Source organism: Halichoeres trimaculatus, unplaced genomic scaffold (genome assembly GCF_033239565.1).
Source record: "Halichoeres trimaculatus isolate MK-OKI-2021-1 unplaced genomic scaffold, fHalTri1.1 fHalTri1_scaffold_19, whole genome shotgun sequence".
NCBI classification, from domain to species: Eukaryota; Metazoa; Chordata; class Actinopteri; order Labriformes; family Labridae; genus Halichoeres; species Halichoeres trimaculatus.
In genome coordinates, this window is record NW_027437197.1 from 13731368 (window position 1) to 14019725 (window position 288358).

The following is a 288358-nucleotide window of genomic DNA, read 5'->3' on the forward strand; positions in this document are numbered from 1 at the left end:
GCTGGGGTGCGCTGTAGTCCACATGTCTGCTGGGGGTTCGCAGCCCCGCAACAGTGGGCGTCTTTTCTGTACAGCCTATCTCTGTAATGAGCCGGTGGGCCTCTCTGACCGGGTTAACAGAACAGTGTGACTTCACTCTTTGGCCAAACTTGCTGTTGAATTTTCCAAAGATTGTAGAGATTATCAAATTGCACATCACAACAATAGTACAGCCTGGGTGGCCTGTCGATCAGGTTACAGAGGAAGGTGGCTGAGATTTAATCCTGTGAAACACCAGCCCAAGCCGGGAAATGTCAACACACACGATACACACGGTTACAAAAGTAGTTTTTTTATTAAAACATACAGAAACATAAATTAAAAAAAACACTGAATGGAAAAACGTCTATCAGATGAACATCTTACAGGTATGCTACAATCTTATAGAAGAAACAATAAATCCATATTGCTTTTGGCTAGGCAAGTGCACACAGAATTGTCAAAATCAAGATACATAAATATGGAATTAAAAATGAAGCCCCTGTGTTTGAATAACAAAGCGTGTCTACAATTTCCTCTAAGTGCTGCGTAATGAATGTCATACAGACACAAATATAAATGATTTCTACAGCCAGAAGGCCACTTTAACAATGACCTCACTCTGTACTTCTTTGGCTAATAAATAAATATTTAGTGCATATTCCCCATTTAGCTCAGTGAAGAGCCAAATGAAAAACAAAATTTAAGTTAAAAATGAACCAAACTCAATTTGGTTCATTTGGTTTAAAGAAGACAAGAGTCTATTCATGTCACGTATGGTTAGACAGTCCAGCTATCTGCATCGCCTGTTGATTGTCATAGAAATAACAAACACGTGTCATCTTGTACATCGCCTTCAGTGAAGCAAGCACTCGTGAGGGTTTAAGACAGAAATCTGGAGAGTTTGGAGCACTTGACCTCCTGTTGTAAGTGGTTTTGGTGCCTCAAACATGGCATGAAGTTACGATTCATTTTCGTTCGTCTAGGCATGGCAGGCGTTTTGTGGCATTTATTTTGACTAAACCCAGGACAGGTGCTCAAATTACAGACTGTAATACCCAACTTTTTGGTACCATTCTGTTTCTTCACCCCAGAAGGTGGAGCTAGAAACACTGTAGTCCATTGATTAGTTGAATGGATTGTCACTTCTTGTGTGACAGCAGTAATAAAGAACAACACATAACCCTGCCATGTTTACATCTCCAGTCCACTTTATGAAGATAACTTCCATTCTTTCTCTTTATATATGGTTAACTGTCTTCTTTGTTGGATTTATCAGCAGGGCACACTGTCGCGCTGCTATGCCATCACACTATAACATAGCTATTCCCATCCAGCTTACACGCCACCAGCCAAGAAGGGCACAGTTGGCCGTGGAAACACAAATAGGATCATGGGGCTTTTGAGACAGAGAGGATGCCATAAATCCTAATTTTACTGCTTATTTCTGATCAGACCGATGAGTGACTTACTGCATTCTCGCCCCCTTGTTCACACTTGCAAAATCTTTCAGGTACACATATGTGCATTCACTTCAGGCCTCAGAGAGCTGCTGTTCTTATTCTTTTATAATCTGCTAAGTAGAAGCAGATGCTCTTCCAGCTTTAGTGCTCTTTTCAGACTTTTATTCAACATTCAGCTTTGATAAATCCTTTCTCACTGCCTCTTTCTGCCAGAACATCTACTTCCTCAGTTGCTCCCTTTATAGTTTGTTGGATAAGTGCATAAACATGTCTTACGTCTTATTGCTGAAATCTGAACTGAAATGTATTGAGAAGCTCCAATACAAACAGCAAAGAGATAAAAAGTCTGTCAAAAAGATATAAAAGTCTAAAAATAGTCCAGTGCTATTTAGTTGAGAGCTGTGTGTCTCATTGTTGGGTGTAAGTGCCTAGACAAGTTTTACAGGTGATGTCCTTTTCCATTAGTCTCTAAGAATGACTCCAAGGCTGTCAGGTGAAGAACAACAAACAAATAACAACATACGTAGGATAAAAAAAAAAACACTTTTTGACAACTTGACATCATAAATCAGTGGTTCTTTGGCATAGAAAATGTTCAGTAGCATGTCCGCTCCCTGTGTGTTAAACTTTCAGTTGCCCAACTTTATGGCCCCAAAATACGTCCCTTCTCCTTCCCGGTCCAGCATCCAGGCGTTGGACACATTGACAAACAGAGCGTCACCACTCTCCAGCCGGACCCCCCGGCCCTGGTGGGCACAGTACATGTTATAGCTCATGTTGTCCCAGCGCATGGTGCTGCCCGCCTTCATCAGCAGCAAAGGCTGCTTGCTGTTTGGGTTGCTGCTCTGGTTGCTGAGCTCGTGGTAGACGTACTGAATGAGCTGAGTGTTGCTAACATCCACCGCTGGCGTGCCCGCTTGCCCGCTGCTGGTGTCCCTCGGCATTAACCCGTAGTAACGGAAACAGGTTTTGGCGTAGACATAGTAGAAACCAGACTCCTTCACCCGCAGTTTGCCCTTCTCATAGTCCATTTTGTGGCGGTACGCGTGCACTTCTTCCCAGTCGATGGTGATGGCCTTTTTCTCACCTTCTTCTTAGAAAAAAAACAGATAAAGAAAAAAAGACAATCTAGGTTATTCCATTCATTTAAGAACAGACTAAACCTGGGTAACGTAAAAGTCTTAGTGTTTCCCGTTTTTAAAGTGATGCAAGTGAATAATGCTGCTCTTGAAGCTACACGCCAACATTTTTTTTGTGCACCTGGCCGTTAAAAAATTTCTTCCATTTTCACATGATGCCTAATGAGGATTCTGCAGTATGGAACTGCAGTATCAGCCCTTTCAATTCATCTGACAGGTAAGTGCGTTGAGAAATAGCTCAGTGTAGTGCTCCTCCATCTGGACTCACCCTTTGCATATTCTTGGTGGCTTTTGATTGGTAGATGAGCTGACGGCAGGCTCTCTTTGGACTTGCACCGTCGGTTTTTCCTTGTGTCTCTCAGAGCGTTCAGCACCGGCTCCGTTTGCACTTCCTGCAGAAAACAGGAAATGATGTCATCAAAAAGACTCCTTTGGGGTTGTGTGTTTACCCTTTCCTCTCTGGAAACTTCAAGCAATTAAACTGCTCAACTTTTTCTTAGAGAATGATACAATTTTGCCTTTTTTCTTTTTTTACCACAGCCTGGCTCTGCTGCCTCTTCCAATAACCCTCTGCGTATGTGAAATCACGTATGTGTGTATATCCACATGCACTGCTAGCTGGATTTTACAGCTCTTGTTGTATTTCGTGGCTGGCGGCTACGACAGGGAGGCCTCCCGGTGAGTGTAACCTTTCAGATAGATTGCTCTTTTCAAGGTTTTGGCACCAAGAGTCTTTGGATTCTGTTCAGCCGCCAAAGAGCTGATTCTATTCAAGGCGCCGTCATCCGCAGTCTGTCTTCCTCAGGCAAGACGAAGCATATACACTGAGAGAAAACACAGTCTCCAAGCAAGTAAACACTTACTGTGCCAGAGCTGCCAACTCTGTAACACATCTGGCATGGAATGAAAATATCAGGAGTATTTTGTTTTCTGACTCTACCTACAGACTTAATCTCACGCAGGAGGTCTGAGGGACGCTGGGAAACTGCTTTTTCTGGATGGTTTCAGTTACAGAGGCTTGCAACAGTTCAGAGCTACAGCAGCAGGATGAACCAACTTGAAAAATACTTTAATCAGAGTTTAATTGAGTCAGTTTAAAATATCTAAAAGCCAAAAAAACTACAGAATCCAGCATTTTAAGGAAGTCCTCCTTGGATAAATATTCATGAAGTGTCTGCATGAATGGACTGAATTACAACTGTCTCACACCCCTGAGAATATTCATAATTGACTGACTGAATTTCATCTTGTTTGAACTTGATTCTCAGGGTAATTTCCTCTGACCTCATCTTAGGTTGAGGTGAAATCTAATCTCATCTTTGCTCTGCAGTCAAAAAAAGGTAAAAGGGAAACAGAAAATGTTAAACATAGTGACCTATGAAGCACAAACACACTGCTACACACTCCAAATAAACTACACAACCGAACAACACCATTAACAGTGTTTTGCAATCCTGCACCTGTGCTGTGCTATTATTACTGTCAGGTATTTATTCTCCAACCAGCTCCAGACTCATTTTCAAACTAAGATTAGCTCCGTCTCTCCTCCAAAAACAATTTGCTGCACAAACATGTTTATAGAGCAGCGTCTCGGAATGAGACGGGGGTAAACATCATCCTGCCAAGGCTGCAGAGTAATTGTGAATGCTCTCCAAATAAGCCCTGCAATGTGGGATCTATCTTGATTTGTGGTGCGACCACACTGTGCCTCTTTAACCAGAGGAGAGATTTAGACCAATAGGAGCAGCTCTGCAGCTTCCTGATGGACAGAGTGATCTAAATGTGCCAACATGAAGGACGAATGTCTACCTCCACCGTCAACGTGCAGCTACGCCTGGCTTCATTTCACATGTTCGCTCCCTGAATTCCACGAAGCATGCAGGCTTCAACTCAGCCCCTTAACGACACACCGCATTCATCAGTCAGCGTCTCCATTATGTTGATGAGTGGTTTCTAGGATGCTACACTAGAACAAAAGTGCTCTCACTCACAGCTTGGCCACCAAAGCCGTTTGTCTCTTTGTGTTCCATCAATCAGATCTCTCTCCACAGACGGTAAACACTCGGGTCATGAGCCGGGTCTGAATCACGGTCCTGTTCTCACCACTCCCGACATCGAACTGACCACATCCCAGCGCGGCTGAGGCCTGGCCTGCACATCCTACCTCACATCAAAGCTGACAGCGGCTCTCGGAGGCTCTCTTACGAATCCTCTAGACTGTCAGCGGCGGTCTGAGAGCTGACCCTAACACAACACAGCGTGGGCCAAGTGGACCTGTCACCCAGACACCTCATAAAGCTCCCAGCACGTCTCCCTGCACGTCTCCCAGTGCTCCATGGGAAACAGCCGAAGGCTAACGACACAATGAGCTCCTCAGTTCAACATCAGGCTGGGTGGTTTGTGTAAGAACTCCACCAGGGATTCCCAGGGCAAACACAAATACATAATTTCAAAGGAAATTAAAGCATAATGGGAAACCAAACACCAGCGAGGCAGAGCACCGCCTTTATTCTGCTTTGTTTGACTTCCTGGATGGATTTTTGACTTTGCTTTGAGAAACCTGCGCCAAAAGTGGGGCGGCAACTTCCAAACAGGGCTTAGAGAAAATATGACTTCAGCAATTAAGAATTCTTATTTTACAACTCTCTCATGCTACTGCTGCTCATCAGAGGAACTCTGCAACCACTGACGCCAGAGAGTGACTCATAGATGGAGGATGCAGCTTTGTGCACCGTGTCAGTGAGAAAATAATCAAACTGTGGTAAAATGCTGAATGATAATTCATTTTCAGCTACATTAAAGCCCCAGAGGTGTTTTCCCGCTGCGGTCTGACCTCTCATCAGCCTCTCTGACCACCTGGAGTTCAGTGTTTTGCTTTACAGGAGCTGTGGTATGTGCTGAAACACACCCATGGGGAAACATGACGAATGTCAAAGTAGCAGATTAAAATCGTATTTATTTTGTGCCGCTTTAACTCTTCTCTTCTCAAAACATCACTGCTTTGTGGCACGTACTGTATGATGGAATAATAAAACAGTGACAGGTGAGATATACCTGGCATGCTTCAGAGAAGTTTTAAAGCTGATGGCTTAGGAGGGATTATTCTTACTGCTTTTTTTTCCTGCAGCAAAATTTCACTCTTTCATCAACATGACACAGATCAATCAGAGCAAATCAACAAATTCTTGGTCTAATGACTTTAGTTTGTAGAAAAAGAGACGCCTAAAGCATTGTCTGTCTCCTGTGTCTGTCCGTCTGTCTGTCTGTAAACTGGTTATGATAAATGTGATGGTATTAAAACCAATGACCTGTTGCAGTATCGTCTCTTTCTAGCTATACTGCACTGATTTACAAAAATACCATTTGATAAATAGTTTGCTAACACAGATCTCTTGCAATGATTATATTCTCAATGTGTTTTATCCACCCACCACTTTATGGTAATGTAGTTGTCTTTCTTTTACCATAGGACACTCATAAAACACCTAAACTACAACACAACAAACAGAGACTGAATGAAAAATCAAAGCATTTAGGTTTTGAAAGAGAAGTCAAATGCATTAAACCTGCATTACTTCATGTAGCCACAAGGAGGTGACTCAACTTCTAGTTTCACATCCACTTCGATAAAACATGATGCTACTTCATAACTTATGGTACCATTTGGGGTCAAAAAAGACCAAAAAGCAGAAGATGTTTGAGGGTGGGGCTACTTGTGATTGACAGAATGACCTGTCTGCAAATCTGTGTCCACCCCAGGCCCCGAATACAGTCTAAATGCAAGACTTAAAGCTTAAAGTGGTCCAAAAAAATCAATGGATGACGTTGTCAGGGTCTAGTTTGTGCACATAGTTGATGATAAAAACAATAACTGAGTCGAGAAAAGGAAGCGTTTATCAAGGTTTTTAGGCGAACGATCGATGAAATATGAAGAAATTATCTAAAAGGATCCTCAAAGTATCACCAAACATGATACTGCATCACTCAGTTTTAGTCTGGATGAGTGTTTTAAGTGCTGTAGCAGGAAGCAGTCAGTCAGAAGTGTTTCCCGTATTGCAGACTGTGGGTGTGCTGTGTTGTGAGGTTAACCCAGGGGTCACACTCACCTCTATGGGTCGATGCGGTGCCGTGGACAAATCTACCTGCAGGGAAACAACACACAGTGGTCAGAGGTCAGAGAGGCAGGAGTGATAAGTCAACACAGTTACTCTCTTCCTTATGAAGAGACAGTTTCTCTGACAGGTGTGTGAGGAAGCACTGGCTCATTTGGTGTGTGGGAGTGGGAGGTTGGGTTACTCTGCACATGTAGATCTGCATTCCTCTGCAGCAGTTAAAGTGATCTAAGGATGAAGCAGTTGTTCTCAAATCTCCTGGGAGTGTGACAGTGAATGTGCACATAGAAAATCAAATTCTACTTTGAAAAAAAAAAAAAAAAAGTCCAGGTAAAGCCATGCCCAGTTCACACCAAATATCAGGCGAGAAGGATGCCCACTTAGACCTTATTACAGTGTTAGACTCTTTGTTTGAGGTATTTTTTTAAATCTTATGTACACACTCAGCTTGAAACACATGTTTGTTGAGCGTGTTTGAATCAAAGCAGCATTTCTTAAATCTCCCCCCAATCAGCACATTCCTCCACAGGCACGGTGCTGAGCAGATTCCAGCTCCCCTCCTCATCTCCAGGAAGTTCTTTTACAGGTGTTGAGGGCAGATGATGGTCCGCTGCCAAACTCCGATCCACACACAAGCCCTGACTCACTCTCAAAGTGCTACCATATGAAGCTGTCATCGTGAGAAAGGGCTGTGTTCTAATCCATCTCTACATCTCATCAACCTCTCCTCAATCTCATGGGGCTTGAGGAGCGCTTTTCTGCATCCCTCTCATCATAAAATCAGGCCAATCCTCAGATTTGGAGCACAGAAGTAACTGCGACCATGTAATAAAACACTACGTCCCTCCTTTAGATTATCTTCCCCCAGTTTTCCTCCTTCTGCTGCCTCCCTTTTATTTCTTTTCTCCCTCTGGCTTGCTTCCAGTAACATAACAAGCTACTACCACACGACAGAGTGTTTATGCCAAAAACAAGCCAGAGAAATTTAACACACAAACACAGAGACAGAGAGAGATGGATGCTCCCCAGGTGACCCCGGAGCATCCTGACAGAGCCGGGATGCGGTCTGCTCTCTTGGCTTGTTGAAACATGACAATCATTCAACTCCAGAACCACCATCCAGTAAGAAAAACAGCTGAGGCAGAATGTAAATGTTATTTTACAAGTTCACTGACACTCAGATTTCAAGAGAGCAGACCTGACAGGAGGCTAAATGGTTCATAAAGGCACATTTTGTCTCCGGATCCAAATTTGGCAAATTGTCACAACATCCAAGAACTCTGCCGATTCCCTGGAACCAGTTCTATTTCGTTTCTACTCCAAAGTTTACAGCCCCTGACATGTATGAATTACAAATACAATCCCGGATGGCATGTAAACACTGAAGAATAACTGCAGCCTGGAGTCCTCAAGTGAAAACATCTGTATTTTGCAAACAAAACATCTTGCACGACTGACACATGGAGGATCTGCTGTTAAGCTTCAGATGTTATCTCCGCAGAGCGGATGAACAGAGCTGCAAAAATCGCTGCTGAAGTAACCTATCTCTTTGGAAACATGCATCAGGGCTTTGTTAGATTGCAATCAGCTACATAGAGCGTTTTCACAACACGGGGAAGACGTGTTTCAACGGCATGCCGCCAAAGCGCAGCGCCTTCAAAGAGAAGCCAGGAAATCTTGGCGCACAGATTTGCAGAACTGGCCCACAGCTTCTGTAAAATCCTCCTACTTAACTTCTGAGAGCGAGCCGCCAACTTTATACAGAGCAGCAGAACTTGTCTGGCAGTTTATGGCATTATAAAGTTGCGCAAACGTCGCCGCGCTATCTGAACCCGCTTTGAGCATAGAAGAAATCTGTTGACAACATTTGGAGATAGATGTTTACACACAGAGCAAGAGCTTGAGTAATCCTTCATACGCACAACAATGACTCTGCAGAGTGTGTCACTCGAGATCTGAAAGCACACCACACTGTGTCACTGAACCTACCTCCTGCAGGTAACCTGTCAGGTGTAATAAGATTGCCACGCTGGAAGCCACCTGAAGCAATCCCATAACAGCGAGGGTTCCGAACAGGAGGGGCCGGTACGTGGGCTCCGAGCTCTGCACCGGGTGGAAGCGGTGCTGTCCAGCCTCCATGTCGACGGTGTTCCGCAGATAACCTCTGTACTCGCCGTGGGTAGCTGCCATGATGCGCGCTGAGAGTGAGCGTTGCGCCCCGGGGCCAGGTCAGAGAGAGACTCGCTGCTAGGAAGGAAACAGACTGAAACTACCGAGTCCCTATTATCAGCGGTGGGTGGGCTGACGGAGCGCGGTCCCTGCTGCAGCCAATCAGAAGGATCCTCTCGCGCTCAGACGGACGAGGAAGAAAAGTCAGGAATAAGACTGGAACGCAAACCTCCTTGAACCGGATCGACCTGAGCGCACGACAGGTACAGCGAGCTCTTTATGGCTCCACGGGCGCTTTACCGAGACTCACAGACACATGATCCTCCCCTTCTCTGCGTCCACACCCCCTGTGACACACACACACTCACACACATACACACACTGAGGCTGCAGCCCAACTGGGATGGAGTGAAGAACAATAATAGTTTTATCTCATCAGTTATCAGTGTCCACGCCTTTGAACAACAAAAAGATTATCAGTTACTGAATGCACCTCACAGTCAAAGCCCAAACATGCATTTTATCCCTTTAGCCAGGATTAACATCTATGCAGAAACCTAAGATCCATCAATAATAACACCTTTACTTAATCCTTTTCCACTAAAGAACCCAGGTTACAAAAAATGTATGTGTGCGTTTAATGTTTAATGATACTTCTCAACTCTCTGAAAAGTTTAGAAAGATTTGAGGCATATTTGGAGGATATTTGTCAAAAACCAGAACAGATACGAGTTTTGAGGGAAAAGGTGACATAAAACTCATCAAAGTACTAAACACTTTTACTCATTTATTTATAATTTATTCATTCATTTTGAGACCACTTTTCACATGATTATCACACATTTCTTCTTGTTTACGGAGAATGAAAGGTTTGGTCATGTTGTGGTTTAGTCTCATCCCAGATCAAATGTCATCTTCTTGGTTTCACACGAAAGACTTATTCATGCAACCTTAAACTTAAACCATGATGCACTTTTAGCTGGAACTAGTTCAAAAAGTCCCAGACAATTAAGATCATTAGTCAGTTTCCCACAGATGCCTTACTTCTTGTGAATCCTTTAATACGTTAACATTAACATTCATACAAATCTCCAAACTCCAGAGATGCATGAACAGATGCCCTGACTCCTTTCAACAACCATCTCCGAATGAAGCACTGCAGGTGCAGAGATGAAACCAAAAGTGAGATCATCTGTTTGCACTTACAGTTTGCACGCTGACCGCAGTTTTCTTCTTACTGTCCTTATATGGCCTCCAGGGAGATTTTAGATGAAGTCATAATCAGCGCTGACATTAAGCATATCTAGGCATGCATCGTTAACAGTTTGGTACTTTTGGAACTGTGGTTACAGTCAAAGAATGAGTTTCACAAGCTTGCACACATCAGCTAAAATTATATTTATAATGAATTTCTTTTAAACTAGCTCTTCTCTCAAGCTTCACTCATCCAGTACGCTAGATGACTAAAATGTCAGATTTGAAGCTTCAAAGTGGTCAACCACTTTGGCCAACCAGGACTATTGATTCTTCATTCTCTTCTCTGACACTGATGAAGCACATAAAAGTGGAAGAATGTTTAGAGATTCCGCCAGATAATGTTATATCAGACGTAAAATAAGCCTGTTCATTTAAAGCAGCTGTAAGTATCTGTCAGTGTGTGTGGACTCTGGCGCCCCCTGTGGACAAAGTATGCAGAGCCACAAAGAGCATTAGTAATCCAGATTTAGTCATCTTTAAAGGGCAGTATGTTTGGTAATGATGCTAAAGACCTGGATTTATAAACATTGATCACTTTAATCCGGAATAAGCTCTATGAAAAAAAAGGAGTTGCTTTGTTACAGACCTAAAACGCTTTAAAGCTTCTCTTTAGTCTTTATAAATAAATCTGAAGCCGCTGTGGTAAAATGAGTGTTTTATAAGCATTTCGCAGTCTCTAGTTCAGAATATGAATGATATGTTATCATTTTATAAAAGAAAAAACCCTCTATAACTGAAAAAGGAGTATGCTTTATAAAAAACACTTCTGAGACAGTGTAAATGAAAAGTAAAACTTTTATCTTAAAATCTGTTGTGTGCACAGTCACTGTGACGGAGCAAGTTATAATCCATTATAAACTTGTTCGACCCGTTTGAACGCAGGTGATGCTCTAAGTGGAAGATATCTTTGTCACATAGAAAGAATTGATTCCATCATCCATTCCTGACGTGTTTGTTTGAAAGAAATGAAAAGAGAAAATAACTTCAAACAAAGAGCGTAAAGGATTTTTTTTTCCAGGATAAAACAGTGAAAACAGATGACAACAAACCTGGATTTCCACTCTTACATCAAGTGAAGACACATTACTGAAACACAGTGAGTCACAATGCATGCATGTGTGCGTGCATGTGTGTGTGTGTGTGTGCGTGTGTGCGCGCGTGTGTGTGTGTGTCTGTAACAAACCTTCCTTTATGAGCAGACAGATGTTGCTTCCTCTCACCTTCATGTAAGGACTCTTTCATGAGCTGACCACAGATGAAGGAGTGACGTGTTGAACTATCAGTCCTTTGTTTAGCTGGGGCTTTACACCTTTTTGATTGCGTTGCATCAGCCGGGATTAGCCACGGTGCTGAACAGCAAACAAAAACTTTCCTCTTTCAACACTGTAATGAGGATCCTGGTCGATGACTGTTGTTGCTTTGATGGTGAAATTTAACCATTGTGGTGTGGTGCTTTGGCAGTGAATTAAAAGTTGCCACAGTGACGTGTTCCTAGGTGTCTGTTCAGGCTGTTTGTGACGTGTGAAATGACCTCAAGTACACCTGCACAGGTCATGGAATATCATTTTTCTAAACTTTCTTTTTGCATATTCAATATCTTTGTAGAAGTTGTCCAAACTCCACTGCTTCTGTAGTGACTCTACTCGAAAGCTGGAGGACGGAGTCAACCTGCAATGGACCGGACACAGATCTGGTGGAAGTCCAGCTTCAAGCCACTCTGTGAGTTAGTGCAGCTCAGAATAAAGCTGTAGCCTTTAGTTTTATAGATGGAGGTAATGCTGAAGAGTAAAATCTGCAGTTCCTAGAAGTCCACAGAAACTGGTGGAGAAATTTTGCATGACTAAAACTGTGTGTCAAATCAAACCAAAGAAGTATTGTCTTTATGAAGTATCAGTCAAAGCTACACTTGTTGTGCTAACATATGAAATTAACGATGCATGCTTTAAGTGAGGCCTTATGGGATGAGGGAACTGTGCAAAAGTTTCTGCAGAGAAACAAGGTCACTCAAACTTAAACTCGGTGACACAACTTCTGCCACGGTCTATAAAAAGTAGATGATGACAGATGGAACTATTAATTCCAAAGTCTCCTGTTAGACTCGCTTACACATGCATTCTCTGAAACGGCACAATAAGGTATTGTCACGTGCAGACTGCTGGACCACCTCATTAAGGTTGGGTGTCCACAGACGGTCCCGCGGTCACGCATCGCGGCTCTTGCAGCATCTAAACATGGCAGTGGCTCCTGTCAGCCCAGAATGTGACCTCCTTAACCTCCCCTGTTTCCCCAGTGCCAGCAGAACAACAGCGTAGTATTTGAAAAGACAGCAGAAAACGAGCCTCCGTTAGGAGTGTGAGTTATTTCAGGCAGATGCAGTGACAATGGAAAGGAGGGGTGGGTGTGAGAGGTTGGGTTGTGAGTTTGCGAAATACAAGCGAGTTTTCTGGGTGCCAGTGGAGTTCATGGGAGAAAGCTGGCTTTTTATACGTACCTCCCCCCTGAAACCATCAAACCTCATGGCGCTACAATCATTTAATACTCCATCATTATAGGCTTTCTAACTTCATAAACCACACACATGATTTCGGTTATGTTGTAGTACGACCACATTCCTCCTCTTACTATAACTCTCAGTTTTACGGTGCTCGTTGTACGCTGCCCGTGTTTGTGCTTTTCTCTGATTCTCCTCGCGTTGTTTCAGAGCAGACTCATAGACTTATCGTTTTCTGAAGACCTTTTGAACTCCTGTCCCGACCTCCTGCACTTGGCAGGCTGTGGCGTGGTCTTGGCACCGGCCCTGGATGTGGTACTATAAAGTGCTCGTCTTTGGTTAATACACCGTGAGAACCCGTGTTTAGCTGTGGGTTTCCTTTGCCCTCAGCTATTTCCTGAAGGAGTTAGGCGCTTAGTTCTGCAGCGGGGAATAGCAGGGGCATGGTTTGTGTGATTCTCAGGTGTGTTTGTTTGAGTTGTATCACACTTTTATTCATGTGTGTGCAGAGAAATGTCCGTGTTAGTGTTTGGACGCTCCCTGTGCCCCATGCATTTTGCATTTTGCCAGAGAGTGGAACTTGATGCTCTTTCAGAGGATGACAGAGAGCCAAAAGCCCCAAAGCTGAGGAGGGAGGGAGGAAGGGCAAGGGCAGGCAAAGAGGGAGACAAAAGCTCTTAAAGAAATGCACACAAAGATAAATTTGAGACTGAGTATTTGGCTCTATCGCCAATGCTTGCTTTGTTATGAGTGTTGGATTATCTCTGGTTTTAGGCCCATTCCTTCATAACCAGAACCTTACGCTCAACCTGATGTTAAACTGAACAATGTCAGACTCACCATGAGCCCTGACGTCAGCAACTTGTGCCATCAGACTGTAGTAACACATAGCAGAACCACTGTGACGTCTGCTGACTGCTTCTTTAAACCCAGCCTTCACTCTTTTGGCTGTGGCTGTATTGTTTTAATGAAACCAAAGATGACCGGGTAGATTTAGAGTGAAGCAAAGGACTAAAAACTATGAAGTCTGCACTGGTGGCTAATTCATTATCAGGCTAATAGGCTTTTGAATATTGTGTTTTCCAAAGTAGGAGGTTTTACTAGAGGAGGTGGAGGTCGAATTAGCTGCTGGATTTATGAAAGGAGAAGGAGCAGGAGCCAAACTTCTTCAAGCCAACAACAACACGGGTGACCACAAATTTACCAATGCATGACCAACGCTGAACAAGCAGATACAGATACCTGCTACACACTTTTAGTGCCTTTTTTAGCAGCTGAAATCTGTATTCTGTTACTGTTTCTGCAGAAGTATGCAGCTTAGCTTCCATGCAGCCACTTCCCCAAGTTACCGATAACTACTTTGCATTGTGCATTGATAATGATAAGTACAATCCAACTCCAAACAACCCAAACTGCTCCTTTAACTGACATTAAAATATGAAAATGAGCTCCAGAGATAAAAAAAAAAAAAGAATCCACTAAGAATCTGTACTCGTGTTGATTTCTGCTGCAAAGTTTCACGTTTTTATGTCTCTACCTCAATGGGATTGAATGGGACCAAATGGGATTTGACTCCCTTTGGAGCCAGCCTCAAGTGGCCACTCATGGAACTGCAGCTTTCTCATTTGCATTTCTCTTTTTCTCACATTTTCTCAGAGCTTGTGAATTGTTTATGCCAGCTGAGGTACTGGGGTCAAGGAGGATGAAGGTTCAGGATTCGCAGACAGAATGCGGCGTCACAGTGAGCAGGATCCGGTCACTTTGGTTCAACCCCGTGTCTATTTCAGCTTCACAGCAACCAGCATGATTCCACTAGATTCAGCTTGTTTTGCAGCCAGATGGGTGAATGCATGAATCTGAGAGGCCAAAAATAAGGGAATGATTTCAGCTGCTGCCTGGCACAAATATTCAGTGACAGGGAGCGTTGGTGCAGCTGCTGTTGGAGTGTAAGGTACAGATTCTTTCACAGGGAAAGGACGAGTGTTAGGAAACTAAAACAAGCCCAGATTGTTCCACTGTTTGTTATCGCTCTCTTTTATCTGATGGAAAGTCTGTTTTTGAAGACTCACGGCTTGAAGACAAGAGGACTGTCTCTCCCCTCGCTCCCACATCCTCTGTGGTAGGAAGGTCATTCAGAGTCTGCCTCGAAACACACATACACATACACACACACACACACACACACACACACACACACACACACACACACACACACACACACACACACACACACACACACACTGCCTCTCGGACTGTCTTTCGTCTCAATAAAAACTTCATACACTGCCGCCTCCATAGCAACCCCAATGTTTACACCCGGCTCCCCTCCTCCTCTGCCAGCTGTCCCGTCACATCACACCGGCCTGTGGTTTTATCAAAACTACATATTTGAACAGCAAATTGGAGCGATGATCAGCTCAAACAGGGATATTCCAGACCATTAGGCGGATCGTGTTTCAGCTGATGTGTGTGGGTCTGAAAGTAAATCAGGGTGAGCTCTGAGCACAGGCTAAGGTTCTTTTGGACACTGAAAAGAGAAATGTGCTATAATGACATGTTGGCTCATGCTGCTCAATGTATATTTTACTGGACTGTTATATTAATGCAGCGCCTTGGATTTCCTCTGGCACGTGGGAACAAGCTGTAGGAGGTGTTCAGACTCCTGCCAAGAGGGGAAGAGGAGTTTGTGCAGAAGCAAAGGTAACTGTTTATTTTTATAGACCAATTATATAATGACACAGTTTGTAGGAAATAATAGTGCTGATGGAGTCAAACTGCCCCACACGGGATGATTGATTAAAAAATAAATCTCAAAATGATTCAGGTACAATAAACTGAAAGTAAATCAAAAGCCTCAAACAGAAAAAGAAGACTCCAGGTGCCGTGATACAGCGAGTGTATGTTTTCTATCAGCCAGCAGGGGGCGACTGCACTAACCAACATCTTGAGCAAAGACAAAGTAATCCACTAGCAGCAGACTGACAACCTGACATTTCCATGACTAACCCTCCCAGCATGTCTAAAACACGTAGATAAAGACTCATAAATTGGAAACATACTGTGTGTTCTTTGCACACCCACACGGGGACACACAGCTGCAGATCCCTGATGGACTCGTTCGTCTGTGGGAGCCAAGCTGACCTTGTTTAACATGCTCTTGAACACACATGTCAGCCCCCCCAACACGTTCACCACATGTTAAACACTCTGTCATCACTCCCCCGATGGTCCTACATCCTTTAGCCCTCATCTCCTCCACTTTGCGCCTCTGCTTCCTCTCTTCCTCTCTTCCTCTTTTTACATCATACTAGAGACTTTGTTCTCTCCTCAATCAAGAGATTCATCCCCTTTATTTCATCGCAGCAGTGGGAAATGGGTTTCTAAATCATGCATGAAAGCATTGCTTTAGAAAACCCAAGCTCTATGTTGTATGGAGCCTGTGTTTGCAACCACATGGACTCAGAAGGAGTGACTGAGGCACAGAACATGCTTTATGTAAAGCCAAATAGAGTCCCCTGCAGAAAACGCTCATCAGATGCATTATTTCTGATGCATCATTTCTGATGCATTTGCAGATTGTCATCATTTCTCCCTATGTCTAACGTCTCAAATATGCCATTTAATTATGGGCACAGAAATCCTAGTTAAAACAATGGGTCATCGTATGACATGGTGCTTCATGAAAGGCGTCAACCCCAAGTCTAAATATTAAGGCCTGAAGAGGAGGGAGTAGTGAAGAGCACAAGAGCAAATCAGTAAAGTCTGTTGATATTCACCCTCTTGGACGACCTCTGCATTTCGTTTATCTCCAAGCCACATCTCTCTTGTGAGACATTTAGCCCGACAATGGGACATCCATTGCCAGTTTGACAGAAGAGGAGGAGGAGGATGGAGGATGGAGGAGTGGTAGAAGGAAAAACACTAGAGCAGGATGAGCATGACATCAGCAGGAGACGTCTCTTATTCACTTAGCGCTGTCAGGATCTCCCAGACTTGACCTCCGCTTCCTCTCTGTGGTCACATCAAAGTCTGAAGACACGACCCACGCTGTCATCGAAGAGGAGGAGGAGAAGGAGGGTGTAAGTGTCGAGGAAGCACCCTGAGGTCACAGACAGAAAGAGGATTTGACAAGATGTTTCCTCATCTCCAAACCCAAACTTACGCACACACCTGAGTCAATAAGATGTGGGTGTGAGCAGACGAAACCATGAAGCATAAAAACATTCACAGTCTGTATCTGCTTTTCCTGCTGAAGCTAAAGGGGGCTGCTTGTTCTTTTTGTGAGTCAGACAGGCTCACTGACCCTGCTCGGAGATAATACCCAGCATTATTTACGGTGTTACCAAGGTCCAACTTCTGTTTTCAATCTGGAGAAGTCAAAACAGAGCTGACGGATTGGGAAACACCAGCAGTCCCTCTTGACTGTGACATGTTCCCTCCGCCTACGGTTGACTTGTTCTGCTCTTTCCCCAATCATTTTCACATAAACACTCATAATTTCAACATGATTCAGCTGTTCCCTCCGACACACACTCTTATCTGCTCACTGCACATCTTTCTTTCAGCGCTGTCTCTGTCCCTTCACTCCCACGCTGAGAGTTTTCATTGTGCCAGGGTCTGAGTTTGCCCTGAGAGCTTAGGTTTTAAATGCTTGGCTTTCAAACACACACACTCACACACACACAATTACAGCATCACTATGTGGTCACTCCTGGAAACAAGCAGACAATAGCAGGGAAAAATGTTATGGGTATGGTTCAGCTCACGTTCTGAAAGACGAGTGTTTCCAAGTACCCGCCGGTGACTCCGTGGGATCTTTCATTAGTCGTGGCCTCGCTCATAAAGTCAACAAGATTAAGGAAGTCCACCACAACTTCTGTTAACATGACTTCAGCAAGAACATCACAGGAGGAAACCTGATATGTTTCCCTCTCAGCGATTCCCAACAAGAAGCACTTTCCCATGGGATACTTCTGGAGACGCTGAGATAACATGAACAAAAACTATGACTGTAAACTGAAGTTAGGCCTGAGTCAAGTACACTCACTGATAGATAATCAGCAAGTAGACTGAACAAAAAAACATTTTTCTAGGTTTTAGTCAATCCCAGGTGACACTGAGCGACAGACGAGGTACGTACAGGATGACAGTTGACGCTTCAGCTCCTGAAAACTTCCCGGCATTGTTGGAGTGGGCAATGTGGCAGCAATGCAATACCTCAAGTTTTGGATGGTCTGAAAAAACTTCAAAATATTAAATAACAAGCCTCCAATACATTTGGGACATGATGGGTGTTGTCAGTGGAAGAGAAGCTCCCTCTGTTATTGTATTTATTTAATGAGCAGACAGATTTCATCAGGGACAAACAAACTTGAATTTCATTCAGCTCACTTGACATCGCTGCAGAGAGACGTCACACAAACAAGCTTATGAAACAGTGATCTCAGCGCTGCAGCATCGCAAAAGAAGTAGTTTATGAAGTAGCTTCGCGTAAACAAAATCCAATGGTGAATAAAAACACTTTAATTCCTTTTAAGGTGCAGGCGGTGGACTCGGATGATGCAAAGGGACTTGAACGCTCGCCTCTCTTAAACCCAGTGGGAAAAACTTTTTCATTTGCAAAAGGATTTAAGCTATTAGGTTTTCCACTCCATTAACTTTTTCATTATGACAGTTGGCTCTGAGCTTTTTTGGACACAGGATTAACCTCCGCCTTAAACTCGACTTCTCACAAGTTCCAGGAGAAAATTAATTTCTGATTCAGCTTTCACGTAAGAAATCGTGGAAGAGTCTCCAGCACGGGTCACCCAGAATGACCTCAGACCCTCCTCTGTGAGTCAGCCCCTCGGCTCATTAACCGCTCACACCTGTCAGTGATAACATAAAGAGCTCATGCATCAGGAAAAGGAGGAAAAAAGGAAACAAACAAAGGAGAAGTTCTTCAGGCGGGGGTAAACAAAGCCGAGCAGGGATGATGTAGCCGGTTTTCCCCTCTCAAACACAAAGCCCAGTACAGTAGATCATGGATTCCATGAGTCTGACTCAAACAGCCCTCCTCCCCCCTCAGCCAGAGGACTCTCCCAACAACCCGACGTTTGTTGCTGTCGGGGGGAAGTGATGTCAGGGAGCCGTGGAGGGGGAAGAAAGCAGGAGGATCTACCAACGCCAGAACCCGGCCTATCTGATGTCAGAGTGAGTGTGGGTGTGTGTGTGTGTGTGTGTGTGTGTGTGTGTGTGTGTGTGTGTGTGTGGCAGAGAGCAGACTGAGGGTGGTATGCTATTAGGCTCCGGTCTGTCGCTTTGTAATGCTGACTGATAGTTTTCTGCACAATAACTTCCATACATCGCTCCTTAAAGCCTCAGTGTGTGTGTTTGTGCTCTCACTGTGCACACAGTAATCTGCCTGTCAACACACATTAATGAAAGCATCTCATTTCCCCCTAAACTGCTGACATTCCTGCGGCTGCACTTCTCTGAAGCTATTGCAATCTTCGATTTTGGTTTCTGTGGTCATGTCTTACTAACAGCACCATCCTGGACCCGGCGGATACTCACCCTGCTGTGGCCACCTCAAGCATCAACTGACGCACTCTGAATGAACAGTTGGTCTGAGTGCCTAAACCTCCTGACCAAAGTCATTCTGTCTAACAGTGTCCAAGACATGATAACAAATCAGGGAACATCTTCGTCTTTGAGCGTGATGAGCTGCTGGAGTGAGATGTCTATGGGTTTCTGTTTGAATCTGTGCAGCAACCAGTCAAAAGCGTGTATTAAAAAAAAAGAAAGAAAAGAAAAGAAACACAACTTAGTCCAACTAGAACGTCAGGGGAAAAGAAATTTTCAAATTCCTTGTTGTAACCTTTCTTTGATTTAACCTTGGTGAAACTGACTGAGTGCAATCAAACTGGCAGGAAACAGAGAAAAAGTAGACACACAGAACTACAAGATGAAACAAGAAGAGAACACATACAGCACAGACAATTTTAATTGCTGTTGTTTTGAAATAATTATCAAATTCCCTCTAGACATAAAAACTCAGGAATAATCTCTCTGCTCCTTGGTTGGCTGTTGAAGCACGAAATGGCGTTTTTTTTTTCTTCTGGTTTCTTTGGAACTGAAAATCGGAAAGGCCAATTTTGCACTTCTTCTCAGTAAGCCCTTTTCTTCTGTTTCTCACTAATTTGTGGAGATTTAAATCTCCAAAATTCCCCCGCACATATCATCTAATTTGAAGCCTGCTGGAAATGTCGTCACTCCGTCAGGTCGCCCACGGGCTCAGCCTCCATGTCCATGTAAGGCCTGCTTGTCTGTCAGCCGCTTTCTGCCGCTCAAAAGATCAGAGATGTGCTTATCAGACACATTCTTGGACTCCTGTATCACTACACAGCCTGCAATTAGACATCCCCACCTCTCCTCTTCTCTTTTCTTCTTTTCCCTCCTCCATCACACAGACACCTCCATTCATGCTCCATCAGAGAGCTGAAGGCTGACAGGTTACGGCCACTTCAGCGAGCATTAATTATATATTTGTGCATGTGGTAATCACAAAGTAACAAAGGTTGTTTTGTGCAGCTGTATCCAGGCACAAGAAAAAGTTTAGCTCTGTTATTGAGACCAGATTTTATGGAAACATTCCCTCTGTTACGTTTGGCACCTGCAGCACAGGTAACAGTAAGGAGGGGGAGGAGCTCTGGCAGCTACAGTTTAATGTGTTTGGAGGATCCACAGCAGACTGCGACACCTATAAATCGGCGAAACGTCTGATCTTAATGATTCACTGGCTGAACAGAGAGAGAAAAAAAAGGTCCATCAAAGTGTTTCAGATATCTTTCAAGTGTTTCACTGAAAATCATCAAACAGACAAAATAAGAGCACATGAAAAAGCTTTATTGTCACACCAAGCTTTAACATAAACAAAGTGAGTCTGACTTCAAGCTTCAAATGTGTAAACTATTCAGCAATGCCACGAAGGAGAACAAGTAGTGAACTCACTGTTATATAACTTACATAATTTATTAAATATCTTTATTTGGCAGGACTTTACAAGGAAAGCAGGAATACAGAACTTAGTGGAGGTGAGATGCATCTCTCTCTTTTTTATTTTCAGGTGAGAGGCTCAAAGCAACACTGGGAACAACAGGAGCCAAACAGATTTACAGCCTGCTTCTAAATGGAGTTTTTTATTTTTCATGGGGAGGGGAGGTTGCACATTCAGCTTTCACAAACACAACGATAAGAGCTAGAGGTTATTTGGGATGCATGGGAATGTGAAGTAGATAAAGAAAGAAAACAGAAGCTGGAGAAATTTTTTACCGCAACGACTAAACAGTCACACCAGGAGAGGATTTGTACAATGTGACAGGCTCTCTGAAAGTCCGGGGCTTTAATACATTCCTTTCATGTAAACCAGGATATGTGCACTCTCACACTTCTCGGGTTAATACTTCAATGTGTCTTATTTTCGATTATCACTTTTACAGTAACTTTAGTATATATATATTTAAAAAAAATAACAACAGATTTTCAGATAGATGTTCATTTTTGCGTGTAAACAAAGCAAAGAGGACAAACATCTTTAATATATGATATCCGTTTGGCAGCCCACAAATGAAGCAGTAACAGACGCTGTTAGCATACTGTGAGGCTGTGAGGATGCAGACAAGTCACTGCAGGTTAACTGACCATTCATTAAGCCCTGCCCCATGTTTTTGTCTGTCAGGCTCTAATTCTTGCACAGCAGATAATGCAGTTGATCAGAATTATAGCTAACACGCTATTTTAGCTTAAATCCATGCAAAGAGAAGCCTCAAGTTTCTGATGCTCAAATGAAGAAGTCAAATGCAGAAATTGTAGTTCTTCAAGTGTCCACTAGGTGCTCCGTTGCCATGGAAACACTTCATGTCACAGAGTCAATTTTTCTGATAAGTTTTGTTTGTGTTAGGTATTTAATGCTATAAAAGGAGTTATACGGCTATGATTGACAGCTGTGTTGACCACTGAGGCTCTTGCAGTGTTAAGTGCACCAGATTATCACAATAGAGAAGAAATAAGAAAGAAGGAAAACACAACAAACACTAACACAACAGTCATTAATCTTTCCATAATCACAAGCTTTAAAAACTACAATCTATTCTGCTGTAGTCTGGACACACCTGAGGTGTCTGTGACGCAGTGGCTGTTCTGTTAAATGTGTGTTTTGGTTGAGGGAGGGGGGCAGGACGTCAACATGGAGGCAAAACAGACTGATTACAAATGCACAAGAACTCAGCGCCTGTCTCAGGGGTGTACTCTATGTTTTTGTACAAAGGGAGGAGATAAAGATGTGTCATTTGTTATTTGTTCCTGACAGAGGCCACGAGTTAGTTGATTATCTCTTCTAAGCTTCAAACACACACTTCAACCCCATGCAGAGGAATATAAAGCTTGACAGACCTGTATCTCGTAATGATTGCTAAAGCTGTGATTGGACAAAAACAATAAAGGGGACGGGCTTGATGGAGAGTCAGTTAGTGTTGGCCAGTACATTAAGAGGAATAATGTTGAGCTTTAATTAAGATGAAGCCATGCAGGTGAACACCACCACCAACACGTTGTAATAGTTTGGAATAAGAAACATGAGGCTGTGATATCTAACAGAATTCTTTCTGAACTTAGCGAGGAAAAGTCCCAATGGCGTCTGAGGAGCTTGCAGCATTGTGTCACTCTTTAGGTCCCTCTTTTAACAAATCAATCAATAAATAGAAACACCAAAATGGATCCCAATAATGTGTCTTCAAGGAGGAGTGGCATGTACGTTAATCCAACGTGCATGCTAGGAGTGAATTCACAGAGGAGGAAATTCGCGGCTGGAAATCTCCACGGAGAAAATATAAAAGTGCATCTCAGCAAGAAGCTGGTAGTGCTGTGTGCATGGACGTACACATGGGGGCTGGTGAGTAACAGGGGAAGTGTATGAGTGTGTGTACGTTGTGGTATTCTGGAGCTCTTCATTCCACAAGGTGACTGAGGAGTGTGGGTGTCAGACAGAATGTGTGAGTCCAGGGTTGAGCAATGCACACACTGTTTGGTTTGTGGTTCTGGAGGTGCAGACTGGAGTGGTGTCTTTAATTACTACAAGATCCACCATCTGCGTCACTGGATCTTCCCCAAACTGGACCACTGACGAAGATGACCCGAGGGCAGCAGAGTCACCTTCTGAGCTACATTTGGCAACGTTGAACCAATTTCATGGCTTTCTTTCACTACTGTTGAGCAGCATTTCATGTTTGAATATACACTACCTTCAAAAAATAGACTTCTTCTCTGTTTTAATACCGAGCACCCGAGTAAACATCATTCATTCAACATATTTTACTAAGTTTGACGACCGAGGATGTTGAGGCTAAGCGAGCAGAATACAGTGTTTGTTAAAAAGGGAACACCAATACTGGCAGGAGGCAACTTCATCAATGGCTGTATTTTCTTACGCCAAATAATGGCTTCTTTTGATCATTGATGCAAAGTTACAGCAAGATAGTCAAGAAATACGTTTCACAAATTCAGCAGTGTTGTTTCAATCTGAACATATGGCAGCATATTGTTTAAGTCTAATAAAAGCAGCACAAAAATTCACAGAACTCTTCCCTGGAGCCAAATCAGAGTGAAGGGGATCCATACAGTTAGAGAACACTGTGGGAGAGTGTATGAGTGCTGCCTCAGATCCCCTCTCATAATATGAGGGTGTTGTCTGCTGATGTGTGCGCACACTTGGTCTTGAAACATGTGGAAACGGCACCACAGAGGTGAGCTGTGGGTGAATTATGACATCACCCGGCCTGCGTTTCGATGGGGATTCCCTAACAGAAAACACATTCTCCTTTTCTCGACTCACTGCGTTTCTGTCTGTCTGGAACAGAAGGGTGTGGATCTCTCTCTGTCTCTCTGTATCATCTCTGCTTTCCTTTCTGTAGCTCAAGCACAGCGGCAGCAAGGTGTGAAGCTTCAATCAGAGGCGCAGGTGGGCGGGAGTGACAGCTCACTGAATCAACATATATGATATCTTCCTGATTAACAACAGAAACTGCAATAACAAAACAGAGGGTGGGAAACAAAAATACAACAGAAGAAGTCTCAGTCACAGCATGCAATGCAGAACACGCCGCACACATTCATCAGAGCAAGTTAGATCAGCTGACTTGTATGGCGCCCTCTAGGGGCTGTGGAGTTTGCAAAGCCCTGTTAGAAACTGAGGAGCGTGAAAGAGAGGAGGAGTGGTCCTAGGCGTGCTCCAGGAGCCACTGGAAGAGGGGCGTGCGGTGAGGTTCTCTGCCCACCTGCAGCGTCTCCTCTCTGGACTGACTGTGGTTGTCTTCACAGTAACGCAGCAGCGTGTGCAGCAGCTCTCCCACCCTCCACTTCCTCTCTCGAAGCTTTTGGACCACTGCAGGGAGCTGAAAGGACACACACAGTCATCACTGACCTCCAAAGAAAACATAACTTATCATCTGTAATTCAGATTTATTAATGTGTGCTACCAAAACAGGCCTCTGGGTAAAAAGTGAAGACTTCCTTGTTAGATATGACACAGAATGCGCATTATATAAACTTGTACATGAAGAAAAGTGATTTTTCTCCATTTAAACGTAAGATAAGATTTGAAAGATGACTGGAAGTGTCCTTGATACTATTATGTCTGACAGAGATATGATTAAGTAGGTTGAAAACCACACCACTGTAAAATATTGAGGTAACTTTTTTAACTCTAACATTGCATAAGCTAATTATTCTGTCTCCACAGCAAATCGAAGTGTAGTGGAAACCAGTAAACCACTCTACAAGATCCCTATCCTTTAACACCAACATCAACAACCACAAAAAGAAAGACTTCTTTCATGGCAGTGATCTGACTCGGTTATGAAATGAGTTTTTGTTTTATCATAAACACATCAGAGAGATAATGAGTGCCTTCACAAAGAACCGCAGACATTCACCTGCTGCAGCTCTCTGTCAGCACTCAGCTGGATCAGCGGGATGTCAGCCATGGAGGCTGCCACCCACTGCAGCATGCTCCTGAGCTGGGGGTCAAGGGTCACGTGCTGAGGGCTGAGGAAGTCCGAGTTGACGATGACCAGGGCAGTCCGGGGAGCTTGTACTTGAGTCCGATCCACACACAGAGTGCCTGCAGCACAGACACGCTCAAGTCATTCAAAGTGAGTCATCTGTGCACATTTTCTAGGGCTGGATGTGGATGACTGGCTTGTAGCAGCTCAGCTCACAGCCCCCCCAGAAAAATGTGTCTCACAAACATTGTTGGTTAGACACCAATTTTTATGACATGTAAAAATATTTGCAAGATGACTTTATCTTCTAAAATAAACCATACTCTGGGTTTAACTCCTACTTCCCTATCAGGATTTTCCTTTAACAGGCACACTATCTCACTGTACATCCTGATGAACCTCTTCCAGACAGACAGACACTGTAACATTTAACAGTCCCCATACTGAATACAGTCAATGGTTCCCACATTCCCACAGTGGAACAGACCTGCTATGGACCCCCTGGCCCCTCCCTTACATGGGGCTGCTCATGCAGCAGAATGAGTGACTGTAGAGGGAGTGTATGAATGAGCACGAGTGTGGGTGAACATGGGGGTGGTAAAATCCCCAGATACACACTCAGACAGATGTACATAGACAGCTGGAGTCAACACCAACTGCTCTGAGACGCAACAAATGGAAAGAGCGAGACCTCAGATTTTAGGAGGGGCCTGTCGTCTTCCTCTAACCTCTGCTGTCCAAGATGTGAGATGTTAAAACATGTGTTTTTGTCTTTGAGTGCCAAAAGCTACAGTTTCAGGAAAAGTCTTGTTCAAGAAAGATTTTATTGGATTAGAGAACCTAGAATTACTGCAGAAGCAGCAGCAGGCAGTAAAATCTCCTTACCGCTGGATTCCTCTTTGACCTCAGCCTCCTTGTCTTCTGTGTTGTCACTGTTGGATGAGAAATATCACACAGGTTAGTGAGGAAGGAGGCGTCAGGGGGAATAGAAATATCAGAAGCATGGCATGCAGAGCAGCTTCTGCCTGTTAAGAAATATAATGTGCCGTAATTCCAAACCAGACAAGATTCACACAAACTCGCTCATGCATTTAAGCAGTGTAAATTTCACTACTGCTCTGCTCTTTGCAATCTGCTCGCTTCCATGTCTTTATTTAGAACAAGGTTTGAGCTGAAGTTCAGGAGCTCGCAGCCACTTCTAAGATTGACTTTTGGGCCTTTTACCTTTTTACTTGGCCTGTGATGGTTTGGGCGTGGCTTAAATGACAAACTCTTTTTGTTTTATAATCCTTAAAAAGCCTCTTTAATCCTCTGCAGCTAGCTTTATTTATATAAACTGTAATATAATAAGAAAATTAGCAGCTAAGCCTTTTAAAGCTCTACACCAAACCTGCTGAACTCACCACTAGAGCTTATAAGAGAGGCTGTCTCTTAATGATGATTGTTCTCATGCAGTCCCTGGAATATTTCTGTTCTTGCATTTTGCTGCATCTTTTGGTTAATGCATCCTTTTGATTTCATTGCACAGTGTTTTTATTTGATTTATAAAAGCTGTGATATGTATACTTTTACATAATTATCTGCCTCATTATCATTCTCAACCACAGTAAGGAAACTACCCTGAAAGTTTTCCAGTCAGTGTTTTTTTTTTTTTTTGGGTTCAGTATTCCAGTAAATCTACTTTTCTTCTTCAGAATCCATTGTACGTTAAGACGCAGTGACTAATACTAAATGAGTGCGAAAGTTGACTTTTCCTTTCTGAGAATCGACTTGGTATCCATTCTGACAATAGAGCAAATATTTGCTGTGTGCTGTGCTCAAAGGTAAACAGTCATTTGTCTTCTTTGTAAGATTTTTAATCTCAGTCTTGTTGACACACCCAGCGGCTACAGACATTTAAACTCTGCCGCTCAATTTCACTTAAAGAAATCATTTTCTTGCCAAGAGGATGACAGCTCCTAGCGTTTCTAAGAACAGAATCATAAAGCAACGCTAAAGAAGGGGCGACAAAAGTAGCAGACATAGGATTTTTATCATCTAAGTCCATTGATGGTGGTTTCTTAAAGGGTGACAAACCCTTCTGATGTATATGCTGGTGTTTAAAACTGAAAGCCAAAGAAAAGGCAACATTTGGTTTTGACTTGCATGACCAATCTTAAGAATATCCCAAACACAAGAAAGGAACCCTGAATCTGTGAGAAAACCTGCCCCCTACTGGCTGCCAGTTAAATGGCCTCCTAATTCAAGATCCTCAGAGCTACCAAATGATAATTCAAACTTGATGATGTGTGAGATAATAATGCTATTTCTGTTTCACTGCAAAAGAGACATTTAATGTGCAATAATGCAATAGTCAAAACTTTGCAAATAAATATGTTATTGTATTTTTTTATATTTCTTTCATAAATTACTGACATTTCAGGGTTTATCCGCTACTGGGTCAATTTCTTTCTATTTACAAATTGTCAAATAGTTTTAATTATTTTCAACTCTTCTTCTGAAGAAAACAAAAACTTTACAGCTTCTAAACTCGACTGTTTTAGGTTTTCTTTCCTCCTTGCTGGCAGCAGACTCAGCAATTTTGGTTTGACATTTCTGACTGTCACTTTGGGTTTGTGCACACTGATGGAGCTATTATTTTATGACTTAATACATACCAAACAATGATTAAATTAAAGAAAAATAACAAAGTCATCATTGATCAGTGTCATTGTCAGTCTCAGCCCCTGTTGAAGAAAAAGACATTAAAGTAAAATAATGAAAGAAAGCAGCCCATGAAACACTTTCTCACGGCTGCCTTTGGTTTTCAGTCACTCTATGTTAACTTAAATAAACTTTTTGCACTTTTCATATTAAGCTAATTATCACATTTTTGCAGCATCATCTTAAACTGCTGGTTAAAGTCACTGTGAGGTGGTGGTGGTAACTGTAGCATACACACAGGAACATTTCGCCTTTCGAGAGGGATTATTTTGTCACCTCAATCATTCAGTCAGCAGTGATCATGAAGCTGTGAGGCCCTGATTAAACTGTTGATGTGTTCACATGTCTGTGGTAAGCTCTGGCATCTGAGGACTGTTTGCCAGCTGCCAAACAGAACTGAACTGATGTGCTGTGTTGGTGGAAAATAAATCTCTGAAAACACAGACTTTAAGGATAATGATGACCTGAATCTGGCAGATTTCTGGATTTAAAATTTGCTGTCAAGTGGGCGACCCAAACATAGGAATTAATGTGTTGATTCAAACTGCCCTGCTATTGGATTGAATAAATAGCTGCATGGTTTGAAGCAAATCCCATTTAACAAGTTGAAAAACAGTGTCAACCCATGGCTGCCATTACTGATTAAAGACGTCAGAGCTGGAGAACGTGTCGGTTTTCACTTTTTAAGGATAAAACTCCATGACAGCAACACCAAAAGAACCAATATCTGAACTTATGAGGGTTTCAACATTTCAGTTTCATTACATTGAGGCGAGCAGGGAGCAGGAAAGTAAAACAACCCAACAATGATCCCATAAGGCATCATAAATACATGCAAGTCCAGCCGAGCCAGAGAACATCACATGTTGACATTACCATCAACAAGCTAAAGCCATGTCAAGCCTTTTTCTGTTTACAGCTTTAGTGTGGTCATGCAGCAAGGGGCTGGTGGTTCCAAGTATGAGACAAAGTATAAATCAAACTGCCACTGTGCAATCCCGTTAATCATTCTCATATGATAAAACAATGCTCTGCGCTGAGAGTTTCCTCTCATGGATCTTTGGCATGCTTTGTCTTTGCCCTGCTCGGAGAGTCAGTATCTACTCTGCCACTTTGTCTCATTCTAGGTGAACCAGCGTGTCATATGAAAGGTGAGCTGTTTCAGCCGTCTGCTGACCAACCTGTCAGAGGGAGAGAAGGACATGCGCTCCTCACACGCCTCCCCCTCCAGGCCCAGGCTGCTCCAGCTGCTGCTGTTCCCATTGCTGCTGGAGAGAGAAGAAGGTAAAACACCGCTGACACACTGGAACTTTTTTTTTGCAACCTCACATGTGAGTGTCTTATCCTGTAAAATATATTTGTTGATTCTCTGACATCCTCAGATTTCAGATCTTGGGAAGTGACATCTTCTCATTCTGTTTTCAAATATTTATTCTTAGTCTTTTTGTGGCATTTTCTGCCTTTCTTACTCTTATTCCTGACATCATGCGTGCAAACTTTTTACAGTGGAGAGCCACCAGCAGAATGAAGATCTGGATGTAATAAGCAGTTTCTTCCCACTTGCTATGATGACCTTATCTACCATGAAGCTTCAACAAACATGATTCAGATTTATGACCATTTCTTGCATTTGGAATAATCCTTTAAATGCCAGGTGACGTTCATAACAGAGGCGGATGCACCTTAGATCCCACTGATTCATCCGTAATTTGTTGATCGAGACAATTTGTTGCTAAAGCCGTATAATGTGAGATCATTTCATTCTTGTCCTCACATTATCCCTGCAAATACTGTGGGTTCCACCAGGACAACCAGCTGGCAACACAACACAGCAACACACACTCTCTGAGTAATTAGTCAATATTAGGCTGCTGGCTGGAACCTGCACACTGTTGCATGCCAGGAGGAACTTCTCTGATATCTAAAAATACCTCTGTTAATCTGCATTACCTCAGCAGCAGCTTTCTCCCTGCGGTTCTCCTAAGACACCTAGTGAGAGCTCATTTAGTCAACCATCGCAATCAGTGTCCTGAAAAGCCCTCAAGGTGATTTATTTCCTTTTGTTATTTTTCACTTGTTGAGCAGAAACTGTTGCATCAGGTTTTCTGTCTTAGACCTGAATGAATTACCCATTCTGGACTTTGTTCCTGCAGAAAATCTGCCTGCAGTGCAGAGAGCTGTCAAAGACACACCTTTAGAAAATATTATGGTACCTTAACTTAGCCCTGATGACTGGAATAACTAGCTGCTAACACAGTGTTATTTCAGCACCATGGGAAAGAATTCTGAATGTTGTCAGTTTTGCTTCCATAGAGATTAAAGAGGTTTCAAGAAATGTCAACAACCTGACTTCCAGAGAGCAGAGATGAGTTACTTACTCTCTTTCTCCTGACCTTGGCATTTTTCTGCAAACACCCCCCAAAAAGGTGATCTTATAACTACTGCCTGGTCCTTAAGTGGTGTAACTTATTTCACAAACACTTGGCAGCAAAGACATCAAATCTTTGACAACATACCCAAATATAATACAACACAAATTATATCCTGCCAGTAAAACCTAAACAACCCAAACCACCGCTGTACCCTGTGCTGACCTTTAAATCCCTCCTGTTTAGGCTCAACCACAGGAATCTCTGCAGCAGGAGGTCCAAATATAGAAATAAACACTTTAAAAAACAGTTAAGGACATTATTTCATGAATTAATCAACTCTTATTATGTGTGTTGTCTTTGAAATACTTTGAGTGGATCTTCTTAATATTCAATGGAAAGGAATGACACTTGTGGCTGTTTCCATCATGATGAAAAAGGCAACCATGATGGTTAAGTTGTCATTATGTCAAAAAAATGGTTTCTACATAGTTCCTGGGAAACAAAACTGCCTTCAGTTTGCAGCAGAGGTTTCTAAGATTCCCGCAGACACAAGGATTGTTCACATATGTTGTGAAAAAGCGAGCAGTTGTATACCTGTCACTGAGGTGGAGAAAGCTGCTGTTGTCATCCAGATGCTCATCCTCGAAGCTCAGGTTAGACCAGCTGCCTAGACTGTCGTCTCCTACACTCAGTTGCTGGGACACAGAGGACTCTGTGGCTTCCCTGCCTGGAAAGCTAAACACAGAAAGACAAGGGAGAGAAAGTAGTTTGATTTTCTCTCGAGGTAAATTAAAACTGCATCAGCCTCAAATTGTAATCACTAAGGTGAGTCTCGGTGTATGTACCTGTTGTTGGGGGTCTGGCAGACGTTGGACAGCGCTGAAGTCATGATCTCAGCAGTCAGACTCTCAGCATAGCTTGCACCGTCATGGCCGATTCCACTGTCGGCATTCAGGCTGGTGTTACTCAGCTCACGTTTAGCCGTCTCCATGGCCATGGACACCATCTCCTCTGCAAATGCCACTCTGTGGTCCAGATCAATGTGGATCTTGGGAATCTCCAGACTAGACCCCCTGTCAGCCTTCCTCTGACACTCTGACGCCCTCTTCCTTCTTGGTAATTCAGGCTGGTGGAGGTGCTGGCACGGTTTGATGCAGTACAGGCACTCCTGGATCTGGCAGTAACGACAGGTCCTCTCTCCCAGCACTGGTCCCTCAGATAACCTCTGGGTGTGAGAGTGTCTCTCATGGCCTTGGGTCCTCGGGTTCTCTCGGCGTGAGTATCCAACCGAAGCCATGCTCATCTGCAGAGTGTCATCAACTATTTTCCTGGCATAATGCTCAATGACCTGCATCACCCGACCTTTGTAGCCTCCATCATACAGGCTCCCTGTGCTGTGGTAATGCCTGCTTTTACCCTCCTTGGACAACAGGGGGCAGGAGAAGGAGTTCCTAATGAGATCCTCGGCCATGTCGTCAAGCTTGGATTTCTTATAGAGACAGGAGTCAGTCAAAGACTTGGGGAGCCTTGCAGACGAACGATGCAGCTTTCGAGTGACATCACAGGTGATGTTGTATGCAAGAGACTCTGCAAAGTTGACCAGGTCTGTGTAGTCCCTTTGACACTTCTCTTCATGGTTTCTGCAGCTACAATGAACATCCTCACTTGAAGGACGACGTGCTAACTCAGCCTTGTCCTTGGCTGATGAGCCGTCATTACAGGAAGTCCTCCATTCATCAGGCAGGGACTGGGAGGACTGAAGGCGGCTGATAGAGGATCTGTGTTTGACTTTGCGACTTGCATGAGCCAAGCCAAGTTTTATGGAGCGGTACGCCAAACGGCTTGCATACTGATCAAGGACCAGCTCCCGACTGCCTCCCTCTTTCTTCAGCACCCTGATGAGGTAGCCAGCATATTCATCCGTCACGCTCTCACAGCTGGGATACTCTGAGGACATGCCAGAACTGGAGCTGGAGACGGTGCTGGAAGTGGACTTAGGAGACCGGAAAATAGAAGCTATCAGGTCATTAGACCATTGTTCAGCCAGCCTACCCATTCTGGAGTCTCTTTTGTGATCTGCAGCAGGAGGAGAGAGATGCTGGTGGTGATGGGAACATTCAGAGTTTGATCTGTCGAAGCTTCGTCTTCTGTGGTATGGACACTGCTGAGTAGAGCTCACCATCCTCTTCACATCGCTGATGACCTCTCCTGCAACCTCACCTGCATACACCCACAAGGTGTTCAGGGTCTGCTCAGAGAACTGAGCCACACTGTCTCTCCTTCTTTCACTACTCTTACTTACATCTCCTTCATCTTCTGCCCCTCCCAAGGTGTCCATCTCTGTTGCCATAGAGACAATGTGACAGGCTAACCGCTCAGCATAGTGAAGAGCTTCTTTACTTGACATTCTGCGAGCGGTCACTTGGTTTGGTTCATGCTGGCCACGCCCTGAATCCAAACATCTGTTGGAGATGCTCCCGTCCTCTGCCACTTCATCCTCCTCTTCTTCCTCATTTCCCCCCGCCTCCTCAGACAGAGACCTCATCAGTTTGAGCATGAACTCGGCCTTGTCGGCCTCTGGGCTGGTGTCTTTAGGGTCAGGGCCTGGCTCTGGCTGATCATGAGGGGTGGGTGGAGGGGTAGCGGGGGAAAATTCCTTAGCAAGCTTGGTTTTTAGCTTCTTAGAGAACTGCTTTATCTGCTTCTCTTTGGACACCTCGTTGGGCTGCTGAGGGGTAGAAGGAGGAGTCCCAGGAGTCCCCCCGGATTTCTGACCAGGGCTCGGAACTGAGTCATCCACAGGAGCAGAGATCCTCTTTTGTCCTCCCGTCTCTGAACCAGGCACATCCAGAGTGTCCATCAGCACAGGATGTGATTCAGCCACACCTCTGCTTCTGGGATTAAACTCAGAACTGGCTCTCCCTGGGCTTTGACAGCCTGTTTGAAAGGAAATGTGAGGGATGCTGAGGTCTGCTGCTTGCTCCACAGGCGCTCCCTTCCTAACAGACCCAGACTCTCTGCAGTCATATCTGAAACCAGCAGCTCCCTGATTTGAAGGAGAATCTGGAGCCTCAAAACTAGAGTTATCATTTTTGGAGTCCCGTCTGCTTCCGATTGTCTTAGTAAAGAAATCCGCACAATCACCAAAACTCTTCTTCATCTTAGAGGAGGTTATCAGCTCACAGGCTTCAGTTACAATCATATCCACCATGTTGCCAGAGAAGTTTTGGAACTTTCCTTGGGAGGAGTCGCCTCCAGGAGCAGGGGTTTGAGTCCCATGACTGTAGAGGTTAGTTTGAGTAGTTGCGGTATCAGAGGAGGACACCGTGACCCTTGTGTTGCTGGCTTGCTGGGCATCAGACAAGCTTGACGTATTCTGGCAGGAGTCCTCTGGGTCCTGGAGGTGGTTGAGGGCTTGTCCTGCCTGGGGTACAGGGATACAGCTGGCCATGCCTGAAACAGTAAATAAGGCTTTTTTCACTGTGCAGGTGGGGTCCTCTCCTGGGGGTCCAGGAGTGGCTCCAGTGGAGCTCGAGCTGACCACCTGCTGGTTAGTGAAGGTGCTGCTGGTGTGAGTGCTTGAGTTCTCTGCACTCACATAGCAGATGTTGTCCTGGGACACACTGATGGCTGCTTGGCTTGTGAAGGCAACGTCAGTTTGAGATAGTTCTATAAAGGCCTCCTGGATAACAGACTCAGATAAGTCTGAAGCATAGGAGGAAACAACCTCCTCTTCCTCCTCCTCCTCCTCAACCTCTTGTCCTTGACCAAAGGACCAATCGCTTGGGGTACGAGGCGTCGAGGGATGGGAGAACTGGCACACCTCCATTATGCCTTCAAACACCAGCTCTTCAGCCAGTTCAGCAGCAAAACGTGTCACGGTGCTGTGAAAAATCTGCTTCTTCACAGTCAGGAACTCTTTCAGTGCTCCTGAGACGGCCTCTCCGACCAGAAAACCAGCCAATCCATTGATGGCTCGCTCCTTCAACACATAAGCATGGCGCATGCCTATCTCATGGAAAGCCATCTGAAAGACAGAGGAGGTCAGCCTGGCAGCAAGGTGACACAAGGTGGTGGTACAGGTGGACACACCTTTCTGGAGATCTCTTAGGGCACTTCCCAAACTCATCTCCACCAGGTCCGTCGCAAACCTCTGAATCCCGTCCTTCAGTGACTGAGACTTTTTCTGCAGTTTGGCCACTGTGACGGTCTCTTGTATTTCTGAGAGCTTCATCACGTACCCAGACGGGTTCTGAAACTCCTTGTGACAGACACAGCTAAGATTCTTGTTGTCACTGATGTCTACAGCTGACTGGTAGCCGCACACAGATCCCAGAATCTCCTTGGACAGACTGCTGGCAAAGTCTGAGTAGGTCTTATAGAGGGAGCAGAGATCCTGGGGTTTACGTAACTCTGAGGTATCCTGGCCTTCTTCATCTGTTTTCCAGAAGTATTCCAGAGGTCCACTAGAGTCCACCAAAGGGCTGAAAGCTGAGGAACTGACAGGACTGAAGAGTGGGCCTCCATTCTCGTCTGAGGGCGTCTGCATTGGTCTTGGGGAGTCAGGGACCTCGGACTGAGGTGAGTATGGAGAGCCGGGTTTCAAAGGTGTGGGTTTCTTCACATTGGCGGGGAGTGTGGGCTGGTCAAAGCGGTGAGGGTTCATACCCTTGGTGGAGCAGCCTCTGGACACATATTTACACGCTGCTACAGTGCTGGAGTTGGATTTCTTCTGTGTGGTCGGGGCGCTGATGGCGTCCAGAGGAAGAGTGAGTGTGCAGCTCTCAGAGCTCAGCTCCTCCAGGTCATCAAACTGATCAAAGCTGTCGAAGAATTCACTGACCTCAGAGTCTGAATCTTCCACCCGCTCTCTGGGCCCCCCTGGAACCTGGGGGATGTCCAGCTTGGCTAACATACTCTTCTGGTAACCGACCTCATCTAAGAAAATGATCGGGCTGGGGCTGGAACAGTCAGAATCTTCAGACTCACTGACATGCCCCAAAGGAGATGGGAGACGAGCTCCAGGACTGCAGTACGTCCACTGGGACTCCACACCTGATGTTGACCTCTGTACTGTCACTGACACATCTGGACCTGACTTATGTTTGCTTGAATACTTCTTTGAAGAGCCTATGATGACACGGGAGCCTGATAACTCCTTTTTCCTTTTGTGGGCCGGGACTGTCTGTGATGCAACGTCACGCCTTTTATACTGGCGATAGGAAGCTGTGGCTGTGGGAAAGTAAGATAAAACAAGAGGTTAAAAGCAGGAGAGGTTAGAAGGTAAATATATCAGATAAAGGTACACAGTCGCTTAATCCAGTTCATGGAATTGGGTTTTAATCTCTGGAACACACCAGAGGCTCTACATGACACTTATTGTTAGATATCAAACCTACAGGGATTGTCTCCAGTGTCATCCTCCTCCAGATGCTCCAGGGCTGTGACAAAGTCGTCCTCGATCGATGACACCGACTGGTTGGTGTCGTCTTCCTCAGGCTGGCTGGGCTCAGCTGTGCCCCTCTGAAGAGCCTGAAGCTCCAGAGCATAGCGGACACCTGCCATGTAGCATCCCAGCAAGCTCACCAAAGATGCTACAGAGGCCTGAGGGTAGACGCTGGTGCTGGGGTTATGCCTCAGCACACACACAGCCTTTAACCAACACTGAAGACAGAGAAAAAAGGAACAGAGAAAGGGGACTTGATGTTAAGGTCATGGTCTGAGTAAGCAGAAGAAATGTAAGGAGTAACAAGCTGATAACACAAAATACTTTGGAAATGAAGCAGAATTCACACAGGAAGCTTCTTCTTCTAATCTGACCACAAAGAGGAGGACAGTCAGGGTGGTTTTGTTTTGTCTGAACTCTGATTGCAGGTTGATATGTTCCATGTGAAGAACAGAAAATCACTCAGTGCGTGTCCACTCTGTGATGAAGATAAGTGGGAGGTCTCACTGTCTGAATTAAACGACTCAAACCACAGAATAAGCTCTAGGGCCTGTGTGAACCCAAACAAGACAAACAGGACCAAGAAGGACAAGACTGCAATCATGGTCTGAAAAACAAAGATTTCTTTCCGTTCACCTACATTTCTTTGAAAGCCTTTGAAAAACTTTCAATGTCTGTTTACACGCAAGACATACCACAAAATGAAAACGGACCACCCAATGACAGCAACACAAACCCTGGTTTATATAACCTTATTCTGAAGGGATGAGGTGGCCGGATCTAAAAGATAAGCACTGATTCTGAATCGATTTAAAATTGAAAACTAAATTTCACTTGGAGTATGACCCCTATTTCTCTGCCTGAACTCAAAAACAGTCACAAAATCTGGGCATTTATGCACCTTTCTGTTTTTGAGTTACACAAAGCCTGCATGACTTTAAAGTTGTCCACTTGTTAAGGGTAAACAGGTTAGGGGATACTTCAAGCAATGCTTTACCCCAGCAGGTAAAGACCAAAACGCATTTGCAAACCACTGGTGAAAATTTAAATTTGTAAAATACAAAAATATTTCCATTAACTATGAAATTGTAAAAATTATTTTCTTCATTCAGATTTTAGACAGAACCATTTTTTTTGCATTGATATCTTAAAATCTGGGAAATCAGAGACAATCAGAAACTATATGGTTATTATTCTGCCCTTTTCCTTTCAAGAGAAAAACTAAAATCATTCCCCCTCACTTTCTTCTCTTCTGTTTAGCTCAACATGTCACATTCCTTCAACATGAAATAGTCTAACACTGACCTGCGTCCCGGCGTCTTTGTGCTCTGTCAGCCTGCGGAAGTCTTTGAGCAGCAGAACCTCGTCGTTTTTCAAGCCGTGAACATGGAGAGACCTGAGGAGCTCACACAGTCCTGCTGGAAGTGATGACAGAGCCTGAGAGAGGGAGAGACATAGAGGAATATCATGTACTTCAAAATGCAAATATGCAAAAAGTATGAGGCAAGCTACATCACTATCACACCAAGGTTTGAAGTGTTTTGGCATTTTACATGTTGGTATTTTTTAAAGAACTCACCTGTTGCGTGATATCTTCCCCTTCACACTGACCGGGCAGACAGACAAAATGAATCTGAGAGAGGACACATGACAGTGAGTATTCAAGGATCTGATGTTTGAACTAGGCCGAGCTCTGCATGTGGTCACTCTAGTGTTTGTGAGACTAACCTCTGTCAGTCTCGTGGTGTCTCTGGTCTGCAGCTCCAGGCCAATGCTGCATAACTCCTTTCTGTTCCTAAAGAGGTTCTTCACACACTGTGCTCCAGTGTCACGCACAGTCTGCAGACACACAGGCAGAGGTTTTAAATACATGGTTACCCAAAGGGAATAACAAGAAACCAATGTGCATGAATTTGTCCCATGATGTTGCATGTGCCCAGAAGAGATTAATGGAAAACAGAAGAACACTTTATCTGGGTTTTCTGGTAAAAATACTTCTCAATATACAATCCAAAAGTCAGAGCTGAACAACCAAAACAGCAGCACATACATCTGATGTCTTATTAAAGTCAAGTGCTGAAAGACACGCAGACATACCTCTTTCCTAACTGAGGCTCTGGTCCTTAATGGGACTCCTCTGATTCGAGCACAGGCATCCATAGCAACAGAGGTGGCTGACCGGCTGCACACCTGTAAGAAGACAGGAGTAAAGGAGAGGAGAGGACTGAAAATTAGAAAAGCAGTAAAATACTAGTGCGGGTGCAAAAAGCAGATTTGTATTTTGAGTTCAGACCCCAGGCTTAGTTTCTCTTTTCCCCTGAGACTTTCTCAACTTCAACAATTCTCAGACAAATACTCAGTGTGTGATCTCTATCGCTTTCACTTCCTCAACCACAGCAACAATCACATGACAGTATCAGTGCTGTTAACAATCAGATATAACAGTTCCACACTTCAATAGAATTATGATTCAAAGTCAGACGTTTACATGCAACAAAGACCTAAGTCTCTGCACCTGTGTTATTCACTCTGCCAATGGGATCAAACCTGGGGATTTCACAGCAGGAGGCCACAAACTCAGCTTTTGGTTTGAGCTCTATGTGTTTCTATGTGATTGTAGAGCCGACCTTTTCAACCAATGTCTCCTTCAAACCCGTGTGAAACTAACATGAGTCAGGCTCTCTTAAGAAGGCCTAGACTTGTCCTGGTGGTGAGGATAAGCTACGGTAGGCTGTGTGTCTTTGATATTCTTTAAACAGTCAGGCCTGCATCAAAGATCAAACAGCCAGGCGGGAGAAGAGGGGTGTGTGCACTGAGCAGGGGAAACACACTCAGTAAGCAGCATGAGAGAGCGGCTAAAGGAGGCAAAATATTTACAGTGTACAAGAAGGAAAAGTTTCCCAAGAAATCCAAGCCTCTCCTTTGAGGTATGGTCCAAAGCGGCTTGACGAGTATGGACCCAAGCAGGCAGGCGGTCCTATTGATCAGCCCATCCTGCATCCTGAGAACCAAAGGGGTAGACTACATGCCACTGGTTTCCTGTGCAGAACCAGGACCTCCTAGCTTCTCATGCTTTGGTGGGCTATAAAAACAACAGAGCTAGCTACTGCTGCTTACCTCAAGTATGCAGAGCATCCCAATGTGCTCACAGGCAAAGCAGCACAATGATGTCAATTATTTCTCAAACAAAGCTGAACAATAAAAAAGTGAGCAGATTTTTGGATCACAGATTTTAGTCTCAGTGTCAAGCTGGTGCCAGAGGGAAGTCTTCATACAAAACCAACACGATCTGGATCTTTTGTCACTTTATAATCAAAATTATATCATTAGATATTGTCAGAGAAGACTTAACACATGTTGTGACTATCAAACTGCAAAGCCCCGATTTAGTGATAACAGTAAAAGAGAGTTAACCTGATGTGCCTGTATCATCACCTTATAAAGCTTATGTGGTCACTTAATGCCTCATCATGTACTCTGTATTAGTCATGTTATGGAAACATTGTAATTAAGAGGGACTAAGATAACCTCAAACACTGATTCACAAAGCTAACTGTCACCATTTGGAGCCAAAGGACGCAGTCAAAGGATCCTGAGGTGAATTTGTGATCATATCAAAACGCAAAGATGGTAAAACACTGTGTCAGAGAAGAAACTGTGTAGTCTGAAATCGTTTCTGGTTTGGAGCTGATGTGGGAACATTTCTGAGCTGGAGTATGGGTGGCCGGAAAGATAGATAAACAGAGACTGAGTGAAAGGGAGAGGGAGAAACAGGAGGACATGAGGAAACTTAAAGGGAGATGGACTCTGCTCAGGTGATCTCACAGTATTTTTTTTTCCTTACTGTATAACTGCATGCTCCAGAGTAAAAAGAGTAAGTATGCAAGTGGGAAAAAGGGTTCCTCTCAGATGTGTGCTTATGATCTGACACAAGGCTGCCAAGTTCTTGCAGAGTCCCATCCTCCTGCCTTATCATTGGCTATAGGGTCAAAGGTCATTACTCTTTTACGGTACTACAAATGGAGTAGATTTAAGTAGTGAGTAGAGCTCACTGCAACTAAAAACAGCATCTCACGCTTCAAATGGATGGATATGTAAATAAAATGAGTTGATGCACAGTCATTATATGGATCTCCATCACCTTATGTGTTAAGAGGGGTGCAGGAATAATTGGCAGAGACTATCGATGAGTAGTTTTACTAGAAATGCCCACCCTTAATACAAAGTTGTGATGCATTCAATATTCTTATCATCAGTGATATGTTTTTAAAGGACAAATAATGATGACACCAGGTATCTCTAAGAACACATTTATTATACGTAAAAGAAAAAAAGCTGTCTTTAGCTTTACACATGGTTTGATCACCAAACTGCAGGAGAAAATCCAGAATCATCACTGAAGCCTTATTTAGTTATTATTAATAGTTGCTATCACTATTAACTCCATTCCGCAGTTATAGTTCAATACGAACCATCTACTTATAAAGTAAGGATTTTACAATATCAGAAAATCTTAACTATAAAATGCTGGGCTGGTGGGTCCGCAGGAAAGGCCACAGAGGAGCCAGACTGGATGCTGATGTTGATTGACGGCTGTTCAGGCTCTCTGCAGCCAACACCACAACATAGGAACTGTCAGCTTTAGCAAGCAGGCTGATCACAGCGTAATGAACAAACATTTTAACTCATACTACTCCATCTGAACGCTGTCATGGTCAGTCACCAACATCAAACACCTTGCAGGATGATATCCTCTCTATCACTGAGCTAATAGCAGCAGAACCAGGCCTCGTTCGACTCGATCCGTGATGTCATCTCCCTGTCCTTAGCTACCATCTAGCCTCCGAGCTAACGACAACAGTAAGGTACATTCATAAAAACAACAATACATCGATCAGCTGCCATCTCCTGTGGAAATAAACACATTTATATTCCTTTATAGAGTCATTTTACCTCCCAGCTCAGTGTCGGACTCCAGCAGTGATGACGGTAGCCGCTGTGTTTAATGAGTAGTTCGTAAAGATGTGTTCAGTTCGAACGACTCTTGCAAACAATCGGTGATGTGAAGTCGTGACTGAGTGGGTATTCGTAATAAAAACGTTCTGGTGAAATAAAAAGGAACATGACATAATAACGCCTTTATATGTTTAGAAAATTAAATGAAAAAAGAAAAAAAGTGTTATTTATCTACTCAAATTGCCAAAAAGAACAAATGACACGACACTATTTTTTAACGTTTACCAAATTTGAGATGATGTGCTTTCATGTGGAATTTAATACGGCTAATAATAACTGAACAACATATCCAAAATCTCCTCTACTTTTACTGTTAAAAAGACAGACACGCCTAACTGTCTTGTGACAGTACTTTCCAACTCTCAACATTTATTCGAACTCCCCATTTCCTGTTCTTCCCATGAAAACAAGCCTGTTCGAGACATCATCAGTTGAAAGCAGAAGACTCGATATATGTCGCACTGTAGATGTCGAACACAGAACAATCAAACTCAGGGCAAATTAACAGAAATTAACAATTTGAGATTTACATTTAATTTATTTGAGTTTGATATAATGCATACAATGAAAACAACATACCACAGTCGAGAAAACAGACAAGGTGCTCTGTCGTTTAGGCCACATCATGGGACCTGTTATCTTTCTCATATCTGCTAAGCCTAGGCATTGGTTAACAGTAGTTTTTGTCAGACTAAAATGACTATTGTTTATTGAATGCGTTCTTAGAAAATAAAGATGCATTCATTGAAATACAAACTCACTGACTTTTATATGCTGATAATGAGAAAAGCACAAAAAATGTAATACCCATTCAACAAAATAAACTAAAATATTGTATCCTTCTGTAGACAAGGAATAAGTTGAGTTCTTAATGATTCTATATGGTCAGTTTAATTCAAAATAGCTTACATTAATTTAAGCCTGGCAAGAAATGCAAAAGAAAAATGCTTATTACTCAGGCAATTTTGTTTGTCCTCCCAACTTTTGCTAGATTTACTTATTTACAATCCCTCTGTCTTGGAAGCAGGTGAGGCATCCTATAGGCTAATCAACAGCAGAAATATTTAAAACCTGGACTTGCTTCATTATGGTATGCTCTGCTCACAGGAGAGAAAAAGCAGAAGTGGCCCCTTGAAGACAGTAAGTAAAATTAAAGCCGAAGGACATATTGCTAGAGACAAAGTAACATGCCCCCCCCCCTTTTTTTAAGAGCATATGCAAATGGACTTTGCTGCACTTAAATCAGAAATTTTACAATAAATGGCAGTTGGAGAAATGTAAGTAAGAGATGTAAGTAAGAGATGTAAGTTCTGAAATACACTTAAAATGTCACACTTAAGTTTTAGGTCTTAATAAACTATCTAACATGTTTATTTTCACTTTCAATAGATGGTTGTATATGAGTGTGTATCTATCGATCTATCGATCAATCGATCGATCGATCTATTGATCTATCTATCTATCTATACATATTTGTGTCTGTGGGGATATAAGAGCAGGCTACACTTAAATCATTTAAAGGAGCACATTAAAATAATGTAATATATCTAGATTTTGTTACATTTTGTTGCACTGGTGATTTTGCTGGGCGTCATGTTAACAGAAAGAGACGGGCAAACTGCATATGTATTCGGTTTTATTGAAGAAGAGAGATATGAATAGGTAGCCTGTTTTAAGGCACCTTAAAAATGTACAACAAAAGCTGAACCATTTATTTATTCAGAATACAAAAATACACATCTCAGTGACTCCAAATCGTAATAAATAGTTAACCATGCATTCTAACCATAAAAAGGCACAGAAAACAGTCACTTAGTAGTCATAAAAATGATCCACTACTTTACCAAAAATCATCCAGATAGTAATACAGGTGACGACTGTAACATTATATTCCAAATGTGAAAACACAATACACATCATGTCATTAAACCTTAGGCAATAAATATGCAAATATTGTTTATACCTACATACATATTCTTAGAAATTAAACCTGTGCCATTGTAAACTTAATGTAAACAAATGAAACTCACTTCTCTCCCACCATTTTAGGAAAAAGGTCAATGACTAAATGTTACCCAATCTTTTCAGAGATCCTTGCATGGGTTTCGTTGGTTTTAAGAAACCAGGCAGTTTGCAGCATTATTTACAGACCAGTGGGAAAGGGAGAAAGGGAGCTACTTCCACTTCATATGGAAAGATCAAGCTGTCTCTCGCCGTGAGTCTGGGGCCTAAACACTTGAAATTCAGAGATCCCAGCAGACCAGCAGGGATCAGAAACACAGACAGACAGTTCAGAGACAGAAATGGAACTGATGAATGTATATGCATGTGAGGGGAAAGAAAGTTAGCACTGCAGGGGGAAGGCAGCGGGCAGCAGGTCTACTACACTGCTGCATTCAAAGCCCATACTGACAGATTGGCTTCATCTGTCATTAAATGGTTTATCAATCTGATTGAACAAATAAATTAAAGGCAGCGTTAATGGAGGAGGAAGAAAACTGGAAGGAAAAGCTTTTCTATCTAAACTTGTGGAACTATCACCATCTTTGGCTAAAATACTGTCCAGGACAGAAATTTTACTTGAAGGCGTCTAAATATCAGCCTAACAAGCAACATTACATTTCATCAGTCTGACACAGCTGTGATATCATGCTGATTGTAAGTGTTGCTTTGAAAATATGAAATGTAATAGATCGCCCTCTGGTGGGGCATAAGAGACAATACATATCTGCTTTGAAAGTCACTCACATTCTGATATTCCTTCAAGATGCTTTGATGCATTTTAAATTTTTGGTAAAAAAAAGTAAGTTAAGGTTTGACATAAGCCAGAATACTTTGGGAAAAAAAGATGAGGCAGGACTAAAACCAGCACACAAGCAGCCAATTATTCTCCAGAACCAGGAGAGTAGGTATCTAGTTTGATTAAATGATTTGGCAATGGTAGTCATACAGTTGCTGATATGATAAAATATGTCACTACTGTTGTTGACACACCCAAACGCACATGCTACATACATCATGAATTCTGTTCACACACAAACAGTCAGGTCTGCCCTTTCCGCTCACAGACACAGTCCTACTTTAGTGAATCAACTTGGAAGCACGGAGGAGCAAAACTACAAACTGGTGAACCTCTGGAAGAAATTTGGAGTCCATAAGAAAACAGCAGTTTGTCTAAGAGGGTTTAACTCTTAAAATCTGTGATCCCAGAACCTGAAGGAGGAGAACATGTACAAAATCTCTCTTTCAATGTTATTTTTCCCCTCACTGAGAAACGTCATGTCAGAAAGCTGCAGAGACAGTATCAAAACAAGATCAAATATTGCACCATCATAAGAATACAACAGCATTATCATGTACAAGAGATCCAACAATACACACTTCTCATGGTGTAATATACACAATCAAATGTGTAAGCTTTTGACAATGCATGCCATGTCAGCAATCTACAGATGCATCAGACTACAACACTTACAAACATTGTTTGCATACACCGGCATACTGTATATACAGTGCATATATATAAATATATATGTACAAACTTAGCATCACGTATAGAAATATACCCTGTAATGCCACCAGTCTTAAAAGAAACTAAAGAATATCTATCAACATCTTGCTTTAATTTGAAGGGAGGAAAGCTGCACTTGAACGATGCTATGCAGGCTGCAGATCAACTGCTCTGTTACATATCTTAAGTCTATCATCTTTAGTGTTAAATACTGAGATTAAATTGCCAGAAGGTAAAAAGTTGTGGTGAGCCATAATTTCTATGTAATGATATGAGTTTTTGCACTTGCACAAAGCAAGAAGTAAAAAGTGCCTGATAAGTATTTCTTAAAAAGAACTCAACAATCCTACAATATGTGAGGTTCAAACCCACCGTTTGACTTTCCTCCTGACTCACGCTTCTCTGTCCTTTCTTACAGGGTCATTTAAGCATTTTAGAACCAGGGTCTTTCGACTTTTTAGGGTCTAGGTGATGAGCAGGTTCAAAACGTTTCGGAAGTGCTTCTCTGGATTGGGAAATCTGAGGACAGACCGAGTGAGAACCATTGATCCACTGAAGCAATTCCCAAACTTCATGAACCTGGAAGTCTTTTAGAACCCTAAAAATATAAAACATAAGACCCAGGTGTAAAAGCACAAAAGTTCCCCTTGTCTATGTTTAATAAACCCCTACTGAAATAAAGAGTTTGAACAAAATCATTAAATAACCATGTTTTCTAAGACATTCACTTAGGTACTGATTTCACATCCACAAAGAACGTGTCAACTTACAGATACCAAATCCACATATTTATACCTCATTGACAGCTTCTGAAAACTTCTTATGATGTCTACCAATAAAGCACGTTTCACACTAAAATGACTGAAAATATGGCACTTGACACAAATCTTTGACATGTCATTATCATGCAAACAAAATAAATTAAAGCTGAATTAAAAAAAAGATGCTTCAGTAGTAACAAATGGCATCGTAATACTAAAGTCATGTAAAATTTGTTCAAGTGTTATTTTGCACACAAAAAAATCAAGACACTAATCATGCAGTTAAACATATTTAAACTTGAGCAAGCATAGCATGCGACAGTGTCCACACCTTCCAGATTACACCTGAACAGGTGGTGTGACTGCAGCTCTGCAGCTCTGCAGTGTGAGGCGAACTTCACCTTTAACAGGCTACCACCTTAAAACCTCAGCCCACACTCATGGAAGTCCTGGGTTTGCTACTAGTTTGTTACACAACTTAGACAAGAAGTCAACAGTGTAGTTAGTTGCATACCTGATTGTTTGCTATGAATTTAACTTATTAATGGCTTTTTTTTATTGAGGGTCCATGACTTCCTGTTGCTCTCCCATCAGCTTTCTCATTTTGGCACCAAAGAAACAAACACACATCAGCAGAGGGGTCAGACCAGCTATTCTTGACTTCTCATCATCTTCTCCGTCTCTGCAATGCACCCGAACTGAAGAGGGTCTGATCCCCTTTCTGAACTCTGCTGCAGCCAGGTTAGAGGTCAACCATGGAGGCTTTGGCCAGGTCTTTAGTTCCCTGGAGAATTCTCTTCATATGACCCACTTTCGATATCCCCAGATCCTGAGGAGGAAGAAGACCAACACTCTAAAAAGACAACAAGGTGATGATTCGAATCAAATCTTCACTATTTTTATCGACCCTGATAAAACAGAAAAAGCAGCACAGCTTATCAGACACATGACTGACCGATCAGCTTGGAGACGATGAAATAAGGTACACAGACATAAAAACAGTTATACTGAGTTGTGTGTATTGGTTTCTACGGGCTGATGGTGAGGTAAGCATCCTGCCACTGTGCTCTAGTGCGTAAACATATCCTTTGACATACCAAACTGAGGATTAAAAACAATCGTATTTTGCTGGTTTTTGTAGTGCATATTACACATGTGCAGATTTTCCAACCTCAAAATATTGATATGTTGTAAAAATACTGGATTCTGTGTGTAAACTGCTCGAAAACAGCCCCTTTGAAAGCAGCACCAGATCTTCATGAAATTTTCACGAGATTTGACAAAATTATGACATAATCACATCAAGACCTCTTAAGTGGTTCATGACATGTTCGAGGCAGGGCCTCTAACACGGAGGTCCGTCTATAGCTCCGCCCCTGACATGCCATGTCTTGAAGTGGGGAGCCTTAAAGAGACAGCAGCTAAAAAAGGGTTTCAGACGGAGGTTGAAATAAGGGTTTTCTAAAGCAATACGATAAATTGACTTTAATAGTTTCTTGTATTTGGAGAAACTTTTATTTAAAGGGACTACGAGGACTACCTGAAGTGACAGTCGCAGGCACACTGCCGTGATGACATGACTCTTAACAAGGCATGTTTTTGTTTTGAAAATTAATGAAGATTGGATCTTTTTTTAAACAATATTTTCTTTGTTCAGGACAACTTTTCACCAAATGCAACCACGAGGTAAGGTTTTATCAACAGTTAGATTGAGAAATAGCATTAAGGAATAACCTTTATTGGTGCTAATTATCTCATTTCAAGTTGTGAATTGCGACCAGACATATATTTAGAAGAGAGAGTTTTTCAATATGTCGTGGAAAGTCCTCACAGTCCCTTTAAGAAGAAAACTTTTTTTCACTTTTTACCCGCAGTTCAGGCGTCATTTTTATATCTCAATCAAACATTTCTGTGGACTTTTCAGGTGAATGTGGCTCATATTTAGTCTGAGTGTTATTTAGTGTTGTGTTTTTGCGTATCTTATCCATAGGTCTCTTTGCATTTTGGGCTGTCATTTCCATTTCTTTAGTAATCCTCTATCAGAGGGCCTCTGCCCCTGATGGTAAAGCTGTATAAAAACCCCAATAAACCCTTTATGTTATCTCATCATAATGAATCTGCACCTGTATCATTGTAAATAACACATGGTCTGACTGTGCACTACCACCCCGCCCTGTAGGCTTCCCCTCTGCAGCAGGTTCACAGTGTTAGTGGGTTATAGCAGCGATCAGACAGAAGAAGCCAAGCAGAGCGATGCAGCAGCACAACAGGGTTACAGAGCACCAGGAGTGCAGTAGATCAGAAGGGGACAGAGAGAAAGAGTTGATTTGAGGGGTTACACAGACTCACTGAGGGACTCAGGTGTGAATGTGTGTTTATGTATGAGTGTGTATACCTTCAGGTCCCTCCTCTCCAGATGCAGCAGCTCCGAGCCGCGGATGTCGTGTCTGATGAAGGTGTCCCTGTACTCCCCGAGACTCAGCTGTTCCAGCCAGACGCCCACCTCCTCTGTGCCCCATCTCTCCACTACACACACACACACATTCACACACATGGACACATGGAGCAGAGCAGAAAGATGCTCAGGGTGCCTCACAGGTACACCAGAAACTTTCACACTTCACTCAACGTCTTCCATCATCGCAGTTTCATCCAAGTCTCTCAGCACGTGTACAGTATGTGAACATGTTACACACAAATGAGCCCACGCCATGTTGAATCATTAAGGAGTAGATGAAGAAATAATGGAGAGGAGGAAAGGAAAAAGGAAAGTAAATGGCAGCAGCTGGCAGAGGAGGAGGAGGAGGAGGAGGAGGAGGAGGAGTTTGACGAGGGCCAAAGATTGGTCAGAACAAGGCAGCGGCCAACGGCATTCAATAGTCATGCATTTCATCCATTGATGTCAAAACACAGATAAAAGGAAGTGAAGAGGCAGAAGTCTGCACAATCTGAGGAAAAACAGCCCAACGGATGAGAGGAGACCTGTCTACAGTTTTAAAATCAGCATTTGGTTTCAGAGTTTCTGCATTGTGTTGGATTCCTGCAGCCTCGTTGTTCTCCTGACTTTGAGCCTTTTAGCATCATGTAGTCAGCTGCATGAGTATATGATGGGAGGGAGGGGTATGAGGTGATGGGTGTGGTCAGACTGGGGGGATGTGACACCTCAAGCACACCCGTTCTTTGTGTTTGTGACAAACATATCACTTGGTTTATGAAAAGACGGTAACATGATGATGTGAGGAAACCACAACAGCTTAAAAAACAGGAACTTCATCTGTGAGGATACACTCTGTGATAGTGTCGGACTCTAAGAATGAGAACCTGGAAAACAAGCACTAATTTGATTTGATACACTGTGAATATTCTAAAACTGAACCTATGAGTCACTGGGACCCTGAATACTTAAATTACCGCTCAAAGTTACAAAGTGAAGCCGTATGTCCCCTGTCTGAGCGGTTTCCTCCCTACAGAGGTAAAAGCAGGCTCATACCTGACTGAGGGCTCGTCTTCTTGGCCGCCTTCTCCTTCTTGAACTTGGGCACTATGCGAAACATGCTGCTGCGACTGTTCCTCTTGCCGTAACCCAGAGAGTGATCCTGGTACATAAGCACAGTCAACCTATAGCCTTTCATTTAGCTACCCAGCTCTGCCGTTACCTGGAGCCATGTTTTGATAAACACTCACAGCGCGTGTATGCAGACACCTCGTGGAGGTGAAATGTGTGGGTGACTTCATGTGTTTTATATGTTTATTGCTGTTAGTGTCTGCTGAGGGGGCTCACCTCCTCGTCGTTGGGCTGCAGGATGTGGTAGAGCCACGGGATCTCTCCCAATTTAGCCAGTTCCAGCTCAACACTCTGCAGGGCACAGGACAGCTGCTCCTCCTCGGGGGGGTCCAGCTGCTGCAAGAAAGAAAACGCAACACAAAATCAACTACAAGCAGCTACAAGTCATTCATACAAAAATAAAGTCTCAAATCAGCCTCACAGGACTTACCAAAGAGACTCGGCCAATCAGAAGAGACTCTGTCTCGTTGTAGAGAGCCTTCACTGTGCTTGCCACCTCTATGGCTGTGTTTCTGGTCAGATTCTGGGAATGTGAAATTTATAGTCTCACATATCCAACCAAATGCAAGGCAAACACACAAGTACATGTACAAGCTTTCCAAAACTCATAGAGTCTTATTCTTTGCAATATGGTCATTCTAGGAGTTCGATTTGCAGAAATCCAGATCTCATCAAAGTTTTTCTAGCATCAAGTCAGGATGTCAAAGGTTAGAGCAAAAACCTGCACAAATGTCTGTAGATTACAAAAAACACTGGCTGATTTCTATTTTTTCACAAATATCAGCTCTCACACTGTTTGTTTGTACCAACAACATCACCTCAGTCAGCTTTAACAACTAGGGCCATAACATTACTTGAGCACTGACCCTTATTTAATAGCTTTTTGTGACCAAACATGCTGCAATAAGTGGAAAAGGATGGACACACACTTGTCTTCAACCCTTAAACGCAGCCCAGTACATCTTTGTTACTTCCAAGTGCTATAAAAGACTTCAAATGTTCTGTGTTAAGTGCTTAAAGCTCACCTCTGGGAACTTGGGGTGTGTTTTGTTGATAGCATGAGAGGCAGCATTAACAGCATGAGCCAGCTCCTGCTCTAACAGACCGTACGTCTTTGCAGCCTCACAGATCCTGAGATCAGAAAAAGCACAAGTTGGTAAACACAGTACATAATGACAACACAGTACATAATGACAGCTCCTGGATTTGTGACATAGACCTGCTGCTGGTGCATGTTTACCTCGTGATAAGCTCCTCTGCAGCTCGGGCGCACATCTGCACCAGGGAGGACTCCTCCTCTGTGGCGAGGTCCACAGACTGCTGCGGGTAGAGGTGAGGCCGCAGAGGAGGTTTGTCATACTTCAGCTTGTCCTCCCACGACTTCAGAGTGTTCTCAAACGCCTGCAGGAGAAAGACCACCAGGATTAATATAATTCAAAGAACACATCACAAAGCTTCAACAGCAGCTCCACTCCTTATCCTTTCTCCTCACCCGGTCTCTAGTGAGCATCTGAGCCCTGTTCTTGTGCTGGATCTTGATGACTCCAGGCGGCTGGATCCAAGCTTCCCCGTCCACCTGGATGGGAACTCCTTCATCACCGAGGATGGTGATCTTTACAGTCCGACACTGATAATCAAAGAGAGGGACAGACGAGATAAGCCTATCTCATTATATGTGTGTGTGTTTACTCTTACTGTGTGTTCCTTTGTGTGTTCTGACCTGTGCAATGCGATGATGCTGCAGCTTGATGACCCTGGACACAGCCATCTGCATGCTCCCAAACACTGCCACCACCTCCAGGATCTTATCATCGAAGGATGGAGCGCAGAAGATCTGCAGCACATGAACACATCCAGCACCAATATCAGCATGTTTCTCCCTTAACTGTGTTATTTTGAACAAATCCTGTTAGTCTCCTTTGGGGATTTGTCTGTTGTTTCTCTTTTTGAGAAGCAGGCGTCATGGAAACACTGAGTTAATCCATCGCTCAATATTTCTGACTCGTCGAGCATCTGCTGCACAAAATCCCAAATCTGCTTCTACCAACTGATGATATGAAAACAAAACAGTCCAAGCAATCCACACAGTATTATCCTTTAATATATTCCAGATTGGAGGAGTTTGGCTGTCTCAAAGGAGACATTTTGCCATGTCAGCTCAGAGGCAGAGATGAATCGTGATATTGATATCAGCGAGCAAACTGTCTGTGAGAAGGTCAAAGAAATAAGGAGTCAGCATCTGCTTGAGTCAATGAAAAAAATCTCTGGACAGGACATATTTCAAGGAGACGACATTATCAGGTGATCGATGGGCTGTCATACAAGATGCTGGCAGCTAGATGGCAGTAAACACACCCTTTTTTTAAAAGTTTTGTTATTTAGAAATAAGCAGCAATGAGTCAAAACTTTTGATTTAGTGAAAAAAAACAACCTCTACAGTTTGATTATTACTCTGTTTCATTTTCAAGTTTTACTGAATGCCCTTTCCTTTTTCGGCTCCCTGCTCTCTGGTTGAACACTTACGTAACAACAAAAGCACAAACTTCATGTATGTGTCCAAGGGTAACCTCTTCAGAGGCTCAGTAAGGGGTGTGTGTGGGTGTGTGATTCCTAATCCCTGAGCAGCCTGTGAGCTCTGAGCTTTAAACAAACAAGCAGAAATATCTCTGAACCCATCGTTCCCCCTGCACCTTCAGGTCACCAGGGTCATGTTAGACCAGGACCAAGACGGCCCTTTTTATCACAGAATAAACCTTAAAGGCTGGTCATAGATGCTGGCTTCTTACAGGAAAACATCTCCTCTAGTCTCAGTGGGTGATATGACTCATCTGTTGAAGGCTCATTCAAGAGGAAAAGAACCTAAATGTACTCACATCATCCTCCTTGGTGCCTCCCCAGAAGTTGGTCCCGCCTGCGTAGCTGGGAATGTTTAACACTGCGATCCCCTGAAGGCTGGGCAGGGGGATGTACTGGCCATCACACTGGGAGAAAAGGAAATAAAAACGAGTTAGACTGAGGGGGTTTTGTGTCTTCTTAGTTAATAGATCTGCAGATTTTCTCTGCCCTTTCTCACCTCTAGCTGAACCTTCTGCTCCAGGTTCTTGTAGGTTCTCTGCAAAAGCTCCTTCGTGCCCAGGACCCCGTACCACATCATGTTCTTGGTACGACTCCTGAGGAGGAGGAAACAGGTTTGTATGGCCAACAATGGATATTTTGAAGATATTTTTAGTCATCTAGTTATAGCAAATAATGATTGCTTCTAAAGGTATAAGTGGAACAATGTCTCACCTGCATTTTTCTGGATGCTCCTCTCGTTTGTTGTTGAACTCCAGAGAGATCTTTGCATCCAGGCCGATGCCAAAGTAGTTGTTCATGACACATTTCTCCATGTAGCCCTCTCTGGGGGAAAAAGAGTCAGTTCACATAGGTCTTTAGCACAAGTCATGCATCCCTTGAAAGACCAGCAAACAGGATGAGACAAACAAACTAAAGGAAACCTGCTCTTACAGCGAGTCCAGGTCAGGGTCGATGAAAGGTGTGGCCCCAAACGGGTCGATGTTAGCCAGGAGCATCTTGCTGATGATGGAGCTGCCGGCGATGGAGGCAGCCAGACCTGCTCGTAAGCCTACAGATATACACAGAAATCTATCACATGACGCTGACAGGTCAAAGCTGGTCTGTTCTCAAGTGTTTGTTAAAATGTATGTGTATTTACCAGGACAGATGATGCGTGTGTTGAGCACAGGCAGGTTCTCCTTGCTGGTGGTGAAGGGGGTGATTGTGAAAGAGCCACAGGACTGGGTGCTGCGGCTCACCCTCCTCTCTGTTGGCGAACAGGGACTCTTGGCAGCTGCAAACACAGAGAGAAACCACTTTACTTTCAGTATGTGCCTTTATTTTACTTTAAACTGAGAGCAGACACAGCAAAAGATCTAAGATGAAGTATATTAAACATGATGCTCTCCCCCTCATCAACCAGGGGGAGGATTAACAGCCGGCTGCAGAAAGCAGGATGACTTTTTTCAGTTACATACACACATTAAACTAAGAGGAATGAAGTGTCTGTGCATGATCTTGGACAGATTTTATATAGCAAAACTGTGATCGTGGTTTTTGCTACTCTGGATGAACCAATGGTCAGCTATACCAAAGTGATGAGAGTTTAAAATAGACTCTGGCTCATCTGTGAGCTTAGGCTCTGTTAGACAAGCTTGGCCTCTCCTCTTTTTCAGCTTTCAGCAGTTGAGCATTTTTCCATGTGAATGCACACTGTCAGAGTCTGAGCATTGCTTGTTTCCCACATAACAACTCTGCTCACGCTGGCATCACGTGAGTCCTCTGTGGGCGGCATATACATGCAGCCTTGGTACATGAGGAGCCATTTGGACCTCAGAGAAACAATCCTCTACCGCACTGAATGTGTTGGGTAACATGTGGGCAGGTCAGGAAGGAGTGAGGAGGGGATATAAGGACACAAGGAAAGGATACAAAGCAGTGGGTCTGAGACCTCCAGCTCGTCCAACTGGCTGGAAAATGTGTGGAAGGAAGGAAGCAGGCCCATGATAAACAGGAAGAACTTCTGCCCCAAAGACAATAACACATCCTGTGGCTGCTGCACACACACTCACTGAGGCACATTAGACATTTACACCCAAAAACACACATCCACCAATGAACCTGCAGCTGCACCGAAACAGAATTTACAGCAGAGCTGCAACCACACTCATTCATTATTAAAGAGACTCTCCTTCACCACAGACAGAGGTGCAGACAGCAGATGGAGAGATAAACAGCTCAGCCTGGTGCAGGAGCTGGAATATCACAGGAGAGCAGGCCTCCTCTGTGCACTTTTAGCTCCAATCCTTCAGTTTATTTATGACAGGAAACATGATTTGCGTCAGCAGCTCTTTTTCCATGAGCTATGCGTCTGGTTTTGTGTTGCAGAATGGGTAGTGTCCACAAGGGGGCAACAATTCAATTCTATGTGATATGAAATTACATCTTTTCACCTCATGGAGTCAAATCTTCCCCATTTACACTTTTGTAGTTCATTTTAAATATTCTCCTCCCTCATATTTCCTTGAATGTTTAAATTTTTATTTTCTTTTCATTCAGAAGAGAAAAAAAGTTCAGAAATACTTTTGAGAAACCACATAGGATTCTGCTGCAGACATTACCACTGACTTATTTGCAGGTTGTAACAAAACAGGTGAAAGCTGATGTGTGGAAATGATAAATGAACAAATGTACTCAGCAGGTTGAGGACTCTGGAAAAGGCCCAGAATGAAAGTGACTCGGGGTCAAGCAGATAAAAGAGTCTGAAGCAGGTCACAGGTGGGCTGAATCTGTGTGTACACTCACATGGCACAGCTTCCAGCTCTTTTGTGTCCTCGTCCTTTTCGCTGTCTCTGTTCTCCTCCTCGCTGTCCTTCCTGAACTCGATGGGAGATGGCAGCTCGGTATCATCTGTGTGGGCGTTCTGCTCATCAACCACTAAACACAGGAAACACAGCGATTACAGACAGTTCAGCTACATGATTCAGGGTAAATATGGGTCCAGAGTGAGACCAAACGTGATCTTGCTTTCTTTAAAGCACATGTTTGAAATGACCCATGTTTGCGTGTTCACCTCTCTCAGCCTGCTCGATGATTTGCCTCACAGCTTTCTTCAGACTGTTGGCCCGGAGCATCAGCTGCTCTCTGCTTTTAAACAGCTGATGTGGAGATCCTCCCCCTCCTCCTTTCTCTGTTTCCTCCTCCTCTAGCTTCTCCTTCAGCTCTGTCAGGCTTTCCTCACTGGCCTCCTCTTCCTCTTCTTCCTCCTCCTCCTCTTCCTGCTCCTCCTCTACAATTGGAGGGGTGGAGTGGGGTAGTGGGGGCAGGGCCTGGCACTCTGTGTTGAGGGTCTGCAGGAGCAAGTCCAGCTTCTCATTCAGGATGGCACACTGAGGAGGAGAGAGGAGGTGGAAACTCATTAAAAAGAGAGAAGCCGTTGGCACAGTTCATGACGGAGCTGTTCTGAGTCTTACTTTGAGAGACATGCTGTCACACTCTTCAGCGTTCTCTGTACTCTTCTCGAACACTTTTCCCACTTTGGCAACGAAATCCTTCACGGTTTCACACAGGATCCTGCAACACAGCAAAATAATTTGGTATTTTTGTTGTTTATTGTCCCCTGTGATCAGGTTTGCCATATTGTGCTCATGCTGGTGTGTCAAAGCTCTTACTTGGCAGAGGAGATGACCACAGAGTGCTGCTCAGAGTTCAGGATCTTTGTGAGGTGAGCAGCTACCGAGTCTTCGTAGGCTGAAATGTGAAACTGGACAGACAGCACAAGGACAGAGAGGAAACTACTTGAAACAGTGCAAAGTAAAGACATGCAGACTGAGATACAGATTGGGGAATTCCTTTTCCTTCCTCCACTTTTGAACCTAATCTGAGGTGAAGCCGAGTATACACTGTCAGGCACTGTTTCCAGCGTGCGCTCAGCCTCCCCTCCTCCTGTCAGCCTGTCTGGGACCCCGCTGGCTCTTATGGTGAGTGCTGATGCGTGTGAATATCTGTCAGCTCCTGTAAGTTACCTGGCAGTTGTCGGCTCCTTCAGGCGTGGTGGGGCAGCTGTGTTTGGGTGGGATCTTAATCTCGTAGGTCATGATGCTCCAGCGGTCCAGCATCTTGGTACTGGCCCTCTCCAGCTTCTCCAGGATCTGAGGCAGCTGGGTGTCATCGTCACAGGACGGGCCCCAGCCCAGGACCCGGGCCAGATCATTACCTGTACCCAGGGGCAAGACCCCAAGCTGGCACTTGAACACAAGCAGAGAGTTTATGTAGAAAACTGTATCAGGTTACATAGTGTGTGAAGTGTGTGTGTGTCTAACTCCTTCATCTGGCTCGGTACCTGTTTGTGAAGGTTGAGTTTGTCGATCTCTGAGAGGACCCAGCCCACGCTCCCATCCCCTCCACACACCAGGATCCGGAAATTATCAAACTTCTGGAACAGCCGCAAACTGAAAAAAAAAAAAAAAAAACTTGTTTACCTCCCATGAGCTCAGAATCAAGTGATAGACTTTGATTGACTGTATTTAGCTCAGTTTTCCTCACCCCAGGTGCGGGCCTCCATTGACCAGGTCGAAGACTTGAGCCGGATTGAGGAGCTGCTTGAAGCGCCGAAGGAATTTCACTCCCTGGTTGTCTCCGCTTTTGGAGTTAACGAAGACCAGGAGGGGGCTGGCACACGACGGAGGACAGGTGGCCTTCCAGAAGCCTTAAGATAAACATAGAGCAAAACAAACTTTATGTCCACACATTAAATCCAAAACAACCCGCTGGACCACAAAACCTTCTTTTACTAAAGTTGCTGAAGGTCCTTCCAGATCATTTTCATTGTGAATATTTACAAACTTCCTTCAATCTATCCTGATTTTCCATGCAGTTCTTTCACTTTTACTCTTTGCATGTCTGTCCTGAAAGGGAAACCTCTTCTGCTAGTCCTCTTCCATTTTCCCACATTTTAGAGACAATTTGAGTCTCTGCATGGAGCAAAACAGCAAAAACAAACTTTAGTCCTACTTAAATGTTACACTCCCTTTCAGCTGACTGTCTGCTACAATTTGGTGTTAGTTGCAGGTTTGTACGATAATTTGTTTCCTGACAGTGTTGAAAATGATGATGACCCAGTTCATATTTCATGTTCTGGATCTTAGTATCAAGAATATTGCCAGGATCTGGATCGTACTTTTACATCCGTCAGAGATTATGAAGACTTTGTCTGTATTATATTGTTTTGCAAAGCAATCTGACCATTTGTCATGAAGTTATATACACATATGGTGATCTGGATCTCCAGATCCATTTGTTCCTCTTTGAGTTATGTTGTTCACAGACATACAAACAGACAGACAGACAAACAGACAGACAGACGGACGGACGGACAGACAGACAAACTCTTCCAAAAACATAACCTCCTTGAGGAGGTAAAGATCATTCAGTCCCTTTAGACATGTTTTGAGGTTTAAATCGACTTTAGTGACATGAAATCTTCGATTTGCTATTAAAAGAAAGCAGGTAACAAATCAAACTAGAGTCATATCAATAGATGTTACAACAACCGTAAAGACACTGTCATCACCAAAGTATAAAACTAAATGTTGCTGTGCACAAGCAAAACTCCTGTACCTTTATTGCAGCATTAACAAACGATGCAATCAAATACAAATCTATAGGAGGTGATGTAAGGAGAGGTTTCTGTGCTCACAGAATAATCTGTGCACCCCACACTAAGTTGCAGGCTGTATATATTAGAGCTTCAAACGAGTGTGTGTGTATGTTCTTTCCGAGTGTGCAGCAGCGCTGGCACTCCCTCCCTGCATCTTTCTTCTCTTCTTCTTCTTCCTACTCTCGATTCTCTCCGTCTCCCCTCTTCGATTTTTCCTCCCTCTCTTTCTCTGTAGCTCTCTCCCTGTCGTGTCAGAAAAGGATGGGCTGAGGGAGTGAGGAGGGGGTTAAAGAGAAGGGAGGGGAGGGGAGAGGAGGAGGGGAGTCACATCGCACCAGCACGTGCCACAGCCAGCCTCCCAGCCAATTACAAGCAGACTCCTCTGTTTCCCAGCATGCATTTCTGCAGAGGGGGTCCTGGAACGTGAGGAGATGCAGAAACAGAGAAAAGGATGTATTGTTTTTCTTTGTTCATCCCTCTCTCTGTCTTATCCTCCTATTCTCCCTTCCTGCTCCGTGTTTTCCCCCATCCGCCAATTAGCCGATGTCAGCTGTTCTCCCACTCAGCGGGCCGCGTTTGTGCTGCATATATGTGTGTGTGTGTGTGTGTGTGTGAGTGAGACCAAGTAATCCAATCACACACGCTTATCTGAGTCTGACTCTCAGGTGCCAGTCTTCATCTAAAATGGCTTTAATGTCAGGCACACACACTTTAAAATATGCATTCACACACACACACACACACACAAACAAATGCATGCATACAGTAGATGAACAGAGTGGACACACACATTGTGCTGAACAGAGAGCCTGGAGGGACCCTCGGGGTATTTTGCAGCCATCTGCAGAGCTCCTCTTCTTCTGTGGTGTCTGCACGCTCATGTGCTTTCATGGGTTGTGACAGGATAAATATGTGGGTCTATTTTTACCGCCACTTTGATGGCAGCTAATCACAATTCTCCTCACGCTCCCGTCTAAAGATGCTGATCTACTTGAAGCTCCTCTGAAAGATGTGAAACTGCTGGATGGAGGTATTTATAGCTTCCTCATTATACAGAGAGAGATGAGCTGATGTAACGTGAAGTACAGGCATGATCTGTTCTCCTGAAAAATTACACAAAAACATGAAGACTTGTTGGTGTAAGAAGGTTAAAAACTTAAAAATAAATTAGCAAAGTAATTCTGATAAATATGCCAGATAATTAAAGGTTTTTATTCCTATTTTCCAGCAACATGCTCCAGCAATTCACAGGAGGAGAGGGCGTTGAGTAGAGGTGTGTGTGTAAATTACAGTGCCGCTGATTGGACACTGATTCATGAGTGCACCATCACTCTCTCTTCCTCCCCTCATCCCTCCATCTGGTAAAGCAAAAGGTCAAAGTTCCATGAAAAAAACATTAACCAACAAATAGGAGAAATCTCATTTACTCATCCCTGAAAGGCAGCGACTGCTCACAGGTGCTGTCAGGTGTCGACCTCTGATCTCAGGGGGAGGAAGACTGATTGCACAGCATGTGTACGTGTGTGTGTGTGTATGTGTGTTCTTGTGTTTCTGTGGTACCTACCATCTGAGTCGATGCTGTTGAGTGCAGTGGGAGGGATGATGGAGACTTTGCACTGACCAAGAGGACATTTTCGAGGGTACAGATCCATACAGGCCGTGTGCACCTGCATCACCAGAAACACGACAGGAACATTTACATCAGATCGATGCACTAGTTTCTGTCTTTGTGACATGAAATTTTAGGGGGGGAATGGTGCTTTCACACTCAAAAAACAGAATATTGCATGGAATACACGGGACAGACAGATTGACCCAAATTTCGATAAGATTGATATCAACGTTAGTATTGATATCGAATGATATCAGTGTAAATCGATATTGTAGTTTAATTTTTCTCTTGCATATATGGACTGTTGCGGTTTTATAAAAGTGACGACCTGGCTGTGTTCGTGTGAGCGCCACCGTGTCACAGCGCTACCCCTTTCCCTCCTGATTTTTGATGATGCACCGTCACATGGCTCAGTGGCACCAGGGGAACAAGCAAGCAGACTCCAAAACAAGAAGTTCATTTGCAATATTTTATATTTGTTTTGGTGTGATAGTTCTTTATACTTTACTATTAAAAAAATGAGTGCAATAATGGGAGAACTTTTATTTATTTATTTATTTTTGAATTGTAGTCTTCAACTCTGTACCACAAAAACGATTTTGTTTTGATTTAACCTACAAGTGATACATTTTTGCACTTTATTTTCTTAAGAAAAGAATCCCACACAATAATGTTTTGTGGAAAATTTGTTTTGTTACTGTTGTATTGCTTCTGAACATAAATGTTTATCAGCTCACTGAAGTAATTTGCAGTCACCTTTGAACTTTGCCCAAATTCTGTCCTAGGTTTTAACATAGTCAAAAGAAAAATGCAAAGATGCATCAACCTTAAATATTAAAAAGTATCAGTATCAGTATCGGCAATACTGGCCCTGCAATTTTATCTGATGAAAACAACAGATAAGAGTTGCTTCAACACACTCCGCAATACTTTTTGCTGGTATGTAATCTGTCATTGGACACAGGGAAGAAGAACTTAGTTGCAACAAGTGTAAGGGTGTCACTGGTGGGGATGGGTTTTTTTTGTGTGTCGGAGATGGATGCCGTGATTGCACTTTGCAATAAAAAGGCAGCATTTCTTTTTTCAAATGAGGCTAAAATCTTACCATAGCTTTGCACCAGAGGCAGCGCCAGTCCTGCAGCCTTAAGACGCTGCCACAGGTTTTATCACACACGGCACACTTGGCACTGACAGGCAGGTTTCCTTCCAACCACTGGTGAGGCATGGCAATCTGCACACACACAACTGCTTGTTTTGAATCAGACTTTTTTTAACACTGACAAATCCCAGTGGGAGGATACTTAATCAAAAAATGCAAATACAGTCAAAGTGCATTTCTTATGTGCACTGATATTTAGTTACATCCCACATGTAGGATGTTGATGTATTTTCCCAGGATCTTTATTGTTAGAGGACACATAACCATTTAACCATCAGAGTTAACTAACTTTAAAGTTCAAACTCTCTCATAAAGTTGTGGCACAGTTAGAAGCTCTTTAGAGCCTAATGCTTCACAATTAGTGGTCTGAAAAGAGAGGAACACACAGGAATGTTGGGAAGTGCACAGGAAAGCGCTGGAACATGGTTCTAGGAATAAAAGTCATGAGGGAATACATTAGAAGGAGATCACATTAAGCTGTTTTCACACCGTGTTAAAGCTTTTTCATGGAAATACTTTAATGTTTGACTCTTTAATGGCTCACAAATGGCCAGTAACCTACGGGGAGGTGTGTTAGTCCAGTATCAACAGCTCCCAAACTCACCCCATCCTCATCCTCTATGATATCCTTCCCGATGGAGGCCAGGGTGGTCCATTTACAATTGTTGGTAGCCCTCACTGCACAGCGTTTGTGAGCTTTGAATTTGCAAACTGAAAAGCAAAAACAAAAAAAGACATCAGTAACCAAATTAAGAACTTAATTTTAACTCTAAATAGAGCAATAAAAGGGAAACATAAAGCAGACGTGTAAGATAAGAAAATATATTTATCAGCAGCTGTCTAATAAGGCATGTATGTTATGTCCAGGTATTTCAGAGCTAATTCAGTAGATCATTTAAAATCTAATTAAACCTTAAATACTTAATTTAAATATCCTGCTAACACTGGGAGGAGGCTGATGCACTATTCGGAAATAGACACGTCTCGCCCAGTACATCCTCCTCATAAATCAAAGCCTAATGAGATGTCCGTGGGCGTAATTACTCCCCTCCCTAAGCCTGTGCAGCTCTGACAGACTGAAGCAAAGTGTGAGGACTTAGCTCCACATCGCAGATCCCAATCCATTTATCTCTAACAAGCAGCAGCAGGTCTAAAACCAGGCTTAAGAAAGACCCTGAACCCAGAGGCTAACAGGTGGATCCAGACTACCTGCTCCATCCTCTGGATTACTGAGTAAAAACACGCACATGAAGCCTCTGCGGACCCTCATTGAGCTCATATACAGTAAATGTACCTCCAGTGTTCCCCACTTTGCTTTGTGGTGGAGATAAACAGGTGAAAGTGAAAATGAGATCAGCTCCACTGTAATCCAGCTACAGTAAGTAGCTTCATCCCAGAGTCTGAAGGATTAACAGATCAAGAAGATCAGGATGAAGCAGACCATATGGCAGACTCTGTGTGTGCTTTCACTGATTTAACAGAATACATCCTGTACCTGCAGACTGACAGGCATGATGCCAGAGGAGCTGAGAGCATGGTCCAGCCTGAGGGTCTGTTAAGACTTTTGTTTGTCGGCAAAAACTGCAGTTTTAATATCTGACCTGAGCAGATTAGGTTACTCCAATGAAGGATTACACTCTCAGGGATCTGATTAGAAAGCTAAGACCTTCATGAACCTTTAAGTTTAAAAGTGTGTAAGAATAAAATATGGATCAATTCATCTGGAAACACTCTGCATGTTGTACTTTGTGATCTCAAAAAAAGGAATTAGAACTGTTTCACAGATTTTGCTGCAAAATGCATGACAGAGAGGCTTCTGAAATCCAAGTCCACATGCCAGAATTCATGTTTAACTACACTGAACATCTCCTGGCCAAAGCAAAAGTGCTGTATCGCCTGAAATAAAATGTTTTATACAGCCTAATGTTTGCATCATCCTCGTTCTCAGAGATTCAATGTTCTCCTCATCCTTTCGTTCCTGCTGTGTCTCTTTCTGTCCTGATCCAGCTGTCAAAGTGTAGCATCAGTTTCTCTCTTTCTGCCAATCAGTCATTGCTCTTGAAATTCATCCCGTCATCAAGCCCCTGTAGTAGAAAACAACTCTTCATCCAATTTGCAAGTGTAAGGTGAACATCACAGCCAGAATAATCCCTGGTTGGGAATTAATCCTCTTGTTTGTTCGACTCCTGTGTAAGCTGGTGTTTACCTGTGTCTCAGGTGATCTCTGCCCTCAGTCTTTCTGTTTGTCTGTCTGGGATCCTGCTGGCAGCTCTGTTCTTTGTTTTTCCCTCCTCTGCTTTTCATCTCCCATTTTTGTCTCTGGCCTGATTTAAATATTGTCCCGAGCATCAACTTAGAAAGATAATCTGTTTCTGTCAGATTTAGAAAGGGTGATCTGTGAACTTACAAAAAGTCCTCTTGACTGTTGAAAGTCTGTGAGCATCAGTTCGGTGTCTGCTGCTGCACAGAAAAAGAAGAACCACATCCCACTCTGCTGCTCTCTTTCTCCCCCTGGTTCCTGCCCGCAGGACTGATTTGAAATATTGTCCTTTGCTTTTAAAGCTCTTAACCTCTTATGACTTGAGCTCTTGTCCGGTGTGTAATTTTCAATTCACCTTGCTAGTGGGGATAGACCCGATAAGTTTAATAACTAAACTAAGTTCTCTATTAGTTGTTTGTTAGTAATGTTATTGTACCTTAATATGTTGGGGTTTTTTTCACTAAAATGGGTGTAATGTTGTGATTTCACCAAAAGATAATGTGTGCAGTGTCCTTGAATGTGGCTAATCAGTCAAAGTCTGAAAAAATGAACTATCATGGGTCTGAGAGGCAGAAATGTAATGTCCAAATATGTGGACGCCAGGTCTCAAGAGGTCAATCAGGTGGTAACATCTCACCCTGCTGACCTCCTGCATGTCCGAACCAAAGCACTAAGGTCGACCAATCCTCCTGGGTGTGCTGGAGTGATCAAGCTTCTTGGTATCTTAGCTGTTTTTGATTGCACTGCATAATTAAAGATGACTAATCTGTCGAACACCCGCCAAAAGAAACCAACCCTGGCACCAACACATGCAATCAGGTGATAAAACTGAGAATCTGCTGCACATCACTCAGCCTGAGTAGAAACGAAGACTCTGTTATTTCTTTGTGGATGAAAACATATTAAAATTTGACATCCATCCTCAGAACATCTGTTACACTCAGTTTGCATGTCACACTGTGAGGCCAGGAGCAGCAACAACACGCTAACACGTTTGTTCTAAATGCAGACGACTGCTGCAGCAGAGCCAACGTAAATATAGCATGAATGTTTCTCATGGAGACGGACAGGCAGATGGTGATTCTTCTCGCCTTTTCCTCCATTAGGGATAAGGCACTTAGCAGACTTATGAATAATATCTGTAAGCCTTCAGCAACCCCACCCAGGCCTCACACACACTTGTTCTCGTCATTAAGCCGTCCACACAGATACTACAAACTAAGTCAAAGTCATATCCGGGAGCAACAATTGATGTTTCAATCTTGTCTCCCGCTAAATGCTATTAGAGAGCATTAGCAGAGCATTAAGAGGATCCAGAGGACATGATACCACTGACTGTTAATGGCCCAGCCAAACCCCGAGCATTCACAGCCACACCAGAGCAAGACACACTGTGTGTAGGGCTACAAGTGTGTGTATGTGAGAGATGTGAGAGGATGAACCAGAGACATGAGTGTGTGTGAGTGTCTGTGTAAGTGTGTGTGTAGCACAAATCAATCCCCTCTGACCTGTGCAGGAAATCGAAAGAAATTTGAGCTGCGTTGATTGAAGTGAAACTGTTTGTCTGTCTGCACTCGACATTTAATAGAGACACTCTGCAGCTCGCTTCTGTTTTCTCTCTCAGCTCATCGCTGGTCCTCATCAGACAGACTGAACAACCCCTGCCTCCAGCATACGTCCACAGCTTAATCATATGGATGGATGTTATTAGTTAATATACCCTGAGATAAGAAGTCAGAGATGATATTTATTAGGGCTGGAGCAGTACACTTTTCTCCTGATTCCATTCTTTTCTAACTTTTGGGGTGCCGATTCAATTTGAATTGCAATTCTTCTATATTTTTGCTATTTTTTTTTTATTTTTGCGATTTTAAGTCTGCTTCTTTAACACCAGACCATGTGAAAAATTTGATAATGCTAATGACAATGATGTCTTCAGACTAAATCAGGAGCCATATTTTCCCCAAAAAACACACATTACATGTGAGTCAGTTTTAAGGATATGAGCAGGGGATCTGACATCCCCTTATGTGATAGTTAATCAAACGAAAAAAAATATACCCTCTGCTGGAGAGAAGTGGTAAGTTTTTTCTTACCCAGCTTAAACAAAATCTAAAATGAAAAAGTCAAATTTTTAAAAAAAGAAAAGAAACAAGTTTTTTTCACAAAAAAAGAAAAGCACAATTGTAAAATTGTAAAAAACAAACAAAAAAACCCAATCCCAAATTCATTTTTTCTACCACCTCTAATCTTTAACTACACTTAAAGCAGCAGCTGTGAAATATCAGGGGAGGAAGATTTTGTTTCTATGCAATGACCTTCTGGTTGAATTTCTTTATTTATTAGTTTTATCAAAGCTAAATGGATGTATTCTACCTCATTTCACCTGCCTGTTTCTGAAATAGATTTTTGAAGCAAGGGTGCCTTTCAGTCATGTGACCTGAGCTCTGCCTCTGATTGGGCAAACTCGGGATTATAATATCTTCTATACCGCTGAGTTAGAAATAAATTCACCTCCCGTAGTGTCTACCAAAAGTGAAATCAATGATTCAGACCAGGCTGTAAACATGTTTATTTCTGCTTTTTTTTGGCTTGGTGTGTATGTGACTCCCAGTACTTCTGGAGCCAACTTCAGCAAACATTCGAAAAACAGCAGATTTTAGCACTTCCACATTGTCTCATATTTTCAGACCAGAGATTGCCACCTGAACTTTATGAATACACTCTTTTCTTTCGCCTTTAAGATCGAAGTCCTAATCATTTCATTACAGGATGTATGTCTGAAAAAAAGATGAAAACATAATATTCCTCAGTGTGTTAGAAGTTAAAGTAAAAAGTCCTCCATTTAGAAGAAGTAAATGGTGTAAAAAACCAATGAAAAGGAGAATTCTGGGGTTTCTCAAGACAAAATCTTCAGATTGAATGAGAGAGGGCCAAATGTAGGGGACAAATGTAGGGGACAAATGTAGGGGACAAAGTGGACAATTTTGAGTCAAACTTTATGCTTTAGAAAAGAATCAGCTAAAAGATCTTTTTGGCTTTGCAGCATGATTGTCAAAGCAGAGTATTGTTTCCCCTCCTCAGCCCTCTTTTTACATAATTTCTTCCCCCTTATGTCGTCCACAGCATCTGCAGTTCTAATTTTTTATTAGACTGATTTTAGGTGCTTTTGTAACAACACGGCGTCTTTCTTCTCTTTGGGTCTCATTCCTCCCCTCCTGTTCTGCATATGAGAGGACCTCATTGTGGAAGATAACGAGCCCAGAGTGAAGAGGCTCTCACACCCAACCACAGCTCACACACATGGGACGTAACATACACACATTAGCAAAATTAGAGCGTGAGGATATGCAGATGGTGCTCATTAAGGTCTGCTGTCTGTCACTGACACTTTACACGGGCTCAACCTCTGATGTCAAAGTCCTCTCCTCCCTTCACACCCCCCACTTCACAGCTCTTTCACAGACGAGGTGAGGAGATGTGGCGTCATTCACAGCATCCATTAACAGTTTTTGCCTCCGTTATGGCTGAAGAGAGAGGCATAAAAAGCTAAAAACAAATCCACAAAGCCTGAGTCAACGCTGCTTACCTAACACACAGCACGACAAAGAACAGAAGGACATGGGCTGACATACATCCAGGAGGCTGAGCTGCACTAATGGCAGCTCACCACAAGATCTTTTCACTCCTTCTACCTCAAGCTGACAGTCTGATGGGCAACCAACTCCATGACCCAGAGCTTTCCAAAGACCCACGCTGGCACTAGTGCCTCCAATCTGCTCCACTTTGACAGATTGAACAAAGAACTACCTGCCCTTAGTGACGCTATTACCAAACAGGCATAGGTCCTCTCAGTGCGTATAGACCTGCTGACGCCCAGATGAACTTCTGCAGAAACTACAGCATCTTTAAGCTACACAGCATGTTATTTTACATAGAAATACACACACAAGATGACATGGTTCAGTCTCATTATGCATCTGAGAGAGAAAAGCAAGTGGTTTCTACCTTCACAGGAGAGGCCGTGCGATGTGACGCCTGACAGGCTATCTTTACAGACGTTGCAGAAGGTGGGCCGTGCATGGGAGCAGGCGTACCAGTTGTGCATCCCTGAGAAATGCTCCACGTTGAACTGTGCTGTCTATCGGAGAGAAGAGCAAATCAGGTTAACAGATACATCTACTGCTGGTTATATTCAAAACACTTTGAACAATTACTGTTGTTTAATCAATTTTTAAAAGCAGTCAATGAAAACCATGTTCCCTATGACAGACGTCTTTTCTTAATAAGAGCCTTTCCCTGTGGTCTGGTTTTCCTGCTATCTGAAGTCTCTTAAACTAAAACCAGGACTCTACAGGTCTGACTCTACAGATCTGACACCTGTTCAGGAACACTGGGAGCTTTCAAAGAGCTCAGTGTTGGGAGAGAGCCCACAGTGCAGTGAAGTTAATTTGAGTTGTGTTGGCGTGGGCGTTGCGTCATCTGCAGTTGTTGGCACAGCCCTGGATCCACTTTGTGTTTCATAAGAAAACTAGAACAGGTGCTGAAGAAAGTGGGACACTGGTTCATACAGTTCTCCATGAGACAGGGTAATTACATGCTGCTGGAAGGATAACATGGCAGGAGTGTGTTTGCATTTGTGTGTGTGTGTGTGTGTGTGTGTGTGTGTCCTGTGGTGTGTGAGCTCTGGGGGTGCTGCTGCATTGCAGTGCAGTAAAGGGGGTGAGGGATGGGGTCTTATATAAGATTTCCCTCCCAAATCAAAGACATTCAAATGCAGCAGAGCTTTTTTTCCTGAGCCTGCACACAAACTACACTCAGACTTTTCCTCACATCTTTCTTTGCTCTGAATATCTGTGATTTTAAAGAGAGAAATGTGAATCTCTTGCTAACAAAGCCAAGCGTTATGTTTACATAGTCTCCTGCCGCTTCTGGTATTAAATGAGTCACGGCTGGTGGAAGAGTGGCTTCAGAATCCAACCTGTGCATGGTGACGAAACATGTGTCTGTTTCTGTGTGTGGATACTGAATGTGTGTCCTCTTGAGAGTTTGCACACCTGTGCCTGCACGTGCGCATCCATGTGTGTAAAAGCGTGTCAGCTGGTGCTTTGGGAATCCACACACGAGTTTGTCACTTCTGCGTTAAAAACTTGGATCCCCTGTTGGTTTTAACGTCATGAGTGTGAAGCCGTGCAAACCTCACAGACGGACTCAGGATGAGCTCAGGCTGTAATGAAATGACTGAACCCAGCAGGATGAAAGGAGCATCCTCTGGAGCTGAGGTAACATGATTAAAAACACTCCAAATGCCTATTGTTTCTGCTGCATCCCCTCTCTTAACACACAAAGTTCAAAAGCTGCTTCTTACCTCATAGTGCTCTCTGGACTGGACGGACTTGAGCGAGCTGATCCAGTCCTCCATCTCTTTCCTGTTCTCGGCGCAGAGGATGAGCCTACGGAACGGAGTGATCACCTGCAGGAGAGCAAGGGATGCAGGAGTGAGTGAGAAAGATACTGAAGCTCAATATTTTGTTCCGGTGCTTTCTCTCCTCAGCCTGCAGTGCCACTGAGAGGAGGGAGAGCGCTCGTCTCCTGTCTTTAAGGGAGAGAAAGGACCAGAAACCTCCTCCCTCTCCTCCTTCTCTCCCTCTCTCATTAACTCTATCCCTCTCGTCCTCTCGCACCTTCTTGAGTTTTATTTCACTCCTCCAATTTTTTCCTTCTCTCTCAGCTCTTCATGTTGCTTTGAGGCAGATATGTGCTGACAGGCGAGGCCCCTCAGTAAAGGCTAAGAGCTTCTCCCCCCTCCTCTCCTGTGTGTGTGTGTGTGTGTGTGTGTGTGTGTGTTTAAGGGACACTCTCCCTGTAGATAACCCTACAGACACACAGCATCCTTTCAGCACTCCATCACTTATTTATGCTCCCTCATCTCCTCTTTCTCTACATCTCTCTGTGTGTCTTTACGTTGTTGCTGCTCACCTCAGAGAGAGAGAAGTGAAGCACACACACACACTTCTCCACCCAACATCACACACACACACTTATCAATATTAATGAAGTGAGGAATGCCTCTTATGATTGATTACTAACTCCTCTCAAGTTAACCAATACACACGATCTCACAGGAGACAAACATTTAACATCTCTTAGCACTGTGAGGGATGAACAGTTTGATACTTCAGTGCAGCTGATTTATTTTTTGATGGGTTAAATGTAGGGATGCACCATTCCAACTTTTGTGGTTCAGATACGGATACCTTGGCTTTGGTAACGACTGATACCGATACTAGTGTTAAATAATAACCTGCATGCCCTGCTCTGGGATAAGACTGTTAATGGTTTGGGTAAAGACAAAAAATGAGTATATGGAATAACTGAAGTTAATATTTATTTAAACTATGAAATATTTAAATGTTTACTATTAAAACAATTCTTCAGAATGTACACAAGTTCTTTTCAAATGTAAACTTTTATACCCTGTTGACTGATAATGCAGCAAAAAACAAAGCGAGTGCATCAGAGGCAATATTTCAAATCAAGGAGCAAAGAGTGCTGGTTAAAAAAAACAAACAAAAAAAAAACATAGAGCTGTTTGCCCCCATCGGCACCATGGATCTCTTCCCAGTGATACCGATCCAGCTTTGAGGGGCCCTGATACACCGATAACCCATACCACTGATTGGTATCGGTGCATCCCTAGTTAAATGAGCTCTGCTGCAGACAGACTCAGAATGAGGAGATGCAGACTGATTTAAAATACATTAAAGAAGCTAAAAATAAAGCTCTGTATCTGGACTACAGAGGGAGGAGGAGGCAGTTATGATCTAAAAGCCTTCACAAGAAACTTTCCCTGCTGTCACAGAGGAGGAGGAGGATGCATCATCTGAACTTTAGCTGAGGAGAGACAAAGCCGTCTCATCACTCACAGCTTCCCTCACGCTCTGTCACTTGCTGCTCGGCCACAGTTCTTACAGCCATCTCTTTAATTTCTGGGAAGTCCAAATGGACAAAATGCTGTTTTTCCTTCATTAAAGCTACCTTTGATGAGTTTTTTTTTAAACATGTTTAAAGTCAGACTGATGTCTCTTTCAGTTTCAAAAGCCAACCAAGAACATCAGAGATAAGACAGACTCAAGCAAACAACACGTTTAACTCAGGATGGAGCTCGGAGCAGAGCTGCTGCTTCTACACCCCCAAATGTGGCTCTGGTGTGAGGATGCCTCTTAGATGCTTTTCTTTGGAGATATTCTGGATGCATCCACCTGGGAGGAGACCCGAGGAAGACCCTGAAGTTTCTTGGGATATTTTATTTCTAGTTATGCCTGGAAAGACTTCAACATCCCTCAGGAGAAGGATAACAATGCAGAGGAGAGGGACGTCTGGGAAGACTTGCTTAGATCTGATCTTGGATAAGCAGATGGATGGAGTGAGTGGTAAACAACAGAGTGGTGAAAACAAAATCCAAACCAAAGGAATCCTTGTCACTGCAAAAGACTGAAATCTTATCAAGTGTTTTTTTGAGTAAAAATTGTCTTTTTATATTGATATGAGCCACATTCAACGTATCAGTCAAGAAAAATCACTTTTTTTCAAGTTGTTTAATAACAAAATGAGGTTCAAATTGCTTGTAACGAGCTAAAAAAATCTGCCAATACAACAAGAGAATTCAGCTTCAGTCTAGAATAAAGTCTTCATACAATTTTTTTTATTCTATAGGCAGATTTCTTTTAAAACTTATGACAAGCCATCCAGGTGTCATTTTTGTCTTTAAATAACTTGAAACAAGACATTTTTCTGGACTCAAGTGGCTCATATTAAGTCTAAAAAGACACGTTAAACAAGACAAAAACTCTTTTCATGTTTCAGTTTTTCCATTGCTTCTCCTGCCCCTCAACAACATCCACCCGAGGAAACACTGCAAAAAAAAAAAAAAAATCTAATCAAGCTTTTTTTTTCTTATTTTCAGCGGAAAATGTCTTTTCAGACTTAACATGAGCCATATTCACCTGACCAGTCCAGAAAAATGTCTTATTTCAAGTTATTCAAAGACAAAAATGAGGTCTGAATTGCTTTTAACGAATTAAAATAATCTACCAATGAAGCAAGACAAAAGTTACGTGTATTAAGACATTATTCTAACTTTAAGCAAAGTTTTAAGCAAATTTTTCTTGCTCCATCAGCAGATTTTATTTATTTGTTAAAAGCAATTCTGACCTCATTTTCCTCTTTAAACAACTTAAAACAATACATTTTTCTGGACCAGTTGAATGTGGCTCATATCAAGTATAGAAAGACAATTTTTAATTAAAGTAAGACAAAAACCACTTGATAAGATTTCAGTTTTTTACAGTGTATAATCTGAAAAAAGTGATGCTGTGAACTGGAGTCCACACATCCTGCAGACTGAAAACAAACATCAAGTCAAAGAAGAGCTGTGAAGAAAAGGGAAACCAGAGATTTGACCCTCCTCTTCGTCAGAGATCTTTCCCTCTCTTTTAGATACATCCTGCAGCGGCATGTCCAGACCAGCAGCACCAGAGGCTCTGACAAATGACAGGGTGCAAGAGTGTGTGCAGGTTGGTTTGTTTCAGATAAGTCAGCTTTGGTATCTGCATTATTTTGCATGCTTACAGATAAGAAGCTAGTGAAATCTGCTCTCAGCGAGTCTACATGTGCAGCCGCCTCTTACATAAAGAGGCTCCGTACTCAGAGGTGCAAAGAGGCTGAAAGAGGTGAGACAACAGAAAGCTGAGAAAACTGAGCAACACCTTCACGACACAATATGACCGTAAAAACAGCCGCCGGTGTATCACAAATGATCTGACGGCAACCTCAAAGATCAGGGCTAGTGTAGGAGTTGAGGATGAGGATGTGGTTGGTTGGTTGGTTGGTGATAACATGTCAGAGTTTAACAAATCTAATCATTTAAAAGAGGTGCAGGCCTAAGGGAGGCTTTAATTCCCCAACTTCAGAGAGTCAGAGCTGATACCATCATGTTTGGTTTGTTCAGAGCGAAGCATCCACCTGACAAACTGTCCCCTGATCGATCGCTTTAATCACTCTTCAGATCAATCAGCCCAAAGAGCTTTAATCAATATCTTGTTACTTTGAGTCATGAGCAGCATTTCCAGAGAAAAGCAATAAAACCATGTCATAGCTGTGAGCTGTGTGTGTGTGTGCCTGTGTGTGTGATTACTGTCCTTTCTCTGCCCTCCATCACTGAAGCTAATCACGTTAGCGTTCTCCCTCCTTATTCAAAATAAGTGGACACAACATCTCCCAGATTACTGAATGTGTTTTTGTCAGAGTGTCATCACATGCTCCTGTGTGTGCATGTGTGTGTGTGTGTGTGTGTGTGTGTGTGTGTTGTTCTAAGCAAATCAGAGAGCAACAATCCTGCAGCTTGCAGAGAAGAAGTAAATCTGTTGTGCTCGATGCTCTGCAGAGACCCCTATTTCTCCTCATCCGTTAATCACAATACAGTTTTCCTGCAGGGATTAAAGTGTGTGTGGAGTGAATTGATCCCTTTGGACATAGATCATCCTGTTTCCCTGCCAGTGGTGTACAGTGTGTGTTTGTGCGTGTGGTACAGGGTAGTGATAAGATTGGTTGCCAGGGGAAACAGGAGCAGCAGTTTCCAAAAACAGCTTGAGGCATCCCTCAAGAGTGGAAAACCTCCCTCCATTCACTGGCCTTCAGCACACACTTTGTCAGATGTGTGTGTTGAAGGTGTGTAACAACATGTGACAACATATATGTCTTTGGGTGAAAAGATAATGGCGTCAGAAGCCTGGCTTAACATTTTTGGTGTCAGGATTTTCCAAATGCACGGTCAAATATTTGATCAAAACATTTTTTAAGCTCTGGCTGTGATGTCAAGAAAAGATAAAACTGATGAAGACCTGAAACCAGAACTAAGACCATTTCCAACTGTTCTGCATCAGTAATGTTTCAAACCTGTATCAAGTCCAAAGAGGAAAAACGGCTACAAAAAGATCATTTCAGACACCTGCTACTGTTTTAAGAACACAAACACACACTCAGACAGAGGATCGGTGACAGTGCTGCACAGATCCTGCATCCACAGGGACCAGCAGCAGAGGAGGTGGAACAAAACCATCACAGCTGCTCCCTCCCTCCAACACACGTGCACCACACTCACACCTCCTCTGCAGCTTTATGCAAACTTCCAACACTAAGCAGCCAACACCGCTGGATGCTTGGGCATTTGAGTTTCACTGAGATTCGTTTCTCAGAGATGAGCTCGATCCGTTGAGCATGAGTGAGTCAGTAAGCAGCGAGGGAGGGGTCCCTGCAGAGTCTGTAATGGGTTTAGGGTCTGGGTTGGGCTGAGCTCTCTGTCTCACGTGGACTTCAAGGTGCTGCAGCGACATTGCATATGCACACACACACGCACACACACTAGCACGAGAGAGACAATAGAGGAAAATGTAACGTGAACTCTGAGAGCATCATCTGGACCCACTTAACACCAACATACATGTACTTTCACAGCTCATGTATGACTCAGTGTGAGAACAGTCATTAATATTGTGACCATGTACGGACACATGCACGTCCACGTGTGTTTTTTTTCTTCGCATTCTTGTTTGTTGATGAAAAATGACTTTTTCATTCCATTTGTTTTTTTCTTCTTTAAAACATCTTTGCCTCTGCAACATTTAATCTCACCTCATTTCCATACATGCACGTATGCATAACACTGAGATAGATCTGTAAATGTATCACCAAAGAAGAGCATTATTAAGCTTTTGATGTGTGTCTTAAGCGGTGAAGGATTTCTGAGGGCAGTTTTGCACAGATGAAATAAAATGTAATTATCTTTAATACACTTATTGAAATAGATATGTTAAGTATGCTATTCAGGTGAACTCCTGCACTGCGTCTTTCAGAAAAACAGTGTCATTAATCTTTTTTATCGAGGTTTTTTTGGTGAGTGTTTCTGAATCCCTTCCTGGAAACAGCACGGGCATGCACAGCTCACGAACACCTGCAGAGCTCCTACATGAATGAGCATGAATCTCCTCACAGCACAACTCAATCACTCGTTCAAACCATCCAATTAGCACCAACCTGCACAGAAGACGACAGCAGCATCGCTCATCCTCAGAGGAGCGACTCCTCACAGACAGACAGACAGACAGACGGACTGAAACAGCTGGACGGACACAGACAGTCGGAGCAATGCTTCCTCTGCAGTACTTTCTCTCTTTCTCTGAGCGCTCAACCTGCGTGACGCCTGGTATCCCCCTGTCAGTGTGCGTGTCTGTGGAATACCATCGAGCACGCCACGTTACCTTCGGTTTTCTCTTTCACCGCTTCCTCCTCGCTCATTCACTCACTCCTCTCCTCCTCTGCATCCTCCTGTCTTTTGTGCTCTGCTTCTCAGTGCGCACTATCTCCCTCTCCCTCCCTGTTTCTTTCTCCCTGCGTGTGACATCACTCCAGGATTTCCTCTGCAGCTTCACCTTGCTGCGTCTTATTCCCTTTACCGCCTTAAACTGCAGGCTTTCCTCATCAATCATTCCTTCCTTATTCTTTTCTTTCTGTCAAACACTTGTTTCTAAAAACAGATTTTTCTTTGTCCTTACTTCCCTTTGTGCATCCTCATTCTTTCCTCCTTCAGCATCCCCTCCTTCCTCCTCCTCTTCTCTCAGTCTCAGCAGGATGCTCACACAGAATGTACGCACATGCTGCACACACATGCATCAGGCAGGCACACGTAATCTTATTTATGAATATGGCAGACATTAAGCCATTCCAGGCACTCACTGAAGCATTTCAAGGCTCTACTAAAAATAGCTGCACTCTCTCCTCTGGGCACTGTTCTCCTCCTCCCTCCTCCTCTTGCCTGTTTCTTTTTATAGCAGCCCCCAAGGAGAGGAGAGACATTTATAGAAAGGACAGTGCACTACAAGCTCTTTCACTGTCTGTTTCCATCCCCGTAATACTCATGTCCATCCCTCCTACTCATACACACACACATTCATCCTGCTGCTCATTGTTCTCCACAATAAACATCCATTCACAGGATCATCATCTCATCTCTCCCTGGAGACAAGCAGCATGTGATGAGCAGGTGAATCATTATCCTTGAAGGGCACGGTGTGACACACCTCCAGCAGGCTTTATTAAAGGTGTGAGAGCTGTGGACACGACTCAAAGCAAGTGTGTGTGTGTCTGTAAAACACACCACTACTACATGCTGGTCTGACTCTGCCGTGGTCCCACCTTTCTGTGTGTGTGTTTGTGTCTGCAGGAGGCACTCACCGTGAAGCTGTTGTTGACATTCTTTGTGCTGGACTCTGCAACGCTGGCGTCCGACAGGTCCACCTCATCAAAGATAAGGGACTGGAGAGGAGAAGAGGAGGTGAGGAGGGAGAGGAGAGGGCACAAAAGAATTAGTTTTTTTCTGAAAGTATTTGGTACAAAAGTTTATCTTACTCTTAATAAAAGACATGAATAGAAATGTGACAGGCTGTGGGGGGAATGTTTCAGCAAAGCAGGCCTTAATATGAAACAGTAAAGCGTTTAGGATGACATCAACTAATCAGACATGTTAACAACTAAGCTGCCTGGCCAAAAAAAAAAGATTGCCACCAAAAAAAAAAGGGTCACACACTCTAATATTCCATTGGACAACCTTTAGCTTTGAATACAGCACACATTCGCTGTGGCATTGTTTGGATAAGCTTCTGCAAGGAGACAAGATTTATTTCTATTTATTTCCATTGATACATTAATTTTTTATTGAGATCTTATATTGATGATGGTAGAGTCTGACCGCTGTGCAAAGTCTTCTCCAGCACATCCCAAAGATTCTCAATGGGGTTAAGGTCTGGACTCTTTGGTGGCTAATCCATGTGTGAAAATAAACCGCTCTGTCACAGTTTGAGTCTGATGAATCCTGCCCTTGTCATCTTGGAATATGGCTGTGCCATTAGGGAAGAAAAAACCCATTGATGGACTAACCTGGTCGTTCAGTATATTCAGTTAGTCAGCTGACCTCATTCTTTGAGCACAGACTGTTGCTGAACCTAGACCTGACCAACTGCAGCAACCCCAGATCATAGCACTGCCCCCACAGGCTTGGACAGCAGGCACTAGGCATGATGGGTGATCACTTCATCTGCCTCTCTTCTTACCCTGATGGCCCATCCCTCTGGAGCAGGGTAAATCAGGTAAATCCACATGACCTTCTTTCATTGCTACAGAGTCCAATCTTTATGCTCCCATGCAAAGTGAAGCTTTTTTTTCTGGTTAGCCTCACTGATTGGTGACTGACAGCGGTCAGACTCTACCATCATCAATGCAAGATCTTGGTGAAGAATTAATGCAACACTGGATGGAAATAAATCTTGTGACATTGCAGAAACGTATCTTAACAATGCCACAGCCAATGTGTGTCGTAATCAAAGCTTAAGGCAGTCCAACGAAACATTAGAGTGTGTGACCTTTTTTTGGTGGCGACTTTTTTTTTGGCCAGGCAGTGTATCTTAATGAGCAGCTGCATCTTATTTTAGTCTTAAGTGAGCACCTGAAAGCTTCTAAAAAAAAGCAGGAATTCCTGGACACTTGGTGCTGATGATATCTATGCAGATTAATGAGGTGATTGCTTGTTTTTGGACTTGATCTCCATGTGGAGTCCTCCCTTCTCTCCGTTATGAAGATCTGGGTGGTTCCCCTTGCACTTTCTCACTCCTACACTGTGTCTCCCCTGAACCTACCCACCTCACCTGTCACTCTTCACTGCAATCACTGCCTGCATTTTATCTCCACTCAAAGGCCATATCCATGTAGCAGGGTCTCTGGAAAACTGCAGATATTTTTATACATTGAGGCCTGTCATCCACATGAAACCGCAGTTTTACATCACTTTAAATGATGTTTCCTGAAAAATCTGGCCAAAGTGAAGACTTTGGATAACCCTTTCTAGTGCGTCCACCAGCCTCATGTGCAAACCGCCGGTCTCTGCCATGTTCTCACCAGAAAACTCAACAGCTTTCACCTCAGTTGCTCGCCTTCAATCTGCACCTCATCTCGCATCACTCCTCGGCTCCTTGAAACTTGGATTTCTCTTTTCCCATGTCATTAAAATGATTGTTAACTGCTAATCTGCCCACAGATTCTGCTTAAGCACCGGTTACAAAACCATAACAAAAACCAAAAGGGAAGTTGAGGATTAACAGAAGGAAACAGCATATGGTCAGCTTTCAGCGATGTTCTGACCCACACATGTCTGAGACGACCAAAATGAGCTCACAGATCAAAACTTGGAGGAAAGTTTGGCGAGTTGTTGCCTCATCAGAAGGATCACAATCCTTAAAAACTCAGTCATTCACTATTTGGGTTTTTCCAGATATGAATAAAAGCTCTTCTCTCATGTTACTCAGAACTTCTCAGTTTGATTAACTGTCCTGTTTACTAAACCCTGCAGCCAAAGCGAGGATTTCCTCATTTGTTCCTTTTTGTTTTGACTCTCCACTTGAAGACAAGTGAGTAACGGGACGGTAAATGGAAACCAGTGTGGCACAGGGGGCCCAGTGGATTCAGAGAATCAGACCAAGAGGAGAGTCTGAGTCTGCACACAGAAACATGATATCTAACAGAGTGTGAGGCATGCAGCTGGGCTCTCAAAGGGCTGCAGGCCAAAAACACGATGTCGTCAAAGGAATGCCCTCTGACTGTGTATTTGTGTGTGTGGGTGTGTGTGGGAGGAATGAGTTGCTGCAGCTGTCAGAGGGAATGCCCAGTTAACGACGCTCCCTCAGGCCAGGCTGGAGAGGGACATCAGCCAACGCTTACTCTGTGTGTATCTGTGAGGGTGTGTGTGGAGAGCATGTGTCAGAGCACTTCCACATATGCCTTCAAGTGTGTGTGAATGTGTGTATTGAGCACTGGCCAAGAGGGCAGAAGTATGAACAGCACGCCAACACAAACACTGTCCCCACTGTTCCCGCTTTGTGCTCCGCTCCGGCATTACATCACAAGTGCGTCCGTGTGTGTGTGATTAATGCCTACTGTCTTTCTGACACACTCGCTTTCTTTCATTCACTCACCACACCACTAGTACACTCCCGTGTGTGTATGTGTGGGCACACACTCAGAGAGAAGCAGTAAAGACAGCTGACAGTGAATGGTGGACAGAGAAGGGTCCAGACCCTCCAGAGCTGAACTCTCAGGCTTCATCTCTGCAGCCACTCCGTCCTTTATTCTATACCCTGACAGGCTGTCACTGCGAGGCATTTTCTTTTCATCAGTTCAGCTTCTGAAGGGGGTTTCCAATCATATTAACCAAACCAGATTTGTATATGTTTCAGTCTAAATGACAGAAGTGTTTGGGTTTAAAACAGGTTATCGGTTTGCTCGTAGGACAGGATTGCTGTGGTGCAGAGATGCAGCCTCCCTGATGGATGGACAAGGGGGTCAGACTTCATATACACAGGGCAGCACAGCCAGCCAGGCCACCGAGGATGTCAGAGTGGATGGACATATCAGGAATGGGCTCTTATCTACAGAGGCTATCAAATAACCATAGACTGTAGAAGAAGCTGGCACAGCCACAGACAGCACAAGAGTTTTACTAACAACTGTTAAATCTTTATGGAGCTGTACTAAGGTAAAAAGATGGAGCTGGAGATAGGTTACTCCAACTTATCAGTTTAATGCAATTGCCACAAGTGATGCCAAGTAACTCTGGTATTTATTCAGAGGCTATAACCAATGGACTTTGAAGACTTGTGTGTATTTTTGTACAACCAAACACTCATTGACACATTAATCAAATGATCATGATGACAATAAGTCAATCATGATAGCCTTTTCCCTAAATCTCTCCCTCTTTGAGTCAAAAGCCCTGTTCCCACCAAGCGGTTCAGTCCGGTTCGTCTCGGTATGGCACACACTTTGTGGTGTTTTTTTTGACTAAAACCGTGCCACTTTTTGGTGTCCTTCTGTTGGGGTGCCAGACGAACCAATCCGACCTCTAGAAGGTGGAGCTAGACACATCATAGTCCATTGACTGGTTAAAATAATCATCTCTCCCCGTGCAACAACTGTATTGAAGAACAGCACATAACCCTGCCATGTTTAAATCTCTAGTTGACTTTGTGAATGTAACTCTTTTTTGTTTGGAAAGTGGCACCAGAAAACCGAGACAAATAAACAAATAGCAAATAAGCATCCATTGTTAGCAAGCTAACGCTAACTGGCTAGATGCTAGCTTCACCATTCAATGCTACTGCCGTTTTCTGTATTCTAGTATTACTGGTACTTAACTATATCAATCCATACTGGATCACTCGATGGAAACACGGCTAAAATGGGACCATATCTCACTATCCAACTTCATGCTGGATTGAAGAAGATTCAAAACTAGAGACCGAGACTATGAACTCATCAGGAAAATGTTCACTGATGGACAAACTCTATGCATCATAACTTCTTAAGTAATAAGTAGAGTTGCTCACTGCTGGCAAGAAAAACTGTTTCTTTCTTATTGGCTTCACTTTTGTGAGTCTGAGGCTATGTACACATCTTAACAAACAGCTTATGGTTATATTTCTGGATGAGAAAATAATCTATATTTCTGAGTTTAGCACAATCTTTGAATCTTATTTAAGGTGTTTCAGAAACTAAAAGTTGTGGGTAGGACAAGCAACACAGGAACATTCTTAAATCAAAACCCCTCCCGATGGTGAAGAGAAAACTTGTTAAAGAGGTAGATTTATGTTTGCACGTGTTTTGCTGTCCGACCTGACACTATTATCTTAACAGATCCATCCGTCTGCATTCATGCCATGTGCTGATGAAAAACAAACCTTCTGAATGTGTTTTTTTAAGTATGCTGAAAATGGAACAATATCTCTTATGGCATGAATGCAGCACCGTGTATGGATAAGCAAGTAAAACCAGCCCTTGGGGCCCCTGGCTGCTCTGTGCGGACCCGAATTCTCACGAGGCCCTCCTCAGATCCGCTGGCACCCAGAGGAGGAGGAGAGCGCCGTGCACCCGTCCAGCATACAGACAGAACTCGCCAGCACACACGGCTCCTGGACACCCTGCGCAGCGCTCGCTCCTGCCAGCGAGCCAGGGCGGTGCCAGACTAACACACACAAACATACAATGTCCAAATCAAGGCTCAGGTTAGAAGATAAGGGGAGAGAGAAGTCAGTAAGAGTTTAAGAAGAACTTAAAATAAAATAAAGGGGAAAGGAAACAAGGGGGAAGAAATCAGACAGAAAAATTCACAGTCTAGCACAAAAAGACTTAAAGACTGGAACATGGGGACATGGATAGACTGGATAATTTTTACAAGTGCTTCTAAAGCTCATTACGTTTAGGGCAATTTGAGCTCTGTTTACCCCTGTAGAAAGGTTTGCATGAACCAGGACACATCAAATCAGAAGTTTGGGACAATAAACACGATTTATTGTGGAAAACATATTCTACATGTTTGCATCTTCTCCTTTTAACTGATGTCAGTTTACAGAGCAAAAAGAGTTCATGCATGCGTCTCTGCATGTGTGCAGAATTTGGACACACCAGGTGAGCTTACCTTGGCATCTTTGGCATAGTAGAGAGTTCGTCCTCTGAGTTTGAAGTAGCGCTTTTTCCACCTCTGGAACGAGCTGGTCTGTTTCAGCAACAGTCCTTCCTTTATGCTCGTCTGCAGAAAAGAGGATTGAAGAAGAGACTTGTTATAATACATAAAGATGAAAGAGTGCACTATTTACACACTTATGCATGTGTACGTGTTTTTATTGAGGCTTCAATTTCATAAATGGAAGAAGAGGAATCAGCCAAAAAAGTAGCGAGGAAGCAAACCCATTAGTAACACACACACACACACACACACACACACACACACACACACACACACACACACACACACACACACACACACACACACACACACACACACACACACACACACACACACACACACACACACCACTTATTTCTCTGAAGAGCTATAAACACACATCAGTCTCACTTAACCTCTCCCCCTCAGCCAGAGAAAAAATAATGACGTACACAGAGGGAGAGAAAGGAAGAATGAAGTGAGTGAGGAGGGGAGAAAGGATAGAGGACGGCATCCCATTGAGAGCTTCAGAGCAGCTCAACCAACACAAATATGTCCTCCAGCATGCGTGGTTTACAGTCTAAAAAAAGACTTCCACATGTTGGTTATTTTTGTAATCAAGGCAGAGGAGGAGAGAAAAGGAGAGGAGGAGGAGAGGAACGAGGGAATGAGACAGTCTGAGCTGCAGACAAGAGAGAAGCTGATGAGAATCATAAAAAAACAAATAATATAGAAAGAGTGATATGATTTCTTCCATCGAGCATGAATCTGTGTGTGTGTGTGTTCCCCTGTGTGCTGTCACATCAAATCAAACCACCTTCATTACAACCACCATCCTCACACACACACACACACACACACACACACACACACACACACACACACACACACACACACACACACACACACACACACACACACACACACACACACACAGGTTATTTATAGCAGAGGAAGGCTTCTCTCTAAGGGGAGAATTACAAACAGAGGTTGAGGCCTGAAGCTGACATCCTGCCCACCAGCTGTGTCAACTTAAACACAGAAACACTGCTGCAGCATGCTGTGGACACACACTTATGAGCATGCATGTCAGGGTGGATGATGCAGGCATACACACAACCAGATCATCATCATGCAAATCATATACAGGTTGAAACATGAAGGTACTTAAGTGTAAGTTCTTCATCATCCACAAACACATCTCACGTTTGCTCCGTCTGCAGGATTTTAGTGACGGCGAACTTTTTCCAGATTGTAACACTCTGTGTTTGGTATGTGTGTGTGTGTGTGTGTACTTTCTGAATAATAATGACTTAAACCATGTTTTAACTGGATTCTTAAGCTTGCAATTCCCCTTCCAAAGCCAGTGAAAGTTTTATATCATTGCTGTTTTCATCTCCTGATCAACAGTTTATGACTACAAACTGACTATGACGTAATGAAGCATAAAGAAGAGGTGCGTTCCTTTAAAGGCCTCTCTCAGAGCCGCTCTGACAGACTCAAGGGGATCATCTTAAGACTACTTTAAGCTCACTTCAATGAAAGAATTTAATATGAGGCCTGCAACAGAAATCTTCCCGTAAATGATGACCAAGGGGCAAAAACCACAACAGGAGGACTTCAGACTGAAACTCCTCTGAGACTGCTGTCTACCTACGTTAATTCCCTGTTTTCTCTCCGTAGGTACGCCTGAAGTTAAAATTCCTGTGGTGGATTAAGGTGGAATACTTCGATGTGGACTACCCTATAAGGACTTATAGCTGCCTGCCTCAGACTACAAAGTGAAGTCATCTTCTTATTTAGAGACGTTGGACCACTGCAGGACGCAGGAGGTGAAGGAGTGCAGGGAAAGTGCGCTCAAAGAAGCACAGAGTGGAGCGTTGTAAACACTTCCAGACGTGCAAACAGTCTCACATGAAAACATAAACATATCTCATGACGTACGATGAGCTGCTTTGGCTAATCCAGCTGGAAGAGGGAGAGCTCACATATGACCGAGGAGCTTAATGAACACCTCATGACTGACGGAGACAAACACCCACACACACAAACACACACACACACACTCACACAGTGGGGTGAGTGAGTCATTGCAGAAGCTGTACAACCAAGTAAACTCAGTGCATATCTTTAATCTTTACCTGTATCTGTTTTTCTCACCTACAAAATGACGCTACTGAAGTACCGTTACCTACTTTTATAAGGTGAACAGTTTCTGCAGAATACTAAACCATTCTGCTCTAAAAATAGCACAAGATCTTCATGATCAAGATCTCCACAAAATCTTTACTAGGCTTAAAAATGATGAGGTCACTACATAAGGATCTCCTGTTTCATGACTTCTTGTTGGGGGAGTGGGCCTCGAACACCAAGAGCTGCCTTCAGAAGGCTGGCCAATCAAAAAGAAGGGGGGTTGTGGAGTGAGGGGCCTTAAAGAGACAGAAGCTAAATGAAATATTTCAGACAGAGGCTAAATAAAGAAAAATAGGGATTTCTTTGAGCTATAAATCATGTAAAGTGACAGCGATTCTTAACTTTGTTGAATCAAAAATCATGAAAACAGAAACTGTTGAATTTTAAGGCGGAGGAACTTCAAACTTTTGAAGTTTGAAGTTTAACTTTAAAACCGTCTGCACAGCCAGAGTAGCAGAAGTGACTTTGCTCTAGTTCCCCGTTCTATTTTCTATTTTGTCCCTCCTTGGCCTCCATAGTTCCTTTCCCTTGTCTCCATCTCCTTCCTGTTGCCAAGTAGGCCAGAAGTGATCTATAAATAGTCACTCTGCTTGCTGCTGTACGCTGCTCCGCTGCTGCTGAGACACAGAGCAAGTCCTGTGCCAGAGAGAAATGAGTAACCTGAGCACCATGTACCTTACACCCACACTCTGCCTGGCCACTGACAGGGTGACACACACACACACACACACACACACACACACACACACACACACACACACACACACACACACACACACACACACACACACACACACACACACACACACACACACACACACACACACACACACAAATGCTTATACAATAGACAAAAGGCACAGGCAGTTCAAATGAGTCCAGCAGCTGTGCTTGGTGGATAAGAGCAGAGCAGGAGTTCCCTGAAAGGCTAAATGGAGAGAGCAGAGCAGACCTACGTCCTTCCTTTGACGATGAACAGACAGTAGGTCAGTCAAACTCACATATTTAGCTCATGCACAGCCATCTATGACCATCTATGAACTAAAAGCACAGACTCTCTGATTACAATTTACAGCCTCTTTCTCTGTCCTGAAGCCCCAGAGTGCTGCGTCCTGTACTGATGAACCAGTCTGTTCTGGTCCACTCTCTGAGGTTTTTCCTATAGTCTGATCAGATTTCACAAACACTCACCTCCCTTTTTGGTTTGAGTGTGTTTTCATGGGGAAAGATACAAAATTCTTCAGGTGACACCCTTTTGGGGGGGAAATGTTTTATCCTCTACAGAGGGAATGTGAATTTTATGATCCACTTCTACTGATGTTAAATTACCTGACAGTGAAAACAAGAACAAAAATGCACCACTTACTTTATCTATATGAAACCTAATCTATTCAATGCGATACATTGCAAAAAAGTAAATAAGATTTGCATGTTAGGTTCAGCAAGGTAACCATTTCAGCTAAGCACTTCTTTGATTGTTTTTGATGCATTGCAAGCAAACTCCCACACACTATCCTGCAAAAGTACATTTTTTGGACATCCCTATGTTCCCAAACACTTCCAATAAATCAGTTAGTACAAGCAGGCAATGTTCTTCTTCATAGCTGGTGATGTTTGGTTTTCAGTATTTGCATTTTGCAGTTTTTGATGAGCTCATTTTCCTGCATTATGTCTTTATACATGTCTGTATAAAACCAAGTTCTGCATGGATGCTGCAGAGTGAAACATGTTGCATCACCAGTTTCCTGTTGGAACATGAGAAAGATTCTTTGCTAGCAGAGCCCATGACTTCAGCATGTTTCCATATGAAACCTGCATCTACGGTCTGTTCCCACACGTAGACGCTGAAGAAACAGAGCTACCTCAGCCTGCCAGAAGAAAACAGACCACTGTCTGGAAATTATAACTGCTGACAGAAAACACTAAACTGCTGTGACTGTAATTGGTCCCTCCATAAAGGAGACTCCTTACTTATCTGTCTTTACTTTTAGTGGATGCTGACCGGCTGCTAAGGGACACCCACTGTCTCAGGAATCATTTATCCAGTTACACCTCCATTACCGAATCATCTGTCATTCCTGAGTAAGGATCACAACAATCCTGTCTTTTAGAGACCACTGCTGGATAAATCTCTCCTTCTCTCTCCATGAAGCATCTCCACCTTCTTCCTGAAGCTGTCTTGGCACATCGTCCTCTCTGTGGGGTGTAAATTGTAACTCTCTGCCTCCTCTAACTCCCACTACATGCTAAAATTTCCCCACAGTGATGAGAAAATTACCGTCCTTTAGCTTGGAAGTGATAATTCCCTTGTCTGTGATCGCCTTTGTGCAACTGGACCACATACACAGGGAGTTCTACATGTGTCACGACCGTACAGAGGGTGTTACGTGAATCTGTTGAGACCAGCAATTAGACTCCGCTCCAGCTTTGAGCTGCAGAGAAAACTTCAGAGCTGAAGTGTCTGCATCAGGAAGGAAAGAAGTAGCACAAAGATTGTCTTCCTTACAGTCTTCACCATCACATCATTTGAATAAAAATTAGACTTCAGAATGTAAAAGCAAACTGCATGTTTCTCATGGAAGAAAAGTTGGAGATGGAAAAATGTGAACAAGTCCTTTTTTGACTTCCTCAGAAGACAACTCGACATGTTTGAGCGGGCAGAAAACCTTTGGCGGGTGTCTCAAGGTGCAAATTTCTCCTCTACCAAATTAATACATGAGTGAAATACGCCTTAGGATTCTGAGTAATCTGCCCTAAACTGACAGGTTCCTACTGCAAAACAACAAATATTGACTTTAATTGTAGTGCAGATTATAAATGCATAAACATGAGAGGGGGTGGGAAACTCAGGACAAAAAAACAACAAACCTTTGAGGCCGGCTTTGGATGCACATTTTACCCTCACTGGGTCAGAAAAGAACGAGAATCACCATGAGGATATTCTCCTCAGCTGACTGATCTCTTAGAAAAAAGAAACTTTGGGCGAGTAAACTCTGAACAGGTTAAAAATCTATCACAAGTCTGACTTACAACCAAACAGACACACACACTTTCACCCCGAGAGTCACTGATGAACCTGACAAGATGGCTTTGGACTGTGGGAAGAAGCTGGGTCACAGCTTTGCATGCAGGGATGCATCAATCAATCCCAGCACACCCAGAGCCTATCAGGTCTGGATTTATACTTTGTCAGGTTTGCAGAACTTTCACTGTCTCCTCAGAAGACTCAGAGGCACCATCAGCTCTGCTTTCATTCACACAGCTACAGTATTAGTCATAAGTTTATAAGCTTCCCCAGAAAAGGCTGAGAAGAGGTGGGCATTTTTACAGCAATCTGCAGTCTACTTCTTCAGGTTTACCTTTACATCCCAAACTCAGTATCAATGACACTCTGCATTTACTTCATCAGAATGAAAGAAAGAGAGAACGAAAGCTTTCATATGATAAAGAATCAAATTCCCTCTGTTTGCATTTACATCATATTTCATTCTCAGAGATCTCAGGGAGAAATGATACCCACAATCTCATGTTACAACAACAACAATTGAAGCTGCTAATGTATCGATCTGCTGTGATGGGTTTTAAGATTGGTACGATGAAGTCTCCTGTGAACAAGCTGTGGACATCTGCAAGAGTGATCATCAAGATTTCAGCAACATGCAGGAGAAGAGAATAAAGGGTTTAAAACCTTGATTTCTTTAAGATACTGTGCCTAAAAATATATACTGCATGCCTCCTTTATTCCACATATGATGAATTCTCATGTAAGAGTTTGCAAGTTAACAACCAGGCACCATTTTCTGTTTTTTTCTAACACAGAGAGGCTTTTAATGCCTCCATGCTGGATTTGATTAGCTGTCAAGTTTTTGAGATTTGCAGAGGGTATTTTCTCACTCATTATCTGAATCAACTTACTGACATCTTTATCTTCAAACTTTCTCCACATGTTGAACCCAGAGGAGATACACAGAAAGTAAGTTTGAGAACACAGTATGTGAATATGCTGCAGCACTCCCCTCTTTGGAATAAAAGCAGCTGCTTTACAGGCAGCATCGCCATGGAGTCTCACAATAAGGGAGCAGAGATGTGGTTGTCTGTGGCAACCTATGCAGCAGAGAGATAGTGGATGGAGAGAGGGGACGGACTCGGACACTGTGATGGACCCGCATACACACACATGTGCACACACAACCATGCACACGCACTCCAGAGCTGAGCAAACAAACCAGTGGAACAACACTCAGTGAGTCAGTGCCTGCATGATCCATTAGCAACCCTTAGCATACACACACATAAACACACACATGTTGTGACAGAGAAAACCCACTGACCCCCACAGCAACAACTCAGAGACCTTTGTGAGCAAGATGTGGACGTGCGAAGCACGCTGGTACAATTACAGTCCAAGAACTTTCTGCCTCTGTGACAGCAGCGTGAGATAATTGCAGGTTGTCATGTCAACTGCTTTATAAAGAGCTGCACAACAGATGAGCTCTACCTCAGCTCTACGCCTGCAGATGCATTTAGCATCCCTGCAATCAGACATACACCCCGACTCAAATCAACTCTTTGAAAACTTCTGCTGAGGCTTTGGAAGCAACAGGTGAGTGAAGAATCACTATGTGCATGAAAAAAATCAACTTATAGTGACCTGGAGGGGAAATGAAATGAAAATCAGCTGATAAGGAGGAGCGCCTGCAGCTGGGGTGTGTCTTTACCCCCTAGACTAGTATTTGATTGATGAAACAAAATAATGCTGGAACTGTTTCTAACTGACAGGAAATCAACTTCTTGCAACTACAAACATATAAAATAAACAAATGAACAGACTTTATATCTCATAGCTTGAGCTTTAATTTGCATCTTTGCATGTTTTTTTCTTGACACAGCTCACTTAACTGAAGTTTTTCATTACTGTTTGAAAAAGAAAGCCCAAATTTGTGTCAGATCTTCTTACGAGTGTATCATTTCACTTGGCAAACTTGAGATAAATTTGCTGATATAGTTTTGATTTAAGGCACACATAATCTGTATTTAAGATCTGCAAAGTTAGCATACATTTTATGTTGTTTCATCAGGTGTCTGTGACTTTTAACCGACATGAGTCTTTTAAAACTTCAAGACAAAACTGCTGGATGTCCAAGCAAACATCTCAACCATTGCGGTCACAGTCATGCAGCGTAGCAGTGCCCTCTCTGATATTGTGAGTTAGCATAAGAAAGGATTGGCCAGACATTCCTGAGCCCCACGTCTCTAAAAATACATCCCTGTGCTGAATAATGTAAGCAGTGCGAGGAGTGGAGCAGTCAATAATTAAGTGGATGCCTTGGTGTGAGAGGAGGACGCCGCTCGTTTACAGTGTAAGAGAGAAGTGGGCCAAGAAAGGTAAGGTGTCACAGGTAAGACTCAGCTCATCACCTTCTCATGTAGTCACGCGTAGAGGGATTGGACGAAGACACAGTCAGACATTGGAAACACTTGAGCTAGTTTGAACTTCTCTGACAGAAAGTTTGCAGCCTGCAGCGTTACTACTGTGCTCTTATTTGACAAAGTATATTTCCATGTCTTTCTAAAAAAACACTTCTGTTTAACCAATCACATGTTAGAAAGCACACAAACACACTTTGCTTATGCAATAGACTTTGTAAAGAAAATTACCTGTACTGTGAGTGTACTAGGCTACTAATTTTGCATAAAGTGCAACAGGCTTGTTGATATTGGGTGAGGTTTTTTTTCCAGATTGAAGAAAAGAGAGAGAAAGAGATCAAGAACTGGACTTTTTTAACAGTCCACAAGACCCTTAAGTCCAGCATTCTGGTCTGTGTTACAAGCAACAAGCCCCCAAACAACACACACCTCCATGGCCCAGTCAGCTGGCATCTCAGATCACGAACCAGACAAACTCAGGGCGCAGATTCACTCACTCTCAGAAAGTTACACAGAGCTTTCTTACCTTGCTCCGGATTTGTCCTGAGGTGGACACCTTCCGGATGAGTTTCTGGGGCCCTTCCTGCTCCGCTTCGCTGTCAGAGGACTCGTCCGCAGCCCCGGAGCCGGACCCAGCCCCCACCACATGGGCATGGACCTCCGCCACGGACGCCGGCCCTTTTTCCGGCTCCTGTCGAGGGGAGGGAGAAAACCAGTCTGGGTTAGCCTTGGCTCGGTTCTCTGCTCCGAGCTTCCTGCTGCTGCTGCTCAGCGGCTGCGGAGCGTCTCTCCTCGCTGACATCTTTCTCTGCCGCCGGGATAAAGACGGCAGTATTTGCTGGAGTGTGTGTGCGTGAGTGTGTGGGCTGGTGAACGCACAGGGGATGTTGCATGTCGCGGCACAGTGGGGATGGGCTCTACACACGGAGTTACCCCCCACCCCCACCCTTCCCAGTGCCTCCTTGGCTGATCCAGCCTGCATGCCAATCCGCGGAGGCTACAGACCGCCTCATCACTCCGCGCAGCAGGCAGCCGGTCTGCAGCGTGGGGCAAACCCTGGAGCGAGAACATCCGGGCAGTGCCACAGAATTACTACTGCAAATAGTTAACTGTTTAATATTTTCTCGGGCAACAACAATGCTTTAAGACTAAGTGTGTAGTGACAGGTTAGATTAAATAATAGGCTATCACAAAAGCTGCACTCTGCTGATTATGTCGCTTCTAATCAAATAAAAGCCACAGCCATCTAATTCAGAAAGAAGATTGATTTATTCCAGTTATAATCTCATCATTTAGCCAATGGCGTTAAATGTTTACGCACGAGAATAAATTGTCTATGGCTGCTCCAGCCTGAAACGGTCAAATAATGCACTTAAAATGCACCTTCACGCATTAAACCCAATTTTCACGCCTAAGTCTTGTCCTGAAAGACTGAAATCATTTTCCAAGAGTGATTTCAAATTATTTCCAGTACAGTGAGCAAGACGACAGGAATAGGATTCCACAAGGAAATGGGCAGGGTAGCCTTAAACATGAAGAGGACTCCCTGCTTTCATCCGAAAATAAACCTGACAAAGACGCACGAACACTCAAAGAATCGGAACATAAATCAATCTGGAGTCTTGGGGGATACTCGAGTGGCATATTTTGAGCATGGTTTTTGCGTTAAACGAGCGCTTACATGGGAAATTAGACACAACAGCATGAAATTTAAACACATTTTCAAATCACGGCGCATAGAGGAACACGCCAAATAGGGACACAGGCTGTTAAAGAGGATAAAACACCTCCAAAGTGTGAAAACAGCGTCAGCAAAGCCTCTTAATTAGACCTGAAGCGCATTAAAGTAAGAGCCGGGATTGTTTCCTTTCTTCGGGTAACAGAAGTGATTAAAAAGTCTCCATTGTTGAATTTTACTGACCAGTTCCTCCCATGCTGGACTTCGCGTGTACGGGTACACATCCTCCATCGTCCCGGAGAGCTCTCAGTCCACTCCGGGTTGAGAAGAACCGAATCAGGGGAAGGAGAGTTGCCTCGCTGCCCTGACTCCGCTCATATGCGCTCTGAAAAGATGGGATTCACTCCTCTTTCCACCTCCTCCTCCGCACTCCTCCTGCCAGCTCTCTTCTCCTCCGCTGCGCTCGTTCCTCGGAGGGCCGAGCCTATCAGCGCTCCACGTGATAAATGTCAAACCCGCTTAAACGCGCGCGGCACGGGTACGGTTTGACACAGCCCTGCGGGGAATCAGGCGCGCACAGGCAGGGTGTGTAGGATATATAAATGCGGGTGCATGTGAGCAGATTTATGTACGTGTGTGTGAATGAAGGCTTAAACATAATTACGTCATTGATTTAGGTATAGCTACTTCTTCAGTAATCCAATTTATGCTTGCAGAGGTGTCTCATTCCCGTCATAAATCATAGCCTACTAAATGTGATTTTGTGCTGAACACTTTCAAGAAACTCTAAGTTAATCAAACTTGTCAGTTGTGAGCGAATTTTTATTAATTATCTTTATTTTGCAAAGATGATTGTTAAATCATCATTTTCCGAAAGTCATATTAAAATTGGTCGGTCGAGTAGTGTTAGAAACTTCAGTAAATTTCGGGGCTTAGACTGCCTTCATATAATATTTTAATGTTAGAAGATGCAGTGTCTTGAAAAGAGGTAAAATATATAACCACAGCATAACAATAGCTAATATGCTGCTGTCTCCAAGATGTACTATAAAAACAAGTTGTTAAACCACAAGAAAAGTCACTAGATATTCAATGTAACAAATGAAACATAAAAAAGTGATGTAAAAAAAATAGAAAAAAAACTTTTAGTCACATGATAACCATGATCTTGCAAAAATAAATTAAAAAAATAAAAAAAAGTTAGAAATATAAAAACGTGTTTCATGCGTTAGGTGTTGAGTAAGTTTTGTTTGTAAAGTTATAAGAAAAATATTTCAGAGTCTTTTAATAAAACACGTATTACTGAAATGTAGCATTGTTAAAGTCTGAAATATTGATTTAATGTGGTTTTCTTGAGAGAAACCAACAACAACAACAACAACAAAAAAAAAACTCAGATAAAATTTGTAACAATAAAATTAAAGATTAATATTTAATGCAGTAAATTTTCCATGATCTGGACTCTGTTGGTGATAAAACTATTTTTGGCAAACCATAGACTTAAAAAAATATGCGAAACAGCTGAAAGTAGTTGTGTGAGTTTTTAAACTTAGTAGCTTGTTTTTCTCCCCAAAAATGTGTAGGAAAATCTAATAGAGTTAGGGTTTATTACCCTAAATGTCTTTTTAGGCAGAATATTGCTAAAGAAAAAAAAAGATTTTATGATTATTAAGTGAATGTTTAGGAAGATATCTTTATTTTACATGTTGGTATAGCCTATTTAAACAGAAAAATGAAACTGACTACATTTTAATTTCTTATTTTGTATGAAGAACGGTGGGAATCAATACCTGTATTTCCACTCCTTCTTACATTGTTTGAAAATGTCAAAGTTTTTACTGTTTTGTTTTTAGCTAATTGCCTCTCTTTATTGGAGTTTTGTTTTAGTTTTTTGTCTCTTTGAACAATTTTGAATAATTGTATTCTAAACTCCATGGGACTTGAAACTCTTTATCAAAAATGCAATAAGCTGAGGAATATAAACCGCTCCTTTCATTAAATATTTATCATACTGTTTTATTTGATATAAGAAGGTGAAATAACTGCCAATTGAACTATACAAAGCCGGAACATTCGAAGCACTCGCCAAACAGCTTCTCCGGAAGACTGTACGGACGGACCAGTGTGTCCCTCTGTTATTGTGTTCCGGCTCCTTTAGATGAGCTGACAGATGTTATGAAATCAGGATGAGGCCTCAGGTCAGGACAAACCGACATTAGAAGCTTTATTTCAAAGTATGTGTTAGTGTAAAGTAGCGGAGGTTAAATATGCACCCCCAGATTCTGTGTGGCGGCTCCACGGCGTTAGTCGCTGCGCGGAGAGTGCGGAATATTCTGGGTGCTGTTCTGGGCAGAGACGGCTGGATGTGCAGAGCTCATGAGGTCAAACTCCTCAACACATCTTCAGGTAACTTCAACTTATCCTTCCATACTTTATCTGACAACTATTCAAGTTTTCTAATGATAAGAGTATAAGTAGCTCAACATTTACCATACAACAGGGATGTGGGCCAAAGGTTAAAGTCAGACAGCTCTGTGAAAATTATATGAACTTAGTTACCCTCACTCTCTGCTTTTACACTTTCTAGCAAGAACCAATCGGTAAGCAAATATGAAAGAGTAACGGCTCAACTTTTACTAGAAACACTACTCTGTAGTAACATTAAGTATACGCTTACTGGATTATTATTAATTTATAAATAGTTAACTATGGAGATGGGGTAAAGATTATAAAGTTGTTACTCTTTTCTTCCCTTTTTGAACATGTAGAAGGAGTAAAATCAGTGACTCAACAGCTTTTTCATTTTGTTTCTATTTCTTTTCTTTTTTGTGTGTGATTGCAAAATAAATAAGTTTTATGTTCTGTTTTTCCTTTGCTTACTGTTTTTTTAAAGCTTTCAAAATTAAAATTTTTATTCATTCATTCATATAATTTTCTATTCTTGTTTTAAACACATATTACAGTGGGTATAGGGAAATTTGTCAGCTCTTTTTTTGGCCCAAAATACCCTGACACATTTGCCTGTAGGGAGGAAGATGCATATCAAAATAAACGACAAAGAGCCTCAAGCTGTAAGCAGCTTAAACAGAGGAGTGCCCTGCCTTTTTTAAGGCATTATTGTTACAGGTTGTTATAGGTTTAACTGTAAACAAATTCTTCTCTATAACCCCGAGACACAGATGTCGAGAGTAGAGAGAATACAAGTGTTATCAAAATAAATTCCTATTTTAGTCATTTGACAGTACAGCACACCAGTTCAGTAACCCGTTTTTATTGCTAATGACTGCACAATTACGGGTCTTGTTGTCTTTTTATTAGGGATGCACGATATTGGATTTTTGCCGATATCCGATATGCCGATATATGGAAACCCTTTTTGGCCGATACTGATACCGATATTGATACCGATAATCACAAGTTTGTTTGTTTTTTTGCTGTAAAGAAAGCTAAGTCCATCCTGTACTGGAATTTATATGTTACTCTTATAGTGATGGTCTTATTTGTTTAAGAAACACACATAAAACAAGACAAAAAACATTTGATTTTACCATAAATAAGAAATGTATTATTTTTTCAAACTCAAGACATTCAGTATTGAAATACAGAAAAATAATGTCTTTAGATCACATGAACTTTAAATGTACAATGCATTTTTAAACATAACCAAGTTGCATTTGATTATTTTAGAAGCTACTGTAACAACCTGGTGACAGACACAGAGCTCTGCGGTGCAAATAAATGAAGTGCTACATTTTATTTAAGGAGCTTATTTTTCAGATGGAAAATAATAATAATCTCAACTGAATAGCACCTTATCGGCTGTGCCTATCGGCAGAAATTTTCATATCTGCCGATACCGATAAACGTGTTTTTAAGCTTTTATCAGCCGATACCGATATTGTGCCGATAATATCGTGCATCCCTACTTTTTATGTGAAATTTTTCCTAATTCTTTTAATTTTTATTTTAAACAAAGGGGGAAGTGAGTTTTCCTGTTTGGTTAAGAAGCCGTTTCATCTTTACAAGAGGTTTACCTGTAGGCTACAGCAAACACTCTGACTAATAAAGAAGCAGGACATGCAAATGAAGCTCCTTTGCCTCCCTTCCAGTTCCTTTGGGGTTCCCTTAGCTTCTCAGTCACTATCAGTGACTTAACTTGCCTGATTTATAGCCACCTGTGCTCTGACCTGTTGAGAAATCTTCCGAGAAAAGAGACCAGAAATAAGTACCAGACTTTGTTGTTTTTGTCAACTACACTGGAAGACATATTCAAAACAGCAATTAGTTTTGATACCACTAAGGGTTTTCCACAGTTCCAATTTAAATAAAAAATGCAGGTGCTTATCTCTGTAATTCCACCAAAAGTCTTGCAAGAGTTTATTTAGAAGCATAAACCAGGACTCTGTATCAGCAACGCACAATCAGCTATGTGTGTATATCTTGCTGGTGTGTCAAAGATCACCATTAGCTAGCATATATCGAGGTTGAATATGATGAGCAGCTATTACTGAATGCTCTTGATGGTAACTTGAATCATAAATTAACACGCTCTTACCTCACATCCTCATTGTTGCAGGTGACACGGTGAAGATCGGAGAGATCTCTTACAAACTCAAAACACCCAAGAACCCTGAGCTTGTCCCAGTCAAACACAGTAAGTCGTTGCTGTGTGGTTGTTAAGAGCTGTTTTAAAACATGTAAACATGCAACAAGAAGGCAAGGAGAAACAGCGAAAAAACATAAACCTGATTTTGCTTTGGTTTGTCAGTTTCAGACTCGTTGCCTCAGACAGTCGCGCAGCACCTGAGATGGATCATGCAGAAAGACCTTTTGGGGCAAGATGTGTTCCTCATTGGTCCTCCAGGCCCCCTGAGAAGATCCATAGCCATGCAGTACCTTGTGAGTTCTCAGCAAGACACAAACACAGACAATAATGAAGACTTGACATGGGGAACATCTTGCATTCTTACGGAAAATTTGTAGCACTGTAATCAAATTAACACTTCTCAAAACTTGATTGAACATGCATTATTGGTCATTGTTGTATTTGTTAAGGCTTTATGAAACTTGCATGTGATGTACAATGGAAAGTGTGATTCCTCTGCTGTAAAACACTGAAAGTTTCTCTCGTCATTGAGCAGGAGTTGACCAAACGGGAGGTGGAATATGTGGCTCTGTCGAGGGACACCACAGAGACTGACCTGAAGCAGAGGAGGGAGATCCGCTCAGGGACGGCCTTCTACATCGACCAGGTAAATCTACATACCTATGCAGCTCGCAGTTTTCCTTTGGAGTTATTGTTCTTCTGAAAAACAGGGTTTAAAATGTATCCAGTATGACTTCTTTTTGCCTTAAAGAGACAGCATCTAACTAAAGTGGTTCAGACGGAGACTGGTATAAGTGTTTTCTAAAACATAAGTGAGAGCAAAAAACATATTGTTTGAGGTGTACACCATGTAGATCCTATCACTACTAATTAATTTAAGAACACAGATGCAACAACAGGTCTGCAGTTTAAGAAAGGACCATGAATCTGTCTCAGATCAACTTCCTCATTGACAGATTTTCGATGAAAAAAGTGAACTCAAATTGGAGCATTTGTTCTGTTCCTCTCTGTACGACTTTTAGATTGATCAGGCTTCATGTGAACATACACCCCCACACTCTGATGCATTTGTAAGTAAGTAACCATGGAGACCAGCACTTCCTCATTACCCATGAGGCGCTCTCTGAGGAGAACTTTCTGTTCTTCAGTCATCTCCTTTCTCTTCTCACTGGTACTGATTTACAGAAAAAAACCTAAATATAATCCATATTAGAGCGATCATTAAACCCTGTCAGTCGTCTTCAAGGAGCTGTAGAGACAAGTGATGATGAGCTGAGTGAAGGTTAACATTTACTCAGTTATCTAATTAACACATGGCTTCATTGGTGTTAAAAAATAAATCAGTGGCATGACAGTTAAAAGAAAAACTCCATGGAAACAGGGTGAAGATTTTCATCTTTTATTCTCAGCACATTGTCCTCACAGAGTTTCAGAGAGCTCAAAGAGATAATTAATGAGAACGAACTGAAATGTCACTCCTTTTGATTAATTAAAAAAAGTTGACCTTGGATATTAATGTCTTATTGTATGAATGTCTCACTTGTTGCAGCACTGTGACTGCAGGAGTCATTTTTTTTTATTTTTTTCAAGTTGGATCTTTTCTGTTCATTTTCTCAGACAACATTTGAATGCATGGCCTGCCACACTCCAAAGTATTGGAGGCTGTCTCTGAATTATTCATAGTTTCCTGTCTGCCTAGTTGTACATTATCTAATGATGACACAGTCATGTAACTGCCCCAGCAGGTGAAAATATTCTCTGCTTCCATCAAGAGTGATTAGACAACCTCTTCCACTCTCTAGCAACACGATGTTTCCAACCTTCACCATCAGACCACCGCAGGAGGTTGTTGTTTCATAGTTTTAATATGTATTGGAGAATACTTCTCATCTACTTAGATATCACGGGTTTTGTGCCATCTAATGAAATGTGGGCAGAATATGTTCCTGTGTGTTTGGCGTGTGCTCCTGTGTGAGTTGGTGTTTGGATAAAACCCGTGCTGAGTTTTCTTGTATTTATGCTTCCCGTGGGTGTGATCAGTGTTTATTAGTCCATGTTACAGTCCGTCTCTGAGGGTCTGGAGATGTGTGGGTGCAAATTAACGAATGTTTCTCTGTGAGAATAGTTTGGTATCGTAGGAGGTGTGTGAGTGTGTGTGTTTGTGCTTTAACTAGAACATCCAAGTTCTCCTCAGGGCCCTGTGCTGATTTGCAGCCCTACATTGAGAACCATCGTGTCTGTCCTTGTGCCCTCCCCCACCCCCTTTCAGGCTTGTTACTGTTTTCTTCTTGTTCAGTCTGAGCATCACCCAAACCAACACATTTCCATGTACCATCACGTGGATGTCATTACATGCTTGTTGTATCTTGTCTGGCGACCTCTCTCCAGTTATCCAGCTGTTATGTAAGACAGATAACCATGACTCACACCCAAGCGGCAACCTCCGGTCTAATAATATGACACTATGTGGAAGTGCTAAAATCCGCTATTTCTCAAGTGTCCGCTTGAGGCTGCCTCTGAAAATACTGGAAGTCACATACACACCAAGCCAAAAAAGCTGTTTTCACAGCAGAAATTAACCTATGTACAGCTTGGTTCAAAAAACGTCACCTTTCTAAGTTGCTAATTTTACTATCAGCACACACTGTACAGGGTGAATTTTTTTCTCGGCCATTCAGAGGATATTACGATCGCAAGCTCGCCCAATCAGAGTCACAGCTCAGGGTCATGTGACCAACAGGTGCACTAATGCTGCACACGAAACCCTTGCCTTTACCAATATGGCTGCAAAAGTCAATGTGCTTCATTTACTTTTTCAGAAACTGACGGGTGACATCAGGGAGACTGCGTCCATATTTTATACAGTCTATGCTCACACCCCAGTTAAGGCTCAGTTACAGTAATACAAAGCTTGCAACCTCTACTTCAGTCCAACTTGAACCGAAATCAATAGAAAGTCAAGCTGTAGTTCACTTCTGCAGCAAAAAACGGGCAATGCATCCCTGCAAGTGGTGAAAATCTGTCTGACCTGGAAACTTTTAGGCATAAATTCAAGACAACTCGAGCATGCACATGAAGCTCAAAGCTATGCACTGAGTAATGAGTGCATGTGCAAGAGCAGTAGGTTGAACACACAAATATCATTCCTCCGTCTCTGATCAGTACCATATTTTCCACCCTTTTCCTAAAAGCTCCTCCTGCTCGGATGTTCCTTCTAAGTATCACTCAGAAAACATCAACCGTCTGTGTGCTCCCCGTGCCTCTCTCCATCCTGCGTCACATATATTTCGAACAATTATCTGATTACAGCGTTGGTGCTGAAAATGGACCCAGAGTTAAATTTAGAGCATCTGTTCCTCACTATAGTTTTATGGCTCTGCTTCCCACACAGCCTGCCTCGTATTTACATGTTCACCTAATTATATGGCCACTTGCTCTGTGGTGCGACCAGACAGCTAAAGTTTCCTGCCTCTTGACGTCAGATGTGCTTTTGCAGAAACACACACACACATACACACACATGCTGTTCAATCTAAACTAAGAGTAGCTCCTTTTTTTTCCCACATTTGATGGTAGAAAATAGGCCTTCCTAAAACAGCTGAGACTGTTTTGAAGCCTGGTTTGGAAAGTTTGGTGGAAGATCTGACCACAAAAAGCTGAAGACATCCTCAGGAGAGGCTTTAAGCTCAGCAGCAAGGGGAGGAAGAACTGGTGCATGGTCTAGTTGCTCTTTCTATAAATGTTTTCAGCACTGTTAACATTTACCGAGGGTCAGGGGTCACACTGGAGGATTGAGCAGGATTGAGTCACTTAATAATCAACATCTCCCTCCATCACCCTTGATTAAGCTTTATACTGATTGAATTTAATGATTGGTCTCCACCTGTCATGACTTCGCCCTCAGTGTGCGGTAAGGGCAGCAACACAAGGCCGAGTCCTGGTCCTGGAGGGGCTGGAGAAGGCAGAGAGAAACGTCCTTCCTGTTCTCAACAACCTGCTGGAGAACAGAGAGATGCAGCTGGAGGACGGGCGCTTCTTGATGTCAGCTGAGAGATATGACAAGCTGCTGAAGGTCAGAGAAGCACATTCACTTTCAACAGTCAATAACCATTTGGATTTGTTTTTTTTTTGCTCTGGTGTACCTGAAACTCTTAACATTCAAGCCGGAGTAGATGGTAGAAAATGATTAGGGGGTTGCATATCGTCATGTGTTGCAGGATCACACCAAAGAGGAGCTGGACAGCTGGAAGATTGTTCGTGTGAGCGAGGACTTCAGGGTCATTGCTCTCGGTCTTCCTGTCCCTAAATACAAAGGCAACCCTCTCGATCCCCCTCTGCGATCACGCTTCCAGGCCAGGGACATCTATTACCTACCATTCAAGGTCAGAACAGGAATAGCCAGATGATCTAACACTTAAAAAATTTCCACAAAGCTTTGATCAATTTTTTTGGGAACTAATGTCTAATAATAAAACAATCTTGTGGTGAAAATCTTAGGACATCCTAGATGCACATAGCCCTGCTTATTATTATGCAATATGCCATATTTCATTCATTTCAATGTGACTTGATAGAAAACAAGTGTTAAAAATGATTCTCCTGCATCTTTTATTTATAAGGACCAGTTGGAGCTGTTGTACACAGCAGGACCAAACATCGCTGCAGAAAGGTACAGTTCAAGTAAATGTTTTATTCACCGTTATCGTCTGTGAAGTTCCAGTTGTTGGTTATGTCATGCTCCATCCTTTCCAACAGGGTGTCCCAGCTCTTGTCTCTGGCCACCACTTTGTGCTCCCAGGAATCCTCCAGCCTCGGCCTGCCAGACTTCCCCATGGACAACCTGATTCCCGCGCTCCACGTGCTGGTGAGAATCCAGGAGGGCCTGAGTTTTGATTAAAGAAAACACCTTTCTGATGATTCCTGTGTCCAGTGCTGATCTCTTAATGTTTTGTTGCAGAACTCTTTCCCAATGCTGTCCTCGCAGCAGCTGGTCCAGAGACTTTACCCCTATGGCAGCATCTTGGGAAAAGAGGGACGCACGGCTGTGGAAGGAGTGCTCAGTGTATGTTAAGATTAAATAAGAAAAGTCTTCCGCTGTGCTAGTGATGGGCTTAACATTAAAGATAAGATAAATTATTCAGATCCTCTCATTTTCTCTCTCTTTCTTAGAGATTTGAGCTCCTGGATGGCCGTCGTCAGACAGCACCGAGCACCATTCTGAATGTTTCCAAGTCAGCAGATCTTGAAGGTCATGCAGATGTTAGATTACATATTGCAGAGAAGGAGATCACCTTTCAGGTAACAGTAGACTGATTTTACAGCTCCTGCACCAGGGTGTGTTCTGAATAAAAGACAGGTCTGAGTGAAGCTGCATCACTCGGTGTCCTCTATAAAACTGGAAAAATAAACTGTTTTAATTTATTTTCTAAACATCATCACTTTTCTATCCATCTCTTCCCATGAGCATGACCTCTGATCATCTTTTTCCATTTTATTCCCGCCTGATACTCTGTGTTTGACTCTGCGAGGCTCTAAAGGAAACAACCTTATCGGTTTTTAGTCTCTTGGGGTGAAAACCTTGCAGTGTTTGTGAATGAGTCACTGTGTGGGGTTTGGAAGAACAGAGAGCTCTGTCTTCTAAGAATAGTGCAGCTCATATTCAAGCCAAACAGATGATCTCACTTTCATGAACTCCTCTCCAATTGTGTTTCTTCACGCTTTGCAGTATTTCCTCTGACTTCTGACTGGTGCTGGATGTCTTGAGGATCCTTTGATCTCACTTTGCTGTCAGAAATGTTTCGATGTTCATGTTAATCTTTCCTTTTCAGGTTCCTGCTGGCACAAAAGAGCTGCGACCACCCAACAGCAGCCCCAGCTTCATCAGCACGCCGAGTCACTCGCAGCTGCTGACTGACATGATGCAGTCACACATGGCGAAAGACATCTGTCTGATTGGAGCCAAGGTAGAAAAAACACAATTACATGCATACAGACCACCTAAAATATAAGAGCTTTGGTCCTGATTGAAATATGGTATTATTTTTTAGGGCTGTGGAAAGTCTGTGATTGCCAAAGAGTTTGCAGAGATGTTGGGTTACAGCATCGAGCCAGTCATGCTCTACCAGGTAAATTACATCTACAAGTCAGAGCCACCAAGTATCTGAACCATTCATTATTCCCATTTTTAAATATTTGATGCATATTTCTTCACTTTTTAACCATGTTTGCAGATGTAGGTTTCATGATGTGTGTTTTGCATCCTTCCAACAGTAGTTTATTTCAGCTAGGCTCAACATTAAACCAATTGAAAAGCTGCAGATTGAAGTTTTTGAGCATTTTATACATGAAAACAGACAGAAAATGAAGTTCCAATCATTTAACACTGAACAAGTAGGCTGCAAAACAAGACATAGGTGAGAGTTTAAATCTTCCCGGATGGATTCTTTTTGATACTTTGTTTCAAACATTTTCTGATGTTTTAAATGGGTACAAAGAGTTGTAGCTGTATCTAATATGTGATATGAGGAGAAGATAACATATGGGGTTCATTTATTCATTTATTAAAGATGGTTACTTCAAAATCAAAAATAGATTTTTGTCCTGTGAAAGGGACATGTGACCATCTAATTTTGGTTGAAGAGGAGGCGGCGGTGGTGGCGGTGTGGTTTCAGTTCTGCACATTGCCACACTTCCCGAGTGTCCGTCATGTGAAGAAGTATTTTAAAATCTTTTTCCTGTGGTATCAAAAGACATTTCAAGTATTTATTTTTTACTCTAGTATCATATTAATGTTTAAAAAAACACATTTTGTAACCATGTTTCTTTAATGTTATTAAAGGTTTTCCAGCAGGGAGCAGAGACAAACAGAGTACAGTTTGGTGTTTTTATTAAAAATGTTCTGATAGAAATTTTTCCTTGAGAAGAAAATTCTCCTTTTGATTTTCATGTCTCTGATGACTTATTCTGCTCACATTTCATTATCAGACCTACAGTTGTTGAATCTCTCTCAGCTGATCTAAAAGAATTGATTGTAAACCTATGAAGGTAAAGTTTTGAGACGTGTAGCTGTTGAGTTTGGATTAATGTACACCTTGTCTTTGTAAGCTGAGGAGTGGAGAGGGATGTAGTGAGTTCGTGACAGCAGTTTGGTTAAAAAGTCACATCTGGCTTCTGTTAGTCAGGTGTGAGGTCAGAGACTGAGACTGACAGGAGGATGGAGCAACAAAAGGCTGCTGTGATATGTTTCTCTATGAATGTTTAGCTTTGTGTGTGTATGTGTGTTACTCTGTGGAGCACTGTCTGTTGGGTGATGAGGGTGCAGGAAACGGGTGTATTTATGCATTGCGCTTGCAGATATTTATAGCTCGCAGAGGTCGGGGGTGACTTGTGCAGCGGGAATTGCGGAATCCTTTGCTCAACAATTCATCTTGTCAGCTCTGAAAATCCCATTTTTGGAAAACAATGTGACATGTCAGGCAGTATTGGAATATGAATAAGTTATTGTTGGAGTGGTTGTCCTTTAAGGGAAATAATTGTAAGAGTCAAACTTGATCTCTTGAGCCCAGATAAATAAAGAATAATCCCCAAAAATCATTTTTATTCCATAGTGGGGTTTCTCTTTGAAAACATAACAGCAGAGGCTTTAAAAGGGATGAAAACATATTAGTACTCTGCACAAAGAAAATCACTCAAATTTTTATCAAAGTGCAAATAGGAAAATAAAAATAAAGGTTATATGGATTTTTTCCCATTGCATCAAAGCATATGGAGATTACAAATGTTCTTTCACTCAAATCCGCATCCAGCTGTATCTCCACAGCCTGATTCCATTTTGACTAATGTGTCGGGATAAAACAAAGCTTCTTTCTCATATATGCTTTTCCAACCTTCTTGAAATTTGTCTCTCTGTTTTGTCTGCAGGACATGACGGCCAGAGACCTCCTACAGCAGAGATACACTCTGCCAAACGGAGACACAGCATGGAGGCCGTCTCCACTCGTCACTGCTGCCATCGAGGGAAAACTGCTGCTCCTGGATGGAATTCACAGAGTCAACCTGGGAACCCTGGCTGTGCTGTCCAGGTACAACTGCTTAGACTCATCACACACTCTATGGTGAGTTTCCTGCACTTCTGCATTTCTCAGCTCATCCCAGTGTGTGCTTTGTGTCTCAGGCTGCTGCATGACAGGGAGCTGGATCTGTATGATGGAACCAGGCTGCTGAGGTGGGATAGATACCAGACGCTGAAAGAGCAACTGCAGTTCACAGACGAGCAACTTAAAGAGAGGTATGCAAATGTTATCAAATGTGGAAACATGACAGCTGTGGTGTTTGTCATGACTTAAAATGAAAATATGGCCAGAAAATGACTCTAAGCTTTTCAATCTGTCACCCTTTACAGTTCTTTTGTGTCTCCGATACTGAGTTCAGGAGTGTGACATGAAAAGAGAAGATGTTTAGTGGCATTTGAATAAGTGCAGGGTAGTACAAGGGGGTTGGGATTTGTTTGTGATGCTTTTAGAGTCAGATTTGAAAACTCAAAGAGATAAAAGCAGGAAAAAATAAAGCTCAAAGAGTTCTAGGAGACACTTAAAATAAAACAACATAAAAAGTATTTTGAGAGTTTTAAGTGTTAAAGCTTTGTCTTGTATCTTGTTTCTTCCTTCTGGGTCAGTATTTATATCATCCAACCTTCTCTGAGTCCGCTGTCAGGGAGGGAGTGAAACCAGGTGTTCAGACTGAAAATAGCTTGAAGTTAGAAGGAATGCTTGTGTCTGCAGTGGGTGGGGAGTGATATGAATGTTCTTGGAAGGTCAGTTTCGGTTAAAAAACACAGAAACACCAAAACACGGTGACGCAGCATTTTACATTGTTTTTCAGGGTTCAATATAGTTTTGGTGGGTGACAGATGTTGGACTTGACCTTAGCTGCTCTCTGTGTTTGACTCATGAAGTGTGTGTGTTTGTGTGTGTGTGTGTGTGTGTGTGTGTGTGTGTGTGTGTGTGTGTGTGTGTGTCTTAAAACCCACCTAAGCAGCAGGAAGGATGTTTGTGGTGGGGCGTCTGGGCTGAAATAAACCCACTTCCTTTTCCTTCACTCCTGTGGCTCAGACAAGATGTGTGTTGTTGGGTATGTGTGTGTGTAAATGTGTTAACAGAGATTTTATCCTCCATTACTGTACAGGTTAGGTCTTTAGTCTGTAGATAATTAGAAAATATGTGATTAGATTTTTTAATAATTTGAATGTTTTGTAAGATGGTTCAGATCAGTGTTCGTTTTGGCTCCATGGTAGCATCCTTTAATATCATCATGAAACTTCTTCCCACACACTCATTGGTGATGATGATGATGATGGTTAGCACCTGCTTCCACCCACATCAGAGTAAATTTATCGCGTTGCAGTTTGTGCCTCTGCGGAGTGATAGAAGTGGACTCTGCTGTCTCCTCTATTTAGAGAATTACACAGCCAGCTGTCAGGAGTCGTGCTCCTGCAGCAGACATGGATTGATTCAGACGCACAGATACAGACGTCTGCTGGAGGCGTCATGCACACCTGCACCCTGCATTTCCTTCAGCAAGACAGGTGATGAAGCTGTGTCGTCCTCTGTGAGTGTGTAACTCTAGTGTGTGTGTGTGTGTTTTCAGGTCAATCTTCCCCATCCATCCCTCGTTCAGGGTCCTGGCTCTGGCTGAGCCTCCTGTCGTTGGAGCCGCTCCGAGCGGTGGGAGCAGCAAAGGTCAGCAGCAGTGGCTTGGCCCGGAGCTGCTCACGATGTTCCTGTACCACACGGTCAGCCCGCTGGCCAAAGCTGAGGAGATGGGTCTTATACAGGGACTGGTGAGACACACACAGTCACACAAACAGGGACAATCTGAAAAGATACCGCTATTTCTTTTATAAGATGAATATCTTCATTCATCTCTGTTCTTCTGTTCCTCTCACTTTTAGACTCATAATGTCCCAACAGAAGCTGTAGAGCAGCTGCTGCATCTCACACACACTCTCAGGAAGACAAATGACCCCACAGTAAGTCCCCACACACATGTATGTATAAGTTTTAGCTCTTCTCTAATTGTCAAACATTTGTGATCAACCTTTTTCTCTCCTGTATCTGTGCACCTCCAGGCTCAGTCTCTGGCCTCGTCTCTCTCCACCCGACAGCTACTGAGGATCTGCCGCCGTCTCTCTCAGTACCCTGAGGAGAGCATCGCCCACGCCGTCAACAAGGCGTGTCTGTCCAGGTACACACACACACACGCACACACACTCACCGGCCACTTTATTAGGTACACCTTGCTAGTACCAGGTTGGACCCCCTTTTGCCTTCAGAGCTGCCTTAATCCTTTATGGCATAGATTCAACAAGGTACTGGAAACATTCCTCAGAGAGTTTGGTCCATGCTGACATGATAGCATCACACAGTTGCCGCAGATTTGTCGGCTGAACATCCATGATGAGAATGTCCTGTTCCACCACATCCCAAAGGTGCTCTATTGGATTGAGATCTGGGGACTGTGGAGGACATTTGAGTACAGTGAACTCATTGTCATGTTCAAGAAACCAGTCTGAGATATTTATGACATAGAGCGTTATTCTGCTGGAAGTAGCCATCAGAAGATGGGTACACTGTGCTCATAAAGGGATGGACATGGTCAGCAACAATACTCAGGTAGGCTGTGGACTTTAAACCATGCTCAGTTGGTACTAAGGGGCCCAAACTGTGTCAAGAAAATATCCCCACACCATAACACCACCAGCAGCAGCTGTTGATACAAGGCAGGATGGATCCATGCTTTCATGTTGTTGACGCCAAATTCTGACCCTACCATCTGAATGTGGAGCAGAAATCCAGACTCATCAGACCAGGCAACGTTTTTCCAATCTTCTATTGTCCAGTTTTGGTGAGCCTGTGTGAACTGTAGCCTTAGTTTCCTGTTCTTAGCTGACAGGAGGGTCACCCGGTGTGGTCTTCTGCTGCTGTAGCCCATCTGCCTCAAGGTTGGACGTGTTGTGCGTTCAGGGATGCTCTTCTGCAGACCTCGGTTATAACAAGTGGTTATTTGAGTTACTGTTGCCTTTCTATCAGCTCCAACCAGTCTGTCCATCCTCCTCTGACCTCTGGCATCAACAATGCATTTTGGCCCACAGAACTGCTGCTCACTGGATATTCTCTCTTTTTGGGACCATTCTCTGTAAACCCTAGAGATGGTTGTGGGTGAAAATCCCAGTAGATCAGTAGTTTGTGAAATACTCAGACCAGCCCGTCTGGCACCAACAACCATGCCACGTTCAAAGTCACTTACATCCTCTTTCTTCCCCATTCTGATGCTCGGTTTGAACAGCAGCAGATCATCTTGATCATGTCTACATGCCTAAATGCAATGAGTTGCTGCCATGTAATTGGCTGATTAGAATTTTGTGTTCGCAAGTTGGACGAGGGTAGCTACTAAAGTGGCCGGTGAGTGTATGCACACACACTGAAACTTCTTCTAAAAGCTGTGAATCACCTGCTGATGATTGTGTGTGTAATTCAGGTTCCTGCCAAGCCTTGCTCGAGCCTCTCTTGAGAAAAGCCTCTCAAACTGCTCCATACAAGACACACCAGACCCCAATGAGCACACTCGGGACTTCAGCTGTAAGTTAAAACCTTTAACAGACACAAGATCTCTTCAGCTACTCTCTGTTTTTTAAAACATTGAGTGGACAGTTTTTCCTTCTAAGGGTGAAACTTTTTGTAGAGTTTTTAGGATCCATCCCACGCCCTGACCTCCTCTCTTGTTTGTTTTCAGGCTCTGTTAAGGACGGTTTGTTGACCATAGGTAAAGTTTCTGCTCCCGTCTATAACGCCAACGAGAAAATGAAAGTCCCTGATGTCCTCTTCTATGATAATCCTCAGGTAATCACACTCTGACCCACAGCCAGAGTCACTCAGCAAAGAAACATGTCAGCCCAGACTAAATCTGTGAGTGCATGACAGCCTTTCAGCAAATCCTGGTTTAATTGTAAAAGCAGCCTAAAAAGACGTTTCCAGGATGTGACCCAGATCTGATCACATAAGGGAACAAATCCAGATTAGAAACAATAAAGAGTAATCCAATGTTTTTGTTTATTTTCCCTCAATCTGAAAACACATGCTTCATGTTTTACTCAACAAACAGTTTTCTGAGACCACTTTTCAAAAGAGGGCAAAAAATCCTTTTTTTCCCTCCTGTTGTTATTAATATTACTGTCTCCCTCTGCACTGCTCAGTGTAACTGCTTTATGAGGGATTTCCCTTTTAGTTCTGGTATTAAGTTCACTCTCCATCATTATTTGTTAATACTTCTGGGTTGTTTCCTGAAACACGCCTCACAGATAAAACCTCAGCACCCTCTACCTGATCACTGGTTTCTGTTATTGATGGATTTCATTGGATGTGTGCAACAACAAAACATCTATTCTGGATGTTATTGAATGATGGAGGTCAGCGTGTCGCTGTAATCCATAAAACAAAGAGCAAAGGTCACGCTACACCAGAATAAGACATTTTTCTAAATCGATATCTGGATAGAGAGCTCAGGAAGCCGATACATGTGGTTAGGCTAGAATATGTTCATTTCTAAAGGAGAACCAACAGGTGTGAAGTGATGTCAGATATTTCCAAGTGTAACATTCTGATCCTCCATCTCATCATCGACTAAGCCACGCTCTGACCAAACACATCGTCCTTGGGGAGGAACCAGTAAAGGAAAATGACACTCTGACATCCCCTGGCAATTTTTGATGACGCCATATGACCCAGATTTATGTCTTTTCTCACTCCGTCCTCATTCTGCTCAGCTTGTATCAGAGGCTGAAATGAGAGAGGAAGAGGGTGAGATCGGATGAGAGCGAGGAGGCTGTCCTACTTAATGAATGACCTGTTTTCTGCTGCAAAAATCACTGAGAGCAGAGGGAGGAGACAACCAAACCTCAGATTTGTTTTAGTGCCTTAAAAGACAAGTTTTATCCTGGAACTGATCCTTTTCCCCCATGATATGTGAAATGTGACTAACCATGAAGCCCAGCTGGCTTCAATCCACTCGTTTTCGTCTTAACAGCGATTATGTTTCCCAAGTTTAATGTTTGTCTACTTGACTCTCTCTGCAGCACATGATGGTGATGGAGGACATGTTAAAAGACTTTCTCTTAGGGGAGCACCTCCTCTTGGTGGGCAACCAGGTATGTGGCACACATTAATGGATTTTGTTCTTTACTGTAAATTCACCTGTCCCCAAAAAGAGCCACTAAGGTATAAATATGATCACGCACGTCATCACCTGTCTGCAGAAAGTCTGTTTGAGGCTTACCCTCCACCCTAACTGTCTCACACTTTGTTTAAGCACTATTTTAATTAAAAAAGATTTTCAAGGCTGGTGATAATTAAAAGAATAGATTCTACATGTAACTAGAAAAGCACGTAGAGAGCGCAGACCTCCACCAAGCATATTGTGATTTAGTCCTACTTTAATGTTAGACTCCCTTTCAGCAGACTGTCTGCTACAATTTGGTGTTAATTGTGTTTGTATGATAATTTTTTACCTAACAGTGTTGAAAATTATGATATATTTCATATTCCAGATCTTAGTATCCAGAATATTGCCAGGATCTGGATCGTACTTGTACATCTGTCAAAAATTATGGTGACCTTGTCTTGTATTGTTTTGCAAAGCAATCTGACCATTTATCGTGGAGTTATATACACATATGGTGAAAACAGCCCTATCTCACAATGATAAAGAACCCTTTAAAAAAAAATCCTGGATCCAGTGGTGATCTTGATCACATCCAAAATGCAATCAGTTCTTACTTATCCCATTTTGAACATTTCCTAAAATGTCATCAAGATCAGTTTGTTACTTTTTGAGTTATTTTGTTCACAGACAAACAGACAAAAACATAACCTCCTTGGCAGAGGTAAAAATGAATATCTGTTTATCATGTCTTGAATCACAACAAAATTCCTTCCCTGTCAGTTACAAATCTGTCACTTTCACAAATCATGCTTCCCTGTTTGCCCACTAAGGCGATACTTTTAATAATTCTGCAACTGTCCTGTAGGATAGATTTGTCAAATCATGCTATTTGATAAACCTGCATTTATCTCTCTTCACAGGGTGTGGGTAAGAATAAAATCATTGACCGCTTCCTGCATCTCCTCAATAGGCCCAGAGAATACCTGCAGCTGCACAGGTGAGAAGAATAACGCCTCTGTTTAAACAATACAAACTTGTTTTTGCTTAAGAAGATTGGTCAGTTTGATTCGGGCAAAAGGCAAATAATTTTATAAACAAAATATCTCTCAGTGACTTATGTAAAAGTATAAATTGCTGAAACTTGTCTACTTTAAATTCTTACTGGACACAGAGGCCTGTGCCTCAAAATAATACAGAAATCAAAACTCAAAGAAGTTCAGATGTTTTCCTCGTGTTGACCTAGTAACTGGAAACCACTCATTCGCTTTCTGTTAAGAGCTTGATTATCATTGCTCCAGTTCGATATGAACTCGTGAACTTTCCTCTGTGCTCTCTGAGCGATCAACTTAATCAGGAAGAAATCAGACTCTGCCAAAATGTCAAACTTTCTCTGGAAGTCTTCTTCATAAAAATATAAAAGCTCCTTTTCATATTTGATTACATCCAGGCTGTTCATGTGATTCCAACTTATTTTTTATGGAGTTAAGAGAAGTTCATTACCGATTATCAAAATGAGACATTTCTTTCCAGAGTCGGGGTCAGACCCTGCGTAAAACACTGAATTTTGTTTCTACGGTTGGTTGCTTTGAAAGCTCCCTGACAGAATTCTCTGACTACTGCTGCTGTCATCTCTAATCTAGCTTAATGTGAGGTAAAAAGCATCAAACAAAGAGACCTGAAGCTCTGTAAAACCAGCCAGCATGTTGTGTGTAGAGTTCAGATGACGTCCAGTGCACATTAAAACTGATGAATGTCCTTTCTCTTAAAACTAGAGGGTTAAATAGCTCCATGTAAGAGTTTGTCCAGAAAGTCCAGAAAAGAAGCATGATGTCAGAGCTTGATGTGATTTAACTGGAATAATTATGAGTCATGTTCAGCTCTTTATATCACTTTCTCAATCAGTCTGTCTTTATTGTGTTACGGTCAAGAGAAGATGCTCCAAGGAGGAATAAATACCAATTTCTCTTTAATTTCCTCCATTTTCTCCCCCTTAGTGGTCCCATCTAAAGGTGTCAGAGGCTATTTCAGCTCTCAGTAAATCAGGCCATCCTTCACAGGAACAAGGACTTCACACACCCACGTTATAGAGGAACCATTTGTAGAAGTCCTTGTTAGCTCCAGTTCACAGCTCCTATAAATAGTCCACCGATTACACCTTAGGAAGATTTAGGTCAGAGCTGCTCATCCATAAATCAAAGAGCTGTGAAATCAGTCTCTGCTGAATGTGGCTCGGATCAATCAGAGGCAGTGATGGCTCTTATATTGATCCTGGCACACAAGCTGTGAAAGGCAGGCAAACAGGTCAGAGGTCATCACCTGTCCTAACAGGGAGTAACGCTAAGAAGAAACCTTAACTCAGAGGTAGATTGTTTTTACTCAGCATCACCTTTTTCCACTCTGTCTATATCCTAGTGCAGTTTTTCAAAGTCTAATGAAAGTCGCACAGCATGCACGTGTCCCGGTTAGCTTCTGTAGCAGCTGCTAATATTAGAGCCAAGCAGAAGAAGATCTGTGCATGTGGCTTCTCGGGGCCCATGCTGTGACTGAAAGTCTACAGAGATGTGGCTCAGAAAAGAGAGACAGAGAGAGAGAGATGCAGCCGGCCAAGAAGGAAAGTGGGACAGCTCCTGGGTCAGAGTGAGACATTGAAGGGAGAGGAATTAAAGAGACATGTTCAGAGAAAGCGGGAGGGATATTTCAGAGGCCTTTGGGGAATCAAAAGTTTTTGTGGCAATGCTTTTAAGATAGGTTGTGCTGCTGACCTGCTGACCTGTTGAGCTCAAGTGAACAGTTATTGGCGTAAAATCTTCCAACAGAATCACCTCTTTAGGTCAGTGTTGTCATAATTGGTAGATAAAGACATATAAAGGACAGAGGCCCTTTCTTTCAAATTACATTCTTAAATATGGTTAAAATTGGACTTTTATAGTGTGACTTCTTTGCATGTCTTCGACTTTACTTCAACATTATTTGAACTATAACTATATCTGACGACTTTATTTGACAGTAACAGTAATTTTCTTTAAAAAACAAAATACAATTTTATAAATCTTCATGAAAATGTTTTCTTGTATTTACATCAAATGAAACCACAAGGTAAAGCTGTAGATTTTATAAATGTCACAATATTTGGCACATTGATGTGATTTCTAACTCCATTAAATAAAATGGACCATGGGTTTACATTTGTAAGGCTTTGTTATCTGGTTTTCAACACCTCTTGTCCACATGTTTGAGTGTAACTGTGTTTTCCTCCTTCAGGGACACGACTGTTCAGACTCTGACCCTGCAGCCTTCAGTCAGAGACGGCATCATCATGTATGAAGACTCACCTCTGGTCAGTAACACACACTTGCACACAGGCTTAAGTTAATTTTTATATTTACATATAATTTTTTTTTTTTTCATTAGTCATGGTGAAAACTTGTTTAAACGAATATAACCAGGCCAGTTTTCCCCACAGATTTGTTCATGTGCATGTTTGTGCATATGTGTGTGTGTGCAGGTGAAGGCAGTAAAGATGGGTCACATTCTGGTTATTGACGAAGCCGACAAAGCTCCAACAAACGTTACTTGCATCCTGAAAACCCTTGTGGAGAGCGGAGAGATGATCCTAGCAGACGGGCGCAGAATCATCTCAGGTACTCATGCTTCACACCTTGACAGCAGACGTGTCCCAGATTAAGAGAGCAGACACAAGTAGTACCACTTAATGGAGGAGGTGAGAGCTGAATGTCCCAAAATAGAAACAGGAGTAAATTTCACAAGCAGGCCTCTGAAGAAGGATCAGGGTAAAAGCGTTTCTGGACAGGAACCAGTGGTTGTTAGAACACTCTGGGCTGTAAACCTGCAGGTTTCTGAAGTGGTAACACTTAAATCTGACAGTTTCTCTCCATCTCTGCGGGCTCTTCCTCACAGAAGAATGTAAACACTCGCTGAGACTTCGTAAACAAAAACCTGAGGCAGCTCCTGATGCTGTCAGGAGCAGGAGACGTGTGAGAGTCACTGAATCCAATAAAACCAGAAAAGTGAGGATTAAAGAGAGGGTCAACAGGAAGTCATGTTTTTGTGCTTATTGTGACTTTGTCTTCTCCAAAGATCCACGTGATGCCAAAGGGAGGACGAACACCATCGTGATGCACCCGGACTTTAGGATGCTGGTTCTTGCAAACAGACCTGGTTTTCCATTCTTGGGAAATGACTTTTTTGGAGCTCTAGGTACACAAATCTACTCTCAGGGCTTTTATTGGGCTGTTTTGTACCAGTGTTATTTTTTTGTAGTTGTTGCAGAGCAAAGCAATAACACCAACCAAAGCTTTTTGGAGCCCAGCAAGTTTTAGACTTCTTACCAGTGTCTGATTAAAAAAGAGGATCATGATGGCCTCTCTTCCTCTGTACAGGTGACATCTTTAGCTGCCATGCTGTGGATAACCCGAAGCCGAAAGCAGAGCTGGCAATGCTCAAACAGTACGGACCAGATGTCCCTGACTCCACTCTGCAGAAACTTGTAGCCGCCTTCGGAGAGCTGCGCTCCATGGCCGACCAGGGCACAATCACTTACCCGTACTCCACCCGAGAGGTGGTGAACATCGTCAAACACCTGCAGGTAAGACAGCTCTGAAGCAAACACACGTGAAGCTTCTTCTTCAAAAATGAAACTGCTTCGTTTTCTCATATTCAGCCTCAGATTTCTTCAGATAAATAATTCATACAGACAATGTGACCTTAATCCTGCACTGCTGGATACTTCAATAATGCAAGAGTGCAGCTGTGACAGAGAGCACAATACTCCGTCTCTGTCTAGACTGATAATGAGACACACACACGTGAGGCAGTATATGACACTTTATCATTAAAGCTAAGCCTTTTCCACTCTTACATGCAGCTGTACACACCATATTTTTTCCATTGAACAATCATAGCCAACCTCTTCTGTCTGCTCGTGATCTTTAGAAGTGTAAATATAAAACCCAGAGAGGAAAGAGAAACAGAACTCAAAGAAAAGCAGAGTTAAGATTCCAGCCTCTTCCACTGAAGATCAATAATTCAGCACACAGGGATGTGCTCTTCTGTCTGATTTCCCCACTGACCACCCTGCTCTGTCATCAATCACCTCCATTATTGACACGTGTAGAAGCGGAGAATATTCAGGATGATTTAATTGAAGTCTAGATTGCTCAGTAAAATGGTGTAGAGGCTAATTAACATCTCACATCTAGTCATAAATGGCCTTTGTGTGGCAGAAATAGGATTAATTCAGACAGAGCTATGATTTAGCTGAGGATCAGGTTGTTAGTGATGGTAAAGAACATTTAGAGGCCCTAAAGGTGAGCTATGGTGGAATAAAGACCCAGGAGACCCGGGCTGTGAAGTCATTACACACATTGTGCCTTCTTTGTGCCTGTGTTTAAACATTCAGTTTGTCATCATCCACGGACTGTCTCTCTGCTTGAAATTTTAAGTCATACTGACTTTCTTTTTCTTGCCTCCAACCTCTCCCCTCCCATCCCTGCTTTTTCTTTCCTCTTCTTCTTCCCTGCTCTACAGAAATTCCCAGATGAGGGTCTGGCCAATGTGGTGCGAAACGTCTTCGACTTCGACTCCTACAACAAAGACATGAGGGAGGTTCTGATCGAAGCGCTGCACAAACACGGGATTCCCATCGGAGCCAAGCCGACTTCTGTCAACCTGGCTAAGGAGTAAGAGCTCTGGAGGAGATGATACACACTCTAACACAGGAAAGACACAGTAAAGTCATAGTAAAGGCACATCCAGACGTGTTATCAGCGGTCACAGAGACCAGGCAGAGGCGTGCCGAGCTAGGGAGGTAGATAACAGAAGACATGGGCATTACATTAACCTTTTATGAATCTGAGCTAAACTGAGATGAACCTGGTCTCTTTTAGTTTTTAATAATCTCTGAATGATTTCAACTATACTTCCTTTAACATTCTCCACTGGAGGACCAGTTCATGCAGGAAATCTAACACAAGGCTATTAGTTAGCTGTGTCATATTAACCCACTCTACACCGTGCATATTCAAATTTAACAAGAAACTGGGATGAACTTGGAATCTGAGGATCATCTAAACAGACAACAGAAAGATTAGATGCTCAATAAAGTATTTAATTTGATAAGCCACGAACAGGTTTTCCTATTAGAGGACAGTATTTAAGATGAATCACTCAATGTGTTTTTTACCCTCTTTAAGATTTAAATGAAAATAATGTCACTTTCTTGCTGTCAAGAAGTTTCTGCCACAGAAAGTGTTTTTTAGAGGCCTCTGGTTTGAGTTCAAGCTCTTACATAAACGCAAAAAGTGCTTAATTAATATGATTTAAAAGAATCTGTGACTCTGAAGTGTAAAATCCTGAAATGCTTGAAGGTGGCTGATTTCGACTGAATTTCAGACTAGATTACATTCTGAGGCTTCCATGAAGTCTCCTCACAACAAACTGAAGTATTTAAAAAACTGTCTCATTACCTCACATCTCATAATGTACAGCTTTGTCTTTGAAATAAAGGAAAATATTTGTTTCTTCTGTCTCCTGTCGTTTCATTTAAGCTTACAATGTTTAAAGATTTAACTCGATAAATCTCTTGAGTAAATCTTGAGAACAGAACAGAAACAAGTATTTTCCTTTAATAACTAAGCAACAGATTGTGACCATTATGTTTTTTATAATGACTTACAGGCTCTGAAGGCTGTTTTAATCTTTTTGGATCTTTGTCAGGTGCTCATCTTGAAAAGATTTGACCCCACAACCAATTATGTTCATAAAAGCAGCAATCTGTGAAACCCCCTCTCTTATGCATCTCTTTGATTTCCCATTCATAGGAATATTTATTGGATCATTCCCGACCCCACTTAACGTTTCTGTGTTTGGTTCTGAATATTTCATCCCACCTGCAGCCAATAAGGCAGTGGCCACAATCCAGCTCTGATTCAGACCAGTAAACATCAGGCCAGACACAACAAGTCGAGCAGGGGCTCACACATCCAAGTTTCATCCAACATAAATAGACATAAGCTTCTCCAGAGACTTGGGGAGAAAATAGAGCCTGATTTAGCTTCCTGAGCTGAAAGATAGAAGTGAAATCTGGATAACTGGGGAATGGTCAAACTGCACTCTTTAAAGACAAAGACTCTCATCCCATCCTTGTTTTTCTATATTAATAACTAGACCTTAAGCATTTAGATCTTAAGTAGTTGTTGTCGTTTGACTTTTGACCTCCAGGTTGCCCTTGCCTGAGGTTAAGATGACCGGCTACTGGACAATAAACCAAGGAGTCAACGCTCGCCGCAAACTTCTGTGTCCCACCGAGACACACCCCATAGACATCAAGGTAAACAAAGAAAACACACTCACAGAGGGACAGCTTACAGTTAACTCGTACACACACATCCAGACTCTACAGGGTGAAATAATCTGCATGCACACACCTTTACTTTTTCAGATACTAAGGGTTTAAAAAGGAGGACAAGAAGCAGATCTGCACTGTTTTGATCAAAAGTCAGCATCTCACTGAGAATTTTCCCAGCACATTAAAATTATGAACACATTTTTAGAAAATGTACTCCTTTTTCTAAAACACAGGGCTTCTTTATGTGACTGTAAAGGTTGTAAAAGGGGAATTCCTGCAGATATTACCGTATCTGAAAATGTCATAATGTCTTTTTGATTTCAAACTGACCAAAGCTTTGCACAAAGAAGCTGTTAATCCACATTTTTTCAAGCTTAGATCTGAGGGGGTCAGAGGCTCATTTGATGAGTATCATCTTGTAATCTGTGAAGGAGTTTATGTAACCCCAGAACACTATTCAGGCTGTTTTTTGCAGTTTGAGCCTTGTGATCAGACTCCATATTTTTGGTGAGCATGAATGCTGTTTTCACTCTTCAGAAGTATGATGTTCAGGTATGATGGTGGGTTGTGTTTGCAGGGCCCTGTGTTTCTGCGTGTGCAGAGTTACCCCTGCAACAGACAGGAGAGCCGAGCTCTGAGCTTCAGTGAGGAGAAAGCCCACTGGCAGATCCCAATGAACGAAGTCAACATCATCTGTGATGTCACCACCAAAGACGGTACACACCATCAACACTGTCAAACCTCCCAGTGCTGACGAGAATGCTTTTAATCACCGCTCTTTTTGTCTCTGATCTGCAGACACAATGTTTGTGGCCACGTGTAATCCCGTGTCCCTGTTCTCCATGAAGGAGCGCGGCGATACGATTCAGTACATGGAGCTTTATGATGTTTTCCCCAGGACCATAAGTGGAGTGTGGCAGCCGTTTGTCACTGTGGCTCCTCTCGGGAGTCCTCTGGATGGACAGGTGGTGCTGCACGAGGAGCAGGTGTGAACTAACATACTCAGACAAGCTCACAATAATTTAAAACACGAGATGACTTTATTTAATTTATATACATTTTTTACAAAGTAAAAGAAGTGTTGAAACACTGAGAGAAATATGGAGACAGAGCTAAATTTTGGGTGTTTGAAGCTCAAAGATTGCCCTCTCCTTATCAGACATGCTCTTTTTGATAAATCTAGGGACCTTTAGTAAAATCCGTAGTCACATACACTCAGAGTCTGTGCTCACAAAGGAACCGTCTCTTCTCGTTTATGTCCTTATTTGCTTAAACGTAACGTGACACTTATGCAACAGTGGTATTTAAACTTTCTTTCAGAGGAAGACCACAGATTCCTGACTGATTTAAAATAGCTGCTCACAGGATGGTTATAGATTTTGTGAATGTCTAGTGGTTTGTGGTTGTTTGCAGTTGTTCCTCACTCACCCTGTAAGACCCCGATCTATGACGGCAGAGTCAGACCAGCACAATGCATGTAAGTCTTCTCTGCAGCCACTCTGCTGCAGCTGGAGCACATTAGGCAAGAGGAGGATTTTCTAAAAATATCTCCACGATGGATCATGTTACGTTTGTCTAAGAATGAAGAAGTCCAGACAACGTTGAGTTCGTCTACAGGTCGTCAGCCTTTTTCAGGGAAAGCCAGGGAAACCATGGTGCACAAAAAAGGCATGCAAACAACTTCTGATTCATGGTCAAGAAAAAAACACTTCTTTAAGACTAAATGCATAAACAAAAACCTTCAACAATCTACCTGATGGACCACCTGTGAAGTCCACATGTAGGACATCCACATGTGCTAACACACTCATTCAACAGTGTAGGATCAGGAAACAGAAGGTCATGAGGAAAACATTTTCATGAAAGAGGGCAGCCTGTCCTGAGGCTCCCTCTAATAAAACTCCTCTAAGGTCAAAGCAGCATTTTCCACAGCTGACCTTAAACCCACTCACTGCAAACACACAGACATACCTTCTTTCTTTTCTGACATGACCATAAACTACACTTTCACACACACATTCAACATCAGGCTGAAAATGAAGTCACAGTGAAGTTCTCACAGGACGCATATCTGGGAGGTTTCACCTAGAGATGAGCACCCTCTGCTGGCAGCCTTCTAGAAGTGGAAGCACACTATGATATAATCTGAGTTCTTGTTCAGTCTTTCTTTTAACTTTTGTGTCTGCAGAGCAACACAATTCTCCATCTGGATATGGAAACAGGCGCCGTGCGGAGGCTCATGTTGTCCCCAGAGAGCGACCCTCCGTCCACCCGAGCGTCAAACTGGTGGAGCAGCAAAGAACAGCAGGTCAGAGGTCTCACTGCCTCCACAGACAAATGTCATTCAGAGTCATCTCTATTATTTATTCAAGACATGATATTTTTCCCCAAAGTGTCGACTGTAGGGTTTGTTTGTCTGTACATTTTAATTTTTTGTCTATAAATAGGAAGATTTTTTTTGTATAAAATGTTTTTTTTTTCAAGAGAAGGTCAAAGTTTGAAGAAAAAAGAATCAACAAACTTTTGAAGCTGATTTGGTTTGTTTTGGTTCTTGTTTGTAGGGAGTTCACAAAATGTGCCGGGAGTTTGCTCACAAAAACTGGCTGCTCTTCTATAAGGAGGACGGGTAAGCCTCTGGACTTTCACTGGTTATTAAAAGCAAATCTACAATATGAAAATATTCTTTTAAGAACCATTCTATTTGTGCGCGTTTCTCTTTGAAGTAACCAGCTGGAGGTGCTGGATGTACTGGAGGGCAAAGTTCATGCCATCTCTCTCCCCATCAACCTGAAGTCTGTCTTCCTAGTGGCAGAGGATCGCTGGCTGCTTGTGGAGAGCAACACCAACAAGTAAGTGAAAGGATTTTCATGGCAACTTTATGACCCAGACACCTCAGAGCATTTGTTTCAGTCATGACAGACTTATGTACAAGTTTTTTTGCACTTTTGAGTCATTAACTGCCAAATTGGGAAACTATAAGAAAAGTCGCCTACAAATCTGCGGTTGATAATTTGTTGCACTGTTTTTGCCTCTGAACAGGAAGTTCCTGCTCACTAAGCCCATGCACATGGCCGCTGAAGACTCAGGAGTGTGTCAGCTGCACGGCATCAGTGAAGACTCGGTCAGCTCGGGACACGGAGTCAGCTCAGGTAAGTTACAAACAAACTGTTTTCATTTCTCCTCTTCTAAATATGTATTTTTTTCCCCTTTTTAAAATCATTTTATACTTCCTTTCTGACTTTCATTCTGTTCTCTTTCTCCAGCTGAATTATGCGTTCCTCAGATGCTGTCATGTGATCAGCTTCCCAATGAGAACCTCAGTGCTGCTCTTGACCAGAGGATCGTTTCACCAAACCGAGTTCTGGCTGACACCAGCTCATTTGCACAAATCATTGTGGGCTTCCCAGACCTTGTGGTGAGATCATAAAAACAGATGGTGCAGAAATCTTTTGCCAAAGTTTGGATTATTTAATTCTTCTCCAGATTAAAAAATCCACTCTGAACAACATATTCATCCTTTTTTGGCACATTTATATGTTTTAAGATCATAAGTTAAAGCATTAGAGCTCACTTTGAAGAGCTGTTCTATTGATCCCATGTGTGCTTCATGCTTCATGAATGATTTTTTCCTCTTCCATCCAGTCTCCAAATGAGGTGTACAGCTTTAAGAGACCTGTCGACCTCTCAGAGATGAAGAGCACTGACAACAGCGCTCACACTTTCTTCAGAGGAACTCTTCGCTCCAGTTCCGCCAAACGGGACAACTGTGTCAGTCTGCTCTCAGCCAATCAGGTGGTGCGAGCTCTTCCTCCCAACAAGGTTCCTCTAAAGGAGGTGTACCCCAAAGGTCAGAGTTCAGATCGGGACCCAGAGTTTTCTGTTCATTACATAGCAAGTAAATCAGAGTGTTAAGCACGCTATTCATTCTTTCCCAGACGTCACTCCTCCGATGACAGCGGCGTACCTGGAAGTGACTGATCTGAACTCCAAAAGAGTCAAATATATTCCTGTCCCAAGGTCAGTACCTCACGTTTCCCCCTCTGTTACTCAAGAGAATTTGAAATATGTACACTTAGAAAACTGGAAGATATTTGGTTGGTGCCTGTGCATACCAGACTCACTTAAATGTCATCTTCCCTCTTAAAGAGAACCTGAGTTTTATTTTCTTGCACTTTGGTGATTTGCAGGTCAATGTCTGTGTCTCCATACACCAGCTGGTTGTCAAAAGTCTCAGAATCTGATGTGCTTATTGGTGCTCTTGGTTCTGGAGGCGTGGTCACAGTGGATATGGGCGGGTACGTGCGGCTCTGGGAGACAGGATTGGACACCCTGCAGAGATCGCTGATGGAGTGGAGGAATATGATTGGGTCAGAGGACGGCAGACCTGTACAGGTAACAACACAACTGAAATAATATTTTAAAAAGCTGAAGAGGATTGGGTGTTACAGAGAGAAGCCTGCAGCATGTAGTTCCTCTGTCTACCACAGAGTGGCAGTGCAGCTTTAGAGGTAAACCTCGTGATCAGAGTTCTAACTCAGAGACACTTTGCTTTCTTTCCTTTCCTTAGCAGCAGAAATATAGCTGATTTCATGCTAACCAGAATGTTTCCGAGCCTATAATTTACAACCCTATGTACCCCAGGCTGGTGTGTATGAATGGACACTCATTGTGTTGATGATGCAATAGGTTTGACCTTGTGGGTATGGCTCAAAATGTTCAGAGCAGCACACTGAGGAAACCTTGTTTGTGTGCACACACACACACCCTCACACACACACACGACTGGTAGGAAAAAATTCTTCAGATAAAACAGCCTTCTGCGTGCAGCGTGTTTTTATCTGTGCATCTGTTTCATGTGCACAAAGAAAGAGAAGAGACCTTCCCAAAGAGATTAATGATAAATTTAATGATGTTGATCAGTAACAGATTAGATAATGAAGCCCACTGTTACCTTCCATCCATCCATCCATTTTCTATACCGCTTATCCTGTTTTTTAGGGTCGCGGGTGGCTGGAGCCTATCCCAGCAATCATTGGGCGAGAGGCAGGGTACACCCTGGACTGGTCGCCAGTCAATCGCAGGGCTGACACATAGACAGACAACCATGCACGCACACACTCACACCTAGGGACAATTTGGTGTGACCAATTAACCTGGTAAGCATGTTTTTGGACTGTGGGAGGAAGCCGGAGTACCCGGAGAGAACCCACGCATGCACGGGGAGAACATGCAAACTCCACACAGAAAGACCCACCGGCCGAGGTGGGGATTTGAACCGGTGACCTTCTTGCTGTGAGGCTGCAGCGCTAACCGTTGCACCACCGTGCAGCCCCCACTGTTACCTAACCAGAACTAATCAAACAGCATACACACACTGCTGTCCACCTGCAGCTCTGCTCTGCCCACACACTCTTTCCTCCTGGCCCAGATTCCTTAGTGCTCAGGTCGTCTTTGATGGGGTACCTTCAGCCCTCTGTAGGTCAGGCTCTTACAGATGCTCTCTGTGCTCCCTTTTGCTAGTTAAAAATGACAGACACTCCTCTGTAGTTAAACATTTGGGTGTAAAAGGCTGTGCACAGAGATACACATCTATAGCAAGGTGTTTACACACCTCAAGGCAGTGCAGTGTCCCCGTTTACGCACAGATCACAGGCATCACTCTCAGAATTAAGTTTCTGATACACTTAAAGAGGATTTCACCAGATTAATGTCCCCAAAACCTTCACTGCTTTTATATTTTGTAACTTGCATACTTGTTTCTGTGTGTGTGTGTGTGTGTGTGTGTGTGTGTGTTTAAACGGGTGTGAGTGTGCATCCAGGTGTGCATGACAGTCTGGTCTTCCTACTCAGTAGTTCCCCTCATCTGTCTTTATCCTCAGTCTCAAATTGTTCCATTACAGCCCTGTTGACATCATGGATACACACATACATCAGTCATCATCTGTCTGTACACACACTCTCCTTTTGTACAACCTTTTGTTTCCAGAGCCGAGTGGGTGTCTGCATGTTTACACTCTATTGCTATCAAAGGAGATGAGGTTTGTGGTGCACAGCTCTCCTGCACATGTAACGACCTTTAGTAATCCAAGCAAGCCATGAAATTAATTACACGCTTATACTTTGAAAAGTTTTGCATACTTCATTTTGTCCGACTTTTATATCAACACCCAAGTTCACACAGGGGCACACATTTTCTTCCAAAAATCACACTCACACACACACACATACTAGCAGATGCCTTCCCTCCTAAATCACTCTCTGACTTTGCTTGTCCAAAGAGAGAATCAGAAATTTACGGGGCTGTTAATCCTGCAAGACGAGGCGTGGACCCTCGATGAGTGAAGAAAAGAACGAGGGAGGGAGGAGAGCGGGGAAGGAGGGGTGGAGATGTTGATTCCCACAGTCATAAAAATGAGGTTTTCTCCACTTTGCCGCCTGCTCAGCGCCAAAAGGGTTATAATGCTGTCTTAAAGCGTGCTGCTCCTTGCAACAGAGAAAGGGGCAACAATGCATCCTGGATTTCCATGAAAAACACAGAAGCATCTGTTCCCTCGGCCAAATATTGTGGAAAAACAGATTCATTGTCTGTAAAAGAAAAAAATTCCTTAGTGATAAGTTTGAGTAATTTATTAAGGAAAAATCTGGGATGATTTATGGTTTCTTTTGTTTTCTATGACAGGAAACTCATTTTTTGGTAGGACGTAATATTTTGATGTAATCCTGTTTAACAGAGTTCACGTAGTAAATGAAACTGAGTGCGCTGCTGCATCAGGGATCCCTACTAGGCCAGAGTAACATGAAACACACACAGACACGCACACATACAGATATTAATGACTCACGCTGCTGTCACACTCAGGGGAGGATCCCTAGCCGAGTGTTGCTAATGTAAAAAGCCTCTCAGATCCTAAAATGGACTCATGTTGTAAGGCATCACCCGTCATTTTCTTAAATCCTAAAAGAGGAGCATTAGTCACCTCTTTACTGCTCATGACAGAGTCCATTACCAGGACGAAGACACATGTTGTCACCAGTAAGGAAGTTTTATCTTGATTCAGTGTGATGACAGAGAGGATTACAGGAACAAACCAGCAGCTGAGCTTCCTCTCTGATGGACAGATATCTGACCAGTTAGATACTGCTCAGATGGGAGCAGACGCGTTGGCAGTAAAAACTGTAAAATGAAAACAGATTGTCTTCAAATAAATCCACATTTTTCTGAGTAAATATCTTAAAGTTTGTAAAAGACTACAAACTTGTGAGTGACAAAAAATTCAAACAGGAAGTGAACTTATCTAATCACAATCCTCTGACACCTCTGATATCGCTTTTGTTTGGCAGAGAGAAAGAGTGTTGGCATTTATAGACCGATCATAATCACGTCCATTAACACTGTGTACTTTTCACTCAGACAGCTCAGTTCATGAAGACACATTCCTGGACATCAGGTGCTCACGATCGCTTCCCAACATGGAGCAGGCATGTGTCCAGCTCAGCTCATATTCTGGTGGCACTGACACACACACACACGCACATGAATTAGCATGTAAGCAGAGAGTTGTCACATGGTGGAGGTGAGCTCTTGGAGGTGACGCCAGCGACTCAAACCTCTGACCCTTTACCTCAGCACACAGCTATGGAGCTCTCTCTGGTTACTGATGACACACACACACACCTACACACACACACCTCCTGTGGATCTATACTAACATTGATCTATTGATACACAGATGCTCTGTTTGTAATCTGAATTTCCTGTCCTTGAGCTCCTGCTGATTATCATAAGAGGCCTCCTCTCCTCATCCTCTTTCTCCCTTATTGTCATTCAGAGGAGCTAAGGTCGAGACTCTTCTTTAAGTTCAAAAGCCAACACAGCTGGACCGGAGATTATGTGACCATGCTGGGTTTGTGTGCTGTCCTGTGAGGCTGTGTGTGTATTTTCTGGAGGCTCAGTTTAGCTTTCTTTACAGACAGACAGACAGAGGCTTAAAATGCTGCTCTCCTTCTGTTTGAGAGGTTCAGGAGGACGGTTCTCCTCTGGGAGTTAGAGCATTTGCTCCTGGTGGTGAAATTTGTGTGGGAAGTGGAAATTAACAAGGCTTCTCCACATCATGCACCATATTTACAAGCATCTGCTCCAGGTGTGAGAGGCAGAAATGGAAAACAGCTGAGACACTTTGTGGATGATCCCTGAATGAATGCAGAGAAAAAGTTTTTTATATTCCTCATTTCTGTGTGAATCTGCTCGATGACTAAATCGGTTGTATCCAGACAGGGTCAGTCCTACATGGCGTGTTATCTGGTCCCAATAATCTGACCTGGTTTAAAGCGATGACCCTCCTAATCCGCACCAAATATAGAGCTCTGCTGATGCAGCAGTTTCATGTAGGTGTGAGAGCTGAGTGTGTGTGTGTGTGTGTGTGTGTGTGTCAGTTTTTAGGTGTGGACAGCCGGTCAGCAGCAGAGGAGGGGTCCTTCTCTCTTGGACGTCTGCTCATGATAGATAAGCCTCCGCTCAACCGCTCACACATGACGGACCCAGAGCAAATTAAAAACAGCAAAGATAAAAAAAACTCGGGGCATCGTTCAGAGAGCGTTCAGACTCCAGCAGCGTGTCAGAATTCAGCTGAACTACAGGAGAACACTTAGTCTCCGTGTTCCTCTCTTGCGCTCTCAGGCGTGGTGCCAGCACCCTGATTTTTGGCAGAAGGCGACCCCGAGCTTTTTCCTCCCTGTGTCCCTGCTCCTTCTCTCTCTGTCACTCTCCTGCAGAGAGACACAGAGACAGTCTGTAACATCCTGCAGGAATCTCACATCTCAGAGAAGCAGAGATCATAAGAAAAGTTTTCTGGGTGTGCAAAAGATTCCTAAAAGTTTCACCGAATGTTGCATCTGGGGTAAGCATAAAAGTCTGCAAATCAAATCATTGCTCTATGTGCAATCCCTGTTACATATAACTGCACTTGATGATTTTCGTAGCATACTTCTCAGACACAGGGCAATGCAGGAGCACAATTTTTCTGCAGGGGTCTCCTTCTCCCTCAAACAAACAGATTGAAACAGAAAATATGAAATATCTGAAAATTTGATGAAAACTCGAGATATCAGCCTAACCTCTATGTTGAAATAGGAGTTTGGAGGGGTCCTGATCTGAAAATTAAAAAATAGCACAAAAAGCCAATCTGAGTCGATTCCGCAAAAGCTCATTTAGGTCACAGCTCAACAGTGTTTAAACACACACGATCTTAGATCAACATGAAGGAACAACAGTAGCCCTGAAGGTTTGTCTTTCAGATTAATGTTCCTCCTGGTGGGAATATTTCCTCACATGGTGTGAGAATAATCCTTAGAATCGTGTATATTGTTCCAGGAAGTTCAGGCTATAAACCAGACCACCAGCCATGTGCAGAAAAGGTGCCATCCTTGGTGAGTTGTAGCTGCAGCGACCCTTTAACCCTCATAAACCATGGCGGTATCTAACGGCTGGGGCTCACTGAGAGTCTTTTAGATGTCTGCACATGTATGAAAAAGGACCCAGATGACATTTCTACTCCCTCTGCTCTCAGATCACCATCCAGAGGGACAGCGGCCTGGACGTCACTGCTCCGAAACATGGGAAGATCGACCCAAATAACGCTCCACATGTTGGGGGAAACCAGTGGGCTGGAGGCACAGGTAACCGGAGAGAACTTTATTGTCTTTTCTCAACAAATACAGAGCAACATTCTTCATATTCACGCAGATTTTAGTGTGACAGATGACATGTGTAAAGTCTTTTTTTTTAGTTATTTTTTTAGTTTTTTCATGCCTTTAGTCAGAGAAGATAGGACAGTGGATAGAGACCCAAACAGGGTGAGAGTGGGAAAAGACATACAGGAAACAGCAAACAGGCCACAGGCCGGACTCAAACCTGGGCCACTGGCTCGAGGGATAACCTCATGAGGCAGGACCTTGACCACTAGGCCATCTGCGGCCCGACATGTGTAAAGTCTGAAGTGGGAAAGTGTGAAGGAACCTTGATGAGATGTTTGTTTGCAGGTGGTAGAGATACGGCTGGACTGGGAGGAAAAGGAGGTCCTTATCGCCTGGATGCAGGACACAAAGTCTACCAGATTTCTCAGGCGGAGAAAGATGCAGTCCCTGAAGAGGTCCGCAGAGCTGCCAGAGAAATGGGTGAAAAGGCCTTTAAAGAAAGGTGAGCGTCTTCTAATCAGAACTGATCATGTTCATTCAGGATGGAGAGGAGTGGTCCTGGCGTTCAGACTGAGGGAGCTCTACAGGTGGGAAACTGTGCGACAGTTTACAGATGTTTTGGACAAGCTTCACAGAAAAGAAGTGTGTGATGTGTGTAATGAGAAACATTTGTGTGTATATGTGGGTGTTTTTGTTTGAGACATCTGCAGGGTGTCCTAATTAGTGAGCTATCCCAGGTATGCTGCTCCATCCTGGGCAAACATCAACAGGCTGCAAAGCCCGGGCTGGATGTATGAATGTATGAATGCATGAATGTATAAAAGTACGTGTGTGTGTGTGTGTGTGTGTGTGTGTGTGTGTGTGTGTGTGTGTGTGTGTGTGTGTGTGTGTGTGTGTGTGTGTGTGTGTGTGTGTGTGTAGACTTCTTGTACACTCAGAACCCAGGTTCAGAGGGCGCCCCTTTCACCAGCTCAACCATGAAGGCTGTCTCTGTTCTCTGTGCTTCAAACTGCCTCCTTCTCTTAACCGTCCCCCTCCTCACACACTGGCTGCTTTCACACCACCAGGACACCCTCACCCTCTCTCCTCTGTCCTCTGTCTCTTCTTATTTGTAGTCTTTTCACTTGCTTTCTTCATCTCCCTCCCCCCTCTACCTCCCTTCTGTCTATCAGTGTCCCTCTAAGCTCTTAGGGGATCTTGTAGCTACACGTTGTTGCCTGTATCCTGGTTTATGTCACTGTAGCTGAGTGTATTTACACAGCAGGTGATCAAACCGCAGAAATACCTGCAGCTCTGCTGGGCTTTTTCCACCTCTCCTCGTACATCGATATGTGTGCGTAATCCTTTGTTTATCTAACAGGAGGATCAACATCAATCAAAGTATGAGCCTTCCATAAACCACTTCAAGTACCTGACACACACACACACACACGCATGAAAAAACAGGCCCAGGTATGCCAACAACAAGAAACACACTGACAGAATTTGCACTTCCCTGGAAATCCAACTTTGTCTCCACCTTTTGCACAAACATGTCCAGGTTTGATTGATTGAATAGTTTGCATCACATGAAGCCAGGACTGACTTCAGTTCAAGTTTCTGTGCCTGCTGGCTGCATGTCACTGGCTGATATGGGTGAAATGAACCCAGATTTAAACCCTCACTGTGATGACTTTATGGAGTTATGCATCGGTCATCTTGCAGGAACAACAAATATCAAATATTTCCATTTCACTTTGCAAACATACAGTATTTTACAAATTCCAACATCATGTTTTTATCCGTTCTTTCAGACAGTGTTTTTTTCTTTGAGCTAATTTTCCAGGCTCTTGAAGTTACCTTTAGCTTGTTTTGTTTGCCTTGCATATTAACCACTATCAAAAACCCTGCAGAGATTGTCTCAGTCAGATTTAGTTTAAAAAATTGTTTTTTACATCCTTAATTCTGTTTTTGGCTGATAAGAGTAGACACATTAAAAAAATGCTGGCTTTGGTTGTAGGTTAAGAAAAAAACTGTCTCAGGAATAAAACTGCTGGAGCCTATTTACATTGATCACAAAGAGAAGAAACTGAATTGTTTATTTTGGACAGCTGTGCTTTAGTGTAGTGAGCTTGATGTAAAATTCTGCACTGAGTAAAGCTGCTGATTACAAATGGATAATGTGTGTATCTCAACTGTGGTTACAGCAAATACAAACCATCAGGGGGGTTATTCAGCTGTTGGTCAATAAATGTCAAAGTGACACACAAATTAAAATATGACATATTGCTCCAGAGTTGATGATTGTTGGATAAGTTGTTGTTGTGTTTACCATATGAATCAATTTTTATTTAAATCCAGAGGCGCTCATAGAAATTTCTGCTCAGCCCAAAGCAATATAACAGTAACCACAGCAGGCAGCCAGACTGACGTCCAGACAGACAGTTTCAAAAGTAAATAAGCTTGAAGCATCTTGGTTTTATAACTCTGTTTCAGTCATTGAAAGCTTCATAATTTGTAGAATAAATCAACAAGACATTTTCTGTTTTCTTTCTGTCACTGATTTTCTCTCTCAGCCCCTCGAGGTGAATCAGACTCCTTCACCCTCTTTCCTCCAAGTTCAGGAATTTAAAGGAAGTAGCTGCAGCCACCGGCCATAGTGTCTGCTCACCACATGCATAAACAACACACACATACACACTCGCTTACACAAACACACACACACAGACATGTATGCACACCTTGGAATGTGTTCAGGAAGTCAGTGGTGTTTAGCGGCTGACATGATGTGGTGTGAATGCAGACAGAGACAGAAGGAACTGGACTGTAGTGAGTGGATGCACAGCTTTATAAAGTGTGTGTTAGATAGTGTGGTAATTTAATGTAATTTAAAGTAGGGAAGCTGCAGTCACACACATTTAAGTTTCATCATGTGCGCAGAAGTCGTCTGGCCAAGTGATGAAGGTGTGTTCAGGTGCTTATTTGCTCTATTGGATTGCATGGTCGATGCAAGCACAGTTTACACAACACACCCGCCTAATGCTGCTCGTATGCAATATGTCTAATGCATGTACACACACACACCTACACTCATATTTGTTGCAGGCTGTGACACACAAAGTCAGAGCTCCTCTCTGCTTTTTGATCTCCTGCTCCACATCTCTGCGCTGTCACGGTCTGACAGTCACCAAAAGATTCAGACACCTGGTAGAGATTACCCTCATCTCTTTGACACACACACACACACATGCACACACACACATGCACACACGCACTAGTGGAAGTCTTAGGAAGCATGGGGACCCTCACCACACCAAAGAGGATCGGTAACTGTGGGTGTCATTGTTACCAAAGGAGCTGTAGGTGGGATTATACGCATGAACTCAGCCTGGAGGTCACACCACACCTGTGTGTTCATTTCCACAGGTGTTTTATGGAGGGAACACACACATGCTCACACACACACATACTCAATGTTAAACAACACTGACCTCTGTGACATTTTATAAGAGGAAGATTTTTTACTTGGCCGATGATGTGTAAAGTCCGAAAGGGCGTGGAAAGGATTGTTGAAGCTTAAAGTCAAAAGAAAATTTTAGAAGTACCATGTTCTACAAGCCTGAATAAAACAACTTGATTTTTTTTTTTGTTAATCAGGTCACAAATCTCTTCTCTGTTTTTCTCTCCCTTCTTCTTCCTCAGGCTTAAGGAGATCAATATGAGCGAATACGACGCCACCACATACGAACGGTTCTCCAGCGCTGTCAGGAGACAAGTTCAGTCTCTACGTATCATCTTGGACACTTTACAGGTCAGCTTTGGGTTTCTGGGTTTGAATATGTCCTCTTTCATTGTTTTAGATATTAGTATGAGAAACAGACCTGTCTTTTGTTTTACTTATCTTAGTTTATCTGGTGTTTTAACACCAGATTAGCACAGTTTAGTAAACTTTCATAAAGATGATCAAACCAAATTTTGGATGAAGGTCCAACAGATCTTCCTGCACCCACTAGAGTCCAGAACACTCAAGTCATACATGATGTGCACTAGATGACGATATCTGACCTCACACAACCCAAACAATGACCCCATGTTCGTACAGGAAGGAGGGGGCGCTGTCCCAGCAGAGCTTCCTGATTGGTTGATTGGAAAGCGAGAGTTCAGCGAGAGGGGAGTGAAAATCCAGGATGTTACATGTTCTCTGTTTCAGTGTTTAGGCTCCAACTTTCCTCCCTTTGTTTGAGCTCCTGAAGGAAATGTGTTGATGCATTCAGATGCTTTGTGTGATGTGTAGAGTGTGTACAGTGTGCGGGTGTTTGTTGTGTGTAATGAGAGGAAGATCACGCAGCACGTGAGGATGATTAAAGAGCATTACTCTCAGCCGTGCACTCCTGTCCAGGTGTGAAGCTTTGTTTGTAAATGTTGTGGTAGCTGGATGTTTAGTGTGTTTGTGTGTGTGTGTGTTTTCTATCCAGGTGTTAGCAGCCGTACCTGAGCGTTCTTTATTGTTTGTATGCGTCCTTGTGGCCCCAGGCTTCTCCCTCGATGTACAAACGATGGAGATTATACCAATCCCAACATGAAGTCATGTTATTTTTATCATACCTGAGGAGTGATTTAAGGAATCACACAGACACAGACACACAAACACACACAAACACACTCCTTGCACTAGCTGGCAAGCTTTCAATGAGCTGATACTGTATTGTTTGCACCCGCCTGAGAGGAAAACCCCTCTATTCATCTCTCAACAATGGAGCCACATGACAGATATTAACACCTGGGCCTGAAATCAGTCCAAGCTCACCTCCAAAATCCCAGAGTGACACGCGTTTGTTTTTCATTTGGGCATTTGGAAACCAAAGTATTTTTTTAAACTTTATTAATGTAGACCAAATCTCAGTCACAAGCACCAAGCAACTGCAGTTGTACTTCAAAATGTCAAATATTGTTCCTTATTACATATGCCTACTGATGAGTTTTAAGAAACTGTTATCACAAATCCTTGAGAAGATATTTCACTTTTAAGGTTTTAAAATGTCTGGAAATTCTTACTTTTCTTTGGTAAAGAAATTAAACTTAAGATATCACTATTTCATGCCCAAATTCACAAACTGGGGACAAATGAGAGAGGAAGATGAGGAAATGCAAGTCAAAGAAAACAGAGAATGGTTGGTAGGGGTAAAAAAATCAAAACAATTATGAGCCAAAGTGCAAGGTGCAAAAAGCTTTTTTTGATTGTTGGGTTTATGGCAGCACAGTTTATTCAACAGGCATTATGTTCATATGTGCAAAAAATCATTTTCTTTGTTTGGGTCTAACACAATGCATCCTTAAAGGGTTTTCACAGAAAAGTGAAGCAGAGTTTGATCAGGTTTGTTTCCGTTGAGGTGAGTTCGAGCTTATCACAGCAGTTATTAAATGAAGTCTGTTACGTCTGCTTAGTTTAGCTTCATGCCATTCAGTAAATATTAGAGGTTGTTAGAAATACAGACGGATATTCGTCAGGAGTAACTCCCCAGAAATACACGTCAAGACCTTTTCTTTTTCTCTCTTTGTTGTGTTTCATAAAGGATCTACAAACCCTTCCTTTGATTTGACTGATTGCATGCACAAGTTTTCATCTTTGGTACGATCTGAGCAGCAGCTCTGTGAACACTCTGTGCTCTCGTTCCTCCATATCAATCTTCAAACAAGTGACAGCTTTTGTTTCTGATGTCAGCTCTTATCACAGATGTGTAGTTATGAGCCGCGGTCACACGTCATGTGTTGTGCAGAAAAATCTTGGTGCACACTTGACACTGAGTATCAACAGTGTAGAGCTTTGTGAGGACTGACCCAAACTGGGTGTGTCTGAGCAGATCGTGTTCCTTCTTTTGTTCCAAACCTCTCTCTAACAAAGATCTCCTTCATCAGGAGGCGAAGTGAGGACAGGAGAAAGACATGCTGCTTTCTTTTTTCCTCTCCTTTTTCTAAGTGAGCAGAGCAGAAAGGCAAAGAGTCGCCTTAAGAAACAAGATCAGAGCTTCAAAGAGGCTGTACTCAGGGAGTCAAAGAGGAGGATACTAGTTAAAGTCAGGGGACACTCTGCTGACGATGAGCTCAGGTGTTTCAGCTTCTTCAGTTGCTAAATGAGAAATGAAATCCAGTGTAGAGACGTAAAATCTGAATTGAAGATGGAGATATTTATATTTTTCTTGTTAAATAAAGAGACTATATATTCTGTGAATCTTTTTTGGTGTCTTTAAAGTGTCTGAAGCTTTTGCCTCATTTCACAATCTTGTCGCCTCCTAGAGTTGAATCATCCCCCCCAGACAGATTTTGAAATGTGTGTGATATTTGGCTGATTAGTTCATGTCATGTGTGTATGGGTGTGTTTTTCAGGCCAAAGGGAAAGAGCGACAGTGGCTGAAGAACCAGGCACTGGGAGATCTGGACGATGCTAAAATCATTGATGGTCTGACCGGAGAGAAGGCGATATATAAACGCAGAGGAGAACTGGACCCAGAGGTGTGTGTGTGTGTGTGTGTGTGTGTGTGCGTGTATGTGTGTGTTTGTGTCTGTGTTTAACCTCTCCCCTCCCTGAGCCACACCTTTAAACACACACACTCCCACATAATTTTGACCTTTATCTGTCAGGCGATACATTCCAGCGGTGTGTGTGAGATTATTTTTACACCCTATATTCCGGCTCACACACTTTTCAGACGTTTTTTCTGCTGTCATGTGTGCCTGTGTGAGTTCACACACACTCACACACACATACACACACAGATAGTTCCCACACTTTTCATACAAACACACTCTAACCATAATATGCATGCCATGTTTTTCTACCTCCTTTAGCTCCAAGTGTTGCATATTTTTGGTCTGGCCTGAAGTGATTGCAGACGTGTTGGACGTTATTTTGAGAAAGTTGGACCAAATTCCACAAAATCACTTCCCAGAGGAGTCTTTTGTCCCTGAACGGGCACTTTGATGCTGATTGACTCTGAAGATACGTGTGTGTGTGTGTGTGTGTGTGTGTTTTCCAGCCGGGCACTCCACAGCAGAAGCCGAAGCGTCTGAGGGTGTTAGCCGATGTCTCGGGCAGCATGTACCGCTTCAACGGCGTGGACGGGCGACTGGAGCGCTCCATGGAGGCTGTGTGCATGGTGATGGAGGCTCTTGAGAACTACGAGCACAAGTTTAAGGTAGATCCTGTCATGATGCTGAGGATATGGATGAGGATACATCTTTACTAACAAACTCTTCTTTCACAGATGTGATCCTCCTTACACAACTTTGCAAATTAGAGCATAGTCTTAAAAGTTCTTCCTAGGTTTTTGCTCTGCACTCTTCCTGTGTGGTCTGAGGAATCAAAACACAATGTCACCACAATATCAAGCTCATGACCTCTTTAAAAACCTCTTTAATATCTACTTGCTTCTTTTTTTAAATCGCAATGAATTTATTTAATGGGTGTGATTATTTTCACTAATCAGGAGTTTATGAAGAGCGGGTTGATACAAACAGACATGAGTTGGGGACAGAGTGTGAAGGGAGACAGACTTCTTGGCCCCTTGGTGACACACAACCCAACCTAATACTGATCACATATCAGTGTCTCACACACACACACACATACACACACAAACACACACATGCAGATTCGTATCATTGCTGCTAAACATGTCGTGTACATGATATGTCAGCGTGACTTCTGTCTTTACATAACAGCCATTACATAAAAGTGCATCTGATAACATACAAGACATGTGTCATGTGTGCGTGTGTACCTGCTGGCTCAGGTTCTGTGTGCAAGTGTGTGTGTGTGTTGCAGGATTTCTCTGCATGTAAACAGAGATGGGATGATGAAACTTTAAGCCTAAGAATTTGTCTCTTAATAATTCGTTGACCTATTTATCACGACTATCTGACCTATTTAAATCTATCCCACTTGTTAATGAGCCAAACAGCTCCGAAAACTTCAATAACAATGTTTTAAAAGAAGTTTTTCTCTTTATTTTGATTGTTTTTGTAACTGTATGTGCACATCTTTGGTCCTTGAGGTGTTCAAGGAGCAGAAAACAAAAACAGAGTCTGACCTTAAACACAAACCGTCCATGAAAACATCTGTTTTACCCGGCAACAGCGATAAGTACAGCTGAGACACTGAGGCACATACCTCCGTCCACCACAGCCACAGCTGCCCTTGTTGGAAATAGCTCACACACGTAACACCTGAGTCCTGGATTAACCCAGCAGGACCCCGTTAAGGTGCCAGGATGATCAGATATGATAAGCCAGCAGATAGATGGTCTATAGAAAGTGTAATGCAATGTAGTTGGTGTCAGTTACATTCAGAGGGTCTTCTGGGTTCTGGGATGGGGGGGCAGAGTTGTGTCAGTGTTGTTTGATACTAAACCTGTTTTTCTTTTTGCAGTACGACATCATGGGACACTCAGGCGATGGCTTCGACATCGAGCTGGTCAGAGCAGATAAAGTCCCCAAGAACAACAAAGAGAGACTCAAAGTCCTCAGGGTACAGATCACACATTAACCAATCATAACACTGAAACCTGTGAACTTCTCCAGAACATAATCAATTTTTCACAGTCCAACAAAATGAACCAACTATGTCACACTTTGACTTAGGTCAGTAAAAGCTCCAGGTTTGGCCTAAAATAAGGAACTGTTGGCTTACCAGATCAATACCTGAATGCAGACCATAATAACCTCATGCATCATTTGCAACATTTCACTCCTTTTGAGCTGAGAATTGAGAAAATCATGCAACTACGCAAGCAGCACAGTCTCAAGGAGGAAAAGTTTAGCAGAATGGTCATTAAACTACAAATCTGCATTGACTCTGTTTGCAGGTAGCTTCAGGTTGAGCTCTCCTGGCGTTTCAAACTGCTGCTTAACAAGTTCATTAAACAATTTTTAGGTTGCAGGTTTGCACAATTAGCATCAGGTCAATGAGCTTCTTCTTTTTGCTAGGCATTAGGTGTGAAATTCAGGTAACAGGATGATCGAGTAGAAAATCTGCTGAATAAATTACAGATTTCTTAGTGACCAGGGAGGTTTGTTGTTTTTGAGGAAAGATATCTTCAAAGAATGCTCCTCTGTTTGCTTTAGTCAGCTCTGTAAAGTGTTTCCTCCCTCCTCTCCTTCCCTCCTGTCTTCCTGCTCTGCAGACGATGCATGCACACTCTCAGTTCTGCATGAGCGGTGATTACACCCTGGAGGGCACCGATGCCAGCATCAAGGAGCTGGCACGAGAAGAGGCCGACGAGCACTTTGTGGTGGTGCTCAGCGACGCCAACCTTGAGCGCTACGGCATCCGACCTGAACGCTTCGCCCAGGTCCTGACCTCTGACCCCGAGGTTAATGCCTTCGCCATCTTCATTGGATCACTTGGCGATCAGGCTGAGAGGTGAGGAGGTGGAGGAGAAATGAAGAAAATCAAAGGAAAATGGTTCAGAGGGGGGGAAGAAGGAATGCAGAAAGAAACTTGATGATAGAACTTTCACATCATGGAGACATGTGAGTGTTACAGATGCAGTTATCTAGTCTGGTACATAACTGTTACATAATTTAATGTTTGAGAGACTGTTTACGACTTTGATGTCTGTGCTCTGGAGGACAAACTGCTAACTGTTAAAAAGGAATCTTTGAGCTAATTTAGGAAAGAAAGAAAGAAGAATGTCCTCCAGCATCTGAATGATGGATCATTCATTCACACACACTCTGTCCTCTGCCAGTGGAAACTTCTTGCACCCATTCACACACCAAACAAGCTCTGGTCTGTCTTTTTATTTTGGGATTCTGTTACTAAAGTTCAACCCTTTCAGCTCTCTTCTCTCTTCTTCTTTCCAGACTCCAGAGAACCCTTCCAGCTGGCAGATCCTTCGTGGCCATGGACACCAAACAGATCCCCCAAATCCTGCAGCAGATCTTCACCTCTACTATGCTGTCCAGTGCCTAACACACACACACTCACTCACACACTAACACACACTTACTGTTTATCTCAGACATATGAAAACCTCCAGATTTGTTCTTCAAACGCTGGAACTCAACCAACTTTGGCGTAGCATCCTTAACCAACGTCCCACACCGTGTTGTGTCACCTTATTTGTCAGGTAGGAGGACTCACCTGTGAAGAAGTGAAGGTTATATTTATTATTTAACTGTAACGTGACAGAGCAGTGTTAGCGTGACAGAGTTAAATGATGTTTAGCTGCTGTGCCGTGTCCCCGGGGACGTAGTTACAGCACAATGTGGCCTGTAGAAGTCTGTGATCTTGTTCTAAAATGACACACACGGCACATTTTTAACCACAGTGGCTCTGTGGACGCCTGGAGCCCGTCTGGGACCCCATGCAGGGATCAAACACACACTCTGACCTGTTGTTGTTTGGTGTTTTTGGCCACTGACGCACACACGCAGACGTCTTCGTCCTGTTTTGGGCCGTGAGGAACTTGACTCGGACGAGAGGGTCGTGAACTTGAGACAGCCTCAGTTATTTGGGTTTCCTCCTCATTAATCGTCTGTCAGGGAGGGAAACACACACTCTCTCACCCACACACACACATGCACAGGAAGAGCGACACCAGCTCGCCACCTGAGCAACACATGGATGTGTGGAGCAGCTCCTGAGGAATGCAGCGACTGTAAGCAGGGAATTTCCCATCTGGCTGCACACTCTTTAAAGGCAACCGCTGTTGCACAATCCCCTGCAGCTCGTGTGTGTGTGTGTGTGTTCTCCTCCTGCATCTATGTCAACATGCACAAGCCCTTTCCTTCCTGGCTGCAGGACCGTCTGACGCCTCTTGTTCATCTTGGTGCTGTCAGGAATCTAGGGTCTCCTTTCATCGCTCGTCTTCAAACACGCACAACCCTGACCACTGCAGGAAAACTTTGTGCTCCGGTGTGTGTTTTGTTGTTCCTGTGTGGAGATTAAAAAAGGAATTCTGTTATTTTTAAACCTCTGTTTTTAGAAATGTTTGGATCAGATAAAGGTTTGTATTTGCTTCCTGTAGATCTTTCTGCCAGCTGAGTTGAGGAAATCTACCAGAGCAACTTCAAACCTGTTTTAGGGTTTAAATGACATTTAAACCCTAAAGTATATCTGAGTAAAGATCCCTACACACAGGGCTTTGCATGCTCATCATCATTACTGTATCTCAGCTCAGTGGCATCCTGCTGTGCTGTCAGATTAACTTTCCTTTTCTGTGCCAACTCTCATCCACGTGCACTCGATATCATGTCCCCGTTTGGCCTCTGGATGTTGTATTTCACGCTTGTTTTGATTGACTGATGGATTGATGGAGCAGCCTGTGGAACAATCAGCCTCAATCGATCCTCTGACAGACAGTGTCCCTGTTTTCACTGACACACTTCTGTCTCTACTGAGCTGCAGTGACTCATATCTCTGCCTGCTTTAGGTTTGAATGTGACGGCATTAACGTGTGCGTACTAGGATGTTAAATCATAAACATAGGAATCTCTTTAGTCTTATTTAATTGTACATTATTATAATGACCTCATGTGAAAAAAATGTACAGGAAATGTACAAAATTTTAATAAAATTATGATAACACTCCCTCAAGTTTCTGTTCATGTTTGTAGCACATCTTTAAACCTCACACTTTTATGATGTTGTTTTATCAGCTCAAAATCTTTTGAGGCATTAAAAGTTAAAATAAAGAAATAATGTTTTCCAACCTTACTTGAACTTTAAAGTATCTGACACTTAAATTTCTGACCTTTTTGACCGTCCTGTTATTGTAAAAGCCCTCTCTCTTTACACTCTCATATCTTTCTTTGAGATTGATGTCATTTGTCTCTAGTTAAAGAACAGTGCCTTTTTGTGTGTGTTTATGTCTGTTTATGTGTGTTTGTTTGTTCTGCTGTGAGACAGGTCTGATGTGAGTCACGCACTCATAAAAGAGAAATGCAGAAACAGTCTCTGGTGTCGTGCCTCCTCTGAATATCATTTGATTTGATTTTGTTTGATTTAATCTGATTTTGTGTCCTGCAGATTCATGCTTGAAAGATCCAAAAACAGCTTATGAAACACAGTTAATCAGAAAAAGGACAAAGACCAAACTCCTAAACTCAACAATTACTTGACATTTTTTCCTCTTTACTTCCCCATCATCTATTCAACCCTATGCACCTCTCATCCTCATTTATTTCTCTTCCTTCATCCTTGTGTTCAAACCTTCAGTCAGAAAAGTTTTTTCTGCACATTTGTTTTCCTCAGATGCCCAGGCTTTCATTTATTATGGCAATGACTGTCCGGCGGTGTCGTGATGTGAACCCTCTTCTTCCTCCCTGAGTCATATTGGTCAGGTTACTACAACAAACATCTGAATCCTTTCCTCCAGTGAAAGTAGAACTGGTTTTAAAAAAGAATCTTGTGTGTATTTTCTTTTTCAGCGTGTTATTGTGTTGTAAATCCGGAAGCTCTACATTCTTCGAAGACGCTGAACTTCTAAGAATCTCAGCCTGCTCAGATGCCCTCTCATTTCCTCCATGGTCACTTTTTCCATCTGATGTAATGGTAAGTCCAGTTCACCACAATCACCCAGCCCGTCTGTGTTTACTGAAGAAAATTCAGTTTCACTCATATTTAGCATCTCCTCTTTAAGCAGATTTCACATTTAGAACCTCCTCCATAATACTGATGTAACACCAGACTCACACATGTCCTGTTTATTGTAGTCCTCTTCCACCTTTTCTTCCTTTGACCCCATCATATAAAGTCATATATTCTGTATTGTCTGCAGAGTTTCAGGCTTGGGTCTTCAAAAAGCTCAGCCTTCTTTATTGTTTTTTCCTCCACAGGAGTTTTAATGTGAATTATTGTCTCTGATTTGGAAGTCTTCACATTTGTTTTCTGCATTAGAGGCAAGTTAGGTGAGTCCAGTTTTCTCTGTGCTTAATCCGCTGCTGTAGTTGATAACTCAGTGTTTAGCACGCCTCATTGCTAGGAGCCGCCCTGTTGGCTATGGCTGCAGCTCTCTCTTTTTTGTCCTTTTCTTGTATTTTTTTTTGTCTCTTTTTCATAATCTTTTTATTTGGAGTGGATCTTTACTTTGTATGGCTCATTTGTTGGTCATGGACACCAAACTTTTTGTGGCTTTAGTGATACTTTTAATACTTTTTGCTCCTGCATTAGTGCGGAGATCCTACATGTAACAATGGCTGCATTGTTTACATGTGAACTCAGCTGTTAGCAGCCTGTAGCATGTCAATGCTAACTGGTGTAAGGCCTGATGTCTTCCCACAAGGTGAGGAGAAGGAGGTGAGGACGACGTGCTGGTTCTCAGGTGTGAGCTAAGAAGTGACGACAGCGACCTGTCCGTCCATCCATCGTTATTGGGAACAAAAGATCTATCTCCAATAAGATGGATGAGCTAGCTGTGCTAACCCAGCAACATAGGGAATACCAGAAGGCAGAGTAGCATCATGCTATTCACAGACATGGCTAACAGAGCTAACATCAGACACTAATGCCATGCTGGATGAGCTTCGCCTGCTGTGAGCAGACAGGATGTAGGAGACAGAGATGGAGTATGACTGAAGAAGCTCAGTCCTGGACCCTGTGGAGGTGGAGGCTGGTTGAACTGAAGAATGATGAACAAGCTGTCATCACCTATGTTCTTATGGACCTTTTTGCACTTACTATACACTTTCTTACTTTTGTTTTTCTGAATTGCTGCTGTGACTTCATTTTCGTTGTACCTGTTACAATGACAATAAAGTTCTATTCTATTCTGTTCTATTCTGTTCTATTCTATTCTATTCTATTCCATTCAAAGGGATTTATTCCACCTTTTTAAAGTTATAAAACATTTTTTGGATTCAGTGATTTATCATCTTTAAATCTGAACCTCACCTCAGTCTACAAAGAGTCATTTAGTGATAACAACACACGCTACCCTCTTCCACCCTCCTCCACTGACACAGAGTTCATCACCCAGGGTTTACAATGACAAACCAAGCACATACACTTACAACAGTAACACACACCTGGCCTGGCCCCTCATGATAACCACAGAGAGTTAAAATGTCTAGACCAGCGGGATGTTACACACATTAGTCAGTGTGTTTCTTTAGTGTTTGTTTGACGTTCCCTCCTCTTCCATCCTTGGTTACTACGTGAGTCACTCTCTTCTTCTGCTGTCATCTTTAAATCTGTAGAAAAATCCAGAATGATTCATAACGTGAAGGATATATTTAGGCTTTGAGTGATGTCGTCACACTTCTGTCTGGACACTGTGATTGACAAAACAGCAAACGCTCACGCAACAAAAGAAAAAACAACAAGTAAGATGATCAATCCCTGTGCGGCCACACACAGACGACTGACTGCTGTTCACATCTGTAATAGTAAGTGTGTGTGTGTGAGTATGTGTAAGTGTGTGGTTGTTAATATCAGTCTGTGAGGGGAAAGTGTGTGTTTGTGTGCCTTTAGAAAGGACACAGAAAGAGGGAGACACTGACCTATTTGTGCTGGAAGAGATCCCTCCTGGGCTTGGCAGACAACACTCACTCACACACACACACACACACACCACACACATACACACACACACTGAATGACCACCTGACACCTGCCCCTGTCAGGTCCGAATTGAGTCGTCCGTCGAGTCCTAAGTCTTATGAGCTGTGTTGTTGACAGATCCAGAGGCAGAGCAGCCAAGCTCCTGACACTGAAGCGTTGATACCCAGAAAACAAAGCAACTGTTGGAGGAGTGATAAAAAACTGAGCGCTGTGCGGAGAGGATTACACCACAGTTTTTCAACACATTGTACAAGATCATTGAGAACTGATGATGCAGTTTTGCTCTCAGTTAAAAGACAGATGTGTGTTCTCAGGAGGGGATTTTTGGGTGAAAGAGAACAGATTAGACTGTAAAGACCATGGACTAGAGGCGGGATACTGGTTGATAAAGGCTACGTTATCAGCTTAGAAAGGTTGAAAGGTTTCCTCCAAACTGAAAAAGTCTTCTCAGATAGAAGACAACATGTCTGCTTCAACAAAGTCCAGTTTCTTTTCCTGAAAACTCTGGATTATTATGACCTGGGTGACACAGAAAGATATAAAAACTCTGTTCATCCTCTGGTAAAACAGTGAACTTAGGCCCTCTGCCCTGAACTTAGTTAAATGATCTTGTTGCCAACTGTGTTTGGCAGCTCGAGCTGAAAGAGGTTCTTGTTGCAGTCCTCCTTGGCTCCTGAAACTGGGTTTCAGCACTTAGTAACTGGCCCTCTCTTGTGGAGATGGAGCCAAGAGTAGTAGAGTAGGTGGAAGGTTTGAATTAGACAGAGTTGGGCTCGGTGTCAGGTCATTAAAAAAAAAAACATCCTTCATTTATATTTCGCCTGTGTCCTTGTAGTTCTCAGTGCAGCTGATTTGCATTTTTTAAAGTTTAGATTAATGCGACCTTGCTGTCCAACTCCTCTTCATTGCACTTCTTGTCTGTCCTATTTTTGCTCCAGTCAGTTGCACCAACAGATTGCCCATAAATTAAATGCAAAAGACTTCACCGGGAAACCACCAGAGTCTTGGTCTGACACAGGATTCACACTCTGGTGGTTTCCCTTCTGCAAAGATGTTCTGCGGTTTTGTCCCTTGAACATATTTTCATCTTATTCCTAACAATTCCTAACAAGTGTGTGTTTAAAGCTGCAGAGATATCCAAGGCTGCAAAAATGTAAGAATGTTGCATCTAACCATTCACCCTGGATTTTGGGTTGGATTCAAAGAAGTTGATGTTGCTTCAAGACTTTGTTTAGCATGAGTCTTGACTAATGCATGCACACAAACCTGCACACACACTCTCTGTATGTTTCCTGTCATTGCCAGGTCTGTTAAAGTTCCAACAGATTAACCATCAGACTCCATGTGGAAAGTAATTTTGAAACCATGTGCTGGGTTGTTGAATAACTTGGGTAAACCGGGCCGACCTGAAGGGGAACATTCGTAAAGATAAGAGGTCAGACCCAGATAGCTGCAGAGAAGTGTGTGAGTGTGGAAGTGTGCGCTTGCATGTATTATAAGGCCAGTGGAAACCAAGACTCGAGGAAGGGAAACCTTTACACTTCGTGTTTGCATTGTTGATTCTCACAGCTACTCCAAAACTTCCACTTGAACTCTTGTCACGTCTAAATCCAAAAAAACCCCAGCAAAGAGCTCCTCAAACACATATTCACCAGTTTTCTATTAAAAGAGGAGAAAAAGTGATTCAACAGAGCTGATAGGGGGTGTGACAGCCCAGGAAAAGTTTCCTGGGCCCTCAGAGTCAGTGAACGCATTGTTACTCACTGTTCCTCTGCAGATTTTTGGAGCGTTCTCAGTCCTGTGATGAGTCTTATATCATGCACAGGAAGTGGTTTTGTTAGTGTCACTGTGGTTTAACTGATATGATGAAGCTGTTGTCCTTGACTACTGATAAACACAGTCATGTTTTTCTACATGTGACTGCTTGGTTGATTTTTACCGCGCAAACATGTGATAAAGGGATTTTTTTTTAGTCTGTTTGATTCACAAATCTAAGATCTTACATTTTTCTTGTCATAACACAAAATGATTTCGTTTGACACTTATGAAAGTGTGTGAACCATGAGACTGTAAAAATGTGTCTGATGCCAGGGTTTGCAGCATTTTTCTTATCCCGGCTCTATTTCTGACACTGCTGTGTGTTTGTGTGTGTGTGTGTTTCACGTGTTGATTTATGGGACAGGCAGTCCAGCCTCCCCTCTGACAGAGACGAGTGCTTTTGGAGCAGAGACACACACACACACAGAGGACCCGCCTGGAGCTGGAATAAGATTCCCTGACCTCCTCTGAAATGCTGACGTTGTCTTTTTCTTGTCCAAAGATCCTGAGTCACTTTTGGCTTTGTGCTCTGTGCTGGAATTCATGAACACGTCTCCTAGATTTTTCCTCCTTCTCTTGTTGAATGCTGAAATCAGCAAGGATCAGAGTGAGGATCTCAGTCCTCTTCGCTCCTGGGAGGCAATCTGCGGTTCAGTCCAGCTCACAGTCACATGAGAATCTGTTGCATTCTTGCTGACTGTGTGCTCATGTTGGCTCTAACTGTCAACATCTGTCCTGAGACGTGCTGTCAGGGCAGTAACCAAACATTTCTTGGTCATCAGAGCTGTTTGTAAGCTGTTCTGTTTCCTGTGTGTGTTTGTGTGTTGCCCTGATTTGTTTTGCAGATTTCCCTCCCTGTGTTTCCTTCTCCTCCTCCTCTTCTTCTGTCTCACTCTTTCCTTCCTGTGTTTTTAGCAGAGGTGGCCTTACACCACCGTCTCTCGTCCAGCTGCTTTCCCTCCGTGTGTCAGAAGCTTTGTTTCCATTACACCTAGAATTGCGCAAAACTGAAAAATAGCAATAAAAAAATGGTAATGGAAACGCAATATTTACAAAAAAAACCTCTCAAATTTGAATATAAAGTTTTTACGCTCTCATGAGGTGGTTTTTCGGAAGTTTGGATATTAAAGTTTCTCACAAAAGTGCAATGGAAACACCTTTTTCGCAAAAACGTCAGTGTGTGAGTGAGAGTATGTGAGCTGGAGATGATGATCTTCACTCATTGTTTTGTTTGTGCCTGTTTTGAGTTAGTGTGATCACGGCCGACAGTTTGAGCAGTGAACAGGAACACTAATGTTTAAGAATCGGCATCATCATGAGTGCAGCATCTGGACGGACATTATGTTTTAGTTTACTCAAGTTGTGCGCAATTCTGGTCGTAATGGAAACACCTGCAAGGCGAAATTGTTCTTTATCGAAACTTCAGAACCCTTCAGAACCATCTGTTGAAATTCTGTGCCACACACTCTGCAGAGAGGGTTAGACTTTGAATATGATGTAGACCAAGGATACCCAAGAGCTGGCCATCCTTAGAGAATTTTTATGAGATGGCATCAGATCTGTTAGAGCATTTCATTTTAAATCTCCCTGATGCTCATCTTTGCACAAAATGCTGCACAATTACCATAAACACCAATGTGTGATTGGCTGAAGGTGCCATGGTTCAGCTCCTTGAAAAGTAGTCCCTGGAACTACAAGATCTGGTGTTTTTAGTTGAAACATGACCTCTGCATGCTTTTATTGTGTTTGTATTTTACCTTCTCTTCAGTCAGCTTCGAGATTGTAATTGTTGACCCTTGAATCTGAATTGTTCTGCAGGCAGAGTCTCCTCGCCGTAGGAGCATGACAGTAATGACCCTAACGATGACGAATGATGAGGACAAACTGTGACATGTGCAGAGGGATCTTTTTGATTGACAAAAAACAAACTGGCACGAGTTTTTAACCTTTTCCCCTGATGATTCACTGAGAACAAAAACAATCCATCCCACACTCTGCCCCATGCTGCATTCCTTCCTGGACCTCACCTCTGAAGGACAACACATCAACAGTGGAGGATTGTGCTTGGTGTGTGCGCCTGCTGTGTGTGTGTGTGTGTTTCCTGACCTTTCCTCCACTCAGCCCTGTTACTTCAACAGGAGTCAGATTTGTTTTGGAAGGATATTTCTGTTTCTCTACTTCTCTCCCTAAATGTTATTACCCAGGGTGATGATTTCTCTAATCTTGTTACGGCCTCTGATATTATTAGACCACCTAATGAGCAGGGAATTACTCTGACACAGGTTTCCTGGGAGTAAATGCAGGCGAGCGGTTTGTCTTCAGATATAAAGCATCATTATGTGGTGTAATTAGCGTAGCCACAGTTAGATTGAGTTATCCTGTGTGTGTGTGTGTGTGTGTGTGTGTAAGGCTTGATGGGCCTAATTACATCAACAGGGAGGAAATGCCTCTCTGAATGAGCTTCCCTTCTGTTAGCGACACAGCTTGGGCAAAGCTCCTGTTTTTCTGACTCCTGAGGGCCTCTTACTACCTGAATTCACACATATGTTGTAACAGCCGATAACACCTTGGAGCATTTGGCCAAATGTAAGCACTCTTAATGACGTTAAAATCCAGCAGATTAAATCTATTAGAGGAACTAAAGTTAAACTTTTGTGTGAGTCTTACCTCCTTGTGCCAGTGGATGCAGATGTGTAACTCGTGCACACAAATTTGCAAAACATTCAAGGATCAAATTCCAGCAAGATTTACAGATTTGCACCCATGGATTTTTATTCCATAGGTGCTTTTTTTTTTTTTTTTTTGTGCATGGGTTTCCAGATCCATGTGCATGGATTGTCCCGTGGCTCTTTTTGAGTTTCTGACTTGAGTTCCCTGAGGATGATTTGTCTTTGAGTCCGGATTTGAAAGTTCAGCAGGATTTTCTTCTCAGCAATAACCTCCAGACTTCAGTTGACTTAAAGCCGTCTCAGTTTAACTCGCATAATTTACTGTTCATGATAGATGTTGAGGGCTCACACAGGGATGCATGTAGCATCTTGTTGAAGCCTCTTTTAGAAAATTCTTCCGTTTATCTGTACCTTGAAGGATGACAGGATAATTGGCCAAGACTTCAGCTTTTATATCTTTTACAATCAAAGTGATGAGATGCTCTGGTTTGCCTTTTTTTTTTTTTGAGCCGAATCATTTGGCTGAATGAAGCATTTTTCTTCAGGAAATATAATATGTGTTCCTCATTTTTTGCTTTATTTAGGGATGAGATAAAATGAAGTGAAACTTTGAGTCACTCTTTTTCAAAGCTGCTAACTCAAACCCAGGTTTAACAGCCAAACCTGCTCTAATTTCCCTGGAGTAAATGGCAATACGATCCTTCATAGAACTCGCTCATACAGACCACTCATATTTTTTATTTGGTCTTTTAATTTCTTCTTTCTTAATCATGGTGGTATGTGTTTTGTTATTAGTTTGTTATAACTTCTTAGTAACTTGTTTTTGTTAGATTGCTTTTTCTTTTTCTCCTTGTCTTGCATGTTTTATGTGCATATAGTATGGTGTAAATTTGACATAGTTTAGATGGAGGCTTCAAATAAGCCCTTTGGGCTTTTCGCCTCTTCCTGCGCCTCATATAATTATTATCTTTGACTTTTGTTTATTTCATAATTGTGCAAAATGAATAAAAAAAAAAATTATTGTTCCTGACAGGTGCATAACTCAGGGCATGAATGGAAGGATAAATAAAACAGTTTTCTTTCTTTCTTTCTTTCTTTCTTTTTTTTTTTACTGTCATTTACCCTCTTTTAAAGACTTGCAGCAGGCTTGTGACTAAAACAAAAGACCCTGACCCCTCCTGACCCTCCCTGTCCCCCTTGTCAAAGACAGGACTGTGTTTGTCCTGCACAGGGCTGTAATTATCAGACTGATTTCACTGATGCCCTGCAGCTTCAGCTCTGCTGGAAATGAAACAGACTCCTTCAGGTTGTTTCAGGATCATAAAAGAGGAGGGCTCGCCCTGAGGAGATACTTTCAGTCGTTACTCTCAGGGTAAATGCAAAGTGTTGACACAAGAGGTTTTAAGAACCTGCTCACCTTTCTGTTTAAATCACAGCTGTCACTCAGAGTGATGTGTTAGTGGAAAACAAGAGAAGGTTTCATCAGTCCATCAGATAAAACTGCTGACAGGGCAGCTCTCTGCTTCATTTATGACACTTCAGGGTGAGGATTAACGTCTTCATGTATTTCCAGTGTAAGAGTCGTTCTAATGACCAAAGTTTAGCAGAAATCTGCCCTGAATCACACTTACCCTGACGTGATGTCTGCTTTGAATCCTGTTTTATGAACATGCTCTGTAGATAGGATCACATGATTTCAGCTTGTTGGCTTTGTCCTGAGCTGCATTTTGAGTTTCTATGGGGGACCTCAAATGCTCCTCTTGTAAAAAATGTTCTTTAATCAGAAACAGCTGGTTTAGTTTCTGAACAACCACTTGAAAAAGCTGTTTCAGCAAAACTGGATCACAATAGTTCAGTTTGAGGATTTTTCTTCCACTAAAGACTCCATCAAACCTTGAAATCCTTCCTTTTTCTGCACATTCAACGCCCGAGTCCTCTTTTTGTGTTTCTATGTGAATTAACAATGAAGCTGTAGGAAAGTTGTCCCTGTCTGCAAAGTGAGCTCAGGTGAGGTTTTCCACCTCAGGGTCCAGTTCCCATGGAAAGTCTGCTCACGTTTTAAATCAGCTTTAATGACAGGGTGCAGCAGCTAAACCCTGACCCACCTCTCTAACCCAGCCACAGGGCGCAGAGCTCTGGGGAAGGAAGGGGTGGCACCAACATGGAGTGAGGATAAAGAGGGAGTCTTCTCAGGATTTCAAGAGGATTTGTTGCTGGTGAAAGAAAGGGGACAAGTTCAGCTGTGAAGAAGAGTGATGGGGGGGTGAAAGTGATGGAGGGATGAGGAGATAAAACAGGAGGATGGGCGGAGGACGACAGGAGTCAGCATCTGCTGGGAGTAAATAATTAACAATGGTCTTTGTATGCAGGAGTAAAGTTTATTCAGCTGAATTTATCAGGAGCTGCCACTCAATGCCTGATTTAAACCTGTCTCTAGATTTACTTTGGAAGCAGAAGCTGAACAGTTAAAGAAGCAATTGAGATGCAGAAGGAAAAAAGGATGAATGAGAGGAAATAAAGAGAGCAACAGATGGGAGCCAAATGACAATAAGAGGACAGCACAGAGACATCTGGAGATTTACACCCACTTATCTCCTGATCCAAGTTCCAGATCTCTCCCCAGTGTGAAGTTTCTGTCCCTAAACTGTAAAACTGAGGAATGAAATGCAGTCATCACTTTTCCTCCTGCATGGACCCCGCAGCTCTGCTGTGACTCATCACTCTGGAAATATTGGGTCACACACACTCCCTCGGACTGATCCCTCTGAGTCAGAATCTGCAGACCTCTCTCTGGCCACGTAGACGTCCTGCATGATTCACGGCAATTAGCAGGATCTGGATTTAATCTGCTGGAGCTAACAGAGGCCTGAGATTTCTCTGTGACTGAAATGAGTCTCCTCTCAAAGGTTTCTCTTTCTGTTGGAAACAGAAGGCCGCATCGGGACACATCAGTCTTCTGTTAAGCCAAGTTAAAGGAAGTGCTCACTCTGCTGAGAGGAGCTCTGGGAGAAAGCAGCTGTAGCTGAGGGTCAGCTGGCTCCAAACACAATGATATCACTGCACAAAACGAATGCCAACATCCTCAAATCTACTGCTCCAGTTCTCAGGACGTGTAACAGCTGCACCAAAGAATAACACTCCACGTGAGAAAGAAGAGAAAAAGAGAACAGTTTGAAGATTCTGTATTGAGCTTAGAATACAATTAAATAGCCTAAAAAAAAAAAAGACTCGGCTCATGACAGAGAAACACGTGAAAGAAATGAGAATAAAAAAGGCCACAGTAAAGATGCTGCAGAGTGATAAATCTTACATAACCATCAGACTTTATTCTGTTGTCATAACAGCGTGTGTTTTGTGTTTTTCTCATTTCTGAAATCTCACTTTTGTCTCCCAACAAACATTTTTGTTATTGTTCCTTAGTTACCAACAAACTGAGAACGTCACATGTCACTTCTTCCTGTTGGGAAATGGGTCTGTAGAGGAGTCTCTAACACCTGCTGCTGGGCTCTCTGTTCATCTGCATGAACATCCACAGCTGTAAATTCACCGCTCTGTCAGCTCACACACACTACTTCCACCACCCGACACACACACACACACACACACACACACACACACACACACACACACACACACACACACACACACACACACACACACACACACACACACACACACACACACAATCTTATGACATTTCTGCTCACACATAAAACTGTCAAACAGGCACAGACCTGCTCTGAAGCATCTACACACACCAATATCTCTTTGCCCTCACACACTCTGCTATGTTTACATACATTCAGACAACATGAATGAAACACAGTTAACACTTGCAGACCTCTCTCAAGGACATCTGGACCCCAGTGATGATGAAAATGATGAGGATGATGAAGACTCAGCAGAAAGCTGAACCTGATATTTGGCTCAGGGTATTTCTGACTCTTTGTGATGTGGACACACACATCTGTGTGTCTCTCCCTGGACTATTCATAGAACCACCACTTCAGCTCTCATCAGGGGCCTCCAGAAATCCGTCCTGATGCTCAGACCAACACACGCAGCAGGATTCACTACTTATTTTTCTCAATCAACCAGACACTTTCTTTTGTTCATTCTGCTAAAGAACTGTGGCTGACAAGTGGAAACACAGCTCGGCGATAAAGTGGGTCATCTCTCAATCAAAAGGTTGGCAGTTTGATCTCCAGCTCTTGTTGCCACATGTCAAAAGGCCTTTGGGCAAGACGCTGAGCCTGAAGTGGATCCATAAGAAATAGCTTCTCCCAAATCTGTGTGAATACAAGCATGAAAGGGTGAACATAACTGTTTCATCCTGCAGGCACAAACCTTCTCTAAGATCTTTGTTTATGTTTTCATATCTGGCTGGTTTGTGTTATTTGTAGCTCTTCCTCCTGATGTAAATCTCTTGGCCTGTTGGCCCTGTACCCCAGTCTTCTACTTTCCCACACTTCCAGCCCCGTGCACATACAGTCTGTTTGCTGCCAAGGCCAACACATCTACGGGACAGACCCTCACTGCCAAAAAGATGCCCACTTCTGCCAAGTGGGAAGCTTGTTTTGTAGGGATGGGGATCATGTGTTGTGTCAACACGGACTCTGCGTTGGATGCCAGCTGTCCGGCCTCCTGCCCAAACCCTCCAAACACGGCACAGCGCAGAGAGGTGGGCCATGCCCGCAGCTTCTCTCTGCCAACTGTACTGAAGAAACAAGACGAGGCGCTCTGTGCCAGCTTCCTGCCATCACATTAACACAGTCTGGCATGCACTCATAGTGGGCTGGCTGGATCCACGGTCTGTGAACAGCAGCCGTGCACAGCTGTGAGAGGCTCCCTGCTTGTGGGATGAGGTTTTCATTTGAGCGCTTCAAAACATGAGACTTCAGAGGAGATCAAATCAGAAACTGCAGCCAGATCAGCAAAGATGCAATCAGCGACGGGCGGGGAGAAGGAGGGGCATATTGTTCTTTTTACATACATGTTTGTGGACAAGTGTGGACATGAAAGACAAGTCAGGAAGACCGGAGCAGGCTTCTTCACTAAGCGTAACTTTTCTGCTTTGAAAAATGTGTTACCTTGGATCCATACCAGGATTTCTCTGAGGAACACCAAGTTCAACTTTCTGTTTCAGCTGAGGAGTGCCTGTGCATCTACTGAGCCTTAGTTTTTTTCCCAGGTCACAGCATTGTTGGTCATATTACAGCTATTTGAACCTGAAACAAATTTTAAAGTGATTTATCAAAAAGTGTAACTCAGAGTGGAGAAATGGAAAGAAATCTCAATTCAGATAGGCAAAAAAAATACAGTTTCATGATTTTCTTGCTAAAAGGAAGGCAAACAACTTGTTTTTAATTTTTTAAAAAGTTTGGATCATTAAACACAAATGCAACCTTAGGAAGATGAGAAATCTCTCTGTGTACAGTCTGAAGACATGAGGCAATTCATGTGCACCCATCCAGTGATCTGAGATTTTTTGCATCATTCCATAAACATTTTTTGATTGTTCTGTCTTAATCCCTCAGTTTTCTAAAAGTGTAATCTGGGTCATTCCTTTCAGACACACTGAAACCTCTTTGTGCTCTTTGCTCTGTCTGCACCTGCTGCTCTGCCACCATGGAACCAATATGGAAGCCTGTCTGCAAGCAGTCAGTGACCTCTGACCCCAGACGAAGGGGTGCCTCTGACATTAAACCACACCTGCTGCTAGGCCTGGGAGGGGTCGCACCCTCCTGTCTCCCTCCACCTCTGGAAATAGACCCTGCTGCTGCAGGAGTTATATAAGTGTTTGTTTGTTGAGTGGTTGATGAATGAGGACAGAAGGTGAGTGACGTATGATCTCTATTTCAGAGTCTCTGTGTGTGTGAGTGCGTGGGGGTATTGTTACATGTATGACTTTTACATTCTTGGGTGTATGAACACTGCTGCATGCATGTCTGACTTCAGTCTAAATCTATGCGTTTTTCTTCTGTGAATGATATGAAGATGTCGTAGTGTTTCCTCTGTGAGGGCTTTGAGAAAGTTTTTGTCGAAAGGTAAATTAGGTTCAAGGAGAAAAACTGCAGCAAGTGTTAACGAATATAAAGAAATCTCATATCAGACGACTCAAAGACTTAAGTGTCTTCCTGAGTTTGTATCAGGCATCTTTAAGGCTTAACTTCTACCATTACCAAGAAGAGAAACCCTCAATATTGCACCTGAAATTCTTCCCTTTTCCTCTTTTTTATGTTCCTGTCATCCTAATTTAAGTCTTGTGGTGGGATATACATGTTTTTTCATCCCAGGTGGTTACTTAGTCCTACTTTTCACTTTTTCCTTTTTTTTTTGTAATTTCACAACATTTTATTGCCTCATTCTTGCAGTAGTGTGTTCATTCTAACCGTTTTACTCTACTTTTTCATTATGAAAATCTGATGTTGCATGTTTGCACAAGAGATGCTTTATTATGACGGCCAGTTGTTGTCAGACATTGCAAATGCCACAACACAAAGGAAGTTAAAAAGAGGGCCGTTTGCCCAACTGACAGAAAAGTTGTGAAAGACAGTAAATCATTGTTTTCTTTTTTAACTTCAGCTGTGACAATTATTTCTATAATGCTTATGTTATGGTTTGACTGATTCATAAAGCTAAATCTAAGATGGCACATTACAGGTAAATATGTAAATATAAGTAGCTACCACAAATGATATTACAGGGTGATACCGCTACAAAGCTATTTTTATCATAAGTAAAGTTAAAAAACAAAACAGTACTTTTCTTGTTATGACAGATTTTCTGTATGTTGGGTAACTGATCTCATTTGACCCTGTTGTGGCAGTACTTTGTTGTGTTGTGGTTTTTGCAAGTCGTCAGACACATACCAGCCAACGTACTTTATAGATAATAAGAAGTAGCATTGATCTTACTAGTTTTATTAGTGAGTTCCTCAAACCCAATAGAATTTTACACACCTGCAATTCAACTTTAATAAATGAAATCCTTTCTTTTAGCGTTCATGTCAAAACAAGATTAATTTCTAGGCTTGTTGGGGCATGTGTTTTGTCTTGAGATTTATGAGTTAATTTGGCTGATAGATAACAAACTCAATAAGACTTGAGTTTTCTGCAGCAATTGCCTTCTCTGCACTCCCTGGCGTCTTAGAGAAATCTGAACCCTCTGTTGTACCTTGGTGTAAATGTGTGACTTTTTAAACAGCGTGCACATTTAACATGGAAATATACTGCTGTTTGTAACTTTAGAGGTTAATCTATACTTCAAATTGTAGAACAAAGAAGGAGACTGTGATGACTGGAGAGAGAAGGAGGGAACTCTGCTGAGTTTCCGTCCTGAACCGACCCGGCAGAACCCCAGTAAAGCATAAGTTTGAGTCCAAAATAAAGAGCAGAGGCCCATGTAAGCAAAAGCACAACATTTGACTCTTTAATTTGATCTCTGGCACACATTAGCTGAATTAAATACACATATTGCTTTCCAGTTTTCTCCAGAGGCGATGAAGTTTATTCCAGTTAATCTGTTAATATCAAGGCAAATAGACTTATTATTTACATAAGATACAAAAATATATTTTACACAAATACAGACAATAAGGAGCTCTATAAAATTACAAATATATTTCTATTATAAAAAGCTATTTTTAAATACTCTTGTAGCTCAGGGGTAGGAGTGTTTCCTGCTCTGGGATGTGATCTGACAGTAAATGTTCCAGTGACTCATTGCAGCGTTAGATCCTCGTCTCTTCACTCCTACAAACACCTCATGGAGTCCATTGCATCATAGCTCGACCTCGGGTTTCCTGCTTTGCTAATTTTGGCCCTTCTTGCAGCCCTTACAGCCCAGTATCCAGGTGGTTGGAGTTAGTGGAGCGATGGTGGGTTAAATTTAAGAGCTGGTGTTGCAGTGGAGCCGCGTGGACGTTACTGTGATCCAGCTGTATCCTGTTGGGTGGTTTTAGGGTGTAGGAGCCGGGCGTATGCTGCTCAGGGGGGGTCCAGACATCCACTCCCTCCTCCCCCTCATGGCTGTGCTCCAGGACAACAGCCTCCTCGTCACATGCCTGAGAACAGAGACAGACAGACCCGATTAGAGCAGGACTCTTTGGCTCCTGAGCACTATTCTCAGAGCGGCCGGCGCTCCTTTTTACAGGCTGGTCATCGTAAACACTGCTGGTCCTAATAAACACACCACTCTGCAGGGCTAACAGGAAGCTGGCTGACTGCCTGACTGGCTCTCTGAATGTCCAGTTTTTTACAGGAGGACTCTGAAAGACGGACATTCAGTAGCAAACAGGGCAGGGCGAGGAGGACGAAAACATGGCAACAACTCCCACTCCTGCCTCATTCCATTCCTGACATTTACAGAATCTGAGCAGCAGCACACATTCCTCCAACTCTGATGCAAGTTCAAACACTCACAAGCCCACAAGTGAAGAAGTCAAGCAGAAATCATGTATGTCTGTTTGCAGTGATAAAATACCGCCTTCTGTTTTGATGTTTCATGCATGTGCACAAATCTGAATATACACAGAGGTGGCACACATTCTGTTGAGCTAAACCAGCATCTCACAGCAGGACATTTCTACCTGCAAAGCTAAATGACCCTGGCCTCATATCTGGGTGATGCAATATGCAAAATAATTTGGAGAGAACATGTCTACACTGTAATTCTCTCTGTCTTTGCAGAGCTCTCCTTATCATCTGTTTGTATTTTAATACTAGTTCAGCAAAGTTATGACCACTGTGCATGATCGTTCCTCTGATTGAGTGTCTCATGTGCTCAGGTCAAAATCTCTCTCTGTTTGGGAGACTGTGTGCAAGAGCTTAAGTGATATTACAGCTTTGAACTCCGTCAGAAGAAGAAAGTACACCAGGTAAGTGTTTTTACAGCTTAATTTTGACCTATAGCTCTATATGATTAGTGCACACTGCATGATGTAACTTCAAATTATGTCATTTAGAGGTTGACCGACAGGTGTAAAAGGGTACAGCCTTCACCCTCCTCCTCCTCACACATCATAGTTTCTCAGAAAACCTAAGGGGAGGAGCTACTGTGTCACTTTATGAGTGGTCGTTAGCATAGCTTACAAGAGGAACAAATGCCCGGGTTAATCCTGAGTAGCGGGCAGCGCCGGCGTACATGCTAATTCATCAAGTGTTCTGACAGCTCGGCTGCATTAGCACTCACTCTCTAATGTTTTGTCGAGGTCGGCAATGAAATCCTCCAGCTCCTTAGTGTCGCCCAGTTTGGCTGAAAGAGAAGAAAGAGATTTCAGGCCAAGGGAGCAAAGATTTCAGATGGAAAGTCTTAATCAGAACTTAAAGTTCACAGCTCTGAATTTTTCTGAGTTTGCATCTTTGTCTCATTGAAGGTATTCAAATCTGTCAGCAGGACATGACTGACTGGTTCTGCTTCCTGGTTTCTTTTTACAAGAGCAATCATGCCTCTTCAGTACCTGCTCCTGCATTCTTTAGGGTGTTTTTTTTTTCTTTTTACTTTTAGGATTTACTTTTTACAATAGGGAACAAAAAGTTTGTGTCTTATGACAGAGAAGTTCCCCTTTAAAGTGCCATGAGATGACTCAAAAGCAGGGGTCATTTGATTGTCCAGGTTTTAACTTGACAGAGTTTTTGCACAAATAACGTGTTTCATTAGCATCTTGGCACAGGGAGAAGACTGAAGATGAAACAGGAAAACTGTCTGTACATTTAGTTTGAGCAAAAGCAGAGCAAGGAAGGGACCATCCAAGTGCAAGGGCAGAGACTTTAAGTGGAGTTTTGTAAAATCTGGATATGAAATGTAAAATTCGGTTGCTTTGATAAAGAAAAGTTAGATAGTATAATTTTGAACTCACGTTTTGGTGACATAAGAGGAGGTGAGGAATTGGTGGGGGAGAGCACTGTGGGCGAGTTGAGTCTCTCATCACTGAAGCTGAAGCTGTTTCTGTTCAGTGACTCTGCACCTGTCAGAAGTAGAGGAAGGAGATGAATTTAGACGACCTGCATCAGGTGAGCATCCATCCTTCTGTGTACACAACACTGATGTGAATCTGTGTCAGTGGAGCAGCTCTGGTGTGTAATCTTCACATTCTCCTCTAATGACAGCCCTCTTCTTCGGCCTGTCACACACATGCGTGTGCTTGTAACTGCACATACACACACACATGGGGGGCATAAACACACAAACATACTTACAAAAGTTCACAAAAGATCTGCTCAACTCCTGCACAAACTGAACTTTTGCATCCCTAACTTAGAGACTAAATCTTCATTGCGGCCGTCAGTGACAATATAAGAGCTCAGCCAGGCGTCTCCTCTGGTTTTAGGAAAGATTTATCTCTGACACGTTTCATGCTTGGAGCAGGCTGCAGCTTTTATCTCCTCTGTTCTACCCAAACTTTGAATGCTGGGTTACATAAGTGAGATAATGGCCAGTTTGAGGCAGCCAGGTCATATTTTTGCACCACTGAGTTACATATTTTACCGTCTATGTGTCTGCTAAGAGAGGAGTAAGAGTTTGGAGGATTTTGCAGCTAGTTTTATGGAAGCTGCAGAAATGAAAATGCTAAGCTCAAGCCTGCTGAATTGATTCTGAATCAACTGAATCCAGAAAATAACATTTTTCCAAGAGTTCAAACTCCTGGTTTGAGCTGTCAGCAGCTGTGTCCATGAAATCTGTGTGAGTTTGAACTAAGTGTGTGTGACAAAAAGCAGATTAGGCAGCACTCAGAGCTGTCCTCGCCTCTCTCAGAGCTGCAGCAGACCTTAACAGCGTCTCAGGTGTCGACCACTTTAAACACCCCTCTGACCTGTGCCACTCCCACCACTCAGCCCTGCTCTCACAGCAGGAGAGAGGAGACGCCACACACACAATGGGAGCACACACAGACCTATGGCCTTCACAGGAGAGTCTGACTTGGACGAACTCTCTCTCATTTCTCAGTTCTCTCTTGCTCTGCCCCTCAAACTCTCTCTGGTGTGTCTCCCTGTGTTGTTAATCCTCGCGTCTAACTCTTCGTCCATCCATCAGGCTGCGGAACAATAGCCCATCCCCGCGTGGGACATGTCCCTCTTCATTCGACTGCCATGGAGAGGACCAAGCTCCTGCAGGAATCTGATCCTTCAGCAAATCAACTCACTCATTAGCACCACAGACGCAGGTTCAGACACCTTCCCCCTGCTATTACCACGATGATGCTTTCTGTAGGCTCATTAGTGGTGATGTGGTAATGAGAAGAGTCTTAGCTGGTGTAGTAAACACAGCAGGAATCCATGAAACCCTCCCAAAACCACCAGTACCCAAGCTACCACACATTACTGACATTCTTTGGTCAAATTATCATCTGGAAACAACATAAAGTCAAAATCTGTGCATTGGAGTTTAGACACTGAGAGCACAGAAGGTTAAATCTCTCAGGAGTCTATCATAGATGTTTTGAAGGTGCAATCTAGACCTTAAAATGTCTCCACATCCCTTCAGCAAAACACCCAGATCAGTTCCCCTGGATGTCCCGATGCTCTCACGTGTTCAGGAAACTCTCATATCTCACAGGGACCTGGAGCACAGTTTTCAGACAGCCTGCTGCTGAGGGAGCAGACTTTAAAACACTGTAAGTTGAATCAGTATGTATACTTTAAACTCCAAAAGCTGCAGCCACAGTCTGCAGGAGAGTGTGCCAAAGTATGCAGCAGTAGCTCAATCTGAAGCCAAGATCTCTGGACTCGGATCAAGGATTCTCATATCTCTCTTTTTCTCTCTGTTTTGGCACAATTGCGTGTACATGCATGGATGCATGTGCAACAGTCTGCCAGCCTGCCAAGCTGACTGATGATAAGAAAATACATGCAAAGGTGAAACAGTGCAGAGTGTAAGAGAAAGGTGTGGTAAAGGTAAGAAAAAACTTTGCAGGTTTCTGATAATATTGTCTTTAAGACCTCATGATGGAATGCTGAGAAAAATGACACATATGGAATCTAGACTCATTATGCAGAGCCTGATCTCCATTCTGGCTCCCCTCTGGAGTCGGTAAAGAGTTTCTTATTGAAGAAATCCGCTTTTGTTATCCCACAGATCCTAAATAAGCTTTTGTTCTTTGCAAAAGTAGCAAAATCACACAATTTTTCGACCAGGATTGTAGATTTTCTCTGCGTTCGTACATAAATAGCTCTTGAACTCACTCTCTGAGTCGCTGATGCCGCTGTCACTGACGCTCGCGCAGCTCCTCCTCTTCACCGTCTTCAGGTGCTCGTCGTACCTGAAGTGACGTTTCTCCACCGGCGACGTGAAGTCCTCGATCACGGCGTCAAACTCACAGAGCACGTCGTCCAAGTCCTCCTCGTTGACGAACTTTGCTGCAAGAAAAAAAAAACATAGAAAAGGAAAATTAACTTAATTTGCGCGTTATTATTCCACGTGAGACTGCAAAACCCCGATTTACCTGTTCTTATTATATTGTAAACTGATATTCCTAAAATTAAATATAAATAACTCAAGGTGAGAAAGTCATTAGTCTGATATTTACCTTTGGTTCTCAGTTTTGGAGACTTCATTATTCCAGTGATTTGTTTTTATCCGCTTCTGAAATCCTCCGTAAATAGTTTAAAATCAGCTCTGTGTCCCTTTAAGTAAAGTCCAACTGTGTGAGTCCTTTCTACAGGTCTTGATCTGACCCTCAAACCGAGGTCTGCCCCTTTTAAGAAGCCCTGCTCAGAGGGGGCGGGGTCAACCCCTGAGAGGGGAGGGTGTGTATGAGAGTGCGCGCTTTGGCGCTTTGGTGAGTGTCTAATTGTGTGTGAGTACGTGCGCGCGTGCTGGGACCATTAACAGTTTTTCCGGTTGGGGTTACACTCCCCTGACGTCACCCTGAAAAGCATGTTTGTAAACATCTCGAGTACCACAGAGTGATAAAGATATTAATAATCAGGAGCTGGTGTGTGTTCATGTTTTATCACCGGGCAGTTTCTGACAGGAAGACACTGAGCTCATCCTGTAGTGTTGGGGGCCCCCCACCCAGGAGCCTTTCCCCTTATTTCCCCTCTATCAATTACATTTTGATTATTCCATGTCTTAAATTCTAAAATCTGAGGCAGCAGTAAAGAAAAGTAAAGCATAGTACCTTGTAAGGACTTAAACTCTACTTGAGTACAATTATCTCTGATTCTGTTAACTGTCTTAAAATGTTGCAGCTAGGACAAGATAAAGTGGGAAAAAGAAAACAAACATCTAGAGCAATAACACTTTTGTAGATAGAATATTGAACAATTAATCAAAATTAAATCATCAAACTTTTTCTCTGATTGTTTTGGATCTTTGGAAAATAAAATTTCCCTTTATTTGTTGTTTAACGTCACATTCATGGAGCTCAGCATCCTGAAAGCTGGTCCTGTTTCTGAGCTCCTTAATCTTCACCTGTGATCCTATTAGAAGAGAAACGTCTCACAGCTGGCATAGGAAATATTTTGTCTAAGGATAAATTACAACAAAGACAGTGCTGGAGCACCCTCTGGTGGTGCATGTATGAAGTGTATCTGTGAAAGAGTAACTACTTTTAGTTAACCAAAAGCAGCTTCCTCTAAATGTTCTGTGAATGCAAGGTTAAAGAAATAAAAAACATACATTAGGTTTCACTAATGTGTTTTAGAAATGTGAGGTTACTTTTATTCATGTCTCACGTTTGCTTGCAAATACTATGCACCTTACCAGTCTGGATTCATTTAGATTATTTCCTCTGTGTGGATGAGGAGCGTCATATAAGCTTTGTTTAGATAACCTCCTCTTTAAATTTTCAACAAATCCTTAAACTCTGCAAAGAGAACATTTCCTTCAAATGAAGCATCACATTATCACTATGAGTGTTTCCTTGGTCAGAGACCAACAGCTGTTTCTTCTCAGAGCTCCCAGACAGCAGGTCGTCCAATAAAACTCTCTCTGAGTTAATTTGTCTCCTCAGATCAGAAGCACACAGTAGAGCCACGCTGGGACGTTCACACCTCCAGCGCCCACTTTAACATGATCAGCAAATGGATAAACACAGCATGTGTTTGCAGCTGCACGTGTCTGTTGACTCTGGAGGCCTGAAGGTGCAGCTTAACAACACGGCCAGCTCAGCAGAGGTGCTAAAAGTGACGCCTTCACGACACCATGAGAACATATCAGTGTGCACATACTTTAAATACCAAAGCTTTAATCACTGAGGCTGGAGCTTCAAATAAGAACAGAAACAATTTTAATTGAAAAATAAAATACATGATCTGTACTTACATATTTACATTCATTTATAATCACTCTGAGGCGTACAATACAACTCATATTTCAATAACACATCAAAGCATAGAAGCAAGAATCAGGATTACTTACACTTGAAGCATTCTGCAAGTGTTTGGGGATATATTTGTATGTTTAAAGCTTTGTAGTTTGATAAAATGTTAAAATCTTTTCATGTATTTATCTCCACAGGTGACGTCCTGCAGGAGTCCTGATTCGTGCAGCAGGTGACTGTAGCAGAAAATGTATTTTTATCATGCACCTATTTAAAGGATGATTTTTTGGATGTAGCCCATTAATCTTACTGAGTAGTGCACCTCTTTAAATAGTCTTAGTTTTGTGTGTGTGTGTGTGTGTGTGTGTGTGTGTGTGTGTGTGTGTGTGTGTGTGTGTGTGTGTGTGTGTGTGTGTGTGTGTGTGTGTGTGTGTGTGTGTATCACTCAAAGTCACAGCCCAGTAGTTCTATCCTCATGGTGATGGCATTAATCCATCTTTTAGGAATAATCCGGATGTAGCGTGAGAAAATTGGAGGAAAGATGTAGTTCTTCACGTGGCCGTTGTTATCCAGATTTCCCTTAAATGTCTGGATTTAAACAGAGAAATTAAGGAATAGGATATTGTTGAGGCATGTTTTAAGAAAATGTCATAAACTGAAAAAGTTTCTGAGTCATATTTCTGCACCAGCTTACCTTTGAGGAGACATTCTCATCGTCTGTGTAGTGGTACCAATGGATCCCATTGTCGCTGTACATCAGGGAGAAGGAGAGGACGTACATCTCTGTCCCCAGAGACTTGGCTCCTTGCGTTATGATACCTGTGATCTTTTTAACTTGGGGCAGCTCCACCTGGAGCCACTGATTCATGTCATTATGCTGAAGAGAGGAAGCAGAGAGTGAAGAAAAAGAGAGAGGGGATTTACTTTACTGAGCATGCTCAGTTAGAATCACAAGTCATGTTTTGGGAGCTACATTAACAAAAACAGTCTGTGAGGAATCTTACATAAGCCTGCCATGCATTGATGGTTCCCTGTTTGTTGAGGCGAGCGAGTGAAGGTCTCCAGGGTCCAGAGTACCAGCTGGAGGCTGTGGAGCTGGCTGTGATTCGATGGTCTTCAATCAGTCCGGTCTCCATGCCAAGAGGCACCGAGCAGCCTGCGGAAGGACAGAAAACATATCATATTTACAGACACTCTGCGTCAGTATTAAAAACGATGAAATTACTCATCACACAGAATCAGATCTAGCCCTGTGGTATCATCTGGTATTACCGTCCAGCTCGCAGCCGTAGAACTCCATTCTAACTGTGGCCTTGCCATACCACTCAATGGGGTGGAGCCTGATGAACCGTCCAATCAGGGGAGGAAATAAGATGTTGTTCTTTACTTCATAGGCCTCCTGGTTCCCAGGGAACGACTAGAGAAAGAAGAGACAGAAATAGAGTTGATCCATCTCACTTAAAGGCAGTCTGTTTGTACTGACAGAGGATGTGATCGGTCTCCTCCCACCTTCCTGTAGTCTCTGCTGTCCCCTTTATAGAAGGTCCAGGTCCTGCGGTCGGTGCTGTAGGAGATGTAGTACTTGGTCACAAACTGGGAGTGGAAGAGCTGCTTGGCACCTTGGGTGGCGACCTGGCTGATCACAACTGGGCGCTGAAAGTCCACCTGAGCAGGAAGAAGTGGACATGAAGCAGAATGCATTCACAAATAGGAAGGAAAGGAAAACACACACACACACACACACACACACACACACACACACACACACACACACACACACACACACACACACACACCTGAATCCAGCTGTTATTACGCTCCGTGCTCCAGGCGTTGTATTTACCAGAATTGTGCAATCTTGCAAGATGTGGCTCCCAGTAACCTTCAAAACAGGAACACTGTCATTTCTCTTTTATAATTCCTTACCCTTAGATTAATACTGATTGATAAGCTAATACTCTTTGTATCTGCAGCAGGAACACAGGGGTTTATAGGTACCTCTGGTATGTATTGCTGTGAACTGATCCTCTTTTACGCTGCCAGACTCCAGACCCAGCGGACGGCTGCACTCTGAGAAGAGACAAAACAATGATCATCGAAGTATGACTGTATCATTGGGGGGAAATACTTTCAATTCTGCCATTATTTTAGAGTTTGTACCATCATCCAGAACAAGAAAGAGGGTCTGCATGCCCTTCTGCTGGTTAAAACCAACTTCTGACTCCAGCTGCCACAGACCAGGTTTGGATGGAAACATCTCAAGTGTAGCAAAACTTCCTTCAAGAGAAAAAAAGTTGAAAAAAAATTTAGTGAACTGGAAATTGATGATTTATTGGCATTTATTAGTATGAATCAGATTTTATAATCTAAAGGTTATGCACAATAGACTACATAAAAGACAACATCACAGCCTAAAATCAACAGTCCCTGCTCGCCAAAATCTTCTGCAAGTAATTTGCCTGTTGTTCATATTAGGTTTTATAAAAGTGTGATGCAAACTTTGGTTTAAAGGAATATTATTTTATAAACATATAGGCAGAATATTGCAGAGGCTGCTCACCTGGCAGCAGTGGGTAGACAGCCTGTCTGTAGCTGGTGGTCTTCTTGTGGAGGAAGGTCTGTCCGTGGAAGTGGACACTCTGGAAGTCTTTGGGTGAACCCATGTTGATCAGGTGCCAGGTCACCAGCTGGTTGGCGTACATCCTCAGGCCTTTCAGGTTGTATGTGATGCCGTTGATAGCTTTGGTGAAAGAGAAACAGGTTTGTTGTTTCCCAAGATGGAGATTGAGCTGCTTCATTTCAGGTTTCACAAAATGTGATTTACGTTTCCTATTTACATTACAAATATTACATTACATTACAAATCTCTGTTCAATTAAGATGCTGTGTTTGAATAAAGCGTATGGACATTAGGAAATGTATTACAGTGGAACTTGAGGTTTTCCCTGAGGTTGGGGTCCATTGCTCTCCTTCGGCTCTTTCTCTGGATCATCTCAAGGTTCTTCTCATTGTACCAGCTCTTGGATTCATCAAAGGTCATGAAAAGCATCATAAACTCCCTCATGTTTGGTATCTTGTTTTCCAGGGTTCCCTCTCGACACACAAGCAGGGGCCCAATCAGACCGGAGTTGATGTCTCTTTCCTTTGAGACAAAGCAAAGACAAAGTTTGGCGTGAGTTCTTAAAATCTCAAGAAATGATATTTTCCATAGTAATCAGAGTTAGCTTTTGTTTGAGAGTTATTATCTTATGCTTTCCATTCTTGACACAGTAAGTATGATCAACAAAGTGAAAATGACTCACAGGATTGACTCCTGAATAGTAGGCCCAGGTTCGGCAGTGAGACTCTCCTGGCATTGGTCCAACCATTGCAGTGACCTTCCAAATATATGTGTAGGTGGTGTTGGGCTTGACCTCGTCGTCATACTGATACCAGTACTTAGATTCATCTGCATATGACAGTCCCTCCATCTGCTTTGTGTAAATGACTCCATTTGGATGTAAGGAAAATGGGCGGCCGGCGTTGTTCTTAAACACCACCTAAAAGATTTAAGAACAAATGTTGGGGTTCAATTTATTGTTCAGCCTCAAAGCCTGCTTTAACTAGTATCAGGAGACTCTTACCATGATGCTTTGTCCCACTTCAGCTTTGATGAGTGGGCCGAGGATACCAAGATGTTCATTCATCTCTCCTCTGATTTCCGGCGTGCTGAAGCTACTGTCCATGTAACGTCTGAAAACCACCTTGGTGAATCTGGTCTCTCTGCTGTGGGGAAGTGATTTGTCCTGCCTCCTGTGGAAACAACATTCCCACATGTCAGTGTGATGATGTGGATTAGAGGAAACTAGAAATCTGAGCATCCTTTCTTGTAATTCAACAAATGACCTGTGTCCTTACTTATGTCCATAGCCGGCGTAGTCCCACTCAACCTCTTCTGCAGCAATGAAATAAGTCTTTACATTTGTACCAGCAAATTTAAGGTAGTATTTGGCTGTCTCATCTAGGTTCAGATTTTTGATGTCCATTTGATCGCTGTAAGGGTCTCTGTAGACCACATATTCATATTCATTGTCTTTCACTTCTGAATCTTCCAGACCGAGATGTTCTGGTTCATCCCCAGGAATGTAAAGCTCATAGTCACTGAAGTCCGGCCGGGGCACACCAATAACAACAGGCATATTGATTAGCTCCTCCTCATCAGACACACGATAAGGTACGTTCGGTCGGGCCCCTCGTGGGGACATCCCTGGATTGAATCCTCGAGGAGAGAAAGGTAAGCCACTTCTTGATTCAGGCTTGTATTCCTTCCTCCTCTTTGTTTTCATACCTTGGCCCTTCACAGGCTTCTGTCGTAGGTTTACCTTCTTGGTCTTTTTAGGGGCTGGTGTTGTTTGAAGGCTCTCTTTACCAAGATACTTCAGTATATCATCAGGGATGTCCATGGATACCGTCTGGTGAGTGGCATCATAAGTCCAGTTGTACTCTTGAGTTTTGACAGGTTTGGTTTTAATCACACTAGTGTCATTTTCTCTTAGATAGATAACTATTTCTTCACTGCTTTCAGAAGGACTTTGCTGATAAGAGCTGTTGTTTCTGGGGAGAGCTGGATTACCTAATGACACCGTCTCATTGGAAAAGCTTGCTGAAGATGTTAAGTTTGCTCCTGCTAGGAGAGCTGTGACGTTGACCTTATCCTCTAAAATAATCCCAAATGATGAATTTGATCTGGGTGTTCCCACGGTGAGATTCTGTAAAGATGAGTTATCTCCCAAAGCATGTGTTTGGTTTTCAAGGCTGGGATTGGATGATATGTTGGCATTACAGGAAGAATTCATAAGGGGTCCATCAGAGGTCTGGTTACCACCCATCTGGGTTGTGTTCCTTCTGATCTCAAAGACAGAACTTGAATTTCCTTGCAATGTTGCAGTAAGATTAGTATTTTCTGTCAGATTAGTCATCCCAGTGGTCATATTTCCAACCATTGGTGTTGCCGTAGTGTTGGTTGCATTTGTTGTTTGAGTTTCATTCACTGCCAAAACATTTGTGTAGTTAAAACTAGTTGTGTTTTCTGTTTTGAAGATGGTGGAATTGTCCAAGGTTGAAGGGGTACTGCTGTTCTGAAGATGCGTTGTGTTCTCACTAAAGCTGTGATTCAGCAGATTCACCACTGTCAGATTTCGACCATCCACTGTCTGGTTCTGTGCTTTGGAGCTTGGTATTATTGCTTGACCTTTACTCTTGGTTTTAATGACTTTGAGAACCATATTCTCCTCTCCATCTTTCACATCAACAGCATCATAGTCCAGAAAAGAAAGGTCCAGCAACTCAACACTTGAAGTCTTGGACTGGTTTTTCAGAGATCTGAGACCCAATTCTGCTGCAAATTCATCAGTGTAGGAATCTACCACCACTGGCTCCTTTTCTTTTTCCTGTTTTTCTTTCTTCTCTTTCTCCTTGATCTCAGTCAAGGTTAAAGGGTTCCAGATGGCGAATTCTGAATTTTTTGCTGGATCGTCAAATTCATCCTCGTACGTGTACTCCAAGTCACGGAAGCACTCGACATCCCGAAACTTCAAACGCATTCCTTCAGGGTTCAGGGTGGCCAAGAGCCACAGACCTACATGAAGACAGTCATAATGCATTACCATGGAAATAGTCCATCACTATAGCTAAAAGCATCTCTACAGATCTAATGCCTGAGAAACAGAAGTCAAACTGTTGACTGACCAATGTTTTCCATGTTCATAGAGATGGTTTCTCCAGTCATGGGGTACAAACTGAGGATGTCCTCTGTCCGCTCATTCAGCTCAAATACATGTCCATAAAAAGTAGCTGTCTGGATGTAGTCCTGTGCTCCCACGCTGGACACATGCCACGTTACAACTTCACCGTTGCAGAAGCCCAAAGTTGGGCCGCTCTCAAACACATACCCGTTAACAGCTGGGGAAAAATGTACATGCATGTCAGACATTTCCGAGGCAGAACAAATGAAGACGTGAACGAATTCATGTAGCTTCTACATAACTTACTACAATGGAAAAACTTACTATGCATCACGTTTGACTTGTAAAAATCTGGGTCAGCCTTGTTGACTCTGGATCGATCACAGTACTGGCGAATGTTTTGATCCAGGTACCAGCTCTTGTTCTCGTCAAACACTGCTAAAATTGCATGCTGCTCCTTGTCTGCTCTCAGCTGTAGAAACAAAACTAAACTAAATCCAGGCACTTCTCAGGGGATTCCGGAGGTGTTGAAATGTTTCAGCCAGGAGGAGGTATGATCAACTCACCTGTACGTTCCTTACATTAAGGGACTCACTCTTGCAGATGAGGATTGGTCCAATTAGTCCCGAGGCGATATCTCGTGGTGTGTCCACTGCACTATGGTACATTCGTGTTAGACACCGAGAGTCTCCTTCCAAAGGCCCGTCCTCCTCTAGAACTCTCCAAATGTACGTGTGCGTTTCACCTGGCTTAACCCCATGAGACTGGTTACCTGGTGGACACAGTGACAGTGACAGTTACAGTCCCTCATCAGTTTGATGTCTCTGTTGACTTAACTATGTGCTGTGGAGTGAGTAGAGGTTTGATACCTCCTGCTGGGTAGTTTGCGCCTTCATCTGATTTTTCTATTGAGAGCCCATGTGGATAGATGCTGTAAGGTCTGGAGGCCATATTCTTAAAAACAATCTGTGAAAAAGTGAATGAAGGCTGCTTGAAACAAACCTTAACACATTGTTTCCTCCCTCATTCAGATTTTTGTTTTATTTTTAATAAAATGTGAACAAGTATAAACTCACCTTTATAACATCCCTGATTTGCGCTCTGATGACAGGACCCAAGATGCCGAGCTCATCTTTCCTTTGTTTTAACTCTGACCTCTCAGTGAATGACTCGTTCTTGTACATTGTGTACACTGCCTTCTTGTACCTCTTACCAATACGTATTGGTGACTGTCTCAGGTACTTGAGCTTAAAGTCCCTAAACAAAGAGGTTTGATTTCATCATGAGAGACTGATAAAAATTCCTGTGGGGGGTACAAGATGTTCTTAAAAAGATGCTGCTTACTCGTCAACATTATCGTGCACTTCAGGAGCATAATCCCATGTTATCTCCTCAGCAGCAATGTAGTACACCCACTCCCTGCTCTTTCGTCTCTCCTGAATGGTCATCCTTCGGCGCGGGGGTTTGAAGCCATCACACAATTTAGCATCCACAAAGCCGTGCATCCCAGCTGCAAAGGCAGAACCAGTTAATTGTATCTTTAAAAAGTTGTTTGATTATTGAGGACAGTGTTGTTCTTACCCTCCATGTGCTTGGTGGTGTGAGAAGAGAGCAACCAGCGGCCTGTGTGTAAAGACTGCATGCTGGCGGTGGTAGATATTCCACTGATGAGTCCCACTGAAGACACTTGATGTCCACTCTGCTTCAGGACATGTCCGTTCAGGTGCACAGAAAAGACCTCGGGCTCAGAGCTCATACCGTGCAGATGAAGGCTCACAGGAGCGTGAGCGCACATGCTGACATCTGGAGATAAAACACATACCTGTGTCCATTATATTACACTATAGGTTGTGTTGAAAAGAATAAACTCACTTGACCCACACCCTCATGCAGTTTGAGACAAACTGCCTGTTGATGGACTTACCTGGCAGTGCTCCCTGGGTGAACCCGTTGATGGTGTATTTGACGTGATTATCTGGGGAAAAGCTGTTTGTTTTGTACTTGCTCTCTTTCTCATCAAAGACCCCAAAGAGAAACGTGTATTCCTGGTGGACCCCAATCTGCTGCCCTGACTCATCCAGACTGCCTGCAGAGAGAGAAACAGAGTCCATATTGTTGATTTAGAAGAAAAATAAGACTCAGAAAGTGAAAACAGCCATATCTTCTTACTTACCAGGCTTGCAGATGAGTAAAGTACCAATGAGTCCTGAGTTGTAGTCTTCAACAACATTTTGGTGGGAGATGTAGGTGTGGGTCAGACAGGTGGGGTCACTGGGCTGTGGAGAAACTTCTGGCGTCACCTCCCAGTAGTAAACATGTTCACAATTAGGCTGCACAACGTCGTCCTCTTTCTCTTTCTGTGAGGTGTTGTCGAAGTAGTGAGCTCCTGCAAACACAGTGAGCATCATATTGGTATCAGAGCAAAGCACCAATGGACCTGAGAGTGTAACAACATGCAACTCAACTTTTGTGTTGTGACTGTTTCATTTTGAGGTCTGAGGTCTTTGGTTGCAATGTCTGCGTTTGGTTGTGTCCTACAGAAGAGCAGTTTCTTATGTGTCCACTAGGGGCTGCCTCTAAAAGTAGGTCAATAGAGTGTTATGTTTAAATGGCACGATTACTAAGTAAATAAGATTTTTTTTGTCTTACTTTGCCTGAATTTTTAACTTTTTTTTAATTGCCAAGCTTTAGGAGTCAACTAAAGATGGATATTTTAAAAAAAAAAAAACATGTTACAATGATGTACTAGTTAAAAAAAAAATTGCAAAGCAAGAGATACTGCTGATTTCCTGAACAAAATCAAACTCAGTCCCAAGCATAGTTTTCTTCCCTTTATTATCTTATGATCTGCATTTCTGTTGTTTTGATTAAGATTAAATGTTAATTTCCCAGTTTAATGATGACTAAGATGTCTTGCTCTGTCTTGTTCTATGAGCAGACAGTGATTTCCTCAGGCTTAGCAGTCCTTCCTGTTGGACTTCAGTACGCTCTACTCTGATAATCTGCCTCTCCTGGTTAATCTTTCAAAAAAAGACAAACAAGCTTGTTTGTTGTGTTGGCCAATCTTGTGTAATTATTAGAATGAGTAACATGATGAACATCCAGGATGACCCTAACAGACAGATGAGATCTCCTGCTTTCTGTAGGTTTTCCACATCTGCTTAACAGGCACCCACCCTCAGACTGCTTCCCGTAAGCGATGCCATGTGGGTGGATACTGTGTGGTCCCCTCGCCATGTTTCTGAAAGTGACCACAATCGTCTCGCCCTCCTCCGCCCGAAGGGTGGGTCCGAGGAGACCTACAGAGAAAGAGACAGGGTTCGGTTTGTTTGGTCTCTGCATCACATATGTGTTGTGTTACATCATCATGACACAACCAGACAAATGATGTTAAATCATGCCGACTCATCCGTCTGTTATTGTTCTCACTACCAACCCATGTACTGTACTCAACACCAATGCAACAACAGTTTCCTTCTCCGTATATACCAAGGAGGAGTCATTATGCAACTGTGTTCTCAGAAAAAAACCAAGACAACAATGTGTGCTTTGGTAGACATAAGAGGAAAACAAACTGCACGTTGGGTGATGTTAAAGCCAGACTCCAGAATTTTTTCTTTCTCAAGAAATGTTTTTTGTTTTTTTATTTTTTTTTCTTTGAGATGGAGGTTTAGGATATTTTTAGTTTAATTCAATAAAAGACATGTTTTCATGACTTCTTCAAATATATTTTGAGTTGAAGGGGAAAAACAAGGTTTCCAGTAAAGCTGAGCTCACTAACTCAGCAAACATATGATCCAGTTCCTTCCTAGCTAGTTTTGGAGGCTTGAGAGGTTTCAACACTTGTCCTGGGAGAAAGTCAAAGCAAGAGCTGAATTTTTCATCAGTATTTAGGTATTTGTGAAAACATATTTTGCACACAGAGATGCACATTATTTCAACTTTTGTTTACTGTGTTTTATTTTGTTTGAATAAAATCTATTATCCAGAAATGACTCAAAAACGTATGAAAATCAATGTTGATACCAAAACACACAGCAGAAAAGCATGCCAACCTCATCTCTAGAGCTATGATGTAGTTTGACCCATTTCAAGCCCTGTGTGCTATTTTTCCTATGGATTACAATGGGTAAAAACTAATTAAACAATGTTTTAGTTTATTAGATTTTTTTTTCTATTATTTTTTTTTATTTATTTATTTTTTGTTAAAGAGACATAGACAAACTGGAAACTACCTAATGATGGAAGTATAAGATTGTTCAGGGGTGATTCTAATGTCCAGCAGTAGACATTAGGATGGCTATATGGAAAGCAAAAGGTGAAGATTTGAATTATAAAAAAGAAAAAATGGTTAAGGCATTTCCAAGACACTAAGAAAATAATTTTCTAACAATTTCTGGTGTCATAAAATCTCCTTATTTTAGTTAAGTTGTGTTGCTTTTTAAATATCTTTCCACAAACATATTTTCTGTATTAATGTGATTTCCTCATTTAATTGGTTCTAAATTGGTTCTAAATTGGAGGGTCCTTTAGTGGAAACCTACAGACATGTAAAAGTTAGGTTTGAATCAACTCATTTGTGAGATTATCTCATTATTTGGATGAAGATTAAATGTGCAGACAGGATGAGTATTCCTTAGTAATAACAGGCAGACTGTGTGTTCATGTAATCTCCAATACTCACCTAACCATGAGGGATGAGTCTTAGCCTGTTTGAAGTCTTTCTCATACTCACGAAAAACCACTTTCTTATAGGTGGGACCCAACCTGAAACACAAATCATGAATCAACAAACAAGAGAAGACATTCTCTACCCACTGTGCAGCATATCAGCAGATTGAGATAGGATGAGTTTACTCATGATGAAGTGATGTGTTTGTGTCAGAATAACACCGACACTGTCCTCAGATAGAGAACAGGCTGCCAAAGACATGAAACAAGGACAATCTGGACGGGCTTATGTAAAGTACAAACAAATCCAAGAAATTATTTTGATTGTGTTGTAAACAAACAAGTAATGAGACAGAAGGAAAATTAAAACAAATCTAATCATTTTGATTTTATAGTCTAAAATCCCACCGCCTGTCCTACCTGTCAGGGCCATGTCCAGAGTAATTCCAGTCTATCTCCACAGCAGCGATGTAGTAGTGTCTCTCTCTGGGTTGATGCTGTTCTGCTCTGTCAGTCAGAAGAACAAGGATGAGCAGGAGACATCGAGCTCCAGCCCAGAAACAGAGCCTCATATCTGGGATCAGTCCTGCAGGTGAGCTCGGTATACTCTGGAAGTGAAGAAGAAGAGTCTGTGAACTGACAGAGAGGTCCTGCTCTGAGCTTTATCTGTCACTGACACACACACACACACGCCTGCGTTCAAACATTATGTCCCAGGGCAATGAACTGTGTCTCAGTGTATTTTCTCCCCACTCTCTCTCTTTCCTTCTCGTAATTAAAACCTGCTGTGTTTGGCTCTGAGTCATCCCCAAGGGCCTGGGGTGTGCTTCTTCCCATCATCTTTGTGGAAAAAAAAAAAAAAAAAAAAAAAAAACACGAGACACGTAAGGATGAATGTGGATGGTTACACATCAAATTTCTTTTACCTTAAAATTACCCTGAGAAACCATGCCTTACGTAATAATAATAATAATAATAATAATAATAATAATAATAATAATAATAATAATAATAATAATAATAATACCGTAATAATAAAAACACGAGGAATATCACAACACTTTTGTTAGTTTAATTTTAGAAAAATACATATTTAAGCATTCACCATTCAGATTGCAGATGTTTTAAGTCTTATCACACATCCTCATCCATAAGAGCTCCACAAACATACCTTTTTATTTCTGACTTCCTTCATTAACATGACCCTGTGATATGTACTCAGACTATTTACTGTTTGTTTGAGAACATTGACAAATACAGTTTGAGTTACTGTATAAGCTTCAAGTCCCTCAGTCTGCAACATCCATAACCAGATGATTGTTTACTTTAATGTTGACAAAGACATAGGCAAACGTAGGCTACCCCTGTGCAGATTGAGGATTTAAGTGAAGTCTTGCTTATCCTGATTTCTGTCATGTAGGAGTCAGTCTCAAACTCGTCCTGCCTGCAGCTCATCAGAAATCTAACACGGTACCATGAACAGGCAGCCTTCACTGTCCTCCCTTTACTGGTTATCTGCAAAATACAGTTTTTATCATTTCAAAACATTTTTGTTACATACTTGTAACGTATTCAACCTTTAGGATGGTACATCATATCATATTTAGCAAATGTCCATTAATAAAGTATTACAGAGTATAAATCCATCAAAACTGGGTGGTAAAATGTAATTGGGAACTCGTCGAAATACTGTGAAATAAAAAAAAAAAAATCAACCAATATAACCAATCAACCAATCATATTTTTAGTGATTGTAAAGAAAAAAATTTCCATACCCCATATGGAGTTTTAACAATGAGTTGCATAAACATCTCTTCAAGGTTATTTTTAAATACTTAAAGAAAGAAAGAAAGAAAGAAAGAAAGAAAGAAAGAAAGAAAGAAAGAAAGAAAGAAAGAAAGAAAAATTTAAAAAAGGAAAAAAAAAACCTTTTTTTTTTTGTTTGTTGGTTTTTTTTTTTTCATATGAGTTTATGGTTTAATTCAAAGCTTAATTTCAATTTACTAACAAATTGGAATTTCTTATTAGTACCTATACAAATATTTGTTCTAGGTTCCCAAACATGTAACTAAATAAAAGTATTAAAACCAAAATTATCACTCGGGATAACGGGGATTATTAATAATTTCATCCCGGTTTAATTTCCTTTCTTTGGCCCCAGCAGAGATTACCCGAAATGTTAATTCTCGCATGCAGTTGAGACTCAGCACGAAACCGCGTACGCAGGAGGGAGAGGAGGGATGACGCCACCACGGCACCTGTGCCAGTACGCCTGCGCAGAGTAACCAGGAACAGGAAGCGCTGATAAACAAAACAATGCTCTAGTTGTTCAGAGGATCGTGACAGGTGAGTTTAAAACAGATAAATCAAGCTTTGAAGCCTCTTTATTGGATTCTCAAAATGTATGTGAGTATGATTTATAGGAAAACGGGCGTACTGTGCTCCATAGTGGTGTTTATTTACTGGAAAATGTAGTTAATGCACGAAGAAAGAAGCTAATTGAGCACTGGGCTTAGAGACGCGGTGGCTTCTTTACTGCATTTTTTTTAAATTATCTGGGCCAGTAGGCTGCCTGGCGTCCACGTGAAGATCTTATCTGCAAACAGTATCAACTTCATGACTATTTTACCGGCTTAAATATCCACAGATAATAGCCACCTATTTCCCTCGAGTTTGTCATGGTGTTGTGGTCGGTTTAGCAGCCTGCAAAAAGTTGGAAAAACAGTTTAAACGTCTTTAAAACTCTTATCTGACTGACCAAGGGGACAAACTCCTGAAATGACAAATAATCAATGCTTAAAGAAAAAAAAAACGTTTTATCTTCTGGCCAGCAAAAAAAAAATTCTTGTTTAATTGGAAAGATTTTTTTTCTTACTCATACCATACAATGGTGGTCAAATACACTTTTGTGAAGTACGTGTGTTTTGTGGAGGAGTTGTTATATTTCAAACAAACAGAATTTTTCCATCTGTTATAACATTTTTAAAACAGATTTCATATCAAATGACTTGATCCCATCACATGTAAACATGAAATAAGGCAACAAATCATCTGTGCTAAGATTTCACACCCATAGACACAGGCATTAAGAAAATGCATATAAATTCTGATTAGAGTTTTTTTTTTAACATATGAGCATCACAAATTAAAGTCCTTACTTTAGTGCCCTACATTCACTTCATTTCTTAGTTATTTTGTTAGGTGTCAGCTCTTGTTTGCGTGCCGAGCTCTGACTGAAACTTATCAGTTGTTTATTTATGACAACTGTTGAAAGAATTTTCCTCTTTATCCTGGTCCTGTTGCTAGATAAACTTGTCTCTCCACTTTCTTTTGTTGTCCATTCTGAATCATAAATCCAGGTTGCACTCTGTTTATATTTTTCACATGTCAAAACAGGTCTGGCTGCCCTCATTCCCACTGTTAGCAATGGCGTGCTGCACATCCTGCCCCAGGTTGTGCTCTCGCTCCTCAGCCTACACTCTGGCCCTTGGCCTGGGTTTTGTGACCATGGGGACCAGCCGCATCCTGCTGCTCAAATTCTCTGCTAATTCTGGTAAAAAAAATGTTTATTTTCTTCTAGAGACAAATGACAAGATGTGATGAACTTGTCCTTCATTTAAGAAGAAGAAGACATCTTGTTGACTTTTTGTCTCCTTGTTTGTCACCACTTTGCAGAGAACAAATATGACTTCCTCCCTGCATCCGTCAATCTGCTTGCAGAGCTGCTCAAACTGCTTTTCTGTCTGGTGATGTCAGTCAGGGTCATAGTTCGAGGTACATCAAAGTCAGAGCTGCCTCATTGTAATTGTGTGTGCTGTGAGGTTTGTTCATCTTCTTTGATTCTCTGTTTCTCTTCAGAGGGGCGGTCGTGCCGAGACCTGGGCTGGTCCTCCAGCAGTTCATTCCTTCATTCCTTAAAGTGGGCCGTCCCTGCTTTCCTCTACTTTCTTGACAACCTCATCATCTTCTACGTGATGACCTACCTGCAGCCTGTAAGTTAACACCTAATCTTTTAATGATGGTTAAATTTAGTGCTTTAACTTCACCGTAAAAGTTGTATGCTTCAGTAGATTACCTCAGCTGAATCTCTCAAAAATTTTAAGCAGATTTTAATCTTTCTTGTAAAATTGACTTTAACACAACGTTCTGCTCAAAGACTCCCAGTTCCCATGCTCTGTTATCACTCCTCTGTCTTTCTCTGAATCAGTTATTTTTCCTCTTGTCCCCAGGCCATGGCAGTATTGTACTCCAACCTTGTCATCCTGACCACAGCTGTGCTCTTTAGAATTGTCCTGAAGTAAGTGGCTCAGTGGCTTTTACAACGCTGTATTTTTCTGTAACTTGTTTGGTCAAGTTTTTTTAGTCCAGCATTCTAAATTATTGATCATTTTGTAACCTTCTAAGATATTGGTACAGACACAATTTGAACTCAAATCTTTGTTCTTCAACCTTTCCTGCAGGCGGCGTCTGTCCTGGGTTCAGTGGGCAGCCTTAGTCATACTCTTCCTGTCCATCGCATCTTTGACAATGGGATCAGGAAGCAAGCAGAACTCCACGACTGTCTCAACTAGTCTCCACGTCAACATCACTACCTCCTCCAACAGCTGCTTGCTCTACATCCAGCTGCTAGAGCAGATGAGGAACAGCAGGTAACGTGAGCAATGAGAACACCTTTCCCCACAAATCTGGCTTTCCAGCTTCGTTGATTGCACAGCATGGATTTTTGTCTTGTCAAATTTCAGTTTGTTGTTCTTCACAGTGCTGGTGGATCGTGGGTATCACCACAACCCGGACAGGCCTGGAAGAACCGGGTTGTGGAGAAACTTCAGTCTCTGGGTGTCGGTCACATCCTGCTCCTCCTCCAGTGCTTCTTCTCCCCCATGGCCAACATCTACAATGAAAAGATATTCAAAGAAGGAGACCAGATAACTGAAAGCATCTTCATCCAGAACAGTAAACTGTGAGAGAAGAAATATGATAATTACACCGGAGAAACATGGCTGAACTTTCTTTAAATCCAGACCTCGCTCCTGGGCTGTGTGTTTCTGCAGGTATGCCTTTGGTGTGGTGTTTAACGCTCTGATTCTCGGGCTGAGCAGTGAAGCACGAGGACTCACCGTGCACTGTGGCTTCCTACATGGACACAACATCTACTCTCTGGGTCTGGTGCCTATCACTGGTGAGTTTAAAGTGGATCTCTTCAAAGCCCTGACACCTAAGGTACAAAATTGCAATTGTTGATCTTAGGGTCTTTACCACTGTTTGGTTTATGCACACAGCTTTCAGCAACAATCACACAGTGTCCACAAGATACTGTTATGTGTTATTTTTATCACCATTCAAGTTTGTATTCCTAAAGCTTCCTTTTTTTCTCCAGCTGCCCTGGGTTTATCTGTGGCCTTCATCCTGAAGTTCAGAGACAACATGTTCCACGTCCTGACGGGTCAGATCACCACTGTCCTGGTCACCACTCTCTCCTTCTTTCTCTTCGACTTTCGGCCCTCTCTGGACTTCTTCCTGCAGGCTCCCATGGTCCTGCTGGCCATCTTTATCTACAACGCCAGCCGGCCCAAAGACCTGGAGTACAGTCTACAGCAGGAGAAGCTGCGAGTCGTTAATGGGGAGGTGTTTGAGAGGTCCAGAGGGGTACGCAGCACACCAACCACCTACACACCACAAATCTTTAGTCGCACACACTCTTCTCCTCATATAACCTCCATATAAAGCCCCCTCTTCTCCTCACACACACACACAGGGTCTCTGTAGGGAAACTTGGCTCATTTCTCTTTAATGTGATTTCTGTAACTTGGGAGGAAACCTGACTCTCTGCTGTGAGAGCAGCATTCAGACTCACACTGGGCTCACATAATTTCATTAGGGTAAATGTAGACTATTAGATCCTCAGAATGGAAGCTATTAAATAGAGCAGATGTGTGTCAGGTTGTATCAGGACACAGAGCTGGACTATGACTTGTTGCAAACTTCTGTGATAATATAAAGCCCTTAACCTTGCTCTCACATGCACATCTGAGGATCTCTGGATTTACAGACATATAAATGACCAAGATTTTGTTCACTGGTTTTTGTCTTCCTTATGTTCTGACATGCTCTTTGTATTTTCTGTTGCAGGATGGTGAGGAGCTGGAGCTGCTGACAAAGCCCAACACAGACAGCGATTCTGACGAGGAGTCTCTGTAGCTGGCTCTCATGAAACAAAAAGACTTGTTTGAACTTTCACAGTGGATTTGTTCACCTGAATGAAGTACAGCAGCGATCTCTCTTCCTGAGTGTTACACAGACTGCTTTCAGGTAAACAGCGTCTGATGCTGTGGATTTGCTGTCTGATGACCACTTGTGATTTTTAAGGCTGTGTGTATATTTTGAAATGTGCCTGTCTGTGAATAAGTGCTTTCATTGAAGAGGAGTTCCTATGAATTTTAGAACCTAAGTGCTATTCTAACATGTTTTTGGGCCTGAATAACCAAAGGGTACAATTTGTTTTGGGGTTGTTCAAATGGTTTGCTTCACCTGGAAGTTCTTGCGCAGTCTGTAGCTGCTGCGACATAATCCTGACTTGCTAACTGGCCTGATCAAAGCTCAGCCTGATATTAAGAGGCCTGTTTTTAGGGTGGCATATTCTTTAACATTAACACTTGTGATTTCATAAAACAGAGGCGAAAGACTTCTTTGAGACTTTATGCAGCTGAGGCAATCCCCAGAGCAATTCCAAACCTGGCCAGTTAGACCCCAAACCATAGTCACACAGGTTCAGCGTTAAGAACCACTTTCTGATGTATTGGAAGAAGCTGTTTTGGAGAGGTCAGAAAGGTTTCCTTAAATGAAAGTTCATGTCTTCTGATGATTCCTGCTGTGTTCAGATTAACTGCTGGGGGTTTAGGTCCAGCATCAACATCCAGTCAGGTTTTGTGTAGTATAAACCCGTGCAATATGTCAAATTATTGTTGAACTGTTTAAAGTGTTTACTCAACTTATGGTGAATAGTCAAACTAGGGTTGGGAAAGATATGGAAGCTGACATTCAGAGCTTCTAACAGACTCAATGTTAGTTTTATGGTTTTCAATTTGTAATCCTGTTACAGAGTTTATCTGTGTATAATTCTCAGTCTTATTTCAAGCACGTTATAATAGTTGATTATATTTATGGTTCATCAGTGTCAGTGAACTCTAAGGGCAAAAATTAGAAATAGTGTGCTTGTCATGATCGATGTCAAATGTTCTATAAATACTGGTATTGATTTGAGACCATATGGGGAACTATCCCAACACGGAACAAATGCACAAACTCAAGCTACAAAAGGACTGTGTGGATGTAGATTGTAGAAAACCAAATACATAGAATACATAGCTGTTATGTTACACTGTGAGGGCTTCAGTAAACACGGACACAGTGAAACGTTCAGACTGCTGAATCCTAAAAAGAACAACTCACTAGATTTTGGTTCTTTCTTCACCTTGAATGTTTACCAGTCACATAGATAGAACTATTTAATGTTCTTGGGCTGTAAAATACTTCTTTGACAATTCCTATCGGTGCCATGAAGTTGTAACCTGTAAGAATGCGACTTGATTGCAAATAAACTGCAAATGAAGTGTTTTGAAGCTGGCTCAAAGAGGTTGAAATACTGGTCACAAAATGTGCTCATGGCAGTGAAGGGTTTTATAAATAAAAACATCAAGTAAAAGATTTCTTAGCACCTTGTTTGACCACTAGGAGGAGATGTTGCTTCAGCAAACCTGCAGGAGATGATGATACTCTGCACACAAATCCACAAACGGGTGTTAAACAAATGTTTATTTGTCATGTAGCACAACAGAGTATAAATAAGAACACTATAGCAACAGAAACTTTACAAAAAAAGAAAAAACGTGACAGCTCCTCTCGGTAAATAACTGGTAACCGCACCTCAAATGTGACAGATGTCCAATAAATACAGAAATGTTTTATTTCAGCCTGTTATCTACAAAATAAAGGTCTGTAATGTTAGCATAAGGATGTCAGTGACGATGCATAAAACTTGCAAACAGTCTCTAAATTACGGAAACGTGTTGCTTCCAAGCCAAGAGAAAGAAAATGATTCAGGTTCTTTTTCTAATGTGAAGTTTGTTTGAATTCAGATATTTTTCAAACTATAAAAAGGTAATTTTACGAACCTAATGGGACATAAAAACATATCAACAAGAAATTTGTAGTCAGTGCTACTATTTTCCTGACTTGAAATTTCCCTTTTGGAGGATAAGTGTCTTGTTTTGAAATGTCAAGCTTTTATCTCCTTTTAATATTTAAATATCCTGTTATTAAGTGACAAACATCTGAAAAAAACTCTCATCTTTCTATGAAAAACATGAGACTGATGATTTGTCTTAACTTGTCAGAGATGACAGAGCCAGAAACAAAAAGTAGAGAGCAGATCCCTGAACCGACAGGCTCGCCTACAGGTTTCTATACTATCAGCCTCTGATTTAAACCCCCTGTTGAAAAAAGTGACCTTTATGCAGCCATATGCTGAAAATGAAAAAATTGGAAAGGTGAAAGTAACGTTTAGAGCCTTTCACTAAGTGCTACAAAACATCCAAAGACCTCGAGCAATCTGACCCGACTGGAAAGAATGAAAAGGTGAAAGGAAAACGCCACGATCAGGCTGCTGTGTGGAGGGAGGAGCTAATATCCGTATCCTTGGTGATACCCGTCCTGATAACCGTGTTCATACCCGTGCTGATGGTAGCCGTAGCCTCCATACTCGTCTTCAGGACAGCGCATCCCCAGTGACTGCTGGATGGCCATCTCCTGTCTGCGCAGCTGCATGGAGTCCACCAGGTCATAGATGATTGCCATGGACCACATGGGTGAGGGGTACCAGGACTTCACGTTTCCATCTTTACCCACCAGCAGCATTGAGAAATACTCCGGGCTGATCTGGAAGTAGTTCCTCATGTCCTTCACCAGCGTGCCTGACAGTCCCTCACGCTCCACAGTAGCACTCCCTGAATGAACGAAGCAGATATTCAGGTCAGGGAGGAAGGATTTAGGGCAAATATTTTATCAATGCAGCCTTAAGAGGACAGCAATGTTTTCTTTGAGCCTGTCTGGCATTTTTGTATCTCCACATGCTGAGCTTAAATGTCAAAAGCAGAAATGTCAACAACTTTAAGCCAAGCTCACTTTTACAGCATGAGTCACTTCTCTTCATTTGAACGCCTCATTTGAGTAAAATTCTCTTGAGCAGCACAAAGCATGTCATAAGAAACGAGAAAATAAATCATGTTTGGATTCTGGGTCTTCTGGCTCATGAGCTGCATGCACGGTCCTGCAGCTGTGAGGTTTGAACGAAGAGTGGTTCGGTGTTTCAAATCTTGGAACCTTCAAAATGATAACTAGGTCATATTTTAAACCTGGGCTCTATTTTTCACAGATTTCAAGATCTGAACGACTAATGTGTCCAAAATGTTTTTGCAGATCACTCCAGCCTGCAGCAGCGAGGCGGGCTGTGAAGGCTGCATCTTTTAGAGCCAACATGCACGTTAAAGTCCTTCCTATAAGAGTTCATTTTTTCGGTCACTGTACCGCTCAGACCTTCATGAAATAGACAGTAAGTTTGCCTGAAGGAAAAAAGAAACAGTTGAAAATCTCTGCTGCATAACTCTGCCTGCTTTTGAGTCGCTTTGTTCAAGAAGATCACTGTGTCTCTCCATCTTTCTTCCTTTTTGGTGCTGAAGTTGTGAGCAACAGCTGGCTTCAGTTATGAGGAATACATTCCTTTCATAGATAAGCAGCACCATCTACTTTGAGTACAAGACAATCTTATTTCTTCAGATCTTGCTGGTTTTGTGATAGAATTTCTGCGTGTAATATGTTCCTGACTCACAGCTCTGCTTCCTGTTTCCCTTGAGACAGTTCTTACCGTTAATAGGATACAGTTCCAGGACTCCACCCATATCAGCGATCTCTGTGCCGACCAACTTCAGGATGGCGATGTGCCTCAGACCTAAAAGCATTAAGAACAACAACCTATCAAAAAGAAGCAGACGTTTGACAGAGAAAAACAGATCTGAAGCAGACCCTTGTGTGCACAAACTGTTCTTTTATCCACAGTCCTAATTTTTCTGTTTGTTTATCACTGGAACCATCCTGAGCTCAGGGTTTTTTAGGTGAAGGGAGGAGAGCGTGGTGGTCCAGAGAGTCCAGCCAAAAACCTGTCTCCTCCAAAGCAAGAAAGCTCACATTTAACACAACAGGACCTAGACTTAACAGAGAGAAGGAGCCAAGAGCTGGCTACCAGGATTAAACCTCAGGGGCCCTCAGTCCAGTCAGCAGGACGGGTCTTTGTCTGGAGGAGGGAGGGAGGCAGCAGCTCACAGTGTGAACCCTGCCAAGAGCAACAAACTGGGGAGGAAAGGTCCTTAAAGATTCCAGTCTGGACATGATGATAAGCAAGAGCAGCTTCTTTCTCTGCTCTCTGGGGTCATTGGGTGAAAGAGAGGAGACAAGACTGAAGGGACGTTGGATACTGCTCAGGACGACCTGCTGTCAGGTATGACTAAGCTCCATGGTCAAAACAGTCCGTGTAAAGAAACAGATGTCTTCTATGTCTAAGAGTAGAAACAAAAGTAAATGATCCAACTTCTCAGATGATTCAATCCCTCAGGAAACACTTTCCTGGCAGTTTCTGGTCTCTGACTCTTGTTTAGAGTCTCCTCCTCAAATCTACTAAAGGTAGATTCAGGACTTTCCTGTGGCTGACGTGTTGTCTCCAAATGAGGTGATAATGGCTGATTAAATTTCAAACTATATTTAAGGACAGTTCAGATCCATTTCTTTCCCATTAAGCATTAGAAAACGTTCAAACTGCTAAATATTAAACACATGACTGTAAAACCAGTATCAAATGAAGTCTAAAAATCTAACATCACGAGAATAAAATGAGGATAATCTAAACATCCATGTTATCTGACACATTTATGACTCTGACTCTTGCTCTTTCTGAAACATTTTGAGTAACTCTCAGGAAACGTCAGAAATCTTGAATCTGTATAAACAAGTATGGAGCACAGCAAGGGAGAAACTCCACGTGAGGGAATTTACTTGGTCACACAGGAGCCAAGTTCAGCGAGGTCTTTTAAACAACATTTATCTAACATAAATCTGTCAGACACTTTGTCCTGTTGGGATGTGTAATACTGAGATAAATGCCTCTTTTTTTAGATATACAGTAATAAGATTCAAGTAACTGTGGAAAAGTTGAGTAACAGGCAGGATGAAAAGGCCGTCGTCAGGGAGGGAAGGAGCTTGTTAGCTGCAGACAGAAAAGAGCGGCTCATTGCCAGCTCCGTCATCTGGGATCCTTCTGCACACACAAACACATACACACCATGCACAAACAAGCACAAACACACTCAAGTCCAGAGAGCTGCAGCAAACAAATGGACTCCGTTTTATCAACTATTTGATGTGTTTACAAATTGTAATGAGGTTGTATAGTTTGGCAGGAGGAGTCTGAATGTGAAACATCCATTTGTAGAAACTTGCAAGTTTGCATTCATCAAGTGAGCATCATGCAGTGCACCATGGTAATGTAAGGGGTTAAAATTAGAAGTGAAAGTTCTGCTTTCAATGTAAAAAAAAAAAAATAAATAAAAACGGAACATCATGAGAAAATATCAGCTTTTTATCAAAAAGTACAAAAAGAGATTAGAAACAGATGAGGGATCAGATTCTGGTCTGTTGCAAGCCCTCAAAAAATACTGCTTACTTAGTAAAACTAATAAAGCAGTATCAGGATTGTTATCCATTCTGCCAAATGTTATCTAACAAAGATGATTCATGCTGCAGCAACTGCATTGAAGATTCAGACATTTTCTCTAGCTGGGGAAGTAAAGCTCTCTGTACTGTTTGTTTGTTTCTGGCTGCAGCAACAGGAAATAGTTTGGAGCACAGAAGAGCAGTCAGCGTGAGCTGAGCTGCTCCAGCTGAGAACAGAAAAGGAGGCACAGCACTGACCACGTGGACCAAACAAGACACAGTACAATTAAAAATGGCACCTCAATGTCACAGAAAACACTGAGTCATGTTTAAACCAGTTTGAAAAGTCTCTCAGTGTAGAGTGGCCATTTGAATGTGGTTGTGCTTTAATCAATTTGCAAAAATGTACATTTAAATCTGTGTTCACAGGTCAAGATTTAGGTTTGAAAAGTGTTCTGGTCTCATCAAAAATCTTAAAGTAGTTTTCTCCTCTTCTTGAGTACAGACCTGACAAAGCTTGACCTTGACTTTTTACCAATCTGCATCATGATGTTGTTATTTCAGCAAACTGAAGGGAGGTATCACAAGAAAATTAATTTGTCCTTCTGCTTTTTCACAGAGTTATTTTGGCTCATCATCGACAGCGGATCAGGTTCCTGTTCTCTGACCTGAAGAATGTGGGTTAACTGGCCAATCACAGGTAAGTATTCAATTGTCTCACCGAGGTTGCAGGCCTGGCTGGTGAGTGCGTAGAGCTGCTGCTGATAGGCCCACTCCTCATCGTTTGGAGCTGAGATGATAAAGAGTCGGCGTCTCCATCTGAATCTGTCACAAAACATTCAGCCTGATTTAAAGTGGCACTCAAGAACAGGCAGTTTGTGCTTTTATACGCATCCCCATAATGTTACTGCTTAGAGGAGACAACCCTAAATTATGGTCACAAACCTGCTAGATCACAGCCTTGATCCGGAGCAGGATTTCACATTGCTATGGTAACTAAAGAGCACCTTTAGTCATCTCAGTGAAATGTGTGACTGTAATGATCCAGCCTTGAGCTGCAGCGGGGGCTGATGAAACTTTTAATATCAGAAGAACACACACAAACACACTGCTGAATTCTGCTCATGAACTCCATAAAATCCACTCTACACAGAAAAGTGACAGATGTTTGATGGGACCACCCAGTCTACCAGCAATAAATTCAAATCAAGATTATTTGTGTTTTTCAGTCTCTGTACTACAGCAGAGATATTTGTGTGCAATACAGCCAAATGTTCGCCAGACGGAAACTTAAGATCCAACTTTTATTACAGGAAATGATCAAACCTATCCATGCATGTTGGATGAAATGGTTTTATTTTTTCAGGTTTGTTGTGCGAAACATTTTTACCTGGAGAGGAAGTTCTCGAGTGACCTGGGCTTGTCCTCTTTCTTACACACGACCCCGTCCCGCTTCTGCTGCTCCATCTCTCGGATGCGGGACGAGAAGGTGTCGATGTAGTCAAACACGGCCTTCATGGCAATGGGAACCTCGTAGGATTGCTGAAACAGAACATAAACATGAAGCATGGCTCTCTGATGAAGTTCGATCTTAATGTGGTGGAGCCACAGGATAAATAGATCAATATGCCTGTGAGAAAAATGTTCTGGAGAGGACTCAGGGGTCGTTCAAATTAGATTTCTCTCCTAAAAACAATGGAGAAACTGTTTCCAATAGAGCAGTGGAGTGGAGTTTGGAACTGGAGAGGAGATGTGGCGCAGAGTTAGCCACATCACAAACATTCCTCTTAATCACTTCTGGGAAGCAGCTCAAGGAATATCAGCTAACATGACACAGAATGCAGATTCATTTACAAAACTCTGGAAAATCGCAGTGAGAATATTGAACATAGGCAGTGAAATGTGCCACACACACACTCACTCACACTCACACACACACACACATCTTCCTGGGATTTACTGACTATGCTGTTCAACTCATTTTCACTCTTTCACACCTTCTCTTCTCCTCTCCCTGCCTTCATGCCTTGCACACACACACACTTCCTCAACACACTTTCTGTCTTTGCCTCTGTCAGCAAAGAACGAACACTGGCCTCTTTGATGGGCCTGTCTAAAAACAGCCGCATGATTTACCTTGGCATGTGCACACACACACACACACACACACTCACACACACACACACACACTCAGGTGTTAGGTACATGTCATGTTGGGTGAATTAAAACAGTGTTTTAGTGAAGGCAGTTTGTTTGCAGTACAGGTTAGTACAGCTTAAAAAAAGAGATGAAAGTGAAGACCTGAGCAGAGACAACAAACCGACAGCAGGGCCATAAATACAAGGAACATCACTCAGACAAAGATGGCGTTTAAACTCTGCAGAGAAAGTTCATGAACAGCTCAATGCAATCCTTACCTTCACCCTCATGTCCGTGTCAGTGACGACCATGTAAAAGTCCTCGTAAGTCATACTGAACTCTTTCCTCAGCTCTGTGATCAGATCCTGGTTCACCAGATCCTCCTGACGAAGACCTTTCATTGGTTTGTCGTTTTCTGAAGGAAAACAAGAGACACTGATGAGATTCACTGAGAAGTTTAGGTCTGTAGTCTGACCTCGAAAACTCCAAAAAATTCAGAACATACTGTGTTTTCAGTTTCTGAGCTGAAAACGACGTGCTTTGGAAATATGTCAGACATGACAGTGAAGACAAGGACAAAAAAAAGAAATAGAAAAATGAGGTCAAACACAGAGAGGATATGCTTTATATTCTCTGAAATCCAGCAGGGTTGGATTTTTTTTTACTTTCACAGAAAATGACTGAAGCCAGGGTCTCTGCAGGCCAAAGTAAAAGCCTTTAATCACACCATTTCTGTGGCCACAGAATGGTGTATTTTGGTGGATAGCTCACCCACTCAGTGCTGTGTAATGTGTGTGAGCAAATCAGGAAAACCCCAGCACATGTTGGAGACAGCGGGCTGGGAAAATAAAGACAAAAACCAAAATTTGTTCCGCCTATGTCATACACTGGTCGCCAAAATAACTCATATGAGATCAGCTTAAGCTGAAGGAGGGGCCACGCTGAAAGAAGCAGTTGTTTGTATACACTACATGCTCTCACACACTGAAACACACACACTGACCCTTCAGCCTATGAGTGGAAGAAAAGTGTAACCGAGTCGGGCTGAGGGTGGGTGTTGGTGGCTGACGTCGCCTCGGCACTGTTTCCAGCATTCCATGTGGATAAAAGCTCGTTGTAATGCAGAGTGACAGACTAATAAAGGTTTTTTAAAGTGGGTTTAAATGTCCCGATGTTCACACACAAACAAAGTCCCCGGTTAGAGATGGCTGTAAAATGTCTAAGAGTACGGGAAGCTTCAGGGCACAAATGACAGAAGATCACATAAAAATAGCTTTGTTTTCACAGTTTATAAACTGAACATTTAAAAAGATGTTGTAAATCCTATAATCGTAAACAAGTCTGAGGATTAAACAAAGTATTCATGTAAACTAGAACATATTCAACACTGATGAGCGCCACAAAAAGTATTTTCAACTTTCTCACAGCTTTAAAACAGACAGTGACACCAAAGTTAAAAAAGCGAGGAAAAACACCTTTCACTTATTTCTAAAAACTTTAGTTGAGATGCCAAGAAGAAGTTTATGTTGAGAGAAAATATGAAAAAGGGCCACTCAAAGGGGAAGAAATTTAAAAAATGGGCTAACCACCTGAGGTTTTTAACAAAAAATAAAATGCTTATTTATTTATTTATTCATTTTGTTAAATTTTGACCCACTGATTTTTTTTTTGCTTTCCTACTATTTTCATTCTTTGGTTTGTTTTCAGTAAATTTGAGCTGCACCGACAGGGTACCCATTACATCATAAACAAAAGTGGTACACCTGACTTTTTCAGGCACATTTTTCATACCTATAAGTTGTTTTTTGCTTCAAAAAGTCCAACAAAAGGTGAAGGAGCAGTTAGAAAATACAGGAGCTAGCTCACTGAGCCTAGCTCCAAAGAAACAGATCTACCCCCCTGTTCAGGATGACATAAGAGGAAGGTATGTTTTCTAGCAGTGGGAAGAGCTCCCCCCTTATCCCATGATACATATGATACAGACCCTCTAATCTACCAGCTGCTGAACTCATCTGATCTGTAGGAGGACCCACACCCTCTCATTAAAGTATAAAGCATAAAAAGAGTATATCCCTTCACTAGACAACATGTCCATTAAATTCAGAGCAGAGGAATGTGAAGTCAACTCTGTCTGAAATCACCTGCTCACAGAGGATCACAATAAGAAGAACTCGGTCCTGTGGCTTTGGCAGGGTCACTGCGTATTCAGAGAGTTATACTTGTAGCTGCAGAAACGTCTGGTTCTACATCATGTGAGGAAGGTAAAACAAGGTCAGGAGACGGGAGACGTGGCAGCACACGTTTCTCCCTGCCTCACACAGAACTTGATGAACATTTACAGAATAAATCTGAATTCTGTTTGACAGCTACAAAAGAAAGAGTATCAAATCATTGTGAATAGACAACCCTGACTCTTTGTGGATGACACAGTACCATAATTCTAATAAATACATGAACAAACTAGAAAATCACTCAGAGAGCGCAGACCTCCACCAAGCATATTGTGGATTGTCATGTAACACTTTAGTCCTACTTTAATGTTATACTCCCTTTCAGCAGACTGTCTGCTACAATTTGGTGTTACTTGCAGGTTTGCACAATAATTTGTTACCTGACAGTGTTGAAAATGATGATGAGCCAGTACATATTTCATATTCCAAATCTTAGTATCCAGAATATTGCCAGGATCTCAATCATACTTTTACATCTGTCAGAAATAATGGTGACCTTGTCTTGAATTGTTTTGCAAAGCAATCTGACCATTTATCATTGAGTTATATACAGATATGGTGAAAACGGCCCGATCTCACAATGATAAAGAATCCTTTAAAAAAATCCTGGAACCAGACGTGATCTGGATCACCTCCAAAATTTAATCACTTCTTCCTTATCCCATTTTGAACATTTCCTGAAAATTTCATCAAGATCCGGTTGTTAGTTTTTGAGTTATGTTGTTCACAGACAAACAAACAAACTCTCACAAAAACAACAACAGGAAGGATATAGGGATGCATGAATTGGTGCTTGTTTTGTAAAAAGATTAAATGGACAACAAAGATTGGCAGGAAAGCACCTGCTGATTCATTACAAACCAACTAATAAAACCAAATCTGATCCCTGTTTTGATGAATAAACTTGCTGACTGACATTTATTCTTGTCAAAGAAACTTTAAAATGCACCTCAAACATTAGAAAAAGGAGACAGAAAACACTGTCACAAGAACTCATCTGTTGAGACTGGAAATTCTTTTAAAACAATTACTCAGAGATGGTGTGTGACTCAGCAGTTACAAGGACCACTGACAGAGCAGGAAAGTATGCGCTGGGAAAACCAGATGGAGGTTGTTTGTGTTACAGCTCAGGTCTGAGAGATCTGCCAATCATTATTGTAAAACCTCTGAGTTACATGTAAAATCCAGGAAGAGAGGAGTAAAAATGTGGGTTTGCCTTGCGTGTGAGAGACTCAATTACCTAGCTGGTAGTGGTCGATTTTCATGGTGGAGTTGGTCAGGGAGCCAAAGATGGTGATGATGGAGACTTTCCTGATGGCCATTTCACACACAGACTCCAGGTACTCGTCCCTCTGCTGGGCATACATGCTGTTCTCCTCGCTGGGGGATGTAATGAGCTGCAGGGCGGGAGAGAATGAGAGGTTAGAGTGTCATCTTTATGAAATGAAAAACCCACACACATTCATGCACAGTGTGCTGCAGAGGTGGTGTTTACATTAACCTACGGGCGGAGGACGGGCGTATTTTCCCAGCCTGCCCACAGCACTGCTGTGATAAGAATCTCTGCTGGCTGCAAAACAGAGACACGCAGTCTGCAAACACACAGCTGTGCAGCTGTCAGAGCGGCAGGATGGAGGCTCCACAGTTTTAATCCGTGTGATATCACATTCTGCTGCAGCTTAATGTCAATGTGCATCATAAAAAACAGTTAACTTGAATTTTCAGAACACTTTATAAGTGCCAGTTCCCTCTGCTGAGGCCTGAAGCAGGAGATCTGCCATACATTAGAGGTACTGAGTGTGGACAGGAGTGTGAGTTATGTCATGCTCTCACCAGCAGCCGCCTCCTGTTCTCAAAGTAGTCCAGGAAAGAGGCCAGAGATCCTTTCGGAGGGGGCGTTGGCCTCTTGGTGGGCTTTGGGTACTCTTCTTTCTCAGGGAACTTTGACAGCTTCTTTCCGTTTTTCTTTCCCCCAATCTTCCCTGCCTTTCCTCCTCCCCTCCTCTCTGCCTTCTTGGCAGCCTTATCGTTCTTTTTCTTCTTCTTGTCGTGCTTATCATGTTTGCCTTTGACCCTCTTGGTGGGGCTAATGTCAGTGAAGGATTCTGTCTCCTCTGGATCGCTTACAGTCGGTTTGCTGGGTTCATACCTGTCCTCATACTCATTGGACAAAACCTGTACAAATAAATAAGATGATATTAGAAAATGACTTCTGTTCTGTTTTATTTCAAAAAGCACTGAAACACGTTTTTCAAGACGTTTCCATTTCTGTGCTCTGTGGGTTTCGGTCCCAGTATTTTGCCACATTTTCTGGCAAATAAAACCAACTTATGAAGAAAGAAGTCTGGCAATGGAGGCATGTTTGGCAGCTAAAGTTGCCAGTTAAAATCCTCGTCCATCCTCGTCAGAGTTAGCACTTACATTTAAATGCCCAATTTTGCAGCCAAATAGACTGTATTACAGGGTGCCAAACTGCAATACATGTCCCAGGAAAAACGGTTAAAAATTTTCTTTGAGTATGAGAATAAGTCTGATCACTTTATTAACACACAATCTGTGTATGAAGAAAAATATGCTACTGGATGGATTAACTAATCACCAAATAAAGTTTGACTTTTACAGTTTGAACTTTTGTTGCGGAGGAGTCAGCATGAGGATTGTTTTCCATTTTAGCTCCTTTGTTTAATTTGTTCATGCACATTTCTAAATCTGCCTGTACACACAACATTTAGAAGCTCATCTTTCTTAATAATGAGCACAAAAACTTCTATCAAACAAACTAAATCCTTTAGCCCTCCACTCACCTTTTCTCCACCATTCTTCTTCTTGGTTGGTCTGATCTTGGAGGGTCTATGTGTGGGAGGTTCTACCTTCCGCCCGTACGGGTCTCTGCCATCCTTGTCAGTGCGGTTGTCTCCAGCAGGGGTCGTCTTCGCCGGATACCGCTCCCTCTCCCTGCGGTTGTAGTAGTAAGGATCAGCTGTTGTTCTTGGGACGGGGAGCCACAGGGCTGTGGTCTGGGCTCTGGTTGGTTTCTGTGTAGTGACTAAAGTTGTGGTGGTTCGTTTTGTGGTGGTTCTCCTGGTGGTTGTTGCCTTTGTTGTGGTAGCTTTGGTCGTTGTTGCTCTGGTTGTAGTTGCTTTGGTTGTAGTTGCTTTGGTTGTGGTTGTTGTGGCTCTGGTTGTGGTGGTGGGACGGGTTGTAGTTGTCGGGGGTGTGGTGGTGGTGGCAGGTGCTGTGGTTGGTCGAGTAGTTGTTGTGGCAACTGTAGTGGTTGTTGGCTTTCTGAAGATTTCTTTCCTTTTCCCAGGTTTTCTTTCTATGGGTGTTTCTACAGCTGTGGAAGAAAAAAAAAAGGTAAAACATGTTCCTTCTTCCTTCCAGTTGGTTTGATGTCCAAAATCAAGCTTTTGTAAATTTAACATGTTGATTCAAATAGTGATCTTGGTCCCGGTTCCCCATATTTTAAAGAAATGAAAGTCTCAGGCTGTTATTTCAAGTTTCTGACATCACAGAACTAATTCTGTACTAAACTTTACCTTCTGCAGGTTTTTTGGGAAGCTTGCAGACCTAACCTGCAGTACAAACAGGTATCATGGGGGCAATGTCGAACAGTGTAGCCGAGAGTCAAAGCAAGGGCAGCAAAACACAACAAAGACAAATGCTTTGTAAAGGCAGGAACTTTTTAAAAGAAGTACCGAACAAATTAAAAAGCATCATGTGTACATGATGGTATCTTGCCCGGGGACAGGGAGAGACAACGACAACAAGAGAGCTGGACAAAAGTAAGCAGGTGAAGGTCTGTGCACCCAGAGGAAAATTTTATCGCTCAAGCCTTTCTCTTTTGCAACTCAGGAGACAAATTTTGACTCTCTTTACAGCCTTTTTTAAGTTTCAAGTACTTCTCATTAATTTCTTTTTGTTTCTCATAAAATTCGCTCAGAGAAATAGTTGAGATTATAGCCACTTGAGCCTTATTTGAGACCTTGAGTGTGTGTCCTGTTAATGGTTAATTATCATCTCCAATTGAAAAAATAATGAGACTGTGGTGAGCCTACTAAAATTAAGCAGCCTTACAAATTCCAACCTCCATGATAAACATCAAATGATCAACATTTGTCTCCTTTAAAACTGAAAAGGAGACCAGGCTGAGATTTTCTGCGGCCAATTTATCTGGAGACAAGGAAGCTTGAAAGATAAGTCATAGTCTCATTTAGCTTTCACATGGATCTCGCATTTGTCTAGGAGAAAGAAATGAAACCTTTTTGAGATCTTTATTCAACAACTTTTTTCCTTGGCCTCGTTTGTCTTGGTACTCTCCATCAGATGCACTGATTAATGACAAACAGCAACAAAAAAACTCTGTTTCCCTTTGGTCCTGCAACTTTAAGTTGACAGTATTGAATGAAGAAATCAAAAAGAAAGACATTCTCAACATCCTCTCCCTCTGTCTCACCTGTGAGCGGGCCTTCCTCCACCTGACCTTCCACACCAGCTCCTCTGCACTTCTGGACGAAGCCTTTTTGTCGCATCTTCTCCAGCTTCCTCATGGGCGACTGGTCGATGACCTCGTACATGGCCTCTAGCCTCACGGGGTACGGGTACCTCTCCTCCACCTGCAGAGTCTTCTTCAAGAGCACCATCCCAAACTTACCTGCAGGTTAAAAGGTCACAAAGTTCTCTGTCATATTTCCATGAGGAGCTGAGGGTGACAAGTCTGTTATTTCTGAATCCCATTGTCAGGGAAACATATTGTTTTGTAGTATCTTGTAGACTTGATTCAGGATTGCAGTTTTTTTTATGAACTCTGAAAAACTAGGATCAATTTTGGCCGAAAGCTCACATTTGTTTCTACAAAATCTAAAAAATATTCACTCCTGTCTTACAAAAGCTTGTTTTTTTTTCATACTAGCAGGAAGTAGGTAAAAGATGCTTGAGACACTGTTTCCCCTTACTCCCTCCTTTAGGACTGAACCCCCTCCTCACCTTTCTCTAGCTTGAGGAAGCTCATGAGTCTGGGGATGAGAGCTGTGTCCAGGGGCTCCTCCATCACCTTCCCCTCCGTTGTGATCCTCCTCACCTTGCCGCCCATCTCCCCGTCCTGATGAAACATTACGATCTGATGGACATGTCTCTCAGCCAACTCGCAGTACACATCAGGTTTGAGCAGAGACATCATGAGTCTGTAGTATCCGTCTGAGTCATGGGGGGCAGAGATCACCAGGACCCGGTTCTTCCCTGCGAAAGTGGCCAGCAGGTTGGGTGACCCGGCGCTGTTGGGCATCCGGGTCACTCTGGCCCGAGCTCCTGGGGTGCCCTCATCCTGCTGCATGTTGTGCTGACGGGGCAAACCGATCTGTCCCGCCACTCCTCTTCTTGGCACGAGACCTCCTCCTCTCCTGCCCTGCACAGGCCCTGACCTGGGGAGGTCTGAGGCATCATCATCATCAGCCTGCACATCCTCCTCCTTTCGGGGACTGTGCACAGAGATAGCTGAACCGAACCCTGGGCGCAAACGTCCAACAAGGCGCTCCTTGTCTGCTGCGCCCAGCTGGGCTCGCCCCTGTCTCGTGCGTCTGTGCAGCTGCGCGCGCTGGAGATGAGTCGGTTTGTCTGCCTCTCCAGTCCATGTCAGTAGATATAACAGAGCCAAACTGAGAACCAAAGCCCCCTGCATCGTGTTGTGGTGTCAAATAAAAATCACTCACTGTGAGGATGATTCAAATCCAGTGGCAGAGCCGAGATCCACGCGCGTCTTTAGTGCATTTGAGGTAAAAAATCAAAAAGTTCCAGATGAAGGTGTGCAGGATGTGCACGGAATACTGAGCCTGTGTTTCAGAGCATGTCCTCTGCTAAAGAAATCCACTCCACTGCAGTTCTTTTCACCAACCACGCGAATGAAAGCAGAGTTTGCTGTGCGTAAACAGTTATACCCAAAACTTCATCTCACCAACACTTCTGTTTTTAAGAAGCTGATAATCCCAGGAGATAAACACAAGTTCTCATCTCTGTTGGACTAACATCCAGAGCTCTGAAATATTTCCTCAAACCCCTGGAGAAATAAATCGAGTCTTTCAGCCAAAAGTTTGGACCTCTTCACATCTCCAAAACACACTCACACGAACGTCAGGACACTAATGACTTAATTCATCCAATTAATCCCCGGGCATTGTTTATTTCCAAAAAACTCTGGGACGATCTCCTGCGCGCAGGAAGGAGGAAGGACGCACAAATGCAAGAAATGTGCTCCGTGTGATCCTCGCTGGAACTCTTCGCTGAGTCTGCAGAGGGAAAAAACGCGGCTGTGCTTCTTCCCAGGTTCTCCTTGGCAGAAATGAGAGCTGGAGGCTTTCCCAGAAATGTCCACACAAACCTCCGGACTGTTGGCGACGCAATGGCAGGACCTGCCCCGGACTGCTCACTCTGCAACACCCATTTCTCTGAGAAGAGCCTGTGCACCAAAGTTTCTGTCCCTCCCGGCGCTTAAGTGGTTTTAAGTTTCACTGAATCACAACATCTTCAGCTGATGACTCAAAGTGTGTTAAATGTGAAGAAGTCAAACACTTTACCCCCCTGCTGGCCGGATCACCAGAAAGAGGAATGACCACAATCAGATCCAGAAGTTCCTGCTTTAAAGCGGACGGAGAAACGCCCCCAGATCCGTCCCTGTCCACCATGATCCCTCAGAGTGGACCGTTTTTTCCCATCCACCCCCAGAGGGCTGCTCCTTGTTTTGGTTCTCAGAAACTGCACAGAAAGTGATGATTTAGAGGAAACACGGAGCTGCTGTGTGTTTAAACTTAGATCCTGCCCATCTATAAGATGTTTAACGTGAGAAAAAGGAAAAATGGAACTTGTTTGAACATCTTTATGACCAAAATGATATATCTACAATGACTGTCTTTGCTTTTTTTATGGTAGCCTTTTCCTCTTTGCTCGAAGAAAGTCTCCCAGTAATTAAGGCCTGAGTAAAAAGAAAGTTAACCACTGGTTTTGAGCCACATGCACTCTCACTGAAAAAGGCAAAAACACTGCAGATAGCGCCAGTTTCTCCCATCTGCCTTTTAAATGTAGAAATATACCTTCATATATTAAAGCAGATGTATGTCTGCAGCATGTAGTGGATCATCTGTTGCTTTGTTTTCCTAAAAAAAAAACTGCAAGTGTTATCTGTCAGCAGTGAAATGCAACACTGGATTTGGAGCATCTGGATATGTTTTGTAAATTTACCAGCTTTAGTAAAAAAAGAGCAATTGAAAGTCTCCAAACATCAGAATTAGAAATTACAGTTCAGTTGAAAACATGCCTTCCACTGTAAATAGTCTCCTAATTTCAATGCCCCGACTCATATAAAATACTGTAAGATGATTAATCTTAAACAGGATCGACAGGATGTTGGGTTTTAATTTGTACCGCTTCAGGAGAAACACGCTCTATTACCGACTTTCATGACAGTGGAGCTCCAGCTGCAGTTACATATCTGTCTTTGGTTAAAAAGAGCAGTCAGAAGTGACCTGTAGCATCCTGTGCTCCTCCTGATGTCAGCAGATAAAACCAGCTGCAGGAAAGAGATCGACAGCTCATGTGATTTCAGGAGTCAGAAAAGCTTTTTATGAGTTCACTCTCAGTCTTTGGTGCTGCAGGACACAGAGCTCAGTGCAACATGCATCCTGTTTTAGACTCCATGGAAATCACTCTGTAATTACATTCTCTGTGTGCAGATTCACAGTCATCCTCACATAGACTGTTCACTTCAGGCCGAAGCAAATCACTCCCAGCGCTGCCAGCTGAAACATACATACACTCGACTTCCATCCGGATTGTTTTTTATTACAGACTTTATAAGACTCAGAAAACCATAAAGGCAGATAAATGGAGGTCTGAAGGCTTCATCGCACAGAAAGGGGGGAGATGAGTGTGAACATGTGTGGCATGTAGGGTTCACATGTGAGATTGACACAGATCCACTGACACCAGCATCAAGCAGATCTGATGGATGAGTGTTAGCTTCGTTAACGGCAGATTAAGACACAGTTTCTTCTGATCCAGGCCTCTTTTTCCTGCCTGTGAGCTTTCTGCTCCAACATCTCCCAGCATGCACCTTCATAAAAAGCCTTTGTTTACATGTTTGGATTAAGAGAATCTGAATCAAATCTCCCTTCTTGTCATATTTAATTCATCATAAAGAAGTAATATACCTTTGCGCTATCTATAAGTAAGGATGTCCAGAATACAGAAAGTTGTTTTATTGGCTTTCCTCATCTGTGTCTCACATGTTCTGTTCAAAGCCTATATGGTGAGTGTTTAAAGCGCTTAAAACTTACCAGACAGCTTCATTTTTGTCTCAGATTTAAAGTTCCACATGTTTGAGTGAAGATGAATTGCAGACGGCTACACCCCAAAGTTTAAGTCAGTGGGCATCGCCACATCCTGGAGGTTAATTTATCTTTTTTATACCCTTGATTTAACTTTTCTACATGTATTCACAGTTAACAGACACATACTTTAGGACAGAGAAACACCTTTCCTGTAGTTTTGAGGTTTTTCTCGCAAACGGCATCATGTCCACTCTGTCTGAAACATGAGCTCCTGTTGTGTCTCACTCCTCGGTGACATCCTGACCCTAATGAAGTTTTGTTGACGCAGCACATCCAGTCTCAAGCTGCATTCATAAACACAATGACCCCTGACCTCCAACCTTGCCCCTTGACCCCTGAACTCCTCCTCTGTTTTACCCACTCTGACGGGTCAGTGAGAGGGTCGTCTTTCATGTGCGACATACAAACACGTTTTGATGACTCATGAGTGAGCACAGATGAATTTATCTAGCATTTAGAAAAATAATACTAGAGATTTAATGTCTAAAAATGAAGATTTAAAAAGGTTACATCTGTAGGAATAACAACATCGTGGAACCAAAGGTGTCTGTAATGTGTATGTACTGTCTTCTCACACGCTCTCCAACGTGCTCCAGAGCAGACTCCTCATGCTCCCACCCACAGAGGCTCGGCTTTGAGGCACATGAAAGAGATGTGGTTTGGAAATAAAAGGGTTGTGTTTATATATGACAAAAATAACCTAATGATTCTCACATGCCATCATTCTGCAGAGCTCAGCAGGAACGTGAACACAGTTTGACTCCTGAACATGAAGAAACAGACACAAGCTGGCCTCTGGAGGTAGAGCTGCGTGCGTCTTCATTCCTCCCCGATCCATTGTCTCACTGTGTTGTTTTCCATCACTGTTCCTCTCACCCTGCCTTCATTTTTCTCCTCAAGGCCCCTGTTTTATTATGCACTCCTGTTTTTTCTACTTCAGCAGACCATGACTTCACATGTGGAAACACAGAGCTGCTGTGGAACTATGTGAGTGTATATGAATGTGTGTGTGTATGTGTGTTGAAGGCTTCTGGGTGTGGAGCTTAATCCCGACCATAAGTGTTTTCCTGCGAGTGAAGACCCTGTTCACTCCTGTCGTGAACACCCTGTGCAAACAGAACAAAATGAAAACCCACTGGGGAGTTACAGCTCTGATTTACTGTATTTCTTTTACCTTGTAACACTTTATGATATACAACACAGGAGGGAAGAAAAATGGAGCTTTGAGCCAGGAGAGATTCCTGGCAGTAAATACTGCATATCAGGTCACAGAACAGAAACAGATCGCAGATTATAAACAAATGATCCATGCAGCAAAGAAAATGAGAATTCTTTCCCTCCTGAGTTATTGGCTCTCCATTCTGAAAGTTTACATCCACTAACATGGACACAACCTCCTCATTGATACACGTGAATAGATTCTTCAGTTAAGTTTACTTGGCTAAGTAGCCTTTAAGTGAGTCGACTCACCAATGCCTTCAGGTGTGTATTAAGTTGATTGTGTTCCCATGTAAACTAGACTCGCACTGATGACCTCAAGGCCATGACTCGATTTCCCCGTGTGCTGCACGGTGAGGCTGAGGCCATTCATCATGCAAAGAGAGCCTTTCATAGGGTCCAAACATCACAGAGGGCCTGTGGTGGTAGAGGACAGACCATGACTCAATCCCCACATGGGGCCACACAGACCATGGCTTTCCAGCTAATGACCTGAACATGTGTCAGGTCCTTCTTGTTCTCTCTGCTCCAAGGAGTTGTTAGGGAAATGACTTGTTTAAGGATGAACTTGAGACTCATACATGAGAGATTTTCAGCACAAACAGGTTGGTGACTGCATGGAATACCATGAACACGAGTAAATGCAGAACTAAAACTCTGCAGCAGAAGGGGTCTTTAACGGGTGACTCTACGGCCATGTCCACTAGAAGCTGGGTATTTAGGAAACAGCATAAATTTTATACAGTTCCAAGTGTGGTCCCTGTCATCGAAACTGCAGTTTTACGTCAGTGAAAACAATGTTTCCTGAAAACTCCAGCCGAAGTGAAGATTTTGGAAAACTCTGGTTTCAAGGTTGCATGTGGACGCTGGTTAACAGAGTTTTTGGTTCTCAAACGTTACAGTTGACTGGGGCTCATTTTGATCGGCTGGCACAGATTTTACGTCTAAATATGGGTTTGGCATGCCTAGAGCCACACTTTTTGGCAGATTTAGCCACGTTTCCACCAAGCAGTATGGTTTGGTTCAGTTCGGTTTAGCACAGTTTGGTACAGTTAAGCCCCATCCCGTTTGCGTTTCCATGGTAAACTTTGCCCTCTAACCCTAACCCTCAGCCTGTGAGTGGATGCCAAAAGCTGCAGCTGTTAAATAATAGCGTGACGCTGTACGCATCAGCCGCATGGCACAGTGTATGCCGCAAATTAATCCATTGAAGAAGAAAAATGTGACACAGTAAACAAAGAGAGAAGTCTGTGTGCCGCCAGGGCACGACAGCAGCTGTCGTAGGGAAAGTGACGGTCTGCAGTACTGTTGCTCCACCTTCCGAGAGCGGATTGATTCAGTCTGGCACCCATACGAAAGGGTCCCAAAAAGTGAGATGGCTCATCGTTATTTGGGGATCTGTCCTGGGATAAGTCAGTGGAAACGCAACAATGCACGCCGTACCCAGACGAACCGAACAGGTCTGCTTGGTGGAAATGCTGCTTTTTTCAGCTACATGTGGACAAAAGTATTTTCAAAAACGAACGAGGAAAGAATACTAATTACTCACTCAATCATACTCACTACATACATACTCACTCAATCATTTCTGTCAAAAGTAGAACATTTTAGAGACCCTTTAGTGACACATTACCAAAAACTTAAGTGTTTTTTTTTTTTTTTTCAATTTCCATCACTGACTGGCTTAGAGCACCAGGACCTTCAGGTTATTGAAACTAGAAATACAAACAAATGTGCCTTCCCACCTTTAAGTCCAATCATTGAGGGAACACCGAGCAGAGTAAACTGTATCCAGTTCAGCAGCGTGTAATGAGGGGGGAGCCATCGCACTGATCCGCATCCCCAAACTGTGTAGGACAAAGCACATTCCTGCATTGCATTAGTACTGAAAAGGAGAAAAAAGAAAAGAAAGTTTCCTGGTGTATCTTGAGTACCGGAGCGACTCAGTGGGACCTCTCTGATTCCCAAATCAATGCCATGTGCAAGTGTGTTCCTGGTACGCTGATGCTTTTAGTTTGGAAGAAGCCTGGGAATCTGCGGAGGAAGCTGTGGAATGAAAAATAAAAACAATCTGTTTAGTTACATCAAAATATCAACATAGTTTCATCTCCTTATCTGATGCATTACAAACTTAAAGATCAGCATTTTCAGTGAGATGTGAAGAGAAGAGTTAACATTGGGTGTGTTATGAGTGGAGTCAAACTCAGGGTTAGGATTAGGTAAGTGTGAGGGTGCAGCGAGTCCTCTCACCTCATCAGATGATTCAGGTCTTTAGAAAAGGGAGCCAGAGGAAAGCACGGGCCCACGATGAAGCTCCCCAGTCCCATCACAGCCTACCTGCTTCCTTGTTGTGCAGTGACTGTTTTTGTGACTCTGAAGGGTTAGCATAAAGATGTTGGACTTCATTTTGTCTTAGATGTCACATGAAATCTTAAATGTTCTCAAAAATACCATTATAATTTAGGAAGAGTATTAATTTGATGGACCTATTATTTCAGGCTAAAAAGTGTTAATTTTTGAAAGGTTTTATCTCTTGACAAATCAATGTGGACCCTTTGGGTTTTGCAGCCAGCATCAAGCAGGGACGCCAGGAGTCCAACAACCGAAAGCATTCATGACAATGATGAAAAATGAATATAGAATCTGAGAAATGATGAGAAAAAGGCATAAGAATAAAATATCTTCTGTATCAAATATCAGCGGTGTGAAGCAGATCCTGCAGGAGCCTCGATGTTAGCTATACTGCAACACAGATTGGATAATGACTTACAGACCTTCATGCTGGGGGAGCACAGGGACTATTAACCTTGACTGTAAGCCACACACACAAGCACACATACACACACAAGCACACACACACTCATAGCCTTTTTAAATTCATTTCAAAATAGAAATCCCATGCCTTGTGGAAGGAAATAGCGGATATATAATGAATCACAGATGAGGATGATAATGAACTCTGGACTCGTTTCAGAGATCCAGAGACAAAGATCAGATCCAGGCCGGACAGCGGATGTTAGTCCTGGATTTGGAGGTTGATGGAGATTGATAGTCATCTTTAATAAGACTGTAAATGTGTGAGGCCTGTGAGCTTGTTAAATCTGAGGATTAGGAGGAAATATCCCTCTATCCAGATCTGATTTAAAAATTAGTAAATGTTTGGTTAGATTACTGTTTCAGCTTGTTTAAAAGATAAAACCAGCTGCATGTTTCCTCTCCTCATGTTTGTCTTTAATAGAAGTATTTACGAGCATCATTATGTAACTCAGAAACACTTGAGACGCATTAAAGTCGCTTATTTACTGTCATGTTCTCATGTAGGATGGAGCAATATAGCATATTTCCAGCTGCTCATAGACTGAGTCCTCCCTGAGTCCGTTTCCGTCCATCTGTTGGTATATTAACAACCAAACCACGAGCGCCTCTGTTCCAGGAAAGGATTTTTTAAATATCTGCATGGGCGGTGGGGGTAAGAAATCTATAGTTCAGGTCACGGTCGGCTCCAGCAGAGAGAAAACTTCCCTGAGCGTAAAAAGCTGCGGGTCAGAGGACAAGGTCTCTATGAAATGATATTCTCTGAGAGGAATACCAAACTGTCTGCTGAGCAAAACTAAAAGTTTACTGCAACATAGAGAGAAGTACATGAACCACAGAGTGAGTCTGGCTCTCTCCCAGATAATTTTTGGGAAAGCTTCATGATCGATAAAGATATTTGAGAAACTGGAACTCAAAGATGAGAACTTGTCCTGTCTCCTACAATACCCAGCTTTTTCACTGCACCAAGAAGCTCTTAAAAACAGACTCTGCCTGAGGTAGAAGCCTAAAACAAGACTTCCACCTGATCCATGTCCGGTTCATCTCCATTGAGACTTAGGATTTCCTGCACTTATCGTAGCAGTGTAGTCCCTGCTTTCTTGGCGAGTCTATTCCTCATTCATGCTTTTTTAACTGGCCTCTGAAAACCTCTGACCTGCTGACTCCAGATGGTTTGACCTGTTTCTCTTATACAGCTGTTCTGTTCTGATTAACCCTTTAAACTCTATAGTCCCCCAATTGAGGCACTTTGAGGGGAGTTATGTCTCTGTGCCTTTGACATAAATACCAATACTGAAACCCCTGAGCCCATTTCAGAAGTGTCCCATTTCTCATGACAACAGAATGAATCAAAAAGACCTGGTAGATGCAGAGATATGCCCTTTCCTTAGCAGTCATTTTGACTGCTCAGACATTATTTGCGAATAATTTGGGTAATCAATCGAACGATCTCAGAATAAATGACTGAAAAAAGATTGAGAAACACATCAGGCCACAAAATGGAAATTATAATAAATAAGAGCTGGATGAATCTTCTTCCAAACACCAAGAGACGTCACTCTCTGAACCTGCTCCTCCATCAGAATCTTTCCCAGGCTCTGATTCAGGGCTAATAAATGAAATAAATGACATAAATGACTTTCTCCCTCTAGTTGTCATTTCTGCCTCTCTTTGGTTTTAAGTGAAGCTATAGATAGATTTTAGCTTCACAGTGCATCAAAACAAAAAAACAAAATAAAACAAAACAAAACAAAACAAAAAAACAATAGAGCAGAAGAAAGACCGGAAAAAGTAGCAAAAATAGTGAAATATAACACCCCCTGTAAAAAAGCATGCTGTCAAGATGACTGCTATGGTAAATCGAGGTGGTAATCAGCAGATCTCTTTTGGGTTTTAAAATATTAATAATGAAATAAATAAAATATACACATATTTAGGAAAAGTCAAGGTCTTACTGGTGCAAAGGATTTATTGCAACAAAGTTATGATGTTGCAAATTTTGAAAGCAGTCCAAATGATAACCTTGGCAGATCGAGTGTTCAAGGGTTAATACGTCTTGCATTTAGCATCCAGCTTAAATGGAACTCTTGCATATCTGAAACCTATTGGACCTGGTGCCGGAGCAGGACTGGACACGGATCACAGAAGGCCCATTTGTGCTTCATGTTAGATACGGATACGCACATAGTCTTCTGTCTGTCACTGCATTCATTTTTTCCGTATTTCTGAATGGTCTCTAAAGCTTATTGATACGGGCCAAACGGAGCAGTACCAGTGGAAACCATGACGGCAGTGTTGCTGTTATTACCCGATACGTAGCTCTGGCAAGACACGAAGAAGAAATATCAACAACAGAACTTTTTGATGAAAACCTTAACGAGATGGTGAGGTGGTGTTTTTGAGTTTTTTGGTGTCATAACCTTTGGACTCTTAGCTCCCCACCCAATGGATTTATTGGTTGACAGAAGCGCCAACATGAAGAAGGCATGGAGGTATGTGAACAATGACGGTAGCATTGTGTAAAGAAAACATGGATTATCAGTCTACCTCATCATTAAGATGCGCACGCATCTCGACCGCAGAAGTAGCATTTCATTCAGACGAGATAGCGTTTTTTAAACACCAAATTTAACCTGTTAGAAGCATCAAAATGTACGGTTTATCTGTGGAAAGCTGTCATAAACAATACCACATGATAGAGGCAACTTCTGCCAAGTTTCGACCGTTACAGCGTAACCGGTGTTTCAGCGTTAATAGCGACCATGCTAACTGGTGACTTTCAGCTGACAGCAGCCATGAGAGTCACCAGTTAACAGGGTCACACTTTACACTGTTACACCAGAGACATCTGCGTGTGTTTATATACATGTGTATTCTTTTTCCAACCTTAGTTAACCAGGTTTGACTGCAAACAAGCAATAATAACTGCTTATACTCAAAATACAGATTTGACTTTTTAATGAAAACGTTGGTTTGGGGCCAAAGTTCTGACCAAACATGGACTCAATATGGACAGTAAATAATGAGTGATCCTATAAATTACGATTAACAGAAACAGATTTTATGACCAAAGTAAAATTAGGGAATATCATGAAAAGATGTTTACATCCTTGTTTGTCACAGTCTGACAAGTGTTCATGGATAATGCAGTCATGAGCATCGAGTGAGAGTTGTGTTTCCTCTCTGGGTACATGCTAGGTTTCCCTGCTAAAAACGTCTGTCCACCTAAAATCTGTCCACTTGCTTATGTCTTCTGTCCACTCACTGCTATTTCACAAACCTGGGAGCATTTTGACATCCGTCAAAGTGATGACATTAAGTTAAAAAAATGTGTTTTTTGGTGGTTAACTCCTCCACATCGGTTAACAAATCATTACTCCTCAGTGCCTCTGCACCCAAGTTGAGCGCGCGGCACACCCGCCGTTGTTGGTAAACAAATGATCTCTATTCATTTTTGTACGTGAAGGGAGAATGGATGGATCTTTAAATGACTTTTTGTATCCAAGAAGAAGCTGCTTCTTTGCTCTCTTTCAGTCAAAAACGGAAGAACAGAAGTGTTACTCTGTGAACCATGGAAGTTGTTGGACCTTGTCTTGCTTTTGCTTTTAGGAGACTTTGGTGTCTTTAATAGAGAGTTTGGACCCAAAACTAACAGTCTGGCAGTCTTTGGTTTGTCCCCACAATTAAAACTAGTTTTGTTATGCAACCTTTTTTTTTCCCTTCAGCATCTGTTGCAATAAAAACCATACGTCAGGTCTGAGCTCCACCAGGAAGCCCTGTAACTCTGCAGAATCTAATAAGAGCTAGTTAATGACTTAATTGGTTTAAGTTTTTACTTCCTATTAAGTTGTTAAGATGATGTAAACAGATAAAGAGGTTTATCTTCAGCGTGTGTGTCCACTTCTGTAGCAGGTCTGGGGATGTATTTTAAAATGAAAACGCAACCTTCTTGGAAACGCAAGCCACAAAAATACGTCAGAGGCTGGATGATGAGATGGTTTGAAAGTTGGTGAAATTTAATTTGTTTTGAATCTGTGATAAATCTTAAACTTGAGATGAATATCACGACCAGAAATACTTTTTCTGTTGCAGCGTTCACAGCTTTGGAGGAGCACACAGCTCTCCCTTTGACAGTCACATTGTGCTTCATGAATATGAATGCCCACGCGTGTTTTCTGACACACGGTACGCTTGTGTGCTGTTTTCATAAACTGTGGGGACTGGGGTTAGAAACTGGCCAAACATGAATAGATAACATTATTTCAAACTACAGAGGTGAGACCCTGTGTTTTTAATCGGCCTGTGAGGGGACCCTGGTACAGTGAGTGGGCAGGTCTGAAGTGTTTGAACAGTGCATTCCACGGTCAGGCTTTAGAAAAACATTCCCTTCATGAGCGGCTGCTGGTGCAAAGAAGTCCAAGAGCCTGGTCAGCTAATGATCCAGGACTGTGGGCTCTCAAACACCCTGTACCTGCTCAATACATTTACTATGAATTCAAAAAGTTTTGTGCAAACACTGAGGAAAGTTTTATGATCTAGAGCACAGTTTGACCTTGAAGTACTGTGAATGACAGGCTTTGCAGCTTAGTGCACTCATTATCTTCTCTCCAGCAGAAAAATCAGCTCTTTTCATGCAATTCTACTCCTACATATTTTCTGCAGTCTTAGCAAATCTGAAAACAAACTGAATGGACTTTGTTGAGATGTTTGCAAGAATACAAGGTTTTGAGGCTTCTGCTTTGAACCAACAGCTCGCTGTGTGATCCAAAATGAGATCTTGGTGCATGTTGGCCCCTTGTCACAGATTCTGTTTTGAGGCCTGTGATTTTGTTCCTGCTCTATGCAGATGATGCTGTGACTGTACTTGTTCCTCATTAAACAGTGCGTCTGGAGCTGACAGGATTCAGTAAGAACGAGATCACATCTTTGGGTGTCATATTTCTGCAGCCTCGTGTTCTGGTGTCAGACGGTGATGCAAAGCTCTCCCCTCTATGCTCCTGTTTTGTTTATGTGGCTCCTCTGTGGCTGGCTCTCTGCATAAATCCTCCAGCTCACAGCATGCTGCTTGCAGGTCAGTGTTCAGGTCTTTGGAGGTAGGAACAAATGCTGCTGTGGCTGTGCCCTCCTGCATGGACACACACTTTGCCCAAATTCAGGTGCTCGTACTTTCTTAACCTGCATTTGGAGCTGGATGCATAAATAATAAACTGCTCTGTTTGGAGCACCTCGAGGAAGACATTAGAGCTTATTAAATTTATTCAAGGATGTGGAAGAAGGAATTAACATCCTGTCTGGTGCAGAGTGTCCTGAGGCTTTGGTGATGGTGGTCAGGTTTACTTTGGAGGGGATTACAGATGAGAAAGTTCCTGCTCTGACTAAGCAGCTCCAGCATCCTTCAGCGTCTCCTCTGCGCCTGGCCGGCGTCTCGTGGTGCCAACTCCCCCCCGGCTAAAAACACAGGGCACCAAAACATGTCTGATGTCTGGAAGAGACTGAATAGAGTCTAATACCTGAAGGTTTTATACAAGGCCAGGCTGACTGGCTCTGTGGACATCACTCTCATATACACAGGCAAGACGGCGCACCTGAGCAAACACACACTTTAAAAAGGTCAAAGTGAATGCTCTGCCAAAGACCACAGAGAAATGCAGTGTGGATCCTGTTAAAAAACCTTCTGTCAGAAAAACACGGTGTGCACTGGTTGGAGATTATCTTCTAAGTCCTGTCATTCTCCCTGGAGCAGGACGGATGAGTCAGATACAGAAAATTGCTCAACACTTGATTAAATCATCCTGCGAAACCATGAAAGCAAATTATCACACCCTTTACTCTCTGGCTCTGGTTTCCAGAGTAGACGCTGAGTGAGGTGCATTAAGCACATTTTTACAGAAATATTCCGACTTTTGTTCATAATCAGTTAAACTGCCGTGTTGGGAGACAATGGAAACACTGAGCTGCCTCTTTCCTCTTCTTCAGGCCTCGGAAATTCCTTCCTTCATCTGTGATGTTAATGTTATGTAAGACAAAAACCTTTGTAAATATTTGAGCACAATAATTTCTCCCTTACATTAAACATCATAGATTTATTCAGATAACTCCTGCAGAAAATCAAATAATCGGGAGTATAAATAAGTTAATATTTTTCCAGTGTTTGGTGGAGTGTCTGTCTATGCTGGCTGAAGAGAGAACAGGCTGAAAGGATGTTGGAGTTGTGTATAAGGGCTCGCAGACTTTATGTCCAAATATTTTGATATTACTTGAAAAATCCATCTTCTTTCACTGCCAGAAGAAGCTCACCTGAGACTGTGCTGTGGTACCATGGATAAAAGGCCCTTACCATGCAATGCAACAGTGGTGTGCACACAAAACTCATAGCCCCATTGTTGAAAAATGCATGCTTAAGTCCCATCTTTGGAGCCATCACTCGTGCTAGGTGCCCCCTGAGATTTCAAAAACTTTTGCTGCATGTGCCTTCCTTTGTTTTTCGCCCTTGCCCTTTAAAAAGTCTGTGCATGGCACCGCAATTCAGTGTCTGGACAGAGGGTTAGAGCCTTGTATGTTGACACGTGAAAAAGAAAACCCTAACCCAAAACATGTGTCACACTTAAAGTTTGATCTTCAGAGGCATCATCAGATGCAGCTGCTGCGTGTAATCACTGACGGGCTCAAAGAACAGGATTAGATCCTCATGCCAGATATATGTGAATAAAGAATAATCATCATTTGTTTCTTATTCCCAGGCTTGAGAATGAGCTCTAATGTTGCTTTCAGGCCTTTCATTTCAACATAAAGCACATTTCAGACATCACAGAAGACAAACTGGCTGGGTTCAGCTCACAACATGCAGAGATGCTGCTCACAGACTTTGGAGCAGAGCTTTAAATGTTCTACAAAGAAGCAGCCTCGCGTTTTAAACCCGAGCCAAGCCGAGCTTTTCCCCGAGTGTCCCGGCTTGAAAGGCTTTGTCGTTTCTTTGATTCGCCGTCTCATTGTGGAGCAGAGAGGCAGACAGTCTGTGTTGTACTAATGTTGACATTTCACAGAGACAGCAGCACTGTTCCTGCTACAGTGACACATCCAAAGACCACAAAGTCCCTTCAACTCTCACAACACAGCTCTCTCACACAATTACACAGATGACTGTGTGAAAATATCTAATGCACTCCATTTGGGATCAAAATCAGGGAATAAATCACAATGTGTGAAGCATGAGTTCATGAGCAGAGCGTGCAGCAACCACAATAAAAAGAAGAAAGGTCTTCTTATATGATGAGTTAAAAACATCTTTATAACATAGGAACTTTCAGAGAAGAAGGAAGTAGATGGAAAGTTGAAATATCTGATACATGAGGATGAGCTCCTCACAAAAACAACAGCTTTCTTTTTTTCGTGGGAGGAATCTTTTAGAAAGTATGTTTACCTAAAAAAGGTCAGAAATCATCTTTTTCAAATCAGCTCCAAGAAGTGTTTTGTGTTTCCACTCATCTACGGATCTCTTTCCAGGGACATCTGTGTCTGACTCAGATCTCGCTGAGGTAGAACGCCAGCTCCACAGCTGGTTCGGTGAACGAGAGCCATGAGGGCTGTTCGGTGAGGGGACTGACAGCTTGAGGAGAGGCGGAGAGAGACTCTGGCTGAATCTGCTGATTTCTGCTCCATGAACGACGCAGATGGCTGCGATCGCTCCCTGAAACTGAAAAAAGAAAGAGTCTCAGTGTCTGTGAGCAATTAGTAACTGATATTATTGAGCTTATCTGCAGTCTTTGTTTGACAACAGTAAGAAAACCTTGAGGAGGGGAAGTTATTTCAGTATGTTACCAATGATACTCATTGTTTTGCATGGTGTATCCTATAGGCTTCGATTTACTGACTTCTTCCCAGGTCAGATTTTTCTTTTAAGGCTTAAAAAAGAGCAGGATTTTAATGATACATTCATACATTAAGTAGTATCAAATCTCATACAAGCAGCTCCAAGAATGCAACCAAAGCAACAGGTGAAGACAGAGACTTTGAAGCTCAGGATACATAGAAACAGATCTTTCAGCAGTGGTCAGGTCTGCTTTTCTATTTGAGAACAGGGTTTTGAAACACCTAGGTTTACAGACACCATGAGCTAAAAGTGTTAGCCCAGAATCAACAGAACCTGGACTGTATGTGCAAAACCTACAAAAACAAACAAACCTGGACCACGCACACCTCTTATTCATGCATGTACTGTATGTGTTTCAGACAAACTCCAGGCTAAACATGCGATACGGCTCATTCTTCTCGCTGTGAGTTGAGTCCAAAAAGTTCTCAGTACTTTTCCAAAACAACAGCCGCGTGTGGAATTTGTCAGAGAAATTCTTTCCTTCATCTGACAGGAAAACTTAAGACATTTCTGCCATGTATCAAGACTACAGTTTGCAAACTTTCCTCTCTGGACTTCCTGCGGAGTAGAATGAATCAACTCCAAAGAGCTGAGGAGTTCTTCACCCCCTGCTGAGACAGAACTGAATCATTCACCCGACACTCTCCTCCCAGTGTTTCCACTGACGTCACCTCACACACTCGACCCTCAGACAGACGAGGGGGACTGAGGTTAACTATTACAGCATCCTGAAGCTATGAAGTGGTTCTGCTCACTCATGACAGCTGATGTTCCTTAAAGGCCGCTGTGCGTCACGCAGCAGTGGGGGTCACAGAGTGACCTCAGGGTGTGGAAACTCCATCAGTCCTGCTGAAAGCGGATGTACGTGGTATGACAAACTGCTGGGGGAGTTTAACAAGTGTCCACTTAGACCACTAGATGGCAATATTATCCAGTTGTGGGGGTTAATTGGTCAGATGTTCAAAGGTCAGAGGTGAGCAGGAAAACGGAATTGTTTGGAGCACATGGAAACACATTGGCTGTTTTTGAATTCCCTACTACATACTGCTTATGAAAGTAGTATGTAGTAGGCACTGCCTACTACATACTACTTTCATAAGCAGTATGTAGTATGACTGTTTAGTTGGGTTAATTTTTGTAGTATGCTACGCTGGTCTTCAGTTCAAAGAAAACGGAAGTTGGCTACGGCTGACTTTTTCCCAAAAAAACTTTATTAAAAATGTACAAAATAAACAAACCATGAGTAATTTATCTGCAAATATATTGCCAGAGAGAGCATTTTATATTAACTTCCAGTGGTGGAGATGATGAGGATTTAAAGATAAAAAAGAAATGGCTCTTACATTTATATTCCTCTGCTACTCCGGTTGTTGTTGCTCAGCTCTCTGCCATTTTCACTTCTGATATGGGACCAGGCACGTTGCATTGTGGGTAACAGTAGGCAAAGCAGACTGGTCTGATGCATACCGTGGACTTTTCCCGATTCAGTACGTCATCCGGGTGTTTTTCTCATACTACAACTCTGACATTTGTTCGCATACTGCATACTACATTTTGGTCGAATCAGTAGGCACTGCTAGTATAGTATGCAAATTCGAAAGCGGCCATTGCTTCACATAAGATGTTTTAACATCGTGACAGAAGGAGAAAGAAGAACGCTAAATACTCACTGAAACATGGGACTCAACAAATATGAAGTCCTGACTCTCTCTGCAGACTTCAGTGCATCTTCCACCTCTTCACAGATCTCGCTGTATCTCTTTTGTTTGGTTTTAAAAGTTTTACACATCTCTTGTCCTTTTTCTGCTGCTGTCTGACAACCCGCTTTCTTCTTCTTGTATTATGCAGGTGTCGACACATTGGCTGTTTCCCAAAGCCCAGGTACCTTGCCTTGCCTTGGTCTGATGTGGGCGTGGGCAGGCATCCACATCATCAGTCGCTGCCCAAGTGCTGTTCCAGTGTCCATGTCCTCCGGAGGCATATGTCCTCCGTTTGGTTAGCATGAGGCTAATTGACCAAGAATACACAGGTTTATCCTTCGCTGCCTTGCCATGGCTATAAATACCCAACACGCAACGTGCGAATCTTCAAAAAAAGGGAAAAATGGAAGGCAAAGACGCACCAGAGAGAGACGCACCAGAGAGAGACGCTCCAGCGGAGGCGCGTGGTAAATCCCAATTCAAATGTAAGTAACAAAATACACCTCTGAAAATAACAACTTATACCATGTCCACCACTTAACTCTTTTGTGTGTCACTCACGTAACTATAATTACTGAGAAGCCACACCTGCAGAGTGTCAATAATGTGACAATAAAAAAGCAAAAAAGGTACAAAAGTGGCAAGCTATGACAATATTTGTAGCCGCTTGAGCATACTACTCCCACGTTTGTACAAACTTTCCAGGCACTGTCCACAGTGCAACACGTTATGTGAGACAATAACTGCGTTTCCACCAAGCAGTCCGGGTCGGTTCAGTATGGTTTGGGACGGTTTGGGACAGTTAAGTCTGATCCTGTTTGCGTTTCCACAGCAAACTGTGCCCTCTCGTGGTGCGGGGCGTGTGAGCTGGATGCCGGAAGCCGCAGCTGGTAAACAATAGCGTGACGCCATAGCAGCTTACCTCGCTATTAAATCCAACAAAGAAGAAAACGCGACACAGTAAACAAAGAGCACAGATGGAAGACATGTAGCATTTCGTCCTCTCTGTGATTTTCATGTAACGCTCTGTTACAAAGTGCAATCAAGCTTCGTTTGCAGCTGCTGTCGGGGTAATTGACGATTTTTTTGACCAATCAACTGTCTGCAGTGTGTTGCTCCACCTCCCAAGAGCGGATCGGTTCAGTCTGGCACCCATACCAAAGGGTCCCCGTCTCGGTTTTTAGGGATCCGTCCCAGGATGAGTCAGTGGAAACGCCGCTAAGAGTGCACCATACCAAGACGAACCGACCCGGACTGCTTGGTGGAAACGCGGCTAATGTAACTCCAATTACATATACATTTGTGATAGGAATCTGAAAAATATGCCTTTGTAGGCTGTTCCATTAGCATCTCCTTTTGAGCAGAGGCAGGACACTTGCCTTGGATTGGAAGGAAGTGGCTTCGGAAGCACTGCCTTCCAAGGCAAGGCAAGGTACCTGGGCTTTGGGAAACAGCCATTCTTCAGCCAGTTTCCAGTTGTTCACATCCCTTCATTCAGGCCAGAAGCGCCACCATGAGGAGTCCTGAGGGATATGTTATCCCACCTCCACGCTACACCTTCTGCAACCATTTTTTTTCTGACGGCTTCCTGTTAAAGGTTGTAAAAAGTTACGGTGAAAGTGTGTTAACGCAGCACGTAGTAGTCTTGAAAGATGATGGAGTTGTTGACATTGAGTTTTTTTTCTCTGCTTTAAAATCTTCACTGCTTGTCTTAGGAATCTTCTCCCTCTTCACCTGTAAGCACGACTAGATCATGTTTGAGAAGGTTATCTGTTGTTTGGCTAAATCCGTCCCATCATTCTTGTTTTTTTTCCCACTTTCACAGCCATGGACATGCTCAACAACCAGCTCACGGTAAGACAGAAACCGACCCAAACGCTCTCCCCTGTCTCTACTTTTCTTATTTGTGCTTAGAGAAAGTCTGCTCATGTCTGCCTACCAGAATATCTTCACAGCTGTTTGTTTTCTGGAAATAGTTGAGCAAGCAGAACGCCTACACACACACGCACACACATATACAAAAATACACTTCTGAACTTGTGCTGAAGTGTCAGGGTTTCAGCTCCGGTGAAGACAGGGAGCAGCAGGGTTTGTGAAGACTGTTTTCTTTTCACAGACAGGACGGCCACAGGAATGCACGGCTGAGCGCTGAGGTCAGGGAGTGTTCAAAATAAAGCTGTGAAGAGCCGCAGAGGAAATGTAGTTATTTAGTAAAGATGCACACACACACACACACACACACACACACACACACACACACACACACACACACACACACACACACACACACACACATTAACTAAAGCAAACACACACAGCATGCATAATTAATATCACACAATGTTGATCCCTGCAGGTAGACTCTCCTCATACACTCACTGCGATGCCACAGTGGTCAGCACATTTACTCATTAGCAACAAAACACAAACAAGATGCATGCTTCAACTCTTCATGGTGTTAAACTAGAAATGAGTCAAAATAAATAATTATCTATGCAAACTTTTCTCATCAATATGCACATAAATGAGTCAGATTTTTCTTCCCTACTTTAGCAAAATAAAGATTTTCAGATACCTAATCACTTGAGATTCTGAAATCAGGAGGAGAATTTCTCAAATTAAAGAGAGGCAGGCAATAAATGAGAGGGATCAGTAGTGCTTGTTCCTTTAAATGTCCAACACCTCCACCTATAGGCTACTTTAAGCACACACACTTCTCCTTTTCCTGCACTTTGCCCTCATCCTGCTCCAAAGTGTCCATTTGTCCCCCTCTGTGTCTGCGTGTTCGTCCTGTGAGCAGCCCGCCCCCCTTCGGTGAGTCCCAGAAGGATCCTCCTGTAACTTCTTTAACACTCACACACACACACACTAGAGGGAGCTGTTGATCCAGTAATTCCTCCCTGACCTGGAGTGACCTGTTAAGTAGCTGCAGGGCAGAAAGACCTCCCTTAAACCCTGAGCGGGGTCATTATCATACAAAGTGTATCTTTGAAGATAATTTCCAGACCCTCTCTCAGCAGCTTTCAACTCTATTAAACGCTCGTTTTCTTAATTGTATGAGCTTTGTGACTGATTTCGCTTCAGGGTTGTGACTCTGACAGCAAAGTATTCTGAAACAAATACATTTCATTCTCCACAAATTGCCTTTTTCTTGTTGCTGCATGTCTGCTTTAAGAGCATGTTGTGCTTTAAGTGCAGTCACCTCCTGCTGCAGAACATACTGGTCCACAAGATTTTCTGCAGAGCTCTGAAATAAATAATAAAACTCTTTGCATCAAAGATCTGTTATTCAGCTGCTCAGCGATTAAGCCTCAGATGGTTTATAATTTCCTCGTCCTTGTAAGAGCTCTTCAGTCTTCTAAAAGAGGACGGCCTTTGTCAGGTTCTAATAAATCAGCGGGGAGAAAATGGATGTGACATTAAAAATACCACATTGTGTGTCTGAAAATTTTGTTGTAAAGAAAAGGCCAAAGAAAGCCAAGAAAAAGTTCCTTTTTGGTTGAATTCTTCAGATAAATTACATTTTCAAATAAAGACACAAAGATAAATTTCCTCTGTCACATCAACCTGTCTGCAGACAGGGATCTGCAGACCTGGTTTGGGGGTTTCTGGGTGGTCTCCCCCTCTGTACTGAGAGCTGCTGCTCTTTGACATCCATTACACAGTTCAGGAGCATTAAACCCATCTCGTCTCATCTGTTGCTCTCTGAAGCTTCGTCTGTAGGATGAAACGTGACAGATAAGACTCCCTGATCTCTCTCTCCGTGTGTTTGAGCTCCTTCGATGCTTCACAAATCTGTTTTTTTTTCCTTCTAAACAAAGCGACGACAGCAGCTCTTTAAGTGTTTTTAAGAGGGTGTAGATGCCAGGGAAGTAACCAAACAGGGATGTAGGAGAAGGAAGGAATCCATCTGGGACGTCTGTTTAAGATTTATTTGTTTCAGTCAGTGTCTCTGTTCCCCCTGTACCCCTGCATTCCTCAACTCTCCCCTTTGTTGCCTCTCCAGCCCCCCTCCTCTCCCTTTTCCTGAGGGGCTTGTGGTCAACTTTGACCTGCACAAAGAGCTTGTTAAATGCCTGTGTAATCCCTGTGTCTGTGTTTGCGAGTGTGTTCTTTATTCACTGCTATTTGCGAGGATCCGTGTGTGTCGGTCACTCAGGAGACATCTTGTCTTGGCCCATCAGATCAACCTGATTGATCACACAGACCCAGAGCTTTAACTCTCCCACCAACAAGCTCTTCCTGAAGCCCGAGGGCCCCATCAGCCGCATCGATACCCTCAGCCCTCCGACTCTTTTCACGTTTGAAACACAGCCCCCCTGAGGGCTTTACAGGAGGATGAAAAATTATGTAGATTCTCGACCTAGCTCCAGCTTCTCCCAGTGCCAACTGTGTCGGCCTCTTTGAATAAAGACAGATGATCCGAGTGGTCTGACAGTGAGTCACTGACATCCACAGACATGCCTGTCTTTTCCTCTCAACCCTGGTGTGCACCTCAGCGTGGAATGCAGAGGAATGTTCTCTGGTTCTCATGGCTAACAACCAGGATATGAATCAACTCGCCCTCCGTACATCCACGCAGAAAAGGACGTGGAGAGTGTGTACATGTGTGCACAGTGGTGGGCAGATATAGAACATAGTTGGGGTGAGAGTCATGATGTGAATGAAGACAGTGTTTATCAGAAATATGTGGTGGAACAGTTAAAATAAACTTGTTTGTGCAGGCCGTGCAAATAGAGGACCATGCATCATGAGGATGAGGGTTTGAGGTTGAGATGCTGCTGCAGATTCCTGGTCTGAAGGTGTTGATGGTGAAGGCTGCAGGTGATAATCCTTCTCCTGGAAAATCTGCTGAAATTACTCAACCTAACTTGTGCACACAGGATACAAATGATGGCCTGCTTCAGATAAAAATCCTGTGGTCAGTGGATCGCCTGTCTCTCATTCAGGAGAGTTTTTCTCAATGAACATGATGCCATGAGTCCCCGTTTTTAAATAGTTTCCAGTTAACTGTTATCAACTTAAGATGTGATACAACTTCTTCAAACACAGACGACTGCTTCAGCCATTTGTCATCAAAATAACTCCATAAAGTCAATCTGAATCATCATGCCAGTTTCCAATTTCACCAACTGTTTTGAGGCTGTCAGATTTGAACTCCAGCAAACCCAAAGATGGTCTCTGTGTTGACGCGAGTGGGTGGAACATTTTGACAGGACGCTCATGGTTCCCATAGGATTTAACGTCCTGATAGACATGAGCTGACAACCTTCAGTTAGTTTACATCTGATCCGTGTGTTTGCGTTTACTCCACAGCCACAAAACAAGGTGTGTGTGTGTGTGTGTGCATTGTTTTTAAGAGGGCAGGGTTTTCATGGGATAATATCTCCTCAGTGTGTTCCAGCTCCTTCCACAGACCAGAGCAGCCGTTATTTTGACAGATACTCGTTATGCACAAATGGGTTTTTCCTCCAGAATGGGACGCTCAGATTCAGAACACAAAGGCACTCAGGACTTGAATGAAGCCTTCATGAACTGCGACCAAAGCGCCCCAAGTCAGAGGTCAAGCTACTGATTTGGCGTCCCCTCCCTCCCCTGTCCACAAACACACACACACACACACACACACACACACACACACACACACACACACACACACACACACACACACACACAGGGGCCCCTCCCATCTCGCCACGCTTCAGAGGGAGAGAGCTGAACATATCATGACCTGACAGCCCTGCTCGCTGCTGCAGGGGGAAACACAGGCGATGGGAAGTCCAGCTTTTTTCAGCAGGTCAGATCTTTCAGCTCAGCTCTGCGAAGAGTCGACTGATAACTTTTTAACCTGTTACATGATTTAAAACTAGTCCTTTTTTTAGTCCTTGAAACATTTGATATTGCTGATGATCAAGAAGGGATTATAACTTGTGAATGTGACCAGTCAGTTTGCTTTCTAAGTTTTAGTTTAAGTTTCTTTATTTTAATTTTAAAGAATTTGTTTTGCTCTCCTTATATTCCTCAGAGTCTGGATTCATTCACTCAAAGGGGCTGGCTCTTTGCACTGACTCTTGCTCGATTGGCACATAGATAGTAAAAACCCAACCTGCTGTAGTGGTCATGGTCACTCTCCTTTTAAAGGCCCCTGCCTCTCTGAAGGAGTTCGGAACAAGTCTTTCCGTCTTCCTCGCCCTTTTTACCTTCTTTTTTCCTCTCCTCCTCCCCTCCTCTACCCCCTTGTTTGTCCTCTCTTCCCCCTGTAGAGGAATCCCAGCCCCATCCACCTAAGTGTCACTGAAGAATGTTCCGTCATTTAAACGGGCTCGAATGCTCCGCTAATATATAACCAATTACACTGGTCACATTTCCTGTGTCTCCTTTGAGCTCTCTGCAGGCTCAAAGTGCCAATCAGGCCTGGAATGCCAGAACATGGCTCTTATTTGCCAGGGGTCAGTGCACCAGTAACCTCACATTCTAAAGGACCATTGTTCCCATGGCCAGAAAACTCGGAGAGGCACACATACACATCCAGGGTGAAAGACACACACACACAAACTCTGGCCCCCAGAGGCCCCCACATCAAGGGCCCGCTCTGTTTAAACAGCATCCGCCTGCACAGCCACCCGCCATGAAAGGGATTAAACAAGGTGTGTGTGCTGCTGCGTGCATGAACTCTGCCGAAAAAAAAACCCTTCATGATAACGACTCGTTTAATCCGGGACTGAATTATCATATGTGAAAATGCACCCACGTTGTGTCCGGAAAAACATCTACCTTTGGGAACTGGAAGAATGTAAAGCTACCTGTGTTTAGCATAAAGCATAACTCACTGTGACTCTCAGCACATTTCATGTAGGGGGCGCTGTTGAGAAAAATTAAAATATCCAGAAAGTAGTTTTTATTCTGCTGGTCTCCAAAGGAAAACTGATGCAGTGTCTTAAACCTGCATTCTTTCTAATGGCCTGCAGGGGGCTGTTTAACTTCTGGCTGAATCAAACTGGACTGTATGGAAGTCTATGAGAAAAAGGTTCTACTTCTCAGCTGATTCATCCCTTAAGCAAATATTCTACTCAACTTCTAATCTCTAGTTTTAAGTCTTATTCAACAAAGCATGACACTAATTTAGGAAATTATATTCATGAATAATAAAGCAGATGAATAATAAAGCAGATCTATGATGTACACTGCATGTATGACACAAAATACATGTTTTATTGAGGTTTTGAAGCATTTATCAGCAGATCCGATTGGTTGATTTTAGCAGTATTACGGAGGCTGACATTTTGCAGAGCATCATTGTTTATCACAGAATGAAAACTTCTGCAAATACCTGGGACTGATGGTTTAAAGCATGAGGATAAATGTGTGAATTGGCACTGTATCTTTTGTGCAGCAGTGACAGCTTTCCACCATGTCTTTTTCTCGTCAAACATGATGCAGAGGGGAAATTATTTCACTAAAATCGGCTGCTTTGTAGCAGATGCTTGTCGGCTTTAGCGTTCCTGTGCATCTCGTCCTGAGATGCGTTTCTCACACTTGGCTGCATGCTTCTGCTTGCATGCTGATATGTTGAACGAATCAGTCATATAGCTTCCTTTTAGCTGCAACTAAACCAAACCAGTTCCAAAGAACTGTGGAGACAGAGCCTGTTTCTGGGAACAAAGTCTTCATTAACACTGGTGGCTATGTTTTGGTTGTCTGTGTCCCTGTAGGAAGTAAACATGGAGGGAGGGTGTGAACTGTGAGAGCGTGAGGGGAGCAGTGGAGGAAGTGAAAAGAGATAGAAAAATCCAAATTTCAATCTTTAAGATTATCCCTGAGTACATAAATGATTTAAACAATATTTGAAGGCTAAGTGGTACTGAAGCAGTGCATTGACTGGTATGAAGGTGGTTTCAGAGGCAGTTTCCACCTGCAGGACTTGGCAGGCAAATATGCAACAATGACAATGTGATATTTGGCCAGAATCTTGAGATAAAGAAAGAAATTTAGCAAAACACAGATATGCAACATCAATTTTGTGGACAGAATGGAGCTAACTGAAAAGATGTAACCTCTTTAAATGATTTGCAAGTCCAAAAATCCTGTCTGCATGGTGAAATGTGTGACAAAATGAACATTTTAGTTGTGTTTAAGCACTGAAGCTACCTAATGAAGTTCAGGGAGAAGCAGGTTGGAGCTAAGTTATAAGTTAATCTTTATTATAAAGTTTCCTGACTCAACCACCCTTTCTAAATCTGGTCGAGGACTGCATGAAGCACTGATTCCACTCAGCTCCATATTACGAAGCTTTGGGTCACTGAGTAAGCACCAGCACTTGCAGGCACAGTCGTGACGTGGACTTTGGGGCAATTTGTAAAGAAGCTGGGCAAAATATTCCACGACAGTTAGAAATCATGGGGAAACAAGTGTAAACACCCACATACAAACACAGCAAACATGCAGCATTCACAGGCTGAGGCAATACGGATGAAAAGTGTCTTCTTTTTTTTTAACTTCATCTCAAGGAAAGAATGTATTCAACCCATTTAGAGTTTATCATTTTCAAAGACAAAAAGAAAAAGTGACCTGAAGTTCTCCAGACGAGTGCACGGTTATCGTAAAGGAAATGTCAAATATTCAGACAAAAGAAGGCAGCACCATTCAGTCAGAGTGTTTTTCACAGCGCTTAAGTGAGAGTGGGAGACAAAGAGCGAACACACTCTGTGTATGTGGTGGTGTGTGTGGGTTAGTGTGTGTGTGTGTGTTTGATTGCAGGTACTCAAACTGTCCTTGCACAAAACATGGCATCAGAGCAAGGATGCTTCATAATGCTCGCTACTTTCAGAGCTCCAACTTTCTGTCTGAAACATTTCCTCTGAAGAGCTGCAAACATAAACAAAAGATGAGTCAGTGTGATGGAGCGCCTGTCAGCACTGAGTGTGTTAAAATCTACAGAACATCACACTCGAAGCATCGCTGGCTGTTGCTGCTTTCTGTAGGACATACAGTCGATACTGTTCACGCTGCGTGTTCCTCTAAATGTTCATGTTTCTTGTCTAAATCTGAGCAGTGTTTTGGGAGCTGACTGTAGGGATTTTCTCTCGTTCTGCTCTGACACTGGAGGCTCGATCACATATTGATTTTTGTTGGTTGTCCGGTTTGGATCCCAGTTCATCCTCAAAGTGTTGGATGGGTGGGAGGTCAGGTCTTGGGACGTGCAGGTTGGCATCTTCCACAGTAGTTTTGATTTCATGGACTATTTTCTTTTTTCCACCAGTCCAGTATCCTCTCTTTAGAGATGTGTCCTTCTCCTCAGAGCAGTACATCCATGAATAAATACAACAAACAAATTGTTATTCTTGTCAGTAATATTCGCTCTCTGATCCACACAATTTTACTCAAGTATCTAAAACTCTTCCAGTATTTTGTTCATTTTCCCCATGCATTGTGTATTTTATTCAGGTCTTCAGGGCCTTGCAGCCTCCTGAATCTGTGAACATGCTGCTGGAGCTCATGCACAGCTGTGATTGGCTATTGAAGCCACCCAGGCAAGCCGTATTACGATGAATGGATTCTTTACCTCCTTTTTTATGTCTCAATACAAGCATGCACATACATGCACACACACACACACACACAAGCACACAGTTTCACACAGGTATGCAGTCATGTTAGGAGAAACCTGACCTACCTGATGGATCGAAACTACTCCTACGCTACTCTGTTAACCCCTCCATGTTCAGCGTGGGAAACAATGCTTCAGCTAATTCCTTCTCAAACAGCGCAGACGGACGGATGGCTGGATGTATAATGGATGGATCCTCTGATAAGACTGACACGGCCTCCAAAGGAAGAGCACACAGAGATAGAGGTTGTGTATGAGGAGGAAAAGGTGAGGGGTAGAAAAAGTGTGAGAGGAAGAGGCTGTCAATACACCTTTTCTCATTTGTTCCCTCTCCTTTCCTTCCCTCGCTTGCCCAGAAGAGATATCTGAGGCCAAAGGGCAGACTGCCTTTTCAAAGAAACATGATTGCAGCCTTGTTGCGAAAGGCCTTTCTTTTAGAAATATGTGACTTTCTGTTAGAGGAGAAAGCTGAAGCATTCCCTCTCCCATCACTGCTTTTCTCCACAGCACAAAACCATCGGCAGAGAGAGACCTTGTGCCTCTGAAAAAGGCCTTTCAAGACTCTCGTGTTTTCAAGGTCCTGCAGTGAAAGGCAGCCGGTTTATAGACATAAAAAAAAATCACCTTCCGGAGAGAACCAGAGAGAAAATTCTCAGTTTTTCTTCCACTTTTTATGTTGTATTTAAAAGATGAATAAAAGCTTTTTCAGGGGACAGGTGAGGACAGATTTAAAGCTTGTTCCTGCAGATACCAAACATTGTTCTCCGCTCAGCTTCAAACCAAAACGCTGTGTCATACTTGGCACAGGCTGCTCTGTTATTTTGGCCTCTGGCTCTCTGAGGTTATGTAGCTTAGGTCAATACCATCTGTGTGTGACCAGTGTACCGCGCCGTGATGTCACATGGCTTGTGAAAGTCTGCTTTGATGTCAGCATTTAGTCGGTCAAACGCTCAGCCGCAGCCTGCTGGTCCCGGCTTGAGGGGGGGCGAATTAACCCCTGGAAAACATCTGACGTCTCGGTCCTTATCAGTGACGGAGTAGAGCTTCAGATTACGCCACATCAGAGCTCCTCTCCTTATTTCTCATGTGAAAAACAGGCTCCTGTATCGGAAGCTGGTACGACACCAAGGGGATGGAGAAATCTGAATAGATTTTTATTTCATTGTGAAAGTTTCAGCAGGATTTTAGGGTCACATATTTTTCTCAGTGAGGAGTTCTTTATTTAGTTTTCTTTTAAGTTAGCAAAATCACAGCCAAGGACTTTCCATCCTCTGCATTATTAACCCGAGAAATACCAAACTTATTTTACATTTTCAATCAAATAACTACAAAATAAAACCTATAGGACTGGTGAGATCTGTGGTTCCCTTTACCAGCTTACATTATTATTCACATCTTATTTTCAGAACGTGAAACAAACCTTTCAGAGGAGAAATTTCTACCGTGAATCTTTTCAAGAGCTCTGGTAATTATGTGCATTATAGACTGCATATCTTTTTAAATTTTGCGCTTTTTTTTAATTCTTACATAGAACATTTTTACTGAACAGTTATTTTTCTATCTCAACTTCTGCAGAGCTAAAATAAAACCATGGAGAACGTTTCTCCTGAACTTTGTGCCAGAGTTTACATTTTAAACTTGTGCATTTTTCTGAAGAACAAGCGCACAACTCTGTCATTTTTCATCCTGAAATATTATGCTTAAAAAAGCATTTAAATGCACATTTGAAAAGTTGCCGTGTCCCAAGATGCAATGAAACCTAACCCATGAAAGCAAATGAGACTATAAGACAATAAAGATTCTTTTTGTAAGCATGTCCTCTGGAAACCTAACACCAGAGGACATGCTTACACATATTCATGGCATGGGAAGTACTGTAGACTGTAAAAAAAATGGACGACATTTTGCTCAGGTCGAAGTGAGGTCGCCACAAAAACTGCTCCCCCTGGTGCCTGGCTGCAGTATAGGTCAGAAAATCTGGCTCCCCAGTCATTCCAGATGGGCTTAATCAAACTTTAAAAATTAAATACACCTCGTAGAAATGTTTCTCACGTCCAATTGCTGTGGTGATTTGAAGATATCATTTGGCTGCCTTGTTTCCAAGTCCTCTTTTTTTCTAAAAAGTTTTGTTTTCATTAGTTTTACAAGGTTAAAAATGAGGCTTTACGTCACGTTTAACGATGACTGACAGCTACGACTCATGTATATTTTCAGGGACTGTAAAATATGTCGGGAGGTAGAGTCAAGAAGTGATCAGACGCTTGAAAGAAAAAATAATTATCATTTTTGCTACCCGGCTCCATTCAGATTCTCCCAGAATCTCTGACAGTCTCTGCTGCGCAGACTCTGGCTGCACAACTACTTCAATGGCTGTGCCTGTGATGGGGGGGATTTTTGCTTTAAAACCTTACAATGGTAAATAGCAGAGCCACCCTGTTCACTTTATATACAGTCTATGGTGCACACACACTGGGAATCAACGACAAGAAGCTGGAAAAGGACGATGATGCAGTCAGAAGTCTGGGTGCAGCATTGTGGAGCAGGTCTAATTTAGAAAAGAAGCTGACGAAAATATGAGATTGTGGATTATTTCCTTTAAGTGATATTTGAGCAGTCAGATTGGTATAATTCTGGTACTGAGCGTGTTAAATCCTTCCATTCTGCTCAAATTCTCACAGTGTCTGACTCTGCGCAGTATTTCAGAGCTCTCTGCGTGGGCTTGTCCACATGGTGACCTGAGTGCGCTGTGATGTAGGCCATGCTGATAAGACGAGGAGACGGGGAGGAGAGGAACATAACCGCGCTCTGCTTTATCACCTGTGTGTCCTTTGAAATCGTTCCTCTGCCAGCGGATCAAAGCTGCTCGCCGACTCCAGCAACCGTGGCGCTGCCGGAGCAGGCCGGCTCGGCTGAGGGGGAGGGGGGGATGGACTTCAGCCAGCGGTCTGCACTCCTGACCTGTCACCAACTTGGACTGACTTGTAACGGTTGAGTAATGATGACTGTAAGTCACACACACGCAGGGCAAACTGCAGGCGGGGTGTGTGCCGAGTCAGCCGCTGAAACATTCCTTCTTTCACCTCGGCTCCTCCGGCACAGGTGTCTTATTTCCATATTAGGGATTTCCCTCATTTCTGTTTCAAAAGCAGGTCAAAGTCCATGTTTGTCTCTCAGGTGAACTTGAGTGTTTGCAGGAACTGGTTTCAGATATGGAATCTAGTCCTGCTCCCTTTCAGAGTCAGTGAGAGCTGGTTTACATCGGGAAACCCCTCAAACACAACCTGAGACCTTCATCAGGAAGTCAGAGATAGATTTCTTCATAATCGGGTTTATAGTTATCGTCTTCTTTTCCTGGGAGGCTCCAGTGACACAGTTTGACCTCTATAGACCTGAAAACCACCACTTCTCAATAAGGAGAGAATCTGAAAATAGGAAACTGAAAACAAGCTCTAATCAGAGGCCTGATTTCACTTCGGCTCAGGAGGTGAAGATGGCTGCAAAGTTGGAGCATCACCTTTTAATTCTTCCAACAGCTCCAATAACCTGCCCCAAACCTCAGTGTTCAGGCTCTTAAATAATCGAACTATGGAATCTGTAGCAGTTTGATTTCTAAACCTCAGCTGCCGGCTCAGGTTGAATGTATTGTTCAGGAAAGAAGTGACAAGGACTTTAAGCTCATGTTGAATTCTCTTAAACCTGACCTGTAATTACAGTAATGAGGATATGTCAGAGGACGGACGTATTACATAAAATGTTTGAAGGTTTTCACAGTAATTGGTTTCGCTGAACAATTATGTATTTGAGGTGTCACTCGGCCGCTTGGCTCTGACAAACAGACCCACAGCGTGGTGTCAGCTGCAGGAACATTTGTTGGAACATTTGTTTCCAAAGAACTCAAAACTTTGAGATTTTCACTTTTTGGTTGAATAATGTTTGGAGTTAAGAAACGAGACATGAAGTGAAGTTAAACTGCAACCAAGCTTTATTTTGAAGGGTTTTAAAGTTAAGGTGCATACATACACCCTTATTTTGTGTATGTGAATTTTACTTGGTTGAGATCCTCTCAGCAGATCAATGCTGCATTTTGGAGCTTTCCTCAAACCTCACAACCACAAACATCTGACACACATTTGAGTTCACATGATCCCAGATTCTTGCTATATATTGAAAAAGATAGTCCTTAGTAAGCCCCCTTGCACCCTCACAGCCCAAACAGCACCCAGACTGGATGAATTCAAGCTCCAGGTATTGTCCACTTATCCTGGAATGGTCTTCACAATCACAACATGGATATAAACGAGTAGCAAGAGTACACATGTAACAGTATACATGAACACCAGTGTTCTGTGATGTTACACAGAACACAGACTATCAGTCGGTCAGTCACTAGACCTACGACAGGGAGGCTCAGTGGTTAAAGGCCCATTCAGTGCATCTCCGTTCTGTTACAGCAGATTAAATAGGTTTCATTCAAATCAATGTGTCAACTTACACTGGATCTGTTCTGTTGCAGTACGTCTGCATGGCTGGTCCGTTGTGTTGCAGGTAGTACACAGCCATCCTGTTTTGGATGGACAAGGAGCTGTGATGCATAAATTCAGCATAGGGAAGATCAAGACAGGAAGTTGTGATTCGAAACTACCTAAAAACACCCAGGGACTTTCAAAGTAAAACAGACAATGTCAAAATCAGTTTAGTATTTAGTTTTGTATTTAGCTTGACTAAGATGATAATACGCGGAGTGACTCGGCAAACTACTCAGTCTTGTGACTCCAGCTGTCTGTCAGTCACACTGCTTGTCGGACTAAACATGTAGCCAGTGTAAGTTGACCAACGCAGTCAAGGCGCAGCGCAACAGAATCATACTGCAGGCGTATGCTCAATGTTACATACAGATCTGGATACTGACGGAGCCTCCTGTCTTTGCTCTGCACTCATTTCTTCTGTATTTCTGCACGTCTCCAGAAAGTTTACGGATACGCGCCAAACAGAGCCCTACTATCGTGGGGGCAGTGTTGCTGTTACTACCTAATATGTAGCTTTAGTGAGACACCAAGAAGAAATAACAATGATGGGACTTACGCAACATATTTAACAGCCTCACCGACCATGGTGACATTTATGAGTTGCTGTCATAAACTTTTGACTCCGGGCTGCCCCCCCTAGTGGATGTATTGGCCAACAGCAATGCCAACGTAAAGGACGCACAGAAGTATGTGAGCAGTGATGTAACATCATTTGTAAAGGACGTATACATTTTCATACGTAAAGGGAGTATGGATCTTAAGATCTTAACTCTGGCGTCAAGAACCTACCACCCACATGCTTTACCAAGATGGGGGAGAAGAGAAAAGTCTGAGAAAGGCTGCTGGAAAGAGGACAGAGTGTTAAGCCTGTTAGAGTTTACTCCCTTAAGTGAGGCAGTACGCTTTACTTCCCCTTAGTCCTCCTTTTGAAAGAAGTACAAGAGATAAAATCTGCAGAGTGTCAAAAAAAAAGGACAAAAGAGGCAGAGACAGCGAGAGAAGTACATCTGGCCTATGGCTCATTTCTGCTGGGTTGGTATGTACAATCTGTTACTTCCTTCAGAGAGAAGAGGGAGCTATCTGTACAGAGGGTAAAAGTGTGTTTAGCTGCATGCTCTGCCTTCCTTTACTGCTCCATTTTCTAGGAAGAGAGGAGAATATGTGAGGAAGAGGTCTGGGAAGGCAGAACAAGGACAAGAAGCCTGTTTGGTTGAGTGTACGCTCTACCTCCCCCTTTGCCTCCCTTTTTCACTAGAGAAGAAAGAATGAAATAAATGTATGCAGAGAAGAAAACAAGGACAGTGGAAGCAGGGACAGGTAGAGAGGTCTGGATCCCATCCCTGCTGGGTAAGGGTGTACGCTCTGTCTGCACTGCCCTAGTTTTAAAGAGGAAGATAGAAGAAAGAATGTGAAAAGAGGTCTGAGATCCACGGTAGGAAGCCTGTCTGGGCTCAAGGACATGCTGCAGGGTTGGGGTGCACGCTCTACCTCCCCTTTACAGCCGTTTTCATGAGGGAAGAGAACATCATTTAAAAGGATGTGCAAAAATATACCATGTGCATCTCAACTGAGGCTCTGTGGACAGTTTTGACTCAGCCTCTTCGAAACAAACAGGAAAGCATCAGATCCTCTTGTCTTCTGTGTGTTCTCTGTTATAATGATATATGTACATGTGTGATCTATGCCAGGAGTTTGACGGACAGATCTGGGCTCGGGATGATTGTGAAGACCTCTCTGTGAACATCAGCGCGCCCTTTGGTGAAAAACATGCGTTTTTCTGTTCATCAGTTTTGGATAAGAAGAAGAGTCGTTGTTTCGATCCAGAGGGTTGTCGCTGAAGTCTGTCATTTAGTTTTTCTCTTCTATACATCTGCCCTGACAGGCGGCTGGTCGAACCAGCGACCTGCTGCCAACATGTCCTCTGATGGATCATCATCATCGCACACGGCTGTGACTCACTGCATGTGTCTCTGTTTTTGTTCCTCGACATCAAGAAAAAATAAAATCCTTCTGACCACTTTTTATAAGACGCCAGCTGTCAGGGGACGGGCTGTGTGAGGACGCAGCAGACTTAGAGGAGTGTGTGTGTGCAGTTTAGATACTATGATCATCCTGACCACGGTGGATTAAAGAGTAGCTGGTGGTCAGAGAGGGGGCGGTGCTTGAGGTATGTTAGGGTGAGTAGTTCCTGAGTCACTGAGGTGGATATGTGCATCAGTCCTACAGATGCGGTTACAAAACATTTAACATTTCGACATCCAGGAAGAAATTGATGAAGTAGAGATGAAGGTCAGAGATGAGGAGTCTGTGCATCACGTTAAAAACAGAAACCTCTGACAGCTAACGTATTCCTTCAGCATCAGATTCAGCTCATTTTGATGAATCTGCAAACACAGAATAGAAACTTGATGATGAACTTCCAGAGTTGGTTTGAGTGTCTAAAACAGGAAACTGAATTTAAAAAAAAGTTTGTATTTACGGTGGGGGGCGCAGCATATCAGTGACCCTGCAGACTTCTCTTGTTTCTTGGACGTGTTTTCAGCTCCTCTGTGTGTAATTACTGCAGGTTTGAATCAGCTTCAATAGGTGTATTACCACATCAGGTACACCCACAGACTTAATTGAAGCCCCCTGCTGTGCTCTGGTTAAAGCCGGTGATTTTCATGATGGATAAAGTCTACATCTGTCTGCTTTTTCTCCCTCTCTATCCCTCCATCTTCCCCTCTCACTCTCTTTCTCCTTCACCGTGTGTGGCTTAAATTACAAAGCTTTCACTCAGAAGTGACTCATGTCTGGAGAATGCACTTCTTTCTCTCGCTCAGTTTTTTTTCTCAACTGTCTTATTGCCTCTCAATCTCACTCTCCCTCCATTTCTTAAGATGTCAGTGTATTCTTTCCCTCTCGGTTCCCAAGGCTGTGTCTGTATTGCTCTCCTGTGCTCTTTGTGTTCCTCTCTAAAAGATTAATTCACCTCTTTTTCCTGGAAAAATCAAGAGAATCACACCTTGTTTTCAATATTTAAAATGCATGTTGCAGCAGCATGTTTTAAATCTGTATCCTAAGAGTCAAGACCTCACAAGTCTGAGTCCAAAAGAGGACAGCGCTGGGAGACAGAAAGGGGTAGACTGAGCAGGATGAGGGGAAAGGAGCCAGCAGAGATGGATGGACGGAGGTAAAAAAGAGCACAATTAGTCATCGATTTCAAAGACAGCATAAAATAAAACATTTCCCCCCTTAGGTAAACCTGCTGAATGCAAACACGAATTAGCCGCCCACACTCGCTTGGTGAATAAGGCTAAAAGAATGCACGGCAGCCCACTCATTGAACGCCACATAGCCACTCTCACCCCCTCTCACTCATTCTCTCTCCTCTTTCCGCCGACACATCTTATAATGGGTTTCACCTCCACCACTCACACACGAGCTGTAGGAACAAAAAAAAAAACATATTCATTTGAAAGTAAAATTGAAACATTGTTTAAAAAAGGTCCACGCCTGAGAAGTGACTGTCAGTTTTCAAGTTTTTTTTTTTTTTTTTTTGCATCGTTAAATAGCGACACAATGACGAGGGCGTGACAACCTGCTGAAAAGGACTGTCGCTTCTGAATCCAGTGAAAAGCATCATGCTTAATGGAGATACAAGGATGTATTTAGTGTGAGGGAGGAGGACAAAATCCAAAAGAAAGCCCCCCTCCAATCCCCAAATAAAGAAAAGATGTATTGACAGTAGAGGCCACTAATGCTACACTGTCATAGAAAATTATGATGAAAATAAAAGTTGTGCCGGAGCATTGTGCAGCAGTAAGGGCAAACCACTATTAAAGGAATGAAAGGAATGAGGCCGAGCTTTCTCGGGTAGTGAAAGGATCGGCAGAATGATGTGCAGAAAGAAATGTTACTGAGCAATATACTGAGTTGCCCGACAGAGATGAGGATCAGGACCTGTTGCATCCTGTAAAAACACGACAGCAGAGTTTGCAAACAGCTTTTAAACACTATGTCCCTCTGCAGGAAGCCAGCGCTCGGAGGCTAGGTGGAAATGTAGAAAATGACGGGAAATTTTCTTAGCTGTCCCCAAACTTGACAAGTTTGAAGTTTAAATCTAAAAAATGTAAAGTACATTGTTGTATTCCCCCAAAACAGTACGTCCTGAAGGTGCTTAGAATAAAAAAGAATGTGATTTGAAGCCTCAGTGTAACTTACTGTCTACAGTGAAGCTGAGACTGTCAAGAAACAGATAAACAAGGATTAAAAGGAAGAAGAAACTGACAGCGTTTATGTGAAGAGGTGAGCTTTATTTATCTAGTGGCTAGGAAACATGTCCACGGTCAAGTTTCTGTTTGAATCACTTTTCACAGTAAAACTGAGACACACCAGAAACAGATGAATAGTTGGCTCTCTGGGGGACATAAGGACCTGAGGGGCAAACTTCTCTTTGCTTTCACTACCCTTTTGAGCTGAACAACACAGTCACTGCTCTTAAGTTGCTGTTTGACTATGAGGGATGCAGTGTACAAGAAAGGAAGTCTTAGCTGGAGGTCAAACTGATGGCGTCACTGGAAAAACCACAAAGTCTGAGACACAGAACGTCTGAAACCTTTGAGCTAAAACTCAAAAATCAAATTTAGTCAAGCAATTCAGGGGAAAAAAGAGGCTAAAACAAGTGAAAGATCCAAACATTTCACTGCACTGAGGTAAGAAATGCCTGGTCAGACCAGTAACAGCCTTCATTGCTGCGATTAATGACATATTTCATCTTGCTCTGGTTCAGGTTTTGCAGAGATGCTTTAAATTGATAGAAAATCTTGTATTTGCTTCCTTCTTTTTCACCTGAATGTGTCCTCTCTGTTTCCAGAGCAACAAGTGAAATTTCAAGGGCTCTCATACAGCACTGTTAGCCTGCAGTCGATTTCTTTATCAGCCATGCTTTCTCTCCCTCTCTCACTCACACACACACGCACATGTACACATCACACACACACACCGCTTTTAATACACAATCACAGTCACTCATAAAGTCATTGTTGTCCTTGCACAAGCTGACAATCAGCAGATGGAGACTGTTCTTGGAGGATGTTGGTGGGGAGAAAGAGAACAAAAGAGCAACAAATTCAAAGGCAGAATTTCCCAAAACCACACGGGTGTTTTTACAGCCCGTCAAAAACATCAAAAAAATCTGACAGAGGTTAAATAAATGAGGGCTTTTGTACTTTTTGTGTTATTTGGTGTGTGGGCGCACAAAAAAATCCCAAAAAAGTGAAAATGTATCATAAGGGAGAGTGTGATCTTTGTGGTGTGGAGAGTGACCCGGGGTCCAGCATTTAACCTGACATTTATGACAGACCGCGACATGTCTGACTCACATTGCGACTCTTAAAACTTCTTTGGTCATTCTTTCTGAATGTGTGTCTCTCTCATATACTAACACAGACACACACACACACATACACACACACACACACGACGATATCTGATGGAGATAGAGGGAAACCACAGTGAGTCAGAGACAACCACAATCAGCCATCAAGCCTTTCACTGAGGGGAAACACGGTGACATCAGACATGACCTTCAGCATGCTGATGAGCCCAACAAACACACAGGAACACACACTCATGCATGACTGTCTTATTTTTGTACACTTGCATACATCGACTGGCAGCAGAGAAAAACCCAGCTACAGTTTCCGGCTCCTTACCCTCACCTTTCGAATAAGTGCAACAAATATGTGTCACCTTCCGAAACTGCACGCCTTGCGACTGACTCAGGCTGCACACTAAAACCGCAGTTCTTCGAGTGTCCACTGGAGGTTGTCTCTTAAAGTGACTGAGACTCCACAGAGCCTTATGTGAAAATAGAAATAAAGACATAAAATTTTTTACAGCTCAGTTCATCTTAAGCAATGCTTAAAGCTATATCTAATTTAGGACATGGCCTCTTGGGGTGGCATCAGTTGATCTTTTGTGCCTTGTACATGGAAGTCGGGTTTCTGGCATTTTCCACTGAAAAGGAACCATCTGTACTTGTTAAGTCTGCTTAAATTACTCAGGTTTCTATCCACCCGGAGATGCAGACAAAATAAGTTGCCTCAACCCCCTCCTAGCAAAAACCACAAATGCAGTCTCACGTTTGGAGTCTCAAAGGAGCAAAACAGTGCATTCAAATGTAAAACAATTTGGTTTATTGTTGTTTCAAATTGTAGGAAAAAATATTGACCATCTTTTTCCAAAGGCAAAAATGTGCAGAAGACTCATCTGTCCATCCTAGCTTGCTTGCAAACCAGGGGTGGATCTACAGGAGGCAACTTGAAACATCTGTTGGACCCCCCCCCCCCCTCATTATTTTTATGTTCTTTAAAATAAACAAAAAAAAATACTGCTATGCTTCTAAGCCCCTCAAAGTATTTAAATAAAGGATGAATTTTATTTTATTTTTTTTTAAACTAAAAAGGTAACCCCTTAAATATTTAGCCACGCCCCTGCATATGCGGCGAGTCTGTGTGACAAACCACTTGATCTGTACTGCTGTGAGGGTTTGACTGAGACGACGCAGGTGTCAGAGTGGAGGGACTGAGCTGGTTAACATCTGTCTTCAAAATAAATTTCTACAGGTGATATTTTCACCTTTTTAAAGATTTTTTTTTAGTTTGAGTTTGAAGAGCTTACACTGATGTAGAAATGAAAGGAGGTAAACATCAGCTTAGTATAGTGATCAGATCATGGCCTGCCATCCTGGAGATCAATGTCAGTGATCAGGCAGATAATCCTTTTTTTTTTTTTTTTTAATAAAATACCTTCACTGTACTGTGGGATCAATAAAAGTTGAACTTATAAAGCTGCACATTAGAATGCAACATTATTGTCAGAGTAGGTAAAAAAAAGTACATTAAAAACTGGGAGTCAGAACAAATGTTTTAGAGGAACATGTGATTGATCTTTTCTAGTTTCATATGTAAGGCTACTTGTGGTCCTTCTGTGAAACATTATACAAGGAGTTCAACCCTGAGTTCTTCATATTGTGTTACTTTTAAGCCAAATTAAAAGAAAAAATGAAAATAGAAACATTTCAAGTTGTTTTAGTAAAAAAAAAGGCAGGAGCAGCCAGTAGACGAAGCAAGCAAAAAAGAGGCATAGATATAAAGAAGAAAGAATGGAAGAGAAACAAGGAGATTCAGATGTGCAGAGGGCCACTGAGAGAGAAACAGAGCAGGAACAAAGTGAGGAAGAAGAGGAACAAGAAGACAGTGGTTTGAAGGATGAAGACTAGAGGGTATCGGATTCAGAAAAAGGGAGATACTGATTAGGCAGGTGATGAGGATGAGGAGGAGAAAAAGTGGCGGGGCGTCAGAGGATCAACCCTCAGTTTCAGCTCTTTTTCTGATCATGTAGAATTCCACTGTAGTAAGATGATACTCAATAAAATAATGTGGTTTAAGAAAATTCCTGTTTTATGGTCAGATGTGTTAAGCTTTACTATTGATTTTTTTTTATCACTAATTCTAATAAACCACATCCTGCTGCAGAGAAAAAGTGTACAACTGCGTCTGAAATTTTTTGTGGGAAAAAAAAGTGTTTATGTGGATCTTTTTGAATTTTCTCACTCCACTGACGTCATCACATGCCATCCTGTCTAAACCTCCTGCCACCCCTTTGCCCCCCCATGTAAAATGTTCTAGATCCGCCACTGTTGTAAACTCCTGTACACTGTTGCAGAGATGCAAATAAATGCATAAAAGACAGATAGTCTGCAGGTGTTTGCTTGTTTTGCTCACATACTCGTAGTAGCAACTTTCAGTTCATACTTCTTTCTTCAGACCAGGTACAGGAGTGTGAAATGCAGGACCTCCAGACTCAAAAACTCTTTCTTTCTCTCTGACAGCTGACTCCTGAACAACTGATGTGAGTGTAACAAAATGCCACCTCATGCGAGTTTGTACATATTGCATTGATATTTTGCACAGTTTAAAATTCTATTTGCATGTTCTACTGCCTTCAATTGCCTTACTTTGTGCACTTTTTTCTAGTTTTATGTATTGCTATTATTATTATTATTCCTATTTTCTTTTTCTTCGGTTATTTTTTAATATTCTGTTTTTGGCATTCATTGTGGACAGCAAAGGAAGGATACAGAAAAAAACACTTCAGTTTTGGAAAAGCAACTTCATTCTTAGTCCTTTAAAAGTGGAGAGATTTATGATACTCTTGGGTTGCAGAGATTGTCGGACATTAAAAAGATCAATGCACCACATTCATCAGTATGTGTGTGCACAAATAGTACCTGCTGTTTCTGCATAAGTCGATGGGCAGAGAAGTCTTGACAACCCTTTGTGAAAATGACCAGGATGACCTTTTTCTTAGCTTCTTCAGTTAACTGCTCGAACAAATGCAGTCAACAATCACTGTCAAGATGACCTCATCTTGTTTAAATCATTTAATCTAAATATTTTTCCTCCTGTCTCCAGGAAACCAACATGGCAATTGCAAAATCAAACTGGTCAATATCTGACATCACTGAAACTCCGTCCATTATTTCTGCTTCAACTTTCTGACTCCAGTATCTCGAATCTTCTCATTTTCCCCAAAGTGAAATTCGACTTTCTCTGCTTTAGAAACCATGAACTCACTTTCTATTCCTCTCTCTCTCTCCGACTTTTGAGTAAGCTAATCAGCATCTCCTGCATTAGTCACCTCTTTACCCTCTCCATCCTTCTCCCTCCGCCGTCTGCCTCCTGTTAGCGCCGGCACTGTTTGGCTGCGTAAGTGTCCTTTTGACTGTCATCTCATCTGAGGCCACAATACACTTCTCCCTCCTCCGCATTCTCCGCCTTAATGTGCATGAGTCAGGGTCTTAAGCACAGGCTTTACAGTGGTAAGTGTTGAGGAGCACCTTTTATGTGTGTGTGCTTGTTTTTCACTCCCAGATGTGTGTGTGTGTGTGTGTGTGTGTCTGCTAATGCCAATAGGTACCATTATCTTCCTGGTGCTTCATTAGAATTAAATGTCAGAGCGATTACCTGCGTCTGTGACTCACCTCTCAGCCAGGTGCTTTCTCTTTGCTCACACATGCAACCTGCACACCAGGAATCCACAGTATGCACACACACACACACATACACACACACACACACATGCTTACACACCTGACACATAGCTAAGGAATGGGACTTAGCCTTTGGCCAAACTGCTCGCCCACAGATGTACCTGACATACCACAAATGAATTGGAGATATCATCATCTCTTTTACCAAACAACAAAAACTGCACAACGGCTCCACGTCCTCAAGTCCAGACTCATTCCTTCATCTTCATCACACTTTTTTTAACCCTTTCTGCTTTTTTAGGAACTGTCGGAGAGCGTCCACCTGACAGCAGACGTACATTTAATCAGTATAATCTCTGACCCTTAACTTTGATGCTCTGACTTCTATCCACATCTACACCTCTGTGACATTTCTCTTAACTCCTAATTCCTGGCTGTTCACAGGAAAAGTGTTTGTGTGTGTGGGTGTGTGTGTGTGTGTGTGTGTAATATAGAAGAAAACTTGTAAAGAGGACAGAATCCAGCACTCTTGGCTTTTGCTCCATGAAGTGGTCATAGATGTTCATTTTTAGTTTTAAAAAGTTGTTCAACTTGTTGAAAACACCTGTGACCTGTGTAGGAATAGAAAACAGCAACTTTCCCTACACTCACTCAACTTTTGCATTTTGGATGCCCATCAATTTGTTTTTGGAGCCTGAAGTGACCACATTTAGACAAGAGGGTGGTTGGTGTCGGGGTCACTCTTACCTCTACCTTCTCCAGCAATTTTGGATTTAATTTGACAGGAGTTTATAAATTAAGCTCTCAGAATTCAATATTTCTAGATCCACAGATTCCCTTTCCTGTAGAGAGAGAAAAAAACAGCTGGTAAAACAGAATGCAGAGAAAAAATGGACTTGTAATATTTTTTTATGTAGAATAACGTCTCGATACAAATAACTTTTCTATTATTTCATTGGCAGATATTCTTTACTTATTACAAGCAATTCAGACCTCATTTTTGTCTTTAAATAACTTAGATAAGATATTTTTCTGGACAGGTCAGGTGAATGTGGCTCATATTAATTCTAAAAATATTTTTTTATTGAAAATAAGATAAAAATACTTGATAAGATTCCAGTGTTTTGCAGTGCTGCTTCCTGTTATCACAGGTAAGTCCCCCCTCCTCTGTTCCATCTCCCCATATCTGCATCCCCAAACCTTGACAAATCCTCCTGTGCGGCCATTACTCACCCCAGCTCTGCTCCAACAAATCAGCAACTGACAGCGTGATACACCAAATAACTGCCCCCTTATCCTGTGGCTCACCCAGGCTGCAGTGTCCCCCCATGGGGAGGATTATTAGAGCCATGTGGAGGTGGAGGGCTAGGTGACAGACGCAGGTGAAATGAACTCAGAAGACCTTCGACTAAGAGCCGGAGGAAGGGCTGTCAGAGCAGAAGTCCGGGTAATTGACGATATACAGCTTCTCTGTTAATAAATCCCTCCCCGGCTCTGCTCAGCTCGGACCGCCACCTACACAGTCATAAGGCCGCTCTGCAGCGAAAGGCCTTGAGCTCACCATTCCAATGTTCTCTGCTTTTATCAGAGCATGTTTCACAGCTTCTCTGAGGCAGCAATTTTATTTTCTACTAACATGTTTTGTCAGAAAATCATATTTCTTTGACCTCCTGAGCTTTCTGCTCCTGGTTCCATACCCTCCCCGGTACGAGGCGAGCTGCTCATACGTTGGACTATAAATGACTCCTCTTGTTGCTGTGCTGTGCCTCTGCTGCACGGTGGTGTGCAGATCGGACGCATTAAGCGTAGAAGCTGTGGATTCCTGGGAGTTTCAGCGACACAAATGAGGCAGAAATATGCCTCCATCATTACACAACACATCATTGACTTCACATCTCTCTACATGGGGCGATGTATGTCTCTCTGATCTCTGCAGTGTTTATGAGTAGTGCATTCACTGCAGACACATTTAGCTGAGATTAATTATGTTTTTGTTCTTTAACAGTTTCTGGTATGAAGGTGCTGCGAGGTAAACATGGGGACAGTTGATTGTAGCTGATCAGCTGTGGGTTTATTCAGTCTAAATGGCTGTGTGTTGTGTGTGTGTGTTTAAGCTCACAGTTGGTCAAAGAGGCTCTCATGTTTGCAGCAGTATTTTCTCTCCACCTGTCAATCATCCAGCCACTTGTTAATGTGCAGAACTAAACATGCACAGAGCAGATCTGCCTCTCACAGTGTTACAGGCACAGATCCTGTCGCTTGCCTTGGATGGTTTTATCATTAAGTGATGAGATTTTACAGCACATTATTCCACAGTTTGTCTTTCGTCTCCCTGTGGAATATTCCCTCCAATCCTTCACGCTAACGCTGCAGCAAAGGCGACATGAATGATCACAGGCTGTTATCATTTATTCAGAAGTGAGGGCGAGATGAACTCGTGCAGGATGATGAATGTTTGCAGTCCAGGCTGGATTTGCACGGAGCTTCGTTACCTGGAGACGTCCTGTAATTTGTGGAAATTGGATGTCATCTATATTTGTCATATCCATACTCTCTGGGGGATCCCCGGCAAATTATCCAGCGTGTTACTCAAAGACAAGGCTCATGTCATCAGAGCTGATTCTAAGGCTAGGTTTCATTTCTCCATCTTTCATTACAATAACTTAAGGAAATATAATGTGTTTGTACAGCCTTCAAACCAAAACCTAAAGATGTGTCATCAACAGAAGAAAATGAAGTTTCAGAAAGTCAAATTAACTCCAAAGAAAAAGGGTTACAGTCTTTCCGCTGAGTAATGAAGAACTGCTGCAGCTCAGTGTTTCAAAGTGTCACGCCTTTTTCTGATTGTTAATAAATCCACAGGTAGACGAGCAGTGATTCATCTCATCCCCCTTAAACTGATCAGACACAGATTTACTCATCCCTCCAGAGAATAAAACATGCATGTGCACATTCAGTATCTGCAGAATTCAGAGCTGACATGATTAATGTTTCATTCCACCCGTTCTCTTCATTGTGTCTTTTCTCCTCTGTTCTTTTAATGAAACCTTTAAATGTGCTTTTAAGAGGCTCGTCTCAGACGCTCATCCAGCTCTGAAGGATCTCAGCATGGAAATGCATTTAGAGGAGAAAAAAAGTCACCACAAAGACAGAGACAAAAAAAAGTTAAAGATATGCACTGTAGATGTTTGGCTCAATGCTAAAGTTTCAATCAGTTCTGTGAATAATACAGTCGTTAATGCGAAGGACGCAGCTTTAAATGTTTGCCAAAATAATGCACAATTTGCTGAAAGGTACAAGGCCCTGAGATTATTGAGCCTTCAGTCTGAAAAGCGTATTTCATTTCTGATGATCACTGACATCTGTCACTTATTATACGGGAAAAAAACTGTGAACACATTTTCAGGATGCAGAGTATGAAATAGACTAGAAATAGGACTAAAAATGTGTTTATTCTAAGGGGTGAGAACCAGTTGTTATACAGAAATTCTGTTTATTGCACCTGTTGGATGCTGTCGTAGTTGAGCGATACCCAGCAGTCTCTGACTCACCAAGTGTTAGCGAGGCGGTTGTGAGGGCCTGTCGATGGTGAGGGGCTGACTAGCTTACACAAAACCACAAGTTTACCCCCTGCGGTCCACCTTTTAACCGTAAAAACTGGTGCTTGACATTAACTTTTTTCCCAAGCTAGCCCTTTGCGCTTTTTTAAAACAACTGGCCACTTTTTGAATTATCATTAGCCACAATTCTGTTATTGGGAAATTTGATTTTATATGATAAAAGTTGACAGCAGCACACTAAAACTCATCTGAGAAAGATTTGAAACTGTTTTCCAGACCTTTGCTAGCACATAGCTCTTAGTATGACGAGGATGGTTCCTGCTGGAGTGGTACAGTATCATTAACACACATGCTGATGCTTTGATTTGTAAGTTGTTTTATCTTTTGCATTAGCATTGCAAGAGAAACAGGATCTTTGAGCAAATTTCTGAGGTGGACATGAGCTCTGTGGATCTCTTTTCTGCACTCTGCTCCCTTCCCTAGACCTGATAGTCTAAACAAGGTAGAAAATGTCTCTGACAGGATGGTTCCCCCACCCACAGATCTTTCCTACTCCACCAGAACACAAGCCATGCCCAGGAAGTGCACCAGCCGCTGCTCTGTCAGAGTATTTACATCTTTCACATATGCACGCGGTTCAGTGTTTGTGGTTGATGATTTCCAGCCTGGTTTGTTTGCTGCTTCGATATATGAGGAGGCTTTGTCCTAAACATAATGAGGGTTTTTATGAAGAGTGAATGTATATAATCTGTGCATCATTACTGTCAGCACTCAGCTCTGCAGGCGCGATGACCAGCACACACGAGTCTGTAAAGGAACCTTTTTGTTCGTCTTCAGTCAAGGGCAGAAGCACTCGAGTGGCTCAGCGAGGTGCGATTACAGCCGAGCTGAAGAGGAGACGGAGAATAAAACAAAAGATTCACAAATACATGCTACTGGAGGCTCTGTCAAAAAGCTACTGCACACTCCTACACAGAGCCGCCCACACACATGCACACACAACTACACACTGATGCTTATGCACACATTCAGATGGTGGCGCACAAAGAGAGATGGTTAGATACACACATACGCACAATAAACACACAGACACACACACATGCATGCACGAGCACACAGACAAACACAATGGCCCGGAGGCTTCTTTTGAAAATCTGAGCTTTTTTTCCTCCTCTCCTTCTCTTCAGTGGAACCATATGGGGAACGGGAAGAGAAAGAGTGCAGCAGAGGTGCAGGTTATCTTCATATTTATTCATCAGGGTTCATCTCTCTCCCTGCAGACAGCACTGCATGAGAACATCACATGGTGGGCAGGATCTGCTCTGCTATTCTCAGCTACTGGTTTCTAAGAGCCTGCAGGTACTCGGGTCCCAGAGGCTGCTGCAGGTCTGTGGTGGAATAACCCTTTCCTTGAGACCGGAAAAATACATCTTAGAGAAAGTGGGACCCCTGAGATTTGTAGAATGAGCAGGAGTGGATGGTTTCAGCACAAAGCAGAAACACTTATCTCTGTAGGTGTTTGTCCTGATGATCTGATTTTAGCTCTGCCTCTTCTCTTCACTTCTCCTCCATCCCAAACTCCATCTGATAAATATTTTATCTGTCAGCTTGGTTTTACATACTTGTGGGAAGCATATGCACCCTGAAAATGTTAGCAGTGATGTATTTGTCAAACCACACGTGTGTAACAGTGTGTGTGTTTGTGTGGGACTGGGGGAGCAGAGGCTAAGGTGAAGTCTGCGTTAGCCGGGCTGAGTGGATGGATGGAGAACATCCGCGTTAGTCGTGACTGCTCAGGCATCTGTAGGAGGATCTGACTAGCACTCGCTGCTCCCTTATATAACACGGTGAAGCACACTGAGCTCTGATTAGGAGGCCACAGGTCAACCCTCTCAACACCTCTGCAATAAAGTGTGTGTATGTGTGTGTGAAGGTGCAGGATTTAGGGTTATAAGATTTTAGTGTGGGTGTGGTTAGTGTGCTGGAAAACAGATACTGCAAACTAGGGCAGAATTCAAGCATGCAAACAAACTAGAAACTATACTGACCACAGCAAATGAACTGACCGTGGAGTGTCTCAGGGATTAATCCCCAGAAGAGGAACAGCACAACTCCCCCCAAAAGATTTAAAACAGTCTGTACTTCCTCGGTAGGTTTGTCATTTTTTATTGCAGGTTTGCTGAACATTCTCATACCATTACGCCTCCCTTAATGCTGTGACAGGTTAATAGTAAGGTGATTTAAAAGAACTTAAAGGGCCCAAACAGGCCAAACTGTGCAAAGCCACCTCACATATTAGCAAAGACTGCAGGAGCTGTGGTCAAACTCAGGAGGATTTAAGGCCTGTCTGTTTTAGAGCTCCCTCAACTATGGTGGCGAATGTGTCCTACTTCCTCAGGATAAAAGGAAGCATCATCATTTCAGGTGATTCTTTGAGCTTCAGGTCAAACGAGATGGCAGATCCCGAAGCAGTTAGCAAGTTAGCCTAGCTTGGTGACAGTGGTGGAGCTGTATGATGAAAACGTAAGGGTGGAAGCAGCTGGTGACACGAACAGGAAATCCTGTGTCGACCCGACAGTCTCATTTCAGTTCAGCTTGACTGGTCTACGGCGCTCTTAGGATGCAGCTTCTTAATTTGGACACAAACCCGTTCTTTCAGAAAGCATCAGCACTAAAGCTGATGCATGGTGGCCAAAGTGAGAAAAGATGAGCTACGACAGTGTCGCATTGCTGGATTGATTATCAGACACACCTTGGATGTGCGTGCTGATTTACCCAGCTCTTGTGTTGCTTTGTTTGCTTCTGTGCTCCAGTGTCCTGTATCCTCCCTAAATTAAGAAAATCAGAATTCATATAGTTTGCCTTTATGTTAAAAATGCTTCTTTTTTTAGTGATCTGCTCTTTAAAAGTATCAAAAATACAATGAGCCTTGTCTTAGTGTGAGCACCATGTATTAAATCTCATGAATGCAAACTGCACGCAGCAAAGCAGTCAGTGTCAAGCTCTGCAAACACTGGATGTTTTTTAACCTGGACGTAGTCTCTGTGACGCCACTTTCTGGAGAGGCATTGTGAAGTTAAAGATGGTGGTTGCTATTTTAGAAACGCTGACTCCAGCTAATTCTGGGCCAATCTAAAAGAAGCGGAGCTGCAGCCTAGCCACCTGGCTAACAAAAACACAACTGCCACTGCGAAAAAACTGAAATCTTATCAAGTGTTTTTGTCTGATTTTAAGTAAAAATGATCTTATGAGACCTGATATGAGCTACATTCAATTTGTCAGTCCAGAAAATTTCTTGTCTCAAGTTGTTTAAAAACAAAAATGAGGTCTGAATCACTTGAAACAAGAAAAAAAAATCTGCTAATGGAACAAGAGAAATTTGCTCAAAAATTTGCTTGAAACTAAAATGTCTTAATACAAGAAACTGTTTTTTTATTCTAGTGGCAGATTGTTTTAAACTTGTTACAAGCAATTAAGACCTCATTTTTGTTTTTAAATAACTTAAAACAAGACATTTCTCTGGACTTGTCAAGTGAATGTGGCTCATATTAGTTTTATCATTAAGTCTAAATACATTTTCTATTGAAATAAGGCCAAAAAAAACTTTCATATTTCATTTTTCCAAGTGTGTCAGTGCAATGCTATGCATGTCACACTTTTTACACCTTTGCATTGATTTTATTTGAACCACTTGAGGATATGGCTCAAATTAAACCAAGGCACAGTATTCATTTAGCAAATAACGCTTTCCAAAGAGTGCAAGATGTGTTCAACAAATCATTTTTGCTTTTTAAGACCCCACCCAATAATGCACCCTGAAGTGTTTGCATTCTCAATATATCAAAGTTCTGACCCAGGGTCAGCACTTAGACTGAGTCCCATGATGCATTTTTTTGCCGTACCCCTCGTCAAGTTGACAGCATCCTCTTTGTCCTCCTAACTTTTCTTTTTGGATGCTTCTGAAATATCCGTACCCTGTCGCTCATGCATCCCACCACACCTCAGCTTTGAGACATGTTTCTGTTGTTTTCTAGAAGACACAAAAAGTGATGAGGAGAAATCTTCGCACAGCAGAGTTTGTTGGAGAGCACAAAATGTTTCCCCTCTGGTGTGGGTGGGACTTAATTGTGCAGTCTCCATTGTGCTTTCGTTGCTTTGTTTTCTCTTTCTGAATTTCCTATGTCACATTTGTTCTCGGTATGATCTGAAAATATTACAGCTAATGAAATCTGAAATAAGTGAAAGGCTTCGATGGACAGCTGGGTAATATATGCAAGTTGGTGTTATGTAAAGTCTGAACGCGCTGACTAAAAAAATAAGTCAAAAGGAGAAGTGAGAGCGGAAGATATTTTACAGGTTGCTTTTTAAAATTCTAAATTATAATATCACCTTCTGTGTGTGTATGTGTGTGTTTCTTGTTTCACACTCTTTTTTCACAGTGAATGTGCGTCCAGATGGAGTGTGTACCGTGCTCTCAGATGGCCTTCTGTCTGATCATCCTCCACACACCTCCATGTTTCAGTCCACTGCAGGCATGAGCAAGAAAACACACAATATCTCCTCTCTCTGACAAACACTCTCACACTCACAGATACAACTGCAGAAATGTTCGTGCCTCTTTCTCTGCAGTTTTTACAACAACTGTTCACCTATAGAGAAGAATTATTTCATTTCATTATTGCACTTGGATGTCACTAGAGGGTGGGAAGCTTGAGCGTGAAGTAATGTTGTAGCGATGAGTTCAAGGATGCAAACTCTACATTAAAATGTGGGTTTGTACTCAAAGGCTTCTGGTGTCTGTGTAGTCTGAGTGGTGCCAGCCATCAGATATCAGCTGGATTTGAAAACAGTCTATGGAGAGCAGAAGCAGGAGGAACACACGCCACAGAAATCTGAGGAGGGTTTCTTACTCTCCATGAACTGATATCTGCATGAAGAGTGGCTAACAATCTTTTCCACATCTGAAATATACTCTGAGACTTTAATCTCACACATGAACATGACGCATGAAAATGAAAAGAGAGCATGAGAGAACACGTGAAGCTTTTATACTTTATCCTGGGAAGTTCCCGTCCCCAATTTTCTTGCCACTTCCTTTTCTCTGCGATTTCACACCTGGAATTGTTCACCTCATAGTTACTACAGTGATCTCTGTGTAATAAATAAACAAAAGCTAGTAATTTTTGGTCTTCGGACACTGGGAGCCCCATGTGTCTCTGTGCAGTAGTTAAATACTTTTTTGAGTCAAAAGTAGAAATTTTCTACTTGAAAGGGGCTGCACAAGGGGGGCGAGACCGCCGAAATGACATTTATCAAGCATGAACCAAGCTTAACACCCCTAACTCACATTTAAAATGCTGCACCACACCGCACACTACACCAAACTTATGATCAAGAATAATAATAATGGTAATAACGGTAAAAATAATAATAATAACAACAACAACAACAACAACAACAACAACAACAATAATAATAATAATAATAATAATAATAATAATAATAATAATAATAATAATAATAATTAAAAAAAACTGTATTTATATTGCACTTTTTAAAAACAGAAGTTTACTAAGTGCTTTGACAGCCAGAACATCAAAACAAACACAAGTTTCAAACATGGAACACAAGCAATACAAAAACCATGCAAGAGAGCATGAGGACCAAGATAAAAGCTAAAAACATCAATCAACGAGAAAAAAAAAACAAAAGGCAATACAGGGGTTTGGGAGCAGAGAACAGCACAGCAGGTGTAAAAAGACAATGTTAAGAGTGTTAATAAAACGATAAAACAATAAGATAATAATAATAATAATAATAATAATAATAATAATAATAATAATAATAATAATAATAATAATAGCGAAGATAAAATGACGAACAAGAAAAAACAAGAAAAAAGTTAACAGGACAGTGAAACGATGGTACGGTAGAAATAAAAAAGTGAAAAGGTAAAAGACAAGAAAAAGGGCAAAAAGGCAGCATCACATAGAAGCAAGTCTATAAAAGTGAGTTTTTTAAAAGTGACTAAACAGGAGACTCTGCACACCTTTTCTCCTCTGGCAGGTTATTCCAAAGTTGAGGAGCTCTGATGGAGGAAGCTTGATCACCTTTGGCTTTGAGCCTCCAGTTTGGAACGACCAGAGGGCCTTCGCCAGAGGACCTGAGGCTGCGAGGCGGCTCATATGGTAGGCTAAGACTGGAGTGATGTGATGCCGTCTACTAAAACTACTTAAAAACCACTCAAGTCAATCATTGAATTCACACAGCATGTTCTGCGGTTCATCTGCGGCACAAGCCACCAATAGCTGCCTGTGGCTGTTACACTGTGAGTCATTTTGCCAGAGTATGCCGCAGTATAGTATGAATTGGCACAATCATGGCACTGCGCAGCCCGGCACTCACGCTGTATATGTGGATTAGGGGTTATGGGCATCACCTCTCCATGTTTCATTGTTTTCTGATGCTCTGTTTCTGATTCTAACTTGTTTTTAACCTGTGTTCAGCTCTGTGTTTTTGAGGCTGTTTGAGAACCCAAAAAACAAGATGATGCATCCTAAGGGGTCTATCCTGAAGTAATACCTTCACAAGTATATTTTTATCCTCATTTCTGAATGAAGAGATATTCTGTTGTTTGTTTTTGATAAGACAAGGTTTGAGCTGAGCCAGGATCTGTGAGGGATCATTGGTTGTGTGGTGATGCAATTGATCAGATTTTTTCCCATGTATGTTCTAAAAGTCTCTCTTCTCAATCATTCTCTAACAGCACCCAGAAACATCTACATCCACTGATTAATCTGCGTTAAGTATCGACCAAACTTCCCTTTTTGACCCGCTGCTCTCTATCCATGTGCCGGCTTTGCTGCATTTTGTTGCACAGCAATCCTTATTTGAACCGGGCCACATACAGAACCTTACACACCTTTAGACGAGGCAAACAAGGCCATCTCACAGCAGGAATGAAACTAAATTGGTTCAAAAGAGGCTTTAAATCAACATCATGTCAGATACAGAACTCATGGCTTTGTGTTCAAGGCTACCTCTGCAAAATAAAGAGGGAGAAAGAGAGATTTGCTCCCATAAAGGCTTTCGATTACAGTGCTCTGTGATTGTGTGTCGGAGGGGAGGGTAAATCCAGACATATTCAGAGAGGTCAGGAGGGTCAAATTCCTCAGGAAGAGAATGTGGAGACGAGAAGGCAGAAACATGGGAACTCAGGAACCCACCCTGCAGCTCTGCTTGCTGCAGCCGGCATTAACTGTTGCTTGGAAACCAAACAGCTCTCTTCACATTTTTCTCTCCTTTTCTTTCTTTTCTGCCTCCAAAACCTTCAATTTTCATTATGATTTGCTGTTAAGAGAAGCGGCACTGAGCTCTCGAGGTGAATTGGTGTGCTGATATTCAGGTACAACAGCAGGCTTCAAACAATCGTGCCCTGATTGTTGGAGGAATTATTGCTCTGAAACGCAGGGCGTGGCTGGGAAACGATGGTGTTTAGTGTGTGAGGAATGAAAGATAAATATCTGGAGCAAACAAACGTTCTTTCTCTGCGAGCTGTTGACTGATAACTGAGAATATAGCAACCATGACGTCACGATCAGTCTGTGGACGACCTTTTTAAGGCTTTGTCTTTAGCATATTAGCTGTCGGAGTATACAAGATGAGTCAAAAATTTGTTAAGCAGACGACAGCCTCAAGTGGACACTAGAGGGACTGCAGTTTTTGGCATTTCTGCTGAAGCTTCGCTTATATCCTTGCATGTTGCAGCCTAAGCAAAACTTCAAAATCAGCTCTTTTTCCTGCATTTCTAACCTTTCTATCCTTTGTTTTAATTCTATTTCGCATCACTTTCATTCCTTTATCCCTCTGTCTCATCACCTGGGGGATGTGCCTTTAACTGTTTTCATCTGAAAGTATCAGGGGAGCTGAAACGAAAGTTTAGTCAGAGTGTCACACAGGTCGCAGCGCCTCCTAAATGTTCTTTTGTACGATAACGTTATGTAACGTTATGTAATCTAAAAATTGAAAAGGAGGTTTGAAACTACAGCCCTCCATAGCTCCAACTCTCAGTGCTCGGCTAAATCCTGCACCACATCTCAAAGATAACTGTGTTCATGTGTTTGTCCTCTTTGAAGTGAAGCAGAAAGGAAGGGAGGAGGATGGAGGGAGAGATAGAAGAGGAGGAGGAGAAGGGAAGAGAGCAGCGAGACGGGGAAGGACACCAGTGGAGGACGACGTGGGTGTGAAAGCAGCTGCAGAGAGGAGGCAGAGCTGACACACAAAGGTGGACGATGCTTCATTTCCACGGAGAAGGCTTCCCATGAGTCCTCCACCTCCGAAGAGCGAGTGAGCCCCTCAGCATCGGGCCATGAAGCGGGGATTTCTCCGGCTGTTATCTAGAAAACACACAGGTGAGGCTGCAGGTTAAGTACACTGGGAGGAGGGGCAGAATCCAGAATTATGGTGTGTAATATGTAACCCCGGGGAGGAGGTGGGAGGATGGAGGGATGGTGGAGATTAAATATCGATGAGACCGATTCTACTCCCTGATAATATGTGTCCATACCTCCTCCTCTTACCTGAGCTGTGTTCCTACATTTCTCTACAGTATGAACATTCACTCGTGACTCAGGAGAATTGTTCTTATTATCAGCCACAGCTCTTTCTTCAGAGTTGATCCTCTGAATGATAAAGAGGAAAATTAGCTGCTCTGAATGATCAAACTCAGCAGGACAAAAACGCCTGTGGTCATAAAAATGGTCTGAATCAGGGATAACAGCAGACAGTCGTTCCAAAAGGGATTCATTATTCTGTTTTTATTTAAATGCACAAAAAGTGAGAAGTACAAAAAAAACACGCCTGAGAGCTTGGCAAAGAAATGCAAATCATGTTCACTTGTTCACCTGCCCACACCTGGCCGATAGCTGCGTGAAGGCGGTGAGATGGTCTGTTGTCGTCATTCTGAAGTCAGTAAATATGTCCCACACATCCCCTCCAGCTTTAGTGTCTCATGGTGTGTGTGAGTTTGAGTGTGTGCGTTGTGTAAACCTTTTAGTTCTTATTCTTAGCAGCAGAAAATGAGCACACGTAGCCATGTTTCAGGTCTTATCTGCTCATAATTAGTAAATGGCACGGCACTAATTGTGCATTTAAGGCTGACAGCAGGTGTTCAGTAATCAGACGGTCCAATCACGTCATTACCTCCACAGATCAAGCAAGAATCAACATTTAAACAACTGAAAACTTGGTGAGCACAGTGAGGAATAAACTCAAACCTTGGCTCAGGCAGGAGATGTGAAAAGCAGATTCAACACTCCTAGTATTATATGAAATAACTGGTCTGAACCTTTATAGAATGGTAAAGACCCCAATTCTGCTTATTCTAAAGTATGAGGCTCTGAAGGTCCAGTTTTAACCCACTGAAGAGCTCAAGACTAGTTGAAGCAGCCTAAGTATCCTTGCATCTAGCAAGAGTTCTCTGTGTATGTTCCTCTTGTTTAAGATTTTTAGTATCTTAGCAAAGTTTTTAGGAATCTTGCATGAGGTCATCAAGAGATCTTGCTTCAGTCTCCTTGGTCTAACAAGCGTTTCCAAAATTAGACTAAAGATTCAGAATCTCACTGAAGTTTCTCCAAACCTCAGGAACCTCTCAAGGATTTAAATGCTACTCAGGATCTTACAAAAGTGTTTGTCAAAGTTCCCTTAAAGGATAGTGCAAAATTTTGCCAGCATCTTGTGAAAGTGTAACAGCATCTTGCTCATAATTTGATCTGAGAAAAGCTTGGCCTCTCAAAAACAAAATTCAAGGGGTGATGCAGCAGTTTCATGTGATCCGTCAAATACCAAGGCAGTCACTTGAACTTCTTTCAAAATTTGCAACGCCATAACTTTGTTGTAATAAAACCAGGGCTTTGAACCTGTTCGTGGAACGAAAACAAAACCAGAAACACCTTTTTTTTTTTTTTAATGTTCCGGAGCAGAATCGGAAGGTTAAAAACATGTGAACCAGTTAAAACCGTTTTTTTTTTTTTTTTTTTTTGTTCTTGAAATGTCTGTCATGGTCATTTAGCCCAAACCCATTCACTTCCAGTGTGATGCCCTGTTAACCTTACAATCCTGACAGCTGCTGCTGCTGGATTATAAACGCTGCAGGTCCGTCTTGTGAACCAATCAGGGAAGAGAGGCGGGAGCTGCTCCCGCCCTTGTTTACATGTTTAAATAGATTTGCAATGTTAGCAGCATGAAGGAATAATGACCTACATGTTTTGAAATGTTTCATGTCCTTAAAGATCATTGCACTGACATGGCAGAATTTATTATTTTCTGAATTGATCTATATTATTACAATGTAACCAATGAAGGCATATTATGCATAAATTAAAATTACTTAGACTTAGAGAATTGTAGTGTTTGTTGTGGGAAATCATAGACCAATTTAAAAGTGCTAATGTTACACCTATCAATTTATAGTTTTTGGCTGACATGGAACAATATTAACTATATGCAGGATTTAGTCTTGCTTCAGCCTTAAGGAAAACTCTGATGGAGGAGCAGTTTTAGAGAATATCTCTTGGTGTTTGGAAGAAGGTTAATCTTGCTCTTATCATATTTTCAATTTTTGCAATTTATTCTTAGACCTTGTTTATTCTTTGATCTTGAGTGTAAATTTCACAAATGTTTAAACCTCCACAAAAAATTTCCAAGAATCTCGTTGTACAGAATTATATTTTGGTTTCGCACACACGTTTTGAGGAATCCAGCAAAAAAATTCCCAAGATCTTGAAGAGTTTTCCAAACCCACATTTATTTCTGAGGATGTTAGCTCTTAAAAATGTTTTGAGATTCTTCCAAGAGGAGCAGATCAGCCCTTATTTTCCTCTTTATCCCATTTTCAGTTGGGTAAAACTTTTTGGCTTCAGGCTAAAAACAGTTGATTCACGGACAGCTGACAGGTCTCAGAGGGGATTTCCAACAACGGTAATACACACACCTGTCCACCTTCACACATACACACGCGCGCACACATTCACACACACACACACACACACACACACACACACACACACACACACACACACACACATTTTTGAATATGTAACACTTTCTGTCACATATACACCCTCACACACGTAAACCAAGTCCACGCAGGTTTGTGATGTTGTGGGACTGCTGAGGTCTGACTCCTCCAGACAGGATAGAATTAAAGCCTAATTTTTAAAGTATTTTTTCTGAATCTTTATTAAAACTTAAAATGAAAGTACAAGAATACATTTTCAGCTGCTCATCTTACAAATGGAAGCGTAAACAAAAAGCCTTTTTGACACTGTGGCAGAGAGTCGTCAGTGGAGTTGCTCTGCAGCCCCTTCAGAGCTAAAATTAGCTGAATCAAAATGTCACTCAGGGTGTAAAAACCTCTCTGTGTGTTCTCCTAAAATGGTAGAACAACCCGTTGACTTTTTTCTGTAGTGTCCTCTCCATCAGAGAGCTGACAGTTCAACGGGCTGCAGCACGACGTGTGGAGATCAGCAGGGACGAGGACTCTTCAGGGTGTGTGACGAGGTACACAACTTTCTCTCCGAGCTGAAAACCAAATAATCATCAATTCAGGATGATGAAAATGGAGTGTTTATTAATAAAGTGCTGGAATAGTTCTAATCCTTAAAGATACCTCTGATTCTCTGAATCCAGCTTGTATATTAAACTCCTTGATTGTCCTAATTCCCATTCTCGTCTGGTAAGAATATCGTCAGCATTGCAACCCTACCAACTGTCAAACCAGAGGGATGATATCTTTGGGTTGCACAAAGAATAAAACGTCTGAAATCAGTAAAGATAAGTTGCTATTGTCCTCTTCTTTTTACCTTCAGCTCAAAGCCAGATAATAAATGTTTAGTCAACCATGAGCAGCTTCATGTCAGGGTTTCCTCCTCCCTGATGGGGTTGAATTTGGCACAACCCTCCGCTCTCCTGCTGCTGTTACAGCCAAAGTAATCGCTGCTGGAAGTATTCCAAAACCATTTCACTCTAAGTCAATTATTTCTTCAAATATTAAAAAATAACCTGGTTTCAAAGAAATTCAGCTTTGAAAGACAACTGAAACATGTCTGGTTCCTCTGAATCACCTACAAAAGTTTAGTTTCCTGTGTATGATGACATAACAATGAATGCAAATAAGGCCATAATTTATAACGTGATAAAAATAAAGTGAGAGGCTGGGGTTTCGGGGCTCCGTTGTTGAGCGGAAATTCAGTGAAACTCAAAAATATGAATGAGAGTTAAAAAACACAGGGGATCAGAGAAGTTTCCAGCACCCAGAGTGAGAGGTGTGATCTGTGCCGGGACACGAGGACTGAGTCCCCTCTGCCGTGAAAAAAACAGAGGGGAATTCCCTGCAAGAGGTGAGGGGAAATTACACACACATGCACTTGTATACATGCGTGATGGTGTGTTATTTTATCACATTTGTGTATTTCCCCGTCACTGTCAGTGCTATAACAGGGCATGGATATGTGTCAGACTAAAGTCTGCTGTAATTGTACCGTGCATATAAGGATAAAATATGTGTGAGTGTGTTTGTGTGTGTGTGTTTTGGGTGGGAGAAGACGTTGGTTTGTGGTGAGTGTTTCCTGTCAGTGAGAACTTGATGGGACCACCTTCTCTCGGAAAGAGGAGGCGATAATCCCCCACCGTCCCCCATGTGTCTCCTGATACTGAACTGATCTGTTTCTGCCCATTTCTGCAAGATCTCCACTGAATTAACATTATTAATGTTGTCAACCACATTTGGACTTAGTCTGCAGATTGCACAGTTGAGCACAGTGCACCATGATTTTTTTTTTGTTGTTGTTGCAAATTTTTAAAGCAAATGTTCAGATCATTTCAAAAGTTTAGAGTATTTCTCATTAGGGATGAACAATTTAATAGACTTGTTACAAATATGTTCATTTAAAAACACAATGTGCATTCTTATTTCTTTTGTTCATATTGTTTCAATTCTTTTTGGTTTTCTACATTTATAAAGAAACATCTTCTGAACAAAAGAACTGCAGATGCCCCAAAACTGACTCCCCTGTCTCCAAAAACAAAGAATTGATAATAACAGAAAATTAATTTATTATCATAGAAAAAGAAATTTTTAGAAAGATGTTGGATAGCCACAAGAAATAAATAGAAGAAACAAAAATAACAACTAATGATATTGAAATAAAAAAAATAATAAAACAAAAATAAATAACCACATGAAGAGTTACAGCTGTTTTATTGTTAAACTAGATTCTCTGAGAATAAAACTTGCATCTAACTAGCCCAACTCTTCTGTTTGACACTTACATCTAAATGTAACTTCATCTAAATATGACAATACAAGCTTAGCAGGGAATATTTTCTGTTGCAGCAAAAAAAAAAGAGGAATTGTTGTTTTTTTTTTTTTTTTTTTTTTTTATAAACCTACAACATGACTTTTTGTTGAACTTCTTAATATTGTGCTTTGAATCTTTTTTTATTTTTTTATTTTTTTTTTTATTTTGGGAATTCACCCTAAATTTTCACTTTAAATTGTCGCATTAATCTGGAGAAATGAAAGCTGAAATTTTTACTATGTGTGTGTCATTATTTACTGTCACAGGAACCATCCCAGACTTCCCCATGGACAATCCCTTCATCAGACCTGAACTGTATGATGCTGCGGCAGAAAAAGTACCTTTTTTATTATTTGTCAGTGAGAAACTCGTACTGTCAAGAGTACAATGTGAGCAGAGGATATCTGAATTCTCTGGAAAAAGACGTAACCGTCTTTCCCTTTGTGTGTTTTTATCTTCTAAACTCAAAACACAGGAGGTCATTCTTTGTTCCTGCTGATAAGAAGAGAAACTCTTGGTGCAGATATTTGTCTTTGTGCATCGTGAGTCATGATGCTGCAGCCTTTAATGTGGTTTGGAAAAGCAAGAAAGGTATGTGGATGGCAAATTGACGACTGGGCTTTCAGATTCACCTTTTTAAAAGCAACAAAACTGGAACACAAGTAGAGGAGGAAACCTAGACCAAAGAATCACATGGCCATACCCAAACTATCCCCAGGACTCAGTAATGATGCTGCAACAATTCCAGATTGATTTTATTTTCCTGTTTCCTTCAAAAAGCTGCTGATAGAGCTTTACTTCATCATGACTCAATATAATGATGAAGAATCTGATGAATATTTATACTTTACACTCAAAAGACTTCGTCAATGACACATTTCTTTGAAGGAAACACTTGGTGTCAGAAACACAGCGTTACATTTGGAGTGATTGTGAAGTATGGGGTAACTGCTGACACAACCGGCAGGAGAACGATTAAAGCGTTTGCTCTGAGATACATGTCATTCAGCAGAACGACGGATTCATGGTGGCAGCTTGGCTGGATGATTGCCTTCCCTTCACACGGGCTATTTTACTCTCCCACAGAGTGGATTCATGCTGCCATGTGTTTGGATGGAGCTCAAGATCAGACGGAGACATGGAGCCACTGCCAAACAACGCGCTCTCTCTGATCACCAAATGATTGTTCATAACGTTATGAAAGAATGTCCAATTAGTATGCAGACTGCTTAGTTATCTCCTTTTGTTAGGCTCGGAGCATCATCCAGGATGGTGAGGGACTGTTTGGATTTTTTTAAGTGGGGTAAAATTCATCTTATTCAGACTGTGGTCATTTACTCTCCGCGCTTAGGTTATTTTTATATCCAGGTCATACATCAAACTATGTAGCACCTCAAGAACGCAACTTACCATTTTTTAACAAATGTGCAACAGAAAAGACAAATACGGTTCAGTCCTGACCCCTTTAATGAGCTTTGTCTGCTAAAAAATGAAAGGAAACCTGATAAGTTTACAGAGAAATATGATGCTTTCTGTCAGCGCAGCACTGTTGTTGATTGCTGCGTTAAATTTGAGATTGTGAATCTGTGAACAGAGGGCCAGATTTAGTACCAGAAATGTTGCAGTTATCACGTCTGTCCAAAAAATTGAGAAGCAACAATCAATTTGTCACCAGACCAGTCTGATCGGCTCCAATTCTACTCAGTGTTTTAACTTCAGCAGGCTCCTCTACGTTGTGCTCCGGCCATAGATTGTACGAAATAATGACGTCATCTCCATAATGTCACTCATCTGTTTCTGATACATCATTTTAAAGCCTTTTGTTGGCATGGGCCAAGGATAATCTCAAAACTGTGGTTTTTGGCACTTCTCCATGGCTTCATTTCTCACGACCAGGTGGTTCAAGCTACATCCATCTTTTGTTGGATGCCCAAGCACAATGCATCCGTCAGCATCCAGCAGATAAAGCTTTACACTAGGAAGTCAGGCATATAACTAAATTCAATGATATGGTTGGTTCTCAGGTTAAAACATTACGTGATGATGCCACATTGAGGACACATTGGAGACAGGTGAAAGTTTGCGAAACTCTCCTTTAAGTTTATGCATCAACCCAAATAAAATCACTCTGATTGAGATTACGACTTCACTTCATATGGATTCCAAATAAAGAGATCTGATTATGTACAACTAACTGGGGACAGGAAAAAGAGAATATTAGACAGAAACAGAAAACTGAGATGACAGGACTCCCTCCTTCCTCAAAACACAAAGGAGCCCAAAAGTCTTAACATGAACACAAAGAGAAACCCAAGAAGTCATGTTCTTAACCCCAAACCCATGAGGAGCTTCTCACTGCCTCTGGAGATAAGATAATGAGTCAGGACCTGGAGCCACAGACATATATCAGCTCCCCACAGCTGTTCCAAATCAGGAGAATTAAGACACAAACACACCTGTCACACCTGACTTGCTTTGTGATGATGGCTTCATAGACTTAGGTCACGCACACAGAGCTGGGTATATGGGAGACCACATACATTTTGATATATTTAGACCTGTCGTTCACACAAAACTGCAGTTTTACATCACTGAAAACAGTGTTTCCTAAAACTCCAGCCAAAGTGAAGATTTTGGAAAACTCTGGTTTCATGTAGATGCCGGGAAATGTAGGTTTTGGTTCTCAAACCTCGTAGCTTAATAATAGGGGTTCATCCTGATTGGATGGCATGGGTTTTATTATAAAAAAAAAACCCTGCCAAATATGGGATTGGCATGCTTCAAATCGCACTCACTGGGGAATTTGCCCGGTGCGTGTTAACAAAAGTATTTTTAAAAACGAACAATGGGGGGTGTTTGAACATACCCGGCTTCATGTGTACACGGCTTCAGAGAGAGGCCAAACCGAGAGCCCCTCATGGTGCATGTGCGTGCTTTAAGTATTAAATCAGAATAAAACAATTCTGGTGTACACAAGGGAAACAAACAGAGGATAATGACTACAAACTGTTTCCTACCTGAACCTGGACTAACTGTGCACCAAATTTTGGAAAGGCGGTGATCAGCATCTTTTGTATGTTTGTCCAGCGGTAGAAACACGGACAACTAGTCAGCTTTTGTTTGATACACCTTCTCCCTTCTTTGTCCCTCTTCTGTTAAGGTATAGGTCATGTCCACACGTAGCACAGTATCTGGGAAGCTGCATATATTTTTATACATTTAGGGCTGTCATACAAACCAAAACACAGTTTTACATCAGTAAAAATGTGTTTTGAAAACTCCAGTTTCATGGTTTCACATATACGCAAGAAACCAAATCTGGTTGATTGGCTGGCAGGTTTCACATCTAAAAAAACCACCGAAACATATCAGTTTGGCATATTTTCAAAAATGAACGAGGGGGAATATATTCAATTTTTGAAAACCCGGCTACGTGTGTAAACAGCCTTAGTTTCCTACATAAACCGTAAACAATATGGACAGACCAAGGGGCTACATCTGGTTAGTAAAAATGAAGCTTATGCAGAAGTGCTAAAAGTTGCTGTTCATTGAGAATCTGCTTGAGGCATGGCTGCACAAAGACAGCAAGTCACATAGACATCCAGCCAAAAAAACTGACTTTTATGGCATTGAAAAGCATATTAACAGCCTGGTTCAGAAAATGAGAACGTGATTCTTTTTTTCTAACTTGGTGGTTTAGAAATTATTAGGGTAGTTTGATTGTCCAATCAGAGACACAACTCAGGTCTCGTGACTGATGGGCAACCTATAGCTGTTTTGGAGGAACTTGCAGCTGGCTTCTTTACCAAAGTGGCTACATCTGCAGATTAGCTTAATTTCACGATATCAGGAACAGACAGGTAACGTCACAGAGACTACGTCCATGTTTTATATAGTCTGTGGGACAGTCTTATTGTCCACTACATCACCTGACTGACTGTGATGCAGATTAATGAAGCTGATTGTTGTGAGCTGAGCTGTGCCTCTGATTTGGTGAACTTGCAATCCTAATATCTTCTAAACCACTGAGTTAGAAAAAAAAAAAAAAAAAAGAAAAGTCACCCCCATCAGTGTGTGCAGATAGTAAAAGTAGTGTTTCACCCCCATGCCATTTTTCCAAACCAGGCTGTAAATAATTGTTTAATGCTGTTAAACCCTGTTTTTAAGGTGTCTGTGGTTTCTAGTCTCTCTGCAGCCAGGCTCGAGTAGATTCTCACTGAATGGCAACTTTTAACACTCCCACATAGGCTTAATTTTTCTCAATCTGATGTTGTTTTCACAACCCTTGTTTTTCTACCTTGCTTTGTCAAATGTATTGATGCTGCTTAACTTCCCAGCGTGCAAACTGCAGAACATGCAACCATCATGTAAACCAGCCTGAAGCCGGATAAAGTGCGTACATGCAAGAGAAGATTGATTCCCAGCTGCATTTTTTAAAGAAGAAATTTGAGTCAAGTTTTAGTCTGACTTACTGTATAAACCGTGGGAAGCAACCTTTTCCATTACTTGAGCTACTTTAAAATACACTCATGTCCAAAGTGCCAATGTTTACTTCTTTCATAAAATCATCAGCAGTCATTGAATGGTTTTCCATGCTTAGCTTCTCTTGCCTAGTTTTTAACATTATAGGAAGTTGAATGTATTGCTCTGTTTTGTATACTTTGCTAACAGGACTTGATGTCCTAACATACCACACTTTCACAGCAAAGGGTGCATATCACTGGATCTCTGGCCATCGCTGGCAATAAATCAAGGGGCAAAATCCAGTGAGTAAAAATAGAGGTGTCCCAATCCGATATTGATATCGTATATTGGTCCGAAATCAGCAAAAATACAAGTATCGGTATTGTATCGGAATGCATCTAAAATCTCTGATATAAGCAGTTTCTGTTACCCATTGGTTAATAATAAATGGGTCAGTTTTTCCTCATACCTACTGTTGCTGACTACTGTTCTTTGTTTGAATAATATCACTTAATCAAGCCTTTTCTAACATGACAAACATACTACAAAATAAGTAATAAAAATATGCATGTTTAATGCTGATATCGTATCGGATTAATATCGGTATCGGCCAATACTCAATGCTGCAGTATGGGTATCGTATCAGAAGTGAAAATGTAATATCGGGACATTGCTACGTAAAAATTATGCAGAAGTGCTAAAAGTCGCTATTCATAGAGAATCCACTTGAGGCTGGCTGCAGAAAGACCGGAAGTCACGTAGACACCCTGCCATAAAAACTGACTTTTACGGCATTAAAAAGCATATTTACAGCCTGGTTCAAAAACGGCTTGGGTCTAGAACCTTGATTTCACTATCAGCACACACTTTACGGTGAGTGATTTTTTTTTCTATCTCTGCAGTTTAGAACTTATTAGGATCATTTGATTTTCCAATTACAGGCACAGCTTAGGTCACGTAACCACCGGGCACCCTGTAGCTGCTCAAAGAAAAACTCTCAGCCAACGTCATTACCAAAGTGGCTGCGTCCATGGATTGGCTTCATTTGACGTTTCCAGGAACATACAGGTAAGGACCCGGAAGCTTCATCCATGTTTTAATAATAATAATAATAATAATAAGGATAAAAATACTTTATTGATCCCCCGTAGGAGAAATTCAGTTGTCCAGCAGCTGTACATACACGCACATACACATTCAAAAACAGGTTAAAAGTTACTGACGATATAAATAAATAAAATTTTAAAAAGTGCACATGTTCAGACTGAGCTGTTATATAGTCCTAAAGCAGCAGGAACAAAAGATTTCTTAAACCGTGCCGTTCTACATCTTAGAGCTAGGAGCCTGTCACTGCGGTTGTTCTTCTGAGCAGATAGACATTGGTGAAGTGGGTGCCTGGTGTTACTTAGTCTATACAATAAATCCATACTACCTCGTCCAGCTATGTCGGAAAAAATGACTGGAACTTGGTTTGTGTGCCATGATACCGCTGCTAAATGGCTGCGATCCCAGGCTAGCAGACTGACCTCCCAAGAGATATGTGGTGACACACCTGCAGGACAAATTTGCACTTGCAACATTTTGATTTACATTTATTCAACATTATTTGTAAGAAAAAAAAATGTAAAAGCATTTGTAGTGTGCTCAATTTCATATAAAGTATCAAATACAATAAAATAGGATACAATAGTTTATTTTATTTATCAATTTATCTATTTATTTTGCCCTCTGCCTCATTGTAATTATTCTCTGTGTGCCGACATAAATAGCCTCATCTGCCAGCCATGGCACCCGTGACCTAGGTTGCCTACCCCCCCTATATAAACTAATTATTTTGACATCAAGTAAACATTGATTGGTAATTGCTGCTCAAAAAGAACAGATACTGGAGGGAGATATATCGCATCAACAAATTAACACACGTAAGCTGAAGTTCTTGAAATGCAAACAATTTAAGCAGACCAAATTCTGACACCGAGGATGATAAACATCTAATTCAGATGTTTGCTTTATAAAGACAGAAAATGAGAGTGAGTCTAACATGAAGACAGGGAATGAGATACAGACAGTAAAGAAGCTCGAGTGAGGAAAAAATGAGAGATTCAGAGATAGAGAGAGGTGCGAGGTCCTCATCATCGTTCGCCCACACATATTCCATCCACTTCTACATCACTCCATTACCTCCATGTAAATGACAGCTCTCTGTGTCCCGCTGAGGGGAGAAAAAGGCCTATTAACACCACAGCAGAGAAAGCCCGGGCACTGTTCCACCCACGCAGAGTGCTCCTCCTTCACCCTCACACTCCCACACACACACACAAACACACACACACACACACATGTACATACACAGCTGGCCAGGGGGAAGAAGGGCGGAAGGGAAGAGGAGGTGGGCACGCAGGATGGTCATTCAGCAGAAATTCTGTTCCCGAAGAGTCTCCAAAACAGCGGCACAAAAGCAGAAAGCAAAATGAAATCACTTATCCGGCCTTGATTGTTGGCGGATGTGGGCTGGAGCGGTAGGCAGCGTGGGTAAATTAAGCATTACGAATCAACCTGCCTGCTCTTTTTCTCACTTTCAAGCCTTCATGTCTGATTTCTCAGCGCTAATGGAGGAAATTTGTGCCGTGGTGGCAGACAGACTGGTGCGGCTCTGTTATTATGTGGCATTACGGAGCAGATCGGAGGAGAGGGGGACCTCTGTTCGGATGTCAAACTTGCTGTGATTTTTGTCAAAGAAAGGGAAAACAATGAGGGATGTCGTACAGGGACGCAAACTTCATAGATGATGAATGCGGCAGCCATGACGTCAGCTGTCGGTTTGTCGACTGTCTGTGAGGAATGAAGTTGTGCCTGTTGACTTTTCTGGAGCTGGAAATGTTAGCACAAAGATATAAAAGCTGAAAACTCTTGTGATTCATTAGCCTGAAGATTAGCCTGTTAGCTGTCATGTTTCAAACAGACTGAGATTATGGGCTGATGCCTCTTCTAAAAGGGCTTGTGACAGTCGGACAGATCAAGGATTATTAATCATATGCTGTTGTAATACATTTCCGAGGCTGCAGCTACCGGGGAGGTGTCAGACAAAGTGACAGACAACATCAACAGCCTTATTTTATCTTTATTCCTAATGCATTCCCCACTGCAAAGATTAGCAAGTTTGCTTCCTTCATTATTAATTTATTCATTTATTATCTCAGCCACAGGGGTTATGTTTCTGGGAGAGTTTGTTTGTTTGTCTGTGAACTACATAATTTAAAAACTAACCAATGGAGCTTGTTGGAATTTTCAGGAAATATTCAAAATGGGATAAGGAAAAACTGATACAATTTTGGAGGTGATCTAGATCACCATCTGGATCAAGGATTTTTTTTTAAAGGATTCTTTATCATCGTGAGTTAGGGCTGTTTTCACCATATGTGTATATAACTCCACGATAAATGGTCGGATTGCTTTGCAAAACAATACAAGACAAGGTCAGGATAATTTCTGACAGATGTAAAAGTAGGATCCAGATCCTGGCAATATTCTGGATACTAAGATCTGGAATATGAAATATGTACTGGGTCATCATCATTTTCAACACTGTCACATAAAAAATTATTGTACAAACCTGCAACTAACACCAAATTGTAGCGAAAACAGTCTGCTGAAAGGGAGTATAACATTAAAGTAGGACTAAAGTGTTGTGTGTGTTTTTTAACTTATTTATTTATTTGTTGGTTTGTTAGCTAGTTAGCTATTTTGGGGGAGTATTTTCACTGGCTTGAGGATCCTGAAGTGCTCCAAGCCAGGTGAAATTTGAAACTCCCAAAGTGAGTCCACTCAGTGTCTCCACCTGGTAAAACTTGCCCAGCAAACCTTCATAAGGGGGCTCCAAAGCGAAAACAAAACATCAAAAACTGGGTGTCACACATCTGACATGGTCTGCCAGTTCAATAAAGTGCATATTTGTCGGATGTTTACATGAGGAAATCAGGAAAAAAAAACACGACCCAGAGGTAATATTCAGGGACTAGATACATGAGATGACACCTTGCATCTCTCAGCTGTCACTTTAAGAGGCTGAGTAAAAGAGACCAAAAAATATACTACCAGGCTGTAAATGTGTTCATCTCTGCTGTTAAGTTCTAACAATGAGCTTTTTAGCCCCATTTCTGGCAGTTTAGTTTGGTTGGTCTTGGTACAGCACGCATTTTGTGGCGTTTCCCTTGACTAAAACAGGAACAGGTCCTCAACTTACCGCCCTGTTTTTGGTACCCTTCTGTTGGGGTGCCAGATTTACTGATCCGACCTCCAGAAGGTGAAGCTAGAAACTCTGCCAGTCCATTGACTGTTTGAAAGAATTGTCACCCCCCATGCAACAGCAGCACTGTCACACAGCCATCTTTGAAACGAAACTTGATTGCGCTTTGTAACAAAGAGACATGGCAGTCACAAAGAAGAGAAATTGCTGGATGTCTTTCATCGTTTTTACTGTGTCATGTTTTTCTTCTTCATTGGATTCATAAGCAGAGCATGGCATGTCTTGCTGCCATGCCGCCATGCCATTACCTAGCTGACGCGGCATCTGGTTTACATGCCGCATACCAAGAAGGGCACTGTTGGCTGTAGAGACGCAAACCAGATTAGGTTTCACCAATCCAAACCGTACCAAATTGTTCTTGTTCATACCAGACCACTTGGTGGAAGCAAGGCTTTTGAGGACTGAACCTACTTGAGACAGTCCCCAGTGGACAATAGAGGAACTGTTGGTTTTTGGCGAATTCAAACTCATTTAGGTTCTCATTTTCTCCAACACACAAATCATAAACTATAAGCCTGTAAACACTCACTCTGGACTGTGACTGTCGTGTCTTTATGTGTGAAGTCAGACAGCCGCTCGCTTCCCTTCCATAATATTTTGGAGCCGGTGGAAACATGGGATAATATTTGGAGGGGGAATGGAAAAGACAACGGCAGATTATGGACAACATTCATCCCCCCTCGTCGCCTCTCGAGCTGTGTTTGGGTTGCTGCCGCCCGGCTAAACCACGTTTGGAATTTCTGATTGCAACGTCAACACACGTATGTGTTTTTCTGCTGCATCCAGCGCAGGAAACTCACAGCTGCTGGATCCCAGAGAGGAGAGTATGTGGCTATCACTCACATGGCACATTGTGCTGCATACAGTGAAGGCGCTTTCTTGGAGTTTTCAAGGCTGCAGGGCAGACCAGAGGTCACATTATCAGATATAAACATTGATTTAAAAAAAAAAAAAAAAAAAAAAAGCATGAGCATAGTATGATAAATTGCAAAGTGAAAAAAGTCACTCAGAAAAACTCAGTGTACAGTTTTCTCCGTGGTAATGGGGAATATGGAGCTCTGACCTTGAGAGGAAAGGCTGAATGGGTTATTCAGACTGCTAACCTGTATTATGTTGCAGATAATGGAGTGAAAATCAGTGCCAGACAAAGCAAAAAATCATTCTGTTAGTTTCAATCACACATGCTGAAGATGTGTTGTGCAGGGACTACTGTATGTTTTCAGTCTCTTACTTCAGCTCAAAGGTTTCTAACTCTGACACCTTATAAATACCAATTCTCTGGCAAGAACCCAAGTCATTAGTAATCTGTGAAATATTGGCAAAACTATTAAAGCAGAAAGGTAAAGATATCCTTTAGGTTCACATGCTAATCAGTAAAGATTTACGAACATGATCAGCAGCAGATTGATCTCTCTCACACATTTACTTGTGCAAAATGCTTAATGTTATTTTTTCAGTCTCTTTGCATGTGTCTAAGAAATTCAGGTAGTGTATAGTTTTGCACAGACATATTTTTGATAACACTTTTGGTAAACCTTGCTGTAAAGTCAGAATTTCATCGAGAGCATGTTCTATTTCTACTCCAAGCTATCTCTCCTCATGCATAAAATAACAAATAAACCTGCTTCAGTAACGGCCGTGAAAGCATCTTTTGGGTTTCTAACAAGACACCTTTGTATTGAGGGCCAGTTCCAATTTTTTTAGCATAGAGTGATTTAAATCTTATTTTTTCAGACACTATTGTTTTTTTTATACATTATTTGAATATGTTTGCTGAGGTTTTGTTGACTAACTGGCTTCTTTCAACATATTTATGCTCTCGAGCATCCAGTTCAAAGCCCAGCGAGTGTAGACCATAGACTGTATAGAACATGGGCATAGCCTCTGGGACATCCCCTGTCTGTTCTTGATTCTGTGAAATGAAGCCAATTCGCGGGCACAGCCACTATGGTCATGACGCTGGCTTTGAGTTTTCTTTCGAACAGCTACAGTGTGCCCATCAGTCACGTGACCTGAGCTGTGTTTCTGATTAGACAATCAAACAATCCTAATTACTTCTAAAGTGCAGAGTTAAAAAAAAAACATTCACTCACCATACAATGTGTGCAGATAGTGAAATTAGCCCTTTAGACCCAAGCTGTTTTTTGCATCAGGCTGTAAAATATGCTTTTTAATGCTGTAAAAGTCTATTTTTATGGCTGGGCAGGTACGTGACTTCTGGTCTTTCTTCAGCCAGCCTCAAGTGGATTCTCGATGAACAGCAACTTTTAGCACTTCCACATAGGCTTCATTTTTACAAACCGGATGTTGCTGTTGGGTGCAGACCACAGCGGCTGGTTTGGTCCAACTGAGGTACAAAAAAATTTGATCCCCAACTGCAACGTCTCAGTACATAAGTCTGACTAAATCCCCATTTCCACCAAGCAGGTCAGTTTGGTCTGTCTCATTATGGCACTCATTTTGTAGTGCTTTCTTTGACTAAAATCAGGACAGGTCCCTAAATTACCAACCCGTACAGTCCCACTTTTGGGTACCCTTCTGTTGGGCCAGACATACTCGATCCGACCTCAGAAGGTGGAGCTAGAAACACTGCAGTCCTTTGGTTGAAAGAAACAGAGCCACATGCCAATCACAAAGAAGACTCATTGCTGGACGCTTCCATCGTTGCTCTTTGTCTTCTTCGCTGGATTTATTATCGGCTCACATGTCACGTGACATTGAAGGAGATTCACCACAGTGCTTGAGCCGCTCTTACTCCACACTTGACACGAATCACCTGATGAACACCCTCGGTCTATTTTAGTCATGCATCAGAACTGTGTTCAAACTGACAGTCCTGACACCTCCCAGCATGCACCTGTACTTTCTTAGGAGTCTAAGATGTTATCTCATCCGTCCTCTGTTATATGCATGTAAAATAAAGCAGCCAGAGGTGATGAGGTTGGAGCACGGACACAAAATGCAATCAATGTTCTTTAGCTGCAACAATCATAGTTTAACGACTGACATGTCCAATCACTGCCCTGCATTCTTTTGCTGAATTCACACATCAGCTCACCAAGGCTTCTTGCAGAAATTTATGAGGGGCTGGAGGAAATTTCACCCTGAAATAATCTGAGGTTTAGCGGATGTGTGCATGCAGATCATCCATCGGTGAGTGACATAATGCAAAGTTACGTCATCTCTGGAAAAATCCACACAGCAACTTAATTTCATTCGGCTGGAATCCTGCGCATCCTTTGTCTTTTAAATTAAATTTACTTTAAGACAAAATGTTTGTGCATCATATTTCTTGTATCAACCATTTTTATGTTGAGACTGAGATGAATATTCTCTGCTCCTGCTGAGCGCTAAATGCAGCAACACGTGTGCACAGATTTACGCCTTTTTCTTCTTCTTTTCAGTTCAGGGTGAGCTCTGCACAAGGCCGTTTGCAGCTTTTATTATCAATGTTTATTCCTCCAGTTCTTTTTTTTTTTTTTTTTTTTTTGAGGGTTTTTTATATCCACCGTCTTTGTCACTTGCCCTCAGCTGAGATTTTCCCATATTAAAATGCAGGTGTTTTAATTTTTAAAGACTTCTTTTGAATGAAATTAATCAAAGAGTGGGTTTTATTGCAAGGGAGTAAAAAGATGCTGGTAGCAGAATGATTGGAGACATCAAATCCAGGCTTAGAAATGGAGTATTTGAAGATTTGTGGAAGGAAATGACTGTGAAGTACGCTTTGCATATTTGTATTTATAAGAAATATGTTCATATAAAGTGTGACATGATATTCTAGCTCAGCCTGCCCTCTTACATCACTCTCTCATGTATCAAGAGAACTTCATGGAGCACACGAAGAGCGAGGTGCAAAAAATGAGTTTTTGTGGAGAAGTTTGAAGGAAACAGTAGAAAGAGAGGGAGGACTGTTAGAGCGCAGGAGGGAGGAGAGAGGAAGAGAGAGAGTCAGAGAGGAAGGGGGAGAAAGACAAGAAGAGAGACGCAGAGTTACAGACAGACAGATGGAAGAGAAAGCATGCAGCAGAGAGGAGGAGAAACAAAGCGTGTTGACTGAGGAAGTGTGTGCATGCCATGCGGGCCATGTGCTCGTCTACGTCCCGTCTACATCTGCTCCTCCGACTCTCACTCTCACAGCTCCCAGAGTCTGCAGCTCCTCCAGGCAGAGTCCCCAGATATGAGACGAGGTAGGACTGGGCTTACTTGTTGCTCTCAGAGTTCTTTTGCTTCTTTATCCTTCTTTTCCTGCTTTCTTCTTCTTCTTTTTTAACCCCTGCTGAGCTGCTTTTTGGGTTTGATGATGTCAGTGTTGGTAAAAGTTTGAACTTTGTCTAAATGTTGCATAATTTGATTTGCAGAAAGAAAAAAAGTTGAATTTTAAGTGTTGGAGCAATGCAACACATGTCGTGCAATTTAGGAGATTTTGTTGGCAGGTCTGGCTGTTTGTTGCCATGTGTGTGTACTTTGTGTGTGTGTGTTGGTGTGATGGTCTGGTATACTGGTAGGATATTGGCAGGACTGAGGAATGTGTGAGATCTCTTTGTTCCCTCTCTCATTTTCTTTCTTCTTTTTTCTCTCTGGGGTTGCACACACACACTCTCACTCACGCACACACACACACACACACACACACACACACACACACACACACACACACACAGTCAAACCAACTCTTGCAGAAAACCAGTTGAAACTTCCCACCGGCAGGAGAGAAATGTCTGGAATGTGATTATCACGTATTTGTGTTTATTTTATCACTGCGGGTCGCTCGGAAAGCAAAGAGGAAACCAGATCAGGCGCATGCACAACATTCAGCGTGAAACACTGTGTGTGTGTGTGTGTGTGTGTGTGTGTGTGTGTGTGTGTGTGTGTGTGCGTGTGTGTGTGTGTGTGTGTGTGTGTGTGTGTGTGTGTGTGTATTGACATGTGTGTGCTTGGTGGTGGTGGTGGGTGGGTGGGGAGGGGACAGGGTGGGAGGGTAAAGAGTGAGAGCTATTTGGCAGTGCACGTGAGTGTGTGGGTGGTTGTGTGGGTGTCAGGGTGAGTGGGTGCAGAGCTCTTTGAGTGAGAGCACATGTGACTGAGTGTGTGGGTGTTGAGTGTGTGTGTATGTGTATTGTGTGTGTGTGTGTGTGTGTGTGTGCAGAAAGGTGAAAAGTATGTGTGTGCAAAGGTAAGGTGATTGTGCGTTTCCGAGTCTACCTTTGCATCAAAAGAAGGGTGAGGAAAAGAGGAAAAAACACTCCCTCTTTAAACCTCTCTGTTCGTCTTTCTTCCTTTTTCTATTTGGTGCACACACACACACACATGTACACACATATGCACACACACGGTTCAGGCGCCTGTCAAACCCAATGCATTCCTGAGTGCTCGAACACACGGAGTCTGAATGGTGGGATGAATGCGGGGAAATTCAGCTGAAACGTGAGGACAAAAGCCAGGGGGACATTTAAGAGGGTTTAACTCGGCAGAACCCTGGGAATCAGGGAAGAAACACACACACATACACACATGCACGCTTACATTAACGCATGCCTGCACGTGCACTGAAATGAACTGTGTATACATCCATACACACGCGCACACACACATATGTACAGCTGCGGCTCCAGCAGGCTGTTAGAGCCGGGAACGAAGGGGAATTCCCAGGGAGGAGACAGTGAAAACACACACTGCACCCCTGAATGTACACACACACACACACACACACGGACACAAAGGGCCTGAGAGCCAATGCTGCACTGAAACACACCGCTGCAGGTATCTGAGCCTCACACCGCTGCGGTCCATGGGTACACCTTCAAGTTTAACAACTAAAACCCCAAAATCTGCAAAAACCCTCAGAAAATCAGAGCCCGGCACTGCTTCACAACTGCAGCTTCGTTGTCTAAAGGTCAACAAGGAGCAAGGTCCTAAAAAAGCTTTTAAAATCACAAATAACCAAGACTTTAAGAGGGCTCAACCCAAACCAATCTGAGGTGTCTCTTTATTGGGAAGGTTGAACGCATCGCTGATGATCTTCATGATAGTTTCATTTTTATCCGCTGCATTCATCCAACAATGCACCGTCCAAACCACGCGTCAGATTTCTGTCCTTTTTTTTTTTTTTTTTTGGGGGGGGGGGGGGGGGGCAGTTCTGCTTCAGTCGAGGTTTTAAAAGAAAAAAGCAGCAGGTGTTTAAAAGGTTTTATGAAAATACCAAATCTTGACATTTCTCCAAATCTTAAAAGCCTGAACCCACCAGAGAGGAGCCATTTAGTCCTGGTGCAAAATTTAAAAAAAAAACAAACAAACAGGGTTCCAAAAATTTGCATTTTAAGAATCAAACAAACGCAGATTATGTGAGAAGATTTTCAGTCTTCACGGAAAGATTTTCCCTGTGTTCACCTATTGAAATGAAATTCAGCCCCTCCCCAGTTTGCTAAAAAAAAAAAAAAAACCTGGAACCTTCTTTGGGAAGCTTTTGTTTGCACGAGAAAAATGAAGAAGCCAGAGCTGAAGAGCGGGATATCTGTAACTCCAATAGCTGAAATCATGTTTCAATTTAAGGAGAGTGAAAGAGAAAAGCATCAGTTGCGTTACCTTGCGCATCAGCCTCTGGATTCTGCTGTTTGATTGGAGAATTGTAATCATTTGCTACCAGAAAGGAAAAGAAAATCATATTTTTCTGCCACTGGAAATTGCGACAGCTGCTCAGTAAATAATGAAATTTCAGCTCAGCTTTCTAAAGTCTCCCCCAAAAATGTCTCAATGACCCTAAAAGGTTCCTGGAACCTGCTTGGGGATCCAGATCTGACTGCACAGCATGAAAACAGAAAGTGTGTATCATATTCTGTGCAGAGCAGAGATCGGTTGAGCAAATGTTGCACAGTCGGTTCATGCATTTGTCTGAACAGAAGGAAGAATTTAAAAGTAGCTGATGAAGAATGTTTTCAGCTGTTTTAAAGGATGAATTATCAAACCTTCATCTTGACTTCACAAGCAGCTGTCTGTATCTTCAAGTTGAGTGTGTGTGTGTGTGTGTGTGTGTGTGTGTGTGTGTGTGTGTGTGTGTGTGTGTGTGTGTGTGTGTGTGTGTGTGTGTGTCATCAGATCGATCAGACTCAGCATCAGAAGCCCCTCTACTGAGAAACAAGAAGGGGAACATTTGGGATTATCCCCAATCTCTGCAGGTCTTGCATGTTTCAGATTAAGCTGAACTGTTAGTGATGGAAACAAATTATAAATAATCCACGGATATTTTCTCAAAGCTTCATTCCTGTTTGGTTTGTGTGTTAACGGATTGAGCTGAACTGATTTATTCGGCTCAGAATGAGACAAAAAACAAAAAAACTAACACTTGAGTGCTTTTCTGATTTTACACTCAGGTCACGCGATTCGATGATGATTGGAGATTAAAATTAAAGGTCATATTGTAAATTTCAGCATCTTTCAGGTGAGTTAGATGCAGAAGAAAAAGCAAAATGTCACAAATTATGTGAGGTAATCAAAGAATGAGAGAAGGAAGAGAAAGTGTAGAGAGATGAATCAGTGAAGACATAACCTGGCACACAAAGGGTTAATGAATTTGGTCATAAGGTTTACAGAAAAACATTTGGTTGAACATATTTCTGGGAAGTTTAGGTTGAAGAAAAAGTACCCATCCCAAATACCAGAAACTGAGGTCATAAGTGAGCAGATAAGAGAAAGAGTGGGCACAGTAATTTATTCAGGGAATTTCACAATATGAAGCATCGAGCTGCTGATATTGTCAGCGAGCTTCAGAGAGCTCATAAAGCTGCTCAGACCTGTGCCGGTGCACAGCCACAGAATCAAACAAGAAGAAGAACAAAGAGAGAAAACAGAAGTTAATTTCCCAGACTGCCGCAGAAAGTCACACTGAGAAAAACCAAGAGTGATCAAGTCTGCCGGAGGAAGAGGAGCGGGTGAGCAAGAACAAGAATCTCAAATTTAAACTCCTGTTGGTGCATGAATATAAGTGAGCAGGTACAATCCCTCTGCAGGTGTATTTCCCCCACAGGGAGATAAGACCGAGAGGTATCAGTCTGAGTATGATTTGAAAATGTTTCACATTTAGTGTTTGCTCAGAACTGACTGAAAGGATGAGAAATATGATGAATTCAAGTGTTGCTGATTCAGTTTCTTCCTTGGGTTGGTAAAGATCTCTGTTACATAGTTCAGCAAAGATTAAGTTAAAAGGAAAAAAAGTGGACACTGGTCTTTAAATGGTATTTAAAAAATGATAAATGTTGACATTTCTGCTACTCTTAAAAGCCTGAAATCATCTGTCCAGAGCGTTTTAAAGCTGCTCTGGTTCAAAACCCAGCTTTTAAAAACCAAAAACAAATGCAGGTAATTTTAAAGCGGCTTCTTTTTCTCACCTGTTGAGCTTAAATGGAGTGAAATCCAGCTCCCGCTCAGCTTGCGAAGGACCACCTGGAAATCTCTCAAGGACCCCTTGAAGGCTCCTGGACCTTGGTTTGGGAAATGGAAATGTGCATCTCAATCTGTGGAAAGATGAAGACAGAAATATGAATTTCTAGATGATAGGGAAGGAGTTCATCAACAAGTAACCCTATCAGACAAACTGAAGAAGAAAGCGGAGAATTTGCTGCTTGAAAATGATCTAATTCTTATTTTTAACTTAGCTTTACCAGGGAAACAATTTGCCTCTTTCTCTTCTTTTGCAAAATGAAAAAGAAATCCTAATTTTTTGGAGCTAAAGATGAAAAATGGAGTATAAAAGCTGGAGCTTCAAATCTTTAAATCACCTGAAAAGAAGTTATATTTTGAAAGAAGGAAAAACAAAAGATTTGGCTGTCATGAGTTTTTTTTTGTTGTTGTTTTTTCGAATTTTAAAACCTTAAAATTGTCTCTCTAACTCACCTAAAATGATTTGTAATTATTTGGATGAATAACGCGTCATTTAAACTAAGATTTGTTCTGCTGGAGCTCAAGCCTGATCGGGATTTTTGTAATTTCTTTAGAAGAATTTGACGTCGGGTGTTTCGTTTTAAGATTCTACAGATGTTTCCTCGTTTTTCTCTCTTATTGTTCACCTTTCTCTCTGTGCTGTCACCGGCAGTCAGAGGCTCTGTATTCACGTATTCTCCGCGGGCGCACTGGGCGCACCGGGGACGGTCCCCGCAGAGTGAGGGGGCGACGCGGAGAGGAATTGGGGGGGGGGTTCTTTCTTGCGGGCTGACTGAGGTTGACTCTGGGGACGGAGCTGTGGCCGGCTGCTGAAGGTTTTAGGTGAACCAGTCTCTTACTCTAGTGTCGCCGGGGCATTTCCGAGCGATCCGGGGTAAAAACCCGGCTGACACAGAGAGATAAAACACACGCACAGACAGAGCGACAGAGAGAAAGAGAGATAGTCAGGGCTGAAGATCAGGACAGAAACATCGATCCTCCTCCTCTCTCCTGCAGATATCTGCGGCTGTCTCAGCTCGTTTCGCGGACACTTTAGTGAGCAGCTCTCGGTGATGTTTGACTCAGTCTTTTGTGTTTCTGTTCAGCGGAGAGATCAGGGGAGCTGCACGCGAGGAAGGTGTCTGCAGATCGGCCGATTTCCTCCAGAAACTTCAGAACACAGGTACCACATTTTAATTCTTACTCATGACTCCGACACAGATTATTGGTTTCAAAGTGTTAGTTTAACGCACTGAAGTTTTCCACATTTTATGATTCAATGTAAAAAAAATAACTGCTTATGTGTAAATCTTGCCAAATATTCTTTAAATTGACTTCGTTATTCTCATCATGTTGAAGTTGTGTCCGCCTCGTTAGCGCGCTCGTGCAGCAGTGTGTGCGGTGAGACTGTTGAACATGGCTTTGCAACAGTGTGTGGTCTCCTCCGGCTCTGGCAAGACCATTGTGCACTCTTGGCGTGCACGTGCATTCGTGCGCGTGCTTGTTTGCTTGCTTGTTGGTGAGTGAGAGAAAGAGAGAGAAGGAAAGAGGGAGGAGGGGGGAGAGAAAGGAGGTATGTGAGTCGGGCTGGAGGAAATTCTTGTGTTTTGGAATGCGTTTACCCCGGGGGGAGACCCCGTGACTCCGAGAAGGGGGGGAGAGAGACAGAGAGGAGAGGGGGTGAGAGAAAGGAAAAGGGGTGTGATTGTGAGGCTTTCTAAGAAATAATTGAATCAGTGATGTTGTGCTGTTTCATGCAAGAATCATGCAAATTCAGTGACAGTGAATATTTCATGATGAACATTTTTGCATCTATTTATGATCATTTCTCCCTCAGAGGACTATAATTAAAACCATGCACGCTCACTTCTACACACACACAGTGTTTCTGCATCCAACAGGGGGAGCTTGTGACACACGTAGCTGGAAGATCAGATATTAATGTGTCACTAATATCAGTACATAATTTCACATGCAATTACAAATTAGAATTACAATAACCTGGCAGAGATACTTTGCAAATTTCTATTTCTTTTTCCTTTGCAGATTTTGCAACAATTATGTACTACTTATATATTTTTTTTTAAACTAGGCATTCATTTCTGAATGCAAATGCTTTTTAAAAACAGACATTTGCTTCTAAAAAAATTGTATTTTGTGAATTAGATGACGCTTTCTCTCTGCAGAACCCTCTCCAGTGAGAAATGCACGTGCAATTCATCATTTAGAGAAACAGATTTGAAAAATAAGCCGTGTGCTTATCAGTGCTTACTCGTCTGTCTCCAAAATATCCCCAAAACTTTTCATTAGCTCCACGCCTTCCTCAGATAAACGGATCATTTAGCACCTAAAGTAGGAGCAATTTCTGAAAGCCATAAAGGATCCTTTACCCTGAAGTCTAAATCATAAATTCTGGCGACGCTGTCATGCTCAGCAGGATCTTCGCTGCCTCACTCTGATGTGTTGCACAGTCAGAACTGGAAGCATCCATCACTCTGAATGTGCTCGAGTTGTTATATTGTGAATTATTCTGACGGCATCCACACTCACACAACTGTAAACACAAGCACACACTGAGCATTTACACTGCTTTGTTGCAGAAGATGAGAAAGATTGAGAAAGAGGACAGTGCATCTCGTTTACTGCTCTTAAAACTCGCACAGAAGTTGTTTTTTTAGTTTAAGTTTGGAGCGGACAGACTGAGGTTAGAGTCCCGGTTGGTATTGGACAGAGAAGAGTGTTTCTGGAACAGTGCTGCAGACTAAAAGCTCGCCCACACACAAATGTGAGATATTCTAATGAGCAATCTGGACCATCTGAATATTATATTCCTCTTCACAGTACAGACGTGTCACTTTGTGCAACTCTATCATTTTCACATTGAAAAAAGAAAAAACAAGTCTGTGTTTGAGCTTAATAAAGGTGTGAGTGATGAAGAGCAATGTGAGTGACGTGATCCTCTGCCACCTGTCTTTCACAGCCTCTTCATCATGAACATCATCAGTGAAACGGAAGCAGCGAGCACAGCTCCTTGTCCTGCTGGTAAGAAAATCACACATTATCTATGATTTGAAGTGTTGTTGAAAAAGTGTGAATCCATTTATCGAGTGGAGAAGTTAACCCTGGCAGCAGAGACACAGTTCTTTTTTTTATCAAATTGAAGGGTTTTTTGTTAATTTGAGATGTTTGGTGATAAAGTTAGTGCCGGTCAGAGAGTTTCACTGCACCGACAAACTTTCCTCTGAGTCTCTCCGTGAGATCAAAATGCCTCCCTGTAGCTGTCATTTAAAAATAACCCAGCTCAGTACAGTAGCCATGTGCACATAAAACATTTGACTTCATGTAAACCCAAAAAAAAGAAAAGAAACAACAATCAGGCTGCATGATTCACACACACACATCGAGCGTGTACAGCCCACACACTCCCACGTGTTTCCCCTTCCTCTGCTGCCTCAGATGTGAGGCACATGACATCATTAAAAGGTGCTCTAAAAATCAGTGTGGGTACTGCATGTGGGCTGGCAGAGTGTGTGCGTGTGTGTGTGTGTGTGTTTTTGTTTCTGTGTGGGTGCGGGGAATGAAAGCCAAAGCTCCAGAGCCGTGGGCCCCGTGCTGGCTACGTGTGTGTGTGCCCAGCCGGAGGCTCTGGTCCTGGGCTGCGCTTCCTCCCACGCTGGGGTTCGGCTGGGGCTCTGAGTGGGAGGAGGAGTGGGAGGGACGAGTGGGCTGAGGCTGTGAGTCAGCCTGCTGCAAAGCCCCAAGACAGGAGACTGCTGAGGGAAGAACACACCGCGAGAGCCCCGGCCCTCGAGGAAACATTAAAGTTTATAATGAGGAGTGCGTTCGTCTGGGGGGGATCAGAAACCATCTCCAGAAGTGTCAAAGTCCTGCTGAGAAGTGATTTTATTGATGAGCTGATGGCTGCTGAGACAGCTAACAGGGAAATAGATGGCTGAGGACACGGGGTGTATTGTTTTTATTTATTCTAATGTCAGTTTTGCAGTTTCAAATCGAAAAAACACCCACAGCTCTTCATCTCTGTCTGCTTTCTGAATGAAGGAGCCATGAATCCAAACATCATGCTGTGCGTACTAACTCCTCCTCATGACACGCTTACACCCTTAATTTCGTAATGCACATGTTCCTGTGTGTCATCATTGATGTGTCGCATTGTGCGCTTCTTGAGATCCTTGTCTGGAGTCATTTCTCTGAGCGTACTCACTGGTGAAAAATGACAGAGAATGCAAATGGTTACTGTAATCTCTGTTGGAGAAAGACAGATGAGCGTCTGATAAATACAAACACCTGCTCAGTCTGATTTGCTTATCACCCAATGAATATGTGCACATCGAGTTTAGACATTCAACAACACTTTTCCTTGTGAATAATCTGATTTTGTGCAATGTGAAGAGTTTATAGAGGCTACAGTCTGCAGAGTGACACCTGGCTTTGATTCTGACCCTCAGGTCTTTGCAGCACATCGCTCCTCTCTGTTTCCTCTAACTCTCAGATCTTTTAGATACTTAAAGCTACAGTAGGCAAAATTATTTTGGCATTTCATTGCATGTCATTAGCAAACTTGAGTCCCCTCAGATAAACATGTGTGACCTATGAGTGCCCGTCCCTTCATATTAGTTCATCAAAAATTAGTCCAGTCCAAACCAATTCATCAATCAGATCATCATCCCGCTTCTGTGTGACCTGTGTACGCAGCTCTCTGCTCTTTTGTGGTATATAATCGTCCTCCATTGTAGTTTCTGTCCTCAGGGTCGGACCTTACTCATCGATAGAGATCAGAGTTTGCCTGGAGAGTTGGTGTGCAAGTTTGCTGCATCATTTAGTTTGAGGGGCTTGGCAAAGTGATGTCAGGCTGCAGAGAGAACAACTGAAGGTTTTTTTTTTTTTTTTATAATGCTGCTTCAAAGTTAAGTTGCTTCCAAACAGATGCTTAGAACGTCTTTACATGGATGCCTAAGAACTGTGTTTGTACCGATCTTTGTAGGATGGCCTGGCTGCTAAGTGTGGTTATGTTAATGATTCGTGAAGCAGGTGTTTGAAAACTGCCGTTGATCAGCAAATTTGTGGAAAAAAAACCCTGTTATTTGGAGATCAGGGTGATATTTGAAATGTCTTTAAAGTCCCATTTCAGCAGATTCTTAAACCTTGTCTCAAGAGGTGAAGGTCAGGCGGAGGGCCACGCCGACCCGGTGATCTCAGCAGCATTTTGTCGCCCTGATAATGGAAGGTGGTTCTCCAGGAAACTCAGAGGGAGTCCACCAGTCTGGGGCGAGGGGGTATCTGGAGCCAGGCCGGGGTGTGGAGCAGAGCAGCAGAGGATGGGGTGGGTGGGAAAGGCATTGGCGTGTGGAGGCGAGAAGGAGGAGGAGGAGGAGGAGGAGGGACGGGCGTAAAAAAGGAAAGGCAGGCGAGGAGTGCGAGGGAAGGACGGGGAAGTGAGAACAGGAAACGCTGGTCGGAGTGGAATGTTTCACAAGAAGGCTTCTCCGCCCTGCGAGCGTCAGGACGAGGGCGTCTGCTGCTCAGACAGCCACCAGCCATCCTCACACACACACACAAACACACGCACACATACACATTCCCCACAGTGTGACCCCTCACCGCCTTGGCAAGGCTCGCAGCTCTTATATCCTGTGAGTGGGCCAGCCAGCAGCGGAGTCACCGCCTGCACTGAGCCAGCTCTGTGTGACTGAAGGACAGAGAAAGAGGGAGAGTCACACTGGAGCTGGTTTTCCTCTGACACCACTGAAGGGAAGAGGAAGAGGAAAGGGGGAGGACAGGGAGGAAAGGAGGAGCAGAGAGGAGAGGGCGGTGGGGTAGAGCTCTGCACCGCTGGGGTCCTTTAAAGGAGTCACAAAGATGTCATAGGCACAATTAGAAATTATGTGAACGCTAATAACAAAAGTGACTTTTTAACATTGCGGTCACAGGATGCATTTAATGAAAGTTTACAATCAGAAGAGCAAAAAGAGGCACGACGTTTAACCAGCTCATTAGAGGGGCTGCAAAAGATGTTTAAAAATGGTAAAGTTTTCCTGAGGTGTTGTGAAAAAATAAAATTAAAAATTACTTAAGAATTGCAACTTTTAAGTTAAGTTAAAATCAAAAGGGTGAACATGCAATTATACAAAAACGTTGGCTAAAATTTCTGCTTTCTTGGTGACATTTTCACTTCTGAATCACAACTTCCTCATTTACTAAATATGTTGTTTTGTGAGATATAAATTTACGTAACAGTCACCCATTGCATCATAACATAAGTATCTGTGTGTGATGTAATCAGAGACACTTGCATAAGTGATGGAAAATTCAAACAGCACCTGAACGCATCACTAGTCCAGCTGCTCTAGATATTTCTGCAGGCTTAGAGGTGCGGAGGTATCCCTGAGTGTGTGTGTGTGTGTGTGTGTGTGTGTGTGTGTGTGTGTGTGCGCATGTGTGGGAATGTGTGTGTGTGTCTGTGAGAGACTAAGGGTTATCACAGGGTACTATGCACACACACACACACACACACACACACACACACACACACACAACCACACGCACACACACAGACAAACACACACACACACACACACACACACACACACACACACACACACACACTCACACAGAGGTTGCACACATGTTTACTGCAGGGCACAGCATAGAGATAAGACAGTCATGCCTCCCCAGCGTGACAGTGACATCACAGTTGTATCTGTGTGCTCACTGCCCCCCCCCCCCCCCCCCACCCACCCCCCTCACACACACACACACACACACACATCCCTCCGTCTGTGTGCTAGAAAGAGGCCAGCCTAATATAGTCAGTACAGATCACACACACACACACTGAGACACGCACACACACCTCCTCACCAGGCAGCAGAAGGGCTTGGAGCTGAGGTCCGCCTGTCATACTTCCATCTCCTGTCCTTGGTTGGTCATAAGCATTTGCTTCTGCGTGTGAGTGTGTGTGTGTGTGTGTGTGTGTGTGTGTGTGTGTGTGTGTGTGTGTGTGTGTGTGTGTGTGTGTGTGTGTGTGTGTGTGTGTGTGTGTGTGTGTGTGAATGGGATGACGTCGCTGTTACGTCTGTTGGTGTCCATCACTGGCTCAGAGTCCAGTCTTGGCAGAGACAGGTGCATTGATGGCTGCCCCTGTTCGTGTGTGTGTGTGTGTGTGTGTGTGTGTGTGTGTGTGTGTGTGTGTGTGTGTGTGAGAGAGAGAGAGAGAGAGAGAGAGAGAGAGGGAGGGAGAGGAGTGGGGGGCTGGTTTTTGTAGCCTATTTGGGACATGTCCAAACCCTGCTGGGACTTGTGGTCCTCAAGGGAACCTGTCTTTCCCTGATGCTGGAAAAGCTGCTGGAAAAGCCTGCTTCCTATTTGTTTATCAGCTGTGGACATTTGTTTGTGTGCTGGTTTGTGTGTTTATGTAGGATGGTTTTTGTGAGTTATGGGGACATTGTTAAGTTTTAGAGCTCTGCTTGTGGGGACCGCCGTTTCTTTAAGTCAAACACCTGTTGCAATTGCAGCAATACGTAATTTCTAATGTTCTGATCTTAGTTCCTTTAGTTTTTGATTTCGTTTTACTACAATATGGAGACCTAGTCCACAATGAGAACCCTACTTGTGGGTACCGCTGTTTTTTTGTGAGACACACCTGAAGTGCTAATGCTTTGACAGTAATTTCTGATGCTTTGAGTTGGCCTCTAGTTTGACTTGTAAGTTTTTGTCATCTGTGTGTGTGTTTCTTTCCTTTTTTTTTACTTTATTTTGTAGATTGTGGGGACTTAGTTCAAAATCATAACCTGACTTGTAGTTTCTTATGGGGTCATAACTGTTTTGAATACTCTAAGAAGTTATTTCCTAGGTCCCGGTCTTGCTGTCTTGTGTTTGTCTTGGTGTGTATGTGGGTTTTGTGACCTCATGGACACCTCATTCAATATCAGAACCATAGGATTTGAATGTCACTAATCCTGATTTTGCATTTTTACCCCTGTTATTGAATTTTTATGGCTGTATTATGACTTTTATGACAGCATTCTTGTGGTCCTGAGGGAGTAAAGTTTGATAAAAGAAGGAAGAGTAAAATTTACGGGAACACCCCTCTGTCTTTTACATTCTTTCTCCTTCCTGTTTGAATTCTTCAGCTTTATCTCTCTAGTGCCGTATTTTTTTCCTCTTTCTCTCCCTGTTTTTCACACTAACTCTGTCACCAGCAGCTCTGGTCAGCCATTAAACTGCCTCTTAAGCCAAACCAGCAGAATTCCCAGGCTGCTCGGCTGCCTGGGTTAACACCTTTTTGTCCACAGGAATCTTAGGAATCCCCAGCTTCCTTTTCCATCGCAATCTCCATTGTGTGTGTGTGTGTGTGTGTGTGTGTGTGTGTGTGTGTGTGTGTGAGTGTGTGTGTGTATGTGTGTTATAGAAAGAGGCTATATGTGTGTTGAAACACATCTCCGCCCTTGCATCCACCCAGTTTGTGCCCACAATAGTCTGAGTCACACTCTAAAACGGCAAAAAGTCTCAGTTACTGTGAAACTTTACACTTTTTAGACAAAGTAAAGCTGACGTTTGGTGCCACAATTAGAATGAATCATGAGCTGAAAGGTCGTATGATTTGAAATGACATGATACGTTTTCTACATTGTGTGAAGTTCAACACAACATGTTTCCTTGAGGCTACAGCTCATAAATATAAGCATAAAAATATTCAATATGACCTTAAAAAACAGAATTATTAACAGGGATGTGAATACATGCAAAAATAGAGCGTTTATAAAAAAAGTCAGGAAAAAGTGCCCAAAAACCTATTTGAGACCCACTTTGATCTAGCTCTTAAATGATCTTGCATGTTTTCTCTCTTTATGTTCAATTACCTAAATGTTGGTTGCTCTGGTTGGAATTTATCATTTAAAGATAAAATCTTCCTGTTTTATTATTGATTTACCTAATTTTATCATGTATATATCAATTCAAATACTTCTACCATCTGCTTTTATAATTTTATTAAAAGGAAGTCTCTATGATTAAATGCCAAACAGATTTCACCGTGCAGATGTGTGACATCAGCGTACTGATATTTTGTCCCACCACTAATCATAGATTTAAATCCCTGGTGACAGCACTGCAGCACTGTTTTCTCAACATGAAATTGCCCCTCATTGTTGAGTAAAATATATGAATCTTATTCCCAGTGAGTCATTGTTCCTGGCGTACAGAGCCGCTGAGTAAAACGAATCATCCGTCAAATTTTGGCAGGGAGGAGTCAAATAAACCAAAATAGCTCCAGACGAGAACATAGTTTGTTTTCAGAGTATTTACACTGAAACCTCTGATGAGTAGTGATAAAGCACCTATTCAGAGAAGAATCAGTGCTTTCTTATGACTCCTGCAGGTTAATGCTGCCGTTTGTCCACACGTCTGGAGTCACTTACCCTCTCCAGCCCTGACTCATCTCCCAACCGAGCCCAGCCTGCTGTCGGGGCTCAGCAGCACCCATTCAGCCCGATGAGAAACATTCAGAAAAACCAAACACCGGCCGGACACACGACAGGCTGTGATTCACACACACCCACTCAATCTCCATCCACACATAACCAGCCACAGAGGCGCACAGGTCCATGTCTAAGATGTTGTTGAAGAGGCCAGCCAGGAGGTGATCTAAGACAGAGGTTTCAAACACATCAGCGTCAGGGGGTGTGGTACGATTCCCGAATTGAAAAACAAAGCAAAACAAATTTCAGCCTCAAGTTTGTCTGTCACTTAAAAAGTCAGTTTTTCTGAAACACAACTTTAAAAAAAGAGAGACGAACCAGTTAAAGTTGTTGTAAAATCATCCTGTGGAGTCTGCTTGAGACTACACACCTCATCTTTTCCAGATTGCTAAGCCGTCAATCAGTCTTTATAATGAAAAGGTACTCTATCATTATAAAGTAGCCTAAAGTATAAAATAAATAGTGATTAAAAAGTAAAATTAATAATAAATGTAACAAGAACAGACTAAAAGGGAAAAAAACATGATAAAAATTTTGAAAAACTGTGTGGAAAAAAGCCTTCCCATAAAAGAAGGAAATAATGATAAAATAATAATCTAGTTATCTTGAGATAATAGGAAAAGTTTTGTCAAATGAAGATAATTAAGAAAAGTTTTTAGCATGTGTTGACTTTCATACAAAAAGTGGTTGAATTTGATTTAGATATAGAAAAGTTTGTCAATAAAGTTTGCATGAAACATAAAAGTATAAAACCACATCAGGTTTTTTCTTTTTAAAAAAGATCATTTTAAAAACGCAAAAACATAAATTAATATTAAGTTGCACAACATCACAGCCTGAATAATTTAAAAAGAAGCAGAATGACATGTGCATGGAAAAAATGCAAGTTTGCTAATAAGTGTTTTTTGTACGAAAAACCTTAAGTGATTAAAATATGAGCCATTCCTTAAAAGACAAATAAAGGAATAAAACTGCTCAACAATGATTAATACGATCATCAAGAACTGATGTTAGCATCATAGAGTAAAGCAAAAAGGTTTTATTTTATTAATTGTTTGCATGAAAATAAGCTTTTTAAGAATATAGAGAAATGTGACTAAGTTGTCTTCAGGTAAGCCTGTCAGCAAAATAAAATAAAAATAAATAATAATGATAATAGTTCACATGAAATATTTAAGTTAACATGAGATCCCTGCTGTTTCACTCATGGACTGATTTTTAGCATCACATCATCTGAGAGTGTCTCTCCGTCCCATCACCATATGTTCAGAAGCTGCTTCATGTTCCGGTGTCAGAACCATCTGTAACCTCTGACCCACAGAGAGATCGTCTTACAGGTGTAAAGAAGGTGTGTGAACAGTATATAGGTCGAATATTACTCAACCCGGTTCGTTATGTGACTCACTGAAGTTATTTAAATAGTTGTGAATGGAGCCTGACAAAGGCGCTCCGCCCCTCGTATGTGAGTGCATGTTTGCACACCACAATGTGTGTAACGGGAGCGTAGCATGGGTGCAGCCCATCCTTCGATGAGTCACATGGCTTTTCAGTGAGTAACAAACCAGCTATGTGAGTCCTGAAGTTTGAGACTCAAAGAAAACCCCTGGCCTCAGAGGGAGGGGGACAGGGCGGGGCAGGGCGGGGCGGGCAGATCTGTACTGTTGAGAGGTGGGGTCAGCAAAGGCAAAGAACAGAAGTGGGGGTAAATGGCAGGATGTAGGTGAGGACCGGGATCCCAGAACAGGGAGGTTCAGGGGACAGGGTGGTGTCAGGTCGGGATGATGGGAATGACTCCTGGTTCTTTAGCTCTATTTTCACCTGTAACTGTAATTTTCTGTGGTTGGGTTCATCCTCTCTGTAGACTCAGGTACTTTCTTCTGAATACCTGTGGTTACTGCAGGGTTTCACCTGTTTATCAGCCGGTCAGCTTTGGTAAACTCTGGTACTTTCTCTTTGTGCTTATAGTCAGGTCACTGACTCCAGAGGTACAGAAATACAGTTTCCATAAATAAACACAAAAACAGAAACTTTATACAAAGATACTGAGGAAGAAGTAAAGGCACTTATTCAACTTCTTTTGTAAAATTAAAAACCTACAGTATTTTATATTTACTCACAGTGAAAATTAAAGAAGAGCCTTTCAGTAAAGTGTCTTTGCAAAGCTAAATCAACCAAATCATCGCAGGGAGTTGTTTTTAAAACTGTTATTTTTAACTTAACATGTTTTTGTTTCATAAACTTTGGTTCAGCTGAAAAAAGTTGTTCAATATGAGTCGGAAGAAATTGAGTCTTATCAGGAGTCAACATTCACGTGATCAGGCAGCTCTGCTTTAAAACCGAAAGCAGTCTTGAGAGCTAAGTATTTATAAAAGCATAAAAAGGGAGATTTAGGCTTGCTGAAGTGACTGATATTAAATACAAGAGGGTGCAAGAAGAGAAAAAATGATTATAATTTTTTTGAAGACAAGAAACAATCTGAAGTTTGACACTGAGATCTTGCATTTGTAGCTTTTACCAAGATTTGGGTGAAGATTTGTTGAGAATGTATAAATTTTTAATCAAAAGAAAAGCTTTATTTATATATACAACATTTTCCTTTTTCATTTAAATCAACTGCTATACAAAGTGTTTTATAGCAGCTTAAAATAAGAAAGTAATGTGAGGAGCATGAACCCAGGGTGCAGTGATTCCCAAAACTTAAATTTCAGAAGCTACAAAGGTGATTCCTGGGCTTCGTCCTTATGTTTACGGATATTTATCTGTGCTTTTAAAAAACAATAGGTTTACAAAAATTTCTGTCCGTGCGACAACACAAAAAAGTTTGAAAATGCTTGTTTAAGAATTCCAGGCTGATAGGTGGTGCTAATGTGTGATTGTGATGAACACCCAAAGAAGAGCATTGTGCACAGGTGTGATGAGCATTATCGTGAGCAAGCGGTTATTTCAAACAGTGTTGTTTGAATTGTTATACAGAGTTGAAAATCCAAATGATTGAGTGAGATTAATTCAACCTTGAATTTGATGGAAAGACTAAGAACAGAGAGGTTTTGTTGAGCACAGGTAAATCAACGTTTCCCAAAACTTTGATAACTTTTGTTCAAAGCAAAAATAAATGTATCAGAACAGGCATTTTTGAAGACCTTGTTTTCTGTGACCTTTATATATATATATATATATATATATGTATGTGAAATCCCAGTATTCCTAAGCAAACCAGGCTAAATGGTAACAAACGTTATTATGTTTAAAATAAAAGTGTCTATGCTGAGAGGAGAGGTGAAAATGAATAAGAACCACTTTTATTCGCCAAGCATCTCAAGAATACAAAGGATTTGACTCCGGTTAACCACACTGTCTCTGTACAATCATTAAAAACACACACTCAATGTTACAAAATAAAAAACAGAGCTTAAGTAGTTATAAAAGATAAAGATAAGGATAATAATAAGGAGCTTTGTACAGAGAAGAATAAAAAAACATATATACACATAAGTTAAAATAACATTTAAATTAAAATAGTGCGCTAAAAAGGATGTCAAAGAACTGTGAAATTTGCAAAAGAAAAAAATGAAAGTGTGATGAGCACACTTTGTATTTTGATTTAGAAAGCTGTGAAAGTCAGACTCTTTGAATGTCTATTGTTCATTTAGAAAGTAGTTTAATAATCTAGTAGTTTAATAATAATAAGAGAAGTTGGGACGATATGCTTCTGTTTGTTTATGTGAGGCCATGTAAAGGACATATGTGTGTTTTTGTGTGTGTTACTGTGTGTGGAGAATTACGTGTTGCCAGTGGGGCTGGAAGTCATAAAGACCTCTCTGCTGTGGCCGCTGTGTGTGTTTTCAGTGTGGGGGGGCCGCTGCCTCCTTTCCCTTTTTTAGGAGACGGGACCCTTTTTCTATCGACGCCCGACTCTCTGGCAGGGGAGTTTCCTGCTTTTGAAGACACACACACACACACACATTCAGAGAGAGAGAAGGAGAAAAGAGAGAGGCTGCCCTTACTTTTCCCTCCTCCTCCTCCTCCCTCCCTCCCTCCTCCTCTCTTTTTCTGAATGGATGTCCTCTCTCTAACCTCAATTGAGCGCTGTGTAACAGGACACTGCCCTCTGCGGCAACAAGCTCAGCCCCCTCCCTTAAAACTATAAGAGCCCGGCGTCGCTCCTGAGAGCGTGTGTGAGAGAAAGTATGTCCGACAGCGTCAGGGTGAGGGAGAGGAGGAGGGAGGGAGCGTGAGGGAAGAAGAGGGAGAGAAACATGTGATAGCGTAACTTTGGCGGGGCTTGTAGGGAGTTTAATGGCTGTGGTGTCTCCAGAGCTCTGGGAAAGCACCTTTAGCCCAGAGGGAGCTTCACACACACTCACACACATACCCACACTGTCTCTGTCAGTGTGTGTGTGAGAAAATGTGTGTGTTTAGAGCTGCTGTTACTGATTACACTCTGAAGAATGCAACGGGAGGAGGAAAAAAAGAGGAGACATGAAAGGATGAGATCTTTTAGGAGTCGACAGATTTTCTTTTTCGTGTGACTTGCTCCCCCAGCCGTGGAGTGACGTGGGTGAGAGGTTGTTACCCAATCGTGTCTCTTCTTTTTCTCTTTCGCTTTTTTTTCACTCAAGCAAAGTTAAAGAGAAAGGGGAACCCAGATTCCCTCTCTGTGAAGCAGGGACAGAGCAGGACACCCAGTAAAGACGTTTAGAGGGGGGAGACAGTGAGTGTGAGGAGGGGGTTCCCTCGTTCCTGAGCCGGGAGAAAACTCACCCAGACGGGTAAGTGAAAAAAGAGAAAATGGGGAAGAATGGGGGGAAAATGCTCCCAGAGAGGAGCTGCTGCTGCTGCTGCTGTTGATGGATATCATATGTTACACGTTAGGTTGAGGAAACTGCTCCCAGATCAGTTTGGAGGCTGTCAGCTGATTGTGTGTCTTTGAAAGTTTGAGCGTCAGGATGATCTTTATCCCATGGAGCCGGTGGATGTCATGCTCCAAGAGTTTGAATCAGTGTTGGGGGGAGCGTTACCTCACAGTGTGTCACATTACAGAAGAGCTGATTCACTGTTACATAGCCGGCTTGTCTGGATCACACACACTCTGTTTCTGCTGCTCAGAGGATTATTACAGTACGAGAATCAGAAGAGAGGAGCAGTGTCTGCTATCTGTGTGAACGCTGGTGTAGATGTGGGATAAAAATAGGTCTTATGTAGAGTTTTTTCTCTACTTTGGGTTTGACACAGATAGCACAGTCCACTCCTCCGGCACGGCAGCAGAGGGCATGAATGAACGGGTGGAGGAGGAGAGGAAGTGGAGTAGGGCTGGATGCATGTAGTGTCATACAGCATGGACAGCTCAGTGTGGCTTCTTTATGAATGGACGTGGCAGCAGGCTGATGTGATTGGCTGAGAGGAGAGTGACGAGTGTTTAGATTCATTCCCAGTGTGTGTGTGTTTGGGGAAAATGTGTGTGTGATTCGGACACAGAGAGAGTGTTTTTGTGTGATTCAGCCCCGGTGGTTCTGGGTTACATGTGTTTGTCTAAAGGGGGCTTAGTCACAGGCTCAACAGTAGGGTGTGTGTGTGTGTGTGTGTGTCTTAAATCTGTGGACTTTTAAAACGCGGTGGCGGTCTGCCCGGCTGTTGTTCCTCTTCAAATTATCTCCCACTCGCTCTGACTAAGACCACGCTCGCTCCAGCTATCATTACTCTTACTCACATGTCATGAAATCAGAGGGCAGGTCTCAGACTTTATGAACGCCGCTGAATCACTGGAGGGGTCAGCTTGTAAAAGTAATGTCTTCTACGTGACATTTACTTTTCTGGATTTCCGTAAAACAATTTAAAGGAAAAGTGGAGAACGAAATTATGTGTAATTGTCTCTCACAGAAAAACTGTGTGTTAGTGTGTGTGTGTATCTTCTTAAAGTCACTTATCTTAGGTAGAAGAAAAAAAGTGAGAGCATACACTGTCTGCTTCTTCTCTCCACCAAATGATGCTGAGTTTGTCTCTGGGAAAGTTTGATATTTGTAAAATCTTTATACTCTAACTACAAGTTAGACAAGGATGATTTCTGCAGCAGTTGAGTCATTTAAAACCCTTTTAACATAAATCACTCGACACATGAGCAGCTACAATGAGGGCAGCACAATGACAATGAAATAAATGACATGGAGCAAAATGCAGAGGATGAAAAATGATTCATAGTTTGAGGATTTTTGAAAGAGTGTGATGGCATGCACTGAAAACTTTTGAAAGTGGAGATCGATCACATGACCATTAGACCAGGCCTGTAGCCTCTGCACATGTGACGCCTGCTCTACCAGCTCAGCTAAACCAGCATCTCTTAATCTACAAACAAAAATGCACCAAAGACTTAAAAATCACTGAAATAGTGTTTATCATTAAGTGCATAACTTAAGTGTACATTTATTTTTTTCCTCTGTTTTTGTAAAACTGCTGCAGAGATATCCCAAATCTGAGTCTATACACTGAAAATTGTCAGAAAGGAGGATATGGGGGCCCATTTTCAAACCAAAGAAGTCAGCTCAAAGGGATAATCACAAAGGTAGAGGAAAAGATGAAAGCCTTAAACAAAAACAGAGCTCAGAAAAATGAGAAATGAGAACTCGTCAGGACCTGAACAGGAGACCCTTTAAAGCCAGGTATGCCTAACACAGTATGCTGTGTCTGAAACAAGGCCAAGACACTACTGCTGCTTTGGTGGAAGATGCTTTAAAGCCAGGCTAGGGTCAGAGCCAGCGTAGAGTGCTGGAAACACTGGAGCCAGATGGGTAGCCTCTCACTTCCTCTGAAGGTGAGATCATGAGTCAGCACCAGGACCTGGAGCTCAGGAGCCTTTAGAAGGTTCCCCACACCTGCTCCAAATCAGGGCTATAAGACACATACCTGTCCCCATAGTCTGGCGACCACCTCACCCACTCCCTGACAGAAAACATCCAGCCTGATGAATAACTTTGACATTTTCTCTAACTGCTGAAGTTTACTTGCTCTCCCTTCTTATCTCTAAGTTTATTTAGTTTATTTGTTGTTTACATGTTTCGTTTTTGTAAACCTTCTTGGCTGCAGACACAGATTCCCATACAGTGATCGTATCTCAGCTTGACGATTGGGATCATTTCAAACTGTTCTTGTGACCTCTGACGTCTCCATCCTTCACATGCTCACCTGAACCTGCTCCTTTTGTTTTACTTCGTCTCCATGACAGCCGCTCCTTTAACTGTGACTCCACTAAAGTTTACTGCAGTTTCACCTGAACACCTCCTTCTTCTCTGCTAGGAACTCCAGCACAACTTTAGTTTATGGCACTGTGTAGGCGTGTGTGTGTGTGTGTGTGTGTGTGTGTGTGTGTGTGTGTGTGTGTGTGTGTGTGTGTGTGTGTGTGTGAGGAGTAGTGATAAGGAGCCAAACTGTCACACCAGAGTGCAGAGGATCTATCAGCTCTTATCGGAGCAGTGTTTCCGGCTCAGTGTGTGATCGGAGGGCAGATCGGCGGCGAGATGCATCGCAGGTATCTTGATGAGGGCGGAGATTAAATTCCCAGGTGGAGATTAGCTGGAGTCTGCCCTCTTTCTTATCACCGTGCCGACACAGAGTGAACTCTGACCCTGTGGCATACTTGGCAGGAAGTGGAGCTGACCTCGTTCCAGATGCCAGAAACACTGACTGGACGAAAATCAAGCAATTGGGAAAAATTCAGAATTATCTTATTCTCCCAAATTAAAAGTGTAAAAAGTTTCCACAGGGGAAAAAAAGTTGATAAAAGTTTAATCTCAAACAGGTTAGGTCTTATTTTTGCATTATCAGTGGAAACTTTTTGCAGCGAAACAACAAAATTAGAGTGAAGGAGGTTTAAAATCTATTTTAAGGATCATATTTTGAAAAAAGGAAAAGTTTCCTCTTGGGGAAGCAAAGGAAGAACACTTTGAGGGAAAATCCAATGATATATATTTATTTTCTTTATGATTTTCTCACTGCACATGTCTGTTATCTACTTTAATTTTTCATTTTTTAATACCTGCTTGACTTTTTCCTGCTTTAGTTTTGTCTGATCTATTTTGCAATTTTCTGGAAATTTTCTGCTGCTGGCGAAATACTTTTAAGGTCAAAATTTTTCCAACTTTAGAAAGTAGGCACATAACGACAGGATTAGGCCTAAAATTGCTCAGTGTTGCAGCATAATTTGATTTCTATAAATCATTCAACAGCATGATCTAACAGCTGCAGTTTCTTTATTTTTTTGCTCTTTGGTCTCATGGTTTGGACTATTATGTTGGTTTGAGCTCCTGAAAAAGTTTTTAGTCCTGAACAAAAATGACAGATGATCTTTCTGACTACTGACAGGACCCAGACTAGCTGCTTCTGGATGTTTGTGGTAGTTTGTAGAACAAGAGAGAGTTATATCGCCGTTTATCCTCGTCATTGTCTCACTGAGTCACACTGTGGACGTCTGAATACAGAAAGGTGGATAAAACAGATGATTCAGTGAGGTGGGACAGTCTGAAGGGACACAAGTCACCACACTGAACCACATTCTTCTCTGACACACACACACACACACACACTCACTGGGAGCAGTAAGTCGGGCGTTGAGTAAAGTTTCTATAAGTGGGTTAAGCAGCACAAGAACAATCTTAACCATCACTTGACTCATTCCTTCTTTTCTTCCCGACTTTCCTTCTCACATGACTCGTCTTTGTTTATCCAGCAACAAGTCGCTCTCACAAGTCTGTCGTTCAGCCGCAGATTGTGCAGTTAAGAGCTTAGCTGCATAACTCAGACGTCACAGGGCTGAGAGCAGTTTGGTTTACGTGTGCACGCAAAACGCTGGGAGCCCATTAATGTGTGTGTCCTGCGTGTGTGTGTGTGTCTGTGTACTCAAGAACACTCGTTCCAACGGTGTGCTAACCACACACACCTGGCCTGTTTCCTCCATGCTCATATATGGGCAGAGCTTCCCCTACCTGGGCCCCACTCTGAATTCCAATAAGTGGCAGTATGTGTGTGTGTTTGTGTGTGTGCGTGTGTGTGAAAGAGGCTCTGGAGACGGATGCACGTCATGGAAAACCAGGATCAATGGGCACGGCCGCAGAGCTGCGTTTTCAAGGTGTTCCTTTTGTTTTCCAAAGGTAATCAGTGAACACAATGCCTGAGCCCAGCCGGGCGGATTATTCCAAGTGTCCACGGCTCAGGACGACGTCAGAGAGACACCACGGTCATTCAGCTTTTATACTCATTAATCCAACGACTGAGCAGGAGGAGAAATTCCTAAACCTGGGGATTAGATTTATATCAATAATCCAGCACTTTATGGAAACAACACATGACATCTCAGGTTAATCAGCACCAGCATTTGGACTCATTTTAAACTCTGCTCGTCAATTTGAGATGTTTTCTGTGATTTTTTTTTTTTTACCAAATAAGACTCTTTAAAGTCTTCAAAAGACTTTCCAAAGACAGGTATTAAGATAAAGTAGCTCTTTAACAAATTAATCCAGCAATGAAGAAGGAAGAACAATCTATTTTTCGTCAAAAAAATCAGCCTTTAATTGGTAATTTCTCTACCGAGCTGACTCATTAATCATTGAGAACATTTCAACATTTTAATTTTAAAATTTTTTTAGATTTTTTTTGTATTTATCAAAGTCACCTTCTTGCACTTGAAACTTTAACATTAAAGCCTTTCAATAAGGTTTACCTTTATCTGAAATAGAGAAGACTAAAGACTTGACAGAATTTATATTCTGAGGGTTCTGAGCTTCAACAAAGTTTTTTTTGCTATTGAAGTTTTTAAGATCATGTTTAACCAAGTTTTGCATAAAAGAATATCTGCTCTCCTGTTCTTTGCCACTTCATAACAAAATAAAGGCTCATGTATGAATGTGAAACATAATGGCGTGAAAGAAGGACGTCTTTACTTTCTGTCGTAGCAAGAACAGAGCTCACTTTGGATCTTTAAACAGGACCAGACCCCCGTGAGAGGTCTGTTTCCGAAGGCGTAAACCCTGTGACCCCACAGAGGTCAAAAGGTAACGGGGTCTCCTTCTGTCCCTCCTCTTTCTGTCCTCGTCTGTTTCTCCCTCCTCTGCCGCCTCCTTTCTTCGCTCGCTGCACGTTTGCCAGGCCTTCATAAAGCAGCTTGAGGAGGGAGTTAGCTTTCCTCGCTCGTGTTGCCAGCTCTTTCCCATCAGTCCAGCCCCCTGGAAGATTCTGCAGACTCCCCTCTCTTTCTCTCTTCCTCTCCTTCTCCTTCTCCCTCCCTCTGTCTCTCACTCCCGGCTTGCGGCTGAGCCTGGGGCTGGGGCCGGGGTACGGGCCGCTGGGCTCCCTCTGGAGAAGCTCTTTTGCTCGCCGGCGTGCAGGCCTGGATTCAGTCTGCAGCTCCGCCGAGCAGCACCCAGAGGATCCACTTTGGGATCGGCTCACATGCGAGGCCTGTTTCATCTCCTGAGTTCATGATGAGGAGGGAGACAGAGGGTGGGGGGCGGCAGAAGAAGAGGAGGCAGAGATGAAGCGAGAAGATCCCAGGGAACGACTTTGGTTGGCGAGCAGAGGTGGCTCTGTAACCTCTGCGTCTCTGCAGAATCAGAGCTGCTGGCTTTGTCTCTTGGGTTGGACGCTTTTGTGCAAGCATTACGACCAATCAGACTCACAGACCTGGCTTTAATGGAAGCTGAGGAGCTGAGAGCTGGTATCTGATTGGCTGCTGTCCTCTTGGAACAACTGCTTAATTGGTGGCGGGCGCTGCATCGTGGGATTGTCTGCAGAGGAGGACTCTCTTTCAGGCAGAGGAGGAGCTGATTTGTTGACTGGTGTTCAGAACAAAACTTGTGAGAATTTATGGAAACAAACTTTAGACTTTAATTGATGCCAATAACTTTATACTTGGGGGGTGAATGGATGATAACCTTTGTAGCAGCTGAATTAAACGTTTTGGTTCATTGAATTGACTGGGGAATGAGCCTGCAAGCTGCTTCTGCAAACCGTGGGAAGCTGGGGAGATCATTCTCTGCATTGAGGGAGGATTAAAGGAGAGGCGGCATGGAGGTTTTGCATTTTAAGACATTTTAAGACATTTTAAGGACATACGGATGTTTTAAATTAGAGAAAAAGGGACACAGCCCTAATGGTGTTAAACCCTGCAGGGTGTTTGAGCGAAGGCTGCAGAGGACGAGAGGTTGAAGAAGGTTGTCCGGAGAGCTGGGAGTCCTGAGGAAAGGGTGAGGGTGGGTAATGCAGGGCGAGGGGGGAGGCGGGGGTGAGGCCAGGCGTGCCTTCCATTCCTGCTGCTCTGGGGGAGTCTATTCCTAGAGTGTGGTGGATGGCAGTTGATGTGGGTTTCCTCTGAGCTGCCTGGAAGATGACTGGCCCTGACCACATCCACATTCACACACGCACACACACACACTAAACACAAACACACACACCAAACACACAGAGTGACAACTGTACAGCAAATACACATACACATAAATATGCACACATTCACGTGCATAAACACACACACACATGATGTGAGGGAAGCAGAAGGAACTGAATCATTATGCTGCCTCAGCCTCTAAGCTGGGGGTGACCACTGTACAACCGTGTGTGTGTGTGTGTGTGTGTGTGTGTGTGTGTGTGTGTGTGTGTGTGTGTGTGTGTGTGTGTGTGTGTGTGTGTGTGTGTGTGTGTGTGTGTGTGTGCATGCATGTGTGTGTTGTTTGTTGCTCAAGTATGTGTGGGCAAGTGTGTGTGGGTGAGTGTATAGGATGTGTGAGCTGGGTGTGGGTGCATTCCCCCTCAGTGTGTGTGTGTGGGTGTGTGTTAAGGACTCAGTGTGTTTAGTTATTCTGCAGTTTTCATTCTGAGCCGTGAAGTTCGACCGCTTCAATTAAAAAGTCTTATTTCTCACACAAACTTTCTTCCTCTCTGCTTAATCTTGAATCATGTGCTGCTGCAGACGATTGTTCATGTACATCAGGAAAGTCATGTTTGGATGCAACATCTAAAGATGTAAAATAATATCTATTTTTGAAAGAAGAAGAGTTGTGGAGAAGAACATCAGATGGACTTAAATATCCTCCTGTTGAATCTCTTTCCTACTCATGCGTGAAGCTGAAACTGTGTGTAAACTTTATAAACCAAGCCCCAATCATCCAAAACAATCCAAACTGTGATCATGAGCTTCTTGTGTGCTGATAATGCTTTGTTTTAGCATTTGACTGAAAAAAGGAACCAAAAGTCAAAGCTTTGCATTGACCGACAGTTTCTAATAGACAGAAACAACAGGGGACACTGACCTCAAATTTAGTTATTCAAATGTTGAACTAATGATTTTTTTTTATGAATTTGTGAGTTGGAATCTTTAGAAAAAGCAAATTTGTCCTCTTCTGACCTCTTCCTGATATCTCATCCTGGCTCAGCTCAGCCTTAGTTTTAGTGTAAAAATGACTACAGGTACATCAGAGCTCAATGGCAGCATCACCAAAGCATGGGAAAGGGAGAGTTTGACAAGAAACAGAGGGCGTTATCAGCTCATCTGTGGTCCTGTGTGCTGACTCAGGCTCACCGGTCCAGACCTGTCAATATCAGACATGGTGCCAATGACAGCTTCAACAACATAGAAACGCTAAATCCTGAGTCAGCTCGTATCACATTGAGCAGCAAGTCTCTGACCTCCAGTTTCTTTGTGTTTTTCAGGTTGTCCATCGTCCACCGACTTCTCCAGGAACATCGTCCATGTGCTCCCAGTATCCTCTAACAGAGGTAAGAACTCATCCTTCCTCAAGTGTCCTCCCTGACGCCCACATCTCCACCCTCTCTCTACAAACTGTATTCCCTGCAGCAGTGAATCAAGCCTAAGGCAACATCCCTCTGCACCTCTTCATATCTTCATACATTATCTGTTTAAACCTTCAGCACAGAGATGGGAAGAGGGAGCGGACGATGATGAATCTGAGGGTTCACAGTTCACATCAGTCAATAAACTGGGTGAAATCAGTTAAAGGTTCCTGAAGGATGTGAGGAAAGTATCAAACTTGATTTGAGGAGGAGAAGCTTGGACAAAACAGAAGCAGAATCTTAAATCTGAAGAATCTAAGACCAGGAAACCCTGAAGGGAACAGATCTAAATTTGTGTTTCTTAAATGCTTTGCACAGGCTGAAGAACGGGCTGCAAGCTAAGCTGTTTATGGTGCTCATCTTTGGGATTTCTTCAGTATTCATGCCATTTAATTTTTATTTACCCAAAGCCGAATCATCCACAGAGGTCTTCTTATCTCAGAGATTTAAACACAAGATAATGAAATCCTGCCAAACTGCTTGAAGAATAGCTTTCGTTGGAAATTTACATTTTTGCAATGGGGTTTGGTGAGGCGGGTTTATAGGCACGCTGAACTGCTGCTAACTTTTTACCTAGGGGGTGTATGTGGTTTAATGGATGCTGCGCTTGCCGAAATCTTAAATTAATGAAACCCAAAACCAGAAAACTCTGACCAGAGCAGTTTTAAATATATTTCTGGAAAGCTTTTATTTTAGCGCAGGCTAAGCTGTCTTTGCAGTTTTGTTGCAGTGAAGATTTCATTGAGGTTGACTTCTGATGCTTTTGTGAAACTTTTATAATTGATTATCTTAAGTGTAAAATGTGACACACTGAAGGCTGATTTCTGAGTTTGCATCTTTAAAGAGATAAGAAATAAAGGCTTCATTCCTCACCCTTTTTGATGAAAGTAATCTGATTAAACTTACAAAATCTGGAGTCAGAAACAGCCCTGAAATACTGACATCTGGATGCAAAGTGCTGTCTGAAAAATCTACCTGAAGCTTGGAAAAGTCTGGATTAGAAATTGTCAGGAGGTGAGTGTGGAGCAGAGGCAGACAGAAGGGGCAGAGACGGTGACAGAGAGCTGGAATGTGAAGGGGAGAGAAGAGGGGAGCGTCCAGCAGCACATTTCCCTTAATAAAAAGAAATTGGAGTCAAGTGATGATCAGCTGGTCGGAGGAGGTTTAATCAATACGGTCACGAGGCCTCAGGTATGCAGAGCTCAGCGTGTGACCACAGAGAGGAGAAGAAGAGTCTCTCACTCCCTCCTCCTCCTCCTCTGGTCACCTGCGCAGGTCGTCCTGTATCAGCAGCTCCCGTTCTGAGCTCGGACTGAGCGCTGGAGCCTGCATGGCGGTGGCCGCTGCCTGTCGCGCCTCAGGGCTAATGGGAAAGAATGACAGGAATCTGCAACTGATAATGCCATGCTCGGAGATGTTCGTCAGCAGATAATCTCCCATATCCTTCCCCCCTACGCCCTCAGGCTCCTCTCCTCCTCCTCCTCCTTCTTCTCTTCCTTCTTCTTCAGAGGTTCAGCGAATGAACCCATTTTTACAGCAGACTAAGACTTGATTACTCTGTTATGATGGTTTTAATATGATGTTAATTTAAGTGGAGCTGTCCTGATATCACTTCCTCTGTTGCTGAAAAAAACACTAATTAAATTCATCTTTCTGATGTTTTCTAACAGTGCTGCTGTTTGTCGTTGTCACATGATAATTTAGCAGAAATCTGCTGATTTGAGGCTTTTTAGTCGCGGTAAAGGATCAGTTTATACTCACTTTACGAGGCCGATACAATTAAACTGTAATTCAGAATTTACCTTCTCTTAAACTAAATTAACCCTCCGTCCTTTTTGTACTTTTTCTTTTACCTGTTAGATTCTTGCTTGCAGATAAAGACAGAATCAGCCCAAAGAGGTTTTCTGGAACTTGTGGAATAATAAAAGGTAAAATCGAAGGATTTTAACTCTCAGTTGAGAAAGCTGCACGTCTCGCCCCCATCAGGGTGTGACCTTGCAGGTGTTATGTCTTTGTTAGTTGTTTTGAAGCTTGCAAAACATGCAGAAACAGCTATAAAAGAGTGAATTCTGCAAACTGAGGGCTGAATGCTTCACAGTTTTTACGCGCTCTCTTTTTTTAAAGACTCATACTTTAAACATGCTTCTGAGGTCATTTATTCAGCAAATTTTGTGTAATTTATTTGGCATTGGGACATTTATTCCTTTATCTTTTACAAAATCTGAAAGGCTTTTTAAATAGAATTACATTTATTAGAAACATGTAAGCATGTATTGAGAGGCTGAAAAGGCAGACTTTCAAAACCTGGTTCCAGGGTAGGATCTTTCCAAACTTGTTTTTGCCGTGTAAACTGGCAGCACCAGGATCTTTAACTGAAGATAGTCGGTGTTCTCTCTGCTGTGTTTAAGAACGCCTTTATGTTCAGATGTGTGCTGTTCTTCAGTGGTTGTTTTACTGCCAACTACTGGCCTGGCATGCAAACTCCGGAGTTTTCTGCTATTTTTGCAGCTTTTCGCAACATAAATAAAGGAGTGCAGAATTGTTCCAACATGTAAATGAATGACTACTCTTTTTTTAACAGGATCATTATTTTCTTAACACTTCCACCTAATTGTGCAGGCAACAGTTCTTTGTTCTTGTACTAAAATACATGCATACATGTACTTCTTCAAATGATAGAGGTGTGCATATAAGAAAACATTTAAACAAAATCTCTCTGAATATAATTTCAATTAAACAGCTTTATTTTCTGTTTGATATTTCAGTGCAAGAGGAAAAACAGACATAATTTTAATAATGAAAAATGTCATCATTCTCTAACGTGTTTTGTGCACAAGTTGCTTCAAAATTCGATCCCGGTGGGACAATAAAGTCTCCTTTTCTATCTCTCAGGTCTACATTGTGACTTTCTCTCCCTCTTTTCCTCCTTCTCCTCTCTCTTCATGTGTTAACACAGCTCTTTCTCTGTCTCCCTCCTCAGATTCGTCCGCAGAGGTTCGTTTTCTCCTCGCCGGGCATGACCGAAGCGTTCTCACTTCACGCTTCACGCCTCTGTGGCTGCTGTCAGTTGCTCAGTAGGCAGTGTAGATCCTGTGTAGCAATCAGCAGCTACATCTGGCTACTGGGTCTCTGACGGCTCGGCCCACTTCCTGGTCGAGCCAGTCCAAACCTCGCTCCCGTTGGCTGCTGGTGCATTCCAATCCTGCGATTGGCTGTGACGAGAGGGGGGCTCCATCCTGTGACCCTCCACAGACAGGATGTTCTCTGTGTCACAACTCCACAAGGGGCCCTTGTCAGGCTTTCTTTTTTCCTCTTCTTACTCTTTCGTCATTCTTCTTTTAATTCCTTCAAAGAAAAATTCTGTAAAAGTAAAAAGGTAGCTAGTTAGCATTGCTCATGAGTAAAATTTCATGTTGTTTTTCGTTAAAAAGAAATCCTAAGTTAGTTCAAACAAACATGCATAAATTGAACAAACTAGAACTTTATTTTCCTTTTCTACAAATGAGTTATCACATTCTCCTGTACTACCTTCATGGTCCACCAGAGGGGTGTGGCCTACAGGGCTTTTTAAAGACAGTTTTACTGTTTGTACTGTTTTTTTCTGCTTTTCAAGCTGATAATTAATGCATATTTCTATTCACATGTTGATACGATTTTCTTCCATCCTCCATTCATCACACCTTTTAATCTTTCTCTGCATTCACTGCTAATTCAATGCGTTTTCAATGCTAATTCAATGGTCTTTTGAAACCAACTTTAAACTTGATCATCAAGGCTTACATAAAGTTCAGAAGAAGGATTATCTCAAAACTCCAAAGCACATCTTTAGAAGCTTATACGTCCTTGGTAAGAGATTATTGAAGTGGAACAATAACTCCCT

General features: G+C 42.5%; 8 protein-coding genes across 21 annotated transcripts; 2 read left to right on the plus strand and 6 right to left on the minus strand.

Annotated features, from left to right (window-relative positions):
- Positions 1–392: 392 nt before the first annotated feature.
- Positions 393–9182, minus strand: tnfsf11 (TNF superfamily member 11). Of its 2 annotated transcripts, none has more exons than XM_074695686.1 (4): positions 8718–9182; positions 6727–6758; positions 2889–3012; positions 393–2571 (listed from the first exon to the last, which is right to left on the minus strand). In XM_074695686.1, exons 1-4 carry the CDS (start codon positions 8920–8922, stop codon positions 2111–2113), a joined length of 822 nt encoding a protein of 273 aa, XP_074551787.1. In that variant the 5' UTR covers positions 8923–9182; the 3' UTR covers positions 393–2110. The 2 variants fall into 2 exon arrangements, with proteins under 2 accessions (XP_074551787.1, XP_074551786.1); XM_074695685.1 differs by having other exon boundaries at positions 393–2574.
- Positions 9183–20643: 11461 nt separating this feature from the next.
- Positions 20644–40226, minus strand: akap11 (A kinase (PRKA) anchor protein 11). 2 transcript variants are annotated; one of them, XM_074694435.1, is made up of 12 exons: positions 40162–40226; positions 37306–37398; positions 36937–37047; positions 36788–36841; positions 36514–36645; positions 35162–35426; positions 30608–34994; positions 30357–30497; positions 28572–28655; positions 25573–25619; positions 24619–24806; positions 20644–24078 (listed from the first exon to the last, which is right to left on the minus strand). In XM_074694435.1, the coding sequence occupies exons 2-12, from the start codon at positions 37366–37368 to the stop codon at positions 23905–23907; spliced, it is 5646 nt and encodes a 1881-aa protein (XP_074550536.1). In that variant the 5' UTR covers positions 37369–37398; positions 40162–40226; the 3' UTR covers positions 20644–23904. The 2 variants fall into 2 exon arrangements, with proteins under 2 accessions (XP_074550536.1, XP_074550534.1); XM_074694433.1 differs by having other exon boundaries at positions 28572–28658.
- Positions 40227–41881: 1655 nt separating this feature from the next.
- Positions 41882–88775, minus strand: dgkh (diacylglycerol kinase, eta). 9 transcript variants are annotated; one of them, XM_074694500.1, is made up of 31 exons: positions 88454–88772; positions 87059–87223; positions 78886–78996; positions 78274–78432; positions 73599–73679; positions 66676–66780; positions 65316–65448; positions 59652–59758; positions 58994–59119; positions 57841–57943; positions 55163–55325; positions 54960–55068; positions 54643–54864; positions 54289–54380; positions 54091–54190; positions 53691–54006; positions 53423–53554; positions 51777–51911; positions 51569–51686; positions 51350–51460; positions 51135–51231; positions 50935–51042; positions 49782–49895; positions 49554–49688; positions 49302–49462; positions 49087–49192; positions 48492–48584; positions 48278–48397; positions 47987–48092; positions 46892–47022; positions 41901–45325 (listed from the first exon to the last, which is right to left on the minus strand). In XM_074694500.1, the coding sequence occupies exons 1-31, from the start codon at positions 88499–88501 to the stop codon at positions 45239–45241; spliced, it is 3894 nt and encodes a 1297-aa protein (XP_074550601.1). In that variant the 5' UTR covers positions 88502–88772; the 3' UTR covers positions 41901–45238. The 9 variants fall into 9 exon arrangements, with proteins under 9 accessions (XP_074550600.1, XP_074550599.1, XP_074550598.1 ...); XM_074694497.1 differs by lacking the exon at positions 88454–88772 and having other exon boundaries at positions 41889–45325; positions 47987–48114; positions 87059–87519; XM_074694496.1 differs by lacking the exon at positions 88454–88772 and having other exon boundaries at positions 41894–45325; positions 87059–87519.
- Positions 88776–90280: 1505 nt separating this feature from the next.
- Positions 90281–135777, plus strand: vwa8 (von Willebrand factor A domain containing 8). 2 transcript variants are annotated; one of them, XR_012599893.1, is made up of 47 exons: positions 90281–90616; positions 92787–92864; positions 92979–93109; positions 93352–93462; positions 96721–96888; positions 97034–97198; positions 97436–97485; positions 97572–97680; positions 97774–97878; positions 97986–98114; positions 98645–98779; positions 98864–98941; positions 100737–100897; positions 100990–101103; positions 102462–102654; positions 102766–102843; positions 102943–103058; positions 104352–104452; positions 104607–104713; positions 105946–106017; positions 106952–107028; positions 109293–109368; positions 109537–109672; positions 110130–110249; positions 110432–110637; positions 111579–111730; positions 113271–113379; positions 113975–114113; positions 114196–114383; positions 115586–115705; positions 115959–116023; positions 116121–116246; positions 116437–116546; positions 116661–116812; positions 117040–117244; positions 117333–117414; positions 117585–117789; positions 122964–123072; positions 123436–123592; positions 126772–126880; positions 129454–129579; positions 130104–130262; positions 131495–131593; positions 132249–132487; positions 132931–133196; positions 135323–135406; positions 135499–135777. XR_012599893.1 is itself a non-coding variant. In XM_074694535.1 (45 exons), exons 1-45 carry the CDS (start codon positions 90478–90480, stop codon positions 133037–133039), a joined length of 5715 nt encoding a protein of 1904 aa, XP_074550636.1. In that variant the 5' UTR covers positions 90281–90477; the 3' UTR covers positions 133040–134690. The 2 variants fall into 2 exon arrangements, 1 of the variants encoding a protein (XP_074550636.1); XM_074694535.1 differs by lacking the exons at positions 135323–135406; positions 135499–135777 and having other exon boundaries at positions 132931–134690.
- Positions 135778–149544: 13767 nt separating this feature from the next.
- Positions 149545–154796, minus strand: rgcc (regulator of cell cycle). The gene is made up of 5 exons (XM_074694161.1): positions 154643–154796; positions 154299–154472; positions 151976–152083; positions 151309–151371; positions 149545–150181 (listed from the first exon to the last, which is right to left on the minus strand). The coding sequence occupies exons 1-5, from the start codon at positions 154668–154670 to the stop codon at positions 150174–150176; spliced, it is 381 nt and encodes a 126-aa protein (XP_074550262.1). The 5' UTR covers positions 154671–154796; the 3' UTR covers positions 149545–150173.
- A 1926-nt stretch (positions 154797–156722) lies between these two features.
- On the minus strand, positions 156723–167345 carry f5 (coagulation factor V). Its single transcript, XM_074695082.1, has 25 exons — positions 167194–167345; positions 166787–166869; positions 165279–165401; positions 164276–164488; positions 164027–164188; positions 163684–163905; positions 163447–163612; positions 163179–163359; positions 162972–163068; positions 162669–162874; positions 162427–162574; positions 162107–162319; positions 160277–161996; positions 160003–160171; positions 159682–159918; positions 159305–159521; positions 158940–159119; positions 158540–158656; positions 158378–158449; positions 158176–158261; positions 157889–158044; positions 157652–157796; positions 157384–157535; positions 157074–157256; positions 156723–156967 (listed from the first exon to the last, which is right to left on the minus strand). Exons 1-25 carry the CDS (start codon positions 167343–167345, stop codon positions 156821–156823), a joined length of 5547 nt encoding a protein of 1848 aa, XP_074551183.1. The 3' UTR covers positions 156723–156820.
- A 1672-nt stretch (positions 167346–169017) lies between these two features.
- On the plus strand, positions 169018–174597 carry slc35a5 (solute carrier family 35 member A5). 3 transcript variants are annotated; one of them, XM_074694711.1, is made up of 10 exons: positions 169018–169119; positions 170170–170326; positions 170449–170547; positions 170632–170765; positions 171003–171070; positions 171234–171422; positions 171533–171733; positions 171825–171952; positions 172151–172419; positions 172903–174597. In XM_074694711.1, exons 2-10 carry the CDS (start codon positions 170200–170202, stop codon positions 172969–172971), a joined length of 1284 nt encoding a protein of 427 aa, XP_074550812.1. In that variant the 5' UTR covers positions 169018–169119; positions 170170–170199; the 3' UTR covers positions 172972–174597. The 3 variants fall into 3 exon arrangements, with proteins under 3 accessions (XP_074550812.1, XP_074550813.1, XP_074550811.1); XM_074694712.1 differs by lacking the exon at positions 169018–169119 and adding an exon at positions 169130–169175; XM_074694710.1 differs by lacking the exon at positions 169018–169119 and adding an exon at positions 169134–169179.
- Positions 174598–174670: 73 nt separating this feature from the next.
- On the minus strand, positions 174671–189508 carry ccdc80 (coiled-coil domain containing 80). Its single transcript, XM_074694709.1, has 10 exons — positions 187887–189508; positions 187357–187554; positions 185705–186237; positions 184734–185075; positions 184141–184297; positions 180948–181084; positions 179921–180072; positions 179252–179355; positions 176693–176776; positions 174671–175775 (listed from the first exon to the last, which is right to left on the minus strand). The coding sequence occupies exons 1-10, from the start codon at positions 188575–188577 to the stop codon at positions 175453–175455; spliced, it is 2721 nt and encodes a 906-aa protein (XP_074550810.1). The 5' UTR covers positions 188578–189508; the 3' UTR covers positions 174671–175452.
- Between the last annotated feature and the right edge of the window lie 98850 nt (positions 189509–288358).

Bases quoted from the DNA above. Each gene is read 5' to 3' on its own strand.
- tnfsf11 (XM_074695685.1), bottom strand. From the start codon at position 8,922: ATGGCAGCTACCCACGGCGAGTACAGAGGTTATCTGCGGAACACCGTC. The intron at 6,759-8,717 runs GTTCAGTGACAC...CCCTGCAGGTAG, and splicing joins AGGTTACCTGCAGGAGGTAG to ATTTGTCCACGGCACCGCAT. The intron at 2,575-2,888 runs GTGAGTCCAGAT...TTTTTTTCTAAG, and splicing joins CCACCAAGAATATGCAAAGG to AAGAAGGTGAGAAAAAGGCC.
- akap11 (XM_074694433.1), bottom strand. From the start codon at position 37,368: ATGGATGCCTGTGCTCGAATCAGAGGAGTCCCATTAAGGACCAGAGCC. The intron at 37,048-37,305 runs GTATGTCTGCGT...GTGTGTCTGCAG, and splicing joins GAGCCTCAGTTAGGAAAGAG to ACTGTGCGTGACACTGGAGC. The intron at 30,498-30,607 runs GTACATACACCG...TTCTGTGTTTAG, and splicing joins TGCCAGACCCCCAACAACAG to CTTTCCAGGCAGGGAAGCCA.
- dgkh (XM_074694496.1), bottom strand. From the start codon at position 87,514: ATGCAGGCTGGATCAGCCAAGGAGGCACTGGGAAGGGTGGGGGTGGGG. The intron at 53,555-53,690 runs GTGAACACGCAA...TCCTGTGTTTAG, and splicing joins CATCGAGCAGGCTGAGAGAG to TGGTTGATGAGCAGAACGCC. The intron at 48,398-48,491 runs GTAAGTCCTGTG...TCTTTCTTGCAG, and splicing joins TGATTGGCCGAGTCTCTTTG to CAGCTGGACCCCCCCGAGGA.
- vwa8 (XM_074694535.1), top strand. From the start codon at position 90,478: ATGCACCCCCAGATTCTGTGTGGCGGCTCCACGGCGTTAGTCGCTGCG. The intron at 117,415-117,584 runs GTCAGTACCTCA...GGTGATTTGCAG, and splicing joins AAATATATTCCTGTCCCAAG to GTCAATGTCTGTGTCTCCAT. The intron at 123,593-126,771 runs GTGAGCGTCTTC...CTTCTTCCTCAG, and splicing joins GAAAAGGCCTTTAAAGAAAG to GCTTAAGGAGATCAATATGA.
- rgcc (XM_074694161.1), bottom strand. From the start codon at position 154,670: ATGAAGTCTCCAAAACTGAGAACCAAAG. The intron at 154,473-154,642 runs GTAAATATCAGA...TTTTTCTTGCAG, and splicing joins TCCAAAACTGAGAACCAAAG to CAAAGTTCGTCAACGAGGAG. The intron at 152,084-154,298 runs GTGAGTTCAAGA...TACTTCTGACAG, and splicing joins CGGCATCAGCGACTCAGAGA to GTGCAGAGTCACTGAACAGA.
- f5 (XM_074695082.1), bottom strand. From the start codon at position 167,345: ATGAGGCTCTGTTTCTGGGCTGGAGCTCGATGTCTCCTGCTCATCCTT. The intron at 163,360-163,446 runs GTAAGCAGCATC...CTCTTTGTTTAG, and splicing joins GTGCACGATAATGTTGACGA to GGACTTTAAGCTCAAGTACC. The intron at 158,045-158,175 runs GTGTGTGTGTGT...CTTCCTGCTCAG, and splicing joins GTAATAACAGCTGGATTCAG to GTGGACTTTCAGCGCCCAGT.
- slc35a5 (XM_074694710.1), top strand. The intron at 171,071-171,233 runs GTAAGTGGCTCA...CCTTTCCTGCAG, and splicing joins CTCTTTAGAATTGTCCTGAA to GCGGCGTCTGTCCTGGGTTC. The intron at 171,423-171,532 runs GTAACGTGAGCA...TGTTCTTCACAG, and splicing joins GAGCAGATGAGGAACAGCAG to TGCTGGTGGATCGTGGGTAT.
- ccdc80 (XM_074694709.1), bottom strand. From the start codon at position 188,577: ATGCAGGGGGCTTTGGTTCTCAGTTTGGCTCTGTTATATCTACTGACA. The intron at 184,298-184,733 runs GTGAGAGCATGA...CCCGCCCTGCAG, and splicing joins AGAACAGGAGGCGGCTGCTG to CTCATTACATCCCCCAGCGA. The intron at 175,776-176,692 runs GTAAGAACTGTC...TCGTTCATTCAG, and splicing joins GGAACTGTATCCTATTAACG to GGAGTGCTACTGTGGAGCGT.